At 40.4% G+C, this 243,793-nt stretch overlaps 2 protein-coding genes across 11 annotated transcripts; both read left to right on the top strand.

Moving 5' to 3' along the window:
- The first annotated feature begins 5,958 nt into the window (after window positions 1-5,958).
- Window positions 5,959-35,145, top strand: ARSJ (arylsulfatase family member J). The gene is made up of 2 exons (XM_070757850.1): window positions 5,959-6,631; window positions 32,479-35,145. Exons 1-2 carry the CDS (start codon window positions 6,309-6,311, stop codon window positions 33,863-33,865), a joined length of 1,710 nt encoding a protein of 569 aa, XP_070613951.1. The 5' UTR covers window positions 5,959-6,308; the 3' UTR covers window positions 33,866-35,145.
- A 25,959-nt stretch (window positions 35,146-61,104) lies between these two features.
- On the top strand, window positions 61,105-243,369 carry CAMK2D (calcium/calmodulin dependent protein kinase II delta). 10 transcript variants are annotated; one of them, XM_070757856.1, is made up of 21 exons: window positions 61,544-62,278; window positions 63,921-64,015; window positions 151,818-151,877; window positions 171,851-171,905; window positions 175,004-175,069; window positions 177,513-177,585; window positions 184,023-184,125; window positions 186,062-186,145; window positions 187,304-187,398; window positions 190,489-190,611; window positions 192,014-192,097; window positions 192,782-192,824; window positions 199,920-199,957; window positions 202,334-202,366; window positions 214,503-214,562; window positions 215,878-215,919; window positions 219,761-219,809; window positions 234,720-234,795; window positions 237,063-237,157; window positions 238,607-238,835; window positions 241,295-243,369. In XM_070757856.1, exons 1-21 carry the CDS (start codon window positions 62,214-62,216, stop codon window positions 241,296-241,298), a joined length of 1,572 nt encoding a protein of 523 aa, XP_070613957.1. In that variant the 5' UTR covers window positions 61,544-62,213; the 3' UTR covers window positions 241,299-243,369. The 10 variants fall into 10 exon arrangements, with proteins under 10 accessions (XP_070613953.1, XP_070613954.1, XP_070613957.1 ...); XM_070757851.1 differs by lacking the exons at window positions 214,503-214,562; window positions 215,878-215,919; XM_070757858.1 differs by lacking the exons at window positions 214,503-214,562; window positions 241,295-243,369 and having other exon boundaries at window positions 238,607-238,839.
- The last annotated feature ends 424 nt before the right edge of the window (window positions 243,370-243,793 follow it).

The raw sequence follows: 243,793 nt of genomic DNA on the forward strand, positions 1-243,793 counted from the left end.
CAATAAGCAATGAAGAAACAATCCGAGCCTGCGGAGAGGGGCGGCATACAAATCTAAATAATAAATAAATAAATAAATAAATAATCAATATTAATAAAAATCTTAGGATACAAGCAACAAGTTACAGTCATACAGTCCTAAGTGGGAGAAAAAGGATAGCAATGATGAGAAAAACTTGTAGAATAGAAGTGCAGATTTAGTAAAAAGTCTGACAGTGTTGAGGAAATTATTTGTTTAGTGGAGTGATGGCGTTCGGGGGAAAAATGTTCTTGTGTCTAGTTGTATTCCAGAATATAAATAAAGACAGAGGAGGACAGTTTTATTATTGGGAGAACTTAAGGGTCCCATATTATAAATAAATAGAAGGGAGGACAATTCTTGTCATTGAGAGAACTTTGTGTCTATTTTAGGGCCAGAATGATCACAGCTCAACGACAGAGCATAGATATTGCATATTCAGGCAAAGCAAAGCTGAAGAAAGCTCCTGCTGAGATCATTGCAAACTTCTCATGAAGTATGATCCATGAAGGTGGGGAGATTAGGGCAGAAAATCAGTGGTTAAATTATTTGAATTCCACCATTGCCTCAGCACAATCAAGACTAGCCCTGAAATAGGTTTGGTCCCCGTGTCCTACTGACTAGCTTTGCAGCTGTTGCCTTAAAGGGGAGAAAATAACAATAAAAGATCATTTGCTTTAAAAAAAAAATGCAGTGGCTATGATTTGGACTATCTTCCCAAATTTTAAGCCAAAGATTCATAGCTGCCATATTTCATCTCAATACATCACTGAATGGTTACTTCAATAATTGTTATTAGGACACATGGATTACAACAGAGAAGGAAGGGATTAAATAAATTGTCTCCTGTTCTGTCTGGGTCACTCCAGAAGCCAATACCAACCCAAAAAGAGAATCCAGACACACTGGTAAAAGGCAAAGGCAGTTTTATAAAATTCAAGAAAAACACAGGTAACAGAAAATGTCCTTACAAACAGGAAAATGCTGTATCTTCAGATATATCCACGAAGGCAAAAGTCCATGCAGCAATACAGAATTCTTGCTGCCAAGCCGAGGCTGTAGATAGCAGACCTACACCTCCCACGGGTCTTCCAAAGCTGCTGGGCCACAAGCCAGGAACAGAGACACTGAGAAACAAGACAGGATAACGCAACTCCAAACTGATAACACTCCACATGGCTTCAAGGGCTTGCCTGCCTTTTAAACCCTGCTAAGGAGGACCACACCCAAACCCAGCTGTTCCTAATTCAGTGCTGATAATACTTCTTTAATTGCTCCTTTCTTTGATCTGACCGTCTCTGTCACATGTCAATGACAGCTTGAGCTTCATCACCTAATGACTCCAAACTACTGGTTGGGGAGAGCCCCCCCCCCCGGGGCTCTCATGCTGTTCTCCTTCATCCCATTCCTGATTTTCCTCTCCCCGTCCGACTGTTCAGCCCCCTCCTCTTCGCTGTCATCCTCCTCCGGGCATGGAGCCAGCAGAGACACAGCCGGTCCCTGAGCAGCCTCAGGCTGAACCACAACATCTCCTAAGAAGAGTTTTTGTTTATGCTTGTCCACCATGTTTAAACAATTTTGCATTCTGGTGGTAGGTTTAGGATTTCAGCAATGGAAGTACTAAAAGACAACAATGATCACTATTTCCCCAGGATTATCATTTGCAAATTACATTAGTTTCTTTTTCTGATCACTACTTCCAGTTAAAGGGAGGTTTAGATTCTCTTAATGAGAGAAAATGTGCTACTATAATTAATGTTCCCCTAGCAAACAGAACAACATGTGCATACAGATAAAGCAACCAAGCCTGCTTCTGTATAATTAGTTCTTACAAACCAATAATCAGGAGCTAATTGCTTTTATTTCTGTTCACTAAATGGCTCTTTCCCTGCCTCCTTCCAACCCTCTAATTTATTTTAAAAATGCTTAATTATTTTATCATTTTATAAGTAGGAGATTGAGTAGATATATCCATGTTCAGAGCTGAGGATAGTGGAATTTCTTTACTATGAAGAACATTCTGCCGCACGAATCCCAGCAACCGATTAGGTCCCACAGAGTTGGCCTTCTCCGGGTCCCGTCGACTAAACAATGTTGTTTGGCGGTACCCAGGGGAAGAGCCTTCTCTGTGGCAGCCCAACCCTTTGGAACCAGCTCCCCCCGAAGATTAGAACTGCCCCCACCCTCCTTGCCTTTCGTAAACTCCTTAAAACCCACCTCTGCCGTCAAGCATGGGGGAATTGAAACATCTGCCCTGGGCCTATACAGTTTATGCATGGAATGTTTGTGTGTATGTTTGTTTTTAGTAATGGGTTTTTTAGTGTTTTTTCTTAAATTATTAGATTTGTTGTACATTGTTTTATTATTGCTGTGAGCCGCCCCGAGTCTACGGAGCCGCCCCGAGTCTAATAAATACAAATACAAATTTATTACACCGTGGTTTTTTTACAGCATTCGTTGTACAGCCTTCTATTCATCACAGATTTAGGTTTTAAGTACATTCTTTAAAAATTTTTCCCATTCTTACAGTCAATTCTTATACCTATATTTCCAATTTTGCCTAAAAAGCAAGAGATACCGTAAGTATTATACTATAATTATGGAGTAATCAGTAATTACCATGGTTTTAAGATTGGAGGAACAAAGCATTGCCAACAGTATTTTTGTAGTGAAATAAACTTCTACCAACGGATGCTGTAAGGACTTTCCAACACACACACCAATTACCAAGTGCAAAGCAGATTAAGAAAAATAAACTATGAAAAAAAAATAGCCGGAATGTTTGGAAATGGGAAACAGGGATGGGAAAATAAGAATAATGAACATGTCTTGCAATATTAGAGACATATGTGCAGTACCAGCAATACATACATGTTGAATTAGAAGCAAATAACATTGGAAAAAATTTAAGTAACAAATGTGAAAAATATTGTAAAATCTCTTGCAAGTCTAGGAAAAGAAGGATGGTTGGTGGTTATCCCAATCAATTCAAGAGGAAAACTAGTAACACTAGTCCCAAAATTGTGATTTATAACCAGTTTCAAAAACTTTACAGTTCTTTCCTTTTATCTTCTGTAACATTCCTTTCTCAGTTTTGTTCCTCCCCACCAACCTAACTCTCTATTTCATACATTTATGTCTCAAGGCACTTTTATGTGCAACTGATCAACTATTCTGCGGTCCAAGAAAGTTTATGGGGCAATAAATTTATTTGGGTTTTTCCCCCAGTTTATTTATTTATTTATTTATTAGATTTGTATGCCGCCCCTTTCCGTGGACTCGGGGCGGCTCACAACACAATAAAACAATTCATAACAAATCTAATAATATACAATTTAAAATAGTTAAAAAACCCCATTTTTAAGCAAACATACCTACAAACATACCATACATAAATTATATAGGCCCGGGGGAGACATCTCAATTCCCCCATGCCTGACGACAAAGGTGGGTCTTGAGGAGTTTACGATAGGCCAGGAGGGTAGGGGCAGTTCTAATCTCTGGGGGGAGCTGGTTCCAGAGAGTCGGGGCCGCCACAGAGAAGGCTCTTCCCCTGGGGCCCGTCAATCGACATTGTTTAGTTGATGCTGTCTTCAATTCCGGAATAAAAGATTCAGGATAAATCTAACAAAGGATTAATCACAATATTTTTTTTTCCAATGCACATTTGGTTTTCTAACATTCCTACTATAGGAAAGACAGATGCAAAGGATAGAACTCTTGCACAATTTGCCGCTGAGCAACAGATGTAACTATTCTCACCCCTCCGCTATAAATGATACTCGCCAAAAAGCTTCTTCCAAACAGCTTCCTTCAGAGTTGAGAATTACATATATTGGCTGCATCCAAACAACGTTTTAAGCTTTGTTATTTTTAACATTGCTTATCCATCTCCGGGGAGTTCTACAGCAGATTGCACCACAAACTAAACACATTACAATATCTAAAGTTCACACAAGATGCCAAAATACAAACCCTGGCCAAATTAGTTTAGAATGTTGGCCAAACGACAGCTGCACAAATAGTTCTGCTCATATCTATTGATTGCTTCATTAGGTAGCATTAGAATATTATTTTTCTGGCTTATATTAAGAGGCCACATAGGTTTCTAATTTATCTCTTTTGCTTCTGGCTGGCGCATTAATAAAGCAATGTTTGCTTTGTGTTTAGCATTTGACATGTTCTATGAATTCTGCCATACAGTGTTAAACACCAGTAGGGAAGAACATTATTATTTATTATTATTATTTATTAGACTTGTATGCCGCTCCTCTTCAAGGACCCAGAGTGGCTCACAACATGACACAGATCCAAGGAGAATCTGACATATATGTGACCTCCTTTCTTTTCAGGAAGTATAGATGAGGCAATGGAAGGCTAGACCAGTGTTTCCCAACCCTGGCCACTTGAAGACATCTGGACTTCAACTCCCAGAATTCCCCAGCCAACAAGGTTGGGAAACACTGGGCTAGACCACAAAAAAGGCAGAGGCAAGAATTTTTTTTGTCTGTGAATTTGCAAAGGAGAAAGTCTTATCTGTTCCTTGGATCATAAAATGAAAATGTGGGAACCAGCTCCCCTGAAGTTTGAAAAGTTTGAAAACTTTTTCTGAAAGCAAGGCGGGTGGGGGCAGTGCGAACCTCGGGGGAGCTGGTTCCCACATTTTCATTTTATGATCCAAGGAACCAGCTTCCCCCAGAGATTAGGGTTGCCTCCTTGCCTTTCACAAACTTCTTAAAACCCACCTCTGCCGTCAGGCATGGGGGAACTGAGACATCTCCCCCTGGCCTATATAATTTATGAATGGTATGTTTGTGTGTGTGCCTTGTTTTTTAAATAAGGGTTTTTTTTAGAGACTTTTAAATATTAGATTTGTGATACATTGTTTTTTGTTAATGTTGTGAGCCGCCCCGAGTCTGCGGAGAGGGGCGGCATACAAATCTAATAAACAAACAAACAAACGAAGGAAGGAAGGAAAGAAAGAAAAAAGAAAGGAAAGAAAGAAAGGAAAGAGAGAGAGAGAGAAAGGAAGGAAGGAAAGAAAGAGAGAAAAGAAGGAAAGAAAGAAAAGAAAGAGAGAGAGAGAGAAAGGAAGGAAGGAAAGAAACAAAGGAAAGAAAGAGAGAAAAGAAGGAAAGAAAGAAAAGAAAGAGAGAGAGAGAGAGAGGAAGGAAGGAAGGACTTTTTAATATTAGATTTGTGATACATTGTTTTTTGTTAATGTTGTGAGCCGCCCCGAGTCTGCAGAGAGGGGCGGCATACAAATCTAATAAACAAACAAACAAAGGAAGGAAAGAAAGAAAGAAAGGGAAAAAAAGAAAGAAAGGAAAGAGAGAGAGGAAGGAAGGAAAGAAACAAAGGAAAGAAAGAAAGAAAGAAAAGAGAGAGAGAGAGAAAGGAAGGATGGAAGGAAAGAAACAAAGGAAAGAGAGAGAGAGAGGAAGGAAAGAAAAGAAAGAGAGAGAGAGAAAGGAAGGAAAGAAAGGAGAGAGAGAAAGAAAGAGAGAGAGGAAGGAAGGAAAGAAGAAAGAGAGAGGAAGGAAGGAAAGAAAGGAAAGAGAGAAAGAAAGAAAGAAAGTTGTCCCCAAAGCGTTTGCTCAATAAAGCCCACAGCGCTTTTCTTCTCGGTCAAAATTCTAGCCGGCAAAACGGAGGGCGCGCGCGCTCCTTGGTCCGAGGGCCGGGAAGCGGGCGGGCGTTCGCTCGGCCCTTTTTCTCGCCAAGGGCGGGGTGTGGGAGAGCCAGGGAGGCGGTCGGGAGAGGGGAAAAGGAAACGAAGCGGGGATTAATTCGCCGGTGGCGGCAAACAGCGAAGCCCTGGCGGGTCGCGCCTTTCCCTCTCCTGAGGGAAAAAGAGAGAAGCTTAATTTGGCTCCTTCCCTGGAGCGGGTGCGCGCGCGCGCGCGGGAGTTCCCCCCGAGTCTCTGTCCCGCCAGCGGTGTGGGACGGCGGCATGAGGCGCGCGCTTCACAGTTTGCCCGCAGCTCCGTTGCAGCCTTCCTCCTAAGGGGTTGCAGAAGCCGAGTTAGAATGAAGCCGGGAGCGGCCCGGAGCGGTGGCTGAGAGCAGCCGAGCGCGACGGAGGCCACCTCGACGACGTCCCGCCCTGAGGGGACACCTCCCGAGTCTTGGACGGGCGGGCGGCGTTGGCCATGGGCTCGCCCTCCTTTCAATATTCCCTCACGGGGAAGACTCCTTGACCCCCGCTTTCTCTTTTTTCCCCTCAGGAAAATAAAAAGGGGGACGTGGGAGGGACAAGCGGACGCTGAACCCGGCTCGGCCGAGGGAAAATGCGAGCCGGGGGCTTGCTGGCCGGCTTCACCGTGCTCAGCCTCCTCGCTGGGGGGTCGGCGACAGAAGACCATGAGGAACCCAACGGGACAGCCAAGTGGGAAGGAGACGCCGAGGCGCGACCTCCTCCTCCTCCTCCCGCTTTCCAGCCGCACCTCATCTTCATTCTGGCGGACGACCAGGGCTTCCGAGACGTCGGTTACCACGGCTCCGAGATCCGGACTCCCACCCTGGATAAACTGGCCGCGGAAGGCGTGAAGCTGGAGAATTATTATGTCCAGCCGATGTGCACCCCGTCCAGAAGTCAGTTCATCACGGGGAGGTAGGTAATATGGGAGTGTGAGAGAGATCATTAACTTGATCCCAATGACCTTGTCTGGAGAACAAAAAAACCCACAATGTTTTATTTTTTTAAAAAAAAATATTATTAGAGTTGGAAGGGACCTTGCAGGTCATCTAGTCCAACCCCCTGCTGGTGCAGGAGACTCAACACCAGTGTTTCCCAACCTTGGCAAGTTGAAGATATCTGGACTTCAACTCCCAGAATTCCCCAGCCAGCAGATGCTGGCTGGTGAATTCTGGGAGTTGAAGTCCAGATATCTTCAACTTGCCAAGGTTGGGAAACACTGCTCTACATTATACTAGTCCAGAGATAGGCAAAGTTGGCTCTTCTAAGTCTGCACTTCTATTGATTTTATTATTTATTTATTTATTTTGTCCAATACACAATACATATTGAAGAGGATAGACATGAGGTATTATGTATAAAGAAAAGATATAAAAGTAGAGGAGAAGATATATGAAAGGAAGGAAAGATATATGAGATAAGGAGAGACAATTGGACAGGGGACGAAAGGCAGGCTTATGCACGCCCCTTACTGACCTCTAAGGAACCTGGAGAGGTCAATCATGGATAGTCTAAGGGAGAAATGTTGGGGGTTAGGGGTTGACACTACTGGGTCCGGTAATGAGTCAAGCTTGGAGCGATTAATATTAAGTTTGAATTTGTTGCGTGCTCTTGTGTTGTTGCAGTTGAAGCTGAAGTAGTATTTCTACTAGTTTTTTCTCATAATTCCTATCACCCATTTCCTCTCACTTAGGACTGTATGACTGTAACTTGTTGCTTATATCTTAATTTTTTTATTAAAATTGATTGTTTCTTCAATGCTTATTTGACTCCTATGACAATCATTAAGTGTTGGACCACATGATTCTTGACAAATGTATCTTTTTCTTTTATGTACGCTGAGAGCATATGCACAAAAGACAAATTCTTTGTGTGTCCAATCACACTTGGCCAATAAAGAATTCTATTCTATTCTATAACATGTGGACTTCAACACTCAGAATTCCCGAGCTAGCGTGATTGGCTCTGGAATTCTGGGAGTTGAAGTCCACAACTCATAGAAGAACCAACTTTGTCTACCCCTGCACTACTCCAATAGCAGTCCCGTCTTTTTTTTGAAATTTAATTAATACAGAAAAAAACAGTTTATACTTAAGGGCTTTTAAACTTAACAGTTTATACTTGCATACTGCTAAAAAAAATTAAAGGGAATGCTTAAACAACACAATATAATTCCAAGTAAAGCAAACTTCTGTGAAATCAAACTATCCACTTAGAAAGCAATACTGATTGACAATTGATTTCACGTGCTGTTGTGCACATTCAACTTCGTACAGAACAAAATATTCAATGAGAATATTTCATTCATTCAGATCTAGGAAGTATTATTTGAGTGTTTCCTTTATTTTTTTTGAGCAGTATACTTAACAGTTTATGCTTAAACTCATAAGTTGAACAGTTTATGCTTATGAGCTATTTTATTTCTTGGACACCGCACGAATTTGAGGACATCCTAAAGATCCATTTAGCCCAGGTTCTGGAGAACCAGTAGCGGAAATTTTGAGTAGTTCAGAGAACCAGCAAGTACCTCTAGCTGGCCCCAGAGTTGGGATGGGTATGGGGATATCCTTCCCCTGCCACGCCCACCAAGCCACACCTATAAAACCGGTAGTAAAAAACTTGGATTTCTCCACTGATTTCGCCCATAAAGTGTTGTACCTCGTGATTCTTGACAAATGTATATTTTCTTTTATGTACACTGAGAGCATATGCACCAAAGACAAATTCTTTGTGTGTCCAATCACACTTGGCCAATAAAGAAGTCTAGTCCAGTCCAGTCCAGTCCAGTCTAAATTGAATTTAGTGGGTGGAATTTCTTTTGGATAACTGGGAATCTTATTTTGCTGATGAGAGAATCTTGGGAGGTTATTTTCTTTTTAAAGCATCCCAACTCCACATTGTTGTTATTTGTTACAGACTAACTAACATGTCCCACCTGGAAGCATTTAACCAATAGCTGTACTTCATTTAATCCATTCTCTAAAATAGATGTTGCAACTTAAAATTACAGTATTTCAATAGTATCTAATTTACATAGAAGTGCTTCAGTGTTTTTGTCATTCTGTTCATGGCAATAGTATCAGTTAGGTAGCATTGTTTTTTACTTGTCTTAAATATTATTCTTCATTTTTATAAAGTGCAAAGCACAATATACAATAATAAAGATATACAGAAAACTCCAAACTAAACTAAACAACCCATAATAAAAAATAAAAAAGGAAGAAAACAAATAAATCAGAAAAAAGCTTCCTTATATATTAAACTACAATTACTAGCTTACAAAAATAATATATATTATAATCCATTGTAAAATATTGTAAAATATCTTAAAATCTATGCCAAGAAGGGCATATCATTTCCTCTTGTGATTAATGTGAAATAGATAAGTTACACATTTCCAAAGCCAAACTTTACCATCTAGAATAATATCACTTGTCTAGTTTCTCAATAATAGCCACCACAGGGCCTGGTTCAACCATATTTCCTCATGGAGAGTTATTTTAGAACTTTGGTATATAATTGAGGGTCACATTGATGTCTTTAACATTTAATAGTTCCTCCATAAAATTACTTATGTATCTTAAAAATACAACTATGCCTCCCAAACTGTCAAAGATTCATAAGATCATATCATATGAATTAATAAAACCAGAATTTTTGAATATCTCCAACCGAGAAAATCTGATCTTCATTTTTTACAGTACATCCAACACATTCTAAATACATTTCTTTTTATTCATCTTTTTATCAATACCATTTAAACATTGTTTTCTATTAATACAACATTGGAGATTTCAATTCTTTAATCCATGTTTAATATATTCCAGTAATATCTGCTGTAAAAATATTCTTGAACTTTTGATAAAGATATATGGCTACTTTAACTTCTTTTGTGAATTCCATCAAATAGAAAAGCATCACAGATGCCTTTGAAGCAGCCAAAGTTTCTAGCCAGAATGAGTCATTAAATGTGCTTAAGTTGAAAATACTGCCACTGTTGTGAGCTCAGATGACCCAATTCTCTTTAAAGTCAGGAAAAATTCTTCAAATAGTCTTATATAAGAATTTATTAAAGTTACTATCCTGGCTTCCACACATATTTTCCAATAAGACATTTACCACCTATTTTAAAAGTAGAATTTTTCCAAAGAGTTAAAGATTCGTGATCAGAATCAGGTCTACACCACAATATAGCCCAAAGATTTCCCCCAGCCTGTAGTCCTGGAAATAAGACTCCTTATCTACTAGAAGTTCTAAGAACTTATACCAGAGGTCCCAAAACTTGGCAACTTTAAGACTTGTGGACCTCAATTCCCAGAATCCTCCAGCCAGCCAGAAGGATGAATCAGGGCCTTTGCACCAGGATGTTTTTATCTGCAAAACTACGGTAAATAAAAGTTTCAAGTGGATGAAGGAATGCTAAAGTTGTTTAATTTGGTGTCATCTTCAAACCTTAACTCCTTTTTATTGCACTATTTATTAATTACATATTAGGAAATGTGTCACATGAAGTGAAAGCTATTTGATAAAATCTACAGTTTTGTGAAACTTTAAAGAACTCCAATAAAACTTCATACAGGGACAATACATCAAAATAGAGATTTAAAACACTTGCCATTCTTTACCCCAGGTGAAGTTCATTCCATAATGCTTCTGATTCTCTACCATTGAGGTTCAGAATTTTAAAGCAATTCTTGATGTTCTCCTTGAATTTCTTAAGATGTTTATGTATGTTTATTTTTAAAGTGTTTCATTTTAAACCAATTTCAAGGAACATGTTTACTCTTAAAATAATACAGCATTGGAGATGAACTTGTTAACTTTAATCCCTGATGCTATTTTAAAGTAGATTGTAGAATATCTCCAAAGAGACTTTGCTATAACAACTTTGGAAAAGAGAGTAGTTAAGCATCTTCTAAAATTGTTTAAATGTGCTTGCTATAAAAATGTTATGTTCTATATAAATACCTATCTATTTACTTAAATCTATTAGTAGTTCTGATCTCAATGGTAGAGAAGAATTATCAAGGGTTTGACTACTTTTCTGTGATGTCAGATCTTTGAAGAATACTATAGGGCGAACCTATAGGATATACTTAAATATTATCTTAATAATATTACTTCTAATCTTATAGATACATCTGTTGGAGTTTTTAATGCTTTCAATACTATAATTTCAAATACAGTGGAACCCCGACATAAGAGCTGCTCTACTTAAGAGCAACTCGAGATAAGAGCTGGGAGGGGAGAGATATTTTTGTTCTACTTACAAGCCCAAATTCGAGATACAAGCGCCAAGGAGCTGTCTCCTGAAGCCAAACGCTAACTTCCGCGTTCGGCTTCAGGAGACAGCTGCGAAGCGGCGCGCGTGTTTTAAAAGGTTGCAGCCGGCCTGGGGGGCTCGGGGGGGTGCTTGCAGCTTTCTTTCTTGCTCTTTTTCTTTCTCTCTTTTACCTTCCCTTCCTCTATTTCTTCTTTTCTTTCTCCTTCCCACCTTCTTCCCTCCCTCCCTCCCTCCCTCCCTTCACTCATTCCTCTCTTACTCTCCCCTTTCATAAGTTTCCTTGCTTCCTTCCTCTGTTCCTGTCCCTTCCCCCTTTCTTTCTTTCTTTCTTTCTTTCTTTCTTTCTTTCTTTCTTGCTCTTTTTCTTTCTCTCTTTTACCTTCCCTTCCTCTATTTCTTCTTTTCTTTCTCCTTCCCACCTTCTTCCCTCCCTCCCTCCCTTCACTCATTCCTCTCTTACTCTCCCCTTTCATAAGTTTCCTTGCTTCCTTCCTCTGTTCCTGTCCCTTCCCTCTTTCTTTCCTTCCTTCCTTCCCACCCTCCGTCCATTCATTCACCCATTCCTCTCTTGATCGCTTAAAGCCGGTCCCTGGTGCAAAAAGGGTTGGGGACCTCTGTCCTACAGGATTGGGTGGCAGAGAAGTTGAACATATGTAAATTTAAAAGTTTAAGAAAGTTTACAAGTTAAGTGAAAGAAACTTCATTATTCATTTATATGTACATGTACATTTCTTCATTAAAAACATGTCTTTCTGCATAATTTAGACTAACTTTGTGAGTTTTTTGAGGGCTGGAACCAATTAAAATTATTTACATTAATTCCTATGGGGAAAAGTCGTTCGAGATAAGTGCTGCTCGACTTAAGAGCCCAGGTCCGGAACGAATTAAACTCTTATCTCGAGGTACCACTGTACTTATTAGAATCGTTACTAAGAAATGTATTCCCATAAAATTGTTAAAATTATAGCTGTAGATATCCTCAACTGTTTCAAGGATCTGCCTCTTGATATGTATGTATGTATGTATGTATGTATGTATGCATGCATGTATGTATATATGTGTAAATGTATGTATATTTTTAGAAAGGTGGTTTCCTTTATTAAGTAATTTAAATGAATTTCTCATTCCTTGCCCATATTTCACCACCATGCTCTTATCTGTCTAGATGCCATTTCAATGTTCTCTTTAAAGCATTGTGCTCAAGTTCACCTTATCTGACTATTGTGATACAAATGGAACAAATATATTAATGATACAGATATATTTAGATGTACAATAACTTTTGAGAAAGCCATTTAATGATACAAAAAAGATTTAAGAATAATTACATTTAAGAGAATAAAAGCTCTTAAAGTAATTGGATAACAAAATAAGAAAAAAAATGAGAAAATGTGATGTTCTTTATAATTCTATATCACAATTATGCGATTTCGTTGTTCATGAGTGAGCAAAATGTAAATGGTTCTTGAAAAGTCAGCAAATATCCATAATTCTAGTATTCAAAGCAAACAGAAAATCCAGCATTTTAGTCAAAAGAACTTAATGGAAATAAAATGCTAGATGGACTCCAACATGAGTCAATACAAATTAAGAAATGATGAGACAAAAGCTATAAACACTTCTGATTTTACCCATGAACAATGTTAAATTATTGGTAAGTTATTGGAGGCCGTTTTTAATGGTGGGTCAGTTGTTTGTTTGGTTGTGATTGATTATGCTCCATCAAGTCAGTATCATTTTTTGGTGATCAAAAAGGTAAATTTTATCCAGGAGGATTTGTTCCCAATATGGTCCTTAAAGTCTTCCAATAGTGCACCAGTCACTGCTATAATTGAGGACATCCATCTTTCTGCTGGCTTGTCCTCCTTATTTTTCTTTTCCCCCCCAGTATTATAGATTTTTCTAAGGAACATGTCTTCTCACAATATACCTGTTGTGATTCAGCCTGAGGCTCCTCAGGGACCGGCTGGAGCTCTGCCAGATCCATGCCCAGAGGAGGAGGACAGGAGGAGCCCTGCAAACAATGAAAGAGTGGCCTATGAGGCCTGAGCTCCATTTTTGCTGGCAGAGGGTTGCAGGAGGCTGAGCTCAAAACAGAGCTTGGAAACCCATTTTTGCTGGCAGAGGGTTGCAGGAGGCTGAGCTCAAAACAGAGCTTGGAAGCCCATTTTTGCTGGCAGAGGGTTGCAGGAGGCTGAGCTCAAAACAGAGCTTGGAAGCCAATTTTTGCTGGCAGAGAGTTGCAGGAGACTGAGCTCAAAACAGAGCTTGGAAGCCCATTTTTGCTGGCAGAGGGTTGCAGGAGACTGAGCTCAAAACAGAGCTTGGAAGCCCATTTTTGCTGGCAGAGGGTGGAAGGAAACTGAGCTCAAAACAGAGCTTGGAAGCCCATTTTTGCTGGCAGAGGGTTGCAGGAGACTGAGCTCAAAACAGAGCTTGGAAGCCCATTTTCGCTGGCAGAGGGTTGCAGGAGACTGAGCTCAAAACAGAGCTTGGAAGCCCATTTTCGCTGGCAGAGTGCTCGGGCCACCACAGGCGCCCCTGACACCAGTGATGTTGAGCTGCCCATGCCCGCCCTGGCCAGACACACCCTACACCCTCCGAGGTCAAGCACAACCCTAATGTGGCCCTCAATGAAATGGAGTTTGACATCCTTGGACACACATCTCAGCATCTCAGTATCATTTCCAAGGTCTACTTCACCAAATAATAGTTTGTGGTATATTTTTGATTGCTGGTTCCTTTACTGTTGATAGTTGATCCTAAGAGGATATAAATAGCCTCCCTTACACACACACACACACACACACACACACACACTTTTAATGCCTCCATTGTTGCTGTACCTGTTGTAATTAGTTTGATCTTTATATTTAATCTTACTCCCACTTGTTCAATGTACTCCAAGACTTTTATTACTATTGCATTTCTAAAGAATGTTCATTTTATAGCACTTGGCAGAACACATTTCCCCCCAGAATGAAATAAATTATGTCAAGTAACAATTGCTTGGTGCAAATATGTGTTCTCTTTCACATTATGTTCTAAAATAGCAACAATGTCATACCCGCTTTCTCATATCTATATTTTTTTGGTCAGATGAAAAGTTTAGCTTGTCCATTTATCTTATAAATAATGAACATTCTGGCTTTTAAAGATATTTATAACAACATGGAATATACGTAGTAGAACTTATAGAAGTGTCAATCAGTGGGTCCTTCCAATTCTTCCGATGTCTTTGTAGATGGGTGTCTTATAGTATAACCAGGAATGGAATACTTGACAAAGTTCATTAGTTATAGAAACATAGAAACATAGAAGTCTGACGGCAGAAAAAGACCTCATGGTCCATCTAGTCTGCCCTTATACTATTTTCTGTATTTTATCTTAGGATGGATATATGTTTATCCCAGGCATGTTTAAATTCAGTTACTGTGGATTTACCAACCACGTCTGCTGGAAGTTTGTTCCAAGTTCTTCAGAAGTTGAACATAAGGAATCCGAATATATTTCATATCAAAATGCCTTTTCATGACATATTTTCCTCTTCAGTTTAGAAGTCTTCTGTTTAACCTGTCCTCTAGCATTTATTTATTATTTATTTTGTCAAGCTTGTATAAGATTACATACAAATATAAATAAATATCAACTTTATTTGATTAGTCAATCGACCATATCAAAGCAAGAAAAGGGACCACATCGGTCATCATAAAACTGTGACTGGTTAAAATACAGTAAAATTGGCTAAAATAGAGGGAATTTGAATAAATAATAAGTTAAAATGCAGTATAATAAGCTAAAATTGAGTAGTAAAACATGAGAATATAACTCGTGCAAAGGATTATATTAAACAAAACTAAGATACTGATATAAAATATTCTTAAGTAAGTTCATCTCCTTTGCATGCCACCCCAATATGTTCTATAAAACGTATTCTCATCTGTACAACCCTGACTATAAACTTAGCGGTTCTAGAAACTACATATATATTTGTACCCTGAAGAAAAAATGATAATTGTTTATTACAGTCCCAGTGTATGATTTTGTCCAGTAGGGGCTGTAAATACTGAGGTCTTACTGAAGAGTATAGTTTACAATTGAGTAGCACATGTGCAATGTCTTCTATTTCTGGTGCACCGCAAATGCATGTTCTCTCAAAATATGGTACTTGGTGGAATCGTCCGTATCTAACCATAGAATCTAACTGCTCAAATCTTGCTCTAGTGAGTGCTGTTCTATGGTATTGGGTCAGACCCATTGTCAGATATTTTTCTAGTTGAAAGGCTCTTTTGTTCTTGGCTAACCATTTCAGTGACCTGCACTTAGAAAGTACCGCCATATCAATTTGTGCATTAACATCTAAAACTCTTTGTTTAAATATTTCCTTGGCCTGATGTCCAGCTGAAAGCAGGTGTTGCATTGAGAAACCGAGATATAGGGTGCTTTGAGAGAGCTGGTTGACCCATGTAGTGGGTTTGGGTGTGCCCATCTGTTCTTCTAAGCACATTTTTGGGAGTCTGTCAGGTTCCATTGGGAGAATCCTCCACCAATAGTTGAAGACTTTAATAACTGTTAAACTGTAGATGGAATGGATGCCAGTTTCAGCTCTTACTGCTGCTGCGGATGTATTTCTGTCGGTCCCCAAGATGGTTCTTAGAAAGCATGCTTGGTTTTGTTCTAGTGGTGCAGCCTTTAACAGGCCCCACAATTCCGCACCATATGTTAGCACAGGTGCGGTTTTTGCTTTATAGACCTTCAGAATTGGGAGCAGGGAGCTTGGGTGGTTATAACTAAGTAATTTAATTAACGTTTTAGAGCGTGCTGTGGCCTTCATAGAACTTTGTTTAAAATGATTGGCCCAGGGCCCTGCATCTGTAAAAACCACCCCTAAGTAATTGAATCTGTCTGTTTGTTCTATAGGCTCCCCATCTAAATACCAGTTATATTTAACTCGCCTTTTCCCAAAAACCACCACTTTGGATTTGTGCTTATTAATGTTCAAGTAGTTAAGAGCACAATAATCACTAAATTTCCTCATCAGTCTTCTCAAGCCTACTTGGGAATGTGCCATCAGAACCATGTCGTCAGCATATAGAAGGATGTTAATATGTCTGTTGAGGATCTTTGGCATGTGCAGGTCTGTGGATTGGAGAAATCCTGGAATGTCATTGACATAAAGGTTAAACAACGTTGGGGCCAAGATGCATCCTTGTCTGACTCCTTTATAGGTGGGGGATTACATACAAAGTATAAACTTTTATGTATGGTTTGATTGGGTTGTGTGATTATTTTATTAATAAGGGTTTTAAATTGTGTTTTTAGATATTGAATTTGTGCATTGTTTATTGTTGTGAGCCGCCCTGAGTTTTCGGAGAGGGGCAGCATACAAATCTAATTAATAATAATAATAATAATAATAATAATAATAATAATAATAATATATTATGAATATATAAAAACTATAAGCATGGTTTTGAGTACATGATGTTTTACAAATACATGGAGACAGTAAGACAGGGAAGGGTAGGCACACTGGTGCGCTTATGCACGCCCTTATCCCCTAATCATTTTGTTTTCAGTTCCATTCCTGACCACTGAATATCTATATTTATTTTCCTGAAAGTTTTCTTTGATTATGAATCCCTCAGAATATTGACTAAACCAGTTTTGTGATCTTATCTTGAGAGTCTGTTTAAATGACTGAAAGTTTGACGTTTTGAAAGTCTTCATAAAACATAACTTTGAGTCATAGGTAGCGTACCTTATATTCAGATCTGTTTGTATAATAAGTAGTTTTGCTGGACTTGAGCAATGTTCCATTAAACAGGGTGGATCTTGTCCATTTTATAGCACCAGAGCCATTTGTAACATACGATTGAATTCCTTTCTTCCTAAACTTGTGAAGTTTCCACTATATGAAGCAAATTGTATTGTATAGAAGAGAACTAGATGTGTGCTTGATTATGAGCCAAGGATAGTGTGCTTTTAGGATACAACATATTTACAATGCTTTATTTCAGTAGATTTCTATTTTAAAAAGGCTAGATTATGTGTTAAATACAATTTCAATATTGCAATCCATTTTTAAAAAATCCACGAGGCAAAACAAGACAAAATGGTAACATATCAAAAAATATGAAGATGAAAGAAATGCAAAATACATTTTTGGTAATATTCTCTGTTTTACAACTTGAGTACAAAAAGATAATCTTTCAACATACAGTATCTGTTATTAGATACAGCTCTAAATCTGCACTTCTATTCTACTAGTTTTTCTCATCATTCCTTTCACCCATTTCCTCCCATGTTGACTGTATGACTGTAACTTGTTGCTTATATCCTAAGATTTTTATTAATATTGCTTCTTCATTGCTTATTTGACCCCTATGACAATCATTAAGTGTTGTGCCATATGATTCTTGACAAATGTATATTTATTTTATGTACGCTGAGAGCATATGCACCAAGACAAATTCCTTGTGTGTCCAATCACACTTGGCCAATACAAATTCTATTCTATTCTAAATAAAATGGGAGAATAATTGGGAAGCATCTGTTTTCCATTTTTCCTCTGCCTATGGCAGTGATGGCCAACTGATGACATGTGTGCCACACGTGGTACGCAGAACCATATTGATGGGTACACAAGCTCAAATCCGGCATGCATGTGTGTATTGGCCAGCTAATTTTTGGGCATTCTGGGCCCACTGGGAGTTGGGAAACAAGATGTTTGCAGCCTCCGGAGGCGTGGGGAAGGCCTATTTTTTCTTCTCTCCAAGCCCCAGAGTCTTTCTAGGAGGCTGGGAAGAGAAAAATGACCTTTCCTGCCCTCCCCAGAGGTCCTCCACAAGTCGGAAATGGCCCATTTGGAAGTTGGGAAACATTTCTGGCCTCCAGAAGGACTCTGTGCAGGAAAGGCCATTTTCGCCCTCCCCAGCCTCCTAGAAAGTCTCTGAAGCCTGGGGAGAGCAAAATAAACGGGACTTGTGGTCCAATGGGAAGTTAGCAAACGGGCCATTTCCAGTCTTCATAGGACCTCTGGAGAGGGAAGGCTGTTTTCGCCTCCTGCCAGGCTCCTAGAAAGGCTCTGAAGCCTGGGGAAAGCTAAAAATGAGTGTGCAATCACGTGCTGGGAACAGGGGGTCACACATGTCTGCACCATGGGGTTTATTGAATTATGAGTGTGGCCATCCATGTGCGCTTTCCTCCTGCTTCCCCCTTTTGGCACATGAACCAAAACAGGTCCTTCATCATTGGTTTATGGCATAAATAAAGCAATATTTGGGAGGAGGTAATAATGGCAATTGCTACACAACACACACATAGGCCAGAGATGGGTTCCTACTGGTTTGAACTGATTCTATAGAACAGGTAGTAACTTGGTCATACTCTCAAGCCAGTTCTCTCAGCGGCGCCTATTTTTTTAGTATTGTGCGTGCACGCTTCTATGCGCGAAGTGCACAAGTTGTGCATAGCACCCGCACGTTCCCATGTCACGTCCCTAAGTGAACCGGCAGTAACGCAATCCAGAACCCACTCCTGACCTGGGCTCATTCCATCATTCTCAGGCAACTATTTTATAGTTTCCAGCAGAATCTTGGGACTCCCAGCAATCCTAGGAAAGTTGAGCTGATTAACTCTGCATATTTATAAACTCAGTTATTTCTCCATAGGAAATATTACATGAGGTTTGGAACATTACTCTGGGAGATGAGGAGTAATGTAGCTTTATTTTATCTATCTATCTATCTATCTATCTATCTATCTATCTATCTATCTATCTATCTATCTATTAAATTTGTATGCCGCCCCTCTCCGTAGACTCGGGGCAGCTCACAACAGTAATAGAAAAAACAATGTACAATACAAATCTGTAATTAAAACTAAAAACCCATAATTTAAAAAAACATGCACACAACATACCATACATAAACAATATAGGCCTGGGGAAGTTATCTCAGTTCCCCCATGCTTGAAGGCAGAGGTGGGTTTTAAGGGGTTTACAAAAGGCCAGGAGGGTGGGGGCAGTTCTAATCTCAGGGGGCAGCTGGTTCCAGAGGGTCGGGACCACCACAGAGAAGGCTCTTCCCTGGGACCCACCAAACGACATCGTTTAGTCGACGGGACCCGGAGAAGGCCAACTCTGTGGGACCTAATCGGTCGCTGGGATTCGTGCGGCAGAAGGTGGTCCCGGAGCTTCTCATTGATAGGGATACTTGACCTGCATTTTGTCTGTAGGATTTCCTACCTACAGCCTGTAAGAGCCAAGACATTTATGCTTCCACCTATCTCAACTGAACAAGGACATCGTTGCTACTTCCACAATAAGAGCCAATACAGAAGTTAATTTTATTTTGTACCCTACAAAAGGCTAATGGGAACAAGTAAAGCATAGAAAAGGGGTGCTGTCTATCTCTTGTTTTTCCTTTTGAGAATAACAATAGTTGCACTTTTTTGTATCTTCCGTAAGAAATTACTATCAACAAGTTCCAGATGACTGTTGGAGGACATGAGTTATTCCCATTTTTAAAAAAGAAATTCTGATAAAATCAGTCTGACTTCACTGCATGAAAAGATTTCAGAGAAGATCATAAAAGGAGTGGTTTGTAAACACAATGGAAAAATGTGGTAATTACCAGAACTCAATCAGCGTAGATTTGACGAGAAATCTTGCCAAAGTATTTTTTTTTAAACTTGGTGAATTTGTTACATAATAACTGTGTAGGAATGCTGTAGACATAATATAGCTTGACCTTTACAAAATATTTGACAAATTACCCCACAATTTGTTGGTGAGAAAGCTTTGATTTGCAAATAACATAACATCCTACACTGGATTGGATAGCTAATAGCCTAAAGATGGAAAAATAGTTTAGGAAACTGAGATAAAAATAACTAAGTGAAATTTAATCAAGACAAATGAAAAGCTCATTAGGAAACAAAACTCAAACACGAAGATATAGAATAGATAATATCTGGCTTGTTAATGATAATTGTGAAGATGTAGAAATTATATTTGATTGCAAACTGAACTTGAACTAACAATGTTGTGCTGCTATTAAAAAAAAGGCAAAATGAAGTTAAGCCTATAATGGAAATATTCCTTCCAAACTGCAGGAAATAAGTATTCCTCTTCATCCAGTTTTGGTTAGACTTTATCTTGAGTATTGTGTTTATTTCCAATTTTCAGAGTAGCTGGAAGAAGTTCAGAAAAGGACAATGTAAATAATTTAGTACCTGGAAACCAAAGCCCATGAAGAGAAGGTTGGAGGAACTGTTATGCTTGGCCTTAAGTTACTGAAGGCGACATTATGACAGCATTCTTTAAATGCAGGGAAGGATATCACATGGAAAGTCAAGATCTGTTCTGCCTCGTTTCAAAACACAGGGTCTGAAATAAAGGATTTAAGTTACAATAAGTCAGATTCTTATTTAATGATGGATGGAAAAATTCTTCCTAGTGCTGAATTAGTTACCCAGTGGAGTAAATCAAGGAAGGATGAAAGTTGGGAGAGAAGCTGGAATATTTGCATCCATCTTTTACTGCAGAAGATATAGGGTAGATGTCACTATTGACTTTCTCAAGTGGACCACCATAACACTTGCTGTGGTTAGCTCTGGCCCAGCTCCTGCCCCAAGGACTGTGGATGTGGGGGAGACATCCTCATGCTGCAGGCCTGTTTTGCCCCCCCCCCCGGTGGAATCTGATGATGAAGGCTCCTCTGACCAAGAAGACATGAGTGACAGGGAGGAGGAGAGTGTGGCAGACAGCTCAGAAGGAGATCAATTCTCTAGCTCCTCCTTGGATTCAGAACAAGAGTTAATGATACAGCCACGCATGCAATGCATAGGCAGCAACAACTGAGAGATTATTATCAAAGAAAATGAGGCCACCTGTGGTTGGGTGGGGCTGTGGTCATTAGTGAGGCTGCTATAAAGATCAGCCTGTGGGTTTGGCCATTGTGGAGGATTAGCTGATCGTTGTGTTTCGTGACTGCTTTACTGACTTTGACCTTTTGTGTGCGGATTTTTCCCCGCTTTGAAACTAAACCAGAGCAAAGGGTGTTTCACTTTGTGAAAGAAGAAGGACTGTGAATTGCCTTACAGCTGCAAGATAAGTATCACAGAACTGATAAGGGACTTGTACAAATTACCAGTTTGTTTGGAGACCAGTGCTCTTTGCTATATCAAAAGAGGGCTTGGTTTAAGTGAATTTTCATTATAAAGAACATTGTTTTGAATTTTCAAACGTGTGTGTGTCTGAAATTTGTACCTGTGAATTTTTGGGAGGAGTCTACCAGAGAGCCCGACAGAACAACACTTAAGCAAATTTAGGATACTTAGGCAATTCATAGGGCAGTAACAAATTACTGGGTCATGTTGGCATCTACCTGGCTTACTCTATCTTATTACACCTCTATTTTTAATTTCCCCAAGTAACTACAATATTTAAGCAATAATAGCACTAATAAAAAGCTATTTATTTATTTATTATTTATTTATTTATTTATTTATTATTTATTTATTTATTTATTTATTTATTTATTTGTGTCTCCTTCACTCCATCTTCATTCCTGAAATATTCTATTTTATTCTCTATTCACAAGTGAATAGTTTTGTGCAGAAGCTGCTTTCTTAGCAAACATTGTATGTGTGTGTATATTTGAGAGTGCTTTATCTTGGAAAATTCTTCCACTTTGCTATGGCAAGAAAACTAAAAAAGCAGGGGGGGGATCGTGGCTTATTTTCTTTCTTTTTTCTTTCTTTATCCTCTCCCTACAACTGAACATTGCATAAAAGGAATCGCTTTTTAGAGGTTGTCTGCAGCTCCTCTCCTGCCAGTCTCTCAACATTTTGTCGGAGTGACAAAATCAACAAAGCAAAGTACTGCTTTGTTGATTTTGTCACTCCGACACTCTGAAGTCCATCTGTTACTGTGCTAAAACCACCATACCTTGTCTGCTTATCATCTGATTGCCCAGAATACCACTATTTCAAATATTATTTCAAATACAGCATTGATTGCCAATAATACGTCCGGGACTGTCTTCTGCCGCATGAATCCCAGTGGCCGATTAGGTCCCTCAGAGTGGGCCTTCTCCGGGTCCTATCGACTAAGCAACGACGGGGCCCAGGGGAAGAGCCTTCTCTGTGGTGGCCCCGGCCCCCTGGAACTAACTACCCCCAGAGATCAGAACCTCCCCCACCCTCCTTGCCTTTCGTAAGTTGTTGAAAACTCATCTTCACCGCCAGGCATGGGGAAATTGACATCTCCCCTAACTACTGTTTTATGTATGGTTTGATTGGGTTGTTTGATTATTTATTAATAAGCATTTTAAATTGTGTTTTTAGATATTGGATTTGTACATTGTTTATTGTTGTGAGCCGCCCCGAGTTCTCAGAGAGGGGCGGCATACAAATCTAATTAATAATAATAATAATAATAATAATAATAATAATAATAATAATAATAATACAATTTATTTTTGACTTCTAAAATATGTCATCCAGTTCAATAACCTAAAAAATTCAAAATCCCACTTGATCGACTTCCAGAGGGACTGAAGGCCATGTGAGAGCACATCTTATCTTCACATGGCTTCCACAGCCTGTGAACATCACATGAAACAGGGCATGTATTTGAGAAGAATCGTTGTCAGGTCTTACTGTACATTCGAGATTCATTCATTCATTCATTCATTCATTCATTCATTCATTCATTCATTCATTCATTCATTTGGATTTATATACCGCCCCTCTCCGAACACTCGGGGCAGCTTACAACACATAAAAAGAAGAACAATACAATACAATAATCTAAATCCAATTAATTTAAAACTAAGTGTACTAATCTATAAAACCCAGTATTATTAAAAAACCAATCATACACACTCAAATAACAAGCCTACGTAACATTCATTGGCCAGGGAGCTAGGGTCTATTCGCCCCAAGCCTGACAGCATAGATGAGCCTTAAGATTCTTGCAGAAGGCGAGGAGGGTGGGGGAAGTACGAATCTCTGGGGGGAACTGATTCCAGAAGAGCCGGAGCCCCCACAGAGAAGGCTCTTCCCCTAGGCCCTGCCAAGCGACGTTGTCCAGTTGATAGGACCTGGAGAAGGCCGACTCTGTGGGATCTCACTGGTTGCTGGGATTCATGTGCAGAAGGCAGCCCCATAGGTAATCGGTAGGTAATGATGTGTCTCCTTTAACATGTGTCTTATTTATTATTATTATTTATTTATTTATTATTATTTAGATTTGTATGCCACCCCTCTCCGCAGACTCCGCAGTCTTATAAATTCACCATCACTGTTCTAGATTATAATATCCTAAATCAAGGATGTCAAACTCAATTTCATTGAGAGCCACATCAGGGTTGTATTTATTTATTTATTTATTAGATTTGTATGCCGCCCCTCTCCGAAGACTCAGGGCGGCTAACAACAATATAAAAAGACAATGTAAACATATCTAATATTAAAAATAATCTAAAAAACCCCAATTTAAAGAACCATTCATACATACAAGCATACCATGTATAAATTCTATAAGCCTAGGGGGAAGGGAAAAAATTTCAATTCCCCCATGCCTGACAACAGAGGTGGGTTTTAAGGAGCTTGCGAAAGGCAAGGAGGGTGGGGGCAACTCTGATATCTGGGGGGAGCTGGTTCCAGAGGGTCGGGGCCACCACAGAGAAGGCTCTTCTCCTGGGTCCCGCTAAACGACATTGCTTAGTCGACAGGACCCGGAGAAGGCCAACTCTGTGGGACCTAACCGGTCACTGGGATTCATGCGGCAGAAGGCGGTCCCGGAGATATTTGATCTTGGGTGGGGCAGAATGGGCATGGCCGGCTCGACATCACTCATGTCAGGGCACCAAGCGCTTTGGCAAAGAAAATGGGCTCCTGATCTCCATTTTCTCTGGCAGAGGTGTTGTGGTCCTTCGCTGTTTCCGGGGCAGCCCCGCCGGCCAGATAAAAGGATCTGTTCCCTGGGCTTTGAGTTTGAAACCCCTATCCAAATAGTATAGCTCCTGGTGCTTTAATATATATTCTGCTTGCTAGTTCCATCCTCGTCAGACGTCTGGAAATCTTATTTATCAGATTTTCTTTCTTATCTTTCTCTCTGCCCTAGTTGTGTAGAACTATGTGGAACAAAGTGCTTAGAACTCCAATTTATCCTTGCTTGATTCTCATCCAACAAGAACATCATACTTGTTGGATGAGCTTAAGAGCTAATTTAATTTGCTTTGGCAACTGGCTCTGGAACTGTTTTGTCAGCATCATACTGAATATTCTATAATGGTGTCCAAATTGACTTCTTTCAACCATCAATCTCTGTTAACAGAGCAAAACTTTTATGTAGCGCCTCCCCCCCTTTTTAACTAATGCTAAGTCTGGAGTTTGCAATTCTATTTTATTTTTTGGACTCTTCCTCTTTTAATGGGTTGCTGTTTGATGACTATAGAGAATATAATGAGTGTAAAATAGATGACACAATCCAGGAAGTAGGATAGTATATACAAAAGAAAGTTAAATTTTCCTTAATGAGAAAATAAGTAGGGGAATAAGTGTAATTGAAAGCCAATTATGATATCATTGAATTAGGTTATATTATGTGAGAATTTAATATCTATTAGGTTAACAGCTTCAACATTACTGTTGTTCTTTGTGATCTAGGGATACACAACTGGTCCTTACTGAAAGCGCTTGCTTTTCTTTGCTTCTAAAATACAAAACGTGGAGTGGATAACAAACTGAATCGACTTTTTAACTTGCATAGTAAAATGTCTGCCAAGTTATCTACAGTTAGCAGTAAGGAGCCATAATAACAAACAACACTACAGTGGTCCCTCGATTTTCGTGGGTTCGAACTTCGCGAAACGGCTATACCACGGTTTTTCAAAAATATTAATTAAAAAATACTTTGCTGTTTTTTTCCCTATACCACAGTTTTTCCCGCCCGATGATATCATACGTCATCGCCAAACCTTCGTCCGCCTTTAATAAATATTTTTTTTAATAAACTTTAATAAATAAACATGGTGAGTAATAATCTAAATGGTTGCTAAGGGAATGAGAAATTGCAGTTTAGGGGTTTAAAGTGTTAAAGGAAGGCTTGTGATACTGTTCATAGGCAAAAAAAAGTGTATTTACTTCCGCATCTCTACTTTGCGGAAATTCGACTTTCGCAGGCAGTCTCGGAACACATCCCCCGCGAAAATCGAGGGAACACTGTACTGTGTTTCTCCAAAAACCCGACCCATTTTCAAAAGAAGCCCTATCACGTTTTTAAGCGCATGCAATCAAATTATGTTTCACCCACAAAATTAGCCTTAATTAAGAAACTGCCGTGGGACACAGGCAGGGGTGGGCTACTGCCCAGATGGAGGGACCACAGTGGGGTAGCAAAAATGGAACTCCACCCCAGAGCACCCAATTTGCACTGAAAGATGTTGAAAGAAAATGCATAAGCCACACCCATAGGGTGGTAGCAAAAAAAAATGGTAGCCCTTCACTGGACACAGGTAAAAAATGAGCTAGGGTGGGGATGGGCAGTGGAGCTTCCCTACTTAGGAGACCTTGTACACCCCAACACCTGCCTCGCCTTCTGCGGCCACTTGCTTTCACTCACAGATGACTGCCGAAATGATCTGGAATCAACTCCCCCAGAGATTAGAACTGCCCCCACCCTCCTTGTCTTTCGCAAATTACTTAAGACCCACCTGTATCGCCAGGCATGGGGGAATTGAGACACCTCCCCCAGGCTTTTATATTTTATGTTTGGTATGCGTCTGCTGCATGGTTTTAAATGATGGGGTTTTATATGTTTTTAATATTAGATTTGTTTCATTGTAATATTGTTTTATTATTGTTGTGAGCCGCCCCGAGTCTTCGGAGAGGGGCGGCATACAAATCTAATAAATTATTATTATTAATTATTATTATCTGCAGCCGATAACAGAACTCTGGATAGATCTTGGAAATAATAACTTTTCTTGTCTTTACAATTCTTTTCCTTTTTTTTTTGGAATAATCCTCAACAACTCCAGGAATAATGAGGCAAAATATTGCCCCTGAATTCCAGAAGACTTGCAATTAGCCAGTTTTGACAGCATTGCGTTAGATGTGTTGAGAATCTGACTTACAAGGAATGATCTCCCAAATGTCTTTTTGATAGCTTTTCAGTCCCCCCCACCCCCATTTTCAATGTAACCTCTTAAGAATTATTTTATTTATGGAAAAAAAATATTTATTTCTTTTTACTTAAAAATATTGTGGTGCTATTCTGAATTTAATTGGTTGTTATATTGGTGTTCTTTTAAAGACAATGAATTTTTACAAAATGTAGACAACTGCCAGACATAGATCAGGATCTGGGAAGTTAGAACTGCTAAAACAATTTAAAATGCACAATGATCTGGAACAAATTAGGAAACGGGAGATAAGAAACACCCCTGAACAAGATCATGTTGCACATGTAAGTTTTAGACAGAACAAGGAAGCTTTCAATATCTGTTCAGGAAGTGGTAATTCACTGCAAGGAAAATGCCTGAACAGTTTCTAATAAACACATATTGCAATATTTTGCATAGTGTAGTGGTTCTATAATACAGAATGATAATTCTGTATTAATACTAATATAGAATTAGCTGAATGATAGCTAATTAGTAATCAATAGAAAAGGCTGTTTCATGCTAAATTGCATAACTGATTTAGCCCTGGTTCAGCTGTCTTTTGACAGTGGCTTTTCAAAAATCTGCTACATTATATAACGTTTAATAGACATTTGCTAAGGCAACTTTCCCCAGTCTGTTTACTGGTCAGTTGCATTGCCTACAGCTCCCATAACTGAAATTTAGGTTAGCCATTTTCTGGAGTGCATAATGTTGTAGAATTTTATATGCAATGGATAGACTTTTAAACAGATTTTTTAACCAATTTGTAGAATAAAATCCTCCAGCTTTTAAAACTTTAATATTGATAATATGATGTTGTTTTTCCTGGAGGAGTGCTGAGCAGTTTAAGTATTTTAATTAAGCTACCCAAGGGCGATTTCAACAAAACATTCAAACGTGCATATGATAATTACTTCTATTCATGTTATGAAATTGTCGTGAATAACATTTTTTCATCTGGAATATCTCCAGAGAGAATTATTTTAAATGTCTAAGGAATTTTTTAAAAATACTGTGCTAACAGCTAATGATATATAATATGTTTTAAATTAAAGATTAAAAATATGCAAAGTAAAGTAGTTCCATGCTGCAATTCAGCAATGGGAAATATGCTTAATGAAATATTAAAATACCTCGTAGAATAGTTCTTGCAAATTAGAGTAAATTCCCAAATTAGATACTATCTTTGAAGAACATTCCTGCCTGATTTGTGGATAGGGAGTACAGAACAGGAAAGGAAAATAGCATCTAGCAGGAATAGGATGTTAGAATAGACCTCCTGAAAAAAAGCTATAGTATTTGGGGGTGGTCTGCATAGTTAGAAGTATAACAAGCAGGAAGAGGGAGATTGTGATCCCCCTGTATAGAGCGCTGGTGAGACCACATTTGGAATACTGTGGTCAGTTCTGGAGAGCTCACCTACAAAAGGATATTAATAAAATTTAACGGGTCCAAAGATGGGTTACAAAAATGGTGGAAGGTCTTAAGCATAAAACTTATCAGGAAAGACTTTTTGAACTCAATCTGTATAGTCTGGAGGACAGAAGGGAAGGGGAGGGACATGATCAAAACATTTAAATATGTTAAAGGGTTCAATAAGGTTCAGGAGGGAAGTGTTTTTAATAGGAAAGTGAACACAAGAACAAGGGGGCACAATCTGAGGTTAGTTGTGGGAAAGATCAGAAGCAACGTGAGAAAATATTATTTTACTGAAAGAGTAGTAGACATGGTTGGTAAATCCACAGTAACTGAATTTAAACATGCCTGGGATAAACATATATCCACCCTAAGATAAAATACAGGAAATAGTATAAGGGCAGACTAGATGGACCATGAGGTCTTTTTCTGCCGTCAATGTTTCTATGTTTATATATACTGACTGCTTTAGCAATGCACACTTAGCATTGAGGTCTGTGATAACCTGCTCCAATTTGGGATGAATCTTAATAGACAAATATGTAAATGGTAACATCAGTGTTACAAATAGAAAATGGATTTATATACTTCAAAAAATATTTGCTATGTGTTTAGCAATATAGTGGAGCAGGTTCTAGTGCTCTTAGTCATTTCACTTACTTGCTGAACAATCTTGGGAAGCATATTTTACAGCCTGTAAAGACCCTTCCAACCATCATAAAATGTCATAATTCCCATTTTGGGCACTTAGCAACCAACTTACATTTAGACTTACATTTGGTTTCAGCAGCTGATAGTGACATAATTACAGTTCACAATGGGTTTTTTTGTCGTTTTCCAAAAGAAAACAGCAAGAACCTGTTCATTGAATATGCTGGGTTTGGTTGCAGAATTGAGTCAGGGCTGCTTAATGACAATCCCAATGTACAACCTAAATTCCAGACCCAATTATGTTTATAAACCGAGGATAGAGAGTCGATCATTGAAAATAAGTGTGGGGAAAGTTGGAGGCATAGTTAAACACTGTGATTTATTGAAGTCAGACTCTATAGCTACAATTTAAAATGGAAGGTATAATTATCGGGGAATTCTATTTTTAAGTATAAAGGTTATATTTTGTTTCCTGAGTCTCAAGAATCATATACTGTACCTTTACTGTCAGCTGATGGAAATCAGCAATGGGAGAATGCTATCCAGGGCAGCCCATACTTGTGAAGTTCCTGAATACATCTAACTCTTATTTTTGATAGTAACAATAGTAAACCTAAATTCAACAAACAAGTTTTGTTTATGTCTTGGAGGCAAATAAATCAGCACAGTCCTTAAATTGTGGCTGCTTCCATTAGCTTGTTGTATCACATGAAGCATTATCCTTTCAAATATTTGTATGCTCCAAGAACTCAAACCATTGCATATGAATGCATCGGAATAGATTCTAGCTAGATTTATAAAAGAATGGGGTTTATAGGCAGGAACACTGATTTTTTTTCCCATACAGAGATTCAACAAAGTACAGCTCTAAAATTCCAAGAAGGGTCAATAATATATTACAACAGTCCTCTTACGATTGCTTCTAGAATTCCTTTAACCTTTTCAAATATTTATTTTTGACAAATATGTCCTCTTATGTAAACAGTATCAGATTAAAAAAACAAGATTACGTGTATTAGCTGCAGGATAAGAAATAACAACTTTTCAAAGCAGGACAGTAGATTTAAATTAGTCCTTCTGCCAATTTTTGAAAATGTGGGCTATTAAATACATTCAGAATATGTAGGCACCTTTTATCTTTAAGAGCATGGTCTTCGTGTTTTTTCAGTGAATGAGATAATTATGTTTGTGTACTGTTTCCCATTCCTTCCATTTTCAAAATGTTATTCAGCCCTTCAGCTGTCTCTGTGAGTTGATCTACATAATTTCACTTGTTCTTTGAAGTTCATTCTTGTGTCGTCAATAATAGTATCTGATCACCTTGTCACCTCCTTTTTGAAAGCCTTCCATTTTTCTATGGGCTCTCCCTGGACTTTTCACTTTACATTATGCATTCAAAACTTTTAACCTTTAGCTTCAATTATTACTGCTTCTAGTGAGCAGTCTGGTTTTATACCACCTAGTTACTGAATAATTGGCCTTTCTAACAGTCCAGGATGTTCTCAGACACTTTGTTCACCATCACAATTCAAAAGCGTCTCTTTTACATTTTGTTTAACTTGTAAGCAAAAATGTAATTGCCACAGTGCCATCTGGGTCATATATAGTACTTATTCCCCACTCAATAAACATGAGGATTCCTTACATATGTTCCATGTATCAGTTGGAATGATAACTGGGCTGTTTTTGATTAAAGGCATAACATATATTATATATGTGAATAATTAAAAACTATGGAAGTTTTTTAAAAAAAATTCTAAACATTCCAGACTTTTTAAAAATAGGACTTTTTAGCTGTTGTACTGTATTTGTACAAGTAGCTCGTGTGCAATCATATTATTTCTCAGATTGCATTGCTAGGTTTGAATGGACAGGAAGATCTGCTTTTATTTAAAGTTCTCGTTCTACAGGAAATGAGTCTTAGCATGACAAGTCAGCATCAAATTCCATCCAGGTTTTTTTCCTAGGGCACATATAGACGCCTGTCTTCTATAATATAGATTTAAACAGAATTAAGAGAAATTTGATTATGCGATCACTATCCCTTTTCAGCAAGTAAATGAAATGACTAAGAGCACTAGAACCTGCTCCACTATATTGCTAAACATATAGCAAATATTTTTTTTAAGCATATAAATCCATTTTCTATTTGTAACACCGATGTTACCATTTATATATTCACAATTATAGGAGAAAGGACAAGCTGTTATTCAGAGTTTCATGGGACTCTAGTATAGCCACACAATAATCCATAAAAGATGGGCTCCATCAATTTTGTAAAGGTTAAGATAATACGTATTTAATAAATGTTCAATATATTACAAAGCATTGAAGTGGATGCTTTGATCAAAGTTTCAAATTTACCTTTTACAATCAGTTACTAGAGCAGCTACTTCAGTAAGATGCTGAACATTTATGAGTATTATGCTATACCACTTGAACGTTTTTTATGTTTGAAAATCTGACGTTTTAGAAATTACCAATGGTTGATTTCAACTCATGCATTGTGTCATTTTTGACAATACTGGGGCACAAACAATTCTTTTTGTCATATCTGAAAAATAATTAGGATACATTTTGATTAGCATAAAAGAAAAGGCAAGGAAGGAAGGAAGGAAGGAAGGAAGGAAGGAAGGAAGGAAGGAAGGAAGGAAGGAGTCTCAGAACCAATTTTTTGGTGTATTTGAAGAGCCAACAATTACTTAGACTAATAAATGAACTTGAGGCTTTTATGGAAGTTTTTGTAATCCACCCAGTAAACAAAATAGTCTCCATGATTTACTATTGTTTAAAGGATTACAAAAACACGAGAGCAGTAAAAAAAGGGGGGGGGTTATAAAACAAGGTACATTTTTTAGCATCATGGCCCTTATTCCAGTTAGATCACAAAATCTTAAAACTATATTGATAAATCTGTACAAACACCTGAGAAGAGAAGCTGTTTTGCCTGGTGCTTAAAAGATATTATGCCAAGCATATCATCTTGGAGAAGGCAATGTGTTGACGAGGTTCCATAACTTTTATCTACCCTCCATATATCACTGGGCAAAGAGCCCTTAGAAGATAAAGAAGGAATATCTTTCTTGATGTTTCAGCAATGATGAATTTTCATTCAACATATCCAAAATCTCAGATCAGGAACTCAGTATTTAAGCTTGAGAACCGTAAAGAATGTATGTAGGCTTGCTTCCAGGTAAAGATGGATAGAACTGTGCTCCAGGCTCTATTGTGCATTCCATCCTGTTTGTGATTTATTTATTTATTAGTCAGATTTGTATGCCGCCCCTCTCCGCAGACTCAGGGCGGCTAACAACAATAAAAAGACAATATAAACAAATCTAATATTAAAAATAATCTAAAAAACCCCAATTTAAAGAACCAATCATACATACAAACATACCATGTATAAATTCTATAAGCCTAAGGGGAAGGGAAAATTTCTATTCCCCCATGGCTGACGACAGAGGTGGGTTTTGAGGAGCTTACGAAAGGCAAAGAGGGTGGGGGCAACTCTGATATCTGGGGGGGAGTTGGTTCCAGAGGGTCGGGGCCGCCACAGAGAAGGCTTTTCCCCTGGGTCCCGCCAGATGACATTGTTTAGTCGATGGAACCCAGAGAAGGCCAACTCTGTGGGACCTAACTGGTCGCTGGGATTCGTGCGGCAGAAGGCGGTCCCGGAGATATTCTGATCTGATGCCATGAAGGGCTTTATAGGTCCTAACCAACACTTTGAATTGTGACCGGAAACCAATCGGCAACCAATGCAGACTGCGGAGTGTTGGAGTAACATGGGCAAATTTAGGAAAGCCCATGATAGCTCTCGCAGCTGCATTCTGCACGATCTGAAGTTTCCGAACACTTTTCAAAGGTAGCCCCATGTAGAGAGCATTACAGTAGTTGAGCCTCGGGGTGATGAGGGCATTAGTGACTGTGAGCAGTGAGTCCCGGTCCAGGTAGGGTCGCAACTGGTGCAGCAGGCGAACCTGGGCAAACATCCCCCTCGCCACAGCTGAAAGATGGTTCTCTAATGTAAGCTGTGAATCGAGGAGGACGCCCAATTTGCGGACCCTCTCTGAGGGGGTCAGAGGGGTTATGGACGGACAGATGGAATTGTCCTTGGGAGACAGAACACTCCGTCTTATCCGGGTTGAGTTTGAATCTGTTGACACCCATCCAGACCCCATACTTTTTTTAACAGTTTATTTAAGGTGTATTTTCTCCCTTTCTTTCAGGTATCAAATCCATACAGGCCTTCAGCATTCTGTCATACGGCCGACCCAGCCCAACTGCCTACCTCTGGACAATGTGACACTACCTCAGAAACTGAAAGAAGCAGGTTATTCAACCCACATGATTGGCAAATGGCACTTGGGCTTTTATCGCAAAGAATGTATGCCAACGCAACGGGGGTTTGATACCTTTTTTGGCTCTCTTTTGGGTAGTGGTGATTATTACACCCATTACAAATGTGACAGCCCTCGAATGTGTGGCTATGACTTATATGAAAATGACAATGCTGCTTGGGATCATGACAATGGAATGTATTCTACACAGATGTACACTCAAAGAGTGGAACAAATCTTAGCCTCCCATAATCCTAGGGAACCTATATTCTTATACCTTGCATACCAAGCTGTTCACTCACCACTTCAGGCCCCGGGCAAGTATTATGAACATTATAGATCAATTAATAACATCAATCGGCGCAGATACGCTGCCATGCTGGCGTGCTTGGATGAAGCTATCAACAATGTGACTCGTGCATTAAAGCGATATGGTTATTATAGCAACAGTGTTATAATTTACTCTTCGGACAATGGAGGCCAGCCAACAGCTGGTGGAAATAACTGGCCTCTCAGAGGAAGCAAAGGTACTTACTGGGAGGGAGGGATTCGAGCAGTTGGCTTTGTTCATAGCCCTCTACTTAAAATCAAGGGAAGTATATGCAAGGAGCTTATACATATAACCGACTGGTTTCCAACCCTTATTACCTTAGCGGAAGGACAGATTGATGAAGATATACAACTGGATGGCTATGACGTATGGGAGACTATCAGTGAAGGCAGGCGATCTCCAAGGATAGACATTTTACACAATATTGACCCCATATACACAAAAGCCAGGAACGGCTCTTGGGCGGCTGGCTTTGGAATATGGAACACGGCCATTCAATCAGCCATCCGTGTAAAACACTGGAAACTACTCACGGGAAATCCAGGATACGGTGACTGGGTCCCTCCTCAGTCTTTTAGTAACGTTGGTCCCAATCGCTGGCATAATGAACGGGTTTCATGGACAGCTGGTAAAACTGTGTGGTTGTTTAATATCACGGCTGATCCTTATGAACGAGAGGACCTCTCTAGTAAGTATCCAGGTATAGTCAAGCAGCTGCTGCGAAGGCTTTCCCAGTTTAATAAGACAGCTGTGCCTGTTCGCTACCCACCCAAAGACCCCAGGAGCAACCCAAATTTTAATGGCGGAGTGTGGGGCCCATGGTTTAAGGAGGATAAAAGCAATAAGATGTTGAATAAAAACAAGATGGGTAAAAAGCCAAAGAAAACCAAGAAGGAATCTTATAAGCAGAAAGGACATTCCTTGAACTGCCTTTTAAATCAATGATTTTCAGCTGGAGTTTTGTTCTGCCTGCGTGTTTCAACCGCCCGTAATTACAGGGTAATTAGTCCAGGAAGACACACACCACGCGATGAAAAGGAAAACCCAAAAGTTTTTATAAACAGAAAAACAGAAAAAGCTCCCTTTTTAAATGTCAAAGGGATTTTCTGGTACACACAAGGCACAGGTTAAATGCAATCCAATTGCTCACCCAATAACTGGGAAATTGAGTCCAATTCTAAAGTCCAGAGAGTCCACACAGCACAAAAACCACAATCTTGACGAAACAATGAATCAGATAAACTGCCATGAGGCTCAAACACCAGGTTGCACTTTTATCTGTAGCACTAATTACAGCAGCCCCACCCAACCACAGGTGGCCTCATTTTCTCTTGTAATAATCCTTCAGTTGTTGTCTCCTATGCATCACTCTACGCATGCGTGGATGTGTCATTAATTCTTGTTCAGAATCCAGGGATGATACAGATGACTGATCTCCTCCTGGGCTGTCTGCCAAACTCCCCTCTTCCCTGTCACTCCCGCTTCCTTGGTCAGAGGAGGCTTCGTCGGCAGATTCCATCGGGAGCAAAACAGGCCTGCGGCATGTGGATGTTTCCCCCACATCCACCTGCACATTCCTTGGGGCCGGAGCTGGGCCAGAGCTAACCACAACAGAGTTTTATGCTGCAATTCTAACCACACTTCTTAACCGTCATCAAAAGCATTATAGACTGACGTCCAAGTAAAGATGTGTAGCCTCAGAATGTCATTGCTGGAAGTAAACGTGAAATGTTCTTCAACATTTGTAATTGAAATATCAACACCAAAATGTCATTTCTGCGGTTTTTTATTTGGGCTTGAATTGGAACAGAAGAATTCATATGCAAGATGTGGTTAATATCAATGTCTATGCAGAGAATTATAACGTCTTCTGAATAAGTGAGATGTTTTTATTCATAACTAAATCAACTCCTTTTTCTAGGAGACTTGACTACATGGTTTTGAACTCGGACCTATCTGCACATTTAATTAGACATGTAAAACCCCCACTGGATTAAAGAAAATAGACCAAAATGAAAAAAAGACAAAATGTTAAAAGACTTTGGGTTTATCTCCTAATTTTGATTGGATGAAGCAGATTCAGACATTGCTACCAAAGTAAGTTAAATAAGTTGTGAAAAGGCTGCTTTGAATATTGCCTGGCTTTAAATTGGAAATATTTTTTTCCCCTTTCTAGGATGTGCCAGACTATAATTCCTTCCAATAAAAATAAAATATAAATGAAACTCCTTATAAATTGTTATAATTACAAAAAGATTAAATTGAAATCCTGGATTAGATGATGCATGCATTAGTACTGAACATGTCATGTTTTCATTGAAATGTATGAGTCAATATTTAAATACAAGATTCTACTTAAACCTATTAGACATTTAATGTAATAACCACACAGGCAACTACGGTAGTAGTAACCACAACATAAAGAACAAAGGAATTACAGTGATCCCTCGGTTAGCGCGGGGGTTACGTTCCAAGACCTCCCGCGCTAACCGATTTCCGCGTTATACTGGATGCGGAAGTAAAAAACCTTCTGCGCATGCGCGCCCTGGCCGCACATGCGCAGAAGGTGGAGCGACGCAAATTCGGAGGCTGGCAATGCAATGGTGATTTTTCCGGGCTCCTTGCCGCTACCCCCCGCCCGCCCGATTCGCCCCGCTCACCGTCATTCTTAAAAGCTCTGAAGGACGAAAGGAATGGAGAATTGCCAGAGCGCCATGAGAACAACAAACTGGAGGATGTGGATGGTGAACCGCGGGCCGCCTCGCCTACGCTCTCCGGACCGGCGGCGGCTGAAAGAGAGTCCAACCCGAGGGGCGCCGGGCCGAGAAGCGGCGACGCGGGCTGGCCGGCCCGAGGCGCCTCGACCCCGCGTCCTCCCCTCTGCTTTCCGCGGCGTTTGGTCTCGCCCGCGCCTCCGCTCCCTGCCATGTTGGATTGCACGGCCGGTGCCGGGGAGAAGTTGGAAGTTTAGTGCCTGTCGGGAGAGCGGGCGGAAGGCGCGAGGATTTCCCGGCTGGCTCGCGCGGGAGCCCCCTTCAGGAGTTGCTGCCGCCGCTCCGCAACCCGCTCGCGGCGCCCCCTCAGGTCGCCGCCCCGATGCGGCCGCAGTAAAGCGCGGGGGAGGCAGGCTGCTGCGCCGCCACCCTCCAGGAGACGCGGGGCCCGACCCCCCAACCGCCCCCAGGCGAGCTTAAGAGAGGCAGCGGCGGAAAGGTTGGCAATCCCGGCCGGGCGCCGGCGGCGGCCGCCATGAACAACAGCCAGCAGCAACAGCAGCAGCCCCCACCGCCACGGAGGGTCTCCAACGTGGGCTCCCTGCTGCTCACCCCGCAGGAGAACGAGAGCCTCTTCGGCTTCCTCGGCAAGAAATGCGTGACAATGTGCTCTGTGGTGGTCCAGATATATGCAGCGGAGCGCAATGCTACGGTATGTGGTCAAAGAAATGCTGTGGTGTAGCTTGCCTTGTAAAAGACAATCCACAAAGATCCTATTTTATCAGAATACAGTATATGATATCAAGGATGGAAAACAATTGTGGGAACAAGAATTATATAATAACTTTGTATATAATAGTCCTCCCCGTCATCGGGCGGGAAAAACCGCGGTGTAGGGAAAAAAACGCGGACTTATTTTTTAATTAATATTTTTTGAAAAACCGCGTTGCAGCGTTTCGCGCTAATCGAGAACGCGTAAATCGAGGGACCACTGTACATTGTGATGTTATAATATAACTCCAATATGTATCCCAATATGTAAGTCATATTTTGCACTGCATCATCACAACATGTTATTTATCATTTACCTTCATGGAGATGTGTCTATTGTCATGGAGAAAATCTAAGTGATTGCTAAGATTCAATACTGATTTGACAGACATAGGCCATTAATCCACGTCCCTGTTCAATCATAAACTCTAAGAGGCAAGCAGCATTTTGTTCATCTATAAAATCAGATGAAAATCTGTGGATTCAAGGTTTCACCCAAATAAATCCTTGAAATATTTCTTTATTTAAGAATTAAGTAAAGAGGTATATAGAAAAGTAAAATGATAGTACAATATTGTCTCCATTGTCTATCAGAGAAAATATAGATAACTATTTATATATTTATTATTGATTTATTGATAATTTTTCTTTCTACAGTTGTGAATATTCAAAATACCGTAGTTGAACTGTATTTATTTTAGATTTTTTTTTAAAAAATCTATTATTATTTTTCTAAATAGCTCAAGGTGGCAAACATAGCTAATAGTCCTTCCTCTTCCTATGTTCCACACAACAATAGCTCCATTGTTGAATTGGGCTAATAAAAAGTCACCCAGCTGGCTTATGCCTAAAGCAAAACTCACACTCTCCTGATTTTCTAGCCTCGTACCTTAACCTTTAGATCAAACTGGCCTAGATTTAATTAAAACAAATCATTATTTGAGGCAACATTGCTAGTCCAATGTTTTAAAAATATAAATATACCGTAATTGCACTACAATGTAACATTTACAATGATAATAATAATTAATAATAATAATAATAATTTATTGGATTTGTATGCCGCCCCTCTCTGTAGACTCGGGGCGGCTAACAACAATGATAAAAACAGCATGTAACAATCCAATAATAAACAACTAAAAACCCTTATTATAAAACCAAACATACACACAAACATATCATGCATAACTTGTAATGGCCTAGGGGGAAGGAATATCTCAACTCCCCCATGCCTGGCAGTATAAGTGAGTCTTGAGTAGTTTATGAAAGACAGGGAGGGTGGGGGCAGTTCTAATCTCCGGGGGGAGTTGGTTCCAGAGGGCCGGGGCTGCCACAGAGAAGGCTCTTTCCCTGGGGCCCGCCAAACGACATTGTTTAGTCGACGGGACCCGGAGAAGGCCAACTCTGTGGGACTTTATCGGTCGCTGGGATTCGTGCGGTAGCAGGCGGTTCCGGAGGTAATCTGGTCCAATGCCATGTAGGGCTTTAAAGGTCATAACCAACACTTTGAATTGTGACCGGAAACTGATTGGAAGCCAATGCAAGCCACGGAGTGTTGAAGTTTTGATATATATGCCTGCTAGAGTTTAAGCAATGAACTGGGTCATTTTAGACTGAATTAGGACAAGATGTAGGAAAAACAGGCAACAGCAGAGAAAAGATACGTTGACTTTTGACTATAAACCAATAAGCATTTTAATCTGAAGGAAAAGGAGAAAAAGAGCAGGCAAACTGGATACAAAGTTGGATTGGATTATACTACAAAATAGATGGGTCTGATTAAAATGGTACGATCTAATAAAAGGAAGATAATGATTGTGAATTTAGGGAAACCTGGAGGATCACAAAGATCATAGCAAAACAGATAAGAGAGAGGAGTAGAATAAATCTGTCCCTTTACACAAACCTTCCTAAAGGATTCTATCAGAAAACAATGGCAGCAAGACGATTAAAGTAATTGGCTTGCTAATCGTGTCACTATCAGTTCAAAACATAAGTAACAGTAACATAGTTGGAAGTGATCTTGTAGTTCATCTACTACAAGCCTCCCCACCTCAAGCCGGAGTCCCTACGCTATTTCTGATAGATTTGCTCAGTTCAATTTCCTCTTGAAATTTTCAAGTTTTGGCACTCTCACAGCCTCCGAAGGCAAGCTGCGGAGAGGGGCGGCATGTACAAATCTAATAAATAATAATAATAAGCTGTTCCACTGGTTGATCGCTCTCACTCAAAGACAGTACAGTGTTCCCTAGATTTTTGCGGGTTCGAACTTCACGGAAAGTCTATACCACGGTTTTTCAAAAATATTAATTAAAAAATACTTTGCGGGGTTTTTTCCCCTATACCACGGTTTTTCCCACCCGATGACGTCCTATGTCATCGCCAAACTTTCATCTGCCTTTAATAAATATTTTTAAAAATAAACTTTAATAAATAAACGTGGTGAGTAATAATCTGAATGGTTGCTAAGGGAATGGAAAATTGCAATTTAGGGGTTTAAAGTGTTAAGGGAAGGCTTGTGATACTGTTCATAACCAAGAATAGTGTATTTACTTCCGCATCTCTACTTCGCGGAAATTCAACTTTCGCGGGCGGTCTCGGAACGCATCCCCCGCGAAAAGTGAGGGAACACTGTATTAATCTTTTCTTCACAAATTCTGGCTATCTGCTGTCATTCTGCCTTAGTTATGGGCCCCTCTTCCCATTTTTTGTATTTATCCTTTATTTCCATTCAATTCATTAGTGAGGTCTTTGTGCAGCCAAGCTGCTTTCTTCTTGGATATCTTGTTTTTCTTTCCCGTCAGTATTGTACTTTTATGGGCTGTTATAATCAGAGTTTCCCAAGCTTCTTGAGTTGCTTTTCTTTTTAGGACTTTCATCCAAAGAATCTTTCCCAAGTTTTCTGAGTTTATTAAAATCAGCTCTTTTAAAATCTAAAACTTTGGACTCGTTGTATTCAATCGTTTGCGTTTGCATTACGTTGAATTGTAGTATGGCATGGTCACTCTCACCCAACGTTGTTGTTGTTGTTGTTATTGTTGTTGTTGTTATTATTATTATTATTATTATTATTATTATTATTATTATTATTATTATCGTTAATTAGATTTGTGTGCCGTCCCTCTCCGAAGACTCGGGGTGGCTCACAACAATAATAGACACAATATAACAGTGAAACAAATCTAATATTAAAAATAAAACATATATAAAACCCCAGCAATTAAAACCATACAACACATACATACCAAACATAAAATATAAAAGCCTGGGGGAGGATGTCTCAGTTCCCCCATGCCTGGCGATATAGGTGGGTCTTGAGTAATTTGCGAAAGACAAGGAGGGTTCCTGATGTTTTAACTCTATCACTTCTTCTTTGTAAGTATTAAGTTCGTCACAGCATTCAGCTTCTCTTTTCAGCTCCAAAAAACTGCAAGAGTATTGGAAGATTTTAAAAGCCAACATTTTCATTAACTCCCCTACACCCTTTAAATCAGTCTTGGCTGATTTGAAGATACCCATTCCATTTTTTATTTCAAGCATTCTGAAGATTTATACAACATTTAAAGGAGTTATCAGATTTCCTAAGTACATTATAAACTTTGTAGCTTTCTACCATTGTCCATATGGAATGTGGCAGAACCCGACATTCCTAATTTACTGTTTCCCAGCAGTTTCAATAAATCTCGTAGATTCAACATAAGCAAAGAAAGCCTGCAACTAGGAGAGCTTTATACTAGTTTTATATCATCATGTGAATTCATTGAGATGGAATTTAGCCACAAATATATCTTACTAACATATAACAGAATTGCTTGTAAGTCAGGGCAGTGACTTGTGAAATAATATGCAATCCAGACCCTTAAATAGGTGACATTCCATGAGTACAAACTTCTGCAACTGAAAATAATCAAATAGCAGTTAATGGAGGGCCATTTGTTTTATAAACAGAAATTGAATTTGGATTTTTTTTCAGACAGATTTCAGGATTTGATACAGTACTGATTTTGCCTGTGGGTGTGTGCAAACTTTCTTGTCATTTCTTCTTAATGGCTTACTGGTTTTCAATATCTGGGCCTTGATTTGGAGGGTTGGAAATGAGATACAGTGATACCTCGTCTTACAAACGCCTCATCATACAAACTTTTCGAGATACAAACCCGGGGTTTAAGATTTTTCTGTCTCTTCTTACAAACTATTTTCATCTTGCAAATCCACCGCCGCCGCTGGGATGCCCCGCCTCCGGACTTCTGTTGCTAGCAAAGCACCCGTTTTTGCACTGCTGGGATTCCCCTGAGGCTCCCCTCCATGGGAAACCCCACCTCCGGACTTCCGTGTTTTTGTGATGCTGCAGGGGAATCCCAGCAGGGGAATCCCAGCAGTGCAAAAACGGGCACTTCGCTGGCAATGGAATTATGGAGGTGGGGTTTTCCAGCGAGGGGAGCCTCAGTGAAATTGCAGCATCGCAAAAACACAGAGGTCTGGAGGTGGGGTTTCAAGGACTTCGGTGTTTTTGCGATGCTACGATTTCACTGATGCTCCCTTCACTGGGAAACCCCACCTCTGGACTTCCGTTGCCAGCGAAGCGCTTGTTTTTGTGATGCTGGGTTTCCCCTGCTGGGATTCCCCTGCAGCATCGCAAAAACACAGAAGTCCGGAGGTGGGGTTTCCCATGGAGGGGCGCCTCAGGGGAATCCCAGCAGCGCAAAAATGGGTGCTTCGGCTTGCAAAAGGGGTGAATTTTGGGCTTGCACGCATTAATCGCTTTTCCATTGATTCCTATGGGAAACATTGTTTCGTCTTACAAACTTTTCACCTTAAGAACCTTGTCCCGGAACCAATTAAGTTTGTAAGACAAGGTATCACTGCATTTATGTTTCAGTGGTTCTCCTTTTCCAGGTTCAATTCTGTTTGGTGCTGGGAAGGAAATAGTAAACCTGAAAACTTTGCTTTGTGGGATATTTCACAGTTTCACTTACCCAGCTTTTTGTTAATATCTACAAATAGCTGCTGCGCATGGTCGTTGACCAGCATGAGAACAGGTAACAATATACTAGTGATACAAACCTGCATATGTTTTAATTCTACAAATCCTATTCTGGATCCGTGATTGGATACGATTGGGGTCTAGAATTGGAGGGAATGGTTTAGATCTTAACTCTGTCCAAACTAGATGACTCTGGATTTAGAGATTCTTCATTTAAAAGGTTAAAAGGTCTATCCAGCTTACTGGCGTGCAATCTTTGATGGGGTGTGTCAAACTCACGTCATCACATGATGTATTGGGGATTTTTTAAACCAGGGGTGGGTGTGCCCAGCATGTGAAGTATTTGGCCCGTGGGCTGTGAGTTTCACACCCCTGTCCTATACTCATATTGGAGCAAATGGCAGCTGCAGCTGGGAAAACTTTTCCATATATTTATATTATTTATTATTTAATTATTGGATTTATATGCCACTCCTCTCCGAGGACTTGGAGTGTCCTCGGAGAGTGCAATTATGTACTACAGTGGAACCTCGACATACGAGCAGCTCTACTTACGAGCTACTCGAGATAAGAGCTGGGAGGGAGCGACATTTTTGTTCGCCTCCCGAGCTCACATTCGGGATACGAGTGCCAAGGAGCTGTCTCCTGAAGCCGAACGCTAACTTCCGCGTTCGGCTTCAGGAGACAGCTCCTTGGCGCTCGTATCCTGCGTGTTTTAAAAGGTTGCAGCCGGCCTGGGGGGCTCGCTGGGGTGCTGGCAAGCCCCCCAGGCCGGCTGCAACCTTTTAAAACACGCGTGCCGCTTCGCAGCTGTCTCCTGAAGCCGAACGCTAACTTCCGCGTTCGGCTTCAGGAGACAGCTGCGAAGCGGCGCGGGTGTTTTAAAACGTCGCAGCCAGCCTGGGGGGCTCGGGGGCTTCCCCCTGAGCCCCCCAGGCCGGCTGCGACATTTTAAAACACGCGCGCCACTTCGCAGCTGTCTCCTGAAGCCAAACGCTAACTTCCGCGTTTGGCGGCAGCGGGTTTTTTTGTTGTTGCACGGATTAATTGACTTTACATTGTTTCCTATGGGAAACAATGTTTCGTCATACGAGCCTTCCGACTTACGAGCCTCCTTCCGGAACCAATTAGTCTCGTAAGTCGGGGTTCTACTGTACTTGCACTCTTTTCCTGTATCAGAAGATCCTATTTCAACAGAGTTTACATAAAGCTGCCCTTCTTCATTCAGGATGCAGCAGTATGAGCAGTTATTAGTATATCTCAATATAACTTTACAGCAAGCCTTGCCATTTAGATTTCCCATGCCATTCAAAGTTCCAATTGTTAACTGTTGTGTTCATTTAAATAAATTGTAAAAAATCACTGATTGGTTAAGACGCGGCTAAGTTTAGATTGCCGCCAAAAAACAAACGGTTGTCAGGAAAAAGCCCGCACACAAGAAAGGTATGAATAGGGCAACGGATTAGCCGTTGCCCTTGTTGGGAGTTGTTCGTGATAGGAGCGGTTACTTGTTTTACTCTGTCAATAAACCATGTTGAATGAAGAGAAGTCTCCGGTGCAGTGATTTAACAGTGGCGACGAGGAGGCCGAACTCCCGCTTAAGCAACCATGAGCTCGGTCATGGCTCCACCACCGCCCTTCTTCAATCAAGACACATGTCCAAATTCCGAATTTTCTTACAAGCCAATAACCTGCAAGATGCTGAAGATGGCAGGAAACGAGCTATATTTTTAAGTTATTGCGGACCAACAATTTATAGCTTAGCCTCCACTCTGGTCGACCCAGATACCTTGGAAACTGTTGCTTGGTCCACGCTGCAAACCAAGCTTGTTGCACATTTCCAACCAACAACTCCAGTTCGAGTCTACCGCCACCAATTTGCACAAATGCGCCAATCTGAAGGCGAATCGGCTGACGACTTTGCCACTCGCCTACGCTCCGTCTTGGCACAATGTAAGTTCAAGGATCCAGAAGAACAATTGGTTGACCGCTTAATTTTCGGAATGAACAACATTACCCTTCAAAAGAAATACCTCGTTGATGAAAACGGCTTTCTACAGGACGTCCTGAAAGCTGCCAAAGCTTCCGAAATATCTGAAACATCATTAGCCGAAATCAAGCGCTCTACCCCCACCGTCAACCTCATACCAGACGACACAGACTGGCCTGCCACCCAAGACGACGACAAACAAGTGGATGCCAACCCATCCGACGATTCCTGCCTTCAAATCCGCATTACAAGATAGACTTTCTCCAGTTGTTTCTACCTGTCCTACAAGAACTGGCAGGGTCAGCGTGCTCCTAACTTCCATCAAGACAACATCATCTTAATGAACCTTGTGTGTATACATTCTCTATCACTTCTATCCCTGAACCAGCATTATCCCACTGCCCATACAGTCCTGATCCTGCAAGAGAGTTTTGACCTTGCCTGCCTACTACCATAAAAGATTTGCAATAAATGCAGACAAATAAAAGGGGGAAAAAAATAAACAAAGCTCCCAAATATTGAAGGTAGTCTTGTTTTTTTCCCTAATTTCTGCCATCAGCCTATTGAAAAAACAGAACATCTGTTGAGAGCTGAGCTGCATCAGCCTCTAAAATCCCTACGGAGCTCATTCTCAAGTATTTTCTGATGTGAAAGGAGCTGGCCAAGATAAGAAGCCTGAATGAAGAGCTGCATACTTTGCAAAAAATAAAACAAGGGAGGGAGGAAGGGAGAAGCAGACAGCCTCTTGCAGTACAAGCGTGACATAATTAATTGTCACAAGCCCAAATATTTTGGCTTGTACTTTACGGGTGGTTAGTTTGTTGCTCCACTGCTATTCCTAAGAGGAGGATGCTTCGCATAGCAGCATCCTCTTAGGAATAGCAGTGGAGCAACAAACTAACCACCCGCAAATCAGAAAGACCTGTGGGGAAAAAACGTGCTCAGGTGCATCTCTTCGTTATGTGCTTGTCTCCCTTGTTCTCAAGGTAATGATTTGATTGTACAGTGTTCCCTTGCTTTTCGCGGGGGATGCGTTCCGAGACCACCCGCGAAAGTTGAATTTCCGCGAAGTAGAGATGCGGAAGTAAATACACTATTTTTGGCTATGAACAGTATCACAAGCCTTCCCTTAACACTTTAAACCCCTAAATTGCAATTTCCCATTCCCTTAGCAACCATTCAGATTATTACTCACCATGTTTATTTATTAAAGTTTATTTAAAAAAATATTTATTAAAGGCAGACGAAAGTTTGGCGATGACATATGACGTCATCGGGTGGGAAAAACCGTGGTATAGGGGAAAAACCCACAAAGTATTTTTTAATTAATATTTTTGAAAAACCGTGGTATAGATTTTCCGTGAAGTTCGAACCCGCGAAAATCGAGGGAACACTGTATAACCAATTACTTTATTTTCCTGGGTAAAAAGAAAAAGCAAGCTATGTAAATATATTGTATATATATATCTATTAAAATAGTTTATTTTTATGAAAATTAATACTCTGTTATATCATTGACTTTCCAAGATTTTAAAAAAACTTTCATGGAGATGGCTCTATAAAATATGATAAAAGAACCAGCCTAGAAAAACAGAAAATCCACATGGCTTCAATCATCACATTGTAGCTGCTTCAGAACATGGCCTGGAGAGAAAAATAAATGCCCTTAGCCATGGAAAAATAACCTGCCCATGACTTAACAACTGTAGAAAATGTGCAGTTACACATAATGGTGCTAGTACATGTTAGTAGTAACTGCTAACTGCCTGGTGAGTAATTCATTCATTCATTCATTCATTCATTCATTCATTCATTCATTCATTCATTCATTCATTCATTCATTCATTCATTCATTGGATTTTTATGCCGCCCTTCTCCTTAGACTCAGGGCGACTTACAACATGTTAGCAATAGCACTTTTTAAACAGAGCCAGCCTATTGCCCCCACACTCTGGGTCCTCATTTTACCCACCTCGAAAGGATGGAAGGCTGAGTCAATCTTTAGCCAGTGATGAGATTTGAACTGCTGACCTACAGGTCTACAGTCAGCTTCAGTGGCCTGCAGTAGAGCACTCTACCTGTTGCGCCACCCCGGCTCTAACTTTTCTTGCAAAAAAGTTGCTTGCATTAATTGCAGGGGTCCACAGTCATATCTCTCTTTCTTTCTCTGTCTCTCTCTGTCTCTCTCCCCATACACACATACATATGTACACTCATACATGAATGCAAATTAGATCTCTCGAAGAGAAACAACTAGCACATCCTTCCCTAATTATGGGTAGGGTTTCTGGACTACATGGTCTCAATATTGGAAGGTTATGAGAGCAGAAAACACCAACCTATTAGGGCCATAAGGAGTAGGGCTGAAAATGGGAGAGATCCTATTGTTTTAATTTCCGATAGCTTACAGCAGAGGTCTTCAAACTTGGCAGCTTTAACACTTGTGGACTTCAACTCCCAGAATTCTCCAGCCAGCTATGCTGGCTATGCTCCAGTTATGCTTCAGCTATGCTGGCTGGAGAATTCTGGGAGCTGAAGTCCATAAGTCTTAAGTTTGAAGATCCCTGGCTTACAGTATCTCACATGCATGCCAGTAGTAAGCTATAGGGAAGGAATGCTGTGTTTTTCTCAAGGGGGCTTCTACAGGTTTCTATACTATGATTTCCATTTTAATAAAATCATAACACTATTATTCCTGTTAACACGTTAAGTTTAAATCCCTAATGCAGACAGATGCAATTATGTATGAGCAATGATATGAATAACTGGAAATAACTGGTAGTGAGATTGGGGGCATATTTTTCTTATAAACAGCTACACTTATGGTTCTGTGTAAAAAATAAAACAAGCTATGTATGTGAATAATGTCCTTTGAGATCCAGGCTTATCTCCAATCACTTATGAAGAACTTGACTCTCTTATAGAAACATAGAAACATAGAAGTCTGACAGCAGAAAAAGACCTCATGGTCCATCTAGTCTGCCCTTATACTATTTTCTGTATTTTAACTTAGGATGGATATATGTTTTTCCCAGGCATGTTTAAATTCAGTTACTGTGGATTTACCAACCACGTCTGTTGGAATTTTGTTCCAAGGATCTACTACTCTTTCAGTAAAATAATATTTTCTCATGTTGCTTTTGATCTTTCCCCCAACTAACTTCAGATTGTGTCCCCTTGTTCTTGTGTTCACTTTCCTATTAAAAACACTTCCCTCCTGAACCTTATTTAACCCTTTCACATATTTAAATGTTTCGATCATGTCCCCACTTTTCCTTCTGTCCTCCAGACTATACAGATTGAGTTCATTAAGTCTTTCCTGATACGTTTTATGCTTAAGACCTTCCACCATTCTTGTAGCCCGTCTTTGGACCCGTTCAATTTTGTCAATATCTTTTTGTAGGTGAGGTCTCCAGAACTGAACACAGTATTCCAAATGTGGTCTCACCAGCATTCTATATAGCGGGATCATAATCTCCCTCTTCCTGCTTGTTATACCTCTAGCTATGCAGCCAAGCATCCTACTTGCTTTCCCTACCGCCTGACTGCACTGTTCACCCATTTTGAGACTGTCAGAAATCACTACCCCTAAATCCTTTTCTTCTGAAGTATTTGCTAACACAGAACTGCCAATGCAATACTCAGATTGAGGATTCCTTTTCCCCAAGTGCATTATTTTACATTTGGAAACATTAAACTGCAGTTTCCATTGCTTTGACCATTTATCTAGTAAAGCTAAATCATTTACCATATTACAGACCCCTCCAGGAATATCAACCCTATTGCACACTTTAGAGTCATCGGCAAATAGGCAAACCTTCCCTACCAAACCTTCCCCTATGTCACTCACAAACATATTAAAAAGAATAGGACCCAGAATAGACCCTTGTGGCACACCGCTTGTAACCTGTCTCTGTTCAGAATACTCGCCATTAACAATAACACTCCGATGTCTATGCTTCAGCCAGCTTGAAATCCACCTTTGTGACATAGTCAAAGAAATCACTGAGATTAGTCTGACATGATTTGCCTTCAGTAAAGCCATGCTGATTTGGGTCCAATAAGTTATTGTTTTTTAGGTGCTGATTTATCCTCTTTTTGAGTAGAATCTCCATCATTTTAACTATAACTGATGTCAAACAAACTGGCCTGTAGTTACTAGCTTCTTCTCTACTGCCCTTCTTGTGGATAGGCACAACACTGGCCATTCTCCAATCCTCAGGAACAGGTTTACTGACTGCTTTAGCAATGCACACTTAACTTTGAGGTCCATGATAACCGCCTCCCATTTGGGATGAATCTTAATAGACAAATTTAAAAAATGACACCATCGAACATACAGCCCCCCCTGCTGTTTGAGTACAGGAAATTCAGGAGGGAGGTTGCAAATCATACATCCTAAATGTGATTTTTGCTCAGGACAATTCTGAGTCTAAATTAGTAATGTCTGGGAGATTACATATCCCCTATTCCTTAAAAGAAGCAAACCATATTGCTGCTTCAGTATGTATCCATATATGTTACCAAAAGGGAAATCTCTTAAACTGCTGTGGGAAAATGTTTTATTTATCTTTTGTGAATGAAATAAACATTTTGCATTAGACTGGAAAGTTGAAGAAACATCCTGGAAAAAGACATTGGCAAAGCACTTCGACAATGCTGCCAAGAAAACCATGTGGATATAAACATTTGGAATTGAGCTTGACGTAAGGATGTCTTTACTACTTATGCCAAAGAAGCAAAACAGAATTAAATGTTAGACATGGTGGATTTATTATGTTTCATGCTGGACCTACTTCAGCATAAAACTCTTATTATTTTTTGCTTGGGGGGGGGAAACTTACTAACTGGTGAACATATGGGACTGTACAGGTGTAGCAAACGGCGAGCCAACACTTTGGTGGGCTGAAAATCATATTACAGCCTACTAAACTCAAAATATTCTTAAGAATAAAAAGTTAAGAAACAAAGGTTACAGCTTGATTCTTGTCTTAGAGAGAATAGCAAGTAAATTAGTGGCATAAATAGTTTACTTCTCTGGATTTTTTTGTACCAGGAAAGAATGTAAAAATCATATGTGGCGGACTAACAAAAAGAGACCAAGATTCTTACAGATTCCCAGAACATAAAGGAACATAAAGAGTCTGCGGAGAGGGGCGGCATACAAATCTAATAAATAATAATAATAATGATAATGATAATGATAATAATAATAATGATGATAATGATAATGATAATAATAATAATAATAATAATAATAATGATAATAATAATAAAAAAGGTTTTTCCATGTTAGGTCATGTCCAATTCTAGGGGATGCTGAGGGACCCAATGTTTGTCAAAAGACATTTTCTGAGATCATGTGGCCAGCATGACTATAGGCTCGGGGTTACCGAGCGCTGTTACCTTTCCAGGAAAGCGGTACCTATTTATTACTTAAATTATTTACTTGCATGTTTTTGAACTGCTAGATCAGGGGTGTCAAACTAGTGGCTTGAAGGCTGGATGTACCATACGCAGGCTATGCCCACCCCAGCTCTGTGAACAAGGAAAACATAGTGATACGTCACATAATGGTAGTGTGATACTGCAGGTTTGACACCCCCGTTTTCCAAAAAAAAAATTATTTTATTTTATTTATTTATTAGATTTGTATGCCGCCCCTCTCCGTAGACTCGGGGCGGCTCACAACATACAATAGAACAATTCACAACAAATCTAATAAATTTTAAAAAACCATTAAAAAAACCCCATTATTAAATCAGACATACACACAGACATACCATACATAAATTGTATAGGCCCGGGGGAGGGGGGGAATGCCTCAATTCCCCCATGCCTGATGGCAGAGGTGAGTTTTAAGGAGTTTACGGAAGGCAAGGAGGGTGGAGGCAGTTATAATCTCTGGGGGGAGCTGGTTCCAGAGAGTCGGGGCCGCCACAGAGAAGGCTCTTCCCCTGGGACCCACCAGACGACATTGTTTAGTCGACGGGACCCGGAGAAGGCCAACTCTGTGGGACCTAATCGGTCGCTGGGATTCGTGCGGCAGAAGGCGGTCCCGGAGATATTCTGGTCTGATGCCGGAAATCACTGTTTTGCAACTTTTCCTACTAGTTTCCTTAGAGAGTGAGGAATTTGGTCCACTATCCATGGCTAACTCAGCACAGCCAATTTTCCATGGCCAACTTGCTACAGGACAACTCGCCACAGCCATCTCGTTACAGGACAACTCATGGTGGAGACAAGAATTATGCTCATATCAAAGAAATGGTGGAATAGAATCATTAAAGAGAGGATGCAAAAGAAGAACAGAATGAAGTGTGAATGACAAAAATGTAAATAATGTTTATTTATTTTAAATAATGAAATATGATTGTTAAATGGTCCCGCAACGAGTTGTCTTGCTGTGAGTTGGCTGTGGTGAATTCTCCTGAGCCAAGTTTCCCCTGCTGAAATGGTTGTGGTGAATGGCCCATGGTGAGTTTACCATAGAGAGTTGGCTGTGGCAACTTGTGCCAAACCCACAGGCTGCTATTTATAGCAGCCTTACTAATTACCACAGCCCCACCCAACCACAGGTGGCCTCATTTTCTTTGATAATAATCTCTCAGTTGTTGTTGTTGCCTATGCATCGCTCTCTGCACGCGTGGCTGTATCATTAACTCTTTTTCCGAATCCAAGGAGGAGCTAGATAATTGATCTCCTTCTGAGCTGTCTGCCCCACTCTCCTCCTCCCTGTCACTCATGTCTTCTTGGTTAGAGGAGCCTTCATCAGCAGATTCCACAGGGGGGGGGGGCAAAACAGGCCTGTAACATGTGGATGTCTCCCCCACATCCACAGTCCTTGGGCAGGAGCTGGGCCACAGCTAACCACAACACTTCTCTAGTTGGAAAACCTTTGATTTCCTGCCCTATAGCAGTTCCTCCTCAGGATTTTACCCAGCAAATCTCCCCCAAACTCTCTCAAGCCAACAATTCTTCAGCATGCAAACACAGCCCATCCAATTTGAGTTTACTGGCACAATTTTGTTCGTTATAAAAGCTACATGTTTTCAAAAACCAGAACTGTCAACTTCATTTTAGTTGCAAGGTATTACTTCCATATCAGTTCTCCTCCTTTCTTCTTCCCCCAAAAAGAAGAAAAAAAGAAGTGTTATTTAAAAGAAGCTTCTCTATTCCCCTCACAGGGCTTTTGTTCATGTTTGTATTAAATGTAAATATAAACTGACAAAGAAAAGTCATGGTAATTGTAGGCATATCGTAAGGTAAGCTTTCCAACGTTAGAAGGTAACAGGTGCATTTTGGGAGCTATTAAAGTTGTTGCTGCAAGAAAGTCACTCATAAAATGCCTTCCAGATAACACTCAAATCCCACAGTCACTTGCCATCATGACCACTGATGATGATGTTGGCTGGAAAACAACAGGGTGCAAATTATAGCACATTGTAAAGGACAACAAATCAGGATAGGTGATTCTAAAGGAAATATTTTTGAATCAGTGAACACAAACGAAAGACTGTGATGGGTGACCTCGCAAATTGTCTGCCCAATGCCCATCATCGGACCAGAATATCTCCGGGACCGCCTTCTGCCGCATGAATCCCAGTGACCAGTTAGGTCCCACAGAGTTGGCCTTCTCCGGGTCCCGTCAACTAAACAATGTCATTTGGGGGACCCAGGAGAAGAGCCTTCTCTGTGGCGGCCCCAACCCTCTGGAACCAGCTCCCCCCAGATATCAGAGTTGCCCCCACCCTCCTTGCCTTTCGCAAGCTCCTTAAAACCCACCTCCCTTCCCAGTAGGCTTATAGAATTTATATATGGTATGCTTGTTTGTATGATTGGTTTCTTAAATTGGGGTTTTTTAGATTATTTTTTAATATTAGATTTGTTACATTGTTTTCTTTATTGTTGTTAGCCGCCCCGAATCTTCGGAGAGGGGCGGCATACAAATCTAATAAATAAATTAAATAAATAAATAAATAAATTGGCCATGACCAATGCCCTAAGCCAGCAATTAGAAATGCAGGATGCCAGTATTTATGGCAGGTATAAAGCTTCCTGGACCAGTGATGGAATGTGAGAGCGCATATTCACAAAATAAGCAGGATTATTTCAGAAGCTGAAGTTCCAAGCAGACAAATTGAGGAAGATTTCAGCCTTTGACATATTTAAATGTTTCGATCAAAGGGGGGACATGATCGAAACATTTAAATATGTCAAAGGGTTAAATAAGGTCCAGGAGGGAAGTGTTTTTAATAGGAAAGTGAACACAAGAACAAGGGGACACAATCTGAAGTTAGTTGGGGGAAAGATCAAAAGCAACATGAGAAAATATTATTTTACTGAAAGAGTAGTAGATCCTTGGAACAAACTTCCAGCAGACGTGGTTGGTAAATCCACAGTAACTGAATTTAAACATGCCTGGGATAAACATATATCCATCCTAAGATAAAATACAGGAAATAGTATAAGGGCAGACTAGATGGACCATGAGGTCTTTTTCTGCCGTCAGACTTCTATGTTTCTATGTTTCTATGATGCAAGCAATAAAGATTAGTGATGGAAAGAGAAACGGCACAGGAAACCAGGTTTAAGATGAGAAAGATTTGTGCCAACAAAAGTGTGACTCCCAAGCTCTTTTTATATAGTCCTGTCTCAGGCATGTCTATTTTACTGAATAATCCCCTTTTCTTTTTGAAGAACTTCCTTTATTGTTATTATTCTACTAGCTTGATTGTTCTGTGGGGGCAAGGGCTAAGATCTTTTCTTCCCCAGCCTCTGAAACTGCCAACTTAGTTTGCTGCTCGGTTTCGACAACAGGTAGCTAATGATCTGACTGTGCCAGAACTCATGTCACACAGATCCTAATCTTTCTAAGCCCCATTTACAGATGATTGATTTCTGAGATGCAAGGTTAGAACCTCTTAAGTTCTGCTCCTCCACTTCAATGGGTGGCTCTTCTGAAAGGCACAGAACAGCCAAAGAAGACTCCCAGCTGCACTGTCTAATTAATGTATCATTTGTTATGAATTTGTATTTTGTTATTGACAAGTGGCACTTTTCCAAACAAAGCACTGGGGTGTAAATGCACATCATTTTTATTATGGTACCTAAAGACTTTTTTTTTGCAGATACAAGATCCTGCTAAAATCTGGCACTTTGCATTGCCAGATGCAAAGTCAGCTAACAGTTGATTATGTTTAAATTTAAATCATCTTTTGTTTAAAAAGAAAATGAAATCATGGGAATGTGGGAACTTGCTGAGGATCAAAGGATCAAGGGATCAGACTGCTGTCAGCCCCTGCTGTAGAGTACACTCAAGTTTTTCTGCATACTCATCCAGAGTTTTAGAAATCGCAGGTCATCCTCCTTCTGTGTATACGTGAAAAAGACAAGCTTTTAAACATGACACCCCCATGATCACTGAAACTAATTACACTGATGAATATAACTACTATGACTGATACACTACACGTGGACCTAAGCCATTCCACATGCATAATACCATGCAGACTGCATTCTCAAAACTACATGAATCAAATACATCAAGCGAACTATCACAGCTGAGAGCTGTAATATCCACTAGGATGCCAGGCACAGGTTTTATCTAAATTAGCCCATAAAAGACAAGTTGTTCCAAAGACAACTTGTGAACAAGAGTTATTGTTAACGGCGAGTATTCTGAGCAGAGTCAGGTTACAAGCGGTGTGCCACAAGGGTCTGTTCTGGGTCCTATTCTTTTTAATATGTTTGTGAGTGACATAGGGGAAGGTTTGGTAGGGAAGGTTTGCCTATTTGCCGATGATTCTAAAGTGTGCAATAGGGTTGATATTCCTGGAGGCGTCTGTAATATGGTAAATGATTTAGCTTTACTAGATAAATGGTCAAAGCAATGGAAACTGCAGTTTAATGTTTCCAAATGTAAAATAATGCACTTGGGGAAAAGGAATCCTCAATCTGAGTATTGTATTGGCAGTTCTGTGTTAGCAAATACTTCAGAAGAAAAGGATTTAGGGGTAGTGATTTCTGGCAGTCTCAAAATGGGTGAACAGTGCAGTCAGGCGGTAGGGAAAGCAAGTAGGATGCTTGGCTGCATAGCTAGAGGTATAACAAGCAGGAAGAGGGAGATTATGATCCCGCTATATAGAATGCTGGTGAGACCACATTTGGAATACTGTGTTCAGTTCTGGAGACCTCACCTACAAAAAGATATTGACAAAATTGAACGGGTCCAAAGACGGGCTACAAGAATGGTGGAAGGTCTTAAGTATAAAACGTATCAAAAAAGACTTAATGAACTCAATCTGTATAGTCTGGAGGACAGAAGAAAAAGGGGGGACATGATCGAAACATTTAAATATATTAAAGGGTTAAATAAGGTCCAGGAGGGAAGTGTTTTTAATAGGAAAGTGAACACAAGAACAAGGGGACACAATCTGAAGTTAGTTGGGGGAAAGATCAAAAGCAACATGAGAAAATATTATTTTACTGAAAGAGTAGTAGATCCTTGGAACAAACTTCCAGCAGATGTGGTAGATAAATCCACAGTAACTGAATTTAAACATGCCTGGGATAAACACATATCCATCCTAAGATAAAATACAGAAAATAGTATAAGGGCAGACTAGATGGACCAGGAGGTCTTTTTCTGCCGTCAGACTTCTATGTTTCTATGTTTCTATGAACGTAGCTTTTGTTTTATAGCTAGTAGAACTAGTTCAGTTATATCTGCGGTACATATGGACCGGGACTCACTGCTCACAGTCACTCATACCCTCATCACCTCGAGGTTTGACTACTATAATGCTCTCTACATGGGGCTACCTTTGAAAAGTGTTTGGAAACTTCAGATCATTCAGAATGCAGCTGCAAGAGCAATCATGGGCTTTCCCAGGTATCCCTATGTTACACCAACACTCCGCAGTCTGCATTGGTTGCCGATCAATTTCTGGTCACATTTCAAAGTGTTGATTATGACCTATAAAGCCCTTCATGGCATCGGACCAGAATATTTCCGGGACCGCCTTCTGCCGCACGAATCCCAGCGACCGGTTAGGTCCCACAGAGTGGGCCTTCTCCGGGTCCCGTCGACTAAACAATGTCGTTTGGCGGGACCCAGGAGAAGAGCCTTCTCTGTGGCGGCCCCGACCCTCTGGAACCAGCTCCCCCTGGAGATTAGAACTGCCCCCACCCTCCTTGCCTTTTGTAAAGTTCTTAAGACCCATCTCTGCCGTCAGGCATGGGGGAACTGAGACATCTCCCCCGGGCCTGTACAGTTTATACATGGTATGTTTGTGTGTATGTTTGCTTTTAATAATGGGGTTTTTAGTGTTTTTTAAATTATTAGATTTGTTCTGATATTGTCTTTGTTATTGTTGTGAGCCGCCTCGAGTCTATAGAGAGGGGCAGCATACAAACCTAATTAATAATAATAATAATAATAATAATAATAATAATAATAATAATAATAATAATATATGGAACGTAGGCAGTGAAGGGCTACCAAAATTTTTACTACCACACTGTGGGCGTGGCTTATTCAGGATGTCCTGAATTTTATTTCAACATCTTTCAGTGCAAATTGGGTGCTCTGGGTTGTAGCTCCATTTTCGCTACCCTACTGCGTTTCCAACCCTGGTCTGGGCAGCAGCCCACCCAAAAGGCCTCCAAAAGATGTTCGTTAACCTAGGCATGAATTCCATATATTATAAACCGCTTTAAGATCCAGAAATATTTATATCGGTTTGGCAATGCTTATACATCATGTGCCTAGAGGAGGGGAAAGAGATTTTAACTTCCTTTTTCTAAATTTCCATTACCACCTTGAATGTTGGGCTCTCTGTTTGTATTGCACTTAGCAGGCGTCCAGTCCAAGTGCTCTGCAACATTGCCCCATCGAAAGCACAAATCCGATATGTGACCATTTACCAACATTAAAACTTCTATATATATAATATAAGCCAATACATAAGGCATACAAGCAGAGGTGGGCTTCACATACTGTAAGAACCAGTTCGCCCAGAAAAATTTGTAAGAAGCAGCAATTTTTCTCATAGGAGTCAATACAAAAGCAAATAATGCATGCGATGGTGGAAACCACAGGGAGGGTGGAGGCCCTGTTTCCTCCCAGGAGATTCCTAGAGAGGCCCCACAGAGGCTTCTCCCTGCCTTTTCCGGCCCTGTTTCCTCCCAGGAGATTCCTACAGAGGTCCCACAGAGACTTGTCCCTGCCTTTTCTGGCCCTGTTTCCTCCCAGGAGATTCCTACAGGGGCCCCATGGAGGCTTCTCCCTGCCTTTTCCGGTTATAGTTTCGGAGGTTTTGGTTTTTAAGTGGAAAATGGTTCTTGAGAAGAGGCAAAAAAATCTTGGACACCCGGTTCTTATCTAGAAAAGTTTGTAAGTAGAGGCATTTGTAGGTAGAGGTACCAATGTAAAGGGAAAGAGGATCTTTGTTTTCCATTGTAACATTGTTTTATTGTTGTTGTGAGTCGCCCCGAATCTTCGGAGGGGGGCGGCATACAAATTTAATAACTAATAATAATAATAATTATTATTATTATTATTATTAATTTATAAACTTTCCAAATGACTGTAAGGCCAGGATCTGAGTATGGTTTTAGTGTAATATTCTTCCTTCTCTTTTTCCCAAGATATGCTTCCAAAACATTTTATTGGATTCTTGGCTAGTTTTTCCAACTTGTGGAGTGTCTTGCTTTCATTACCGTTTTCCTTGTGAGACAGTTAATGGCCTCCCCATAGAACAATATTCTATCTATTTGGCTGACATCAAGAAGGGTATATCTAAAGGAAAACGCTAAAATGTGTTTCTGAGCCTGGAAAAGGTGCAGACATTTGATGAATCTGTATGCGACACAGATAAAAGCCCTTGATTTTGTTATAAACTTCATCAGAATGGAATCAATCCAACATAAAATGGCCTTTTATACAACAATTGAATAGCTGGCAGGCAAGTGGGAACATATTGTAAAAATCAATGGTGTCCCTCAAGAAAGAACCAAAATAAAAACACTTCATTTTATTCTCCCATTCCTATACTAACTCCCATAATCCATAGTCATCAAGTATACTGGACACTGTAGTTCAATTCAGTCAAACAGCATCCAATTGGAGGAAAATATTTTTAATTATTTGACGTTATAAAGCCTGGCTTAAAAACAAAACGGGATACCTTTGGAGAAATAGGATTAAACAGTGCTCAGATATGGTACATAAATATGTCACCTCCTGTAGCTAGCTTTGAAAGAGATTGTTGCTAGGGCAGATTAATGTTAGCATTAGGATTACTAAGGATTTGGAAAATCTTTGCAGGCTTTCCTTAAACTTGGCTAAATGGCACTCGGTGCCAAAGTTAGTGTCACGTCTATATTTCTTTCAGAAATATTGTGCCTGCTGGTAATAGCATCTGCTGTATGCCAGGCCTTTAAGAAATTGGAAGAAATATTACATGGACGCTACAGCATTTCTTATATGGCTACACAACAGAAAACCTACTAACCAGGGGCAATTTGTTTAGGGGCAGCTTTGTACGTTCAAGCTAATCACAACCATTTTTCATCCTTCCAGTGTAACTTTCATACTTCTTGCCATTAATTTTCTCTGCAATGGCTTTCTACTTCGAGTCAATTTTAGGCCTCTTGAGATTCTATGCTCTGTATGTTGTGCCATTGCTCTGCTTGATTCACATACATAGGAAAAGATAAATTCTGGGTTGAAGACTTCTTTCATCCATCATCCTTTTATATTTTCTTTCTGTCTACTTCCCTTTTTTGTTCTGTATCAGAGAAAATGTGTTACACAAAGAAGTATGTTGAACAGTGGCTTTTAATTGGTAGTCGTTTGATAGACAAGTGGCATGCAAATTTAATCAATAAATAAATCACTCCAGTATAATGCACTTATTAAGGCGCTGAACTGGTGCAATTATTAAGAAACTTGACAATCGAGTTCACGTGATGACTTGGTGACCATTCTAACTGTCAACCCTACTACAACTGTCAGGAAATGGGCTCAACAAGTTTGACTGCTACTATATTTTACTGATGTAGGCTATAATAACAATCTTGAAAAATCTGAATTTTCCATTTTCACTCTCTTATACTGTAAAGTAGAGTATGGCTGGTTTGAATTTCTTTCACAGTTTGCCAGGCTCAAACTCTGTTTGCAAAGTTTCTCCAAGTCAACTCCATGACTCTCTATATCAAGCTCTATACCAGCAGTCACCATGGACCACTGGTGGTCTGCAAGAAAATTTTGGTGGTTCGCAGAAAAAATATTTGCATTTTTTATATTGCACTGAATCAGGGCATGGAAACCCAAGGCTGGAAACCCCTTTTCCAAAGCATCTCATCCCATTCACATTATATTCTATTACTATCATCAGATAAGAGAACAGATCTTTTAGCGGAAAGCATTTGATTCCACAACTATTGCAAGCAACTTAGGTTTTCTGGATTTTTGGGACTTTATTGTATGTAAACATTTTATGTATACCATATTTTTCGGTGTATATGGCACGCCCTTTTCCTCCCTCAGAGGCTGATAATTTGGGTGTCTTATACTCTGAATGTAGTTTTATTTATTTTTTCAGCCCTACTGTGTTTCCCCGAAAGTAAGACAGTGTCTTACTTTCTTTTTATCCCCAAAAGCCCCACTATGTCTTACTTTCGGGGTATGTCTTATATTGGAAAAAAATTGTCGAATTTTTTGTTTTAACCATAAAATTAACATTTAGACGCGGTGACGTATGGAGGGGGGCGGTGGGGAAGTGGGCAGGAGGCGGCGCTCATTAAGATCAGAGGGAGGTGGCAGACGCGGCGACATATGGAGAGGGGGAACGGCGCAGACGTGGGCAGGAGGCGGCGCTCATTAAGATCAGACGGAGGCGGCAGACGCGGTGACGTATGGAGGGGGGGGCGCAGAAATGGGCAGGAGGCGGCGCTCATTAAGATCAGAGGGAGGTGGCAGACGCGGCGACGTATGGAGAGGGGGATGGTGCGGACGTGGGCAGGAGCTAGATGAGAGGGAGGTGGCAATACCCCTGTGTTTCCCCGAAAGTAAGACATATGTCTTACTTTCGGGGTACGGCTTATATTAGCCGACCCCCCTGAAACCCCCGATACGTCTTACAATCGGGGGTGTCTTACTATCGGGGAAACAGGGTAGCTAGCTGCTAACGATCACCCCAGCTCTTACCTTGCAGGCTCTTTCATGGTTTCTCTATGCAAAAAATGCCTTCCAAGCCCTATGTTTTTGCAGAGTTTTTTCCATTGTTCTACTTGCTCAGTTTTTTTCCAGGTGCTAATGATGTTCCCAGTTCTTACTGGCTTGCAAGTTATTTCATTGTTACTCTCTCAGAATAAAGGGTTTTTTAAGCCCTTAACCAGGAGATAAAATAATGTGCTTCAGCTGACCAGACTAAAGACACTAGCCAGATGAATACCTGGTAAACAGATTCTTTTCCCTATTTTCCTCCCCAAAAACTAAGGTGCATCTTATATTCTGAAAAATACGGTAGTTATTTTTTGTAGCAGTATTTCCCATTTATATTTTTTTCTAGAGTTCAATTTTTTTTTTTTTATACTGCACATACCTAATGATCAGACACTTTATTGAAATTCTCTTAACTCTCTGGAGTTGCTGGATCTATTTGACAATAAAAAGAATATCTAGCAAATGTGTTTTATCAACTTTAGTCTGGTAGATTTTGCTAAAAACATTCCTGGCAAAATTTTCCTTTCTGAACATTTATGGATTGCATCTTCCTTTTGGTAATTATTTGTACTAATGACTAAGATGAGACAGAACATTTGCAAAATAAAATTATAGCAAGTCTGAATGTCCTTTGGCAATTAACACAAATTATTCAAAATGTCATGCCCATTTAAGGCTGTAAAAATAAGGCAATAGCTCAACGGTTTGCAATATTTTATTTTCCTATATTTTAATTATAAGCAGACATAGAATTTACCACAACATTAAACAATGTCTCATACAAGCCCTAAAATTATCATTAAATTGATGATTAGTATTATAATTCCATAAATGCATTCATTCCATTTATTATTATTATTTTATTTATTTTGTCCAATACACAATGAGGGTTTTAATGGCTATATATCTATATACACATAATAAAATACATGATGAAGGTTATAGAGGAGATACTCATAATAAAATATATCTAAGAAATAATAGAAAAGAAGATAAAGTAATACAACATATCAATGAAATCTGTAATCATTCCACATTCTAAAAATAAGTTCTGTAGAAAATGTACACACACTGCCTGAAAGAATAAAATTGCAGTACACTGCGCTGAAATGTAAGTTTTCTTATAATTTCATATTGATGTTGTTTTTGACTTTTTCTGTAAATAAAATGTCCTTTCTCTTGCCCTCATTGGCCTTATTTGAACTCATGTGTAGAATCTAAAGAATATTTTTTTAAAAAAGCTTTTGCTTTGCTATCAATGAAAGATTCCAGGAAACGTGACTTCAGTGCCAGGAGGAAGAGATGCCATAATTCATGAAATTATGCACACACCCAAAACAGGAATGAAAAACCTGCAAGATGCACGGAGATAAACAGGAGGAATCTGGTTTCTAGTATAGATTTATTTAAGTCATAATTAGATCCATTTAGCCATAACCACTCAAAGGCAATTTCCACAAATCCTTTGCTTTCATGGACTTCAGCGAGGTATCCCCTACATTTTTATTTATTTATTGTCAGTCAGGTACGTATTGGTAGCATACAAAGATATAACAATGTTTATATACCCTCGTTTGCACGGTAGCTTATTTCTTATTCGAAAACATTTAAGGTCAGTTGGAAAGCGGATGAACGAATTGGGCGAGGTCTGAGGGAATTTCTGAGGGAATTCTGAGGGAAATAGGTGGAATACCTTCGACTATGGCTCAGCTTCCTTGACGAAGGCACTGCAACTTTGCAAAGCATCACACAGTATTTTCAATAAGGGATGACCAGAAGATAAGGGCGTAACCGTGTAAACCCAAATCACATCTGGACGGCGCTGGAACCCCCCCATTTTTGTTCCAATCCCGCTTTGTCCTTTGCTTTCATGGTCTTCAGCGAGGTATCCTCCCACAATTTAATTTTTATTTATTTATTGTCAGTCAGGTACGTATTGGTAGCATACAAAGATATAACAATGTTTATATACCCTCGTTTGCACGGATTATGCGGAAGGCTTTTACCGTGTCGCGTCCGAAATCAAACATTATACCGGGATCACAGCTGGACGTGACTCGGAGTCCTTGCGAGTGGGAGGTTTCCCCGCGTGTAAAAAATTGTAGCACACCGCGACTACGTGCTTATCCCGACACGCTCTCATTCCTATAGAAGCATAATGCAGAGCGTAAATTTTATAAAAACATATGAATATTAAATATTATTTTAAAAAACGCAGCGCCCAGGTAACCAAGACCTCCTCCCGCCGCACATCCCCTCCCCTCATGATTCCCACAGCTCAAGCCAGCCGCCCTCTCCATTAAAAAAAAAAAAGGCTGGGCTGTCTCGCGAGAACGGGAAAAGCGGCGCTCTCTTTTCCTCGCCTCCGGAGCGGAGAATAGCCGGATGGAGCGCACGAGGCCTGGGCGTCGATTGTGACGCCAAGGAATGGAACGCGGGGGAAAGGGGCGGGGCCATTTTCTCTCCTTTACCGCCCGGGCGGTGGAACCCGGTGGGGTTCGGCTGCTTCTAAAGCCGGGCGAGTCTTATTTATTTATTTTGTCAATTCGGGCTTTCAAAGCCGTTTCTGCGGTAAAAGCAGCCAATGCAAAAGAACGCCGTTCTTCTTTAGCCGGGCCCCGTTATTGCCCAAGTCTTTCAGGGAAAAAAAAAAAGCTTTTACACGTTTCCCTCATTTACACGCCTTTGGAACAAAGAACCATGGAGGGAGGGAGGGAGCTCTCGTGGAACTCGCCACAGAAAACCTATAGGGCGCTTACATTCCGCAGCCGGTATATAGAGGAGACTTAAAGCCGGGAAAGCTCGGCGGCTGCTTCGGCTCCGCTCTTCCTCCAGCCCCGGCCCTCGTCCACCCGTCGCTAGAGGGAGGTGTGGGATAGAGAGAAAGGAGAGGAAACGGCCGCCAGACCCGCCAAGGCGACGGCTGCTTGGAGAGAAAGGAAGGAAGGACAAGCTGCCGGTCGGGCTTCCCTCGCCTCGCCTTGAATCCCCGGAGACGCCGCTGGCGAGGCAACCCTCGGGAAGAAAGGGGGCGCTTCGGTGGGGGGACGGGACTCCCGGCAGAAGGAGGCGGTCTCGGACGGAGGGAGGTTTCCCCGAGCCAGCAAGGCTGCCATCCTTCCCCCGCCTCTGCTTCGTCCCGTTCCTTGGCGTTCAATCCGCCGCGTAAAGCGCGAGCCTTTTCTCGGCGGGCTCCGGGTTTCCATTTTGGATGGAGGAGCTTTATCCGTAGCCAGGGACAGAGAGACCCCCGAAACGTGCGCGCTGAGAGAAAGCCACACACCCGCACCCACCCCGAGGGAAGTTGGCGGAGAAGCCCGCCTCTGCCTCCCCTCAGGGCTCGCCTCCACAAAACAAACAAGCCAGCCGGAAAGTCTCGAGAAGAAGCTGCCAAGAAGGAGCGTGACCGAGAGACTCGCCCCGAGGGGGGGAAAAAAACCAGGAGGCGGAGGACAAGAAGCGCCTTTGCCCTCCCATCTCCCCGTCCTGACCGCCTCCCCCTTGGCTTCCAATCCACCTTCACTCCGCCGCGTCCTCTCTCTTTCTCTCCTTCCCTCGGAAAGCGCCAAGGGGGCTTCTGGCGAGAGCCGCGCTGACAGGATATGGCTTCGACCGCGACCTGCACCAGGTTCACCGACGAGTACCAGCTCTTTGAGGAGCTCGGAAAGTAAGTGGCCGAAAGCCCGCCGAGGAGGGAGGGAGCGGGGGTCGCCTTTAGCCAGCGGCGACCTGAGGGGACTTTGGCGCGGAAGAAGGAGCTTTTGACGGCTGGAAGAGGAATGGAGCTGAGCCGGGGTCCCTGGGTCGCCCCTCGCCATGAGGGACGGCGCGCTGCTCGGCAGCTCCTCCCGTCAGCACCCTGAGGTGGGCTGGTGGCCGGGCGGCGTGAGGGGAACGCGGATGCTCGGGAGTGGGAAAGGTCGGCTGCTTTCGGCCGTTTGGTTCGGGGTGGTGGTGGTGGTGGTGGTGAAGCTTGCCGACCGGGAGCTGCCGCGTTTATTGACGCGTAAAGTTCAGCCCGGGCGGCAGGGTGTGTTTCAGTGCGTGTGTGTGTTTATCTCCCGTGCGATCCGCTCCTTGGCAGATCTTCCCGCTCTCTCGTCCGGGTTTCTGAGGGGGCTGTGTAAAAGCTCTTGCAGCCGCCGGTCTTGTGGTCGGGGACTTGATTTTTTGACGCGGGAATTTTTCCACCCTTGCCCGCCTCCCCGTCAAGTGGAAGGGACACATGATCCTGGGAGAACCGCCGATGACGAAATTGGTCCTCGGGCAGCGTGGGTGGCTTTTTGCATTCGTCCGTCCGAACGGCGGCAGTCGGGGGGGGAAAAAAAAAGCAACGTGGGCGGCGGGAAGCTTGACCCACGTTGAAGTACCAGGAAATGTAACCCCAAAGGTGCAATTTTCTTCAGGGGAAGGAGAGTGCAAATCGGAATTCAACCATCGGGCTCCTCCTCTCGCTTTTTCTTCGCTAAAAAATAAATAAAATAAATGATGACTGTATTTCCTTACCAAAAAAAAAAAATCAATCAATTCGGTGCTATCTAAAGTCTGTTATATAAACGACTTGCAAACGCTTGACCAATGGCAGGCGGGGGGATTAGCGTTGGGAGCCTGTCATAGAGAGCAGCCTAATTTCCCTGCTCGCTCTGTAGGGGAATTGCACAGGAATGCTCGTGCTTAAAACTGCAGGTAGTGAGATTTATGGCATCCAGGCCACTGGAGGCTTGAGCTTCAATAAATTGAATGGGTGTTACACCTGTTATATCCGAGGAGAGGAGGAAAATGGATAAAATGTAACAACATTATACCCTGCAAATATATACAGTATATATATATAAATGTATGTATGTATGTATGCATGCATGCATGCATGTATGTATGTATGTATACACACACATATATACACATACATACATTCATACATACATATATATTTATTTGCAGGGTATAATGTTGTTACATTTTATCCATTTTCCTCCTCTTCTTAGATATAACATATATATGTTATACACACACACACACACATACATACATACATGCACACACACCTTTGAATCAAAGCACAGTAGAACACCAGATGGGTGTGAAAAATCTACACAATTCTGAGGCGAACGTAGCCACCTACAAGAACATGTGCATCCATTCAATATTTTTGAAGAAGACGCCTTTAAATCCACTGCAACAAGGCCAAATTAAGGCAGATATTTGGGGGGAAATGTATTTATTGTCTTTTAATGCTGTTCAGGTTATTAGGTGGTTAAGCAGCATAACCCAAACTGGCATTTATGTTACTCTTGTTTATTGACTTCCAGGGGAGCTTTTTCAGTGGTGAGAAGATGCCTGAAAATCACTACAGGACAAGAATATGCTGCCAAAATTATCAACACTAAAAAGCTCTCAGCAAGGGGTGGGTATCCTTAAGCTGTTGTGAAATATATTTGCAGTAATGCAGCTAGACCTGAATTAACTGGTTGGGAATGGGAAAAAAAGATCTTGGCTTTTTTGTCTCAGAAAGCCATATTTATCTTAATATATTTTAATGGAAAAATTTAAGTGTGCCTCCAGTGCTATTTAAATTAACGATTTAGATCTGTAATTGTAAAATTAGCTCAGCTATTATATTTAGGTTTTCTGCTCCAATTTGCTGTTATTGGAGAAATAGAGGACCCGTATTAATTTACTAACATTTTCTTATCTACACATCCAAGTCATTCTGTGTGGCATTAACAAACAAACAGAAGTAATATGCTTCTCCTAATAAAACATTATTGGTTTAAAGTAAAAACAATCTCCCTGCTGTAAATTAAATATTTTCAGTTTGGTACAGTCACTGCCAGGCAATTTTGTCTGAAGGATGTTTGTTTAAAACTGATACAACAGGTTTTAATAGGATATACAGCCTAATCCCTTGTATATGTTTATTTTGAAATGTTACAGCAGAGTCTTCAAACTTAGCAACTTAATACTTCTAGACTTAAGGCTATCTTTTATTTCCTTTTTTTAAAAAAGCAAGATTAAATGGAAATAAATATATAATTGGTATAACCATATGTACTAAATAATTTTTCTCACTGTATCCTTTAACATTAACCCCTCGTCTTTTGCCATTTGAAGTTTGAAATGATACATTGCAATAGTGTGTGTTCGTTTTTCCTATTAACTGCCTATCGCTGCCATAGCTACTGTGGTAAAATGGGAAAAAATAATGCATTTTAACTTTTTGCAGCTCAGAAACATTTCACTCAGATTTTTCGTTTTATTATAAATTCAAGAATTAAGTCAGGATTTGATGGATCAAATTGTTAAATATTGTGCAGTTACTAATTGATTGCATATTTTTTTTAAAAAACTGCTCTGTCTTTAGTGTCTTCAATCTATAAAGGAAACAAAAATAATTTAAATTGACCTTTTGGGAACTGTGGAAATGCCTAAAATAATCAACCATTATATTGGCTGTAGAAAATAAGTAGTAGTATAAACTTCTAATTGCTCCATATTTAATATAGATGGAACAAGGTGAACTATCCACCTTAAGCTATTCCCATTTTCCTCTACAAATCGCTTATTGTTTTTAGCACAATATTTGGAAACTCTTTTCCCCTTACTCTATAAAAGGGAAAAGTTCTTTAACCAATATTATTCTTTAGCCAAATTCTTAGGGGGGTGGTCTATTGTATGCCTTCATCTCATCCATTTTGTGGACATAGATTAAAACCTTTGTAATGTTACAAAACAGCGTTCCCTCGATTTTCGCGGGGGATGCGTTCCGAGACCGCTCGCGAAAGTCGAATTTCCGCAAAGTAGAGATGCGGAAGTAAATACATCATTTTTGGCTATGAACAGTATCACAAGCCTTCCCATAACACTTTAAACCCCTAAATTACCATTTCCCATTCCCTTAACAACCATTTAGTCACCATTATTACTGGTACTCACCATTGAATAAGACACTTAGTGATCCTGATATTTATAAACATAATTATTTATTAACAATAATTATTTTTTTTGTTATTTGTTTGCAAAAATTATTAGTTTGGTGATGACGTATGACGTCATCGGGCAGGAAAAACCGTGGTATAAGGGAAAAAAGTGAAGTATTTTTAAATTAATATTTTTTAAAAAACTGTGGTATAGGCTATTCGCGAAGTTCGAACCCGCGAAAATCGAGGGAACACTGTAATTTTGTCTTCTACTTTATGGATGCTAAACTGCTATGGATGTCAAACATTATTAAGTCTTTGAACATTTTTCGATAATTAAATTGTTTAAAAAGCAATTGGAGAAGAAAATAACCCCATTATGACAGGTGAGCTATTTTAGGGTGATCCTCAAACTTTTGCTAATATATTTAACTATGTGGATTGAAAAATAGTTTTGTTAACAGAAAGAACTAGAAAAATTTTGTTTCACTAAACAAAAGAAGAGACCAATAGGATGCAGATGAGTTGGGAAGGAGTTTGACAATAGAAAAAAGAAATGTATTATACAGTAATGTGATGACAAGTCAAAAGAAAATTTCTGTTTCTAGTTAGCAAAGTATGACAAACAGATAATACAATATAGATTTAGCTAGGTTACATTATCCATTAGAGATGCTTAATAATCAGTTGAAGAATTCTTAAATGTATATTAACTTCCACCTCAGACTTTGCAAAACAATGTATGGAGTGAGTAATAAGCATTTGAAGCCATAAATCTGTGACCTTATATTTGGCATAGAGAAAATTAGCCTTTTGTAAATCTATTTCTTAAGAAAAGCCAATGGGGGTTTTATACATCAGTCTGAAATCCTTAAAGAAATGTCAAGGTACAAATGAAACTGGTTATAAATTATGAATCTATTGTTCATTTACATTGTTAGAACATGCTTAAGTGTAAAATAACCATAACAGTACCTAAACCCTGGTTAACACAAGTGCAATAAATCCCAGATTAATGTAGGAATTCCTGGAATTTTAAAAACATTTTTATCTGAGATACTCTAAAGAAGTATTTTTTCCAATCTGATTTCTATATATGTTATTGCTATGAAATATGAAAGTTCATATCTGAACGAGCTTAAGAATATTGTGAATTTTGTCAGTATACAGATTAGTGCTCTTAGGAACACATTTAGCTTGTAAAGATAGGTTTTGTTTTGAACACTCGCGTTGTGTTTCTAAATGTCCGTTGACGTCATTTTAAGACTGTTTTATACAACATACTATTTATTTGTGAACTTTCACTTTTGAGCATATTTATGTTGCTAACAGTTTTCTGTGATGTTTTTTGTTATGAAAAGGAAATTTAATGAAGCAAAGGAAATAGAACCTATGATTCTTGGCACCCTGAGGGCATCCTTTCTCAAATAAGACGCCATTTTAGAAATAAAATGGATAAAGCAGTATTATGAATCTGTTTCTGCTTCTGTAGTCTAATTTGTTAACTTCATTGAGTGATTTTTATAACTCCTGGACACTTATAATTGGGAGTGACGTTCAGGTGCTTCTAGTTTGTAGCCTTGTTGGTTCAGTGTATTAGGTTTGAAAATCAATCTTTTTCAATGCTGTGCTTTCTTTCAATATATTTGTGAGACTGCAGTCAGTTATTGTATCTTTGAACGCCGATACCAGTACTGTTTAATTTATAATTTGAAAGGAAAAAAAAATAAGAACATATGAAGATTATGTAAACACCTTATATTTTGTATGGACTTAGTGCATTAAATATGGTTTACAAATTTAAAAAAATGATAAGAAAAGGCAAAATTTATGCATATCATGTTTTTTTTTCTTCTCCCTCTCATCTTTTGGACCCACTTCTGATATTGTTTGATACCTTGCAGTATCACCCTCTACTAATGTCTTCTGTTGTCTCTGAGAAATGTCTTAGTGCCTCTCCAGTAGTAATGCAAGTAGGGTAGGCGGAATAAAAACAATGTTGCATTTTATTTTTTTTCTAACTAAAAAACTAAACTTTTAGCTTAATTTGTGTACAAGGGGTTGTCCCTGTTGTTTCAGAAGCAAGGACTGTCTATATCAGTGATGGCAAACCTTTTTTTTTTCTCGGGTGCCAAAAGGGAAAGCACACGCCATTATCGCACACATGTGTGCCCACACCCATAATGCAATTTCCTCCACCTGCACATGCATGCACAACACACACACACCACTCCCCTCCCCCTGTGCATTTATGCAGGCCTCACTGAAACTTCCAGACTCTGGATGGAAAAAATGGGCCCAAAGGGCCTACCAGAAGTTTAGAAGTTAACTTCCGGTAGGCCCATGGGCCCATTTAGATTGGAAGATTAGATTAGATTTATTGGATTTATATGCCCCCCCTCTCCGCAAACTCGGGGCGGCTCACAACAATAATAAAAAAACAGTACATAATAAAAATCCAATGCCCACCAATCTAATTACAATTTAAAATTAGTAATTTCATAAAACAATCTCAATATATATAAAGAAACAGGCACACAGTCAATCAATCAACAAAACAACATGGACAAGGGGGAGGTGTTTTAGTCCCCCATGCCTGACGGCAGAGGTGGGTCTTAAGGAGTTTACGAAAGGCAGGGAGGGTGGGGGCAATCCTAATCTCAGGGGGGAGCTGGTTCCAGAGGGTCGGGGCCCCCACAGAGAAGGCTCTTCCCCTGGGTCCCGCCAGACGACATTGTTTAGTCGACGGGACCCGAAGAAGGCCGACTCTGTGGGACCTAACCGGTCGCTGGGATTCGTGCGGCAGGAGGCGGTCCCCATCCACAGGCTCCGGGGGCTTTCCTGAAGCCTGGGGAGAGCAAAACAGCCTCCCCCACCTTTTGGAAGATCGAAAATCAGCTGGCCAACATGCACATATGCACTGGAACTGGAATAGGACAATACATTGTGTGCCTCGGATGTGGGTCCGCGTGCCACCTGTGGCACACGTGCCATAGGTTTGCCATCATGAGTCTGTATCAACTCAGCTTTGTCCTCCTGGTATGATTGATGTGGATTATGAGGTGTGGTGACACAATGATTAGAATACACGCTAATTCTGCTGACTGCCAACGGTTCGATTTTTACCTGCTCAAGGTTGACTCAGTGTTCCATCATTCCAAAGTCGATAAAATGAGGTCCCAGATTGTTGGGGGCAATATGTTGACTCTGTAAATCGTTTAGAGAAGGCGGCAGAGCACTGTGAAGTGGTATATAAGTCTAAGTGCTATTGCTATCATTACAGGCAGAAACCACTACAGGATGTACTTCCTCTAAACTAAACACCTGCTTACCGTTGAAGAAATTTTACTATGCTTGTATTTATCTATGTGGGTGTGTATACAACCAAGCTGTTATCATTATATTTGTCTACCTTCAGTTTGTTTGGGCTTAAGGAGTATAATACAAGAAGCTTCTTAATTTTCTTTGAAAGGTTAAGTAAAAGCTAATACCGGCATTGTGTTGTTTATTTTTTAATTATCACAATGTGGTATGCAATACATTTATCACAATAAATGCAAAGTCAATCTATGATGGTTTGGAGCTTTAACATAAAATAGTGCTTGTTTTCCCCTGTGTATTAGTTATTATGAAATGCGCTTTTCTTTGGCTCAAAACTAGAACCATTGTCTGTGGTCTAATTCCTGTCCCAGTACAGGATGGAAGGAGGGGTTGAAAGGAGCAAGAGTTTGCTAAGTAAATTAAAATAAAATAATTGGAAGGAGTTATTTAGTCTAGTGCCTACTCAGCTCCGAATTAAAGTATCCACAGCAAAGATGTGCCAGTTTCTGCTTGCAGTTATTTCCTTCATAGGATGCTATAATTTCCTTTGGTAATTGATTCAGTTCAGTTCAGTTGTTGTTGTTCAGTTGGTCTTATTCATGAACTTTCCCCCCACCATCATTGAACTTAAAAACTGCTTTCTTGTCATTTAAGATGATTAAACCATTTTCTTGTAACCTAAGACTGTTTTTCTATGTCTCTACTGGGGGATAACAAAGAGTAAGTCATAGTTTTCTCTGGTGTCCCTCAATGGTACTTGAAAAATGTCATCATATTTTCATTTGTTTTTTCCTTCTTGGGGCTGAGCGTTTCCAGTTTCCTCGTTTTGTTTCAATTTTTAGTTCCTTGTTTACTTTCATTTCCCTCTTCCAATTTGGGAATCCTTTTTAGAGTATGGTAGCCAGAACTGGACACAGCACTACAAGCAGTATCTGACAGAGTAGAATAGAATAAAATTATTCAACTTACAACAGCTCATTTAGTGACCATTCAAAGTTACAATACTGAAAAAAGTGACTTAGGACTGATTTTCACACTTACTAACTTTGCAGCATCCCCTTAGTCACACAATCAAAATTCAGATAATTGGCCAGTGACTCATATTTATGATGGTTCCAGGGTCCTTGGATCATGGGATCCCCTTTTGCAACCTTCTGACAAGCCATGTCAGTAGAAAAGCCAGATTTATTAAACAACCATGTTACTAGCTTAACAACTACAGTGATTCACATAGCAACGGGCGGATTCCTATTACTGCTGCTACTGGTGAACTGCGCGTGCAGCTTTGGTTAGCTTATTTATTTATTTATCAGATTTGTATGCCGCCCCTCTCCGCAGACTCGGGGCGGCTCACAGCAATAATGATACAATGTAACAAATCTAATATTTAATTAATTTATAAAACCCCAATTTAGAAACCAATCATACATACTAGCATACCATACATAAATTATATAATAAGCTTGCATACACACATGCGCTTCCCATGCGCACGAAGCAAAATCTCACGAATTTCTGCAATTTTTTTGCTTCCACCCATGCCCAGAAGCAAAAAATCGCCAAAGTCTCACACACACATTCATCCCCTCATAGGATTTTGCTTCCCGAGCATGCTCAGAAACAAAAACATGCTGGGACGCACGCATATGCATGCAAGATAACTGAAGCTGCATGCACAGTGCAGCAATTGCTATTGGTGCGCCGTCTTTTACCGTACCGGTAGCAACCTGGGATAATGCAGCAGGTAGAGTGCTGTATTGCAGGCCACCGAAGCTGACTGTAGAACTGTAGGTCAGCGGTTCAAATCTCATCACCGGCTCGAGGTTGACTCAGCCTTCCATCCTTCCGAGGTGGGCAAAATGAGGACCTGGATTGTGGGGGCAATAGGCTGGCTTTGTTAAAAAAGGGCTATTGCTAACATGTTGTAAGCTGCCCTGAGTCTAAGGAGAAGGGCGGCATAAAAATTGAATAAATAAATAAATAAACCCACTAAAACTGTGGCAGGGAAAGTGGTAAAACAGGGCAAAACTCATTTTACAAATATCTCACTTAGCAACAGAAATTTTGGGCTCAGTTGTGGTTGTAAGTGGAGGATTATCTGTATTCTCTATGTCAGTGGTCACCAACTGGTGGTCCATGGACCATTGGTCCATGGGAAAATTTTGGTGGTGCGCAGAAAAATTATTTGCATTTATTATAGTATTTCATTAAATACTATTTATCTTTTTTAAAAAAATATCATATTAGTGGTTCGCGGGATTTAAAATTAGGAATTTAGAGGTCCCTTAGGTCCGAAAGATTGGTGACCTCTGCTCTATGTATAGCTATACTCTGCTTGGCAGATTATCTCATGTTGTTAGCCCTCATTCATTTAATCATTTAAAATTCTATGATCATTTAAAATTCTAAGATCTCACATGACGCTGTTATCCAATCAAGCATATTGCATTCCACTTCCTGAAGGCTATCCTGAAATATGTTTAAACCTCACGTTTTCCTAGTTTGGCCGTTGTGATTTGAGTCCTGGAAAAGCTCCTACAACAAGGGGCGGTGGGCAGTGTTCCCTCTAATTTTTTGGGGGGTGGGCGGAAAAGTATAGTGTCTGAGCGGCAGTCCCTTTGGGACTGGGCGGCACAGAAAAAATAAATAAATAAACAAACAAACAAACAAATAAAAAACCCACCCTGTTTTGCCTTAGAGAATTTCAAAATAAAATACTGTACTGTGTGTCTATAACAGTGAGCTCATAATAGGGCAACTCTATCAATATCAAAATGCCACTTAAATAGTTGAGCTAGTTTCAAACTAGATTTTGATTTTCTTTCTCTCTTCCTTACTCCCATTCTTTCTCTTTTCCTTCCTCTCTTTTTTCTATCTGTTTCTCTCTCTTCCTCTCTTCCTCTCTCTCTCCTTCCCTCTCACTCTTTCCCTCTTGGCTTCTGGGCAGGTTTGGAAAACTCTGAGTTGATGATGATTTTTAAGTGAGCGATTGCTCACTGCTCAGCTTAGAGGGAACTATGGCGGTGGATGGGGAAGAGCCATCTATTCCTGGGGTCTCCAACATTGCCAACTTTAAGACTTGGGGACTTCAACTCCCAGAATTCCTCAGCCAGCTTTGCTGAATCTTAAAGTCTTAAAAAGTTGTCAGGGTTGGAGGCCCCTGGCTATTCCATCTGTGTAACAGACAGCAATGAATAGGACCTATTTCTGTTCCAAAGTTCCTACAGTGTAGCTGTCAACAATAGAAGAAGACGTGTGGCAACACATGCTGTTGTATACGTATACGTAATTATGGAGAGTAATTCTTTCTCCAGGCTGGTCTCCAAGAAAAACACAGTTTGTACCTAGCAGAACATTCTGGAATATAGAATAATAGAAATTGCAGAAAAAACAATTGCTGCCAATCTGCCTTCCATTGAGGACCTGTATACTGCAGGAGTCAAAAAGAGGGCGGGGAAAATATTTACTGACCCCTCACATCCTGGACACAAATTGTTTCAACTCCTACCCTCAAAACGTCACTGCAGAGCACTGCACACCAAGACAACTACACACAAGAACAGTTTTTCCCCGAACGCCATTACTCTACTAAACAAATAATTCCCTCAACACTGTCAGACTTTCTACTAAATCTGCACTTCTATTCTACTAGTTTTTCTCATCATTCCTATCACCCATTTCCTCCCATGTTGACTGTATGACTGCAACTTGTTGCGTATATCCTAAGATTTTTATTAATATTGCTTCTTCATTGCTTATTTGACCCCTATGACAATTATTGTTGTACCACATGATTCTTGACAAATGTATATTTTATTTTATGTATGTTGAGAGCATATGCACCAAGACAAATTCCTTGTGTGTCCAATCACACTTGGCCAATAAAAATTCTATTCTATTCTATTCTATTCTAATATGATGCAGAAAAGGACTATTCCTGACTATCAGCTTTTTGTTCTTAAATAAACCAGAGGGGAGAAACACTGCTGTTAAACTTTAATAATAATGTTCAGAATAGGAAATCCCACTTTTTAATACATGAATGAGTTACAAAGCGCTCACCTTTCCCTAAAACTGAATGTCAAGGTCACTCAGTCAAACCAAGAATATTGCAGCCTGCTGTTCCTTCTGTTTTGGGCTTACATGCCTTACATTCCTTGAGTGAATGAAGGAAAAGACTTACAATTATCTGCTTGTCATCGATACTGTCTTTAGTTTTTATGTAATTTTAAACGAGTATAACAAGATGTCAACATCTGGGTCTCATCTAGATCAAAAACTAAGCAGGGCTAGGCCAGTTTAATATTCGGAAAGGAGATTTAGAAATAATACCGGACGGGATATTTGTAATATCCCACTTCAAAGCTGAAAAAATCCTGGAAGAAGATAATAGCAAAACATACCACTGCCAAATCTCGACCTCTCAGACATGATTATAAAGTCATCAAGAGATGAGCTTTGACATAAAGTACTTTAATTTTATTTACAGAACTAAAATACTGTGATACCTCATCTTAAAAACGCCTCATCATACAAACTTTTTGAGATACAAACCCGGGGTTTAAATTTTTTTTGCCTCTTCTTACAAACTATTTTCACCTTACAAACCCACCACCGCCGCTGGGATGCCCCGCCTCTGGACTTCCATTGCCAGCGAAGCACCTGTTTTTGCACTGCTGGGATACCCCTGAGGCTCCCCTCCATGGGAAACTCCACCTCCAGACTTCTGTGTTTTTGTGATGTTGCAGGGGAATCCCAGCAGTGCAAAAACGGGCGCTTTGCTGGCAACGGAAGTCCGGAGGTGGGGTTTCCCAGCGAGGGGAGCCTCAGTAAAATCGCAGCATCGCAAAAACACAGAGGTCCGGAGGTGGGGTTTCGAGGACTTTGGTGTTTCTCCGTACTGAAGGAGCGGGTCCAGCAGTCACATGGGTTGCTCATGTCCAATCCGGTGGAACTGAGCCTAGTATTAAAAAAGCTTGCCGGATCCGCCCCTTCCCCAGAATTCGCTCAGTTCGCATATCCTGCGGTTGTATTGTGAATGCTCGTTCAACATTCTAACACCTTCCCTTCGACCTTTCCTTCAAAAAAGTAGTAAGATTTATTGTCTTTATTCAATTACTTGCACTATTTGCGCCAGCCGTTTTTAAAAGGAAAAAAAATAAAAAGCGGCTAGGCTTTTTTACTTGGGAGAAGTTGCGGTTTCGTTTTCCCCCGGCGGTTTTGCCGGTTACGATTCCTGCGGCCGCTTGTGGATTCTTCTAATCCCTTGGCCTGGAGGTCCTGGTGCAAGTATTTATTATTGGATTATTGCTTAATTATTGTATAAAACTATATTTAAGGGCTTATAAAATACCTCCTGCGGAGTGGGACGCCTTTAGTCTCCTGGACTTAGTCGATCGCTTTTCCCCTTAAGAAATTCTACGAAGCGATTTTTTGGCGCGAAGGCCTTCGCGCCCTTTCTTAAAATATCTAGGCCTCTCGTGTTGGCCTTCTGCCAGCCGCGTAGGCCTCAGTCCACCGCGTGGATCCGGGAGCGGGCCTTGGGGGTCCCAGGCTAAATTCTCCACCGGCCTAGCCTCCAACCAGAGTGCCTTGGTTTTACTTAATTGCAAAGTTTAGGGAGGCTGGCCCCGCTGGATTTGGGGGCACGAACTCTGGGTTTGCCCAGATTGTCCTCACGTTTCAGCAGCTTCGAGGCCTCGAAGCAGGATCCATTCCTCTTGGGAAGTCCTTGAAATCTTCTCCTTATAATTTAATTATTGGCTCAGCCTTGTCTTCTGTTAATTGTCAGACTATGGCTACCTTTCCCAAGAGAGGCACAACTAAAGGTCCCAGAGAGGCCAGGCCTACAGGCGATGAGATTACTAGTATCCCCCAGGCCTCTTCCTCCTCTTCTCCAGGGGCCCGCCCCTCGACCAAGGTCACCAGGGCCGAGAAGAGAAGGGACCTAGCCCTACAAAAGATTCATGATAAATCAGCAAAACGTTTGAAAGTGCAGGCCCAAGTAATCAGTAGTCAAGACCCACCAGAGGCCTCTAGCCTGCCTCCTTCTGGGGTCCCTGTGTTATCTCTGGATGAGCCAAACCTAGACAGACCCCAACCTAACCTATGGGGCATAGGTCCAGAGGAACCAGATATTATGGAAGATTCCCCCCAGCCAGGATCCTCCCAGGCCTTTAGGGATTCTTCTGCCATTTCTGCTGATATTTCCAGTTTACCTCCTGAGTTCCAATCTATTTTTGCTGTGTTGTCCAAAGCCATTGATGCCAAACTCTCCTCCATCAATGAGCTTCCTTTACCTCTTCCTCCTTCTCGTTCCTCCCGCCCCTTGGGTTCTTCCCCAGCGGTCAGAGCTCCTATTCAGGATGACTCAGAGTCCTCCCAAGATGAATATGAGGATGTAGAGGAGGATGAAGACCCTTTCCAGGGCTTATCTGAGGACGAGGAATCCCAAATAAAGGTCCCTCCTCCCATTACTATTTTCCCTTCTCAACTATTCAAATCTCTCCTCCTCAAAGCTAGAATTTCTACGGGATTAGCGGCCCAGGAGAAACAAGCCTCCACTTCCACTGATCCCCCGGAGGAGAATTTACCTTACTTCACAGAGGAACAGGAGGATAACGAGGTAATCCCTATGCCTAAATTATTTAAAGATGCCTTACTTAAACAGTGGGATTTTCCAGCCTCTGGTCTTAATCCCTCTACCAAGGACAGAAAGTTGTATAAACTCTCCTCTTCCTATGAAGAGCTTCTATCTTTTCCCAAACCAGATGAACCTGTCAAAATTCTTCACTCGGCAGCGGCTGTGCCAGGCGAGGCGGAGGAAGTCCTCCGTCCAGAGGACAAGCGCATCGAGCAAATGCTCAAAAGAGGTTTCTCCGCTGATTCCTGGGCCATTAAAAGTTCTGCAGCAGCCTCTTTCTTCTCCAGAGCCATGCTGCTGTGGCTTCGCCAACTTCAACAGCACATTCCTCCAGATGACTTGAGAGGTCAACAAGACTTCAACAAGGTCTTTGCAGCTGCCCAGTACGTGGCTGATGCCACCTTACAATCTACTAGATTTTCTGCTAAGTCTATTGCAGCCTCTACAACGGCAAGAAGACTCCTATGGATTCGCCCTTGGCAAGCGGGAGTTCGCCAAAAGTGGCAGTTATCCCAGGGCCCCTTAAAGCGCGACCTTCTCTTCGGTGATCTTCTGGATCCTCTCCTCACGGAGACCACAGACAAGAAGAAGGTTTTGGGCCCAACCACAAAAAAGGTTACTAAAACGCAGTCCTTTCGTCGCCCAGGGCGCCAGCAAGATCAAGCGGCTTCCTATCAGAGATCTCCAGGTCAGTATTTCCCCCGCTTTCGTTCCCAAGGTAGGAACTCCAGGGGTAGGGGTTTTCGTTTCCAAAGGGGAGCTGCCTCTAACAGGGCTTCAAAAAAACCTAGATGGTAACCTTTCCTCCATTCCCATAGGGGGTCGCCTAGCTCATTTCGCTGCAAATTGGCGTCTCACCTCCAAGGACCCTTGGGTCATTGACACTGTTCAATCAGGCCTTCTTTTAGAATTTATTTCTCCTCCCCCTAAACGTTTTATTTCCTGCCCTTCGCCCAGGTCATCCTCAGATTGTAACCGTATGGAGGAGGCCATTTCTCATCTATTGTCCATTAGAGCCATTCAGCCGGTCCCTTCCGGTCAGAAGGGCCTAGGTTTTTACTCCATCCTATTTATGGTTCCAAAGTCCTCCGGAGGTTGGAGAGCCATTTTGGATTTAAAGAAACTAAACCTATTCATCAAATATAGGAAGTTTAAAATGCACTCCTTGTCTTCTATTTTGGCCGCCATTCACTCGGGAGATTTCATGGTCTCCTTAGACCTCACTGAGGCCTACCTTCACATTCCTATAGCCAAATGCCACAGAAAATTTTTACGTTTTTTCCTTTCAAGGCAGGCATTTCCAGTATAGGGCGATGCCATTTGGCCTTTCTTCGGCCCCTCGGGTCTTCACAAAGCTCTTGGGGTCCCTGGCGGCCTATATCCGGGCGTCTCCCATCCACATTTTATGTTATCTTGATGATATTTTAATTCATGGGAACTCCCTAGAGAGAGTGAAATCAGACCTTTCTGTCACCATGTCAGTCCTTCAGGACCATGGGTTTTCCATCAACTTTGAAAAAAGTCACCTCCAACCTTCCACTTCCATTCCTCACCTGGGAGCCATTATTGATTCAAAATCTTCCCAGGTTTTTCTCTCTCCCGAGAGAAAACTCAGTATAGTGGAGTTAATTTCTAACATTTTATCTAATCCTTCAGTATCCATAGTTACTCTATCTTCTCTTTTGGGGAAGATGGTGTCATGCATAGGCATCATTCCCTGGGCTCGCCTTCATGCTAGGGAACTCCAGTGGCTTCTGTTGCCTTTTCAGAGATCGGGGCACAGCAACTCAAATCGACGCATTGTCATCCCACTGAGTGTTCGCAGATCCTTCAAGTGGTGGAAGTCTCCGGCCATGGACAGAGGATCCCCGTTCAGGTGCCCGGATCAATTTGTCATCACCACAGATGCCAGTCTATCGGGATGGGGCGCCCACGCCCAGGGGATGATAGCCCAGGGCACGTGGTCCCCGGAGGAAGCTTCCAGGCCAATAAATTGGCTAGAGTTAAGAGCCGTCTCCCTGGCTCTGAAGCATTTCTCTCCTCGCATCCCCAACCGGCACGTTCTCATTCTCACCGACAACATTGCCACAAAAAGCCATATCTGCAGGCAAGGGGGCACGAGATCCAAGGCTCTCATGAGGGAGGCCCTCAAGCTGGGCCTTTGGGCGGAAAAACATCTCCAGTCGCTCCTAGCCGATCACATCTCGGGGAGTCTCAACATCCAGGCGGATTGGCTATCCCGAGCAACGATAGACCCAGGAGAGTGGAACCTCCATCAAGACCTGTTCCATCAAATCACCCTCAGATTCGGCCTACCAGTCCTGGATCTCTTCGCGACCAATGCGAACGCCCAACTCCCTCGCTTCTATTCCAGATTTCCATCCCCGGGAGCGGAAGCGATCAATGCCCTCCGGAGTCCATGGCCTCCAGGCCTACTCTATGCATTTCCTCCGATTCCAATCCTCCCGGACGTGATTCACAAGGTCCTCACCGAGAGGGCCCGAGTAATCTTAATCGCCCCTCATTGGCCCCGCCGGCCCTGGTTCGCAGATCTCCAACAGCTGTCCGTCCAGGACCCTTGGCGACTCCCCGTTTCGGGGGATATGCTGCGGCAGGGGGCCTCTTTCCATCCAGACCCGGAGTGGTTCCACCTCACCGCCTGGCTGTTATCAGGAGAGATTTAGAGCTGCGTGGGCATGACCCTGATTCAGTGGAGGTCATTCTAAAGGCCAGAAGGGGCTCGACCAACCGAATCTACGACCACACGTGGTCCAAGTTTCACCAGTGGTGTCTTCAGGAAGGTCTCTCCCCTCTGTGCATCCCAATACACAGAATTATTTCCTTCCTTATGCAAGGTTTCCATAAAGGACTCTCTACCAGCACCCTCCGGCGTCATCTGGCAGCCATTTCATCTGTCCTAGGGGGCCCCCGCAGACAGCCTCTCCGATCCTTCCCTGAAGTTCAGGAATTCCTCAAGGGCATAGCCAACCTCAGACCTTCCAAGGTCCACAGGTATCCATCCTGGGATTTGCCACGGGTTCTCCACTCCCTCACGCAGGCACCATACGAACCCCTAAAATCGGCGTCCCTCAGGTACCTATCCTTTAAGGTAGCTTTTCTGGTGGCTATTACCTCTGCCCGACGCATTTCGGAGCTGGCTGCCCTCTCAATCAGGCAGGACCTTTGCCAATTCCATCAGGACAAGGTAGTCTTGCGACTGGACCCCACCTTCTTACCCAAGGTCAGTTCCATGTTCCACAGATCTCAGGATATTGTCCTACCTTCCTTCTGCCTCCAACGAGACCATCCCTTGGCAATTAGATGGCACACCCTGGATCTCACCAGAGCGCTGAGAATATATATCCAACGCACAGGACCCTTTCGGAGGTCAGAAGCACTTTTTGTAGCCTATCATCCCAGAGTCATGGGGGCCAAAGTGTCTTCAACAGTAATAGGCCGTTGGATCAGAGGGACTATATCTAAGGCCTATGAGTCGGCCTCCCTCTCAGTTCCAAGGAACATCACTGCGCATTCCACCAGGAGCGCAGCCACCTCGGCCGCTTGGGCGACTCAAGCCCCGTTGGAGGAGGTCTGCAAAGCAGCCACTTGGGCCTCGCCAAATTCCTTCATCAGGCACTACAAAATTGATTCTTACGCTTCAGCGGACGCTGCCTTCGGCAGAAGGGTACTCCAATCCGTTATCTCACACGATAGCAAGCTAATCCCACCCTAGGGACCATCTATTGGGTATGTCCCATGTGACTGCTGGACCCGCTCCTTCAGTACGGAGAATAGGCGTTGATTGCTTACCTGAACGCCTCTTCTCGTACGGTGAGCGGGTACAGCAGTCACTTCCCGCCCTTGTATGTGTCTTCTTTACCTTTCTATCTCTTTCTTCCTCTAACAATGAGAGTTGAACACTACAGAGCTTCACAACTGAGCCTAGTCTATGGATTCGCGAATTCTGGGGAAGGGGCGGATCCGGCAAGCTTTTTTAATACTAGGCTCAGTTCCACCGGATTGGACATGAGCAACCCATGTGACTGCTGTACCCGCTCACCGTACGAGAAGAGGCGTTCAGGTAAGCAATCAACGCCTATTTTGTGATGCTGCAATTTCACTGATGCTCCCTTCGCTGGGAAACCCCACCTCCGGACTTCCGTTGTCAGCAAAGCGCTCATTTTTGTGCTACTGGGATTCCCCTGCTGGGATTCCCCTGCAGCATCGCAAAAACACAGAAGTCCAGAGGTGGGGTTTCCCATGGAGGGGAGACTCAGGGAAATCCTAGCAGTGCAAAAACGGGCACTTCGACTGGCAAAAGGGGTGAATTTTGGGCTTGCATTAATCGCTTTTCCATTGATTACTATGGGAAACATTGTTTTGTCTTACAAACTTTGCACCTTAAGAACCTCATCCCGGAACCAATTAAGTTTGTAAGACAAGGTATTAACTGTATATAAAAAAAAAGAAAACTGAAAGCCTTTCTAGTGCAGTGTCTTATTTCTCTACAATGGCCACCACATGCATCCAAAAAGCCAATTAACAACCACAATTAACAATGAAAACTAATACCGTTCTAAGCTTTGGTATTACAAAGTATGGTTTATGAAGTTAAACTAGACCATGAAGGAGACAGCACAAAGATTCCAGACATACAGCTTGATTGCTATTGTAGAATATCAATGGAGTTTTCCTCTGCCTATGTTATACGAAACAATATCAAAGTGGCATTCTTTTTGAATTTCTTATTCCTTCTTTCCCAGGACGGAGTTATCTTTTATTTTCTTTAACTTCTCTTGCATGCCTTCATCAAGATTATATCCACGTTCCCCTATGAATAACCACCCCCTAATGTAGACCATCCTTCTCTTGTATTTGTCATGCACAGTGTGGACCTGGTGCCTTTTCCTAGACTATATACTCCTTTAATCATTTCCCTCCTATTATTGGGTCCGTACTCTGTTCTTAACCTGGATCTGGCTTTCGTTGCAGGCAAATTGGGGGAAAATAAAAGGTCATGAGGGTCAAAACGTATTACCCTGTTCTTTGCTTCCCCTTGTGAAGTAAGCAAAACTTTTGCCACTACCGCCAATGGCCCAGCTGCATCCTCAGGCATAAGGGTCACGTTTAAAGCGGGAACAACAGGGCAGGCTGGGGTCACAGATGATATGGAGAGGATGAAAAAGTGTCTCATGCATTTATCTAGCCCTGGGTGCTTTCTCTGCACTACAGTTACTAAGTGGCAGTGTGAGTGCAATTTGAAAAGAAATCATAGACCTGCAATAATTGCGCACATAATCATTGAGAATTTGAGTGGACAATTTATGTACTTCAAGTGCCTCTGTATGTCAGCATACACTTTACATTCATGTTTGAGGATACTTTATTCCTCTGTCGCATTCCACCATGCTTCCTTTACTTATTCTATGCTTTTATGGGTAGAGCTAGCTTTTGGGTAGTGTTAAACGTATTGGTGCAAACAGTTAAAATCTATTATTTTTAATATATTAAATCTGAATGGTGTTCCTGGCAGCTGCAGGAAAATTGTAATACAGTGATCTCTCGGTTAGCGCGGGGGTTACGTTCCAAGACCTCCCGCGCTAACCGATTTCCGCGTTATATTGGATGCGGAAGTAAAACCACCATCTGCGCATGTGCGCCATTTTTTTCATGGCCGCACATGCGCAGATGGTGGAGTTTGCGTGTGGGCGGCGGGGAAGACCAAGGGAAGATTCCTTCAGCCGACCAACAGCTGATCTGCTCCGCAGCGCGGAAGCAGCGAGGAGCCGAAGATGGGGTAAAGGCAAAGGGGAAACCCCATCTTCGGCTCCTCGCTGCTGCCGCGCTGCGGAGCGGATCAGGTGTTGGGCGGCTGAAGGAACCTTCCCTTGGTCTTCCCGCTTGCCGCTTGCCAGTCCACACACGCCCCCCTGGATGAGCCGGCCACAGGGGCGAGGGGTGGGGATGAAGGGGCAGGACTTCCCGGGCGGAAGGCATGCTCGGCTCTGCCGCTCCAGCCTCTTTCGGCCGAGCCTCCCCGGCCAAGCAGCCAGGGAAGTCGAGCCAGGCGTGGCGGCGGCAGCGCTGCTTCTCCGGTCGCCCGGTCCTCTCCTGCCTCCTGCGCCGATGTTCCCCGCTGCGACGGAAGGCAGTCGCTTGGCTAGGGAGGCTCGGCCGAAAGGGGCTGGAGCGGCAGAGCCGAGCACGCCTTCCGCCCGGGAAGTCCTGCCCCTTCATCCCCACCCCTCGCCCCTGTGGTCGGCGGGGATGAAAGGGCAGGACTCCCTGGGTGGAAGGCGTGCTCGGCTCTGCCGCTCCAGCCGCTTTCGGCCGAGCCTCCCTAGCCAAGCGACTGCCTTCCGTCGCAGCGGGGAACATCGGCGCAGGAGGCAGGAGAGGACCGGGCGACCGGAGAAGCAGCGCTGCCGCCGCCACGCCTGGCTCGACTTCCCTGGCTGCTTGGCCGGGGAGGCTCGGCCGAAAGCGGCTGGAGCGGCAGAGCCGAGCACGCCTTCCACCCAGGGAGTCCTGCCCTTTCATCCCCGCCGACCACAGGGGCGAGGGGTGGGGATGAAGGGGCAGGACTTCCCGGGCGGAAGGCGTGCTCGGCTCTGCCGCTCCAGCCGCTTTCGGCCGAGCCTCCCCGGCCAAGCAGCCAGGGAAGTCGAGCCAGGCGTGGCGCTGGCTGTCAACTTTTCTTTTTAGCACTGGGGAGGCAAGTCAGCTCCTGCCCAGTTTTAAAAAGAAAAGTTGACAGCCAGCGATTGTTCCGCTGCCGCCAGCATGGCCTGGCTGGCAGCGGAAGATGTAACGGAGCCCACGGGGGATTCGCCTTCCTCCCACCCGCAGCCGAGACTGATTGTGGGCTCCTTCGCAACCTCGGAGAGCTTCCGGGGCATGAAAGCTCACGAAAACCAGGAAGCTCTCCGAGGTTGCGAAGGAGCCCACGATCAGTCGGCTGCCGGCGGGAGGAAAGCGAATGCCACGGGGCTGGGCTCGGCTCCCCCCTCGGCTCCCCCCCTTACCAGCCCCGCCGCGGAAGGCTCCATTCTGTTCCCTGCCGGCCCGATTGAGCGGCCGGTGGTCTCCATTCAGGGAACAGAATTAAAAAAAAATTATTTTTTAATATTTTATTTTTTTAAATAATATTTTTTGAAAAACCGCGTTGCAGCGTTTTGCGCTAATCGAGAACGCGCAAGTCGAGGGACCACTGTACTCTCTAATTTCAGTATTCTACATTTATTCACCATAGTATATGTTCTGTCGGGCTCTCTGGTAGAATCCTCCCAAAAATTCACAGGTACAAATTTCAGATACACACACGTTTGAAAATTCAAAACAATGTTCTTTATAATGAAAATTCACTTTAACCAAGCCCTCTTTTGGTATAGCCAAGAGCACTCGTCTCCAAACAAACTGGTAATTTGTACAAGTCCCTTATCAGTTCTGTGATACTTAGCTTGCAGCTGTGAGGCAATTCACAGTCCTTCTTTCACAAAGTGAAACACACTTTGCTCTGGTTTAGTTTCAAAGCGGGGGGAAATCAGCACACAAAAAGTCAAAGTCAGTAAAGCAGTCAAGAAACACAACGATCAGATAATCCTCCACAATGGCCAAACCCACAGGCTGCTATTTATAGCAGCCTCACTAATTACCACAGCCCCACCCAACCACAGGTGGCCTCGTTTTCTTTGATAATAATCTCTCAGTTGTTGTTGCCTATGCATCGCTCTCCGCATGCGTGGCTGTATCATTAACTCTTGTTCTGAATCCAGGGAGGAGCTAGAGAATTGATCTCCTTCTGAGCTGTCTGCCCCACTCTCCTCCTCCCTGTCACTCATGTCTTCTTGGTCAGAGGAGCCTTCATCAGCAGATTCCACCGGGGGGGGGGCAAAACAGGCCTGCAGCATGTGGATGTCTCCCCCACATCCACAGTCCTTGGGGCAGGAGCAGGGCCAGAGCTAACCACAACAAGTATAATGGTACATTTGTGGTATTAAGCAGTGATGCAATCCATCAGGTTCTGACAGGTTCTGGAGAACTGGTAGCAGAAGTTTGAGTAGTTCAGAGAACCGGTAGTTCAGAGAACATTTTGAGTAGTTCAAACCATCAAATGCTACCTTTGGCTGGCCCCAAAGTGGGGTGGGAATGGAGATTTTCCTTCCCCCAGGAGTGGAGTGGGAATGGAGATTTTGCATTGTCCTTCCCCTGCCACGCCCACCAAGCCACACCATGCCCACAGAAATGGTAGTAAAAAAAAATTGGATTTCACCACTGGTATATAGGAACCTTTAAAGTGATTCCACACGTACTCTTCACAAAGTGAGTCACACTCTTTTTCGAAAACCAAAGGAGCTTTTTCTAAAATATATTAGAAATATTCTAGTTCCTTTACTTATTTTAAGCAAATCAGCAAATTTTCATTCTTTTGTTCTTTCTTTTGTTTTGTTTGTTTGCTTAACAAAACACATGAAACAGTCTTGGAAGTAGATTTCATTTTCTTTGCACTCTTAAATGAAATGCAGCTGGACATATACGAAAAAAAGCACTTCAGTTGTTGATCCAACTGATTTTAAAGACTTGCTCTACATGTGCTTTGCTAATAAAAAAATGTTATTAGTAGTTATTCTCTTCTATAAAATTTAGGAGGGCCAAACAGTGTTTTTAAAATAGTCCAGATCTTTAAACATAGCATGACATTTTTGTAGGCCAAATATTCAGGGATTTGAGATTTTATCAGTATTGATTCATGAAATATTATCTGTTCATTGTAAATGGTTCATAGTCATTATTTTTAATTGGTATTTAGTTACATATGAGTGTTTGGATTACGCAGAACAATTATTCAGAAGTATAGCTTGTCTCCTGGAGTTATGGCTGCTCCATCACTGGAGGTTTTCAAAAATAGATTGGACAACCATTTGTCTGAGATGATATAAATTCTCTGGCTTGAGCAGGGGGTTAGGCTAGAACAGGGCTGTCAAACCCATGGCCCGGATTTGGCCTGCAGGGTGCTTATATCTGGAAAGAGTGAACTGGCCCAAGGTGCCTCTGCTTGTGAAAACACAACTCGCACGTGGTCCTCCTAAGCTTTGTTTCCATTGGCAGAGGGTTGCAGGAGACTGTCGCAGCCTAAAATAGAGCCTGGGAGCCCGTTTTTCACTTGCAGAGTGCTTGGGCCACCACAAGTGCCCCCGACACAGGTGACGTCAAGCTGGCCACCTCATCCAAGCCATGCCCCCTCCCCCCACAGTCAAACACAACCCTGAAGCGGACCTCAATGAATTCAAGTTTGACATCCCTGGGCTAGAAGACCTCTAAAGTCCCTTCCAACCCTATGATTCTTTAAAAACTGAGAGGAGCCTTAGTTTTGCTAGATCAAACCAATATTTATGAAAGGGAACGTGGGTGTATTTGAAGCAAATGCATATAATGTTTGCACAAATTATATATGTATGCATATAAGTTTTCATAAGTAATGGGCTTACTTGCTTTGGTAGAACGTAAACATTTGAAAAAAGAGAAACTATATACATTATTATTGAATATACTGAATGCCAGTAAGGACATGAATAAACTGCCCAGAGAGACATATCAAGATTGGATGAGAAGGACCCTTGTGTACGTGAACATCTATCATCTTGTTAATATTAGCCATGTTATTTACCAAATCTACATTATTATATTCAATAGTACTCTTCTCTAAATATTAGAATGTCTCAGTCAATACAGTATTATAAAATTATCCCAGATCCTTAAGAGGTGACATCAATTAATTAAGTGATTAGTGGTATGACTAGTCTGGATTAATTAAAAGGCTGTAGTGTTCTGAAATCTTTAATCTTAGATTATAATACAGAATATTGTAATATTTAACACCTAACCAGCTTGAAATATTTAAAACTGTTTACATATTTAAAACTGTCTAAATCTATCTATCTATCTATCTATCTATCTATCTATCTATCTATCTATCTATCTATCTATCTATTTATTAGATTTGTATGCCACCCCTCTCCAAGGACTCGGAGCGTATTTGGAAAAGACCCTGTTTCCCCCAAAATAGGACATCCCCTGATAATAAGCCCAATTGGGCTTTTGAGTGCATGGTAATAAGGCCAAGCACTTATTTTAGGGTTCAAAAAATTATGGAAACATGGTATGTGTTCTTACATTCCGAATCTAAAATAAGCAAATAAAGCTTTCTAAGGCCATTTCTCCCTTGTACAAATGTATTGCTTGTTGAGGTTATGAGAAGCTACACACAGTACACACAGATTTTTCTTATTAATTCATTTCTGATGTGTTGGAAACTGTGGAGTGTGGTTGATGGTTCATGTATTCAGGTCAACATTTTTAGAAGCCATTTGTATATTTAAAAGTACTGTGTTTAAACTGTGGAAGGAGCCACCATAAAAAAGGTCAAAGTTCTTGCAGAAATAGACTGCCATAAACCTAATAATGCATTGGAATTAAAGAAATAAACACCACAGCAAACTGACAAAAGGGTTGTGAACAGGGACAAAATCTTATAAAAACTAATATAAAGTAAAATAAATAAATAAATAATAAAAAGCTAAGATTGTTTTACAGCAATAAAGCTACAGCTATAAATTTACTTCTTGCGGTATAATTCTAGCACGACTCTCTTCCTGTACAGTCTAATGTGTCTAATCATCAAAACCATAGATCATAAGTTCATTTTTTTTCTGTTTTACATAAAAAGTTTCATGTCAGCGAATCAAAATTCTGAAGTATGCCATGGGCAATATAAAAAAAATGAAATGTATGAATTAATTTCTCATCACAGTAGAAAAGACAGTAAACAACATGTTAGAAATTACTTTCCAGATGTTTTTATTTTTGTTTTATGGATTTACTGTTATTTTAGTATTGTTTCACCAGCTTCCCAGTTCTTTTGTTGTCATTTGTTGAAGACAGCTTCTCAAGAAAATGAAAACCACAAACTTTTCTGTTAACCAAGCAGCACCTGCTATGTTCACAGTCTGGTAAACTAGACAGATGGCCAAAGAAAAAGGTTTTTTAAAACCTCTACCAACAAGTTTTGATGTTTGCATATAAAAATATTATGGAAGAAAATATATGTCACTAATTGCTCTATTTCTGGCCATGAACCTGTTCAAGTGCACAACCTTTCGGATCTTTACTCTGAAATCTAATGGGACTTTGGAAGTGCGCTTTTTCCCTGGGCTGTCCCTACTGTGTGGAACATTTCTCCGCCCTAGAGATTTGGCAGACTTTTTTAGCCTTTCAGAAGGTTAGGTTAGGTTAGGTTTATTGGATTTATATGCCGCCCCTCTCCGCAAACTCGGGGCGGCTCACAACAATAATAAAAAACAGTACAGTACATAATACCAAATCCAATGCCCACCCATCTAGTTACAATTTAAAATTAATAATCTCATAAAAACAGTATATATAAAAACAGGCACACAGTCAATCAATCAACAAAACAACATGGGCAAGGGGGAGGTCTTAAGGAGTTTACGAAAGGCAGGGAGGGTGGGGGCAATCCTAATCTCAGGGGGGAGCTGGTTCCAGAGGGTCGGGGCCCCCCCAGAGAAGGCTCTTCCCCTGGGTCCCGCCAGACGACATTGTTTAGTCGACGGGACCCGGAGAAGGCCAACTCTGTGGGACCTAACCGGTTGCTGGGATTCGTGCGGCAGGAGGCGGTCCCGAAGATATTCTGGTCCATCAAATCCTCACATTTTCACCAGATGCTGAGATAGAATGATGACATTTCAAACTACTTGCAGGCGTATGAAGGAGATGATTAGGACACCGAATTTTTTAAAAAATATATTACTATTATTTTATGGTTTATGTTTTTATAGTTGTTGGTTTGATTGTTAGTTTGCCCAGGTTCGCCTGGTGCACCATTTGCGGCCCTATTTGGATCGGGAGTCACTGCTCACAGTCACTCATGCCCTCATCACCTCGAGGCTCGACTACTGTAACGCTTTCTACATGGGGCTACCTTTGAAAAGTGTTCGGAAACTTCAGATCGTGCAGAATGCAGCTGCGAGAACAATCATGGACTTCCCTAAATATGCCCATGTCACACCAACACTCCGCAGTCTGCATTGGTTGCCGATCAGTTTCGGTCACAATTCAAAGTGTTGGTTATGACCTATAAAGCCCTTCATGGCACCGGGCCAGGTTATCTCCGGGACCGCCTTCTGCCGCACGAATCCCAGTGACCAATTAGGTCCCACAGAGTTGGCCTTCTCTGGGTCCCGTCAACTAAACAATGTCGTTTGGCGGGACCCAGGGGAAGAGCCTTCTCTGTGGTGGCCCCGGCCCTCTGGAACCAACTCCCCCCAGAGATTAGAATAGCCGCCACCCTTCTTGCCTTTCGCAAGCTTCTTAAAACCCACCTCTGTTGTCAGGCATGGGGGAATTAAGATATTCGTTCCCCCTAGGCTTCCACAATTTATGTATGGTACGTTTGTATGTATGATTGGTTTTAAAATAAGGGTTTTTAGCTTCTTTAGTATTGGATTGTCGCATGTTGTTTTTACCACTGTTGTTAGCCGCCCCGAGTCTGCGGAGAGGGGCGGCATACAAATCCAATAAAATGAAATGAAATGAAATAAACTGCCCAAAATTGTGTTTAAAATAAGTTTAAGTCTTTTAAATAAAAAATAATAAACCTTCAAGAATTTTCTATGAGTAACCTTTGCATCAATAATAGAAGGATTTTGAAAAAAGAAATTCTAAAGAAGAGCTACTGTACTTCTTTTTTTAAATCTAATAATTGCAATATGCAGAATTCTTTCTGCAAGTAGTAGCAACCTCTAACTATTTTATTTTAAATTAATCATGTTTGAAGTTGAATTAAACATCTGCTTTGAGTCAGAAGCCCCATCAGTCCAACTGTCAGGTCACATTAGGAAATGTAGTGAACATTGAACCACCCTTGAGTTTATATATAGGTATATATTTATAACTTCCTTCCTCTTCATGCCGTCGCAGTGTTACTGAAAAAGCTTTTATGTTTTGTTTACATCCTTTGCCACATTGCCCTAGCTGTACAATAATTTGGCGTCTGAATTTTTCTCTGTTCTGCTTTGATGTTTTCTCTTTTTGCTATCCTTGTCTTTTGCTTGTGCTGCTGCTGCTACTTTTACCACCACCATACTTTACAAAGGGTTTACGACAACTTGACGAAGCCAAGTTGCCACAATCAACACACATGGCAGCCAATTCGCTGTGGCTAAATCGCAACAGCCAACTCATGGCAGGACAATTCGCCAGGGAAAAGAGTTACACTAATATTGAAGGAATAACCCAATAGAATCATTAAGGAAAGGATGCCCAAGGAGGGACAAAATAAAATGTGAATGGCGAAAATTAAAATATATATTTAAATTGTTTTAAATAATAATAATAATATAATAATAATAATAATAATAATAATAATAATAATAATAATAATATAATTTATTAGATTTGTATGCCATGAGGACTCAGGGCAGCTCACTACAACAATAACAATATAGTACGAATCTAATGGTTAAAAACTAAAATTAAAAACCTACTATAATTAAAAAACAATCGATACTATACAATCATACCATACTCAAGTCTTACTAGTAAGAGGAGGGGCATTAATCCCCCCATGCCTGCTGTGGTTCAGCTTGAGGCAGATCAAGGACCAGCTGCGTCTCTGCTGGCTCCATGTCCGGAGGAGGATGACAGTGAAGAGGAGGGGGCTGGGCAGTCGGACGGGGGAGAGTACAGTCAGGAATGTGACGAGGAAGAACAGCATGGGAGCCCCGGGGAGGGGCTCTCCCCAGCCAGTAGCTTGGAGTCTTTGGAGTCATTAGGTGACGAAGCACAAGCTGTCATTGACATGCGAGAGAGACGTTTAGATCAAAGGAAGGATCAATTGAAGAAATATTATCAGCATTGAATAAGGAACACCAGGGCTTGGGTGTGGTCCTCATTAGCAGGGAAGGGTTTATAAGGCAGGCAAGCTCTTGAAGCCATGTGGAGTGTTATCAGTTTGGAGTTGCTGTAACCTGCATTGTTTCTCGGCGTCTCTGTTCCTGGCTTGTGGCCCAGCAGTCTTGAAGACCCGAAGACCCGTGGGAGGTGTATGTCTGTTATCTACAGCCTCGACTTGGCAGCAAGAATCCTATATTGATGCTTGAACAATTGCCTTCGTGTATATATTTGGAGTTCCAGTGTTTTCCTGCTTTGTAAGGACATTTTCTGTTAGCTTCGTTTCTCTTGAACATTATAAAACTATATTTGAATTTTACTGGTGTGTCTGGCTTATCTTTTTGGGTTGGTCATAGCTTCCGGAGTGACCCAGACAGAACAATGCCTGGCACCATAAATGGTTCTTCAGAGTCTTGCGGAAGGTGAGGAGGGTGGGGGCAGTTTGAATCTCCCTGGGCAGTTGATTCCAGAGGGCCAGGGCCACCACAGAGAAGGCTCTTCCCCTAGGTCCCACCAGATGACATTGTCTGGTTGACGGGACCTGGAGAAGGCCAACTCTGTGGGACCTAATCGGCCGCTGGGATTCGTGCGGCAGCAGGCGGTCCCATAAGTATTCTGGTCCGATGCCACGTAGGGCTTTATAGGTCATTACCAACACTTTGAATTGTGTCCGGAAACTAATCAGTAACCAGTGCAGGCCGCAGAGTGTTGATGAGACATGGGTGTATCTGGGAAGGCCCATGACTGCTCACACGGCCGCATTCTGTACGATCTGAAGTTTCTGAACACTTTTCAGAGGTAGCCCCATGTAGAGAGCGTTGCAGTAGTTGATCCTCGAGGTGATGAGGGCATGAGTGACCGTGAGCAGAGACTCCTTGTCCAAATAAGGCCGCAACTAGTGCACCAGGCAAACCTGGGCAAATACCCTCCTTGCCACAGCCGAAAGATGATGTTCTAATGTTAGCTGTGGATCGAAGAGGATTGTGGATCGAGGAGGATTATATTGATTTGTCCCATAGTGAGTTGCCCTGTGGAAGGTTGGCCGTGGAGAGTTGAATGTGACAAGTTAGCTGTGGCAAGTTGGCCTATTCTGCGTTGCAAATGATTTACCTAGAAACTATTTATATCAACTCTAGAAAGAGATTGACAAAGCTGATACAAATGAAAGATTTTAATTTTATAGATTAGAATCTCCCTATTTAAATGTAACTACTACTATTTTTATATCTTTTCTTTTATCCTTTTCTTTATATATAATAATTCATGTCTATTCTCTTCAATATGTATTGCGTATTGGACAAAATAAATCAATAAAATAAATAAATAAAAACATCCATTAATCAAACAATCAAGACAAGAGTCTTAGGATTTTCTCTTCTTAAGGGAATTTTTGTGAAAATGGCATTGCTTTAAATCAATAGGTTGATGGATTAAGACTGATACTGTATGTTACAGCATGCCAACTGACTATTTATGTAAGTAAAAGACTCTTTTAAACAAGAAGATTGGACTTTTAGCCTGGTTAGCAACAAGAGTGATGTCTATGGAATGTCTAAGCTTTAAAACCCATTTTCTGATTCCAGCAGATATCACCCTGCAAACATAGTTTAAATTGTATAAAGCCATCACTTTCAAGTAATATTTCATGCCTTTAATGAAATAGATTCTTCCAGATTAGAGAGCCTAGCTTGCATAGAATGTTATGATCTGAGAACGCCCTAGATATGAAAGGAGATAGGAATTCTTTCCTTATATATTAGGAAAGAATTTTTGACCAAATGTCAAAATATTTGTGGTCTGCGGTGATAGAAAGGGATAATCTGGGATAAAGTACCCACTGTCCATATGAAATCCTGATGTTCCTGTTCTGTATCATCAGATGTCACCAAATTCAGCAGCAGAATTTTGGTGTCACTCGAGGACGGGAACAATTCTTGAATAATGTAAGCAAGTCTAACTTATGTAAAAATAAGTATTGTGTACCTGCTTTTGATTGGTCTATTCTTTGAATTGAGACACTCACTGTACTTCCTGCCTTGATCCAGCAGCTTACTAATTCTTGCTACCATTACCTGTCCCCTTGTTTGTTTGCCATTCTCATTCTTAATCCAGGAAATAAATAGGAGTACAAGACCTTACACATTTTATTGTCAGTGTTGTGTCACCCAGCTTTTATATAGAAACATAGAAGACTGACGGCAGAAAAAGACCTCATGGTCCATCTAGTCTGCCCTTATACTATTTCCTGTATTTTATCTTACAATGGATATATATTTATCCCAGGCATCTTTAAATTCAGTTACTGTGGATTTACCAACCACGTCTGCTGGAAGTTTGTTCCAAGGATCTACTACTCTTTCAGTAAAATAATATTTTCTCACGTTGCCTTTGATCATTCCCCCAACTAACTTCAGATTGTGTCCCCTTGTTCTTGTGTTCACTTTCCTATTAAAAACACTTCCCTCATGAAGCTTATTTAACCCTTTCACATATTTAAATGTTTCGATCATGTCTCCCCTTTTCCTTCTGTCCTCCAAACTATACAGATTGAGTTCATTAAGTCTTTCCTGATATGTTTTATGCTTAAGACCTTCCACCATTCTTGTAGCCCATCTTTGGACCCGTTCAATTTTGTCAATATCTTTTTGTAGGTGAGGTCTCCAGAACTGAACACAGTACTCCAAATGTGGTCTCACCAGCGCTCTATATAAGGGGATCACAATCTCCCTCTTCTTGCTTGTTATACCTCTAGCTATGCAGCCAAGCATCCTACTTGCTTTTCCTACCGCCCGACCACACTGCTCACCCATTTTGAGACTGTCAGAAATCACTACCCCTAAATCCTTCTCTTCTGAAGTTTTTGCTAACACAGAACTGCCAATGCAATACTCAGATTGAGGATTCCTTTTCCCCAAGTGCATTATTTTACATTTGGAAACATTAAACTGCAGTTTCCATTGCTTTGACCATTTATCTAGTAAAGCTAAATCATTTACCATATTACAGACCCCTCCAGGAATATCAACCCTATTGCACACTTTAGAGTCATCAGCAAATAGGCAAACCTTCCCTACCAAACCTTCCCCTATGTCACTATATTTATTTATTTATTTATTTATTTATTTATTATTTAGATTTGTATGCCGCCCCTCTCCGCGGACACTATATGGGTATTAGCTACTCCTGCCGGTTTGGGATCATCTGCAAATTTGGTTAGTTCCCCTTCTAGTCCCTCATCTAGATCATTTATGAAGATATTAAAGAGTACTGGGCCTAGGACAGAACCTTGTGGCACCCCACTGCTTACTTCTCTCCATGTGGACTTAAACCCATGAGTTTTATCACATACTCATTGCCTTTTTTTTTTAACCGCTCCTGGGTTGACTAATTCTGTTTATGTTATGCTTAGGAAGATCCTACTTGAGACCTGATTTTGCTTTGAAGAAGATTTCAATCTGTATCGGATCAATCTGTAACAGGATACAATCAACTGGACTTTCTGGCTTTTCTTTGAAGACATTTCGCTTCTTAGCCAAAAAGCTTCTTCAGCTCAGAGGAGAGCTTCTTGGATAAGAAGCAAAAGTTTTCAAAGAAAAATCAGAAAGTTGCCTCTTGAAAAAGCACTTTTGGGACAACCATGATCTGGATGACTGAAAAATTTCCATAGACATAAGAGACAGCTGGCTGCCTATTCTCTTGTCACAGATTGTCGACAATTGTCTAAACTGCATGGCCATGAAGCCACAATAATAATAGGTTTTGATCCAAATCCTTTGAAACAACTTGCTGTAAAAAATAACTTGTGTGATAAATATCTTCCCGTTTATATTTGTGTAGTGTTGAGAGCTGAAGATTTTAAAAATTAAAGTTTTGTATATAAAAATGTGTGACCATTGTATGAGCTCTCCTTTTGTGATTAAACATTTTCCAGTGACCTTTGTAGTAAGAAGCAGAAGAGTAAAACAAACAGTTAAGTATTGTTGGAACTTGTGATAGATGGTCGGCAAGAATAGATTATCTATTATTGTTTGTGTCCTGTCTTGAAAGACAGGGAACCAAAAATACCTGCACGTAGCTTTTTAGGTTAGAATAAGGGGATAGGAGATATGCACGTATCGGGAGGTGAACTTAGTTTGTAACCCACTACTGAAGATTAGCTGACGTATCTGGGGGGAGATTGTTAGGATATAACTAACCTGCATTTTGTTTCTGTAAGTGTGCATCCTCAGGATTGCACCGCGCTTTGCAAATTGCTTGGGGCAGTAGAGAGATTACTGTGCCCAAATAAACCTTGTTTCCTTCGAAGCCTTCTTTGTCTGATTATTTCTTTTCAAGGAATTTCAGCGAACAGTATTGAGATTTACAAATTCATTCTCTAAAAATAGATCCAGTTTAATGCAGTATTAAATAAGCTAGCACCCATAATGAATTCTTACTTCTTAAAGTTCTGATTTAATTCCATAGAAGATAATACATTTTATCATTCTTATAAATCAAAATATGATGCTTGATTGACAATATTTTTTTAGAAAACCTGCAATTCAGAGAAGATTTATATTATTCTAATAGATAAACTTGTTTTATCCTGCCGTAAGAGGTGCCATTCCATGAACCCTAATTATGATTCAGTCTAGTTTCAGGGATTTAACATTTCTATTTAGCTTATTAATGTAGGGTGAAGTTATGGAATCATTTTTAATGAATAGGAACAATGGATGTCTATATATTTTCAATGACCATTGCATATTTGTACTCTATACCCTCTAATGTTCACGTTACTTACTTGAAAATAGAATTTTCTTCTAAGTGCAGAGAAACTCAATATAGCAGTACAATCAATACTATTTGTTTTGGTTTTTCTTATTGCTAGTATATAAGGAATCAAGAAGAACTACATTTATCAGCAGAGTACAAAACAGATTAAATAATCATGATTTAGGCTTAGCAATACAAAGTTTTTATTTGATTACATAGGGTGAAGGGTACCTATCAGGAGCTTATAAAGTCTTAAAATGTGATTGCATTTAAAAAGCCGCAAAATATAGGCTTTCAAATTCATGTTTGTAAAAAAGAAAGACTTGTTATTTGAACATGTTAGGCATCATAGTATTTAAGATCTATTACTTTAGCCTGTGGCAATTTGCTTTGAAACTTGACTTTGATTGTAGTTTTAACTTTTAAATACCTTTTAAAAAATCTTATAACAATGGAAGTACATTCTATGTTTTATTGTGGTCTTGGGTAGTTTATTGTGACATTTATTTATTCTCCGAACCTCCTCCACATCAATTTTCATATATATTTTTAACCTTCTTTTATAATAAATGCCCTTTGAAAGAAACATAAAAAACATAAAAAAGGAGCACAAATTTCTAATTACTGTATGTCCAATGGTAATTAAATTAAATCCAACCCTTACTAAAAAAATAATTATAATGAAAAATATGTAGAGGGGGAAAAACCCAAATAATATATCCCTATTAAAATTTCTTTTTAATTGTCCTTTTTCTTGTAAAAAGGATTAGGCAGGAGGAATTTATTAATCTCAAAGTATGATTTCACTGGGTTTTTCAGTTTTTTCCCCTTCCTTAGAATGGGGCATGATGATTCTACTGGTTTTACAGTGTGATAATTAGAGTAGAGCATGATGATTCCACTGGGTATGCAGCAATACAACTAGAGTAGGGTATAATGATTACACTGGGTATTCAGTGATATAAAGGGAGAAGGAAACAATGAGTTTATTACTTTATTTGGTTTTCAGTGATATGGATTAGAGTACACCAAGCAGGATACCCTACATCATTTCTGACAAATGGCAGTCCAGTCTCTTCTTGAAAGCTTCCATTGATGAAGTTCCCATAAACTCTGAAGGCAAGCTGTTCCATTGGTTGATTGTTCTCACTGTCAGAAAACGTATCCTTATTTCGAGCTTGAATATTTCCTCAATCAGTTTACATCCATTATTCCTAATCTGGACTTCAAGTGCTTTGGAAAATAGGTTGATCCCCTCCTTTTTGTGATAGGCCCTCAAATATTGGAACACTGCTATTATGTCTCCCCTGAACCTTCTCTTCACTAGACTAGCCATGCCCAGTTCCTGTAACCATTCATCATATGTTTTAGCCTCCTATCCCCTAATAATCTTTGTTGCTCGTCTCTACATTCTTTCTAGAGTCTCAACATCTTTTTTATAGTGTGGTGACCAAAACTGGTCAATGCTGCAAGACCACACTTGCAGTATTCCAAGTGTAGTATGACTTTATGAGAGGGGTGTTAGTATCTGACATAATCTTGATTGAGTTCCTCTATTAATGTAATTTAGGATTGCATTTTTAAAAACATCTACATGCTAACATCAACAAAGTCCTAGGTTCTTTCCTACCAGCAATTGCTGGTTATTCTCCTTGGGTGAAAGATGAAAATGTTCTCAGAGCAGTCTTCTGGGATGGCCAGAACTTGTAGCCATTAGAAACAGAAGATACATATTGGGGAGGGTATGAGAATATATCCTGAGCCCCCGTTAAAGGTAGCTGTGCTTTCTAGGCCTACGTGATTGCTGTGCAGTCCCTGTAGAATACAGTGATCCCTCGATTTTCGTGGGGGTTACGTTCCCAGACTGCCCGTGAAAGTCGAATTTCGGCGAAGTAGAGATGCGGAAGTAAAAACACCATTTTTGGCTATGGACAGCCAAAAACTACCCCCACGCACCGTTTTCCAAGGCCACGCAAGGAGCCGGGCTTGAAGTTGGGGGCGGGGAGTGACGAAAGTGCGGAGGCCGGCAAATATTGTTTTGAATGTCGGCCGCCCCTACCCCCCCCAGCGCCTCCAGCCCCCTCGTTGCTAACCCCTGCCTGCCCGATCCGCCCCCTCACCAGCTTTCTTGGGACACGGGTCCTCCTGCAGCAGCGCTGGCGGCTATAGCTTCTTATCCTCCTCATTCGCCGCTAGCCGCTCTGAGAATGCCTGCCCCGTCCCTCTCACGATCACTTAGCTGAGAGCGCTTTCGTCCCAGCTATCAGCGACAGGACTGCAGGAGAGGCGGGGCAAGCGTTCTCACAGAGAGGGAGAGAGAGAGGGAGAAAGAGAGAGAGAGAGAGAGCAAGAGGGGGGAGAGTGGAAGGTAGAGAGAGAGAGAGAGAGAAATGATAGAAAAAAGGGGAGAAAAAAAGAGAAATGAGAAAATGATTGAAGCAGAGAATGACAGGAAAGAGAGAAAGAGAGAGAGAAGTGACTCTTGGTGATGATGTATGACGTCATCGGGTGGGAAAAAACGTGGTTTAGAAAAAAAACCGCGGAGTATTTTTTAATTCATATTTTTTGAAAAACCATGGTATAGCCGTTTCGCGAAGTTTGAACCCGCGAAAATCGAGGGATCACTGTACATGAAAGGAACCACTAACAGGTTATTACAAAGTGATTTGCAGCAGGCTTGGTCATTATGCTTTGTAACATATAGTTTGCAGTGAGGTGGCTAACACCATGGTCCTCATTTTTAATGTTTTGGTGGAGGAGGCTGCAGTGAGCAAAATGACCGTGCAAATTGGGCAGCGCAATGTTACAGATAGAAGTGGGACTATGATTTTAGATTTTAAAAGAGATTTATTAATTTAAATAGCAAGGTTATTTAGCAAGGATGCAGTTTAAAGTTTGCATCTTGAAATCTATGAAGGCAGTTGTATGCATGAATGATTTCTGCTTTCCTGGGATAATAGGCCAGCCAAGTGGAATGAACTCTTCTCTTCCTCAGCATCCTTTAAATATTTTAAAGTATGAAGTTAGATCAATTTCATGAATAAACAATTTTATTATAGAAAAAACAGAGCAATGCAATTGTATTATGCAATGCTGGTTATGATGCAGCATCTATAAAAATTATTGAAACTGCGTGGATTTCCTATGATGGTAGCTGGGGAGTACATTTTACAGCTCACAGAGAGGGAACAGATTGGAAACTATTCATTAATGTAGTATGTAAATATTATTTATTATAGAATAAATAAATAAAGTGGACAAAAGCATTAGAAATGAGATTTTTTAAAAACAACAATTCTAAGGTAATTGAAACAGGTGGACAGATGTCTGGATAAGAGAGACAGAGATTATATGTCATCAAATCAATGTTGACTCTTAAGAACCAAATTACTTGACGATGATTTATTGCCATCCTGGTCCTTCAGATCTTCCAATTGTGGACTCATTGCTGCTATAATGGAATCCATTCACCTTATTTCTGCTTGTCCTCTTCTTCTCTTTCTTTCCCAGTCCTATGGACTTCTCCAGGGAGTAGGGCTTTCACATAACGTGTGTGAACTATGATAATATAAGGCTGGCATTTGTGCCTTCAGCGAAATCCTGTAGTGGCCACCCATAATATTCTCAGAAGTCTTCTCCAGTTCAAAAGTTCAAAAAGCATCAGTGGTGTTTCTGTGCTGTGATTTCAAAGTCCAACTTTTGCTTCCATAGAGTGATACGGGGAAACCATTGTCTGTTTCTGATCTTTGTAAGTATATAGACATATCAGATGGCTACTCTTGCAAGTGCTAATCTGCAGTGTATAAATTGTGTGATGGTTCCTTTATTGTTTATAATACATTCCAAAAGGTTGTATCTTCGTTGTCAATTCTAAAGCTGTTTGCTGTGGTCATTAGTTTGGTTTCTTTTAAATAAACTTGAACCCAATTATGTCATTGTGAGCCTTGACTTTCTTTACTGAAGCTCGCAAGTCATTTACATTTTCAGCTGTCAAAATAGCATTGTCAGTGTAGCACAAGTTCTTGATGCTTCCTCTCATTTTAAAACATGCTCATCTTCCAATCCAGTTCCTCTCCGTATATATGCAGTATAAAGGTTGAATAAGTAAAAGGAGGGTACAGTATATGGTTTTGAATAAATAAGGGAAGAGCAAAGAGTCTTTTGACTGTAGCTTCCTGATTGGTGAATAGGTTTCATCTGGAATGAAAAGGTGTTTAGGGATTCTCACTTTTCTAAGCATATTCCACAGCTTGATGTGACATATCCATTGAAAGCTTCTCTATAATCAATGGACTACTTTTATTGTATTTGTTGATTTTCTTAATTATCCAGCATGTATCAGCAATAATATGATCATGTTGTAAGTGACTATGAACTCTTTGCCGATAATGTAAAACTATTTAACACCACAGACAAGTCTACTACCCTACAAAATAATCTAGATTATGTATCTGAATGGTCAAACAATTGGCAATTCTATCTGTCCATCCATTACCCTGGGGGGGGAATTATTGACCCCCTCAGAGAGGGTCTGCAACTTGGGCGTCCTCCTCGATCCACAGCTCACATTAGAGAAACATCTTTCAGCTGTGGCGAGGGGGGCGTTTGCCCAGGCAGGTGGCGGACAAGCCGTTCGCTCGTGCCGCTTCCCAGCTGAGTCCTGAAGCCAATTCGCTTCAGGACTCAGCTGGGAAGCGGCGCGAGCGAACGGCGTGGGCGGGCGAAGGGCGGGCGAGCGGCGGGCGCGCGGGCAGGCAGGCGGCGGACAAGCCGTTCGCTCGCACCGCTCGCTCGCGCCGCTTCCCAGCTGAGTCCTGAAGCCAATTAGCTTCAGGACTCAGCTGGGAAGCGGCGCGAGCGAACGGCGTGGGCGGGCGAAGGGCGGGCGAGCGGCAGCGAGGAGTTTGCGTGGGCGGTGGGGAAACTCCTCGCTGATGCCCGCCGCTCGCCCTCCCGCCAGCAAGAGGGGGAAGACCTAGGGAAGCCGCCCAGCAGCTGATCTGCCCGGCGCCATCTACGCATGCGTGCCCATAGAAAAAAGGGCGCGCATGCGCAGATGGTGTTTTTACTTCCGGGTTGCAAAATCGCCATATAGCCGTTTCGCAATGATCGGGATCGCAATACCCGGGGGATCACTGTATAATCAACACATAAAAAATGCAGGCAAAGCAGATAACAACAAAACCTGACAATGTTTAACAGCAGGAACATTGAAGAAAGAGACAGAGGGGCTAATTTTGGCTGCACAAAGACCAAGCCAGCTGCAAAATGGTTGAAGAAACAGTGGATCATTAGTTAGAAGCTGCAAGAAAATGGCACAGATTGACCGCATGGCAAAGTAGCAACAATGATGGCATTGGGATAGTTGTAACAGTATCTTTTGCCTGCAAGTAAGAATTAGTGAAACTGCAAAAGAATCAAAGTTATAATAGAAATTGAAGACGCTAAACAGCTAAACATTAGAATTCAAACAGAAGTATCTGTAACATAATACCCCATGTTTGACATGGTGGCTAAAACATAGGAAGAACGGTTGCAGGAAATTTATTTATTTATTTAATTTATTCATTTGTCCAATACACAAATACATAGGAAGAAAAATAGAGATGTAGTAATATATATAAGGGTAAAAGTGAACTTATAGGAGAGGATATATGAAAGAAAGAAAATATATATGATAAGTGAGAGAAAAGGCAGGGGACGAAAGGCACACCAGTGCACTTATGTACGCCCCTTACTGGCCTCTTAGGAACCTGTAGAGGTCAATCGTGGAGAGTCTAAGGGAGAAATGTTGGGGGTTAGGGGTTGACACAATTGAGTCCGGTAATGAGTTTCACACTTCGATAACTCGATTGTTGAAATCATATTTTTTACAGTCAAGTTTGGAGCGGTTCGTATTAAGTTTGAATCTGTTGCGTGCTCTTGTGTTGTTGCGGTTGAAGCTGAAGTAGTCATTGACCGGTAGGACGTTGCAGCATATGATCTTGTGGGCAATACTCAAATCGTGTTTTAGGCGCCGTAGTTCTAGGCTTTCTAGGCCCAGGATTGTTAGTCTATTTTCATAGGATATTCTGTTTCGAGTGGAGTATGGGTATGTCTAGAAAAGAAGGAATAGGGGTGACATGATAGCACTGTTTCAATGTCTCAGGGGCTGTCAAAAACGAGGGAGTAAAGCTATTTTCCAAAGCACCTGAGGACAAGAAGCAATGGGTGGAAACTAATCAAGGAGAGAAGCAACTTAGAACTAAGGATAAATTTCCTGACAGAACAATTAATCAGTGGAACAGCTTACTTCCAGAAGTTGTGAATGCTCCAACACTGGAAGTTTTTAAGAAGATAACCAGTGAAGTGGTGTAGGGTTTCCTGCCTAAGCAAGGAGTTGGATTAGAAGACCTCCAAGATCCCTTCCAACTCTCTTATTATAATAACATTGTCAGTAACAATGACAAAATGTCTGGATAGTGAACATGGCCGTAGCAGGACACAAAAGAATAGAAGAGGAGAATTGGAGAAAAATGACAGAATATGAAGGCTTGCCAATAAAAGCAGAATAACAGTGGCAGGCTATCCCAAAGGTGTCTTTTCAAGAGGCAGTTGGACTTCCTTGTTTTTCTTCGAAAACGTTTCACTTCTCATTCAAGAAGCTCTTTCAAATCTTCAGAGATGAAGAAACTTTTTGGATGAGAAGTGAAATGCCATGAAAGAAAAATAAGGAAGTCAAATTGCCTCCTGAAAAAAGCATATTTGGGATAATCATGACATTGATGACTGAGAAACTCCATAGACAACGGTATTGACAAAACATCTGCAGCATCCCTTGAATACTGTCAGAAAACTCGCCATCAGTAAATCGGGAAAGGCAATTTTACTTGGAATAGTTTACATACTGCAAGGATAACCAGTGAGCAAAAATGCCAATTTCACTTTAAATATCTGACTGACTTTGTGAACAACAACAACAACAAAAACAACAACAATAATAATAATAATATGTTATTTCGAACAATCTTTGCTAATCTACTGTCAGATCTCATGCCAGCTATAAAAATCTTATCTAGAATAATCGTCAACTTACAACAGTTTATTTAATGACTAGTCAAAATTACAACACCACTGAAAAAAAGTAGCATATGACTGTTTCTGCCAATTTATGACCATTGTAGCATCCCCATGGTCACATGACCAAATTCAGATGCTTGGCAATTGAATCATATTTATGACAATTGTCCAGGAATCATCTGACCCTCTTTTGCAACCTTCTGACAAACAAAGTCAACGAGGAAGCCAGATTCACTTAGCAACCATGTTACTAGCGTAACAACTGCAGTGATTCACTTAACAACTGTGGCAAGAAAGGTCGTAAAATGGGGCAAAACTCACCAACTAGCTCGCTTAGCAACAGAAATTTTGGGCTCAATTTTGGTCATAAGTGGAAAACTACCTGTACGAGTAAACAGAAGTATTTTAGGGCTTCAGTCATCAAGTTTTAAAATATATTTTATCCGTGCTTCAATGTGTACATTTTTCCTGATGAATCAAACACAGTTGCAATTCACCAATTATCTATGTCAGAATTCAGATTAACTCCTTTAAAGTTTACTGGCCATTTTAAGCCACAACTGGAAAAGGTGATGCAAGCAGTAAACCTACCTCTTCCTTCTGCCTTTCTTCAGGCTGGTGCCCTCCAGATATGCAAAAAACGTCCTATAATCCCCCAGCCAATCTGTTTAGGGATTGTTAGAGTTGTACGGGAGATACAGAGAGTGCTAAGTTGCAAAGACCATCTTTGCCAAAGATTTTCAATAATAGCCTGTCTGCATTGAACTTTTATACTCTAAACAAGGTGTTTTGTAGATGCAGCCTATTGCACCTGAAACTTTCCCCCACTCTTTTGCAGCATATTATTTCAAATATGCATCCAATTACAAATGTTTTCCTACTGTGCCAGTCATGTCACATTGGCAGCAACAGGTCCAGCCAGCTGCAGAAATCCGAGACTCTCCTTTTATTTCTCCAGGACCTTGCAGTATTGCGTAAAACCCTTCAATGCTGTATTCTCTCTGTGTGTCTTAAAATCCGTAGCTGTTGTTTAATAACGTTGATTGAAATAGGATCAGGGATGAAATGCTCCTGGCTCACTTGCGCATGTTTTGTCACTGGAGAGCCAGTCGCAAAGGGAGCAGGAGGCTCCGCCCAGACGCTGCCATTTGGGTTATTTTATCCTCTGCGCACATACGGAACACTTTGCGTATGTGCACAGGGTAATATAACCCAAATGGCAGCATCCGGGCAGGTGGGCGAAGCCTCGCGCTCCCTTTGCGACCAGCTCTCTGGCAACCCCTAGACATGAGCAAACCGGGAGTATTTCACCCCTGAATAGGATGATCCTTGAGAAGAAGGGTGCATTTAAAATGAGAAAGGAAAGCATTAGTGAATGCAACGAACTGAGAAGAAAAGGTAATCTTCAGAGTCCCAAGAGATGAGCAATGGAATCCAGTTGTACAGTACAGTAGTTAGTCCCTCACCTATCGCTGGTGTTACGTTCCAGACCCGGACGCGATAGGTGAAATCCGCGATGGGGAATTTATCGACTGATAGTACTTATTTAAGTATTTATATTGTAATTGTTTGGTAAGTTTTCATTGTTTTAAATGTTTATAAACCCTTCCCACACTCTTACAAAATTTTAGATATTTTTTCTTTGAAAAACCTGCCGATCGAGTTCCGCGGGCTGTTTAAATCTGCCGATCGACTTCCTCAGAAACCCGCGAACCAGCGAAGATCCGCGAATGATTTTTCTCATTAATATTTTTTGAAAACCTGCGATGAAGTGAAGCCGCAGTAGGTGAAGCGCGATATAGCGAGGGACTACTGTATAGATCAGTGATGGCGAACCTATGGCACTGGTACCACAGGTGACACGTGGAGCTATATCTGCTGGCATGCGACTTATGGCCCTAGCTCAGCTCCAACCTGCATGTGTGTGCTGACCAGTTGATTTTTGGCTTGCACAGAGGCTTTTTCAGGCCATTTTTTGCTTCCAGAGAGTCTCCGAAGGGATGGGGGAGTCATTTTTACCCTCCCCTGGCTCCAGGGAAGCCTTTGGAGCCTGGGGAGGATGAAACATGAGCCTACTGGGCCCACCAGAAGTTGGGAAACAAGCTGTTTCTGGCCTCCAGAGGGCCTCCCTGGGGGCAGGGGAAGCTGTTTTCGCCCTCCCCAGGCATTGAATTATGGGTGTGGGCACTTGTGCATGTGTGATAGCATGCGCCCATGCTCTTTCGACACCCAAGAAAAAAAAGGTTTGCCACCTCTTGTATAGATAGTCCTTGAATCCATGGCTAAGCAAAAAACATTGTTAAGTGAATTTTGCTCCATTTTACAACTTTTTTTGCCACCATTTTTTAAATGAATCAATGTAGTTGTTAACTGAATTTGGCTTCCCTTTTGGCTTTACTAGTCAGGAGGTCGCAAACGGGGATAACATGACCCCTACCACCCTGCAACTGCATGCCATCGTCATGTGATGATGGAGATGCTGTAACAGTCATAAGTGTGAAAAATGATCATACGTCCCTTTTTCCCCAGTGTCACTGTAACTTTGGCCACTAAACAAATAGCTGTAAGTCGAAGAGTGTCTGTATACAGTGATACCTTGTCTTACAAACTTAATTGGTTCTGGGACGAGGTTCTTAAGGTGAAAAGTTTGTAAGACGAAACAATGTTTCCCATAGGAAACAATGGAAAAGCGATTAATGCGTGCAAGCCCAAAACTCACCCCTTTTACCTTGAAACCCCACCTCTGGACCTCTGTGTTTTTGCGATGCTGCGATTTCACTGAGGCTCCCCTCGCTGGGAAACCCCACCTCCAGACTTCTCTTGCTAGCAAAGCGCCCGTTTTTGCACTGCTGGGATTCCCCTACAGCATCACAAAAACACAGCAGTCCGGAGGTGGGGTTTCCCATGGAGGGGAGCCTCAGGGGAATCCCAGCAGTGCAAAAACGGGTGCTTCGCAATGGAAGTCCAGAGGCGGGGCATCCCAGCGGAGGCGGTGGGTTTGTAAGGTGAAAATAGTTTGTAAGAAGAGGCAAAAAAATCTTAAACCCCAGGTTTGTATCTCGAAAAGTTTGTATGACGAGGCATTTGTAAGATGAGGTATCACTGTACTTCCATTGGCAGAAGTAGTATGGAATGTTTACCTCCTTCCTACAATTTTTCCATTGTTTTAGCACTTACGTGAAAAGCCACTGTGAGAGAACTGTGGGGCAGGTGTAAATTCAGTGAGCAAAGTTTAATATTCTAAACTTTCATTATGTAAATATATTGTATACAACCTAGCTCATTTCCTTACGTATTTCATGGTACCATACAATGAATTCTCAGGTGATTTCCATAGCTGTGTGCCTTTCTATGTAGCTTCCGCAAGGTAGCTGAATTAAGCTGTCTTGGCCGAAGCTCTGCAACTGTAATAATAACAGTATTGTTCTCTGCGAAAGAAGAACCAGGCGCCATATCTATGCTACCTTGAATCGTTCAAACTATGTGTCCAGCACAGGAGAAATCAAGAAATCCAGGCAGCTCAAATGAACATAAAGGTGTTTTTTTTTGCAAGTTTAAGCTCTTTAAATCTTTTGCAGCTTAGTGGCCCAGCTGGGAGGGAATAGGGGGAACTGGTCATGCAAGTCATGCACAAATAACTTGACTAGTTGAGCTGTCTATGCATGTGCATGGATATCCTCCAGCGAACCACTCATGTGATTCGAGCTGTGCATGTGCATGTGTGCTGGCCCACCACTCATGTGGCCTGGCCATGAATAGGCCATGGCCTGATAGAGAGCCACTGTCCAGGGTTTGGTGATCCCTGCTCTATAAGAATCTGGACTATTAAAGGTGTAAAGATCAAAAGCAACATGAGAAAATATTATTTTACTGAAAGAGTAGTAGATCCTTGGAACAAACTCCCAGCAGACGTGGTAGATAAATCCACAGTCACTGAATTTAAACATGCCTGGGATAAACATATATCCATCCTAAGATAAAATACAGAAAATAGTATAAGGGCAGACTAGATGGACCATGAGGTCTTTTTCTGCCGTCAGACTTCTATGTTTCTATGTTTCTAAAGTAAACTGGCGGTAGATAAGAGTCAATAGAATTCAAGGTGGACTGGACTTAGATCTCTTACGGACATCAACACGAGACTGATGATGCATTTGACTCCTCCTTTCGATTCATCTCCTACACAATGGGGGCAGGGGTGGGTTCTAACTTTACCTCGCGGCCGGTTTGCTTCTTCCCACGCCATGTGGCTGTGCCTCATGGGTGTGCATGTGCTTTGCGTGCATGTGCATGGGTATTGCCAAACAATCCAAAACAATAAACCAAAAACATGAGTCTCCGGAGAGGGGCGGCATACAAATCTAATAAATAATAATAATAATGATGATGATGATGATGATGATGGTGACCGCACATACAATGTCAGGTATTTGGCTTCTGTGCATGCTCAGAAGAAAATTTTTAAAAACATTCAAAACATTTTTTTTTAAAAAAGAGATGGCACCCACAGACTGGTACCAACCAAACTGGTTCCATGATGCCATTGTGACATCACCAGAGGGTCACTACCAGTTCTGGCAAATCGGTCCAAACCAGGAGGAACCCATTTCTGCATGTGGAAAAAGAGATGGAGGAGGTGGAGGAGGAAGGCAAAAAGAGGATCATTTTACACATGCAGTTAATACGATGATTGCCATTTTATTGTTACCTAATTCAGATGTGCTTTTAATTACAACAGCTTCTATATTATGTGTTCTGAAAAAGATGTCGTGAAGCTCTAAAATGCACTTTTGCTGTTGCAACTATTATCCCTTCTCAGCTTCCCAATGAACAATGGGGAGAGGAAACGGAGAGATACAATGTAGTTTCCAGACATCAAGATGTCAGCTGTGAGAACCAAGGACACTTCTGCAGGTGTTTACCAGTGCCAAAAGACTTTCTCACAATACCAAAAGACTATATTGGACAACGTAACGTGATTTAATAAGGGGAGGGAAAACCTAAACGTTAACTATGTGGGCTTGAGCAGGAAATGGTTAGATCTGGTTTTGCCCTCATCTGTGCTGGAATCATGTACTTAATAAAATTTTGCATTAAGAGGTTGGATCATCTCTGACATGCTTTGGGTTGGGTTTGTCAGTCGGAATGTTGACAGATATTATATTTGTAGATGGAATGTTCTACTATATAATACATTCCTGTTAGAACTTATTTATATTTACGTATTAATTAATATAAAAGTTTGGATAGTAAAATTTCATTTTAGACAGTATCAGCTCGTAATGTAATTATTATTATTATTATTATTTATTAAATTTGTATGCCTCCCTCTATGATAGCATAATTATTTTAAAATAATTATTTTAATCATATTTTAGAATATTCTTACTACATTTTTATGCAAAAATATAATTTTATTTTCTTTGTATTACTTAAAGGTACTTGGAAAAAATTAAACATTAATGTTAAAGAAATATTAAAATGTTTTAAACCAAAGCATTATCATTAAAGCCTAGCTTTACACAAAAGAGCCAACCATTTAGCAGGCACCTTCTGCTAATAAATTGCATTGTTTGCCAGTTGATAAAGAGCAGGAGGCCTCTGGAGTTACTGTAGATATAAGAAAGACAAAATATTTCAGGTTTGGTACAGCTAGATAAGTAGCTTTATACCAGCCAAAGAACTGCAAATACATGATCAAGGAAGTAGATTACAAGAGCCACATATTAATGCATTAGCAAAGGCTATCAGAAAAATGTTAGAGTCATCAGAGCAGAATGGAGTTTATTTTCAACCAATTTCCTGATATTTCATTAACACAATTCATCACAATTTATATGATAGCCATTTAAAAACCAATTAGTCCTACGTGAGTGGGTTGACTGTATATAAGTTTTGTCTTACAAATTTGAAGTACCATTTTCAAAGGTTCTCTTTCCCTTTGTGAGACATATTACTTAGCAACAAAATACTTATTCTTCACAATTCCAGCAACAGATAAAGATATTTTGCTAGGAAGAGCAATTCATATTATGTTATGCCGCTTCTAAAGAAACTGGCATGTGCCATAATTTCTTAAGAATGAATAATTTTTGGATCCTTCACCAATTGATCCTGTTTTTCGTGTTTTCTAAAAGGGAACATGAAGCTCTGTGTGTGTTTGTGAAGAGATTTGAATGGCAGAAATGTCAATATTTCTGGCAGTTGTTGATGCTGGAAAATACAGACATTGATTCTAGGTCTTTTCTGTAGTTATATATTGCATTTACATTGTATTTTCAAGATTTAGTTACAGAATTTCTTGTATCAGTAACAAAATTATTTCATAGAAACATAGAAGTCTGACGGCAGAAAAAGACCTCCTGGTCCATCTAGTCTGCCCTTATACTATTTTCTGTATTTTATCTTAGGATGGATATATGTTTATCCCAGGCATGTTTAAATTCAGTTACTGTGGATTTATCTACCACATCTGCTGGAAGTTTGTTCCAAGGATCTACTACTCTTTCAGTAAAATAATATTTTCTCATGTTGCTTTTGATCTTTCCCCCAACTAACTTCAGATTGTGTCCCCTTGTTCTTGTGTTCACTTTCCTATTAAAAACACTTCCCTCCTGGACCTTATTTAACCCTTTAATATATTTAAATGTTTTGATCATGTTCCCCCTTTTCCTTCTGTCCTCCAGACTATACAGATTGAGTTCATTAAGTCTTTCCTGATATGTTTTATGCTTAAGACCTTCCACCATTCTTGTAGCCCGTCTTTGGACCCGTTCAATTTTGTCAATATCTTTTTGTAGGTGAGGTCTCCAGAACTGAACACATTGATTAGTCATGCATCTATATCAAGGAACTATAAACAGCAGTACGAAAAAGGCAAGCCTGTATTCATATAATATTATCAAAGCTGCAGTCATCCTTGAGTTGGCCTTCTCCAGGTCCCGTTGACCAAACAATGTCGTTTGGCGGGCCCCAGGGGAAGAGTCTTCTCTGTGGCAGCCCCGGCCCTCTGGAATCAACTCCCCCCCAGAGATTAGAACTGCCCTCACACTCCTTGTCTTTCGTAAATTACTCAAGACCCATCTATACCGCCAGGCATGGGGGAGTTGAGACACCTTTCCCCCAGGCTTTTTTTTATATCTATGTTTGAGTATGTATATGTTGTTTGCTTTTTTAAATATGATAGGGTTTTATGTGCTTTTTAATATTAGATTTGTTTTCGCTGGAATATTGTTTTTATTATTGTTGTGAGCCGCCTCGAGTCTTCGGAGAGGGGTGGCATACAAATCTAATAAATTGAAATTGAATTGAATTGAATCTGTTCTAAGCAATCCATCTCGCTCCATCCTACACTCTTTTTCTGCAAAAGGAAGTCCATTAAACTTATTGTACCTTGCCTTAGAAATAGGTTGCCATTGCCTAGACTAGAGTAAGATACTTCAAGGTATGTAAATTCTAAATGCTTTTTAAAATCTGGAATACTGCTGTTTGTTCCAGCCATTTTAAAGATTTAGCATATTCAAGAAATGCTAAATTATTTTGGGCAGTTATATCCAAATTTGTTTGAAACTATTTTATTTTCATGTTTGAACTGGGGGTGAAACTGAAACCATTGTAAAATGTTTTTTTGGAATTTGAACAGCTAACCTGTGAGGGGACCCTTTTGAAGGTTTGCTCTTCAAAGGATATCTTTAATAATATAAACAAGTCCGTTGGTAGAATCTTCCAAGCAATAATTGCATTCCTTAGTTGCTTTAAGGGTATTCCTAAATCTATCATAAATGCAGAAGCTGGAGGAGATTTATCTATGATGGATTTAACTCCTTGGACAATTTTACAACTTAAATTTTATTGAAAATTTACATACAATCTGCATACAATTTAACTTCAATGGTCAAAAGGTTTTGCTAAAAATATGATTTGACATTCTGTAAGCCTACATTCTTCTCATTGTTCCTTTGTTATAATGATTACATTTACATGCATGAGAGGCAGTGTATATATCATTGATGTATCCAGTTTTCATACATTGTAAGATTTAATGGAATGTCATTCAGGCCATTTACTTTTCTGCGATGATCAAATATTATTTCAAGGACAATTTACTCAGGGTATTTAGTTATTGCCCTTTTAAACTACAGTAGCAGCACTAAGAAGATGGGTGTATAATTTAATTAAGTTGCAGTTGATTTTTGAGAACATAGAATGTTAATACTGAAGAAGAAAGCCTTTTTCTAAATTTTCTTCCTACCAATGTAACATTGGAAGTAATTTATATATAGAGTTAGGGATAGTTTATATGCATTGAGCAATATTTTGACTTTTCAAGAATTGATAGTTATAGTCTCCCTATTGTTTTTATCATCTATTGTGCTGGTTGTTGATAAAATCCACATACTGTCCTACTTTTCTATGTTGTTAATCAACTGTTATTTAGTTATGGGTTATAGAAAAGGGCCTGTGCCTTATTTATGCGAAGACGATAAAAACAACCAACGGTTGATGTTTTCTGGATTATAACATTACATTATTTTCAAAAGTGTACATTTTTATCTAAACTTGATTGCTTTATTGTTTTAAATTTTATTTATATCATTAAGCATGTATTATATGACAGATATAAGTATAAACATGATTATGAATACATGGATACGAATAAAAGAACATTAGGACATGGAAGGTAGGCATGCTGGTGCGCTTATGCACGCCCCTTAAAGACCGCTTAGGAGTGGGGTGAGGTCTACAGTAGACAGTGTACAGTTAAAGTTTTGTAGGTTAGGGGAAGAAACCACAGTGTCAGATAGTGCATTCCAGGCATTGATAGCTCTGTTACCGAAGTCTTATTTTCTGCAATCAAGTTTGGAGCGATTTAGCAAAAGTATATATCTATTATGTGCTTGTGTACTGATGTGGTTGAAGCTGAAGTAGTCATTGACAGGCAGGACATTGTAGCACATAATTTTATGTACTATGCTTAGGTCAAATCAAAGACAATCAAAGTTGTCTAAGCCCAAAATTTCAAGTCTGGTGGCATAAATGAAGGATTCTTCTCGTGAAATATATCTGGACTCATTCAATTGTATTAATTTCTGATATGTAGTAGGCTTCAGACAGATGAGCTATTATTCAAGAATTGGTCTAGCAAAAGTTTTGTATGCCCTAGTTTGCAGTTCAGTAATGCCAGGAGAAGCTACACAAGATTAGATTAACAGAATGGGATTTGTTAGTTGAGATTTAGAGTTGCCAATTGTTTGACCATTCTGACACATTCTCGATAGCGTTATTAATCTTTGCTAAAACACATACACATACATGCTAGAGATTTATGTTGGAGTTCAGTCCATCACAAAATTTGAGAGGCTCTTATGTAAGAAATGACAACAACAGCCTTAAAGATCTATTTTATCCCTTAAGTGCCTCTTTGTGGCTGTGATGTACTGGTAATTTTTGGCATTGTCAGGTTTAACATGCTGTGACTATGAAGTGATTCATAGTCCCCTTCACTGTATTACTCAAAGTGAAAGCAATGCTTAACTTATACATAGATACTTCTTGTAAATCATGCAAAGGAAAACATGGTGATGTGTGAATAATTTAGTCTATTAAATTCATATAATGGCTCTTTAGCATAAATTGTTAATGATACTTAATTTTGCTGAAACATTAACACCCATGTTAATGTTCCAAATGTTGCATATGAACTGCCCCCTCTTAAAATTTTGGTATTCTATCTTAAATAATCAGAACCACCGGCAAAACTGCTATGCTATGTAATATTTTCATTTAATTAAGTGCTAACAAAACTAGTAAAGCACTCCCCTTATAAATATGCATACAAACTTATTGTTTTGCGCAGGATTGTATTAATTTTTCCATTCATATTGAAAGTATACCAACTTCTTTCTATTGATTAATTGGTTAGATGATTAATTTCAATGCTGCTGCAATTTTAAGGTTGCTGGCAGTAATATAATCCGAAATAGTAAGGAAGTCGAGATAAGAATTAATAGATATAAAATCAGCATTCATCTTAAAACAACTAATGGACATAATGAATGTGTGTATGTATGTGGGAAGATTGAGGTATAATGTTTTTATGATAATGTAATTCCTTTAATCTATAAAGAAAGTATAGAAGGGCTCTTAATTGATTTCTAGACCATATCCAGAATTAGGGAACGTTTAACCTCTAAGGCACTGGTTCTCAACCTTTCTAATGCCGCGACCCCTTAATGCAGTTCCTCTGGTTGTGGTGACCCCCAACCATAAGTCTAGCCCCGATTCTCCCAACAGAGATTGAAGCTAATTGGCAGGGAGGTCAGAGGGACATCCCCACTGTCAACACCTGATTGGTTTGAAGGCAAACTGCCCTCCCCCCAGTGAGTCAACCTCTAGGGAGGCACAGTATGCCATGATTGCCACATCAGAATGAAGCGACAGAGAGAAAGTTTTCTCAATGAGACTACCTCGATTAAATCAAGATCGCTCCTTTTATTGTATTTTACTTTTCCTGACATGGGTGCAGAATAACCAATTCGCAAGCGCCACATACATAAAGCCATCCCCTTACTACCATTCACTCATGCACCATATAAGGCAATCTCCTTGTGACTTCCCTATAGGTAATTAACGGAAGCTCCATTCTTTGCCTTTTCCTGGATTGTGTGTTTACTGGTGATTGGCAAAGGAATGAGAGTAAGGCATATATTTCCTTATATGGAAGTTAGCTATAGGTTTTCTTCATGTTGTATATCAAGTTAATTATTTTCCACATGGTCATGGATTCTGCAACTTGCTTGCTCAGCCTGGATTTTGCTGCTTTTCATAGAGGAAGAATAAGGTTTTATTCAGCACCCATTAGGCTAAAACATCACTCTCCAGTAATATTCCATTCCTAAATTTCAATGCCTATAAACCTATGATTACAACATTGGTTGGATTGTAAAAATACGTTCCAAGGTGCCAGAATAGAAGCTTTAGTTCCTAACACCAGGGAAATTTTGCCTTAGGCAACCCCTGTGAAATGGTTGTTTGACCCCCAAAGGGGTCCCGACCCCCAGTTGATAACCACTGCTCTAAGGCAAAGGAGTCCAACCTTAGCAACTTTAAGATTTGTGGCTGGCAGCTCCCAGACCGTCAGCAATTTTTTCTCCTAGTTATGCATATTAGACTGTTGATTATGTTTGGATAAGTGTTGTAAGTTAAGACCAGCATTTTAAATTCCATATAAAAATACATTGACAATCCCTTGCCACATCCATTGCCCAAGTATAATATGTTCCTGGGACCTTATGCCAATTAACAATCAAGCTGCTACATGTTATACCAAGACTGCCAATCTATCCACCCTTTCTGCTCATCCACCAACAACTTGAGAAGAAACAAGGTCTTACAATAAGCAGACTGGTGTTTACCATCAACAATTTATGTATTTATTTATTTATTAGATTTGTATGCCGCCCCTTTCCGTAGACTCGGGGCGGCTCACAACACAATAAAAACAGTTCATGACAAATCTAATAATTTACAATTTTAAATATTTAAAAAACCCATTATTAAACAGACATACATACAAGCATACCATACATAAATTGTATAGGTCCGGGGGAGATATCTCAGTTCGCCCATGCCTGACGACAAAGGTGGGTTTTAAGGAGTTTACGAAAGGCAAGGAGGGTAGGGGCAGTTCTAATCTCTCGGGGGAGCTGGTTCCAGAGAGTCAGGGCCGCCACAGAGAAGGCTCTTCCCCTGGGTCCCGCCAACTGACATTGTTTAGTTGACGGGACCCAGAGAAGGCTCACTCCGTGGGACCTAATCGGTCGCTGGGATTCGTGCGGCAGAAGGCGGTCTCGGAGATATTCTGGTCCGATGCCAAGGTCACCAGTGAAATAGCCATTAGGGTCAAGATTGTCAACTGGGAGTTGAGACATCATTGATTTTCTTCTCTTCAGGCCATTCTCCTTTTTTGGTCTAGGAAGGTATATACTGCTTACTGCTGCTGTTTTGTATCTCTCTCTCTTGGCACCTACATGGACAACAAAAAATCCTTCCAAAATCATCCAGCCAATGGATGTGCTTACTGATATCTTCAGAGATGATCCACCACTCTTTCTTTATTTGGCTGCTGGTATTCTGGTCCCAGCTTCAACATGAGCAAAATTGATCAGTATCAAAAGCCAGCTGTCAGGCCACATTCTTCACATCCCATTGACCATATTGATATAAACAATTCACAAGCTTGCCACGAGGACAACAATTCTAACTTAAACCCCATTTTAGAACTGTGACACTTGCTGCTAAGCTTCTACAATAACTAGTAGGCCCAGCAAAACTCAACACAAACTGTATCCATAAATCTTCTTTCCTTACTGTCTTCTGTAATCTAATTTCTAGCTTTCTACATATATATATTGTTCTGTCTGGGTCACTCCAGAAGCCAATACCAACCCAAAAAGAGAAGCCAGACACACTGGTAAAAGGCAAAGGCAGTTTATATAATACAAGGAAAACACAGGTAACAGAAAATGTCCTTACAAACAGGAAAAACTTCAGGGAATAGTCCATGAAGCAATACCAGATTCTTGCTGCCAAGACGGAGCTGTAGATAGCAAACAGACGCCTCCCACGAGTCTTCCAGACTGCGAGGCCACAAGCCAAGATCAGAGACGCTGAGAATCAAAACAGGTCACCGCAACTCCAATTGATAACACTCCACATGGCTTCAAGGCCTTGCCTGCCTTTTAAACCCTGCTGATGAGGACCACGCCCAAACCCAGCTGCTTCTAATTCAATGGTGAAAATATTTCTTTAACTGCTCCTTTCGTTGCTCTGAACGTCGCTGTCTCATGTCAATGACAGCTTGTGCGTTATCACCTAATGACTCCAAGCTACTGGCTGGGGAGAGCCCCCCCCCCCCCGGGGCTCTCATGCTGTTCTCCTTCATCCCATTCCTGACTCTCCTCTCCCCCGTCTGACTGTTCAGCCCCCTCCTCTGCGCTGTCATCCTCCTCCGGGCATGGAGCCAGCAGAGACACAGCTGGTCCCTGAGCAGCCTCAGGCTGAATCACAACATATATAAAGGAGGTAAATCCCAATTTCATAACCATCCTAAAAACCAGTTAAAAACTACATTTACAAATTACAAATCTATCTTTCTAAAAATAGATGTTTCTTCATGGATAGATTTTTAATCCAAAAGATATCTACTTTAATTTTTGAGGAGTTTTTCCTTGTTATCTCATGCATTATTGTTAAAGGATTATCTGAATCTGAAACAGGTTTTATGGGAATATGGAGAATGGAAGGGTGAATTAGTTAAAATACTTTCCCTTTTCCCATTTTCTTTGAGAATGTAAATTTTCACTTACATCCAAAGTGGGCACTTCATAGCTTATTGCAGGAGATTTTCTGGATATGTTATTTTTCCTTTGAATATCTTCAGATTAGTGTGCTAAATTTTAATGTGCTGGCATAAGAAATCCAGTTCAGTTTGACTGTTTATAAAGCTAACTTGATGTAGGTTTTACCATAGATTCCAGTAATCATATTGATTCTGATTTCTCTTTTTTTACCCCCCAAAAGAAACACCCAAACCATTTGAATCAATACAAAACTATTCCGTTTGGCAATTCAGTTTCAAGTTCTAATTTGATTCAGCAGATTTATTCAACTTGGACATTGTTCAAATCAGTTTCCATTAGACTTGAATATCTGAAATGCGACCTTAGCAAATGCAACCTATTTAATAGTCTCTTCAATCTGCCATCAGAGGCAGTCACCTTATTTGATTTAATGATGCTGCTAGCTCTGCTTCAATAACAATTGCCCGATGATGAAGTGACAACTTAGTATTCCTAGGGGCAAGGGTGGGTTTCTCTTATCTTCATACTGGTGCATTGTGCTTGCATCGCAATGTTTCACGTGCAAGCTTGCAATGCTCGTGCATTCCCTCACACAATTTTGCTTCCACGCATGCGCAGAAGCAACCCCCCCAAAAATTGGAGAAAAAATTGATGACCTGGCAGCGCCCGCGCACCCTTTTCCACGGGCGCGCGCTCCCCATCCCCCTGCCAGCCTGCCGGGGGGGGGCGGGGGGGCGCCGGCAGTAGAAGGGAAGGGAGCCGCGGCTGCCCCTGCCTCCCCATGGTGCCTCCGGCCCCCTCTCGACCCTGTCGCCCGCCCGCCCAATCTGCCCCCTCTGCTCCTCCGCCGACTCCTGCCTTGGGGCGCGACTTCTTCCACGGCGGTGGCTGCGGCTTCTCCTTCTCCACTTCTGCACTCTCAGCCAGGGAGCTGCAAGAGAGGGTTTTCTCCGCGCGCTTCAGGAATGTCCGCCCCGCCCCTCTCGCAGCCCCTTCGCTGGGAGTGCTTTTGTCCCGGACTTTCAGCAAGGGGGCTGCAGTAGAGGCAGGGCAGGCGTTCCCGAAGTGCTCGGAGAAAGCGCTCTCGCAGAGAGGGAGAGAGAAAGTAAGTGAGAAAGAGAGAGAGAGAGAGAGAAAGGGGGGGAAGAGATAGCAAGAGAGAGAAGAGAAAGAAAGCAAGAGAGAAAGAAAGAGTGAGAGAGAAAGAAAACAAGAGAGAGAGAGAGAGCATGAGGGGGAGAGAGAGAGAGAGCAAGAGGGGGAGAGAGATAGAAAGAGAGGGAGAAAGTGAGAAAAAGAGAGAGAAATGACTCTTGATTTAAAGCATATGGTAAAAAGCACCCAAATAATAACAGAGAAAAAAACCCCCAGCCATTTGTGTGTGTGTGTGTGTGTGTGTGTGTGTGTGTGAACTCTTGAACCATTTCCAATAGCTCACCTGTTATTGGAAATGGTTCAAGAGTTCACACACACACACACAAGGGGGGAGGAGACAGGGATGGAAAAAGAGGAGAAGATAGTAATAGATTTTGGTTTTGTTTTATTATTAATTTCTTTTAATAAAAAAGAAGGGATTTTTTTCTTATTGTTTGTTTATTTGTTTATTTATTTATTTATACATACATACATACATACATACATACATACATACATACATACTTCTATGCCGCCTAGTTCCAAAGGGACTGCCGCTCAGACACTATACTTTTCCGCCCACACCGAAAAAAAATTAGAGGGAACATTGACCAGAGCTGTCGCGGTGGGCCATTACCAGACTACCACATCTGTGCACACCAGTAGGAACCCACCTCTGCCTAGGGGGTAAAGAAAGGCATTGCTGACCAGACAGACTTCGGGGATTCCGTCTTGCCACTCTTAGATTTTTTTCAAAAATTGTACGTTTACAAATATCTTAGTTAAAAATAAGTTAGCCACCTTCCTTTCCCCCCGTCTTACATTTCATAACTCATAACTTTAGTAAAGAGATGGAACAATCTGCCTCCAGAGGTTGTAATTTGTAAATGCTCTAACACTGGAAGTTTTAAAGGAGAGATTGGATAACCATTTGTTAGATCAAGCATTATTACATTTTCATTGGACCTTAATCTTCTTTGTGAAGTTTGAATTAAAGTATAATTAGTTGTGTGAAAATAGGATTGAAGATTTGGGGGATTTTTTTAAGTACCGTCCTTCAGATTTTGGTTAAGCAATATGTTAATTACTTAGCCGATTTTTTAAAAAATCATTTATCGAACTGTTTAGGGATTTGAAAGTTAAAATAAGTACGGTAACTTAAGGTGCTCAAAATTGCATAGTGTCACAAATTGTTTACATGATGTGATTCTGTGCTCCAGTGCCATCCTATTGGACATAATTTGTTTCCCACATTAGATTTTTCTGAAAGGCTTATTGGTTTTTATAGATGCACTTTCTCTCAACTCTAACCCTGGCAAAAAAACCACAGGGCTTCAGTCCAGGTAATTGCCAAGAGTCAACATTGACTTGAAAGCACTATTTAAAAGTAAAATCAAAATAGTCTTCTGTAGCTGTTTGATTCTAAATTAAAAGAAATTAAAAGACTCTTGCTCCTGGGAAGGAAAGCCACGGCAAAGCTAGACAGCATACTAAAAAGCAGAGACATTACCTAGTCAACAAAGTGCATATAGTCAAGGCTATGGTTTGCTTAGTTGCAAACGGCTGTGAAAGTTGGACCATAAGGAAGGCTGAGTGCCAAAGAATCGAGGCCTTTAAACTATGGTGCTGGAGAAGACTCCTGCGAGTCCTTTTTGGATTGCAAGGTGATCAAACCAGTCAATCCCAGAGGAGATCAACTCTGACTGCTCTTTAGAAGGCCAGATCCTGAAGATGAAACTCAAATATTATTTGGCCACTTAATGAGAAGGATAGACTCATCAGAGAAGAGCTGGGAACAATTGAGGGCAAAAGAAGAAGAGAATGGCAGAGAATGAAGTAGCAGGATGGAGTCACTGAAGCAGTCAATGTGAGCTTAAATGGACTCTGGTAGAGGACAGTAAGGCCTGAAGGAACATTGTTCATGGGATCATGATGGATTGTACACCGCTTCACAACTAACAACAACTATCTGTTTGATGAGTTATTTTCTTCCTTAGATCAAGAAGTTTGTCTTTGGAGAATTAAAGACTTATCCTTTTCGGGAGATTACAAGCGTCTAAATTTTCCATCTGCTATTTATTTTAATAAAATGTACTGAGTAATAACAACAATACCTTAGTGGAGCTTTTAATCCTTGCATTCAATTCCATGGAAAGAGGAAGAAACTCCAATCTTTGATTACAATTATTGCTTAGAGCCAACTGCTTTTCTTTGCATTCTGAATAAGAAATATGTAATTTTTATACGGCATTTAAAAGTCGATACAGAAAGTATGTGGAACAGGAACAGTGCCAAAATTAAAGCCTTGGTCATTTTCTGCTTCTTCCTGGATACGTCAAGAGGAAGATTTTTGTATACCTTCTTGGCAAAAATCCCTTTCCCAAGGATAAATGTTTATCTACTACAGTACTGTAAATATTTGGTCATTAATACAAATACTTTTACAGTGAAGAGAGGGCCCTTTTGTACCAGATTGATGTGGATTTCATTTGCGTAGCTTATTTGTGAAAATCTGTCTATAATAACTAGTAAATAGATAAAGGCTTCTGTGAAAAATCACTTGTTTGAAAATGTTGTCATGGTAACGTGTCCCTGAAAAGACAATTTTAAGATGCCAGAATATGTTCTGGGACTCTGTAGTTGATGGCAGGTAGAGGATCACATGTCTAAACGAATTCTCAAAAACACAAAATGGTATTTCAAATTTCCACATATTATAAATACAATGGTACCTCATCTTACGAACGCCTCTTCTAACGAACTTTTCGAGATACGAACCCTGTGTTTAAGATTTTTTTGCCTCTTCTTCCGAACTATTTTCACCTTACGAACCCAAGCAGCTGCTGCTGGGATGAAGGGGTTTCTTCCCCCCCCCTTTTTTGAAGAAAGAAAAGGGAGGGGCTGCTTGGAGGAGTAAAGATTTTGCATGCTTGCAAAAGCACTGAAACGGTGTCTTTTGAAAAAAGAAAAGGGAGGGGCGCCCCCCTTGCCTTTCTTCCTTCCCACTCACCCTTTAGCCTAGCCTTGCTTCTTCCACCCGCCCCCTTTAGCGGCTCCTCCCTGCCCTCTGTTCGCCTCCCTTCTAAAGTTTGGGATTTTCCTGAAGGATTTGCACGCATTATTTGCTTTTACATTGATTCCTATGGGAAACATTGTTTCATCTTACGAACTTTTCACCTTACGAACCTCCTCCTGGAACCAATTAAGTTCGTATGATGAGGTACCACTGTATTTATAATAAACTCTTCTCTCTTGCAGATTTATACTGATAATCCTCGACTTTCGACCACCATTGAATTCAAATTTTCTGTTGCTAAGTGAAACATCTATTAAGTGATTTTCCCTCCTTCCCCCAATTTTACCATCTTTCTTGCCACAGTTGTTAAGTGAATCCCCTGCAGTTGTTAAGTTAGTAACATGGTTGTTATGCAAATCAGACTTTGGCTAGCCAGAAATTCGCAAAAGGCAATCAAACGACCCCAGGGCACTGCAATCATCAGAAATTATGAATCAACTGTCAAGCATTTGAATTTTGATCACATGACCATGGGAATGTTGCAATGGCTGCAAGTGTGAAAAAATGGTGATGAGATACTTTTTCAGTGGCATTGTAGCTTTGAACGGTCACTAATTACTGTTGTAAGTCAAAGACTATCTGTATCTGCAAGAGGAAGGCTTGATTTGAGGGAACATTCAACCCAAACTGCTTTCTACACACTCCAGAAATACAATATATTTTGGACTATAAGATGCACCGGAGTATAAAATGCACCTTAGTTTTTGGGGAGAACAATAAGAAAAAAGCTGGGTGGATTGGCTTCCCGGAATACCCCAATCAGCTGTTCCCAGAGGTGCATATTAGCAACAGGTTCATTGGTTGTGAGGTCTGCTCCTTGCTTTTCCCCCCCTACCTCTGAGACCTCGATTTCAGAAGCTTCAGATCGTGCAGAACGCGGCCGCGAGAGCCATCGTGGGGCTTCCTAGAATCACCCACGTTCCTGCAACACTCCATGGCCTGCATTGGCTGCCGATCAGTTTCCAGTCACAATTCAAAGTGTTGGTTATGACCTTTAAATCCCTGCATGGCATTGGACCAGAGTACCTCTGGAACGCCTGCTACCACACGAATCCCAGCGACCGATAAAGTCCCACAGAGTTGGCCTTCTCCGGGTCCCGTCAACCAAACAATGTCGTTTGGCGGGCCCCAGGGGAAGAGCCTTCTCTGTGGCAGCCCCGGCCCTCTGGAATCAACTCCCCTCCGGAGATTAGAACTGCCCCCACACTCCTTGTCTTTCGTAAATTACTCAAGACCCATCTATACCGCCAGGCATGGGGGAGTTGAGACACCTTTCCCCCAGGCTTTTTTATATTTATGTTTGGGTATGTATGTGTTGTTTGCTTTTTTAAATATGATAGGGTTTTATGTGCTTTTTAATATTAGATTTGTTTTCGCTGGAATATTGTTTTTATTATTGTTGTGAGCCGCCCTGAGTCTTCATAGAGGGGGGGCATACAAATCTAATAAATTGAATTGAATTTTTTTCTGAAGTTCTATTTCAGAGAATGAAGCTCCATTTCAAAGGCTTTTTTTCTGAAGCTCCATTTCAGTGTCTGAAACTTCAAGCTTCTGAAACCTCCATTTGAGAGGCAGGGCGGGGCTACATTCGGAGCAGGTAGGGGTTACCGGTACTGCTGGTACCGGTGTTCTGCACGTGCAGCTTCGAGTATCTAGCGTGTGCGCGCAGGTGTCCCAGCGCGACTTTGCTTCTACGCATGTGCAGGAAGCAAACTCTTGCAAGGGCATGCGCGTGATAGATTTCAGCGATCTTTTTGCTTCCACACATGCGCGGAAGCAAAAAAATGCCAAATTATTGTGTGCGCGCATTTTTTGCTTCCTGTGCATGGGAAGAAACAAATTCTCGCTGGGATGCGACATTATTTAAGTAGGGGATTTTTAAATTCAATGTTTGCTTGAGAGAAGAATTGTCAGAATAGATATTTTGAAGTTACAGTATACTCAGACCATGGCACGTATACACTCTGTTGACTTGCTGCAAAGGAATTTATAGCTTATCTTGGGGGAAGAATGAGTGACCTGTTAAAAAGGAACTTGATAAAAAGATTAAACAGTCTACAGATTGAAGAAAGCATGAGAAAGAAGCTCAAAATAGTCCTGCTTTGTTTAATAGAAGGTGGGGCTGAGAGAACCTTGCACAAGGTTTCAAAAATTCTATATTGTAGATCAGAGGTGTGCAGTGATACTGATTACTGGAATGAATTTGTCCACTCAAATAAATTCAGAGGGATGATCAAAGAACTCTTGATCCATAACTTGATTTCTTTGCTTTTTAAAACATAGTTCCATTCCCTTCTGCCAACCTGCCTTCCATTGAGGACCTGTATACTGCACGAGTCAAAAAGAGGACGGGGAAAATATTTACTGACCCCTCACATCCTGGACACAAATTGTTTCCACTCCTACCCTCAAAACGTCGCTACAGAGCACTGCACACCAAGACAACTAGACACAAGAACAGTTTTTTTCTGAACGCCTTCACTGTACTAAACAAATAATTCTACTAAATCTGCACTTCTATTCTACTAGTTTTTCTCATCATTCCTATCACCCATTTCCTCCCATGTTGACTGTATGACTGTAACTTGTTGCTTATATAGTGATACCTCATATTACAAACACCTCGTCATACACACTTTTCAAGATACAAACCCGGGGTTTAAGATTTTTTTGCCTCTTCTTACAAACTATTTTCACCTTACAAACCCACCGCCGCCACTTAGATGCCCCACCTCCAGACTTCCGTTGCCAGCGAAGCACCCGTTTTTGTGCTGCTGGGATTCCCCTGAGGCTCCCCTCCATGGGAAACCCCACCTCTGGACTTCCATGTTTTTGTGATGCTGCAGGGGAATCCCAGCAGTGCAAAATGGGCGCTTCGCTGGCAACTGAAGTCCGGAGGCATAGTTCCCTCTAAGCTGAGCAGTGAGCAATTGCTCACTTAAAAATCATCATCAACTCAGAGTTTTCCAAACCTGCCCAGAAGCCGAGAGGGAAAGAGTGAGAGGGAAGGAGAGAGAGAGGAAGAGAGGAAGAGAGAGAAACAGATAGAAAAAAGAGAGGAAGGAGAAGAGAAAGAAAAAGAATGGGAGTAAGGAAGAGAGAAAGAAAATCAAAATCTAGTTTGAAACTAGCTCAACTATTTAAGTGGCATTTTGATATTGATAGAGTTGCCCTATTATGAGCTCACTGTTATAGACACACAGTACAGTATTTTATTTTGAAATTCTCTTGAGGCAAAACAGGGTGGGTTTTTTATTTGTTTGTTTGTTTGTTTATTTATTTATTATTTCTGTGCCGCCCAGTCCCGAAGGGACTGCCGCTCAGACACTATACTTTTCCGCCCACCCCCCCAAAAAATTAGAGGGAACACTGTCCGGAGGTGGAGTTTCCCATGGAGGGTAGCCTCAGGGGAATCCCAGCAGCACAGAAATGGGCACTTCGGCTGGCAAAAGGGGTGAATTTTGGGCTTGCACACATTAATCGCTTTTCCATTGATTCCTATGGGAAACATTGTTTTATCTTGCAAACTTTTCACCTTAAGAACCTCGTCCCGGAACCAATTAAGTTTGTAAGACAAGGTATCACTGTATCCTAAGATTTTTATTAATATTGCTTCTTCATTGCTTATTTGACCCCTATGACAATCATTAAGTGTCGTACCACATGATTCTTGACAAATGTATATTTTATTTTATGTACGCTGAGAGCATATGCACCAAGACAAATTCCTTGTGTGTCCAATCACACTTGGCCAATAAAATTCTATTCTATTCTAAAAAAATCACAAGATTTTTCACATTTCTAGGTTGTCTAGAGCAGTGATTTTCAACCGTTTTTGAGCCATGGCACTTTTTTACATTTACAAAATGCTGGGGCACACCACCAACCAAAATGACACAAAATAACACTCTAACACAAGTACATATTATACATATACTTAATAATATAGTTTCTAAATGTATTTATACTCACTTAGTGTGAAACCTGGGCCTGTTTCAATGTACACAAAAGGGATAAGCTGGCAGGAATGGTAGAAAGACACACACACCAAGCTCTTCCTCAACAGTTCTCAGTCTCTCTCTGTTTTTAGTTTTTATTGCAATCAAGCTTGAGAAGCTCAGCTAACAACGGGAGCAATGTCAAAATAGCTTTGTTGGCCAGAATGGGGAACTCCTTGGCAACAGATAACCCAAAACTGTCCAAAGGAAGATCAGCAAACTTTAGCTTTAAACCAGGATTAGAAATCGGGACCATGGGGAGGAGTAGCAGCTTCAGCTACTTGCCATGGCCACACAATGACAAGTGTGTGGCAGCCCGAGCGGGACCTTCCTCGATGTGGATGAGAGGTAGCCTGCTATTGGTTCATCGCTAGTGTTCGGGATTAATCCTAGAAGGTGATTGGTCAGTGAGCGTTCTCTGTGCCTCCACTCTTCCTGTCGCTGATAGCTGGAGAGATTGTGAGGGGAGTGTTTATGTTTGGATGGAGGCGGCTGGTGGCAGGCCGGATAAATGGCCTACGAGGGCCGTATCCGGCACGTGGGCCGTAGTTTGGGGACCCATGTTTAATTTCCCCACAGCACAACTGACCATGTCTCACGGCACACTGGTTGAAAGACACTGGTCTAGAGCAAATTGTCTAGATATTATCTACCTGAGCCCTGCCTTAGATAATGTCCCATTTAGACTTCCTATAACTACAGGTAGTTCTTGGCTTACAACCACAATTGAGCCCAACATTTCTATTATTAAGTGAGGTATTTGTTAAGTGAGTTTTACCCCATTTAGCCGTTTTTTTTGCCATACTGGTTAAGTGAATCCCTGCAGGCGATAAATTAGATGGACCAGAATACGTCCGGAACCGCCTTCTACCGCACGAATCCCAGTGGCCGATAAGGTCCCACAGAGTTGGCCTTCTCTGGGTCCCGTCGACCAAACAATGTCATTTGGCGGGCCCCAGGGGAAGAGCCTTCTCTGTGGCGGCCACGGCCCTGTGGAATCAACTCCCCCCAAAGATTAGAACGGCCCCCACCCTCCTTGTCTTTCGCAAATTATTTAAGACCCACCTATATTGCCAGGCATGGGGGAACTAAGACATCCTCCCCCAGGCTTTTATATTTTATGTTTGGTATGTATGTGCTGTATGGTTTTAATTGCTGGGGTTTTATATATGTTTTTTAATATTGGATTTGTTTTACTGCTGTATTGTTTTATTATTGTTGTGAGTCGCCCCGAGTCTTCGGAGAGGGGCGGCATACAAGTCCAATAAATTATTATTATTATTATTATTATTATTATTATTATTATTATTATTATTATTATATAAGCTAAATGAACCAGGCTTCCCCATTGACTTTGCTTGTCAAAAGGTCACAAAAGTGGATCACATGATCTTGGGACACAGCAATGGTCATAAGCGTGAACCAGTTGCCAAGCATCTGAATTTTGATCATGATCATGGTGATGCTTCAACAGTCGTATCTGTGAAAAATAGTTATGCGTCACTTTTTTTCAGTGCTGTGTTAAATTTGAACTGTCACTAAGTGAACTTTTGTAAGTCAAGGATTACCCATCATCATCTGGTGACAGACTGAACAGCAAAAGGAACCATCAGGTGTCATTATTGCTGACTTGATATCCAGAAAGCTGTTCACCAAAACACTGACATGTTTTTGGTGAATGTACCATAATGTATCTTTTCTTTTATGTACATTGAGAGCATATGCATCAATAACAAATTCCTTGCGTGTCCAATCACACTTGGCCCATAAAGAATTCTATTCTATTCTATTCATAGAAAGTGCTTGTTTTGTGCCTGAACCCAGAAAAGGACTCCTTATCTAGCAGTGTTTCTGCTTTCCGAATTTGAAGAAGAGACCTAATTTTGTCTTAAGCCAGTCATACTTAAGCCCGTGTTATTTAAATAGAATTCATATCTGCTTGGTAGGCAAAGCATTTAAAGAAATTTGTCACAGTGTAAGTCTGCAAAGGAGAGTCTGAAATAGTTACATTTTCATTTGGAAATGAAATAACCCAGCATGATGAAAAAGAAACCACAATAGGTTTTCCATTTAGTTGATGAATCAGTGACTTCTTATAGGGATCGAAATCCTACAACGGAAAACGTGGCTGTGGTATTACTACTTTGAGTATAGAAAGTAGTTAAGGAATTAAGTTTTGGTATCTTTGGGTTTTGTTGGGATGTTGTTGGGATTCAGAGCAGAGCTCAGAAAAGAAAAAAAGCAAGAAAAATATAGTATTAAATAACTTATTGTATTAAGATTAATGTTAATTAATTAGTTTAAAGGAAAGCTGTACTTAAAATGGCACAAAGATGATTTTTCAGAATACTTTCCTTTTGATTACATTATTGTCTGGCTAAATAATTGTCTGGTTAACAATAAAAACAGTTTGCCCAAACTGACTGTGCTCACAGAATTAGATAATTCTCTATTTTGATATATATATTTTTATGGCTTTAAAATACTGTTGGGTATACTGTATTTACATAGTTGGATAGATTAGCTATATTAGTAGTCCTCAGGTTATAACTGTTAGTTCATATTCAAAATTACAAACAGGAAGAATTAATGGAGCTGGAGTGGCGCAGCAGGTAGAGTGCTGTACTGCAGGACACTGAAGCTGCCTGTAGATCTGAAGGTCAGCGGTTCAAATCTCATCACCGGCTCAAGGTTGACTCAGCCTTCCATCCTTAAAACCCACCTCTGTCGTCAGGCATGGGGGAATTGAAATTTCCCTTCCCCCTAGGCTTATAGAATTTATACATGGTATGCTTGTATGTATGAGTGGTTCTTTAAATTGGGGTTTTAAGATTATTTTTAATATTAGATTTGTTTACATTGTCTTTTTATATTGTTGTTAGCCGCCCCGAGTCTTCGGAGATTTTTGTTTATGTACTGTAGGTGGCTGAGATCAGAGGTAACAGATAAGCCGCTATGAGTGTAGTGTAGAACAGCTTTGTTGGCTGGGGAATTCTGGGAGTTGAAGTCCGCCAGGTTTAAAGTCCCCAAGTCTAATGTAGAAAGTCCCTTTTTGTATTTTCAATGTGATATTTTTAATGTATCGCTTTGTTTTTCAAATATGTTTACAGGTTTCTTCCTTCAGGAGGGCATGTCTTCCTTTGTCCTGTAAAGCATGTTTCTTTTCAAATGTATAAACGGAGCAGAAATGTGGATAGAATTCTTAATTGAGATTTGTTCCCTTGGAATTACTATATCTGCAGAGCTGTGTCTGTTGATAGTAACATGCAAAGACCGTGGAGAGCTTAAAGCTATTTGGGGATCTTACTTTCCACTAAGGCAGGATGGGTGAAGGAACCTGATAAAGCTCCAGTTGCTTAACAACATGAAAGCAAATAAGACGTGCCATGTGCTTTCCCTCTAAGCTCATTTATATCTAACCTGGCATAATCCATGTCAACTGGGGAGGACAGATAAATATAATTCAGATAAATTGTAGAGTTAATTAATGTTAGATGGAAATCGGTTATTTATGTATTGGAATATTAGCTATGTGTTTGCAAAATTATTAGGATGATATTAAGGAATAAAATACACCAGTTAAACTCAGGGCCATGGGCTGGATGCGTCACACCCAGTTTAGTGAAGGAGAAAACGTTGTGATACATCACGTGACAACACCATGATGTCATGAATTTGACATCCCTGCAGTACACAGACCATCCTTTCTCCGTCCAATGTAATCCATGACTATTTCTACAATTTTCACCCATGGCTACAATGCTTGTTCCTTCCTTGTATTAATTAGGGACACTCAAGCCATTGTCTATAGATCTCCCAGACAGAGTTGGTCTCCTCCGGGTCCAGTCAACTAAACAATGTCGTTTGGCGGGACCCAGAGGAAGAGCCTTCTCTGTGGCGGCTCCGACCCTCTGGAATCAGCTCCCTCCAGAGATTAGAACTGCCACCACTCTCCTTGCCTTTCGTAAACTCTTTAAAACCCGCCTCTGTCGTCAAGCGTGGGGGAACTGAAACATCTCCCCCTGATTATGTAGTTTTCTGTGTATGATATGACTGTATGTATGTTTTTTATATATTGGGTTTTTTTGTTTTTTAGACTTTTTAAATGTATTATTGTTATTTTAGATTCTAACTATTAGATTTGTCATTATATATTGTTTTTATCATTGCTGTAACCCGCACCGAGTCTACGGAGAGGGGCGGCATATAAATCTAATAAATAATAATAATAAATAATAATAATATGGTTTAAGTTGTTGTTACACTTTCTTTGAAAAAAAAGATGGATTAAGAATTTATTAAACAATATATGCCAATGGATATTGACAGTAGGTGAATAATTTGAGGGATTCGTATTTCTTTGTGCACAAAATGTAAACATCTGTTGATGTATCTTGTTTTGTAGAGGAGTCACTGAGACCAATATACATATTTTATTATACTCCCTGTGAAATATTAATCCTATGCTTATTCTAGCCAGGTTTAGATGAGCCATAGTTGCATAGTGGTTAAGAGTGCAATACTGCAGGTTACTTCTGCTGATTGCCAGCTGACTGCAATTTGGCAGTTCAAATCTCACCAGGCTCAAGGTTGACTCAGCCTTCCTTCCTTCTGAGATGGGTAAAATGACGACCCAAATTGTTGGGGGCAAATGCTGACTCTGTAAACCGCTTAGAGAGGGCTGTAAAGCACTGTAAAGCAGTATATGAAACTACGTGCTATTGCTATTTAAACATTTGCTTTCAGATTCAGATTACTCAATTTCCTTTTGTCAAATTTTGTCATATAATATGTAAGATGGCCAGCATTTGTCTGACTGAGCTATTTATCTAATTATTTACTCATTATCAGTTTTATGTATGTAAGCAGTAATGGGGCCCACCTAGTATGAATGGGATTGGCGATCCAGTAGGACTTTTTACTGGGTTCCAGAGGCTGGTCTGGCTGTGGGCATGCCCGACACATGTATGCATGCCCCTGTGCGAGATTTCGCTTCTGCGTGAAGCAAAATCTTGCACGAGGATGCTCACACGGGTGAGATTTGGGTTATTTTGCCATTTTTTTTTTGCTAATGCATATACACAGAAATTTTCATTTAAGATAAAGTATCTTATCATCCAGTGATTTTATTCTGTGGTTTTTATCTGTCTGTCATCGGCATGCATGCTTGCCTGCATGCAGTTGGGGCCTATGACAAGCTACTTTCACTTTTGCAAAAATGAATTTATTTTATTTTTATTTATTTATTTCGTCCAATACACAATGAGGGTTTTAGTGGGTATGTATCTATATACACATAGTAAAATACATGGTGAAGGTTATAGAGGAGATATTCATAGTAAAATATATCTAAGAAATAATAGAAAAGAAGGTATAGTAATAGAACATGTCAATGAAAGAATAGAAGAAGAGATATAGGAATAGAAGAAAGGTATAGGAGATATAGGTGGTCTTTTCTTTCTTTAAGATGAACCAGGAATCTCATATTGAATGGAATTAATTGAAGATTCCATAGATGCAGAATGCCTGAGCAAGCTTCTTCCCTTCCCTTATTTTATACAGTACATTTTCTGGAAAAGGAAAGTGGAGACCAGAGGTGGGTTCCTCCCAGTTTGGACCGGTTCTATGGAGCCAGTAATAAAAAGCTCCTTTCTGATTTTTCATTTGTTCTTTTTCATATTGTAAAAACACCAGCACTTTGTTGGATTTGTTTTCTCAACATTCAGTCACTCTAACTCACGGGTGTCAAACTTGATTCCATTGAGGGCTGCATCAGGGTTGTTTTGACCTTAGGGCACCAGGATGGGTGTGGCCAGCTCAACATCAGTCCTGTCGGGGGCGACTGTGGTAGCCCAAGTGCTCTGCCAGCGAAAACAGGCTCCCAAGCTCTTTTTTTCAGTTGCAATGGCCTGCTGGCAGGGACACCATGGGCCAGTCCTTCACTGTTTCCACGGTGGCCCCCACAGGACAGATCTAAGCACACTTTGGGCCAGATCTGCCCCTGGGCCTTGACTTTGACACCCTTGTTCTAACTCATTATGATGCTCTATATTGGTTTAGTAGTATGGTTTAGTTCCATTCAAGTGGAATCTGTAACTATTCCAAGCTCCATGGTTAAGAACTCCAGGCAACATAAAATAGAGTTTTGCAGTTCTTAGGTGGAAAAATTTCTTAAGGGAGAAAAGAGGTCCCAAGTCTCCAATAAAGAGTCCATAGATGACACACTGACGAGATCCTTGTTTTTTTTAATAAGCTTTATGCTGCGAAGAAGCCAGGGGTGAAGGTGCAAAGGAAAACAAATCAGCCTTCAGCATCACATTGCTTTATATATATTTTTGAGTAGTACTCAGATCCCTGATGTACATAATAAGCTCCTTTTGGTGCCAGGGACCCTACTTAATGTTTCGATTATGCACAATTTGAAGGCAATGCTACATAATGTACTCCAAGATTTTCTGCACACCTTCTTTTGTTTCAAAGGCAATTTGTGAGTTTTTCCGTTGTTGTTTTAAAAGTTTAAAAGTTGCATTGGTGTGTGAGAATGTGTGTATGTGTGTGTTTCCTGTTTAGAATAATGGGATACTGTGTTGCCAGTTTTTGGCAGTAGCAGACCAAAGAAAGCTCTGGAGGCCACATGTAAATAGGATTTGGAAGCCATGGATGTATTTGCAAAATGCACATTGTGTATTCTAAGCAATGAAATTTGGCTGAATTCACTAGGGTGATCTATTTCCCTCCCACATCTTGCTGGGGTTTTTTTTTTCCTAATATAATTTCTCATCTGTTATTTTTCATAAGAAAAATGATATACAGTGATACCTCGTCTTACAAACGCCTCGTCATACAAACTTTTCGAGATACAAACCCGGGGTTTAAGATTTTTTTGCTTCTTACAAACTATTTTCACCTTACAAACCCACTGCCACCGCTGGGATGCCCCGCCTCTGGACTTCCGTTACCAGCGAAGCACCCGTTTTTGCAATGCTGCGATTTCACTGATGCTCCCTTTGCTGGGAAACCCCACCTCCAGACTTCTGTTGCCAGTGAAGCGCTCATTTTTGCGATGCTGGGATTCCCCTGCTGGGATTCCCCTGCAGAATCGCAAAAACACAGAAGTCTGGAGGTGGGGTTTCCCATGGAGGGGAGCCTTAGGGGAATCCCAGCAGCACAAAAATGGGCCCTTTGGCTGGCAAAAGGGGTGAATTTTAGGCTTGCACGCATTAATCGCTTTTCCATTGATTCCTATGGGAAACGTTGTTTTGTCTTACAAACTTTTCACCTTAAGAACCTCGTCCCGGAACCAATTAAGTTTGTAAGACAAGGTATCACTGTATTTGCCCATGCAAGTGTTTTCTAATATGTTTTCTAAGCTAAATTATTTCAAGTATTGTATAATATCATAATGTTTTGGAGCAGGGTCTCCAACCTTGGCAACTTTAAGCCTGGAGGACTTCAACTCCAAGAATTCCCCAGATTTAAAGTTGCCAAGGTTGGAGATCCCTATTTTGGAGTCTTCCTTTTTATTAACCGGATAACTGACTGCAACATTTTCCTTCCAAAGAATATTTCCCACATGTTCAAATAGTAAATTTGTTTCTCTCCCCTCCTTCCTAGGTTGCAAATTTTTAGGTTGTATTATGTTATTAATGTCTTTTAAATGGATTTAATTTTTTTTAATTGTTAGATTTGTAATGTATTGTATTACTTCTATGCTGTGAGCCGCCGCGAGTCTTCGGAGAGGGGCGGCATACAAATCTAATAAACTAAACTAAACTAAATTGAAAGTGAAATATTACAGAAGAGCTGTTACCAGTTTTAATGTAATGACCGTTAAAAGAAACCCTATCACATGTACCATTTTGGTGGATTCAGTTGTTTTCTGTGGTCACTTTATACTTTGTTAAGTTTCTTTTAAAGCTGGCTATAAAATTAGTGCTTAAACTGTGGCAAAACTTGTGTAAATGAACACTAGCTAAAAATCTTATGCGATAATATCTAAATGAAAAACAGGACAAAACCAATAGAAACTGTGAAATCCAAGAGAAATATTTGCACTGCAGAATTATTGTGTCATCCGAACCAGACATCTTCCTTTATGCCCTGAAACTGCCTCAACATACCTTGAAAATCTGCCCCGAAGGGCTTCAAATCTTCCAAAGCACATTTTAAGAATATATAGGGGGAGGAAATAGGCAGAAAAACCGGAGTCATGAAGAAAAGCCTGTTATTGTGACATGAGATTTCATCAGAAGAAAACTACAACACAATATGGCTATATTGTAAGCAGTGGTTTTGAGTTATGTAGAACCTGTTTGCAATTGTTTAAGACCAAATCCATCTTTCCCCAAGATTGTATTAAATGACAGAGTCAAACAATGCATGGAAAAAATAAAGGGAGTTGGAGACAGATGCTTAAATTATTTCCATGTGCTTAAAATCTGAAGCACTGTGCAGCCTTAGTTATTAGTAATTACTATCATGTTTTTCCTTTGGATTGTAGGCTTTTTTTCCTTCACCGTGAGTTAGCTGAAACCTAAATAAGATTTTGATTAAACAGAGAATTTTTTAAAAAAGACTTAGGGACAGCAAGTCAAAAGAATTTTTTAAAAGTATGTCTGCAATTTTGTTCTGACCCTGGTAACCTTAAAAAATCAATAATAACTAGGACAGTGTTTCCCAACCTTTTTTGAGCCACGGCACATTTTTTTACATTTACAAAATCCTGGGGCACACCACCAACCCAAATGACACAAAATGACACCCCAAGACATTCTCCTCTCTTTTTCCATCCCTGTCTCCTCCCCACCCTTGTGTGTGTGTGTGTGTGTGTGTGTGTATACACTCTTGAACCATTTCCAAAAACAGGTGAGGGCTGGGGGTTTTCTCTCTCTTATTCTTTGGCTTTTTATCATATGCTTTAAATCAAGAGTCACTTCTCTCTTTTGTTTCTCTCTCTTTCTTCTCATTCTCTGTCTCAATCATTTTCTCATTTCTCTTTTTTCCTCCCCTTTTTGTTCATTTCTCTCTCTCTCTCTCTCCCTTCTCCTTTTCTCTCTCTCTCTCTTGCTTTCTTTCTCTCTCACTCTTGCTTTCTCTCTCTTTCGCTTTTCTTTCTCTCTTGCTTTCTCTCCCTTCTTTTCTCTCTCTCTCTCTTGCTTTCTTTCTCTCTCACTCTTGCTTTCTCTCTCTTTCGCTTTTCTTTCTCTCTTGCTTTCTCTCTCTCTCACACTCTCTTTCTCTCTCTCTTTCTTTCTCTCTCTTTCTCTCTTTCTCTCTCTCTGTCTCACTCTCACTCTCTCTCTCAGCAAAACCTGATCTTCCTTCTTCGCGGCACACCTGACCATGTGTCGCGGCACACTAGTGTGCCACGGCACACTGGTTGAAAAACACTGAACTAGGAGAAGCTTCAGGCAGGAATTTAGCTCAATTAATTTATGTCCAAGTAAAAGAAAATGAGTCCCATTCTTGTGCGATAAAAGGTTAACCATCTTCAGTTCTTCTGTGCTAACAAGTTTTTTTTAAAGGAAACTTAATTCTATTTAGTTTTTCCTCTGGGCTATTTATGACAAGCGGAGTGAAGAGAACTCTGCAGCTCTGGTGTAAAACCTATGTATGAATCTATTCCTTTTATTTTATTTTATTTATTATTCAGTAGCTTGGTCTAAACTCAATTTAATAGCTTTTAAATGTAGTTTTAAATAAAGTTTAAAGAAATGATGCCCTTGGCATTTTCAAAAAATGATGGAAGATGTAGTTCCAAAGCTACGCACTTGGTGCTCACCAGATGTTTTACAGCTCTCAAAATCTGATCAATAGGCCTAATGTCTGGTATTTATGGAAATTATCATGTAAAACATCTGGAGGTGCCAGTTTGTCTCCCACAATGTAGTCCCTAAGAAATTTACTAGCATTTTATAGAACTTATTCCTTAGGAATGGTGCTTTGGCTTAAATTCTGATAGTTTCAGCAGGCATTTATAATAATATACAGTAATGACATTATACTGTATTCATTTTATACTTAAATGCAGATTAATTATCTTACCAAACTTACGAAGAAAAGGAAAATTATTTTTCTTTAGTCATCTCAGTGGCCTTTGTATGCTGTTTTTGGAATCCATTTTGTATTTCTGAGTCATTTCTTATGTATACCGAAGCACCACTGGCTAAAATTTAAAAGCTGGAATATTTGGGCAACAAAAAAATGCAACAGAGCCAAGATTTTCAAACATGACTCACCATTTATAAGCTATGAACTTTACTGCTCAATGGAACTCCTTGAGGATGAGGTCTGATGTCAAAAAGGAGACAGGGCATGATTTAAATAGGTCTTATTTTTTATTCTAATACCTGATATGAATGAAAGCTTGTCCACGTTGTGTCTGAGTTAGTGTTGAAAGAAGTCCATACTTCTCGACGTATGATTTTTTTATGTGGCAGAAAGTGCCTGAATGTTTTGAGATTTTAGGCAGAGGTTTTAATTCTAAAAATTATGTTGCCTCTTATCCACCCAGACTTTGTTTAGCATTCCCGTTGTATTCTCTGGTCCAAAGAAATCATTGGTACTATTTGTAACTTAAGACAGGAGATAGGAAATGGCCCAATAGTGAAAAATGAAGTTTTATTTAGTCAAACTGGGTTGAAGAAAATTTGCTCCATTTCCTTATCTGAAAGTTGAAAACAGGCTATTTTGAACTTTTGCCCCATTTGTATTTCTTAAATGAGTGTCCTGATGCTTTCCTCTCACTTTAACACATTTTTGGAGATACAGTAGTACCTCATGATACGAACCCCTCGTCATACGAACTTTTTGAGATACGAACCCGGGAGTTAAGATTTCTTTGCCTCGTCTTAAAAACCCTTTCCGTCTTACGAACACGAGCCCGGGTCCCTGGGCTCTTTTACTGTGCGTGCGCTCACTTACTGATGCAGGGATTCACCTGCCTTGTGACTACACCTGATGGGATTTCCCATTGGTTTCCCGCCCCCACCGAGATTCCCTGCCTCCCGACTGCCAGCTGAAGCACCTGGGATTTTCCCCTGGCTTTCCAGCGGCTGGCCAAGTTGCCTCCCTTCCTCCTCCTTCTGGCCGGCAGAAGGCAAAGTGCTGGTGGGCGGGGTGTCAGGCCGTCTGGGGGGGGAGCAGGAGGACCTTCCTAACTCCCTCCCCCCAACGCTTCGCCCAGGACAACAGGCAGGGCGAAGCGGCGTGGGGCAAAGGGAGGCTCAAACCGCCGGCGGCTTCAGCTTCCCAGTGCTCCACGCCGCTTCGCCCTGCCTGTCATCCTGGCTTAAGCGGGCGGCGGCAGACCGCCTTTGTGTTTTGTCTGGAGAGGGGAGCAGGAGGACCTTCCTGACTCCCTCCCCTCAACGCTTCAATCGGGAGGCTCAAGCCTCCTTCGGTGGTGGCGGCTGGCTTCCAGGTTTCTGAGTTTTGGGCTTGCACGCATTAATCGCTTTTCCATTGATTCCTATGGGAAACAATGTTTCGTCTTATGAACTTTTCACCTTACGAACCTCCTCCCGGCACCAATTAAGTTCGTAAGATGAGGTATTACTGTATTTAAGGGTCTAAATGAGTACCAGTGGATACATTGTTATCTAGATATTAATTCATAGGAGGACTATTAATTTTGCATTCACTGTTGAAAAAAATGACTGCTGTCCACATTGCCACCCCTACAATCGGATTAAAATTGAGTAGCCAAATCATTGTAGACCTTCACAGAGATTGGGAAAATGAGGATCTAGTCAGATATTAAAGATTCCTACTTGAGAAATTTGTCCTCAATCCATGCGAGAATGTGAAGAAATGCTGGCATCGGAGTAGGCAGTAGTAAAGCACATGTACTCACATTTTATCTTCTCACAGGTTCTTGTTTCCCAAAGCAGAATACCCTAAGAGTGCTCAAACCATGATATTATCAGTAGCACTTGGCTACCATGAATAATAAAAAGGTAGAAATATTTTATGGCACTCTTTTGATTGCCTGGAGTTGGTTATAAGAGGGAAAAATATATAAAAGCTTTAAATAAATAGAAGAACATTTAAGAACTTTATGAGTACAATGCCATTTTTCATTCCCGTTTTAAGAGTATATAAATTATAATCTCACTTTTTTAAAAAAGAAAAACCCCTAGGGTATGGTCTGAGTAATCTACAGATATTGTTTCCTGATTACCCTATCACTAGGGTTACCAGATGTCCAACAAAAGGAGGTTGTGTTGTTTTATCTTGATGAGCTCCATCTGGAAAGCATAGCTTTAAAGCAGTGATCCCCAAACTACGGCCCGCGGGCCACATGCGGCCCGCTGAGGCCATTTATCCGGCCCACGGGTGAGTGACAGGAGCACATCTAATTTTCCATGAATAAAATGCGGTATTTTGTTAGTAACTAATATCAATCATCAAAAATGTTGCTAAAGTTTTTTTTAAATTTTGTCATCCAGTTACATTCATTTTCTTTTAATTAAATTCCCTCCTCAAAAAAGTACACCAATTATATTTCTAACTTATAAACCATTATGCCAAAGTGCTTCCTTCTTTCTTTACACATTTTTCTATAAGCCAAGAAAACCTTGTATAGCCAATCAGATGTTAACAAAAGAAAATTAAAAACAAAACATAAACATATATGAATTTCAGACTTCTTTCCCCCCCCTCTAAATAGTACGCTCCCATTTTGTTTTTTACTTTAAAATAAAGTATGTGCAGTGTTCATAGGGGTTTGTTCATAGGTTTTTTTTATAGTCCGGCCCTCCAACAGTCCGAGGGACAGTGAACTGACCCCCTGTATAAAAAGTTTGGGGACCCCTGCTTTAAAGTTATATACTATCTGTTTTTTTGGGTATCTTTGAGCAGTTTTTCTCCAAATTGCAGGTTTTCCTTAATAAGTGTTAACCATACATGAACAAGCTCAGCTCCGTTGGGTCCATTATTTGATTAGTACCTCCCCAGGGCTTGTGCTATGGTCTGAAATCAACAAGATCTTAATCAATTACAGTGATCCCTCTATTATTGCGAGGGTTCCGTTCCAAGACCCCTCGCGATAATCGATTTTTCGCGATGTAGGGTTGCGGAAGTAAAAACACCATCTGCGCATGCGCACCCTTTTTTTCTATGGCCGCGCATGCGTAGATGGTGGAGTTTGCGTTCCCCGCCGCCCACGCAAAGGGGAAACCCGATTCGGCTCCTTGCTGCTGCTGCGCTACCGAGCAGATCAGCTGCTGGGCGGCCGAAGGAACCTTCCCTGGGTCTTCCCCCTCTTGCTGGCGGGCGGGCGAGCGGCGGGCATCAGCGAGGAGCCAGGGTTTCCCCTTTGCGTGGGCGGCCGGGAAGACCCAGGGAAGGTTCCTTCGGCCGCCCAGCAGCTGATCTGCTCGGCGCAGCAGCAGCGAGCAGATGAAGATCGGGGTTTCCCAGCCGCCCACGCAAAGGGGAAACCCCGGCTCCTCGCTGATGCCCCCGCTCGCTCGCCCGCCCGCCGCCCGCCAGCAAGAGGGGGAGAGATAGAGACAGAGAGAGAAGGAAAGAAAGAAAGAGATGAGAGAGGGAGGAAGAGAGTGTGAGAGAGGAAGAAGCAAGATAGAGAAAGAGAGAGAGAAAGAAAGATGAGAAAGGAAGGAAGAGAGTGACGTCATCGGGTGGAAAAATCGCGATATAGCGTTTCGCGAAGATCGAGATCGCGAAACTCGAGGGATCACTGTATATACTTTTGCTTCCTAACCAGTTCTAACACATCCCTTCAACTGAAGAGCCAGTCTTCAATAGTAATGTACATGGAGGCTTGTGACCTGCCCACCACCATGCAATTTGGGGAGTTTTTCGTTGTAATTTTTGTCATGGTTGCCAACAAAGTTCAACAGTCTGTTCTCCTTTACTTCCAGGTTTTCCTGCTTTCCAATTGTCCGTGTCCTTTTTTGCCTGTTCAGATATTTGTTCACCTTATCCAGCCCCCATTTGTATCCAGTCGTTACAAAGTTTGTCAGATTAATTGAATGTGTTTTGCCGAATCTTATTCAAAAGACCGGAGGAATGGCAATGGCCATGCAAACCAATAAGGTTTCAGGCATACTGTGTGTCCTCATTTAATTTCCTTTCATCCAACAGGCCTTTAAAAATAATTGGCTCTTTTCGTGGCATTGCCTACAATAATCCATTATACTTTTGTAATCTCTGTGAGAGAGTTGTCTTAGCAATGGTGGCTACCTGACAAGTATGTAAAAATAGGAAATATTAAGAAGACTGGGCTCTGCTGAAGAGGAATATTTTTGCCATTGAAGTCTGTGATATATTAGAACAGGATTTTCTTTTGGGGACACTAGGTAGCACTCCAGAGAAAATCGTGAATAAAGGAGATAATTTCAAATGTTACCCTTGGAGAAGATTACGCTTCCTAAAGGATTTGGTTGGGGGAAGTAGGCTACTTGTGAAAAGTCCAGAAAACCAGCCCTGGCTTTAGAGAATTTTAGATGGATAGGGACAAAAGTTTGTGTTCTTTCTCTTCAAACCTATTTGAACAGAACAGCTTCCTGGATAGAAAGCTTTGTACGATGTGACAAGAATAAGCAAGCTGTTTTTGAATTGTCTAGGCTTGGAAATGCACGTCTTTGTGAAAAATAGCAGCTCTATAAAATGTCCTTGATACTGAAAGAGAAAAATTAGGGTAGTTTCGGAAATGTTTGCAGTCTGGCATGTTTTGCTTGGATGTACTATTCAAATAAAAACAATTAGAAAACTTCCTTGAATACATACTAATTCTTAAGTGTGTCCAAAATAAACTTTGGATGATAGCCTCAACACTTTAAATAAAAATAGTGGCTTGTGGTATAATCTGTTGCTGCTTGAATGGATTGCATCATATTATTTTCAATGGAAATGAAAAAGAAAGTTTATTTTTAAAAAATACAATTGCTACATTATGGTCGTAATTCTTTTCACCAAAATTGGGAGGATGTATTTTGTTTCCTATGTACTCATCTGCCATCCACAAAATTTGGTATCCCCAATATAGCTCCATATTTAAGCAAATATGTACAGTGATGCCTTGTCTTATGAACTTAATTGGTTCCAGGACGAGGTTCGTAAGGTGAAAAGTTCATAAGATGAAACATAGGAATCAATGGAAAAGCGATTAAAGCGTGCAAGCCCAAAATTCATCCCTTTTGCCAGCCGAAGCGCCCGTTTTCGCGCTGGTAGGATTCCCCTGAGGCTCCCCTCCATGGGAAACTCCACCTCTGGACTTCCACATTTTTGGGATGCTGCAGGGGAATCCCAGCATGGGAACTCAACATCACAAAAACGGGCGCTTTGCTGGCAACGGAAGTCCGGAAGTGGGGTTTCCCAGCGAGGAAACAGCATTTGCAATGCTGCGATTTCGCTGAGGCTTCCCTTGCTGGGAAACCCCACCTCCAGACTTATGTTGCCAACAAAGCGCCCGTTTTTGCGATGGTGGGATTCCCCTGCAGCATTGCAAATATGCAGAAGTCCGGAGGTGGGGTTTCCCATGGAGGGGAGCCTCAGGGGAATCCCACCAGCGCAAAAACGGGCGCTTCGCTGGCAACAGAAGTCTGGAGGTGGGGCATCCCAGCGGCAGCAGCGGGTTGGTAAGGTGAAAATAGTTTGGAAAAAGAGGCAAAAAAATCTTAAACCCCTCGTTCGTATCTCGAAAAGTTCATATGACGAGGGGTTCGTAAGACAAGATATCACTGTATTTCCATTTTTCTTCCATTGAAGATATGGGGGTGGTAGAAACCTCCATCAACATGCAGAAAAGAAAAGGCTGTTACTTTGAGCTTTTCCTGTCTGTCACCCCACAGTTCTGCTTCCATCACACAGGGAGGAAAATCTGTTAGAGATTTATATAGTACCACGCTCCCCTTTTAATCAATTAGTGTTCCGTTCATTTGCAGATACAGTGTTCCCTCGATTTTTGCGGGTTCGAACTTCACGGAAAGTCTATACCACGGGTTTTTCAAAAATATTAATTAAAAAATACTTTGCAGGTTTTTCCCCTATACCACGGTTTTTCCCACCCGATGACGTCATATGTCATCGCCAAACTTTCGTCTGCCTTTAATAAATATTTTTTTTAATAAACTTTAATAAATAAACATGGTGAGTAATAATCTGAATGGTTGCTAAGGAAATGGAAAATTGCAATTTAGGGGTTTAAAGTGTTAAGGGAAGGCTTGTGATACTGTTCATAGCCAAAAATAGTATATTTACTTCCGCATCTCTACTTCGCGGAAATTCAACTTTCGCGGGCGGTCTCGGAACACATCTCCCGCGAAAAGCGAGGGAACACTGTACTGTCAATATTTCAACCCAAAGAGGAGATCCCTGTGATATAACCTTATGTCTTGTCTAAGCAAGTGGCTGCATTATGTCTTAGCCTCTACTCTTAGTCAGTCCTTGTCCAGCTTCTATCACGAGGCCACTTACTATCTGATTCAAGTGATGGACTGTAGATTCATAAAATCCATTTATTTCAGCTAAATGTCTATGGAGATTCTTAGTCATCCAAGTCATGGATGTCTCACAGGTGCTTTTTCAAAAGCAACTGGATTATGTTTTTTATATTACATGTTCTTTACTTTCTGCTTAGTTCCATACTTGAAATATTGTCTTGTTTCCTATGATAGTGGGCAGGTCAACTTCCCCTAACTCTTTTTAGTTTATATTTCTATGTGTTTTAACCTAACGAGTAGCACTTTTTCTTAGATTACCTTGAAATTTAAAATTAAGATCAAATGACACATCGTGGCAGCATAAATAGAAGTGTTCCTTGTTTTTTAAAAAAATATAAACATACCAATTTTAATTGACTGTAAAAATAACCAAAAAGAAATATAATTCCTAATATACTACTTTTTAGTAGCCCATTCTAAATATCATATTCAAATCTTTATTATAGTCAGAGATCAGAAAAAATAGATAATAACTGGAGTGTTTTCTCTGCTGTTATACCTGTTTTGTTTTTCTTTTCATTATCAAGGAATATTTTAACAGCTTGACATTAATGATCGGTATTGTGTCAAATGAGATAAATTATTAAGTATGGTGTGAAGTCAATTAGGCTGAGTAAATTTCATTTTAATTTATTTAGGAACTTATTGACTGTAGAGTATTTGGTAGGCGCTCTATATAAGAAATTAAAATGTTTCACTAGTCTTTTATATATGCCATTATGCAGATCTTAAAATGGTAGCTGGACTAATTGAAAAAAACAAGCTAATAGAAAAATAAGTCATTTTATTTTATTTATTGCCTTAAGCGTTCAGCCAAGTCGAATTTGTATGGTAATTCTTCTATTCACTATGAGTAAATGATTCATTATGAGATCAACACATATTCTTTGGTTTTCAGGTCAAAGCTGTTAGCAATTGAACATAGGGCTGGGTATCTCTTTAGTTTCAAAAACTAAAATACGTTTTGGGGGGGACCGTGGCATTTGTATGAGCCAAATGTGTTTTTTCTTGGAATTGTGCAGCAATTGAAGCGGGTCATGGAGGGAAAAATGGAGCTGCTTTAAGAAGTTGCAGAAGGATGGTATGCCCACATCCTGTATGCACAGAAGCAACTCTTCTCCTTTGAAGTAAAATCCTACTAAGCCTTATTTACCCCAATTATATAACAAGCCTTCTCTGTGGCGGCCCCGGCCCTCTGGAACCAGCTCCCCCCAGATATCAGAGTTGCCCCCCACCCTCCTTGCCTTTCGCAAGCTCCTTAAAACCCACCTCTGTCGTCAGGCATGGGGGAATTGAAATTTCACTTCCCCCTAGGCTTATAGAATTTATACATGGTATGCTTGTATGTATGAGTGGTTCTTTAAATTGGGTTTTTTTAGATAATTTTTAATATTAGATTTGTTTTCATTGTCTTTTCATTGTTGTTAGCTGCCCCAAGTCTTTGGAGAGGGGCGGCATACTAATCTAATAGATAGATAGATAGATAGATAGATAGATAGATAGATAGAGAGAGAGAGAGAGAGAGAGAGAGAGAGAGAGAGAGAGAGATAAGATAGATAGATAGATAAGATAGATATATAGATAGATAGAGATAGATAAGATAGATAGATAGATAGATAAGATAGATAGATAGAGATAGATAGATAGATAGATAGATAGATAGATAGAGATAGATAGATAAGATAGATAGATAGATAGATAGATAGATAAGATAGATAGATAGATAGAGATAGATAGATAAGAAAGATAGATAGATAGATAGATAGATAGAGATAGATAGATAGATAGATAGATAGATAAGATAGATAGATAGATAGATAGATAGAGATAGATAGATAGATAAGATAGATAGATAGATAGAGATAGATAGATAAGATAGATAGATAGATAAGATAGATAGAGATAGATAGATAGATAAGATAGATAGAGATAGATAGATAGATAGATAGATAGATAGATAAGATAGATAGAGATAGATAGATAGATAGATAGATAGATAAGATAGATAGAGATAGATAGATAAGATAGATAGAGATAGATAGATAGATAGATAAGATAGATAGATAGATAGATAAGATAGATAGAGATAGATAGATAGATAAGATAGATAGAGATAGATAGATAGATAGATAGATAAGATAGATAGAGATAGATAGATAGATAGATAGATAGATAGATAGAGATAGATAGATAGATAGATAAGATAGATAGAGATAGATAGATAGATAAGATAGATAGATAGATAGATAGATAGATAGATAGAGATAGATAGATAAGATAGATAGATAGATAAGATAGATAGAGATAGATAGATAGATAAGATAGATAGAGATAGATAGATAGATAGATAGATAAGATAGATAGAGATAGATAGATAGATAGATAGATAGATAAGATAGATAGAGATAGATAGATAAGATAGATAGAGATAGATAGATAGATAGATAAGATAGATAGATAGATAGATAAGATAGATAGAGATAGATAGATAGATAAGATAGATAGAGATAGATAGATAGATAGATAGATAGATAGATAAGATAGATAGAGATAGATAGATAGATAGAGATAGATAGATAGATAGATAAGATAGATAGAGATAGATAGATAGATAGATAAGATAGAGATAGATAGATAGATAGATAGATAGATAGATAGATAGATAGATAGATAGATAGATAGATGTCTTAAAAATTCAGCTCCAAACCTGGCCACTGTTTAGGAGCCTTGGCAGGATATTTTGTAGAATGTAACGTATTGTTTTGTTTGCCTCCTGTCTGGCGAGTTTCCAAAATACTCTATCATACCAAATATTTATACAGATACAACATCTGACTTGCACACCTGGCTCACATACCTGTGAGAATTTGGCTTGTAGTCCATCACTGTATATTCCACACTGCCATCTGAAAACCTCATTCAGAATCTTTACCTACTACGAAGACTGAAGATTGCTTAGTGGCAGGTTAACCGAGGCAAAATCCTGCTTCTCAAAAGAAGCAGAAAACTATGTTAAAGTTCATAAAATAATTGGCTTATAAATTATTTGCTCCTTTGCTAGTAATGGCAACATTCCTTGGGGCCTTTTAAGCCTAACTTGGTTATGATCCAGACAGGCACAATTTCAGCAGTCTTATGTTAGCTTTCTGCATACAAACATTTCACATCCTGGACACAAACTGTGTCAACTCCTACCCTCAAAACGTCGCTGCAGAGCACTGCACACTGTTCTGTCTGGGTTCCCCCAGACGTCAACACCAACTAAAAAGAGTAGCCAGACACGCTGGTAAAAAGCAAAGTCATTTTATATCTTTGAAAACAAACACAGATAACAAAAACTGTTCTTACAAACTGGAATGCTATGAAGCTTCACAGAAGAGTCACGACGGCCAGACAATACAACAGGCTTCTTGCTGGCACACACACCACTGTAGATAATAAAACCCACGCCTCCCCCAAGTTTTCAGCCTTCGAGGCCACAAGCCAGAATCAGAGACGCCAAGGATCGAAGCAAGGTCACAGGACTCCCAAAAGATAACTCTCCACAATACAAGAAGGGCGGGCCTGCCTTTTCAACCTTTCTGAGGAGAACCACACCCAAACCCAGCTGTTGCCTATTAGGGATGGAAGTACCTGGCTAATTGTCCCCTTCGTTGTGCTGCCCTTCTCTGCCTCATATCTATGATGGCTTGTGCGTTCTCATCTAATGACTCCAGGCTACTCGCTGGGAGAGCTCCCCCCTGGGGGTCTCAGGCTGTTCTCCCTCCTCCTCATCCTGACATTCCTCTTCCCCGTCTGCCTGGTCCTCCTCCTCCTCCTGTTCCTCGTCCTCCCCCTCTGAGCATGGAGCCAGCAGAGTTCCAGCCGTTCCCTGAGGAACCTCAGACTGAATCACAACACACACCAAGACAACTAGACACAAGAACAGTTTTTTTCCAAGCGCCATCACTCTACTAAACAAATAATTCCCTCAACACTGTCAGACTTTCTACTAAATCTGCACTTCTATTCCACTAGTTTTTCTCATCATTCCTTTCACCCATTTCCTCCCATGTTGACTGTATGACTGTAACTTGTTGCTTATATCCTAAGATGTTTATTAATATTGCTTCTTCATTGCTTATTTGACCCCTATGACAATCATTAAGTGTCGTACCACATGATTCTTGACAAATGTATATTTTATTTTATGTACGCTGAGAGCATGTGCACCAAGACAAATTCCTTGTGTGTCCAATCACACTTGGCCAATAAAAAATTCTATTCTATTCTATTCTATTCTATTCTAATCTAATGTTTATTTATTAATTTTAGCTGTACTTTGGTAGCAAAAATGATTATCAATATTAAATACTAATTATTATTGCTTTTCTTATCCATGTAGGCACAGAAATCCTTAATACATCCTACTGCATGGTGCCTATAAAACATACAGTACTAAAGCAATGGCTACTGATACAATTCAGATTAATCATCGTAACACTGTATATCATCATGATAGTATACTGAGGGCCAGCTCAATATGACATCATTGTAACAAATAAATGTCTTTAAATATTTGGCATTTGACACCCAAAGAAATTTCCAGACATTGTTTCAAAGCATTCCTAATACAAAGCGGACAATTATTAATCAACACGGGAAATTTTGTATAAAGAGAATTTATTGTAAGCACTGCACACCAAGACAACTGGACACAAGAACAGTGAATACCATAACTCTGCGAAACAAATAATTCCCTCAACACTGTCAAACTATTCATTAAGGCTGCATTAGTGAATGAAAGGCACAGATCCTCAAGGCATTAAAAATTCATCTTTGCCGGCAGGCTTGGGGCCACGAAGTTTAACATCTAGCCCCGGCCGATAAATGCATTTATATGTATGATAGAATGAATGTGGATGGTTGGTTTTAAATAACTGGGGTTTTAGAAATGTATTTTAACTTTAGATTTCTACATGTTTTTGTATTTCCTTTTGTTGTGAGCCACCCTGAGTCTGAGGGAAAGGGTGGCATAGAAATCTAATAAATAAATAAGTAAATGAATAAATAAATTACTATTAGTCTTCTCATCATTCCTATCACCCATTTCCTCCCACTTATGACTTTATGACTGTAACTTGTAGCTTGTTTCAATATGATTTATATTAATATTGATTGTTTCCTGATTGCTATTTGAACCCTGTGACAATCATTCAGTGTTGTACCTCATGATTCTTGACAAATGTATTTTTTTCTTTTATGTATATCAAGAGCATATGCACCAAAGACAAATTGCTTGGGTGTCCAATCATACTTGGCCCATAAAGAATTCTGTTCTGTACTGTTCTGTTCTGTTCTACTCTACTGTACTGTACTGTACTGTACTCTACTCTACTCTTACTCTTACTCTTACTCTACTCTACTGTATTCTACATTTCTCCGTACTGAAGGAGCGGGTCCAGCAGTCACATGGGTTGCTCATGTCCAATCCGGTGGAACTGAGCCTAGTATTAAAAAAGCTTGCCGGATCCGCCCCTTCCCCAGAATTCGCTCAGTTCGCATATCCTGCGGTTGTATTGTGATAGCTCGTTCAACATTCTAACACCTTCCCTTCGATCTTTCCTTCAAAAAGTAGTAAGATTTATTGTCTTTATTTAATTACTTGCACTAATTGCGCCAGCCGTTTAAAAGAAAAAAAGAAAAAAAGCGGCTCGGCTTTTTTCCTTGGGAGAAGTTGCGGTTTCGTTTTCCCCCGGCGGTTTTGCCGGTTACGATTCCTGCGGCCGCTTGTGGATTCTTCTAATCCTTTGGCCTGGAGGTCCTGGTGCAAGTATTTATCATTGAATTATTGATTATTTATTGTATACAAATATTTAAGGGCTTATAAAATACCTCCTGCGGAGTGAGACGCCTTCTAGTCTCCTGGACTTAGTCGATCGCTTTCCCTTAAGAAATTCTACGGAGCGATTTTTTCGGCGCGAAGGCCTTCGCGCCCTTTTTTAAAATCTAGGCCTCTCGTGTTGGCCTTCTGCCAGCCGCGTAGGCCTCAGTCCACCGCGTGGATCCGGGAGCGGGCCTTGGGGGTCCCAGGCTAAATTCTCCACCGGCTAAGCCTCCAACCAGAGTGCCTTGGTTTACTTAATTACAAAGTTTAGGGAGGCTGGCCCCGCTGGATTTGGGGGCACGAACTCTGGGTTTGCCCAGATTGTCCTCACGTTTCAGCAGCTTCGAGGCCTCGAAGCAGGATCCATTCCTCTTGGGAAGTCCTTGAAATCTTCTCCTTATAATTCAGTTATTGGCTCAGCCTTGTCTTCTGTTAATTGTCAGACTATGGCTACTTTTCCCAAGAGAGGCACAACTAAAGGTCCCAGAGAGGCCAGGCCTACAGGCGATGAGATTACTAGTATCCCCCAGGCCTCTTCCTCCTCTTCTCCAGGGGCCCGCCCCTCGACCAAGGTCACCAGGGCCGAGAAGAGAAGGGACCTAGCCCTACAAAAAATTCATGACAAATCAGCAAAACGTTTGAAAGTGCAGGCCCAAGTAATCAGTAGTCAAGACCCACCAGAGGCCTCTAGTCTGCCTCCTTCTGGGGTCCCTGTGTTATCTCTGGATGAGCCAAACCTAGACAGACCCCAACCTAACCTATGGGGCATAGGTCCAGAGGAACCAGATATTATTGAAGATTCCCCCCAGCCAGGATCCTCCCAGGCCTTTAGGGATTCTTCTGCCATTTCTGCTGATATTTCCAGTTTACCTCCTGAGTTCCAATCTATTTTTGCTGTGTTGTCCAAAGCCATTGATGCCAAACTCTCCACCATCAATGAGCTTCCTTTACCTCTTCCTCCTTCTCGTTCCTCCCGCCCCTTGGGTTCTTCCCCAGCGGTCAGAGCTCCTATTCAGGATGATTCAGAATCCTCCGAGGATGAATATGAGGATGTAGAGGAGGATGAAGACCCTTTTCAGGGCTTATCAGAGGATGAGGAATCCCAAATAAAGGTCCCTCCTCCAATTACTATTTTTCCTTCTCAACTATTCAAATCTCTCCTCCTCAAAGCTAGAATTTCTACGGGATTAGCGGCCCAGGAGAAACAAGCCTCCACTTCCACTGATCCCCCGGAGGAGAATTTACCTTACTTCACAGAGGAACAGGAGGATAACGAGGTAATTCCTATGCCTAAATTGTTTAAAGATGCCTTACTCAAACAGTGGGATTTTCCAGCCTCTGGCCTTAATCCCTCCACCAAGGACAGAAAGTTGTATAAACTCTCCTCTTCCTATGAAGAGCTTCTATCTTTTCCCAAACCAGATGAACCTGTCAAGATTCTTCACTCGGCAGCGGCTGTGCCAGGCGAGGCGGAGGAAGTCCTCCGCCCAGAGGACAAGCGCATCGAGCAAATGCTCAAAAGAGGATTCTCCGCTGATTCCTGGGCCATTAAAAGTTCTGCAGCGGCCTCCTTCTTCTCCAGAGCCATGCTGCTGTGGCTTCGCCAACTTCAACAGCACATTCCTCCCGATGACTTGAGAGGTCAACAAGACTTCAACAAGGTCTTTGCAGCTGCCCAGTACGTGGCTGATGCCACCTTGCAATCTACTAGATTTTCTGCTAAGTCTATTGCAGCTTCTACAACGGCAAGAAGACTCCTATGGATTCGCCCTTGGCAAGCGGGAGTTCGCCAAAAGTGGCAGTTATCCCAGGGCCCCTTAAAGCGCGACCTTCTCTTCGGTGATCTTCTGGATCCACTCCTCACGGAGACCACGGACAAGAAGAAGGTTTTGGGTCCAACCACGAAAAAGGTTACCAAAACGCAGTCCTTTCGTCGCCCAGGGCGCCAGCAAGATCAAGCGGCTTCCTATCAGAGATCTCCAGGTCAGTATTCCCCCCGCTTTCGTTCCCAAGGTAGGAACTCCAGGGGTAGAGGTTTTCGTTTCCAAAGGGGAGCTTCCTCTAACAGGGCTTCAAAAAAACCTAGATGGTAATCTTACCTCCATTCCCATAGGGGGTCGCCTAGCTCATTTCGCCTCTAATTGGCGTCTCACCTCCAAGGACCCTTGGGTCATTGACACTGTTCAAACAGGCCTTCTTTTAGAATTTATTTCTCCTCCCCCTAAACGTTTTATTTCCTGCCCTTCTCCCAGGTCATCCTCAGATTGTAACCGTATGGAGGAGGCCATTTCTCATCTATTGTCCATCAGAGCCATTCAACCGGTTCCTTCCGGTCAGAAGGGCCTAGGTTTTTACTCCATCCTATTTATGGTTCCAAAGTCCTCCGGAGGTTGGAGAGCCATTTTGGATTTAAAGAAACTAAACCTATTCATCAAATATAGGAAGTTTAAGATGCACTCCTTGTCTTCTATTTTGGCCGCCATTCACTCGGGAGATTTCATGGTCTCCTTAGACCTCACTGAGGCCTACCTTCACATTCCTATGGCCAAATGCCACAGAAAATTTTTACGTTTTTCCTTTCAAGGCAGGCATTTCCAGTATAGGGCGATGCCATTTGGCCTTTCCTCTGCCCCTCGGGTCTTTACAAAGCTCTTGGGGTCCCTGGCGGCCTATATCCGGGCGTCTCCCATCCACATTTTATGTTATCTTGATGATATTTTAATTCATGGGAACTCCCTAGAGAGAGTGAAAACAGACCTTTCTGTCACCATGTCAGTCCTTCAGGACCATGGGTTTTCCATCAACTTTGATAAAAGTCACCTCCAACCTTCCACTTCCATTTCTCACCTGGGATCCATTATTGATTCAAAATCCTCCCAGGTTTTTCTCTCTCCCGAGAGAAAACTCAGTATAGTGGAGTTAATTTCTAACATTTTATCTAATCCTTCAGTATCCATAGTTACTCTATCTTCCCTTTTGGGGAAGATGGTGTCATGCATAGGCATCATTCCCTGGGCTCGCCTTCATGCTAGGGAACTCCAGTGGCTACTGTTGCCTTTTCAGAGATCGGGGCACAGCAACTCAAATCGACGCATTGTCATCCCACTGAGTGTTCGCAGATCCTTCAAGTGGTGGAAGTCTCCGGCCATGGACAGAGGATCCCCGTTCAGGTGCCCGGATCAATTTGTCATCACCACAGATGCCAGTCTATCGGGATGGGGCGCCCACGCCCAGGGGATGATAGCCCAGGGCACGTGGTCCCCGGAGGAAGCTTCCAGGCCAATCAATTGGCTAGAGTTAAGAGCCGTTTCCCTGGCTCTGAAGCATTTCTCTCCTCGCATTCCCAACCGGCACGTTCTCATTCTCACCGACAACATTGCCACAAAAAGCCATATCTGCAGACAGGGGGGCACGAGATCCAAGGCTCTCATGAGGGAGGCCCTCAAGTTGGGCCTTTGGGCGGAAAAACATCTCCAGTCGCTCCTAGCCGATCACATCTCGGGGAGTCTCAACGTCCAGGCGGATTGGCTATCCCGAGCAACGATAGACCCAGGAGAGTGGAACCTCCATCAAGACCTGTTCCATCAAATCACCCTCAGATTCGGCCTACCAGTCCTGGATCTCTTCGCGACCAATGCGAACGCCCAACTCCCTCGCTTCTATTCCAGATTTCCATCCCCGGGAGCGGAAGCAATCAATGCCCTCCGGAGTCCATGGCCTCCAGGCCTACTCTACGCATTTCCTCCAATTCCAATCCTCCCGGACGTGATTCACAAGGTCCTCACCGAGAGGGCCCGAGTAATCTTAATCGCCCCTCATTGGCCCCGCCGGCCCTGGTTCGCAGATCTCCAACAGCTGTCCGTCCAGGACCCTTGGCGACTCCCCGTTTCGGGGGATATGCTGCGGCAGGGGGCCTCTTTCCATCCAGACCCGGAGTGGTTCCACCTCACCGCCTGGCTGTTATCAGGAGAGATTTAGAACTGCGTGGGCATGACCCCGATTCAGTGGAGGTCATTTTAAAGGCCAGGAGGGGCTCGACCAATCGAATCTACGACCACACGTGGTCCAAGTTTCACCAGTGGTGTCTACAGGAAGGTCTCTCCCCTCTGTGCATCCCCATACACAGAATTATTTCCTTCCTTATGCAAGGCTTCCATAAAGGACTTTCCACCAGCACCCTCCGGCGTCATCTGGCAGCCATTTCATCTGTCCTAGGGGGTCCCCGCAGACAGCCTCTCCGATCCCTCCCTGAAGTTCAGGAATTCCTCAAGGGCATAGCCAACCTCAGACCTTCCAAGGTCCACAGGTATCCATCCTGGGATTTGCCACGGGTTCTCCATTCCCTCACGCAGGCACCATACGAACCCCTAAAATCGGCGTCCCTCAGGTACCTATCCTTTAAGGTAGCTTTCCTGGTGGCTATTACCTCTGCCCGACGCATTTCGGAGCTGGCTGCCCTCTCAATCAGGCAGGACCTTTGTCAATTCCATCAGGACAAGGTAGTCTTGCGACTGGACCCCACCTTCTTACCCAAGGTCAGTTCCATGTTCCACAGATCCCAGGATATTGTCCTACCTTCCTTCTGCCTCCAACGAGACCATCCCTTGGCAATTAGATGGCACACCCTGGATCTCACCAGAGCGCTGAGAATATATATCCAACGCACAGGACCCTTTCGGAGGTCAGAAGCACTTTTTGTAGCCTATCATCCCAGAGTCATGGGGGCCAAAGTGTCTTCAACAGTAATAGGCCGTTGGATCAGAGGGACTATATCTAAGGCCTATGAGTCGGCCTCCCTCTCAGTTCCAAGGAACATCACTGCGCATTCCACCAGGAGCGCAGCCACCTCGGCCGCTTGGGCGACTCAAGCCCCGTTGGAGGAGGTCTGCAAAGCAGCCACTTGGGCCTCGCCAAATTCCTTCATCAGGCACTACAAAATTGATTCTTACGCTTCAGCGGACGCTGCCTTCGGCAGAAGGGTACTCCAATCCGTTATCTCACACGATAGCAAGCTAATCCCACCCTAGGGACCATCTATTGGGTATGTCCCATGTGACTGCTGGACCCGCTCCTTCAGTACGGAGAATAGGCGTTGATTGCTTACCTGAACGCCTCTTCTCGTACGGTGAGCGGGTACAGCAGTCACTTCCCGCCCTTGTATGTGTCTTCTTTACCTTTCTATATCTTTCTTCCTCTAACAATGAGAGTTGAACACTACAGAGCTTCACAACTGAGCCTAGTCTATGGATTCGCGAATTCTGGGGAAGGGGCGGATCCGGCAAGCTTTTTTAATACTAGGCTCAGTTCCACCGGATTGGACATGAGCAACCCATGTGACTGCTGTACCCGCTCACCGTACGAGAAGAGGCGTTCAGGTAAGCAATCAACGCCTATTCTCTCCTTGACTCATTGATTATAGCAATAGCATTTAGACTTATATACCACTTCATAGTGCTTTGCAACACCCTCTAAGCAGTTTACAGAATCAGCATAAACAATTTGAATGGGTCGAAAGACGGGCTACAAGAATGGTGGAAGGTCTTAAGCATAAAACATATCAGGAAAGACTTAATGAACTCAATCTGTATAATCTGGAGGACAGAAGGAGAAGGGGGGACATGATCGAAACATTTAAATATGTTAAAGGGTTAAATAAGGTTCAGGAGGGAAGTGTTTTTAATAGGAATGTGAACACAAGAACAAGGGGGCACAATCTGAAGTTAGTTGGGGGAAAGATCAAAAGCAACATGAGAAAATATTATTTTACTGAAAGAGTAGTGGATCCTTGGAACAAACTTCCAGCAGACGTGGATAAATCCACAGTAACTGAATTTAAACATGCCTGGGATAAACATAGATCCATCCTAAGATAGAATACAGAAAATAGTATAAGGGCAGACTAGATGGACCATGAGGTCTTTTTCTGCCATCAGACTTCTATGTTTCTATGTTCTATGTTTGGATCCTCGTTTTACCCACCTGGGAAGGATGGAAGACTGAGTCAACCTTGAATCTGGTGAGATGTGATCTGTCAAATTGCAGGCAGCTGAAATAGCCTGCAGTACCAGCACTCTAACCATTGCTGAAATTCAAAATTGGCAATGAGCACTGTTGGTCTTTTGTAAAATAAAATTAAAAAAGCAAGCCTACATATCCTGTGCTATCCCCATGCAGACTAGCGCTTCGAGGTTTCTTCATTAAAGTCATTCACAGATACAGTGAAAGCCTATGTACATACCATATAGTTTCTCCGTGTGGTTCTACCTTCAAATATCTTTCTCAGGAAAGGGAAGAAGAATAAAGAAAAAGGGAAAGAATCAAAATGGAGGTGGGTGATGGAACTGGAGGACATAGTGCTTTATTGTCCATGTCCACAACCTCTGGAAGCCACAGTTTTATAATTAAAACTGAACAGGATATGAAAGTGAAATTTTATACTTCCAATTTTTGACTTGAGTAGGTGTGATGATCATTTCCTGTTTTGTTTCTGTCAGGAAAACATCTATCTGGAATCCAGAATTATTGCAATTTAAATTATAGGACGTGCATTATGTATTGTATGCCCAGGTTACAAATTGTTTTGCCTCTGTTAAACCAAGATTTTTTAAAAAAAACTATGTATATTTTTAATTCTTACAGATCACCAGAAATTAGAGAGAGAAGCTAGAATCTGTCGCCTTTTGAAGCATCCTAATATCGGTAAGAATATTTAAGGATACATCCATTAAGAATCTTAGGACAATTACCTTGAAGATAGTTCTATTAAAGTAAGAAATAAAAGAGGGGCAGCAATAATTGTTTTGTTCTGGTATAGTACTGTAATGTTGTTAGATATAAGCTCCTTTCAGATATGGATATAATGATAAATGATGGTCAATTAGCAGGAACAACCTTAGCATCACTGTGTCACCCTTACATCACATATCTGTTCCTTTTATTCACTTATCCACTGTGTCCAAAATGAGGAACATGAAGAATTAATGGCAATTAGTATCTTTTTAAAGCTCTAAACTATGGTGGTTTAGATAACCCAACTATTTTTTTGCAGTTGGGTTGTTAAAAAAAATCATGATAAACAAGATTTTTGGTTCAAGAAGCATTATTTTAAAATAGAAGTGAAATGTCTAGTCCAGTGGTTCCCAAGCTTTTTTTGGCCCATCTAAGCATCTCTAAAATCCTGATGCCTCCCCATGACATGTAATTCTTACTATTCAAAAACTGAACTCCAACTCATGCAGAGGAAGCCTAAAAGACCATTAACTCTGTTTAAACAAGGTTCCAATTACCTCCATTAAAAATCAACCCACCCACCCCTGCCCCCAATCTAATCTTTAGGGTTGTCCAAGAGGAAGAATGACTCGTTTTTATGACAAGGTTTGGAATCTGGCCTAGCAAAGCATCTGTTTTCTCAGAATGTGCTGTATATACAGTATTTGGATATGCAAGTTTTTCCCAATTTCACAGCTATGTCGCTTTTTACTATTCTTTGAACAAGAGACAATGGGGGAGGTCTTGCTAGATCTGAGCTCATTCTTTGTTGTAGAGTAAAGACGCAACCATGCCCTTCATGACAAAGTGAAACAGAACATGTGAAACTTTGTTGAGGAATTTATAGCATGTCAGATCCAATTTTGTACATTGTGTAGGTAGTATTTGACTCACTGCATTGGTTTTTAACTTTGGGGACCAATTTTGAGTCCCTTTGTTCAGTGCCACTATAACAATCACTAAAGATCACTGTAAGTCGAGGACTATCTATATAGCTTGGCCCGTTTTACCGTTGCAGTACTGCTCTGTTGCATTATCCTGTCTAAGCTGATATTCTGGTGGTTCCAGAGATGGGGTTCAGCACGTTCTGATCAGTTCTGAAGAACTAGTAGCGGAAATTTTGAGTAATTTGGACAACCGGTAGGAAAAAATTTGAGTAGTTCGGTGAACGGGTTAATACTACCTCTGACTGGCTCCGACCTTATCTATTCTCTGCCTCCTGAGTCCCAGCTGATAGGAAGGAAATGGGGATTTTGCGGTAAGTTTCCCTGGAGTGGGGTAGGGAATGGAGATTTTATAATATCCTTCCCCTGCCTTGCCCACCAAGCCACACCCACAGAACCGCCAGTAAGAAAAATGTTTGAAACCTACCACTGAGTGGTTCCTTCAGTTTGAATATATTTATGGACATAGAAAATGCCACACGAATCCCAGCGACCGGTTAGGTCCCACAGAGTTGGCCTTCTCCGGGTCCCATCGACTAAGCAATGTCGTTTGGCGGGACCCTGGAGAAGAGCCTTCTCTGTGGCAGCCCCGACCCTCTGGCACCAGCTCCCCCCCAGATATCAGAGTTGCCCTCACCCTCCTTGCCTTTCGCAAGCTCCTTAAAACCCACCTCTGTTGTCAGGCATGGGGGAATTGAAATTTCTCTTCCCCCTAGGCTTATAGAATTTATACATGGTATGCTTGTAGGTATGAGTGGTTTTTTAAATTGGGTTTTTTTAGATTGTTTTTAATATTAGATTTGTTTACATTGTCTTTTTACATTGTTGTTAGCCGCCCCGAGTCTTCGGAGAGGGGCGGCATACAAATCTAATAGATAGATAGATAGATAGATAGATAGATAGATAGATAGATAGATAGATAGATAGATAGATAGATAAGCTATTGCTTGATTTTGGGCCTCTGGCATAGAGTTCAGCAGGTTTTTTGGTATGGTGATGTCTTGAATTCCTTGGTTCTTACTGTGCATCTGTGAAAAACAGAGAATGTTGATGTTATGTAACACCTGAGTACTCGATTTGAGAAAATAATATCCACTTTTGTGAGGGTGAAATTAAAATGGTTTATTTTTCATTCTATATGATGGGAGAGAAAAATATGGTTGCACAAAATAGGCAATTCCAGTGTGGCAGAGTTAGAAAAGATTCGAGGCCAGAAGAATTTATTTTGTTTCTGGCATCAAAATGTTGAGCACATTTGGAGGCAATTTTCTCCTTGAGTTGCTACTCTTTGGGGAGGAAGGAAGTCAGAGACCAGAGTATTTCAAGGATAAAGGGCTTTCTGTCCGTACCAGAATATACAGTATATCTCGGTATAATTATTCTTGTAGTTTTATCTTGCTTGAAACACTTGGTTTCCTTTTGTAATCATTGAATTCAGTGTAATGCCTTTAATTATTTAGAAGACATGCATTTAAAAAAAGGTTAAATATATTAATCTTTAAATAGAATAACTGAAAACTGCAATTATATATGTTTATATGCACACACACACACACACAAACTGCCAAGCTGTTAAAGGGAGTCAGCGTTTCACAAAGTGCAGAAAAGGAATACGAATTTGTAAGCTAAAGGAATTACACCATGAGATTTAAAAAAGGATGGAAAACCTAGCTAAATCTAGTTTATTGTTCATTGTACGATTCTATGACTTTATATTATACTTGATTTTTTTGTTGGTGTTCCTCGATTTATAATTATATAACTGGGACCAGAAATTCCATTGTTAGTAGGATGGGTTGTTAAATGAGTGACACCTTATTTTATCACCTTTTTTGGCCACTGTTGTTAAGTGAATCATGGAGTGGCTAAGCCAATCAAGGGGTTGTTAAGCATATCAGGCTTTCCCCATTTTTTTATTTTGCTCCTTGGAAGGCAGCTGGGAAGGTCACAAATGGTGACTACCTTATCCCTGGGGATCCTGAAACTGTCATGTACACATACCCATGGAAAAGTGCCTGAATGCTGATCAGGGGATGTGATCAATGTGAGAATGCTGCAACGGTCGTAAGTACGTGACTAGTTGTAAATGACTTTTTCAGTGTCATTGTCACTTTGGAAAACAAAAATGTTTGTAAATCCAGAATTACCTGGACATTATAGATTCATTTTTATTTGTGAAGTTTGTTTGTTTTGAGACTCTCATTAATACCATCCAACCATGATTTTCTCAATATTGATGTTCCTCTCGGCTAATGAACTCTTCTTTTATATATTTAGGATTTATTTGCTCCAACCTACCTTCATGGTCATTCTTTTTTGAAACCAGTCGTTCTCTTTAAATCTTAATCTACATTCATTCATTCAATACTTATTCAGCCTTGATTCATGTGCTTTGGTTTTCCCTGTGCAGTTTTCAAATACAGTGGTACCTCGTCTTATGAACGCCTCTTCATACGAACTTTTCGAGATACGAACTGGGCATTTAAGACTTTTTTGCCTCTTCTTACGAATCATTTTTGTCTTACGAACCCTCGCTTCTCTTTTGGCTGCTGCTGCTGTGAGCATTGGCCAAAACAAGCGCTTTTAAGTTTGCAGGCTCTGAGGATCACAAGGGAACTGCAGCAAAAGAACGGAGGGTCCCTCTTGTCTCCTCTTACCTCTTTCTTCTCCTCGTCCTCGTCTTCTCTTTTTCTCCTCTTTCCTTCTCCCTCTCCCCCTTCCTCTTCCTTCTTTTTTGAGGTGGGGGGAGTGCGGAGAGTCTGCGAAGGGGGGGGGTTTCAATCAGGGATGGTTCTAGAAGAGGGGATAAAGACAGGATAGAAAAAAAGGGGAAGGAGGAGGAGAAGGAAGGGGGAGAAGGAGAAGAAGAAAAAGGAATGGGGAGGAGGTGGAAGAGAAAAAGGAAAGTGGAGCAGCTGAAACTTGGGATCTTCCGGGCGGAAGAATTGAAATAAAGCTGCCAGGCATTCTGTCAAATCTCCCCTCGCCTTCTTTGAAGGAGGGGGGGGGGGGCGGACGGGAGGAAAGCCGGGAGAGCCCAGCAGAGAGGAAGAGGCAGGGGTGCGTCATCTCCGCACCCAGGAAAGAAGACAGCAGGCCACCCTCAGAAGAAACGGCCAAGGCAAAGCTCTCGCCGGCAGACCTGGGCTGCGCGGGGGAGGCAGCTAGAGGCTGCCCCCCGCCAACCCATTTTGGCAGTGGCTCGAGCCCCCGCCCTGCCTCACCCCACCGTCCTGGCAGCGGGGATCCTGGGCAGCCTCGGCACAGCTTTTGGAGCGGCCGGGACAGGCACCGTTGTCCGAGGGTGTATGGGGGGGGGAGATGGGCAAGGCAGCCGGTTGGGAAGGCAGTGGCTCCGGGTTCTCCTGCCTGTCCATGAGCCGAAAGTTCTGCCCTTCCCCACACAGGGCTTTAGCCCCTGCGGGCTTCTGGCAGGAGGAGGAGGCGGGTGATGGATGGCCGGGGCTCCCACAGACACATTTTGGCAGGGAGATGGGCTCACCGTTTTTTTTTAAGCCTTAAAGTTTTGGATTTTCCTAATGGGTTTGCATGCATTATTCGCTTTTACATTAATTCCTATGGGGAAACATTGTTTCATCTTGCAAACCTTTCTACTTATGAACCTCGTCACGGAACGAATTAAGTTCGTAAAACGAGGTACCACTGTACCTTATTCCCACTGCATTCTGCAATGGTTTTATGTTTCTCTTAACCACAAAACAGCAGACGCATTATGCTAATCACTGTCATTCTGCTCCTTTTGACAGACATTCCTCATGCGAGATCATATGTTACCCGTTAAATTGTACCAGTATCTGTGGATCTTAAAGTTTCTCCATAGTATCTCTTCTTCTTTTACAGCAACAATCTTTCATCCTGTAGACTTCTGATTTTTTTTTGCCCATCTTCCACCTTCCTCCTAATTGCGAAGAGTTTTAAATGTTTTCATTTATTTGTGCCCTTTACCAATTATCTCTTACATTTTAAGTCACAATCTTCCAGATAAGCGTAAGCCCCAATATAGTCATTGTAACCATTCATCATAGTTTTGGTAACTTATGTTCTTATATAACACAATTTGGCAAACTGGAGAAGGAAGAGATAGATTACCACCCTTAAGTATTCCATACACAATTCCCTTTCAGTAATAAGAATTGGATTGTGACACATTTTGACCAGCGTGTTATAAAGACAATCAAGCAGGGGTGAAATGCTCCCAGTTCGGACCGGTTCTTACATATTATTTGCTGCACTGTAAAGAAGTGCAGAAGTTCCAGCCCATCCGCCCCACGAATAAAGCAGGTGGCATGAACAAGACGGCTCGGTCAGCACCAGGTTTCACAGAGGAGGTGGGCAGGGGACTCCCAGGTTGCTCTCTGAACCACCACCTGCCGTGAACTTCTTGCTCATCCCTTGCTAACAACCCAGTGCTGTCACTAGGGAAGCAACACAGGGCTTCCAAGCACACTGGTGGGTGCCAAGCAGGGGATGGACGCCTGGATCACCAAGGCCCGCAGCAGCAGCAGCTCTCTAGGCAGTGCCGGTCTCCCTGCCCCACCTGCTTTGGAGGCTGAGGCCGGCGGGGCTCCTTAGGTATGCGTCCTGAGGCTGCCTGGCCTATGAAGGTCCCATAACCAAAGACAGGAAAGTGTGAGGGGTGGTGGCAAGCAGTGTTCCCTCTAATTTTTTTGGGGGGGGGCGGAAAAGTATAGTGTCTGAGCGGCAGTCCCTTCGGGACTGGGCGGCACAGAAATAATAAACAAACAAACAAACAAACAAACAAACAAAAAACCCACCCTGTTTTGCCTCAGAGAATTTCAAAATAAAATACTTGTACTGTGTGTCTATAACAGTGAGCTCATAATAGGGCAACTCTATCAATATCAAAATGCCACTTAAATAGTTGAGCTAGTTTCAAACTAGATTTTGATTTTCTTTCTCTCTTCCTTACTCCCATTCTTTTTCTTTCTCTTTTCCTTCCTCTCTTTTTTCTATCTGTTTCTCTCTCTTCCTCTCTCTCTCCTTCCCTCTCACTCTTTCCCTCTCGGCTTCTGGGCAGCTTTGGAAAACTCTGAGTTGATGATGATTTTTAAGGCAGCGATTGCTCACTGCTCAGGAAAGGAAAGGAAAGAAGGAAAGAAAGAGGAGGAAGATGAAAAAAAGGAAAGGAAGAAAGGAAAAGAAAGATGGAAAAGAAAGAAGGAAAGGAAAAGAGGAAAAGAAATAATAGGAAAAAAGGCAGGAAGGAAGGTAAAGAAAGAAAAAAGAAAGAAAGAAAGTTATGACCACAATTGAGTTCAAAATTTTGCTTGCTAACCAAGAGCTTTGTTAAGTGAATTTCACCACATTTTACAAGTTTGCCACACCCACCCAGTCACCTGACCATTAAGCCACGTTCACCTGAAGCCACGACTACCTGACCTCCTGGCTACACACAAAATAACCCATGCTCACAAAATCGGTAGGGAACATTTTTACATTTCACCACTGCAATCAAAGTCCAAATTTATTCCAAGCACGAACACACTGTTTTCTAATCTAGATGGTATTGATTGCATCCTACCAATTTGGATATATTATGCATGAAATGTAGAGGCACATCCTCTGGATAAAAAATTCTGTACTGTGTAGTTAATGATGTTGTTCATTTGTTTCATTTGAGAATTGTAAGGCAAAATTCATATATAGGAATACGTTTTAAAGTTATACATACTATATTATTTGTATGTACATATTTGTGTCAGTGTACATAGATGCATAAAGATATATATATATATATATATATATATATAGATAGATAGATAGATAGATAGATAGATAGATAGATAGATAGATAGATAGATAGATAGACACAAGAACAGTTTTTCCCTGAACGCCATCACTCTACTAAACAAATAATTCCCTCAACACTGTCAGACTTTCTACTAAATCTGCACTTCTATTCTACTAGTTTTTCTCATCATTCCTATCACCCATTTCCTCCCATGTTGACTGTATGACTGTAACTTGTTGCGTATATCCTAAGATTTTTATTAATATTGCTTCTTCATTGCTTATTTGACCCCTATGACAATCATTAAGTGTTGTACCACATGATTCTTGACAAATGTATATTTTATTTTATGTACGATGAGAGCATATGCACCAAGATAAATTCCTTGTGTGTCCAATCACACTTGGCCAATAAAAATTCTATTCTATTCTATTCTATTCTAGATATATCTATCTATCTATCTATCTATCTATCTATCTATCTATCTATCTATCTATCTATCTATCTATCTAGAGAGAGAGAGAGAATAGTATAAAACCTCAGTGTCTTTCTGTCTATTTTCTACCTGTGTACAATAAATGCATGGAAGCTGGATCATGTTTAGGTATATAGACCTGGTGTGAATTTTTCTGTACATAAAATATGTACAAATCAAAGAGGAGATTGTTCCTATTTCTGCCACATAGACACAAACCCATCTGGGTAACCTTGGGCCAGTCATTATTCCTCAGCCTCGGGAAGGATGCAGTGGCAAACCATTTTGCCAATAAAACTATAGGGACTTCTCCAGCCAATCTCCAGGATCAAAAACTGACTCGGGTGCATGTACAACACAATTCCAAGGTCTTCGTCATGGCTGATTGGATCTCTTCTATGGACGAAGAATGGGTTCCTTTCAGGACTGGGAACAAAAAAAAACCCTCCTGGGGTGATGTCAGAACTACGGGGTTTGACAGCGTTGGCACCTGGTGTTTGGCCAGGAACTCACGGAGTCGTAGCGCATTGTGGCAAGGCGCGTTTTTTGTCCATAGAAGAGATCCAATCATCCGTGACGAAGACCTTGTGAGAGATCCCTGAAGACGCCTTCCAAGGCGCGTACCGGTCATGGCAGAGTCTCTGGAAAAATGTGTAGAGGCCCAAGGACAGTACTTTGAAGAATTTTAAATGTTTGTGCAAATCTGTTCAATAATTTACTTAAAAGAAATTGCATTACTTTTGAAAGCACCCTGTATGTCTGGGAAATTCATGGCACTTTAGTTATCAGACGAAGCATGTAAATCTGCAGAGAGGAACCATATGAAAATACCAGTAACACCCTCATTGGTCCACATGCTTTTGAGCATGTCATTTGGTTCCAGAAGAAAATAGAGACAGGGCCTTTAAAAATACAAGAAAAATACAAAAAGCAACCCAGTTTTAGGTCCTCTGAAATGTCTTCCTTGTGTGTAGCTGGATGGGCCACATGAAAAGGGCAATTGTAACTGTGAAAGGAATGGAATTTATGTAAGTAAGTAAGAAAGAAAGAGAGAGAGTTCTAAGTTGGTGAAGGCTTCTTATGTGAGTTCTATTGAATAGTGCCAAATTTCCTTGAAGTCAAAGGAAACAGTAGCGTGTGAGAAGAATCTGGGTCCTGAGGAAAATAGGGCCCGTCTGTCTTATCTGTCATTGCACACATTTCCTGTCAGCTTCTTTTTCCTTTGAATCAAGATCAGAGAATCTTCCGAAACTGATTTTATGAAGCTTTAATCCACTGGCATATGTTTTTTTAAATGAAATCAATGATTTATGTAAAATGTTTTCGTCCCACTTTTCTACCTCGAAAAGCACTTAAAAAGTTTCATTTAACATTAGATTGTATATTTTTAGTTCAACTTTTCAACTTATGAACAAGTTAAGTAAATATTTCAAATGCCATAGTTGACCAGGAAATATGCTTCCTATTATTAATGAAATCTTTTGTATCCTCGGAGAATTCGGGAGAATTTTAAACTTTTTTCTTTAAAATACAGTTAAAGTGTAATCTTCTGCCATAATTGTCAATAATTGGTACTGGTAAATATGTGACTCAAGATATATCTATAAAATCTCAATTATATCTATAAAACGTATTATTAAAAAGAAACATTTCATGGTAAAAACAAGCTACCTGTTTGGATTTTCTTAACCTTTTCATTTTTGTAAAAATAAAATATAATTTTAAAAGTTAGTTGGGTGTTTACAGAAAGGAATAGCAAAGCCAGTATCTAATTCTCATCTAGAAATGTTATGACGAACTACTGTTTATAAGGAAAATATCATTACAGGACATTATCGGCCAGGACATGACATGACGTTTTTCAAAATCAATTTGTTTTTGAGGAGAATATGATAATACAGTGATACCTTGTCTTACAAACTTAATTGGTTCCGGGATGAGGTTCTTAAGGTGAAAAGTTTGTAAGACGAAACAGTGTTTCCCATAGGAATCAATGGAAAAGCGATTAATGCGTGCAAGCCCAAAATTCATCCCTTTTGCCAGCCGAAGCGCCCGTTTTTGCGCTGCTGGGATTCCCCTGAGGTTCCCCTCCATGGGAAACCCCACCTCCGAACTTCTGTGTTTTTGCGATGCTGCAGGGGAATCTCAGCATCGCAAAATTGAGCGCTTCATTGGCAATGGATGTCTGGAGGTGGGGTTTCCCAGTGAAGGGAGCATCAGTGAAATCGCAGCATTGCAAAAACACCGAAGTCTCAAAACCCCACCTCCGGACCTCTGTGTTTTTGCAATGCTGCGATTTCACTGAGGCTCCCCTTGCTGGGAAACCCCACCTCCGGACTTCCGTTGCCAGCGAAGCGGCCATTTTTGCGCTGCTGGGATTCCCCTGCAGCATCACAAAAACATGGAAGTCCGGAGGTAGGGTTTCCCATAGAGGAGAGCCTCAAGGGAATCCCAGCAGCACAAAAACAGGTACTTCCCTGGCAACGGAAGTCCGGAGGCGGGGCATCCCAGCGGCGGCAGTGGGTTTGTAAGGTGAATATAGTTTGTAAGAAGAGGCAAAAAAATCTTAAACCCGGGTTTGTATCTTGAAAAGTTTGTATGATGAGGCGTTTGTAAGATGAGGTATCACTGTATACCTATCATCTCTTTCTTGATAGTTGCCTTATATGTGCAACTAATTGATTTTAACTAATTTCTAATGAGAAATGTCACTATCACAAAATAATTACAAATATGGATAATTGCAATCAACATTACTTCATTTCAGATAAAATATTATGTAACAACTGCACCCAGTTTGGTATAGTCATTAAGGCATGAGCTAAAAATCAGGAGACTGGATTTCACATTAGGCACTTTTTCTCAGCCCTACAAAGAAGGCAATGACAAACATTAGAAACTCTGCCAAAAATCTTGAAAGAACTTGTTTAAACAGCCATGAGGAGTCAAAAATTCTCTTGGAGACAATAAATAAATAATATACAATAACTACAGTACAGTGATCCCCCGTTTATTGCGTCCCCAACCATTGCAAACAGGGTACTTCGCTATTTTTCAACCCGGAAGTCAAAAATACCATCTACGCATGCGTGCCGGGCACGCATGCGTAGATGGCAGCGGCTTCCCTGGGTCTTCCCCCTCTTGCTGGCGTCAGCGAGGAGTTTCCCCACCGCCCACGCAAACTCCTCGCTGCCGCCCGCCCTTCGCCCGCCCACGCCGTTCATTCTCGCCGCTTTTGAGCTGAGTCCGGGAGCAAATTCGCTCCCGGACTCAGCTCAAAAGCGCCGATAGCAAGCGGCAAGGAACGGCTTGTCTCGGCGCTTTCGAGCTGTCAGCTCGAAAGCGCCGAGACAAGCCGTTCCTTGCCGCTTGGTATCGCCGGTTTTGAGCTGAGTCCGGAAGCGAATTCGCTTCCGGACTCAGCTCAAAACCGCCGATAGCAAGCGGCAAGGAACGGCTTGTCTCGGCGCTTTCGAGCTGAGTCCGGGAGCGAATTCCTTGCCGCTTGCTATCGGCGCTTTTGAGCTGAGTCCGGAAGCGAATTCGCTTCCGGACTCAGCTCAAAAGCGCCGAGAGCCAGCGCCCCCCGGACCCCCAACCCGGGTTTGGGGGGCTGCTAGGAAGCCCTCCATGCCGGCGGCAAACAGCCGCCCCGCCCCCAATCTTCGGCTCCTCGCTAGCGCTGTGGGAGTAAAAACACCGTCTGCACATGCGCAGACGGTGTTTTTACTTCCGCATCGCTACTTCGCGAAAACCCGCTCGTTGCGGGGGCTCCTGGAACGGAACCCTCGCAACGAGCGGGGGATCACTGTATACCATATGATAAAAACAAACTGGAAATGTTTCAAAATAATAATAATGAAATATACTATAGCAATATCTGTTATGCCTGTTATCTGTTAGTGGAGCTGTTTTGCAAAATGTTGGTTTGTAATTTTTGCCAATATATCTATTATTCTTTATGTTATTCTAAGGATAAAATAGTTGAATAATTGCATCATTTCATTTGGAAAATACACATTCATATTACGCTTTCATTCACGTATGAAGAAAAATTTATACTTTTTCTTTTTGTATCTTCACTTATTTTATTTTATTTTCTTCTCTAACTTTTTATTTTTTCAATTTTTTCTGTTTGTCTCATATTTTAACTTTGCAGTTTTTTTGAAAATCAATAGATATGTATATATTCCACCCATTTAAATAATAGCTTTATTATAAACTCAAAGCTATATATATATATATATATATATATATATATATATATATATATATATATATATGTTAACAAAAAGGAGCTGTGACGTTCCTTAAATATACCAGGGTGATCCGACATAAGAAAATATATATATATATATATATATATATATATATATATATATATATATATATATATACAGTGAACCCTCGATCATCGCGAGGGTTCCGTTCCAGGACCCCAAGCGATGATCGATTTTTCGCGAAGTAGCGGTGCGGAAGTAAAAACACCATCTGCGCGTGCGCAGATGGTGTTTTTACTTCCACTGCCGCCCGCCCTTCGCCCGCCCACCCCGTTGCTCGCGCCTGGGTGCGCGCGCGCTTGGGGACACCCTAGCTCCACTTCCCAGCTGGGAAGCGGAGTTGGGGTGTCCCGAAGCTCGCGCGCGCCGCCCGCCCGCCCACGCTGTTGCCGGCTCTGCTTCCCAGCTGGGAAGCGGAGTTGGGGTGTCCCGAAGCTCGCGCGCGCTGCCCGCCCGCCCACGCTGTTGCCGGCTCCGCTTCCCAGCTGGGAAGCGGAGTTGGGGTGTCCCGAAGCTCGCGCGCGCCGCCCGCCCGCCCACGCTGTTGCCGGCTCCGCTTCCCAGCTGGGAAGCGGAGTTGGGTGTCCCGAAGTTCGCGCGCGCCGCCCGCCCGCCCACGCTGTTGCCGGCTCCGCTTCCCAGCTGGGAAGCGGAGTTGGGGTGTCCCGAAGCTCGCGCCGCCCGCCCGCCCACGCTGTTGCCGGCTCCGCTTCCCAGCTGGGAAGCGGAGTTGGGGTGTCCCGAAGCTCGCGCGCGCCGCCCGCCCGCCCACGCTGTTGCCGGCTCCGCTTCCCAGCTGGGAAGCGGAGTTGGGGTGTCCCGAAGCTCGCGCGCGCCGCCCGCCCGCCCACGCTGTTGCCGGCTCCGCTTCCCAGCTGGGAAGCGGAGTTGGGGTGTCCCGAAGCTCGCGCGCGCCGCCCGCCCACCCACGCTGTTGCCGGCTCCGCTTCCCAGCTGGGAAGCGGAGTTGGGGGTGTCCCGAAGCTCGCGCGCGCCGCCCGCCCGCCCACGCTGTTGCCGGCTCCGCTTCCCAGCTGGGAAGCGGAGTTGGGGTGTCCCCAAGCGCGCCGCCGCTGGGGTCTTACCGGGGCAAGAGGGGGAAGACCCAGGGAAGCCTCTGCCCGGCTGGGAAACTCCACCATCTACGCATGCGTGGAAGGGCACGCATGCGCAGATGGTGGAGTTTACTTCCGGGTTGAAAACTAGCGATATAGCCCTTTCGCGATGCTCGAGGACGCGAAACTCGAGGGTTCACTGTATATATATATATATATATGTAGATGAGTATAAAATACAGGATTTCCAATATTAATGTGTGTGTGTGTTTGTGTATGTGTTTTATAATGGTAGGGGTGTGTGTGAGAGGGGAGGGAGAGGGTGTGTACAGGTGGTTCGCGACTTACAACATTTCATTTAGTGATCATACGAAGTTACAGCAGTGGCTTATGCCTATTTTTTACACTTATGACTGTTATAGCAGCCCAGTGGTCACATGATCAAAAGTCAGATGCTCATTTATGACTGTTGCAGTGTCCAGGGGTCATGTGATCACATTTGTGGCCATCTGACAAGCAAAGTCAACGGAGAAGCCAGATTCACTTAACAACCTTGTTACTAACTTAACAACTGCAGTGATTCATGGCAAGAAAGGTCATAAAAACGGGGCAAAATTCACTTAATAAATGTTTCGTCTAGCAACAGAAGTTGCATTTAACACCAAATTGAAAAAGCATTTGTTGCCCCCTTTTATTAATCTCACCACATTTCTGTTTTTCCTTGTGTTTTTGAGCTCCAGATTTTTGAGATGACATTTCATAACCATTAATAAATTGAAATGAAATATACAGTATTCATAAATGATTTTTTAAAAAAAATTTATTTTGTACAATTTTTTAAAAACAATTCCCTTCGTGGGCACCCTTTGAGCCCCATCGGTCCCAGAACAATGTACTGGCTGTGCCAACATGTATATAGGTAGCCCTCTTCCTATATAGGAACCTAATCCTAGACTCTTTCTGGCTTTTTTCTTGGAATACGAGAGGGTGACACATCATAATGTTTTCGTAACAGATTTGTTTGGTCTACAGTTCTTTTCTTCTGGCCTTGTAGGTTTTAACTATCAAACTTTGCAAAATATGCAAAATATGCATGATTATTTAACACACCTTGGTTAAATAGGTTATCTATCATTCACAATATGAAGGTTGCATTATACTCAGGATTTTATTCTTTTAGGTAACTATATTACCTTTTAGGTAACTATATTACCATTGCAATAATTCATTTTTCCTAAGCTAGAGGAGTAATGGAATGGTTGAAAGCTATACAATTACTTCTGTGTGCACATAGAATTCAAGGTTCACATATGTCAAGTAAAAGAACTGTCAGACACAATTCAATATAAGTAATTGGAGAATAACGGTTCTCATTTTTGTGGCTACTATAAGATTGCTTTTCTTGGATTCTACCTCCAATGCAAAGCAATTTACATGCCAGTATAGTTCAGCTAAAAGTGTGCATGACACTGCCAGAATTTTTCCTTTGCTGATGCTTGAAATTACTCTTTAGTTAAGCAATATTTGAATTGGAATTAGTATCCATCAAATACAGTTTTTAAATATACCTTATCACCTCGAGGGTCAACTACTGCAATGCTCTCTGCACGGGGCCACCTCTGAAAAGTGTTCGGAAACTTCAGATCGTGCAGAATGCGGCCACGTGAGCAGTCATGGGCCGTCCAAGATACACCCATGTTTTGCCAACACTCCGTGGCCTACACTGGTTGCCTATTAGTTTCTGAACACAATTCAAAGTGTTGGTGATGACCTATAAGGCCCTACATGGCATTGGACCAGAATACCTATGGGACGACCTTTTGCCACACAAAGCCCAGCAGCCAATTAGGTCCGACAGAGTTGGCCTTCTCCAGGTCCCGTCGACTAAACAATGTTGTCTGATGGGGCCTAGGGGAAGAGCCTTCTCTGTGGCGTCCCCGGCCCTCTGTAATCAACTCCCCCCAAAGATTCGAACTGCCCCCACCCTCCTTGCCTTCCACAAGACCCTAAAGACCTATCTATGTCGCCAGGCATGGGGAAATTAATGTATCTCCTTTTCTGACCATTTAGAGTTATGTTTGGTTGTGAATGTATTGTATTGATTGGTTTTTTTTAATGATAGTGGATTTTTAATTATAGTTTTTAATTATTAGATTTGTATTATATTGTTTCTTACTGTTGTGAGCCGCCCAGAGTCTTTGGAGAGGGCGGCATACAAGTCTAATAAATTATTATTAATTATTATTATTTTAAGACCAATGTAAGTGAGTGACTGTCAATATTGAGCCTTCGAGGTTGACTTTCCAGCTCTAATCTTGATTGGAGTTGAATGAGATTGCTGTTCAATCAGGGAATTCATGCTTAAAGAACGTGACAGCTATGGCATGATTCATCAGGAAAGCAGGAACCGGAAGAGTCCCGGCAGATGTGGTGAGGTCTTTCATCCTTCCAGTGGAGCAGACCCCGACCTCTGCGGACTGATCACGGATAGCGGGCGGGGCGGTCACAGACAGTGGGTGGGCTGGATGCGGCCCCCGGGCCGTCCCTTGCCCAGGTCTTCCCTAGGACCACATTCAATCCTAGAGGCCTGTTCCTGAGCTGTGCTCTCAACCTGTCTGGCCCTGGCAGAAGGCTGTACAGTTCTTTTTGTGCGAGCGTTAGGAACGGGGGGCCCTTACGCTTCCTGGGCACCATCCCCTCCGACTTTACACAAAATTAAACTAGAAAAAGAAATTTTATTGGCCAAGAAAACCTGCTACAGCCCCCGAGGACCTGGTTCCAAAATGGTTTAAAAGCAGGCCAGATGATTACTTCAGGAACAAATACATTTCTTTTAGTGCCCTTGGGTAGGAAGGGGGGGGGTAATGGTGTAGCACCTGGCTGGCTACTAGAAGCAGGCCAATACAACCAGCTAGGCCTACCACAGATACGTGTTCCCCCTAAAAACCTGATAGTAACCTTAGCAAAAAGGCCTAGACTGAGGGGAACAGCCTGAAATGCCTAGGGATAGCCTAGGCCGTCCCTTTGAAGATTGGGGTGGGGGCGTGTTAAGGATTCAGTGGGGGGGGTGACCAAACGTCTGAGGGTCCCGTGAGGCCTACCCTCTCCCCACTTGCCCACTTGTCCCCTTTAAAGCTACCACCAAGTTTCCCCCCACTCTCCAAACCCTCTTGCACAGCCTGCCAGAGGCCTGCACGACTGTGCTCTTCGCCAAGTCCGGGCTCCTGGAAAATCCAGGCGCTCCTGGGTGGTCCGAGTCCTCCTGGTAGTCCGGGAAGAGAGCGCTGTGTGCGTGGCCTTCAGGAGGCCTGCATGACTCCTCTCTTGCGAAGAGTGAACACTCCAAGTGTTCGCGTTCCGGCGGTCCAGGGTGGAAAGTAAGCGGCCACGTGGCTGGCCAGATGCTGGAACTGGAAGTCGCGCCATATGCGAGGCCAGGGCCAGCGAGATTGCCGGCCAAGAAATGTGTCATAGATGCGTGCCGCGTTCCCGGGCTGCGATTCAAATTTATTCAATGTAGTAAAGCAGTTGCAGGAATATGGGATGTGTAGGCAGTAGCATGACTATCTAACCTGAATTAATGCTTTAAAGCTTCTTTTAATTATAAAAACCAAATAAAAAGGAAGGAAGCATTCAGCGAGACAAAAAACTGTAGACGCCATCATCATCATAAATTTTTTTTAAGAAAGGCCTCTTGGCTTCATGCAAGCCCCAAAAGCATCCTTTAAAAAAACACCAAATAAGATAGTTGGTTACAGTCCAATGTTAGTGAAATCTCATTTGTAAATACACAGCACAATACTTTAGAATAGGAATAACTTCAGAACTGAACTTTGTCACTGCCTATATCCATGCTTTTTAAAAGGTTTTTACTATTATAATTTGTTTAGTTATACTAATAATATAAATTATGTCATTGGCTATTTTAAAATAGAATGCTGTTACTCATAGAGAATGGCCAAGCTCTTATTATGGCATACGTTTATTTCTTAAACATAATGAGCAGAAAAAAAGAAAATAAATTTTAAAGCTTAATGAAATGTAAAACATCAGTTTATATCAGAGCAGATTGTTTTGTTTTAAATTTTTTACAGACTTTAAGATTTATCACCACAAAATAAAGCTTTATAGGCTAGTAGAAAAAAAATAGAAAAGATACTATTAATATTGATGTAGAGGCTAATGGAACAACTAGCATCAGTTACAGTTAGCATAATGGAGTGTTAATGAATTGTGCAGCACCTTGTTTTAGAAGAATCAGTATTGATTTTGCCTTTGCACACAAAGATGGAAAATAAGTATTAGAAGCTTGTCACTGATATAATAGTGTTCTTGAATCCATTCAACTTATATGCATTTTAAAAGGCCCCCTTTAAAACTTTCACAATAGAAAAATAATGGGAGAACACAGTATTGATTTTTTCTTTGTTAATCAGATTTGCATAGCAGACCTTCTAACAAAAAGCAAGTTGTTTATGTTGTGTTTTCACATGTCCATAGAATCATGCAGTCATTGAGAAGGTTATTTATGCTATTGATTCCAAAAGTCTGTAGAGCAGAGTCCTCAAACGTTGCAACTTTAATACTTGCAGACTTCAACTCCCAATATTCTCCAGTCAGCTACGGTATGTTGGCTGGACAATTCTGGGAGTTGAAGTCCACAAGTCTTAAAGTTGCCAAGTTTGAAGACCTCTGCTGTAGAGATTCTCCATCATCCAGGTTATGGTTGTCCCAAATGTGCTTTTTCAGGACACCTGGACTTTCTTTTGAAGAAGAAAAACAATATGCTATACCTTTTTCTTGCTTTGCTGAATCTGTGTTAAAATACATTAACGAGAAAACATTTGTGAAATATTGTATAAAATTCTGATTAACAAGCTATTTAAGTTGGGGATAGAAGATTTAGACATTAGTCACATAGAGCAATATCTTAGAAATTATAGTGAAATAAGATAAGTGGTTTATAATATGATACAAGAAAGCTTAATTTTTCCCTACAGTCATGGGATTAAGGGAACATAGTATTTGGACTGCCAAAAACAGTAAACAGCCTCTGTTCAAGATAGTGTTTCAGAATAGTTGGTGAAGTGAAAGAAATCCAACCTACAGTGCTTGCCACAGTCTCTTTTTTCCTCCTCCTTTTAAAAGAAATATATATGTTGGGAGGGGGTTACAGATTGTAAGTGTTTTATTTTTACTTTTAAAATATAGTGTTATTTACTGAAACAAAACAATACCTATTCTGAAGTAAGAATATGGATAACTGAAGAGGTGATAATGATTGTGGGGATGGCTAAAAGACCATCAAGTTCAGGATATGAAACTAGAAGTTATCAGTGCCCAAATGTTATTTATTGAAGAATCATTCATTATGGGAAGGTATAGCTATGAGTGCATTGCGGGTCCAGCTTTCAAGAAAGCAAAATTATTTTCTGCTACTGCATAAATTCCGTTGACCATAAAGAAGTAGTCACTTAAATTGAAGAGGATTTTGTAAGTGAAATGTATGCATTTGTACCTATAAATAAAATTGATACTTGATAAAACTAATTGTTCCCTTAGAACAGAGGTGTTCAAACTTGGCAATTTTAAGATTTGTGGACTTTAACTCCAAAAATTCTTCAGCCAACAATGCTGGAGTCTTAAAGTTGCCAAGTTTGGGGACCCTTGCCTTAGAAGAACAGACTATTGGTTTCAGTTCCCAAAAATATGTTTTGAACCAAGGCTTAAGTCATTTCAAGTTTGAAGTTGAAAAATGGAAACGTATGGTTAAACTACCTTCTCACAATATAAACTATAGTAATACCTTGTCTTACGAACTTAATTGGTTCCAGGATGAGGTTCGTAAGGTGAAAAGTTTGTAAGATGAAACAATGTTTCCCATAGGAATCAATGGAAAAGCGAATAATGCGTGCAAGCCCATTAGGAAAATCCAAAATATTAAGGCTTTTTTTTTAAAAAAAAGCGGTGGGCAGATGAATCTGAGGCAAACGGAGTGGGGGGAGGGACAGCAAGAGGTGGCAAGAGGTGGCAGTCCCAACGAAGCAAGGTGAAAAGAGCCCCTCTTGAGCTCCATGAGTCTTTGCCTCCCGTTTCTGTCCCCCCCCACTCTGCTCATCTCCCCCACACCTTTCTCCTCTCTTGAGCTCCATGGGTCTTTCCCTCCTGTTTTTGTTTCCCCCCCCTCTACTCAGTTCCCCCACACCTTTCTCCTCCCTTGAACTCCATGAATCTTTCCCTCCCGTTTTTGTCCCCCCACTCTGCTCATCTCCCCCACACCTTTCTCCTCTCTTGAGTTCCATGGGTCTTTCCCTCCCGTTTTTGTCTCCCCCCACTCTGCCCATTTCCCCCACACCTTTCTCCTCTCTTGAGCTCCATGGGTCTTTCCCTCCCGTTTTTGTCCCCCCCCCACTCTGCTCATTTTCCCCACACCTTTCTCCTCTCTTGAGCTCCATGGGTCTTTCCCTCCCGTTTTTGTCCCCCCCCACTCTGCTCATTTTCCCCATGCAGTTTGGAAGGGGGGAGTTGGTTGCTGGCATTCAAAGCAGCGCTGGCAAAAATGAAGGGAATCCCAGGCAGAGGAGCCTCAGGGAAATCCCAGCAATGCAAGAATGGGGCGCTTTGGCTGGCAAGGGAAGTTCGGAGGCGTGGATTCCTAGGGAAATTCCAGCGCTTCAGGGCATTCCAGCGGCGGCTGCTCAGGTTCGTAAGGTGAAAATAGTTCGGAAGAAGAGGCAAAAAAACCTTAAACACTGGGTTCGTATCATGAAAAGTTCGTATGAAGAGGGATTTGTAAGACGCGGTATCACTGTAGAATGTACTGTTTCTTAACCTGAAATAAAATATTCTGAGATCCGTACCTATTCTTTTCTAGCCATAAAAAGTGGTTTTGATAGATTATAAAGTCTGAAAGATGAGTCTTAGTTATTGTATTATTTCATTTGCATATATTCATTTTCAAAGTAATGTTTGATCAGTTTATTCTGTTTGCTACCCAGTATTGGTTGTCACTTGAAACATTGCATAAACTGATTTTTCTTTAATGGGTTCAGGAAAAAACATTTTCTTTCTTTTAATAGATTGACTTACTCAGAGTCTGCACATAGCTATCGAAACTGAAATTTAATTTGCAAAAATTTATGAATGTAAAAGGCATATGAATATATTAGATGTTTTAATCTATACTATTTACAGAATTAGATACTGCTAAGATACTGCAAATGTATCTGTTTTGTATGATGGCATTGTTTTCAAGTGAAGATGTAAACCAAGGAAAAGAGTAGAATATTATATCTTAACCGAAGGGTGGAAGGAAAGGATAATAAAGTTAAGAATACCTAGAAAAAAACTAGACAAATCTTTCTCTTCTTTCAACAGTGCGACTTCATGAAAGCATATCAGAAGAAGGATTTCATTACTTAGTCTTTGATTTGTAAGTTGACTTGCCAATTTGCAATTTACCCCATTACATGTAATATATAAAATGAAAGACTATGTCATATGATCTAGATGGATAAGAAATGGAGCAGAGATTGCCAGACACACAGAGACAACCCCCACCACCACCCAAAAGAAGTTTGTTGTACATGGTATGCAAAGCACCAATAGCCATCTCCTATCTGTAAGGAACATCAGTCCATTATAGGTAATTCTGGTTTACGATGTCCAGGCAATATATCTCTAAAATCCATGTTTATCACTACGGATAACTATTTATGGAATAGACAAATATGATGGACTTTCTCAGAGGGATTCTCTAGAATTCCCAGGTTTACAAAGCAGGGATGTTTTTTGCAGCAATATTTAAGTTATTTTGAAGAGAAATTAGGAGAAATCATACAACCAACACAATATTACATCAGAAACAGTCTGTTCCATGATTTAAATTATTTGTGTTTTTTTCCTGTGAGTTTCTCATTTTATCAAGACAGATCAAAATATTTCAAATAAAGAATATCCCATTAAAATTTAAAAAGAAATATTGAAAAAAATAACAATATAAACTGTAAAATCAAAATCTGTGTGATTTGAAAACCTTTTATAGCAGTTTTTCAGGCAACCTGATTTACTTAAAAACATAATAAAGACAAAGAGGTCACCAAACAAAAAAAATATAATTGCTGTTAAGTAATTGTAATAAATAAATATGGCCATCTTGCCCTCAGTATTATGACCTTCTGCAGGAGCATCAAGACTGGCTCTGTCAACTGGCATGGGCATCTGAGAAGGATATACAGTGATACCTTGTCTTACAAACTTAATTGGTTCCAGGACGAAGTTCTTAAGGAGAAAAGTTTGTAAGACGAAACAATGTTTCCCATAGGAATCAATGGAAAAGCGATTAATGCGTGCAAGCCCAAAATTCACCCATTTTGCCAGCCGAAGCACCCGTTTTTGCGTGGCTGGGATTCCCCTGAGGTTCCCCTCCATGGGAAACCCCACTTCCAGACTTCTGTGTTTTTGCAATGCTGCAGGGGAATCCCAGCATCGCAAAAACGAGTGCTTCGCTGGCAACAGAAGTCCGGAGGTGGGGTTTTCCAGCGAAGGGAGCATCAGTGAAATCGCAGCATCACAAAAACACCAAAGTTCTTGAAACCCCACCTCTGGACCTCTGTGTTTTTGCGATGCTGCGATTTCACTGAGGCTCCCCTCGCTGGGAAACCCCACCTCTGGACTTCCGTTGCTAGCGAAACACCTGTTTTTGCGCTGCTAGGATTTCCCTGCTGGGATTCCCCTGCAGCATCACAAAAACACGGAAGTCCGGAGGTGGGGTTTCCCATGGAGGGGAGCCTCAGGGGAAACCCAGCAGCACAAATAAGGGTGCTTTGCTGGCAACGGAAGTCCGGAGGCGGGGCATCCCAGCGGCAGCGGTGGGTTTGTAAGGTGAAAATAGTTTGTAAGAAGAGGCAAAAAAATCTTAAACCCCGGGTTTGTATCTTGAAAAGTTTGTATGACGATGGGTTTGTAAGATGAGGCATCACTGTATATCACTTTGGGAGTGGTTGGTAGCTTAAGGGCACTCTCTCCACCTCTTTAACTTTTTAACCTTTTAATTTTTAACATTTTTACTTCTGATTTTAATTATGTTCTTATATTAATATGTGGTTTTTATTTGTAAACCACCTAGAGTTATTCAAGAGAGATGGGCAGTGTAGAAATTTGATCATAAATAAGAATAAGATGTCCTTTTACCCAGTTATATCCACCATTAAAAATATTTTTGTAAAGAATTTGTCTTTTGTTTATGAAGCACTTTTTTTTTTTTTTTGGCTGAAAACACTATGGAGTTTTGAAATGTGAAGGTCATTAAGTGGGCTTATTGTTGCCTGAAAATTTCTCATTTCAGACTTCACAGAACAATGTGTTTTGAACTAATTTTTCCTTAAATGGAACAAAAAGCATCTCTTTATATAAACTGTTTTCGCTCGATTCTTTATTGGATGCTTTATTTGAACTTTGTTTTTAAAATCTTCAATATTTAAATAGTAATGATAAATGATAAATAATGAAAGGTTTCAGATAAAAATTCAGTGCAAAATTATTTTTTTTAAAAATGACTTGAGCATATGAGCAAAATTGAATTGAAGCCCTTGATACACGATCTGCTTCCTGTCTTGGAAAACCATGAAGTTAAGAGTTGATGAACAAGAATAGCCAAATAGAACTGGTATCTCATCCAAAGTGAGGGAGTGGCAATTTGAAATGATATAAATCCTTGAAATATAATCCAATATGTGCAAGTGGTACCGGTACATGGTGGACCATATTCAGTTTGAGATTATGGATAAAAGGATGAATTCGGTGAATGAAACTGACTTGCGACAACTGATGGGATGATGGGAAAAGGTAAGACGATATGTGACGAGTAGAATCCGAGACCAAGCTAAAAGGAATAAATTGGAAAAACTCAATAATATGTAAACAGATATTTTGCTCTTGAGTTAAAATGGTATACACAAGAAACACTCCCGATTTGGTGGTGGGGTGTGAATGCTTGTCTGGTGGCGGGCACTACTCACAGAGCACCTGTTTTATGTTGTGTGTGTGTTCATATTTTTTTTAAAAAATCAATAAAAATGTTAAATAAAAAATGTGCAAATTATGCATTATATAGAGATCCCCCAATTAAATACAGTATACCTATTTATTCCTGGTTTTTCATAGAAAATATATAGAAAATTTCATAGAAAATCCAGTACAATAATCATACTTTTGAGGACTATATAAGGAAGACCAGAACAGTGAATTACTGAAAGATAATAATACTTAAGGAAGGTTAATATTTTATGTAGGCAAAAATTCATTTGTGCAGAATGTTTGGAAGTCAATAATTTGTGGGTTTTTTTAAAGTAATGTTTAAGTCCAGCAAACATTATCTACTAAAGATTATTATCTGAATCCAGAACTGAGTCTGGTTTCAGAGCCTTCACTATATGAAGCAGCCACATAGTATTTGTTTAAAACGTTGGGTAAAAATTAAATTTCTAACTTTTTTTTTTAATCTGTAAAAATTGTTCATATCATTACTAGAGTTACCGGAGGTGAATTATTTGAAGATATTGTTGCAAGAGAATATTACAGTGAAGCAGATGCAAGGTCAGTGCTGATTTTTTTTAAAAAATCATCTGCATGATCTCCAAATTTGATAAACAAAATAAAAATAAATTTAGTGTGATACCCTGGGGCAAATTACATTAACCATTCTTAAATCTCAATCTTGGAAAACAGTACTCATTTAGCATACTGGGATTCCACCTGTTTGCTTTTTTCAGAGAGTCTATTTATAGATATTTCTTTCCACAATACATTTCCCATTGGAATATTACCATATGAGAATTTGGTTCTGCAAATAAATGTGCCATTATTATTCTATGAGTTGTATTAATACTTCTTTCCTTTTACATTACATTTCTGCTATCATTAGACCAGAGCAGGGGTGTCAAACAAAATTTCATTGAGGGCCACATCAGGGTTGGGTTTGGCTAGGGGGCGTGACCAGCTTGATGTCACTCATTGATGCTCCGTTTTTGGCTATGATGCCCTTCCCAGGCTCTATTTTTGGCCATAATGGCCTCCTCCAGCTCTTTGCCAGCAAAAATGAAGCTCGGGAATGCCACACGCAGCCCTCCCAAACTCCCTTTTTACTGGCAGAGGCACTGCGGGTTGGTCCTTCACTGTTTCCATGGCAGGCCTGCAGGCCAGATCTAATTACCCTGTAGGCTGGCTTAGTTCCGGGGCCTTGAGTTTGACACCCCTGGACCCGTGCAACATGATGGTAATAAAGTATGGGTTTTTTTCTTCCTTCAAACCCCACCCCAAATATCCTACCATACCAAATGATTTTGTAGAAGTTCAATTATTCCTGGTAGGGAAAAGACAAAATATACATGGCAGTGATTGATTTGCTCATGTAGGAAATTTCATACTAGTTTTTGTTGGAATTTTAGAAAGGACAAGGGTGATAGCTATGGTCTAAATAATTTCTGCCTACTAAAATCAAGGAACCCAGCAAATTCTAAAAGCTTCCAAAACTAATAAGTTCCAGTAGTCATAACTAGTCTATATCTGGAACCCATAAACTCAGCTTTCCTCCCTTCCTTTTCCATTGCAGGCATTAAAATAAGTCATGTGGCTTTATAATTTGCCTGCCAATGTAGCGGTGACATCAGAATAATATTCATTTTTTTATTGACACCAATAAAAAGTTCACCTGTTGCTGTAAAAGCAAGGGATTACTCTTTACTTTTTTTAGTACTGACCTTAAAACATCTAAAGGCCTATCCCAATAACTGAATGTCTATTTTTTCCATAGATAGCAGATATGTGATAAGTATAATGGTTGAGATAGAGAGGAAGATGAATAAATTAATGGGTTGAAGCCTATGCCAATTCTAAGTCCAGAAATGTAACTATTAATGAGCAGAGTGATTTCTGCTAGAGGAAAGGAGAAGTTATTTTTGCTGACTCTACTTTCCCTAAAAATATCACGCAGCATCTTATCAACTTCTGTGATAGAGCACCGCAGGGATCTTTAGCAGAAGAAGAAGAAGAAAAAAAGAGAGATATCTTCTTCTTCCAATGAGGCTATCTACTGAATTTACCCCCTAGAATTCTACTAAATTAATTCAAGAGACTCCCTATTGTTTCTCCCCCCCCCCCCCAAAGATGACTTATAGTAACTGATTGCTTCAAATGCACTTTTCAGTTACACAAACAGATTCCTCCCCGCGGACATTTCCTGTACTATTAAACTGTTTGATTTTCAAGAAGCCTTGTGCTTTTTTATTTGCTCTGTTTTATTGTTTTTCTTATGCTCCTATATAAAAAATGTTTATATACGTTGGAGTTAAACATGAAAGAATAATGCACAATAGCCGTTATGCCATTTATAAATGTGTGGAAAGCATGCATATATTAGAACAATTTGCACTGCATTTGTTTGTTGTTCAACTAATATGTACTGTCTTAAAGACAGTAGACAATGGAATATAACCTATATTGGTCAGCAAATATTCATGCTCTTCAGGTTGTATAATACCCACAATTACATATTTTTCAGAATCATTCCAAACACAGTGACTAATCACCGAACAAAATTCTTTGTTGGTCACTATGCATAGGCTTGACCATCATGACCAGTGCTTACAGTTCTCTCTGCTGTTTATGTTGATGTTCACCCTGCACTGCTAGCTACAATAAGCCTGTATTATTTACTGTAGATCTATCAGCTAGTATGTGTTTTAACTTTTCCTCTCATATCTCAACAAATATTCCACCGAAAGTTTATACCTATTATATGTTATATGTTAAATGTCATTTCTTTTTAGTCTCTTGACAGTTTTTTCCCAAAGAGAAAGAGAGAAATGCTGCGTTCTGTGTGTAATTAAAACCTGTCTGAAAATGTGATTTGATTATTTTAAGTTGTTACTATTTTAAGTTACCTTCTTATTATTATCGTAAAATTATTTTCTGTATTTAACGTGATTATGTGCCTTAAAATGTTTCCCTCCCCTCCCATTCTGCCCTTGTATCTTTGCAGTCATTGTATACAGCAGATTCTAGAAAGTGTTAATCATTGTCACCTAAATGGCATAGTGCACAGAGACCTCAAGGTCAGTATCTGGTGCCCCGTAGACTTTTGTTTTATTATTATTTTATTTGTTTTGAGTTTTTTTTGTCTCTCTTCTGTCTCTCTTCTTTTTTCCCCCCCTTTCCCGGCTTGAGTTTTAAGGGTGGGCCGGCTGAGAAGTTCCCTTGGCTATCCTCCTCACCCTTAATATGAGAAATGGATAATGCATGAGGCTGCTTTCCACTCTGCAAGTGTCACAGGTTTAATGTCCATCACAGAAAAAGGTAGACTGGGTACCGCTAATACAGGGACCTTCCAAGAGATGTGGCAGGTGCCGTAGGTATCAGGAACTGTTTTGGAAGGAGATTCCCTGTCCTGTAGCCTGTATCTGTGACTGACCTTTGTCTGTGATAGATGTTAGCCTGCAGGTTTAAAACACCACTTCTGTCCAGAGACAATGGGTTATTGTAGCAGAATGACTGGTTATGCATTGCTCCGCTAGAATAGGATGGACCCCTCAGGCAACAGGGAATCAAATAATTGCTTGGCTAAATGAAACCATGAAGGGTGAATAATTCATCTCAAATACGAAACTACTTAAAGTAAATTTACTTTCAGGGTTGCTGGTGGAAAAAAGGCCTCCGAGGCGAGTAAAGAAGGGAAGAAGCAAACCACCAGATATTTAACCCAAGTTTGCAAAATGGGTTCATCAGAGCAATGATAGGCTCTCATTGTCCACTATTATGCATCTGCCGGACAATACTACCGTCAACCCTTTTGTTGAGCCCAAACATATCCCTGCTCCCTCCTACTCATGCCCTACATAAAAGTGGGCTAAAGCATGCGTGCATTTGCAGGGCACATTCTCAATGTCTGAGGAAGTAGCTGTTCTGGCGGAGGAATGCAGACCCGTACATTTTTTAAGAGGTTGTGAATCACAATCTCAGCCTCATCACCATCTTGCACTTTAACCCAGTCTCACTGAGGTTATACAGACAGTGAGTGTACAGCTTCGAACTAATATACGCCCCCTGGTGTTTGCATGCAGTCATTGCATTCAGCAGATCCTGGAGGCTGTGCTACACTGCCATCAGATGGGCGTAGTCCATCGGGACTTGAAGGTGAGTAATGCTGTGGGGGAAGATAATCATACTACACAGATTCAAAGCACTACATAGCTGCATTTTTGCATCTAGAAGCCAAGAGATGTCCACACATTATTTTGCAAGTTGTTTGTGATTGCAACAACAGGCAACTATTTTTCTCCTTTGCAAATTTAGGATTCTTGTGATTCTTCTTTGCTTACTTTATTCCCACCTCTCTCCATACATGTTAATTCAGCTATGCGAATACAGCTAAGATTAATCAGATTTTCCATATGATTAGTTTCTTCAGTTTCCCCCCCCCCCTAATGTGACATTGTTGACAAGCAGTTCCAACTGATTTTTAAATCTTATTTCTACAATAAAAACAAATCATTAGACATAAAATATACAGTACAGTGAACAAATGTAGAACAGTAGGGATGAATACGAACAAATGGTTTGTCATTCTTTTGGAACTTAGTTACATGCACATACACATAAATGCACACATTCTTTTCATAAATTTAGAACATGTTGTATGCTGTGTTTTGCAGGTTATAACAGTAATATCTAAAAAAAAAACCAATCAGAAAACTAAGCAGAATCTCATATAATATTTTGAAGCAATTTCTTTCAGTTGCTCCCTGTTTAGATGAGACCTGTAATAAACTATAGAGCTTCCTGTTATTCTCACAATACATTTTCAGAAGGGAATTCAGACCCAATGGGGCATATGGAATTTACTAACAGATTGTGAACATTCATCATAGTAAATTTGCATGGTTACTTTAGATCAGTGTTTCCCAACCTTGGCAACTTGAGGATATTTGGACTTCAATTCCCAGAATTCCCCAGCCAGCAAATGCTGGCTGGGGAATCCTGGGAGTTGAAGTCCAGATATCTTCAAGTTGCCAAGGTTGGGAAACACTGTTTTAGATAACAGTAGTTCTTCCTGACAGTTATTTGGAATGGTTTATTCTACCATTAATGTACTGTGCATTTGATGATATTCTGCAGTCATTTATGCTCTGAATGTTACAGTAAGTTGATGTATTTATGGCAGCATCTTCATTGGCTAATATAACACTATAGTGGGTGAGGATAATTGGGGAGGGTGAGTGTGCATCGATTCCTGTACATTATTTCTGATAATAGTCCTAAATATGCTTTGGACTAGAACCCATATTACGCATGAAATGACTGCATAGATAGCAAGGTATTCCCAAAAAGTACAAAAGAGCACAATAACAAATAATGAAGACATGTACGTGTGTTGGGGTATACAATTGTATATCCTTTTTTTCTGTGATCAGGAAACATTGATTTATTTAGCTACCCAATGCTTGCTTCCCTGGGTTTCCATTTAATGCATACGCAGGAGCCCACATCTTATTTATTTATTGGATTTGTATGCCGCCCCTCTCCGTGGACTCGGGGCGGCTAACAACAGTGGTAAAAACAGCATGTGACAATCCAATACTAAAACAGCTAAAAAAAAACCTTGTTATAAAACCAATCATAATATATTTGTTTAAAATAACACAAGATTCTTTTTAGAAATTAATACAAAACAAAGAATTAATTAAAATTGTCTACCATTAGAATAACAGACTTGATAGATTATTTTAAAAGAAAAAATATTTGAAAGGACAGAAGCCCTTATTTTAAAAAACATTCATCTTGCCAACAATACAATAATATATGCAATAAAGTATTTATGTCAACATTCTGGATTCTGTTTTGTTTTTAAATCAAAAACTCTTCTCCAGATATAAAACTTGAACATTTTATCTTGGATAAAGGATTCAGTAAGTCATATGCTGTTTAAACACCTATGTACATTTTAAAATCATTTTGCAAGGATGATGTAAACCAGGTGGTCAAACATAGCTGGCTGGAGAATACTGGGAGTTGAAGTCCACAAGTCTTAAAGTTGCCAAGTTTGAGGACCTCTGACGTAAACGATGGCCCCAGGAATGTTTCAAGAGGCAAATGACTTCATTCAGTCTTCAATTAGTGCTGAAACCCATTAAGACAAATCTGATCACATTTCTAGAATACAATTAGCTAGTCTTAATTTCAATACAGGTGTAGTTTTGTTTAAAGGTTAGGTTTGGATTCACCTTGTAACTATTTCCATTTCTTTTACTATCATTGCTTGATTTGTACAAATAGCTTTTTCCTGAAGAATCATAGAGAAATTACCCTTTATGATTTGTCATTTAAAAAATTTTTTATTTTATTTTGCCAGCTAGGTCACCACGTACTGGATTTTAAAATATAAACAGATTTGTAATATTCTTTTAGGGTAATTGTTGGACCCCTTACAGTTTAGATATTAACACAAAATATGCCTCTTTTATCAATAATAATTGTATTATAATATAATAATATTATAATAAAGAAGCTCAAAAATTATTGTTTTCTGTCTACTATATGCACATCTGCAGCTAAAGTGTAACTTTGTGATCCACACACTGACTTGTTCCTTTCTTTGATGGAGTCTGAAGGTTCCATCTCTGTTTAAATCTCCCATAGTTTTGTCCAATTGTGTACATTTGCCCCAACCTATTCAGAACTCATGCATGACAAATCTGTTGACATTTTCATCGTCCTGAACTGGCTGACGCATGTTTTTTTAAGGGCATAGTCAGTTGCCCAAAAGTCAGATGAGCTTGCTATTGAGTGTATGGCTGCTCTCTAATTATCTAATTATTCCTTATGATGTAATATTTGCTTCACATATTTATGTCCAAAGTTACTTGTTTACAAAATACAGTGGTTCTCATGGAAGATTAGATTGTTTTCCTAGTTTATTGTTGTGCAAGATTTAGGTATTTGTCTATCAAAGTGTATAAATGTAATACAACGTACTCTAAAGTGACTTTATGAGAATTTTTGAAATTCCATTCCCAGCCATCCAGAAAGTGTAAGTTTAGACAGAAGCTGGTTTAACATCACAGCTCCTGTATAGGAATTTGAAAGTTATAGATAGTAAGATTATCAACACTTTCTAAAAGCTGTGTTCTACAAACTCTTTTCTGCCATAAAAACCCTTGCAGATTAATTGGCCTGGCAAACTGCTTGTAAAATTGATTATACTTCTCATAATTCTTGTTATAATAAATATTTTCTCCAAAATCCAAAAATACAGGTAGTTTTAGACCTACAACAGTTTATTTAGTGACTGTTGAAAGTTAACAATGGCATTGAAAAAAGTGACTTATGACCATTTTTCACAGTTACGACCTTTTTAGCATGTCCATGATCATGTGATCAAAATTCAGATGCTTGGCAACTGACTCATACTTGTGACCGTTACTGTGTCCAAAGGTCATGTAATTACCTTCTTCAACCTTTAGACAAGCAAAACTAATGGGGAAGCTAGATTCGCTTAACAGTGTTACTATAAATCAGCTACAGTGATTCAATTAACAACTGTGGCAAGAAGGTCAGGAAGTAGCAGTAGCTCTTAGACTTATATACTGCTTCACAGTGCTTTACAGCCTTCTTTAAGTGGTTTACAGAGTCAGCATATTTCCCCCAACAATTTGGGTGCTCATTTTACCCACCTGGAAGGATAGAAGATTGAGTCAACCTTGAGCCTGGTGAGATTTGAACTGCCAAATTGGAGGAGACGGCAGTCAGCAGAAATAGCCTGCAGTACTATACTCTAACCACTGCGCCCCATGGCTCAGTGGTTTAATCCCAGGAATGGGACAAATTCACTTAACCAATGCCTCACATTTAACAACAGAAATGTTGGTTGTAAGTCAAGGACTACCTGTAGAATTAAGTATGTTTAGATATAATGGAATACTGACATTTTAAGGGATCTTAACTATATTACAAGCTAGATCCTAAGACTACTGTAACTGAATTGCAAGAAAGTTTTATTTGTATCTTTCCTTATATCTAGCAGTCATATACATTTTAATAAGACAAATATAGGTAACATTTCTAGGTAATGTATGCTTTTTGTAATAAATCATATTTGTAATGTACTGTATTTTTTAGAGTATAAGACTTACTAAGGGTGAAAACTTGGGTGCATCTTATACACTGAATGTAGCCCCATCCTTTGGCTTCTGCCTCCCAGCAATTTACCTCCTTGCAGCAAGCAGTGCAGAGCCTGATTAGCACAAGCAACTGATTATTAGCTTCTCAACCATCAGCTGATTGAGGCTGCAGGCAGGCCCACATGCTTAAATGAAAGTGAAGCTAAAACTGTCAGGAGGCAAATTGCTTGGAGAGAGAGGCAGAGACATAAATTTTATTTTCTTGTGCTAATCAGACTGCTGAAGCTGGATGCAAGGAGGTAAGTCAATGACTATAAACATCTATTGAATGTTCAAATTATTAGACTTATTTTTTTAAAGACGTGCTTTATTATTGTTCTAGACAACTTAACAAAATGAAGAAAATTTTTAAAATAAATGCTTGATCTGAAGAGGCCCAGTATCTTTTTTAAATAGCAGAGAATAATGTATACTTCAAGAAAGCCACATCAGTTTTAACAGCATCTGTACAAGTATAATCTGAAATGTAAGTGTCCTGTTTTAGTATTAAGATAAGGCAGCTGAGTTAAAGCCTGACTTAGTCATATTTAGAGTAGATCTATTTAAATAATTGGAAGGAGTTAGTATGACTACATTTAAGAAAACTTTCTGGCATTAATATACTGCCATAATGTACATTTCTCCAATTCTTTGCTATTTGTTTGGGTCAGGCATACATGCACAGCAAACATTGTATATCATCTTTACTATTTTCTGTTTGCTGGGAGGCAGAGGCATATTTTCCCTTGTTTTCCTTCTCAAAACTAAGGTGCGTCTTATACTCAAAAAATACAGTATCTATTTTTAGCAAGGAAAAATATTTGAGCCTTGGTCTCATATCAGATAAGGTCTCATATCAGTTATAGTTATGTGTGACCATAACTTTTCCTACAAGAAGTATGTGCTGAAGAAGTGATACTGTGGGCCATGTAGTATTCTCCAGAAGTGTTAGGGTGCTTGGGAAATTCAGGCCAACTGATCTGATGGGCATAAGATTGGAGAAAGTTAATAACTCTATAATTTGGGGAAAATTTGCATTCCCAAATAAAATTTGTAGATTACATATAATAGTCTTAGAAGCTTCCTAAAGGGTTTCTAAAGAGAAGAGGGGGTTTAAAAATATAACAGAAGAAGACAGCCCTACTGTAAATAATTTGTGGATTTGGGATCCATTTAAAATTTCTCACAATCAAACTTTTATTACTTACACTTGAAAATAGGAAAAGTGTGTTTTCTCTGTCTCCAACTTAATCTATATAAAGTAAGTACTGAATTAGAAATACTGACTTATCTTCTACTTCCTTTTCCTTTGTTTCTCTCTTCTGTCCTTCATAAAGCCTGAGAACTTGCTCCTAGCAAGCAAGTCAAAAGGAGCAGCTGTAAAACTGGCAGATTTTGGATTAGCAATTGAAGTGCAGGGTGAACAACAGGCCTGGTTTGGTAAGAAAAAAAAATTATGTTTGTCTGTTCCCTTCCTATTTATTCCAACATCCCTACACCATATTAAATCTGTATACCTGCAAGTGGGACATTAAAGAAATCTACTACAGATTTGCAAAAGTTGCCTGAATTGACATCAAGCTGTTCTAGCATCCAGTCAAAAATCTACATTAACCCTCACCCCCAAATTGGAATCATAAAATTCACGAAATAATTAAAGAAAATCTGAAAGCAAAGGTGACTGTTATCTGTACCTATTAGCTTACTTTGGAGAAGTATTTTTTTAAAAAAAATCTACATAAAAAGATTTTCAGAAAGTTCTTCCAAAATCTGTACTTAAATAGCACATATTAAAAATTCTGTACAATGAACAAAATTCAGCTAATGGAGGTGTTGCTAAAAGGGATGTGATTATGCCAGAGGTTTTCTTTACCATTGAAAAAAAGGATATACAGTAGTCCCTCGCTATACCGCGCTTCACCTACTGCGGCTTCACTTCATCGCGGGTTTCTGAGGAAGCCGATCGGCAGATTTAAACAGCCTGCCGAACTCGATCGGCAGGTTTAAAAAAAAAAAAATATCTAAAATTGTAAATACTGTATTTAAATACTGTATCTAAAATAAATACTGTGTGGGAAGGGTTTATAAACACTTAAAACAATGAAAACTTACCAAACAATTACAATATAAATACTTAAATAAGTACTATCAGTCGATAAATTCCCCATCGCGGATTTCACCTATCGCGGCCAGGTCTGGAACGTAACACCAGCGATAGGTGAGGGACTACTGTAATAAATTGCTTGTCCCTTTCCGTTTTCCAAAATATTCAAAACCCAAATAAATCCCTAGAGCAGTGTCTCTTAAGCTTGGCAACTTGGGTCTTCAACTCCCAATATACTGAGTGGGGAATTCTGGGAGTTGAAGTCCACGAGTCTTAAAGTTGCCAAGTTTGAAGTCCTATGCCCTGGAGCATAAAACAAACTGAAAGGGTAAAAAAGAAAGGGGGGGAGGGAAAGCATTGGTATAAGTTTTGAAGTAATTCACAAATGTTTCTAACAGATATCCTTCAACTTATAGCCACAATTGGGGCCAGAATTTCCATTGTTAAATAAGGTGACTGTTAGGTGATCTGCACCTGATTTTACATATGACTTTTTTTGCCATGGGTGTTGAGCAAATCACTGCAGTTGTTAAATGAATCTGGATTTCCCCAGGATGCTGTAATTATAAATATATGCTGGTTGTCAAGCACCTAAATTTTGATCTTGTGACTGTGGAGATCTTGCAATTCTCATAAGTGTGACAATAGGTTGTAAGTTACTTTTTCAGTGCTCTCATAAATTTGAACAATCGCTAAATGAACGGTTGTAAGTTGAGGACTATCTGAATTATAAAAAAGATAGATAGCAATAGCACTTAGACCTATATATAGCTTCATAGTGCTTTACAGCCCTCTCTGAGTGATTTACAGAATCAGCATGTTGCCTCCAACTATCTGGATCCTCATTTTATTGACCTCAGAAGGATGGAAGGCTGAGTCAACCTTGATTGATAGATAAATGATAAAAACAGATAGATAGATAGATAGATAGATAGATAGATAGATAGATAGATAGATAGATAGATAGATAGATATTTACAGCAGCTCGAAGCTTATAACTTCAGCCTGATGATGGTGGATGTGATTTCACCGAAACGTCGCATAGACACTCAAAATATTACACGGGGCAAAACCCGAACTCAGAACAATCTACATAGATAGATAGATAGATAGATAGATAGATAGATAGATAGATAGATAGATAGATAGATGAGCAAAGTAAGGTAGAATAGATGATGACACTGTAGCTTAAATCCAGATACTTAAAAGGGGATTTTAGTATTTATTTTCTTCTGAATAGCTTACTATTCACTAAGCAGACTTGCTTTTCAGGATTTGCTGGTACACCAGGATATCTTTCCCCTGAGGTGCTACGAAAGGATCCCTATGGGAAGCCGGTGGACATGTGGGCCTGTGGTAAGCAAGTTATAATTTGGGGGGGGGGGGGGGGCAGGGAGGTTTGGGAGTGCATAATTATCTCTAAAGCAGACAACTGTATTGTCCTTCTGTGTGTATGTATATGTGTCCTTTGTGATTGGGCGCCATAAAAGTCTAATAAAATAAGTGTGTGTGTGTGTGTGTGTCAGAGAGAGAGAGAGATACTTAATTTCAGAGTCAGTTTCATGTCAGTGTTCCAAGTAACATACCCGTAGCAAACAAACCTCTGGGGCAAGTCTATTCCCCAATAAATAAGTTTATTGAATATGTCATAATGGTATAGGCTGGTGAAAACCAGTTCTGAGTATTCCAACAGTTTTTCACTTTCTCAAAAGGATCAGTCACATGGTTCAATCAGTATGTTGCCCAGGTGCTAGGTGACTCCAATCCCCTCCTTCCAAGCATTTGTGGGAATGTCCTTGGTTCCCAAAAGAAAGTATTTTCTATCGGCTACAACACCTCAGTTATCTCTATCTCTCCCCCCTCCCCTGTGTCCAAATCTCTCTGCTCCAGTTTGTCAGCACTGAAGTCTTAAAATGGCCTCAGTCAGGCCAGCTTCAGGTTTGACACTTAAGCTATACAGGAAGAAACTTGGAAGAAGTTTTTCAAATCATTCAAAGACAGTTTGCCTTAAGTCACTATAAATGAGGAATGGAAATTCTTCTTAACTATCATTCTTTCATTCTGTGTTTATCCCTGACTGATATTAAAGAACCACCAGTTTGGTGTAGTGGTGAAGAGATTGTGAATTCTAATCCCACCTTACCCAGTTTGTGACTGTGGACTTTTTCTCAGCCATAAGAGCAGAGATCTGCAGACTTGACAACTTTAAGACTTGTGGACTTCAACTTGTCCACAAATCTTAAAGTTGGCAAGTTTGGGGACCCCTTGCATAAGAGAAAAGGAGAATCGTCTTTATGGAACTTCTATGCATCTGTGTTTGGGTTTCTATGTTCAGGAAAAGAAGGTTCAGTGAAATAAAATTCTGCTGATCTTTCCTTGTCATGTTGCTCTGATTAAAACTAGTGTCCATTGCTTACATGCTAGGAGACCGTCTGATGGATTTTCCATGTATCATCTCCTCTAGCTAATCTTTATGTGAGCTACTTTTACTCATTCATTTAATACCATTTGCAGGTGTTATACTCTATATCCTCTTGGTGGGATACCCTCCCTTTTGGGATGAAGATCAACATAGACTCTATCAACAGATCAAAGCTGGTGCTTATGATGTAAGTTGTTTGTTTGTTTGTTTGTTTGTTTGTTTGTTTGTTCATTCATTCATTCATTCATTCATTCATCCATTCATTCAATTTTTATGCCGCCCTTCTCCTTAGACTCAGGGCGGCTTAGAACATGTTAGCAATAGCACTTCTTAACAGAGCCAGCATATTGCCCCCACAATCCGGGGCCTTATTTTACCCACCTCGGAAGGATGGAAGGCTGAGTCAACCTTGAGCCGGTGATGAGATTTGAACCGCTAACCTTCAGATCTACAGTCAGCTTCAGTGGCCTGCAGTACAGCACTCTACCTGCTGCGCCACCCCGGCTCTATAATGCTTCAATTTCTCTGTTTTTATCATTGATAATTTATTATCTCTAAAAACACAGCACAATTAAATATTTGATATTCTGGCATTCTCTTACTTCCCTCCCAACCTCTGAAATTGTTCTGATGTTTTTTCCCCCCCTTTCTAAAATTTTCTCTTCTATGTAGTGTGACAGACTACTAGTGAATATTCAAGTAATTGTACAGATTTGAGTATATACAATATATATGCTTTCAAGAGACACAATGAGCGTAAATTGATGCATGGTGGCTGGTGTGTAGTCCTAGGTAGTAATGTAGTTTGATTTATTTTAAAAGGAAAGTCAAAAATCCATTTTAGAAACAATAAAGAGTTTCCTCACATAAGTATCTACACAGCCATAATTATATTTTTTGAATCAGGTATAGAGATACCCAATTTGCTGTAGTTCTAATGAGTTCTGAGTTCTAATTCCTTTGTAGTTATAAAGATAGATGGCTTACCTTAGATCAGTCACTTTTGGTCATAAGAAGAAAACAGTAGCAACTCACTTCTTCAAAATTCTGGAGGAAACTTGTCCAGGCAGTGTCCAGGAGTCAACATTTCTTTGAATTCACACACACATACACCCAAACACACACCACAAAAAGAGAAGTAGCCACATTTTTAAAAAAAGAATGAGACAAATTCATTAATCTTTCAGGCAGCAAGCCTTAAATATCAATGACTAAAGAGTGAGCATTGAGGTCTATCACCCTCCTGTTACAACTTGTGAGTTGCCTGAATGATTGTTTAAACTTTATAACACAACATGTTGAACTACATAGGCCCCTGCTTAAGCTAACAGATCTCTTGCATCTTAAAATCAACCTTCCAGAGCTCCAGTTGTCCATATATTTCCCATTTTCCCTTTGAGATATATGTCCGAGTAAAAGCAGGAGAGCCATCTGTTCATGAAGCATTTACTTGCATTCCTTCCTTGAACACAAAATTGAATTAGGTGGTTTAAATTGACCCTTCCAGCTTGAAGATTGTATTTTTCTGACCCAGAAAAATGTGGGTCAGTTTGGTTAGACCAGTGGTTCTCAATCTGGGGGTCAGGACCCCTTTGGGGGGGTCAAACGATCATTTCACAGGGGTCACCTAAGACCATGGGAAAAGACCCATGGTGCTAGGAATTAAAGCTTCTATTCTGGCACCTTGGAACATATTTTTACAATCCAACCAATCAGGTGTTTACAGTGAGGGGGTGCCTCTGACCTTCCTGCCAATCAGCTTAAAGCTCTGTTGGGAGAATTGGAGCTAGACTTATGGTTGGGGGTCACCACAACATTTGAGAACCACTGGGTTAGACTGTATCTTACCTTATGTCAACCACAGTTAGTAGGAGGTGTAGTTCAAAAGAGCTGCAAGGTACCTAGTGATGCTGATGTAAATAAATATTCTCAGCATAGCTTTTCTGCCACTATTGTGTCCATCCCTGAGACATGACTCATTTACCACGGTTTGTTACAGATTCCCACACCTATAATCTGCCTTGATTTTGTGACAAGTTTGTGTATGTAGATCTGGGGCATAAAAATGTGAAATGAGCCATGAAGAACTGGTACCGCCCACAATGTTTCTCACCGCTGATAATTTTCACCTCTGTCAATTGCAGCCACAAAAATCATTTTTTTAAAAAAACATTGGGTTTTCCTCCCACCCTGCCTTTTAAGCATTGATGCCTGATGAAATGCATTTACAAATAGACAAATGTCTTTTTTGCAGCATGATTATCCTTTTTTCTATCTCATTGTATAAATTGCTTTTCATAAAATAATAGCCTGTTTTCAGGACAGCCAATCTTACACATTTCAGCCATGCTGAAATGTAATGTGAAGGCTTTCCGTAATGAACAGGCAAGAATCAGTGCCATGCAGTGGTCAACTCAAGAGTAGATTATCTTTCCCAATTATTTGGAAAGTTATCTGAGCCTATTACAGCTATTTCCTTCTCTTCATATCTCATAAAATTGAATTTTCTTTTATCTAGTCTACCCTTGACTTAGGTTTTCTGTGTCTCAGTTCAATACTAATTAACTTGTTTGTTTTCATTAGTGTTGTGCTATAATGCTCACTTTGTTTTCAATTGCTCTGTTTGTTAGAGTGGGAAGAATTTGAAGTGAAGTGAATGGAGAAATAGCTGTACAAATGCTACTATAAGTTTAAGGGAAGAGAGAGAAAATTGCCATATTTGAGAGAGGGAGAACAGTCTCATCATCCACCATCCCACGTTAAGACAACCTCAAAGTCTGAACAAAATGATATATTGCCTAGGAATGATATATTGCCTATATTGTTTTGTATTCAAGGATAAAGATCCCAACAAAAGCTGCAGCTATAGTTCAGCGTGACATGATTACACAACATGTACACACATACACACACACACACAAACATACAGACATAACATCAACGTTACATGACATAACCTAACAAACCATATAAAAATTCATTATTGTTCATTTAACAGTTTTGAGTATCGATACATCTTTTGTATCGCTATAACTCTTGTTCCTTTGATTTGTTTCTTCGTTAACATCTTTCTTTATTTTTACTCACGATTTTTATTTTTATTATATCTTTATTTTTATTATATCTTTTATTTTATTAGAACATGGCAAAGTGGCTAAAAACATCTTTATTTACTTGATATTTTATCAAAAGCCTTCTCATCGTAATTCACCAAACAGTTTACTTCCGTCTGGGCTGATGTATCAGTTTGATTTTACATGAATATACGTTTTTCAAGTTTCCTTCCCCAGAATGGGATACGGTGACCCCAGAAGCGAAAGATCTTATCAACAAAATGCTTACAATCAATCCTGCCAAACGCATCAATGCAACGGAGGCCCTCAAACATCCATGGATTTGTGTAAGTAATATTTACTTCGTTAGTTATGTTTTGTCTCTGTTGAGGTCAAGTGGTTGGGGTCAAAATGTAAGGTTAAGAATTTGGTTATTCATTCACATCCACCTTCTCTTAATCTACTTTACTCTTTTGCAGCCTATTAATTTATTTCTATAAAATCTTATCGCAGTATTGTAGTTTACCCCAGACACATAGAATTTGTACCACAGTGGTAGAAGTGATTGGACAATTAGAATAGAATAGAATATAATTTTATTGGCCAAGTGTGATTGGACACACACAAGGAATTTGTCTTGGTGCAAATTCCTTGTGTGTCCTTATTTGTCTGATATTGTTTAGGATTACCTGATTAAGACAACTAGACACAAGAACAGTTTTTCCCCGAATGCCATCACTCTACTAAACAAATAATTCCCTCAACACTGTCAGACTTTCTACTAAAACTGCACTTCTACTAGTTTTTCTCATCATTCCTTTCACCCATTTCCTCCCATGTTGACTGTTTGACTGTAACTTGTTGCGTATATCCTAAGATTTTTATTAATATGGCTTCTTCATTGCTTATTTGACCCCTATGACAATCATTAAGTGTTGTACCACATGATTCTTGACAAATGTATATTTTATTTTATGTACGCTGAGAGCATATGCACCAAGACAAATTCCTTGTGTGTCCAATCGCACTTGGCCAATAAAAAAATTCTACTCTATCTATTCTATTCTATTAAAAGATTTCTGAGGTCCCTTCCAACTCTGTTATTCGGTTAATAATATTTTCCTTCATTCTCCAGAAAATTGGTACTGTATTTTGTAATGCCAATACATGAGGTTTCTGTTAAAGGGTTATGTAAAATAACAGCTATATATAATCCTCCTTTAGCAACTGCCTCATTTATTGCCCCTTCATAGTTACAACAGCAATTAAAAATATATTATAATCAAACATATGTACAACCTAAACATACCTGTAAAGCAAAGGAAAGCTGAAATAAGGTTGTTAGTATTACTGCATTTTTACTTGGTGATTGCTTCACTTAACAAACAAGTTGCCAGATCCAATTGTGGTCACTCAATGAGGCCTGCCGGTACTTTTAATTAAGCAACTAAATCAACCCTACAAAGCAGAAGGTATAAAAGCAGGATCTGAATAATATATTGGAATTGATCATCTGTGATCATCTTAAAGAGAAAAAGAGTTCAGTCCCTGTTGGTAATCTAATATTTAGCGGCAACATAAATTAAATTAAATTGAACTGAAATGGTGGGAAGGAGCCCTGTTATTCTGACTGGGAAGTCTAGAATTGTTACTGTCTTCTGGATGCATCTCCAAAAAAAGAGTTATATTAAATAACAGTGTAGATAAAGCTGCATGCATTGAAACATATACTCTGTTCTTGTCTTTCAGCAACGCTCTACTGTTGCTTCTATGATGCACAGACAGGAGACCGTAGATTGTTTGAAGAAGTTCAATGCAAGAAGGAAACTCAAGGTAAGAGGGCAATTTCCAAAAATATATTCTAATTAATCCATAGTAGTTAATTTTATATGAAAAAGTATTCAGTTTCCATTTATGAGGGCTTTTCTTCTTTGTGCAGATTTTTTATTAACTTGTTGCAGAATTGATGCCAGTAATCCTTTGTTTAATATTCAGACTAATAAAATAAAGCTAGTTTCCCAATTTACATGTGCAAATTCTTGCTCTCTATGTCTGGAGAACAGCATTCTCAAATACTGAAAATAATGTAGCAGATACTGATTATCTGAAACTACACTTGTTTTGAGCCCTAGAGAAATTTCTCTTTAAATATTCCTTTTCCTCAACCCTGTACATTGGAAGGGTGGAGGGAAATTTGCATTCATGTGTGAAATTGAAATACGTAAGTGCAATCATACCTTCCTTTTTAAAATGGCATTGTAGTGCTCCCCCTCCCATATCAAGTATTGTCAGTTTATGTTTTTAATAGGGAATACAACTGACACATACTCTTACCATATTTGAAAGCAAAACTTTAATAAACATAAGAATAAAAGTCTACTGTTTAGTATGTATTATACCATTGTTTATAAATATTATATATTAAGATGAGTAGATTTAGGATTCAATATTATATTTTGATATTTAAAATCATACAATTTTATCTTCTAAAATATTGGCATTATGTTGGATTTTCAGGGAGCTATTTTAACAACAATGTTGGCTACAAGAAATTTCTCAGGTATGTGAAATTCACTTCTGTGCCTCTTGCTTTGCATTTATGGAATGTATTTTTAAATAAATCTTTGATTTGTTGTTTTGTTTGGTTTTTGTTGAATATATTTATTTTGACAGGCATTTTCCAGTTAGAAATGGAATGGGATGAAATAACTGCCTTTTGTTATTAAATCCTTTTTACAAGATTTTTTTCTAACTTCTTTTAATATTACAGCTGAACGTTCTACAGGAATTGAAAGCATTTCAATTCCTGTAGAATTTGTTAAAATACACAAACATGAGATTCAAAATACCCCCTTTTCTAAATTTCGTTTCATAATTATATTGGAAAATAATTTTACAATTAATTCCTGAAAGACTTTATTAAAACATTTCTGTCAATTGTTGGGTTACGTTTTCCTTTTAAACATGTCTGGAGTTGGGTACACAATATGAAGGATTTTTCTTCCGAATTCAGACAGTCGTCCTATCTGAATACTGACGAGGATATATTAGATTACATTCTTGCCATATGCAGTATGTGATGAAAAACTGCTTGTTCAAAATGTATTGTAGTTTGACTGCTAAGCTCCTATGTGAGGTGTATATCAAATTACTTTCATAATCTCTTCGTTATGCCAGAAATATAATTTGAACAGAAGGCCTGTGGTTGAAACCTTAAAATGCTTCTGATATTTAAATTTACTTATATTGTTCTAGATAAGACTTTTCCAACTAGCATGAAAACTGACACTAGATTAGCAAAGATTGTAATAAATAATTTTATTATTACAGTGGGTCACAGTCAGCCAGATGTTTAGATTGGAGTTGACATTTTTGCCCACCTATCAAGTATCTGAGATAGGCAGATGTCATTCTTTTATAATGTTAAAGGTACTGTCTCAGAATATAAGTTGATCCAAACATCTGGCTGACTTATGGCAATTTTGTCACTATGAATGATGTAGTAGTGATGCTACAGATTGTTTGGAATTACACCCAAGGTGCCTATTTTGTTGGAATTATCTTAGAAACATAGAAACATAGAAGTCTGACGGCAGAAAAAGACCTCATGGTCCATCTAGTCTGCCCTTATACTATTTTCTGTATTTTATCTTAGGATGGATATATGTTTATCCCAGGCATGTTTAAATTCAGTTACTGTGGATTTATCTACCACAACTGCTGGAAGTTTGTTCCAAGGATCTACTACTCTTTCAGTAAAATAATATTTTCTCATGTTGCTTTTGATCTTTCCCCCAACTAACTTCAGATTGTGTCCCCTTGTTCTTGTGTTCACTTTCCTATTAAAAACACTTCCCTCCTGGACCTTATTTAACCCTTTAATATATTTAAATGTTTCGATCATGTCCCCCCTTTTCCTTCTGTCCTCCAGACTATACAGATTGAGTTCATTAAGTCTTTCCTGATACGTTTTATGCTTAAGACCTTCCACCATTCTTGTAGCCCGTCTTTGGACCCGTTCAATTTTGTCAATATCTTTTTGTAGGTGAGGTCTCCAGAACTGAACACAGTATTCCAAATGTGGTCTCACCATCATTCTATATAGTGGGATCATAATCTCCCTCTTCCTGCTTGTTATACCTCTAGCTATGCAGCCAAGCATCCTACTTGCTTTCCCTACCGCCTGACTGCACTGTTCACCCATTTTGAGACTGTCAGAAATCACTACCCCTAAATCCTTTTCTTTTGAAGTATTTGCCAACACTGAACTGCCAATACAATACTCAGATTGAGGATTCCTTTTCCCCAAGTGCATTATTTTACATTTGGAAACATTAAACTGCAGTTTCCATTGCTTAGACCATTTATCTAGTAAAGCTAAATCATTTACCATATTACAGACGCCTCCAGGAATATCAACCCTATTGCACACTTTAGAGTCATCGGCAAATAGGCAAACTTTCCCTACCAAACCTTCCCCTATGTCACTCACAAATATATTAAAAAGAATAGGACCCAGAACAGATCCTTGTGGCACACCGCTTGTAACCTGACTCTGCTCAGAATACTCGCCATTAACAATAACTCTCTGATGTCTACGCTTCAGCCAGCTGAAAATCCATTGAACTATCCAGGGATTAAGTCCAATCTTCACTAATTTATCTATCAGCTCTTTATGTGGAACCGTATCAAAGGCTTTGCTGAAGTCCAGGTAGGCAATATCCACGGCACCACCTTCATCCAACACCTTTGTGACATAGTCAAAGAAATCAATGAGATTAGTCTGACATGATTTGCCTTCAGTAAAGCCATGCTGATTTGGGTCTAATAAGTTATTGTTTTTTAGGTGCTGATTTATCCTCTTTTTGAGTAGAGTCTCCATCATTTTAACTACAACTGATGTCAAGCTAACTGGCCTGTAGTTACCAGCTTCTTCTCTACTGCCCTTCTTGTGAATAGGCACAACACTGGCCATTCTCCAATCCTCAGGAACTTCTCCTGTTAACAAGGATTGGTTAAACAAATCAGTCAGGGGGGTAGCAATGACAGATCTGAGTTCTTTAAGAACTCTGGGGTGGATGCCATCTGGACCCATTGCCTTATTTATCTTTAATCGTTCAAGTTCTTCTAAGACATCGGCTTCTAAGATCACTGGAGCTGAATCCGTACAGCTGGAAGCAATGCTATATCTTTGCTTTCTTTTGCCATAGTCTTTTCTCTTTGTTATTTTGTATTATGGTTGGTCATCAGAAAAATCAGATTTGGAATTTTTGTCCACCTATCAAGTACTTCCCAAGGATTTGTATTATTATTTTTATGGTTTGACACACAGTAAGCAAGATGTTCAGGCTGGGTTTGGCATTTTTGTTCACTTATTTCGAAGACCTGGCATAAGCAGATGGGTTTTTTTTATTGGTGTTACAACAGTGTGAAATCATAGCTGACAGCTCTTTCTCTGGTGTTGACCTTCATATACATTGAGTTCCTCCCAAGATCACCGATCAGGGATGTCAAACTTGAGGTCTGCAGGCAGGATGCATCATGTGCTGATCACACCCATGCCTGGGTGTGATCAGCGAAGGGGGAAAAAAGCCACGATACTTCACACGATGCCGTTGTGACCACATGAGTTTGACACCCTTGTCATAGATGTTGTATCAGTGTAGTATATGTGCAGCCTCAAATAAGTGGTCAATTTGTAATTGACAGGTGGAAATTTGAAATTTTCTAAGTTCCATCTGTCATGATTGTTGGTATGGTGCCTAGAATGCCAATAACAACTCGACCCACCACAACCTGTTTATGCCATAATCTTTCAACTTTGATTTTCAGATCTTATTATCTGTGATCTTCTCCTATTCTTTGTCTGCTATTCCACTATTCCCTGGTAGTGCCACATCAGTTATTCATGTTCTTTTCAACTACAGTTGAACCTGGTTTGTGATGAATTAAGAGTTATATCAGTTTGTACCAAAGAAATAGAAATACCAAAGTATTTTACCCTCTTTTTCAACTACTTTTTCAACAACTATTTTTCATTACTAGCATGTGATAACATTTACAGACGTTGTAATGAATCATTTTGGCAACCATATTATACATTGTTTATCAACAATTAGTGCAATCTTCTTGCACAAGTAGAGTATATGATCCACTGTTTCTTCTGCCTCTGCACTTTTAATCATTTGATGGTTTTTCAATTCTGGCTTTGATTATATTGTATTAGTTTAAATAGCTTGCTCTTCAACAGCCAAATTAAGTCTCCAGATTCTTTTTTTAATGTTCCAGATGTAAACCATTGCCAAGTTTTATCTTTATCCACCATTCCCTTGATCTTTTATAAAAAATTGACCCTATAATATTTTTCCTTGCCAGCATTCTTTCCTTGTTTTATTGATTTATTTATTGAAATAATATTTGTGTTTTGTTTCCTGCACAGTCAGTAAGTTCCAATTTTTAACTAGCACCAATGCTAGTTAGACTTACATGGAATCAGCCAAAATTTGCTTTTCTTCTTTGACTGATTTGATTGAATTAAACATCTACCTCATTTTCTATGGGGCAGGTATAATCCATCAATATCAATATGGGATGTTGTGTATAGTGAATAGTCATTAGCTTTCTTGTTTTTTCAGTTGAAACTGCCCAGTTCAGTTTGTGTCTAGTTAATAATTCCAGGGATGTTTTGTATCATAGGTATAGCCCAGGTATTGATAGCTTGGGTGGTGGTTTCCACCATTCAGTTTTGTATTTATTATTATTATTATTTATTATTTATTGGATTTGTATGCCGCCCCTCTCCAGAGACTCGGGGCGGCTAACAGCAATAATAAGACAGTGCATAACAATAATCCAATACTAAGAACAATTAAAAACCCATTATAATAAAAAACCAAACATACATACAGATATACCATGCATAAAATTGTAAAGGCCTAGGGGGAAAGGGTATCTCAATTCCCCCATGCCTGGTGGCAGAGGTGGGTTTTAAGTAGTTTACGAAAGGCAAGGAGGGTGGGGGCAATTCTAATCTCTGGGGGGAGTTGGTTCCAGAGGGCCAGGGCCGCCACAGAGAAGGCTCTTCCCCTGGGTCCCACCAAGCGGCATTGTTTAGTTGACGGGACCCGGAGAAGACCCACTCTGTGGGACCTAACTGATCGCTGGGATTCATGCAGCAGAAGGTGGTCCCTGAGATAATCTGGTCCGGTGCCATGAAGGGCTTTTCTCTCTCTAAATCAGGGCTGCCAAACTCATGGCCTGCAGGCCAGATACGTCACATGCTGGTCACAGCCATGATCAGTTTAGCGATTGGGGGGGGGGGGAGTCACTATAAATCACATGATGTCGCTATGAAAACACAAGTTTGACAGTAGTATCAAGCATTTGCAGGAAGGATTGGGCCCTCATATCTAGTGGATCCTCACAGTTGCTGTATAATCTATGCATCTTTTTTATTCTGCGGAGGAGGGTGGCATACAAATCCAATAAATAATAATAATAATAATAATATTCATAAAAGTTACACACCCAAGAAAAATTAAGAATGTACAAAACTCCTAAATTTTAATCTTTAATGATATTTCTTAATAATGGAAAATAATACAAAATTTATCCTCTACTCTTCAGGGATGATAGAGCTTGCCAAGAAATGTTATATACCTGTCTTATAAAAGTGGGGGAAGCAAGAGGAGAAATGAATTCTCGTCACGTTCCATAGTTGCTTTAAATTTAATAATTTCAGAGGAAGAGTTAAACTTGCCATTCAGGTAGCCATTCACTGTTCCTAGTTTTGATGGCCAAAGGAAACGCTGCTCTTTCATTCCTTCTTAATATTTCAGGAATGTATATTATTATATTATAGGGCTTGCTTCAACTTCAATACAATTTATCACCTTAATTAGACTTTACAAGAGAAAGCAAAATTAAACAGTGCTAACAAATACATTTGTGCTGGGACGTGCAATAGGCATCTAATTGTTGCTGAGCTCACTTTTGTACTCCTACTTCAATTTAAATATCTTGAGTCTATATTGCTACTTATACAAGCAGCGTAATCATTTTGCCACAAAAGGAAGATTTTTGGAGAATGCAAAGTCAATTTTTTTCAAATTGATTATGCGTATACAACCTTGTATGCTTTTCTTCAGCCTTCAGGAACAGATTTCCTATCCATAAAATGTTTCTGTTCAGGACAAAAGATAATAATGCTTTACTCTCATTAAGATAATTGCATTTCTGTTCGGTAGTACTGTATAATTTAGAAACCCATTTTCTCAAAGTGGTTTGTTAAATATCCAGTTCCAAATGCATTTAATTTGAAAAGTTACTTATTGCATATGACAAGTAAAACTATTGCGATACAAACTTCATTTATATAGCAATGATGATATTTAAAGTACAAATTCTAACAATATTTTAGTTATCTTCTTAATATTAATTTTCCATATACAGTATCTGTTACTGTTCTCATATAATTTCAACAAGACTACAGGTGAACTGACAAGGAAGAATAAGATATATCTGCTCAAGTTCCCTAAGTCTGATTTTCTCTTGGGAAAAAACAAAACAAAACAAATAGCTAGGTCATTTTATAAAAGCTTACCAAATAAATTCATTATTCTTAAGTGTACAACTTTTACCTTTAAAAGAAAAAAGAATTTTAAGAACATGGCCCAGGATCATGGGGCTAACATGCACCATTTGATCTTCTTTGATCTGCTTTGTCCCTTTTTGGAGGACAAAATATAGCTTGATTCTTCTCCCCATCTTCTTTTTGTCACTTCTGCGGAGAATTCCTAAATCACAAGATCCAGACCTTGGAATCTTCCCCAAACTGTTAAGTAGGAATAAGAAGGAAAGGAAGTCTGCGGAGAGGGGCGGCATACAAATCCAATAAATAAATGAGTTTATGAAAAATCTCAATTTGATCAATCCCCTTCGTTTTCTTCTGATCCAAGTAGGAAGGGCTGACCTCATTAAATCCTCTTCCATTGATTTTCACATGGGGTAATTTAAAACAAAACTCTGAGAGGCATTAAATACTTTCTATCTCTTTTCTTCACCTGCGCAGGAATTTCTTATCTATGACTAGGTTTATTTTACCACTCATGCGTAAGAAATGTAGATATATTTTATAAAACATAATACTTTGTAATGTAATAATAGCCTAATCTTTTTCAAGATAGAAGGAAAGATTTACATTAAGAAAAGTTTTAAAATCAATAATGTAAAATCATACAAAATTATGACTCTAATGTTTTCCACCTTTGTCTGTTTCTCCTTTTTTTGTACTTTACATATGAAGATGGGGACAGTTCTGAGCAAGAGCTGTATATTACATTATATTTGTTTCTTTTAACAGCAACCCAGGGGGATTGTGCTAGATGCTTGATAAAATCTAATGTAAAACGATCGCCTCACCTGGTAGAAACCGAATCCACCCTCCATATTTTCCAAAAAGGTTTTGAATGACTCATAATTGTTGTTTGTTTAAGAAAGATATCACATTATTATGGAAATGCTTTGCTACGAGATGGTAGAACGATGAAATGATAAATAATGATAAATGGAATTCACAAAAATAAAGAAAAATATTTTTCATAGTTTTCTTGTTAAATTAGTCAATTGACACTATTTATTTCCTTCTGATTTATAGCAGCCAAGAGTTTATTGAAGAAACCCGATGGAGTAAAGGTAAGTTACAAATATAAAGGGAAGCTAATGATAGTCTCACTAATTTTTCACTGGCAAATCACCTTTTAAATTCCATGCCTTTGGGCACTGATATAACTGGTCCTATTCTTCATTAAGAAGTCTATATATGTATGCACATACACAAGAACATGCAAACAAATGTGTGTGCGCATGTACACCCAAAAACAAATGGAGGATGGCATCACCAGTGCCCTGTTTATTTCAGAAAATTATGAATACAGTTCTCTTTCTTTTCTATTTCTTTTTAACAGAAAATTAACAGTTAATTTTCCAAGAAGCCTTTGGGGCAGCCAGTAATATTTACTTAGAAGTAGGTGAGGCAGGGATAAATTATAATTGCTTAGTTCAAAAGCCATGTAACGTGTTTACTTAATGTTTCAGAGTTGCAAATGTTTTAATTTTTCTTGTGAACTGCTTAGAGTCTTATTTTAGGAAGACAATGCATAAATCAAAGTGTCAATTAAGTTACTTCCTAGTCATGTCAATGATTTATCCCTTTCTAGCCATTTTTTGAATCACAGCCATTTTATGATATTAGCATTGAAAAAATGGTCACAAAGTTGGCCAATTCATTGACCTTGTATTCTGCCAGAAGAAATCATTATACCTAGACAGAAAATAATATATTTTAAGATCTCAGTTACAAGTTCAAATTGAGTAAGCAAAATTAGTAAGAAATTAAAATGGTTGTAGCTTTCCTATATGACATAGAATTTCTGAGCCTGTGGCCCTAGCACACCATACAAGGAGAGATTGTTCCATATATAATGCTTCGGTACATAGAAAATTAGCTTAATAAAAAGGGGGGGGGGACGACCAAGATTATTAGCTTTAAATGAAATATTTCAGCTGTTAGTGAATTACTAAGTATCCTTCGGTTTATTTGAATATTCTTGGAGTTAAGTTCCTACTCTTACATTTTTCTTTTCTTGAATCTGACCTTCGGAATATATATCTCACTGTATGTTTCTATTGAATTTGTGATATGCATACATTTATATATTTCGTGTATAATTACCAGTACACTGGTAATCTAAGGGAGCCACTCTGAAACAGCCAAATTCAATATGATTTATTTCTGGACCCGGCTGGTGCACTTCCCAAGATTAGCTGGATCTATTGCAGAATGCTATTTGTGGTACTGAGATTATGTTTTACTCCTTTTTCCACTAACCCCAGTGACTATGTGAGACTTCTCTGTATCCAGAGTCTATCTTTTTCAGTGGAATAAAATGACTGCTTCTTTCCCACTATTGGTCAGTTAATGCCTTGCCTTAATTTATCTGTAATACAGTGATCCCTCTATTATCGCTAGGGTTCCGTTCCAAGACCCCTTGCGATAATCGATTTTTCGAGATGTAGGGTTGCGGAAGTAAAAACACCATCTGCGCATGCGCGCCCTTTTTTCTATGGCCGCGCATGCGTAGATGGTGGAGTTTGCGTTCCCCGCCGCCCACGCAAAGGGGAAACCCGATTCGGCTCCTCGCTGCTGCTGCGCTACCGAGCAGATCAGCTGCTGGGCGGCCGAAGGAACCTTCCCTGGGTCTTCCCCCTCTTGCTGGCGGGCGGGCGAGCGGCGGGCATCAGCGAGGAGCCGGGGTTTCCCCTTTGTGTGCGGGGAAACCCCGATTCGGCTCCTCGCTGCTGCTGCGCTACCGAGCAGATCAGCTGCTGGGCGGCCAAAGGAACCTTCCCTGGGTCTTCCCGGCCGCCCACGCAAAGAGGAAACCCCGGCTCCTCGCTGATGCCCCCGCTCGCCCGCCCGCCGCCCGCCAGCAAGAGGGGGAGAGATAGAGAAAGAGAGAGAAGGAAAGAAAGAGATGAGAGAGGGAGGAAGAGAGTGTGAGAGAGGAAGAAGCAAGATAGAGAAAGAGAGGGAGAAAGAAAGATGAGAAAGGAAGGAAGAGAGTGACGTCATCGGGTGGAAAAATCACGATATAGCGTTTCGCAAAGATCGAGATCGCGAAACTCGAGGGATCACTGTACTGTATGCTCCAATTCAGGTAGTTCAGTCTTGGTTAAATCTCTTAACAGTCTTGGTTAAACAGATGTATTGATTATAGTTACTACCAACTATTTGCATCTATTATTCTTGGAGTGGGGGTGTTATGACGAATATTCAGAATTATTTTTCATACCTGTTCTCATAGTAGGGCACCATGAAAGGAGAGTTCATTTTTCGGTGCCTAGCAAAGAGGAGAGATTCTATTCATATGCCGAATAATTCTCCCATTTCTGCAAATTGGGCATTTTTTTTTAAAGTCAGCCACGCTACAACAAACATCTTGCATTGATTCTTTAAATCCAACCAGTCATATTTTCTTCTTTTCCTTTCTCTCTGACTGGTCATATCAGAAAAGGAAGTCCAGTTCGAGTGTTCAAATGATGGTGAGGATCTTTATCTGCCAGACTTTTCATCCTATGAAATGTTCACACTTAGAAATGAAATAGATGTATTTATCATTGAGTTGGTAATGTAACATCAGAAGCTACAAGACTTTTAAAATGCACATTTGTGACTTCTGTATCACTGGGGTGTTACATCCTAAATAAGTGATTTCCATTTTTTTGTAACACACTGTGCAAATATTGGCATGAAACTGAAGAAATACTGGCCATGACCCTATTCCAGTACCGTAGCATTGTTATTTGAAAGCCTTCTGTATTTTTCCTATGATCTTCTTGTACTTAAAACAGGTAGATTTCTGAAAGATAAAAAGAAAGATTTATTCATTCCAATAACCTTAGAACCTGGCAGGAATTTGGAGGTGTCAATTTAAGACATTACTGGAGCCACCATTTACTGGTGGTTAATATGCCATATTTGTACCAAATAGTACAGTCTGGTTTCTGTCATCACATACTTATTTTAAATATAATTGAGTGTGATGTACCGTATGTTTAATCAGATAATTCAGTTGAATTTATTCTATTTATTTTATTAATACGATTACCGGTACTCTTTTTTAAAAAAATTAAAACTGTTGGAAAAGTTAGCCTTTTTTCCTTTGTACTATTTTAATGTAGAACACTATTTTTACTATGTGATTCATATATATTTATTCATAAATACTGTATACGGAGCAAATGAAAAACAAGTTATTAACAAATGTTGAAGAGTATCATAAATAAACTCAAATTAAAAAAAGTAAAATGGAATTGGTGAATAATAAATGTTGAAACCCACTTAGCTATGCTTGTGTATTTCCTGCAAGATTTTAAAACTTGGTTAAATTTTTAGGTGATTTAAATATTGTTATAATATTTAATATTGTGGCAAAATAGATCAGAAGTGGTGGATCAAATCAGTAAATGTTGATTTTCTTGTCAGAAGCTTATTTTTTTTTATTTCTATCATGTCAGTATTATATCTGCAAAAGATGCACTCTGTCTAAATTAAGACTAAAGAAACTATTTTTATCCTACTGATTCATGGGACATCAGTCTTTATGAAAGGGGTCTACAATTCCACATTCATTTTAGAAGGTATTGGTTAATATTACTTTGGAACCATAACATTTTCAATTAGTTTCTAAAACCTCCTAAATATCAGTCCTTTAAAAAAAAAGTATATAAGATTATCTGCAGTGAAAGTGACAACTATTATTATTAGTGAAAATAATGCCCTTCGTTGTAATTTCTGAATGGTTTGTATATACAGTAATTATAAAATGACTATTCAGATTGAGCCTGAAACCGCATGTAGATTTTGAAAGATATTTACACCACTGATGTACAGATTTACATTTAATTTCTCTTGGCCAGATATACGTCTCAAGATTAAAATTGCTTAACTAATATTTAATATTTGATTCCTATTCAGGATTTTGATAAACCATATTTTTTCTTTTTGTCTGTGGATATTTTCCTCTGTTTTTAAAGTACTAATTTTGTGGTATGCCGGCATGTTCATATTAACTTTAGGTCTTGCTTGAGATTATAAATTACTTTTTTGTGTTACATAGAAAAAAAGCATGAATTAGTTTTTTCACCCATCTTTTAATTCAAAATGAATTGATAATTTAAAAAAAAATGTTTAATTGAAAGTATACAGAAGTTGTTGAACAATGTAGGAGTGGAACATTGTCTATGAATGTGTCTGTAGATCATGTTTATAGATTACTTAAATTACCATTTACAGAGCTTTGCTGGTAGGATTTTTTTTACTCCTCATACTGCAAGTTTCTATTTATTTAAAAAAATATTGTTTAATACTGCATTTTTGATAAAAGCACTGTGAATCTTTCCCATTTTAAGCGTACTGTAAATGGCTAAGTATGAACATAGTGGATGTATCCACCATCATGTTGTTATATCTCAGATCTATGCAAAATAAGCGATCATGCAGTTTCATTTATTTTATCACTTCTGTAAAATGTTTTATTTTTGTGGATGACACTCATAACATCTTTTTGTCTTAAGCTACCCTTTGAATTCCAAATTTTTTATGTCTTCTCTGTTGTATCACTTCAGATTCATCATCTTTGGGGCTTCAACTTTTTACTCTCATTTGTGCTTTTTTTAAGGATAGTAATACATTTGACATCTCAGTATAGTTTGCCAGAATAATACAGTGGTACCTCTACTTACAAACTTAATTCGTTCCGTGACCAGGTTCTTAAGTGGAAAAGTTTGTAAGAAGAAGCAATTTTTCCCATAGGAATCAATGTAAAAGCAAATAATGCATGCAATTGAGGAAACCACAGGGAGGGTGGATATTCCTAGAGAGGCCCCACAGAGGCTTTTCCCCACCTTTTCCAGCCCTGTTTCCTCCCAGGAGATTCTTAGAGAGGTCCCACAAAGGCTTCTCCCTGCCTTTTCTGGTTACAGTTTCAGAGGCTAGGGTTTGTAAGTGGAAAATGGTTCTTGAGAAGAGGCAAAAGAATCTTGAACACCCAGTTTTTATCTAGAAAAGTTAGTAAGTAGAGGCGTTCTTAGGTAGAGGTACTACTGTACTTGCATTACTTAATAAAAGTCTAAATATGATCTCGTTAGCTGACCCATATTCATTTAATGTTAGTCAAAGAAGATGGGTGAAAAATGACCACATTATTTTTATTTTACTTTTTGTTTTATTTTACTTACGGTATTTTACAATATTTGTGCTGATCAGTTCAATCTTTTGTCTGATAGTTGCTTCCATTCTGCATTCCCTATGTTTATTTGTGTTTATGCTTGTATATATGGGTATACAGGCATACATATAGACACACATCCCCCCTGCCTAAAAAAATATATTCATGGTAGTTCTAAATTTCAGTTTACCTATACAATGAAGAAAAATTAATCAAATATCCCAAATTGCATTTAACAAGCTGCATATATAAAATATTTGCAATTGTAAGACACATTTATGGTATGTCCATTTTTAGTCTTAAGACTTTAAATCTAGTTCATAATGTGGATCAGACTGAAATATTGATTTGTATACAGAGGAAACCAGCCAATTTTGGATGAAAGAATCTTCTATTCTCCACTGCATCTGGAAGGAGAGTCCAACATGGGTAATTCACCAATCTTATTGGTAGAGACTGAGTTAATTTAAATATTTAAATATGAGGTAGTCACCGCCCCTCAGCAGCCCCCAATACCTCAGTTTTAAAAACTCAGTCTTAGTGTAGAGACTGTTGAGTTTGCTTCTCTGAGGAAGCATTAATAATAACAATAATAATAATAATAATAATAATAAAAATAATAATAATAATAATATTAATAATTAATTATTTAATTTCTGTTTTTTCTCCCCTTTCTAATTGCAGGTGCAGTGACTCTTGAAAGGGAATTAAGGGGCCTCTGCCCTCCGCGGGCAGAATCACCCCCACCGTTAATCTCCTCGAGCTTCCCTTCCCTCCGTGGGTACCATGCTTAACGAGGAGCACCTCAGCCTAGGGTCCCCGACCTCAGTGGTCATACCCGGCTGTCAGCTGAAGGTGAGGGGGTCCGCCCCCCTCACTGGGAAGCTTGGACTGCAGAATTTCGATGTAGAACTGCAGGATTGCCGCGGAGAATGAAGGCGGCTTGAATTGGCGCCGGGCCAGCGCCTCTCAGCTGTTCGGCGGCTTTTGATTGACGCCGCCGCCGCCGCCTTTGCCGCCGAAGCCGAAAAGCCGTTTGCAGAGCCGGGGAAGCCGCTTGGATCGGCTGGCTCGAAAAAGCGGATGGTGTGGGGGGGGCATAAATTGCTGGAAGCTCCCTGTGTTGGCGAGGGCGGCAAAAAAGAGCGGGAACGCCATTTTGAATCAACGGATGCCCGCGCCCGCCCTGTTTAGGCGGGTATAAGGTTGCTCTCCGCCCAATCAATGGGCGCGACCAACCTGTCAAACTCAGGCGTAGGCTCTGAAGTGCCAAAACGCCATTTTGAGTGCATTTGCTCAGTGACAGCTCTATCTGTCAGCGTGCTGCAGCTTCTGTTAATAATAAAACAACTGTTAACCGTGAGTAATGGAGGATAAAACCTTAGAGAAAGCATCTTCCCCCATTGTATTGCCTCAGGATAAAGGCAAGGGGAAGTCCAAAGAAAAATCTAAGGCCACAGCCTCTTCTTCAATCAAGGAGGCAGAGAGGCGCATTAAAGCGTTGGAGCAGAAACTGGAGGCAGCCCTCTTAGCTCCAAGAACCGTCTCCCCCTTATTGCAGGCCAGGGATCCACCAGCCTTATCTGTTTTGAGACCCTCAGAGACATTATCAGAGAGAGATTGGTCTCCAGAGAGGCAGCACCCATTTATGCCTCAGGCTGCTCCTCCATCTGGCCTTCAGCTACCAAGGCCAGGGTCTGCCAGCCACTCATTGAAGAGTGCCCCTTCTGCCACCTTTACGCCCACTGCGGCTGGGCTGCGTGTGCAACCAGATACCTGGCAGCAGATGTCCCCTGCCTTACAGGGACTCATTTCTGATGTTTACTCACAAGGGATGGCAGCTGGGGTGCAACAGAATATCCCACACCCCCAGCCAGCACAGCCCAGGAACCTATGGGCTGCACCGCCCCCCTCGGGTATGGGGTCCTGGATGGAGGAGCCGTCACCCCTAGAGGAGGCAGAAAGAGAATTCGACTTTTCGGATGATGAGACAACTCCTGATCCTCCGGTGACAGCTGGACTCTTTAAGGCTCCCCTTTTCAAGATTCTGCTGCATAAAGCTAAGCAGGTGGCAGATTTACCGGGTCCAACCAAGGCTACTGAGGCCTCAGATGACCCTAAGCCTTCGGCAGTATTGTTCAAGGAGCCCCAACCCGAGACTGATCATGTGCCATCCTCGGACATATTCAGGCAAAGCATCAAGCGCCCATGGCAGCAGCCTGCAGCAGCTCAAGGCCCTTCGGTCATCGAAAGGAAGTTTTATACTTTAGATGATGACATGGAGAAGCTGCTAGAATTTCCGCCCATAGACCAGCCGGTAATGACTTTGATATCTAAGGCCTTGGTACCATCTGAAACGGGCGACAGCTTGAAACCAGAGGATAGAAAGGCGGAAATTTTACTCAGAAAATCCCATCAAATGGCAAGCTGGGCATTTAGGGCGGCGACCTCAGCTTCATTTTTCAATAGGGCCTCCATAATGTGGTTGCAGGAGGTGCAAGCCCGCCTATCTCCAGACGAAGGTCGCTTACGGCAGGACCTCAGTAAATTATTGGCAGCTGCGCAGTTTTCAGCGGATGCAACTCTCCATGCCGCAAAGTTTTCGGCCAGAGGAATGGCGGCGTCACTTGCATCCAGACGCCTTCTTTGGCTGAGGAGCTGGCCAGCGGACCTGAAGTCCAAGTGGAACCTGGCATCATCTCCATACCAAGGGGAGAAGCTCTTTGGGGAGGCTTTGGACCCTGTCCTCATTGAGGATAAGGACAAACGTAAGACCCTCCCCAGAGCATACCGGCGCCAGGAGCGTAGACCCAATCCTTACGCTCGCCGTCAGCCCTTTCGTTGGGATTCCTCTTCCTCGGCTAGCCAGAATAATAGGTCATACACCCAAAATCAGTATGGCCAACCCGCCTTTAGAGGGGACCGAGCGGCCTTTCAGGATAGGCCCAGAGGATACCAGCAGTCAAGGCGTCCTTTTAGAGGGAACCAACGTGGCTTCAGGCGCACAAAATGACTTGGCTCCCTTACAGCCCATAGGAGGCAGACTTCAACACTTCAGTGCCTCCTGGAGGATTACCTCCACCGACAAATGGGCAAGGGCCACAATATCAAGAGGACTGCGCCTGGAGTTCTTGCAGCCCCCGCCAAACCGATTTGTCACCTGTCCGCTAACACGAGACCCACTCAAAAGACGTCATCTTCAACTGGAGATAACACACCTTCTCAACATACAAGCAATAGAGAAGGTGCCCGAACATGCCAAGGGCACGGGATTTTATTCCGTTGTGTTCCTAGTGCCGAAGTCTTCGGGGGGGGTTCAGGATGATATTAAACCTAAAGCTCCTGAATACCTTCATTCGGTATCGCAGATTTCGCATGCACTCCCTGCAGTCGATTTTGGCCTCGGTTCGGCACAACGATTTTCTCGCCTCTATCGACCTCAAAGAGGCTTACCTGCATGTTCCGGTTTGGCCAGCTCATCGTCGGTACCTCAGGTTTTGTCTCAACGGGGTCCACTACCAGTACCGTGCCATGCCGTTCGGCCTATCTTCGGCTCCCCGTACATTTACGAAGCTGATGGACATTCTGACAGCACATCTAAGGGCCCAGTCCATCAGAGTTATGGCATACTTGGACGACATAATCGTTATGTCCAAGTCTATGGTCCAAGCGCAACACCATCTGGCGCTCACACGGGAGACTCTGGAGAGACACGGGTACACGGTCAACGTGGAGAAGAGCCATCTTCATCCCACCACATCAATCCAACACCTCGGCTCCATCATAGACACCGCAGAGGACACGGTCTCGCTAACACCAGAGAGGGTCCTCAATATACGGAGATTGGTAACCAGCCTTCGTCGACAAAGGCAAATACCGTTGGCGACATTGTCCAAGGTACTAGGGACTATGGTCTCGGCCATAGGGATTGTGCCTTGGGCTCGCCATCATATGAGGGGCCTCCAATGGTTTCTCCTCCCGGCCCAGAGGGACAAGGTGAGTCACTCCCACCGAAAGGTGCGACTACCAGCTTCAGTCAAGCAGTCGCTAGCATGGTGGTTGTCCCCAGCTTTGATCCAGGGTTCTCCTCTTCACAGCCACGAGCGTGTGATCATCACAACAGACGCGAGCTTGTCCGGCTGGGGCGCTCATATGGGGCCTCATATAGCTCAGGGCTTGTGGTCTCAGGAGGACTTAACCCAGGTCAATATCAACGTTCTCGAACTCAGAGCGGTGTTCTTAGCCCTTCAGGCCTTCGCTCCCTGGGTTCAGGACAGGCATGTCCTGGTTCTGACGGACAACGTGGCCACAAAAGCCCACCTGAACCATCAAGGAGGTACCAGGTCTCATCACCTCATGGCTCAAGCCACGGACCTCTTCGATTGGGCCGAATCTCATCTGGCCTCTCTGATGGCGGAGCATATTGCCGGGACCAGCAATGTGCAGGCGGACTGGCTGAGCAGGTCCACTCTGGATCCTTCGGAGTGGCAGCTGGACCCTGCACTCTTCAAGCAGATAGTGCGCCGATTTGGTCTTCCGTTGGTGGACCTCTTCGCAACCCCATCAAACACCCAATTACAGAGGTTTTTCTCCCGGTTTCCGACGCCAGGGGCGGAAGGGGTCAACGCCCTATGGTCACCATGGCCCCAGGGGTTACTGTATGCCTTTCCCCCCACGTGTCTGATTCAAAGGATACTAGACAAGACAATTCGGGAGGGGGTGGAAATGATCTTGGTGGCTCCCTATTGGCCGAGACGGCCTTGGTTTGCAGACCTAGTAGCCCTGTCGGTGTCTCCCCCGTGGAGGATTCCAGATTCCGAGGTAGTGTTGGTTCAGGGGTCAGTTTGCCATCCGGACCCTCAGTGGTTCAAACTGACCGCCTGGCACTTGAGAGGGCGGGTCTGAGACAGCAAGCCTTGCCAGACGAGGTCATATCCACCATTCAGGCAGCACGTCGCCCTTCAACGGTAAGACTATACCAGGCCACTTGGGCAGCCTTCTGTAAGTTTTGTTTGGATCACCACCTTAGTCCAGGGGAGGCTTCGGTTGTGTCAATCTTACGGTTTCTACAGTCAGGGATAGAAAAAGGGTTAGCCCCGAATACCTTGAAAAGGCATTTAGCTGCTCTGGCAACCATCATCCGGGTACCCCACGTTCGCTCCCTATCACAAGATCCTTGGATTAGGGATTTTATTAAAGGCGCGATTAACACCCATGCGCCTCCAGTACACAGATTCCCGACGTGGGACCTTTCCCTGGTACTCAAGGCGTTGACAGCCCCTCCTTTCGAGCCGATGAGAACTATTCCAGTACGATTGCTCTCATTAAAGACTGCCTTTTTAGTGGCAATTACGTCGGCACGCAGAGTGTCGGAGCTGTCGGCCCTGTCTACGCGTGCAGATTTATGTATATTCCACCCTGATCGGGTGGTTTTGAGGTTAGACCCTACATTTATCCCCAAGGTTAACTCTGGGTTTCATAGGGCTCAGGAGTTAGTGTTGCCAGACTTTTGCACACATGGACAGCACCCTCTTGAGCTGAGATGGCACAAGATAGATGTTCGGAGGGCCTTGAAAATCTACATCAGACGGACTGGACATTTCAGGAAATCTGACCGGCTGTTTGTGTCCTTTGGTCAGCGATCAATGGGTCTGGCAGTGTCAGCTAAATCCATCAGTCGCTGGCTGAAAGACTGTATTGAGGAGGCTTACAAGGCCCGGTCTCAAGTACCACCAACCGGGGTAACAGCGCATTCCACTAGAAGTGCAGCCACTTCAGTGGCTTGGAGGACTCAGGCGTCCATTGAGGACATTTGCAGGGCGGCTACGTGGGCGTCTCCTAATACCTTCATACGCCATTACAATCTGGACTCAGTAGCGTCGGCGGAAGCTTCGTTTGGGAGACGGGTTTTGCAGCAAGTGTGTTCAACTCCTGCGACCGTAGCTCAGCCTTTTCCCTCCCATGGGCAGTAATCTTTGGCATATCCCATGTTGGACTCTCCTTCCAGATGCAGTGGAGAAGAACCGTTGTACATACCTGAACGGTCTTCTCGATGCACTGGAAGGAGAGTCCAAACCCACCCGGCATGGTTGTTTCGCCAGGTCGCTGGAGTTTGGGGATTCAAGTTGCACAGTTATGAGGTTATATGGTTATTGTTCAATAAACAGGTTATCCTTAAACTGGCTTCGTTTTTAAAACTGAGGTATTGGGGGCTGCTGAGGGGCGGTGACTACCTCATATTTAAATATTTAAATTAACTCAGTCTCTACCAATAAGATTGGTGAATTACCCATGTTGGACTCTCCTTCCAGTGCATCGAGAAGACCGTTCAGGTATGTACAACGGTTCTTTTAGTTAATTTTCTACATAATTCATTTTAAAATGTGCTTACCAAATGAAAAAAATTATATATGTTTCAGTGTTATGAATACTCCCGGTATATGTTGTTCATTAATTTTAAACATGCTTAAAGTTATATTATATTTATATTTAATTTTATATTAAATATTGTATTAAAAATGATATTATATTTCAGGAAACCAATCTTTCTGACTACACTGTTTTTAAAGGCTCAATATAGAGGAAATGTTTGCTTTAGTAGTTAAAAGATGATAAATGTTTTATTGTTGATTAAGTGATTTTCATTTGTATCAGGGAAAAACAATATGTTGTGCTGAAAATTTAGCCTGAATTTCAGATAACATTTTTCTTGCTCGGCAGTGAGTTAACATACCTTTTCATATTTAAGAGATATTACTTAACAACAAAAGAAAATTAATATTTTTGAAGAAATATTTTTCTTATAAGTAACCTTATTTAAGGACATATTCATTTATTTAGTTTTATTTATTTATTAAATGTTTATACCACCCATGTCACAAGGTGACTCTAGGTGACAGGGTCTATTTAAAGCCAGATACTGAAGCTTTGTGATCCATAGCAAGAAAATATTGCCATATATGGTTAAGTAGGAGACTAAGATATATATCAGCCTGAAACTGAACTAATACCTGATGTAATAAATATGTTTAGACTCTAGAAAGAGTGCAGAGAAGAGTCACAGTGATTAGGGGGACCGGAGGCTAAAACATACCAAGAATGTTTGCTGGAAATGTGTATGTCTACTTTAATGAAAACAAGGACTAGGGTTGACATTATAGCAGTATTCCAGTATTTCAGGGGTTGCCACAAAGAAGAGGAAGTCAAGCTATTCTCTTGTCCTGAAGGCAGGACAAGAAACAATGGATGGAAACTAATGAAGGAGAGAAGCAATTTAGAACTAAAGAGAAATTTCCTGACAGTTTGGACAATGAATCAGGGGAACAACTTACCTACAGAAATTGTGAATGCTCCAATACTGCAAGTTTTTAAGACAAGATTGGGCAACCATTTATCTGAAAAGGCATGGGCCCATGATGGCGAACCTATGCCACGCGTACGACAGGTGGCATGCGAAACTATATCGGAGGGCACCTGAGCTGATTTCCAGCCTTGTATAAGGCCGTTTCTCCCTCCGAGGCTTTAGGGAAGCATTCCTTAAGGCTCCGGAGTGTGAAAAACAGCCCAATGGGGAAAACCAGATGTCTGTTTTCCAAACGTCCAGTTTACCTGTTTGGCCTTTTTTTCACACTCCAGGAAGCTTGCCTGAAGCCTCCAGAGTGCAAAAAACCAGCACAACGGGGAAACAGGAAGTTTGTTTTTCCAAATACAGTGTTCCCTCGATTTTCGTGAGGGATGCGTTCTGAGACTGCCCGCGAAAGTTGAATTTCCGCGAAGTAGAGATGCGGAAGTAAATACACTATTTTTGGCTATGAACAGTATCACAAGCCTTCCCTTAACACTTTAAACCCCTAAATTGCAATTTCTCATTCCCTTAGCAACCATTTAGATTATTACTCACCATGTTTATTTATTAAAGTTTATTAAAAAAATATTTATTAAAGGCGGACGAAACTTTGGCGATGCCGTATGACATCATCGGGCGGGAAAAACCGTGGTATAGGGGAAAAACCCGCGAAGTATTTTTTTAATTAATATTTTTGAAAAACCGTGGTATAGACTTTTCGTGAAGTTCGAACCCGCAAAAATCGAGGGACCACTGTAAACTGAACATCTTAAGTTTGCCCGTTTGGCTGTCTTTTCACTGTCCCAGGCTTCAGTGAGATCTGTGCGCATGGGTGGGGAAGAGGACTTGTGTGCATGCACAGGGGCAGCACGGGGGTGCGCATGCATGGTGGAGGGAATGGGTGTGGCCACCTGCGCATGTACTAGCACACATATACACACCCTTTTCACACGCAAACCAAAAAAGGTTCGCCATCACTGGCATTGGGTTTCCTGCCTGAGCAGGAAATTACACTAGAAAATCTTCCACCTCTATTATTCTGTAGTAATCAGCAGCAAGCCATTAATGGTTTGATTTTCAAATATTCTGCATTACATATTTTTTTAATAATTGGCAATGCTAGCTAAGGTTGGTGGGAGTTGGAACAAAAGATCTACAAAACATTTTCAGAGAGGGGCGGCATACAAATCTAATAAATGAATAAATAAATTTTGTTTGTCATGTTCAGTAATATCTCATGTAAATGTGGAAAGTCAGCTTTTAGTCCTATCTAAATTTGCTTTAATAACATATCGCTTAATACAAAGTATTTTTAAGAAGCTGCTTCGTTCCATGCTTGAAATGATAATCTCTGAAATTCCTCCTATACAGCAGTGTTAAGATGGATTGAAAAGAGGCTGCAGTCGCTTTTTATAAATGTGTTCTTGCCATTTTGATGCTGTAAACTCGTCCCTTTATCTTTAGCATCGTAGAGCAGCTATTCGATAGCATTCTGTAGAACAGTGTTTTTCAACCAGTGTGCCGTGGCACACAAGTGTGCCGCGAGACATGGTCAGGTGTGCCGCGAAGCTTAGAAAGAAAGCAAGAGAGAGAGAAAGAGAGAAAGAAAGAAAGAGAGAAAGAGAAAGAAAGAGAGTGAAAAAGGGAGAGAGAGAAAGGGAACAAGAGAGAGAAAGAAAGGAAGAGAGAGAGAAAACAAAAGAAAGAGAGAGAAAGATATAGAGAGAAAGAAAGCAAGAGAGAGAGGGGGAGGGAAGGAGAGAGAGAGAGAAAGACATAGAGGGAGGTAGTGAGGGAGAGAGAAAGAGAGCAAAAAAGAGGAAGGAAGGGAGAGAAAGAGGGAGGGAGAAAGAAATAGAGTGAAGGGGAGGAAGAGAGAGAGAGATAATTTTTTTGTCCAAACTTTTTTTAGCCCCCTCCCCCCCGCTCAATGTGCCCCAGGGTTTCGTAAATGTAAGAAATGTGCCGCGGCTCAAAAAAGGTTGAAAATCACTGCTGTAGAAGACAGACCCAATAGCATTCTACAGAGGCAGATATATAGATATTATTATCTGAAGCGAGAGGTCTAAGGCTTGTTTTGTTTCTATTTTCTGCATACCTACAGATAAACAACAAAACCAACGTAGTAACCAGCCCTAAAGAAAATATTCCCACCCCAGCGCTGGTATACCTGGCTTTATCCTTAACTTTTTTTTTTTTAGTTCCATATCCATCTTTTTCCCTCATTCCTTTCTACTTTTTTTAAGTTGTTGTTTGCTTTTTAAAATTGTAGAGCTTTTTTCTTCTTTTTCTCTTTCTTGGGAGCTGGGGATTGCACTTCTTAGGAGGTAGCTTGTTGTCAAAGAGTGGGTCTCTAATTAGCTGGTGTGCCATGGTAGGGGATGCACTTATGCAGGCCACAGTTCAGTTTCTTTGCATGCTGTGTAAGAAAGTGAATAGAGTGTGCTTTTGTGTTGCCCTTAGCTTCTTTGCCTGATTGCTATGTCAGTATTTACATATTAGGCTCCAACCAAATTTCTTCAATATAACAAGAGTATCAAAAGTCAAGGAGAAGCTAATGAGATTATTGCTAGGCAACAAACAAGTAGACCTTATTCAGTTTTTCATTCCTTTACTTTCTCACCAGGACTTTGCATGACTTTGCTTACTGAGATCTAGAGGCATCTAGTACTGAAAGCTTTGCTATATATACCACGGTTATCTTTCATTATATAAAAACCATTGTGCCATAATAGTCACTGCGGGGAATGCGTAACTAATGAGTTTGGCTATTTATATCATAACCTTGCTCCCTTTGTTTATGCCGATTTCTCACGTCTGTGTGGCAAAACTTTAATAAAATTAAGGACCGTGTTTATTAATTGGCTGAGGCATCCCGCTTCGCATAGTTTGATAAGTTTGAAGAAATTTTAATTTTGTCAAGTTTTGCAAGACACTTTTGCAATGAATTAGAGGCGGTCAGCACTTCGCGTTGCCTCTTGGATTGTTGCAAATGTATAAAATACATTTTATACATTTGCTTAACCTATTGTGGTCCCCTGTATTTTTGTAACTTTAATTGTACTTTAATTGTAGTTTAATTGTAGTTTAATCAGTTAATTAATATACCTTTCCCCGTCACGAAAACCATGTCCAAAAAAAAAATAGGATGGTATAAATGATGTAAGGAACAAGACTGTCATTCAAATGATGAGTGCATTTGCTTGGAAAATTCAGTACCCCTCTAGATCTCCAGAACTTCAAAGCCCTGCGAGTTTCCAGATCATTACTAAGATTTTTTGCATGCTGCTATACTAGATATGAGTGCCTTTCTAACAGTTTGGTCAGCGACATTCTCTGGCAGCAGCAGTTAACATTGCTTTAGCTCTTGTCCGTGTTAAGCACGTTTCATCCGGTCATTTCATTCTTCCTTCTTTTACTAATGCAAAAACTATTGACCAAGAACTGTTTTTTTTCTCTCTATTTTACCCTCACCTCAGGAGCCCCAAACTACAGTAATCCACAACCCAGATGGAAATAAGGTATTCAGAAAGGGGAAGCCTGCTCCGCTCTTTTCAAGTTCTGTGTTCCATTCAGTTTTCTAAATCGCTATGTTAATAGAAGTGTTAGCTAGGAAATTAATTAGGAATTCATGAAGTCTATGCAGAGTCCTCTGCCATTTGTAACTAGACCCTGGTGATCACTTTTCCTAGATCACAATAGAGATCAGACAGGTTGAGAATCAAGTAATTGTAGTGTGAGCTATTTAATTCTTCTAGTTTCTATTTCTGCGGAGTCTGCGGAGTCTGCGGAGAGGGGCGGCATACAAATCCAATAAATAAATAAATAAATTTCAGGCTTCTGGTTTGGAATGGGGGGAAAACGGTTTTCTTCAAATGCAGGGTAGTCTTTTTTAATGCAATAATTACCAAAGTTCAAGGAAGACACACTTGGAGATCTGTTTTATCTTCTGTTGCTCAGCCTGGTCATTCATCTTTATGCAATCAAACTAGGAATTCTTTGGTAAAGCACTGCTAACCTTAAACACCTATGTGTGCATTTTAGCAGATGGCTGTTCTTAAAAAGTTGTAATATGTCTTCCTCCATACAAACCTAAATACAAATTATGTTTGGTTATTTATATATTTCTTGACTGATAAAATGTATATGACTGCCCATCTCACAAGAAGTGACTAGCAAAAAATAAATACTAAACACATCTAAAGCAGTCAAACCCAAAAGTTAAAAATGCATAAAGCTTAAGAGATAAGTTCAAGCAAGGGAGCCATCTCAAGGTATCACCAGCCCAATTGATATCTTAAGCCTTTCAGATATGAACAGCAATTTTTTAGTGGCAGTCAAAATAAACTTATGTCCCTTACATTCTTCTGCCTTCCTGGGGATTCCAATAGCCCAGTGCATGTATAACTCTTGAAGATGAGGTAGAACCAATGAAAAATGATACAGTTCATTCCCAAATAAAGCAACAACTTCATTGAATTTCAGAATTCAGAGTCCTTGGAGAAGGGCGGCATACAAGTCTTATAAATAATAATAATAATAATTTTCTCTGAATCAATCAGCTGCTCACACCTTCAAGAACAAAAACATTATTGGAGGTATTACCCGTTAGATTTTTGTTCTTGTGTTCAGCTGTATGTGTAGCAGAGGGGGGTCCTCCTGGTGATGTGACCTGCTGGTGACATCACCGAACTCGATCAGTCAATGCAGATTCATGGGCGCCGCCATCTTTTTTTCCATTTGTTTCTTCTTCACATGCGCAGAAGCTGAGATTCCAGCACTGTGCGTGCGTCGCCATTTGCTTTCACCGTTTTTTTTTATTATTATTATTTTGGGGGGGGGGGGTGTTGCCCTGTGTGCATGGCCACACAGCGCAGGAGAAAGCAAACCACCAGCGAGGTAAGTTGGAACCCACCCCGATGTGTAGGATTGAATTGTGTTATGTCTTTATTTTCTTTCTGTATAAACTTGAAAAGGAGCTAAGCGACTATTAAATTCTGAGACAAACAACTATAACTTTAAAGAACAGTGCTACGGCGTTTAACACTACAATGTTTAATTCTACAATGTGATTACTGTTTCATAATCCAATAATTGAAGAAAATATCTCTATCTTCTCATCAGTATTCTTGCCTGACTTGATTTATTTGTAATTATTCTGCTGTGTTTCTGGATAATATTTGAGCATTAGCACTAATACTATAATCTTTTCTCAAGCACATAACACTAGCTTATTTTATATAGATCTGTGACTCGTTTTCATATGTATGTTAGGTTTTTATGTTTGCCTTGCTGTCACTTCCTCATTACGTCATATTTTGGCTTTTATATTACATGTAGACAATATGAAATTTATACTGTATATTTTCACTAATATCAAAATTTTACTTGACCTCAAAGTCCATATTGGGCAAACCATCATAACTCTTTAATGTGGCTACATTATTTGTCTTCCCTGTATAATTCTATAAATGGTTACCGTATAAATCTGCCCTCCCTACTTCCTGTTAAACAGAAGCCAAAATGAGTTTCCATATGGAAGAAAAAAACTTTTGTAGAAGAAATATCTGTTAAATGTGCATCACTTACTCATTCCCCCAGTAATAATAAAGCCCAGCCTGATGGGCAAATTCAGTGTTTGCATGGAGTGACTTCAAAGGTGATGCATGAAATTTCTTCTGCATATGTGTGTCTAGGTTAATCATTTCTAAGAGTGACTTTTATAACCAAGCAACTCTATGTATGTATCGTTTTTCAACCAGTCAGAGCATGATGGTTTATTTTCAATGGATGGGCAAATATTTGGGATGATGTGGCATTCACTGACACATTTATTGGTGTGCATATATCTTGCTGACAATACATGCCTGTTTGAATGAATTAGCATTACAGAAAGAAAGGACACTACCAAGATCTATTGATAAGGACTGTGAATTATGTTTATCCCAAACAATGAGACATCTAAAAGAAGTTAAGATGTATAAATCTCAATAGCTTAATACAGTGTTGTAGTTTTCCCACATGTACATTTGGGATATGAACAAAATAGTTGTCCCTTTTTTTAACCTGGTGATGAATCTTAGTTGTCTCAAGTGATTAAACCAATAGTCATATAGAAGTCTATGCTTTGTGCAAACCTATAATTTGTTGAACTGTTGATCTTACCTTTCAGTTATAAGAATTGTGCTTAATTAAGCATATTTTTAAGGGTCTGAGTGCCCTATAATTCTTAGTCATCCTTAATTCTTAAATGAAATTTATACCTTTTTCTTACTTTATTTTTTATTTTATTTCTTAAACTTATTTATTTTGCTGCCTTTCTTTTTTTTTCTTTTTTCAAGTTTCCATAAAAACCTTTGCAAAGTCATTTTTTGAAAAAAAAAATAAGGCTACACCTTTTACTATCTTTGATAGTGTCCTTTTAACTGTGTTAACTAACTATTTTTGTTATATATAATCCATCAAACATCAAGTACTTGCCTTTTTGATACTATAAAATAGGCTTTTAAAATCTGCTGTCTGAGAACCTAATAATTTTAAACTGGCAGAGAACTTCCCATTTTCACATCATCAAGGAAAGTGAGAATGGCTGCTACTGTTTAAGAAGCATTTGCTCAAAGGCCTCTGACCAAGTGGGACATCTTGATTGTAAAGTAATCTGAACCCTAGCAATGGAAAGCCAGTTTGGTATTGTAGCTAGAAAGCAGGAAACCATGAGTTCAAGTCCCATCTTAGCCAGAAAAGCCATGAATGACTTTTGACCAGTTATTCTCTGTCAGCCCAACCCACCTCATAGGTTTATTGTTTTAAGGAATATTGTGAAAGGAAGGTGTTTTTTTCTGCCTTGAGTTAGGAAAAAATAATAAAAAGGCAGAATACAAGTAAATAAATGCCAAAAACTGAATTATGTCAAGGTCAGATCAATGTGAAGTTTTTCTATGTCTACAATATTGTTAAAAGATTGTAGATCGAGCTACAGTATCGATCTATTTTTTAGCTGTACGTCTAGTGTTTGCCAGTGATAAATGGCTAGCTCTGACAGCCAATGTCCATAATTTTGCTACCATTTGTCTAAAAAGTGTCAAAAGGGCTTAAGAAAACCAAATCTCTTCATAGTTGTATTTCCTATTTCTCCCTATTAAGTCCAGCATAGGACAATAGGAAATGCATCTCTTAATGTTCCTTTCAAACTGCCTGATATTTGACTTAAACCAGAAGCCGTCATTCATTGTGATTATTTGTCTGAGTCTTAAATTCATATGGTCTGCTTCAGAGCTTTGCATGATTTGTTTAATACCATACATCCAAAGCGGACATTAAGAATGTGGGATCCTTTAATGAATTACTTCTTGTACTCCACAGGAATCAACAGAGAGTTCCAACACAACCATTGAAGATGAAGATGTAAAAGGTATGATATGAAGGACATGTTATATTTCTTATACAAATGTAACAGTTGCTCATGTTTGGTATCATTTGTTTATAACACACTAAGTAAAAAAAAACATTATCACAATAGAAAAAAAATAGAATAGGAATAGGAGGTGGGATGCATCAACTCTGTATAACAGTATTTACATCACTTCCAGGAGTTTGACGATTTTAGAACTTGGGTAATTTATTTTCCCAACAGTAATTTATGTTTCTGCTGTTTTAGCTATTATCCTAGACCTGAACTTGAACACCCTACGTTAATTGATTGAATACCCTACGTATTATGGACAGGATTCATGCCATAGTTATGCTGCTTCCTCAGATTTCTCAGAATATATTTTGTCTCAGTTTCTTGGTTTCATAAGCTCTTTGGTTGTTACACTGTCAAAAAAAATTAAGATGTTTCTTATTTAAATGGTTATTTAACTGTATAGTATTTGTGGAAGTGTTATTGTGGAATGCCTTCTTCTACCAGTTAAGTGCATCCATTTGCATCCCAAGCTTTTCAACAAAATAATGTTTTGTCTCTGAAAAGCTTGAGTGATATAATAAAATCTCAGGTAAAATCTCATTATAGGTCATGTAGCATGGTTTCACTGTTTGGCCTGGATTTCTCTTAAATTAAAATTAAATAAATAGAGTATATTATAGATAAAACATTGATGTATTTTAGAATAGAATAGAATTTTATTGGCCAAGTGAGATTGGACACACAAGGAATTTGTCTTGGTGCATATGCTCTCAGCGTACATAAAATAAAATATACATTTGTCAAGAATCATGTGGTACGACACTTAATGATTGTCATAGGGGTCAAATAAGCAATGAAGAAGCAATATTAATAAAAATCTTAGGATATAAGCAACAAGTTACAGTCATACAGTCAACATGGGAGGAAATGGGTGATAGGAATGATGAGAAAAACTAGTAGAATAGAAGTGAAGATTTAGTAGAAAGTCTGACAGTGTTGAGGGAATTATTTGTCTAGTAGAGTGATGGCGTTCGGAAAAAAACTGTTCTTGTGTCTAGTTGTCTTGGTGTGCAGTGCTCTGTAGCGACGTTTTGAGGGTAGGAGTTGAAACAGTTTGTGTCCAGGATGTGAGGGGTCAGTAAATATTTTCAGATATATAAAATGTTCACACTTTTCCATTTTAAACCTTTTCAATTGAGTTAAACTGGCAGTCCATGACTTACAACTGATTATTTGAAGTACTGATGGACCTGCCTGGTGGATACTTATGATACATTTGAAGTTTTGATGTTTCCCCCGATCCGTCCATCCATGCACAGACACATAACTGCAATTTGAGTGCTCACAACCAGGCTGCGTTTATGGATCTTTGCAGCATCCAATGGCCATGTAACCATATTTTATTATGGTTTTGTTGAAAACTGGCATTTATTTCTGATTTTCAGAAAAACCACACTCATAGTGAATGACTGGTTTTCTGAATGACTGTGGCATTTACTTAACAATTGCTGCAAAAAAAGTGTAAAATTGAGTCACACGATATATAAATATGTGAGCAAGACCATTTTGACCATCATAGTTACAATTGTGATGTATGGTCTTCATTACAATCATAATTTGAGGACTCCTTGTAGATAGAATATCTTCGGGACCGCCTTCTGCCGCACGAATCCCAGCGACCGGTTAGGTCCCACAGAGTTGGCCTTCTTCGGGTCCCATCGAGTCCACGGAGAGGGGCGGCATACAAATCCAATGAATGAATGAATGAATGAATGAATGAATGAACGAACAAACAAACAAACAAACAAACAAACAATGTTGTCTGGCGGGACCCAGGGGAAGACCCTTCTCTGTGGGGGCTCCGACCCTCTGACACCAGCTCCCCCCTGAGACTAGGATTGCCCCCACCCTCCTTGCCTTTCGTAAACTCCTTAAAACCCACCTCTGCCGTCAGGCATGGGGGAATTGAAACATCTCCCCCTTGCCCATGTTGTTTTGGTGTTTGATTGATTGTGTGCTTGTTTTTTATATATATTGGGGTTGTTTTTATGAATTTCTTAACCTAAAATTGTAATTGGATTGGTGGGTATTGGATTTGTCACTATGTACTGTTTTTGCCATTGTTGTGAGCCGCCCCGAGTCTGCGGATAGGGGCGGCATATAAATCCAATAAATCTAATCTAATAGATATATAACTATGGCTGCATTTCCACTCCAATTCTACTTTTGGGGACCCAGTTGTGAAGTTGGAAATTGAGGGCCGGTGACTATGGGATAGTGTAATAAATGCCAGTGCAAGATGGTGATCACCATGAGGCACTGTGATGTCCATAAATGCAAGGATTGGGTGGAAAACTTCTTTTCTTTTTTTTTCAACCATCATAACTTTGAATTTAGACTGACAAGGCAGTCAGTAAACTGAGTGAGTGAGAGCAGTTAACCAACAGAACAGCCTGCATTCAGAAGTTGTGGCTTTATCACTGGAAGTTTTCAAGAAGAGGCTGGGCTATCATCTGTCAGAAATGCTATGGGGTCTGCTTGGGCGGGGGAGGGGGTTGGAATAGATGACCTTTCAACTCTATTAATCTGTATTTGTATCTAAACAGTGTCAGATACAAACCAAGAGATGAGATAGGAAGACTCAATCAAATTTCACACTTTATTTCCTTATACCTAATAGACAGAATCTTGCCAAACTAAAGCTATAATTCTTACCTGCTAGATACATCCTGAAATTTTCTAATATATGACTACTCTGAATCTTGGGAATTGCACAATCCCCTCCCGTTCCTCTCTGGAATGCACAGTCTCTTAATGTGGATCTCCTACTGGGAAAGCTCTGTGTTGCCAAAAATTTCCTTTCTAGTCTTGCAAGTGCACATTCCATCATATCAAAGACTTGTATAGATGCAGATGCAGACATAGATAACAATGTAGATATAACTATTTGGATTAGTTTCAAAAATGAAACCTGTTTGGATGCTAGCATTTGTAGCTTTCTGGGTAATTTTTAAAAATCTTGACTGACACCTTCGATTATGATACCATGCTTTCAGAATAATTTGGTTATGATTAGAAGCCTCTCGCCATTTGGATATTAGCACATACCCTTCATTAGGGAATGATGGAAATCATAATTTAACAACTTAAACAGCCATCAGTTCCTTACATTTATTCTAGATCTAGGATTCATTCAAAATTAAATGGCTCGAAGAAGACTAAGGCATATTTTTCTCAATAAAGCACTCCCTTGTAAATAGGGTTGGGTGTTAGGTCATCATTTCATAGCTAGTTCCTTGAATGCCTTCAATACTGACAGAATTCCCAATCTACTGGAAATGTTGGGATACATTCAGAGATGTATCTGCTGTGAAAATAGCACATCCTATTGAGAATTGTTCTGATTGCTTGAGTCTGACCTCTCTCCTTGTGGTTTCATTTTACTGATCCTGTTTTTATTGTTTTAGTAGCTGCTCCTATTATCAATGTCCCCTCTTCTCCTTATGCTCTATAGCTTCATCTTTATTCAGCTGTTATATTTCCATCATTGCTGCACGAACAATCATGGGCGTTCTTAGATATGCCCATGTCTCTACAGCACTCCGTGTGCTGCATTGGTTGCCGATTGGTCTCCGAACACAATTCAAAGACGTTGGTTAGGACTATAAAGCCCTACATGGCATGAGACCAGATTACTTCTGCTTCATACATCCCAGTGACCAGTAGAGCCCACAGAGTCGGCCTTCTCCAGGTCCCATCAGCTAGACTGATGGGACCTAGGGGAAGGGCCTTCTCTGGGGCTGCCCCGGCCCTTTGGAATGAGCTCCCCGCAGAGATTCGTACTCCTCCCACTCTCCCTGCCTTCCGCAAAGCTTTAAAGATCCATCTCTGCCGGCAGGCTTGGGGCCATTGAAACCTGACATCTTGCCCCGCCTAGTGAATGAATATTGGATGCATGATGTGTGAATCTGTTTATTTAGTTTTAATTGTGGTTTTTTAGTATATTGCTTTTTATGTAGCTTTCTAACATGTTGTAAGCCGCCCTGAGTCTCAGGAGAAGGGCGGCATAGAAGTCGAATGAATGAATGAATGAACGAACAAACAAACAAACAAACAAATAAATTTGGTGGCAGGATTCAAGAATTTGGCAGGTTCACAAGATATCTTGCTTGAATGTGAGCCTTAGTTCATTCCTTTATGTAAATTGAGAAATGCAGTCTATGTAGTTACTAATCCTTTCCCAGTTGAAATTAAGAGATGAGTCATTTAAAAATAGTTTAGAAGTTGAGTGAAAATAGGCACTGACTGTAATTTGAAGATTTGTTTCTTGCTCTGTTGATATTTCCATCATGAAACTTAAAAAAATAATTACCCACATATTAGTTGATCATACATGATTGCTTTGACAGACAAATTAACCGAACTGTCCGTCATGTTATATGAATCAGGGTAGCTATTTTTACATGCATAGAATGAAAAGAAGTTCAAGTTTAATTCACATGTAAGTGCACTATAGGATGATGTTCTGCCAAAGACCAAAATTGCTTATACGGTAGAATGAAGCATATGCAAATTGAAATTACATAAATATATGATTGGGGGAATGGTTTAGGTTATTTTTCTCCTTTGTAGTCCTATGATACTCTTGGCATGGTATATTTCTGTTCATATTTTAGGGTCGTGATGACTATATGAGAAATAAGAGAGACTTTCTTAGGTGAAAATTCCCAAAAGCAAAAATTTTATGACAGATGGCTTTGCTGTAAAATTGGAACATTCAGCAGTTATGCTGGAAACAGATTGTAATAATCACATTTTTAAAAGCATAATTGAGCATACGTGCAATTATATTTAAATAAAACATATTTTCTTTTAAACAGAGAACTTGCACAAAATCCATGAACCCCCACTTTGAATATTTAGAGAAAAATTCTCCTGCCCAAATTCCATCAGAATAAAAATAAACCTTGGTGGAGCTCAAATATGTGATTTCTGTGCATTTTGGAATAGCCTGGATAAGATGTGTTCTGACAGGTCTGATATGAACCAGTTTGAATTCTGAATAATGATATCACTGCAGATACTTTGTTTAAATACCGTAGTAATATCGTGAAGTTGATGAAAAGCTCCATTTAAGTGAGTGCCTGAAAGTTCTCTGCACCCTGACTTGATTTTCACCAATAATCTTTAGTTCATTTGATAAAGGTGGCTCTATGTTTAAAACAGTAGAGCTTGAAGCCCATAACTTAAAAAACAAAATCTTAATAAATGGATGGGAAATGTGTTAGAATATAGCATGGGAAAAGGGAATGGAATGTTAAGAAAGAGCTAATTTGCATATTGGAATGTAAATCAGGTTTTGGCAATTGGAAGATAGACTGCTGACTGTTGGTAAATCTGCATCCTAGAGAGCAGATGTAGAGAGAAATATAGTTATACTGTCAAGTTGTTTATTTGTGTAAACATGAAACCAGTTCAGTGAGAAAAAAAAGAAATAAAAGCATAAGGTTTTTTATTGGAGTCATTATATTGTGTACTCAAATATACATTGTAGCACGGTTCTGCTATGAAGAGACACTGCTGGATGAAGTGAAGAAGATCCCTTAAAACCATAAATCACATAGAAATCCAACAAAATGCCACATTAGTTCCTTATTATGAAGTATAGTAGAGTTCTGTATTGAACGTTAAGCTCTGCTACAAACTTCAGAAATATCCGTGGGCAGAAAAATATGAAGCATTATAAATGAGAGATATCAGTGCGTTCCAAAAAGGAATTACAAAGATAGATAGATAGATAGATAGATAGATAGATAGATAGATAGATAGATAGATAGATAGATAGATATGCGCCGCCCCTCTCTGAGGACTCACTAGCTTTGTGAACCAAAAGCATCTCATTCCTAAAGTATATAGAGAACATTAATATGTGACTTCTTCTTATTAGATGGATATTGCAGCCCTTTTCTTTTCTAGATGGTGAGGTTGCTTCGAAAAACATCCGTGAAATGGATGGGGCTAATGAGGATGCTCTACACGGCATCCATAGCCAAGCTTTGGACACAGAGGGAGAATGAAACCTCCCCCAGGAAAGCAGGTCTGTGTCTTGCTTATGTAGAAATACTTGAGATGTGCCTCATTTCCCAGGTATAGGCAATATATATATATATATGTCACATGTTTTTTTGCTGAATTCGAAAATTAAGGGAGACTAGGATAGATCTACTTCGGCCTTATTTTGGCCTCATCAGCTAGCCATACCCACTGGGACTTGAACCTGCAACCTTTGCCTTGTAAGGCAGAGAATTATCCTCTAGGCTACAGTATCCAATCCCTTCAGCTCTGCACCAGGGAAGGGTTACATATTTTTGTGTCGAATCACCCTGGTGTATTGAAGGAACATCACAGCTCCTTATTTGCCTCTCGGCCCAACCCAGGGCCATTTCCAAGGCAGTTAACTTTATTGATAGCCGACAATTCTATCTGTATGTGTCACATGTTTTTTTTTTTTTGCTGAATTTGAAAATTAAGGGAGACTAGGATAGATCTATTTCGGCCTTATTTTGACCTCATCAGCTAGCCATACCCACTGGGACTTGCACCTGCAACCTTTGCCTTGTAAGGCAGAGAATTATCCTCTAGGCTACAGTATCCAATCCCTTCAGCTCTGCACCAGGGAAGGGTTACATATTTTTGTGGCGAATCATATATATATATATATATATTTCAGTGAGTTCAAATGTAGGATTGTTTGTCTATTAGATTTTACCCTGTGTTTCCACCAAGAGCTCAAAGTAACATACAGACGATCTCTCCTTTGCTCCACACAGAAATTAACTCTGTGAAGTGATTCAAGCTAAGACAGGAGGGTCAAACTTGATGTGTCACGCGCTGGCCATGCCCACCGCCAGTTTAGCGAAGGGGAGGAAAGTCATAATACGTCATGTGATCTGCAAGTTTGACCATCCCAAGCTAAGTGATCCAGAGTCACTCAGTGAGCTTTTTATGACTGGAGATACATTGGGTAGACCTCAGATTCCAGAATCCATTATAAATCTCAATTATGTTTTTATAATGAAATAATTTAACAGAAAGGAAAGCCTTGTGCTGTACTGAAAATGAAAGAAAAGTAGCGGTTGGAGGATCCCTATGAATCTTTCCTGGTGTAATTAGCTGTAAGCTGCAAGTCCCAAGATTTCTAGCAAAGGATAACTCACGGGATATCCTTCCCCATCTGCTTATTTTCCATGATCTTTTTCACAGTAAGGATTTCTTTGCTGGTAAAATGGAGGGAAGTAGCAGAAAAGAAAGAGAGAAAAGGGTGTAATGCTGACTCCTATCATTTTAATCAAATTCATTCCTTGACTTGAGCATGGTCTCATTTTTCTGTTGTTGAACAGCTGTTGCATCAGTCTAAGACAGTGATGGCGAACCTATGGTACGGGTGCCACAGGTGGCACACAGAGCCATATCTGCTGGCACGTGAGCCATTGCCTTCATTCAGCTCCAACATGCATGTGTGTGCCGGCCAGCAAATTTTTGGCTCGCACAGAGACTCTGGGAGGGTGTTTTTGGCTTCCAGAGAGCCTCCCATAGCTTCAGGGAAGCCTTTATTTATTTTTTATTTATTTTATTTATTCAATTTTTATGCCGCCCTTCTCCTTAGACTCAGGGCGGCTTACAACATGTTAGCAATAGCACTTTTTAACAGAGCCAGCGTATTGCCCCTACAATCCGGGTCCTCATTTTACCCACCTCGGAAGGATGGAAGGCTGAGTCAACCTTGAGCCGGTGATGAGATTTGAACCGCTGACCTTCAGATCTACAAGTCAGCTTCAGTGGCCTGCAGTACAGCACTCTACCTGATGCGCCACCCCGGCTTTGGAGCCTGGAAGACGAAACACAAGCCTACTGGGCCCAAGAGGTTGGGAAAACAGGCCATTTACGGCCTCCGGGGTGTGTGTGTGAGAGGGAAGCTGTTTTCGCCCTAACCAGGCATTGAATTATGGGTGTAGATACTCTCGCATGTGTGATAGCGCGGCACGCAAGGAAAAAAAGGTTCGCTATCACAGGTCTAAGACTTGATGTTACAAAAGAAGAAATGTTTAAAAACATTAAAAATAAATGGTTGATCCCAGAAGAAACCTATCCCAGAAATTTACATGTGGTGTGTTCTCACTCATAATATCAGTAATTTAAAGGCAGCGATTTAAAAAATTGCCTCTGCACTGCCAGCTAACAATTTTATAGTATTCAGTGAATCTAGAATATGAGGGAGAATAACATTTTGGGCTTTTCGGCTCCCCCAAAATCTTGCTGTTCAATTTGGATAAAAGTACACGGAGCAGACTTTTTCCATGACAGTGAATCCCATATCTGTAGTTAAAATTCATGCCAAATGGAGAAGTAGGATTTACATGTTTGTAAAAGGGTAATTATTTATTTACCTGGGCCAGTGGCCAGTGATTTAATTTAACAGTTGCAGTTGAAGAGATGCTCATATCCATCAGTACATTTGAATGAAAGATATACAGTAACTTTATTGGTTTTCATTTTAGGGAATGAAGTGTTTGCGTTTTCACTAAGCATGCATTGAATCTCAGGAGGATCTTTGCTTCTTAGGAAATTGAAGAGAGAATCGGCTATCTTAATACTCTTGCCAGTTCATTACTGAATGAATTGCTCGAAGCTCCAGAAATCGGAAAGCCAGATCACTGTACAGAGAATTGTTCATGCTGTTTAAAAACCACATAAAAATATTCACATGCGTTAAAAAGAGTCTCTGGCTTCTTTTTTGTAGTAAGCAATGTCAGAACAGTCTGGTTTTCAAAGTTAAATATTTCTTATGAATTTTTTTCCCGGTATGAAATTCAAAGATTGTTTACCAGTGATTAAATTATAGTCTTAATGTGATCAAGCTTAAGTCAATTTTCAACCAAATACGTGATATGAAAATAGCATATCATATTCATCTAAAGTTGTCTAAAGTTAGTTTATTTTCTCCAGCAATTTGGAGCAGGGGTCCCCAAGCTTGGCAACTTTAATCCTGGAGGAGGCAGCTTGCTGACTGTGGAATTCTGGGAGTTGAAGTCCACCAGGCTTAAAGTTGCCAAGGTTGGAGACCCCTGGTTTACAGGATGTTACACTGCAGACGGGTGACCTAGATTGCAACTCTTATGGACTTCATATATGATAAAAAAGATCTCATATTCTAGCAAATTTACTGCACAATTCCAGTTTCTTCTCATATGAGATGCTTGCATATGGAGAGGCATTAATATCTCCAATTGGAATATATCATTCATTAACATAGTCTTTCTTTATCAGTTTGAGAAGTACTGTACCAGGGCCTAAGATGAATACCAGTTGCAAACAATCAGTAACAAAAAATTGGTTCTCCTCCACCCGCCCCAAAAAAGTACAACATGATAAGGGCTAATAAGCAATTCAGAAAAATGCAATCCCAACCTGCAACAGGACCTACCAAAATATGGGAGCATTATATATATTGTTGAGTAATGTAAATAATATCCTTGTCACTTGTCATATATACTCAAAACTTTTAGGTGCCCAAATACACACCCAAAATAGGGTGCATTTGATACACAAATAATACACACTATTAATTGTACATAAGTATACTATATACAGTAGATCTTTCCCTTAGCTTTTTAAAAAATATATCCCAGACACGGTCATAGAAAGATGATCCTCTAATGTTTAGCCAATGTATCCATGAATAAGACAAGTATAAAGATTAAAACATATCAAAATTCAAAAGGTGGCCTTATCTACCTTTCATGATACTTTGGTTAAAAGGTCAAGTGTTGGGTTGTCTGTGGATGGGCTTATAAGCAGGTATAGATTACATTAAGTACAAATTATATATAAATTTAATACACTTAATACAAATTATTGTTTGTATAATTAACATCTTATTGCAAATATGAGAATACTCAACCTTCTGGTATGTGGTTTGTACTATACCTTAACCAGAAGGTAGCAATTTTTCTTGGGGCATGACATTTTTAATGTCTCAATAATTTTTTTACAATGGCTCTATGCCAGAAATGTGAATTAACCTCAAGCTAATTGTCCAAGTGGTATCCAACAGATGATGAGTGTTAAATTGCATGAATTCTCTCTATATAAATATAAAAGGTACAGATACATAAGACACATTTCAAAAGGATAGAGTTTACCTAAATGAGCTATGGTATAGTTTAGACAATTTTTGAAGCTGTAATGCAAATAAAATCTCATGAGTCTGGGCAACACTGAAGAACAGTGGCACTAACGGCAACAGTGAGAAGAACAATTGAATTCAAGATTAGAATGGAAAATTAAAAAAAAAGACTGGATTGTTTCAATCAAGAGCTTTACACTTAAAAGTTGAGAAAATAATTTTCAACCAGAAAGATAAAAAGGTAAAACACATATTATGTCTATTTGTTCCCAAATTATGGATTCTGAATTGGACAGCCATAATCTCTATGATAACTAATATCTCTCATGTTTGGAAGCCCTTGTTGTTATCGTTATCGTCGTCATCTCCACTGTTGTCATTTTCTTTCTTTTTTTAAAATATTTTTTATTAAATTGCAAAGACAGACAAAACATACATTACATGTAACATTTAGTGGAGCAACAATCGCTCCTCTCAAAGTAGAAGTCATCTTTACATTTATAATAAGTAAAAAAAAACCAAAAAAAACTAACTTTATCATTATTTATAAAATAATTGGATATATCAATTGTAAGATAATAAGTTTTAAAAAATCTAAAACATTTAAAAATATATAGAAATTTTAAAATTATGACTTGAAATGAACAATGAAGAAAGGAAAAAAAGAGAGAAATGGTAGAAGAGGAAATGAGTTTATCTTTATATTGTTAATAATCACTGTCTAATACAATATAACTACTAGGTACAAATATATTTAAAATAGTGTAAAAATAAGGTTATCTCTGTTTCTTTGTATCCCACTAGATATATACCTTTTGCCAAACCTCATAAAATTCTGATTCTTCTTGATTTTTCATGACACTGTTGTCATTTTCTAATACTTCCCTCAGAAAATGTCTATGTAGAAGAAGTCTGTAAGGCCATTCAGTATGAATAATGACATAAATCTTGCTTCTATTTGTTCCAAATTTTAATCGTTTCTCACAATGTTCATAAGACATTTTTTGTGTTTGGATGATAGAGGAAAGTTCTCATTTTACTGGATTTCATGCTTGGAAGTGATAAATACAATGGTTTTAGAATCAGAATTCTTCTAAATATTGACTGAGTAAATAAATATTAACTTCTTGGTCAGCTCTGTTTATCTACTTGAGCTTCAATTGCTGCTTTGTAAATTTGAACATTGTTTACGAATTAATGGACATCCATGCCACTGAGATTGGTTTTGTTTTTGAATCTTAGTTATTAATGATTAAATATACATACATTAAAGTTTTAGTTTAACTCCCCCGGAGATTAGAACTGCCCCCACCCTCCCTGTCTTTCGTAAACTACTCAAGACTCACTTATACCGCCAGGCATGCGGGAGCTGAGACACCTTTTCCCCAGGCTTTTTTATACTTTGTTTTATGTTTGGTATGAATGTGTTGTTTGGGGTTTTTAAAAAAAATAATGATAGGGTTTTATATGTTTTTTTAATATTAGATTTGTTCCACTGCTATATTGTTTTTATTACTGTTGTGAGCCGCCCCGAGTCTTCGGAGAGGGGCGGCATACAAGTCTAATTAATAATAATAATAATAATAATAGTAATATTTGTGTATATGCTTACATTATAAACATTTTTATGATCCTCCTATAGGGGTACAATGTTGACATCAGATGACTTTTGTGGGGGGAAAAGCACTCTATAGAATTGGAAGACCCCACAGAAGACTGTCTCTTCTATGGATAAATTGACTTTTCTTTGAGAAAGAACATAGAAAATATATATCTAATGTCTGATTAGAGGTCAGGTTGATGCAGATTGAGACATATTCCATGGGGCCCTTGGCTTTTAACATGCACAGTGGTCCAGATTCCATATATTACACTTTCTGATCTTTTTTTTTATCGCTTTTCAAGAGGCAACTTGTCTTTCTTGGGTTTTTTTGAAGACATTTTGCTTCTCATCTAAGAAGCTCTGACGGGATGGTGGGAATAGAATAGAAGGAAGCTTCTTGGATGAAAAGCGATACATCTTCAAAGGTGTTCTGTCGGGCTCTCTGGTAGAATCCTCCCAAAAATTCACAGGTACAAATTTCAGACACACACACGTTTGAAAATTCAAAACAACGTTCTTTATAATGAAAATTCACTTAAACTAAGCCCTCTTTTGGTATAGCCAAGAGCACTCGTCTCCAAACAAACTGGTAATTTGTACAAGTCCCTTATCAGTTCTGAGATACTTAGCTTGCAGCTGTAAGACAATTCACAGTCCTTCTTTCACAAAGTGAAACACACTTTGCTCTGGTTTACTTTCAAAGCGGGGGAAAATCAGCACACAAAAAGTCAAAGTCAGTAAAGCAGTCACGAAACACAAAGATCAGATAATCCTCCACAATGGCCAAACCCACAGGCTGCTATTTATAGCAGCCTCACTAATTACCATAGCCCCACTCAACCACAGGTGGCCTCATTTTCTTTGATAATAATCTCTCAGCTGTTGTTGCCTATGCATCGCTCTCCGCATGCGTGGCTGTATCGTTAACTCTTGTTCTGAATCCAAGGAGGAGCTAGATAATTTATCTCCTTCTGAGCTGTCTGCCCCACTCTCCTCCTCCCTGTCACTCATGTCTTCTTGGTCAGAGGAGCCTTCATCAGCAGATTCCACCGGGGGCAAAACAGGCCTGCAGCATGTGGATGTCTCCCCCACATCCACAGTCCTTGGGGCAGGAGTTGGGCCAGAGCTAACCACAACAAAAGGAAAACAAGAAAATCCATTTGCCTTTGAAAAAGAACCTATGGAGCAACCATGATCTGGATGACTGAGAATCTCCATAGACATGTTTATTTTTTCCTTTTTAGTCCTTTTTGTTTCTATCTGTCATTAATGTAGCTATTGCTTCAAATACTGTAACTGTTTAGATTAGCCACGCTGGATGTTTCATTTCTATTCATTTTAAAGCAATCAAATGTTGTTTGATTGCTGAAGGATAAAAGTGTTTAAAATTAAAAAGTGCATTTTATTCTATGGAAATATGGTTTTATTTCATATATTTTGTGTAAGCCATTCTGCAGCTCACAAACTTGCAAAGAATTGCAAGGCATCCAAAGTTGAAAATATATATTTTATTTTTTTATATATATATTTCTATGCCTACTTCATTTTTAAAAAAATAACTACTTTTAATGAGGAGAGTGTATTCAATATGTTTGCTTCCTCTCCTAGATTTCCAAAATCTCTTCCACACAGCATCTTTTCAGCAAGTAATTTCAGTAATAACAACTGTATCTTGTGTATTTTACACTATGGATGAATTCTCATTGTTTAATACTACTAGACATATTGTTTTGCATCTCCTTTTCTGAGATTCTGTTGGTTGTTATTCATGTTAGAGAGCTTGTATTAAATATTTATATATCTAACAGTATATCTATATAGATGTATTTATTATATCTATATTTTTATATACAGTATACATATTTCTTGACAGAGCAAAGTGCCTTGATGAAAACATTGATTCTGTCCTCTGGTTCCTGTTTTAAAATATATTGAATGAGAGTTATAAGTTTGCCTGCCTGCTTGCATTTTTTTCTGAACAGCTATTGAACAGTTATGAAGGGAGAAGTCATCTGAAAGCTAAGGAGGAAAGGAAGGTATCTGATTACACTTAAGGAAAATGTACCTTCTCTTGGGGGTGAGAAAACTCTGTGTAACAATCCTTCTTAGAAATTGCACAGGGGAATAATAGTACTTTCTCCTGCTCTGGGGAAGATATTATTTGTGTGCTATCAGCAGTCATAACTAATGTACCTGCACTAAGTTTACACGTGAATGATTACGATCTAACATTATTCCTATTTAAATTTTTAAATACAAATGACTGCTGCAATTAAAGGTCCCTGGAAAAGAGTGATATTTAAATTTCGACAAAGTGTTCAGTCTTGCTCTGTTTTATATTTTTATGTAATGGATAGATATACAAACATCATGGAACTAATTTAAAGTACAGTGGTACCTCTACTTACGAACGCCTCTGCCTACAAACTTTTCGAGATACGAACCGTGTGTTCAAGATTTTTTTGCCTCTACTCACGAACCATTTTCTACTTATGAACCCTCGCTTCTCTCTCGGCTGCTGCTGCTGCTGCGAGCAGAGGCCAAAATGGCTCGCGTCGGAGGAGCTCTCCACAGCCGCCCCATCCCACTGCCACTTTCCCCTCTAGCCCTCCGCTTTCTCTGCTCCTCACAGCCGCCCCATCTTACTGCCAAAATCACCCCTCCAGATGCTTCCTATGCCGTCCCAAATCACTTCCAAAATCACCTACAAACGCTTCCTCTGCCACCCCAAATTGCTCCCAAAATCAACCTTCCAGACGCTTCCTATGCCACCCCAAATCGCCTCCAAAATCACTCCTCCAAAAGCTTCCTACGCCGCCCCAAATCGGTCCCCAAATCACCCCTCCAGATGCTTCCTGTGCCACCCCAAACTGCCTCCAAAATCACCCCTCCAGATGCTTCCTATGCCACCCCAAATCGCCTCCAAAATCACCTGTACGCCTCCTGATTGTGAGGCGCGTGCTCCATCTCCAGGCCACCGTACTACACAAGCTATGTGAATGCATAACAATCACAATTCAAACAGCCAACTTAGTGATTGAGACTATTATTCATACAGTTTTTTGTTCCATTGGCTTTCATTTTATATTTAATCTTGTCATTGTACACGTTTCTTTCTTGTCTCCAGCTCGTAAACAAGAGATCATCAAGGTTACTGAGCAGCTGATAGAAGCTATCAATAATGGGGATTTTGAGGCCTACACGTAAGTTGCATCCTGCTGTTTGTTCTGCTTTCTCTTAGTTGGATATCAGTATAATATCAGGCTATATTTTCATAAACTGGCCATTGTAGGTGGGATGTGGTTGCAGTTCTCTTGATCATATCGACAAGAAAAAAAATAATCATATTGCAGATAGGAAAACCTTTAGTGGCAAGCAGGTATTGATCAGCTCATGATTTAAGTTTGTATCACACTTGTAGACAGAGATTGGCTTTTTCTGCTTTCAGAAAAGAGAAGTTAAATTCTTCTTACTTTAACTGTTTGAAGTTTTCATATATTTTCTGCCTCAGATTGATTAGATTAGATTAGATTTATTGGATTTATATGCCGCCCCTCTCCGCAGACTCGGGCGGCTCACAACAATGGCAAAAAACAGTACATAGTGACAAATCTAATATTTACCAATCTAATTACAGTTTTAGATTAAAAAATTCATAAAAGCAACCCCAATATATATAAATAAGCACACAATCAATCATACACCAAAACAACATGGGCAAGGGGGAGATGTTTCAATTCCCCCATGCCTGACGGCAGAGGTGGGTTTTAAGGAGTTTACGAAAGGCAAGGAGGGTGGGGGCAATCCTAATCTCTGGGGGGAGCTGGTTCCAGAGGGTCGGAGCCCCAACAGAGAAGGCTCTTCCCCTGGGTCCCGCCACACAACATTGTTTAGTCGACGGGACCCGGAGAAGGCCAACTCTGTGGGACCTAACCAGTCGCTGGGATTCGTGCGGCAGAAGGCGGTCCCTGAGATACTCTAGTCTGGTGCCATGAAGGGATTTATAGGTCATAACCAACACTTTGAATTGTGACCGGAAACTCATCAGCAACCAATGCAGACTGCGGAGTGTTGGTGTAACATGGGCATACCTAGGGAAGCCCATGATTGCTCTCGCAGCTGCATTTTGCACGATCTGAAGTTTCTGAACACTTTTCAAAGGTAGCCCCATGTAGAGAGCATTACAGTAGTCGATCCTCGAGGTAATGAGGGCATGAGTGACTGTGAGCAGTGACTCCGGGTCCAAATACCAGATTGGTAAGAAACCACACAACCAGGAATGTTAGATGGTGTTCAGCACAAAGACTTTCGTGTGCTTAATATATTTCAAAATGGTACTGTAGACAGTGATGTTATCTCTCCGCTTATTTACATAATCAGAAATTAGGAAGAAAAGAGAGAGATGAGTCAAAGGTGCAATAGAACGTTCTGGGAACATTTTCATCTAGTGGCATCCTTAGTGTTGCAGAAATGCATGCATTAGTGCACGGGTGTCAAATTCGCAGTGTCATGTTGCCGTCTTGTGACGTATTGCAACGGTTTTTCCCCCTTCGCAGAACTGGGGTGGATATGGCCTGCACATGATGCATCCAGTCCATGGGCCACCAGTTTGACACCCCTACATTATTAAAAGATGGGAGGGTCACCTGAAGGTAATTCCAGCTAAGAACAGCTACTTCAGAATTCAATTCAAGTATGACGTCAGTTGTGTGTGAGTGAAAGAAACAAAGGAGTAGGAAAAACATCAGGACAGCTCTGTTTCAAGACAAAACTACGGAGTTCCCTCAATTTTCGCGGGTGATGCGTTCTGAGACCGCCCACGAAAGTCGAATTTCCGCGAAGTAGAGATGCGGAAGTAAATACACTATTTTTGGCTATGAACAGTATCACAAACCTTCCCTTAACACTTTAAACCCCTAAATTGCAATTTTCCAGATTATTACTCACCGTGTTTATTTATTAAAATTTATTTAAAAAAATATTTATTAAAGGTAGATGAAAGTTTGCTGATGACATATGACGTCATCGGGTGGGAAAAACTGTGGTATAGGGAAAAAACCCGCAAAGTATTTTTTAATTAATATTTTTGAAAAACTGTGGTATAGACTTTTCGCGAAGTTCGAACCCGCGAAAATTGAGGGAACACTGTAGTGCCTTAAAGCTGTGGTTCTCTAAGCCAGTATTTCCCAACTGTGGCAACTTGAAGATATTTGGACTTCAACTCCCAGAATTCCCCAGCCAGCGAATGCTGGCTGGGGAATTCTGGGAGTTGAAGTCCAGATATCTTAAAGTTGCCAAGGTTGGGAAACACTGCTCTAAGGGGATCACAAGAAGTTCAGGATTTCAGGAACTGAGACTTTGTAAGGTGTTCTGCAGACCGCTTATGAAATCTAGGCTTATTGGTTTCTGCATGGACATGATGGCTTTTCATTTTTGTCACATAATTTTCCCCCCACCCTTTGCTCCGTAGGAAAATCTGTGATCCTGGTCTTACCTCATTTGAGCCTGAAGCTTTGGGAAATCTTGTAGAAGGGATGGATTTCCACCGGTTTTACTTTGAAAATGGTATGCTGTTACCTGATGTTAATGATTGTTGACCAAACCTTTTAAATTACTGCTAACAACGTTCATATAGAGATGGTCCTCGACCACAATGGAGCCCAAAATTTATGTTGCTAGGCAAGACATTTGTTAAGCAAGTTTCCCCCCATTTTACAACCTGTTTTGCCACAGTTGTAAAGTGAATCACTGCAATTGTTAAATTAGTGATCCAGTTGTTAAGTGAATCGGGTTTCCCCATTGACTTTGCTTGTCAGAAGGTCACAAAAAGTGATCAGGTGACCAAAGGACACTGCAACTAGCATAATTATGAGTCAGTTGCCAAGCATTTTAACTTTGATCATGTGACCACACAAGGCTTGTAAGTGTGAAAAACAGTCATAAGTCACTTTTTTCAGTGCTGATGTAACTTTGAATGGTCACTAAATGAACTGTTGTAAGTTGAGGATTATCTGCTTAGCTAGCCTACAGCTCTATCTATTCCAGTACTGTGTTCTCACAGTGGCTAACAAACTGCATAATCTCTCCGCAGATGGCCCTCACATTGCCATCAAAGCTAATATCCATGAACTGGTCCAATCCATTTTTAAAGCCACTTGAAGTGGAATTATATCACAGAACAAATAAATTTCTTTTTGGTGGTTCAGAACAGAAGCATAGGTCTCCAGAGTCCTTTCTGCTCAGAAAATTTGATTATAATGTGAACAAACAAGTTCTTATCAACTAATAAAACAGAACAGGATAACAGAGTTGGAAGGGACATTGGAGGTCTTCTAGTCCAGTGGTCCCCAACGTTTTTTCCACCAGGGACCAGTTTCAGCAAGACAATTTTTCTATGGCCCAGTGGGGGCGGAAAGGGGCGTGGTTGGGGGCGGGATTAATCATGGGGGTGCTGGTCCTCCCCGCCCCTCTTTCCCGCCATCGTCCTGTGGCCGGCAGAACCTGCCTCCCAAGCCCTCTTGCCCAGCGGGAGCTAAGCGCTGGAGAGAGGGGGTCAGGCTGGCCCTCCTGCCTCCCCCCAGCCAAAAACGCAAAAGCGCCACGCGGCAGAAGCCAAAAGAGGCTTGAGCCTCTCGGTCCTTCCCGTCCCTCTGTCCCATCCATCGTCCTGTGGCTGGCAGAACCTGCCTCCCGAGGCCTCTTGCCCGGCGGGAGGCGAAGCGCTGGAGGGAGGGGGTGGCGGCATGAGGACCGGCAGCTGCTGACTCCACGGACCGGTGCAACATGCCCCGCGGCCCGGTACTGGTCCGCGGCCCGGTGGTTGGGGACCCCTGTTCTAGTCCAACCCCCTGCTTGGGCATTCGGCGAACACAATCCATAGAATGTAGATGAGTTTATCAGTGGCTGTTCAGAATTTCTATTTATTTGATCCTAAAGAGGGACCTGATGATCTGGATGGAGCCCTACTGTTTTGTGCATTAAGGGTTTAGACATCATATGTCTTTCCTTCCGTAGCTTTGTCGAAAAGCAACAAGCCAGTCCACACCATTATCCTGAATCCCCATGTTCATCTGGTAGGGGATGATGCTGCCTGCATTGCATATATCCGACTGACACAATATATGGATGGAAGTGGAATGCCCAAAACGATGCAGTCAGAAGAGACAAGGGTTTGGCACCGCCGTGATGGAAAATGGCAAAATGTTCACTTTCACCGTTCAGGGTCACCAACAGTACCTATCAAGTGAGTAATGGATTCATGTTCCCTCATTGCAAATTTCCTACTGTCGAATAAAAAAAGCCCCATATTTACATCACCAGTGATTTGCATATTATTTTTCACCAGAGTTGTTGTTGTTGTTATTATTATTATTTATTAGATTTGTATGCCGCCCCTCTCCATAGATTCGGGGCGGCTCACAACAATAACAAAGACAATATAAGAACAAATCTAATAATTTAAAAAACCACTAAAACCCCCATTATTAAAAGCAAGCATGCACACAAACATACCATGTATAAACTGTATAGGCCCGGGGGATATGTCTCAGTTCCCCCATGCCTGGCGGCAGAGATGGGTCTTAAGAACTTTACGAAAGGCAAGGAGGGTGGGGGCAGTTCTGATCTCCCGGGGGGGAGCTGGTTCCAGAGGGTTGGGGCCGCCACAGAGAAGGCTCTTCTCCTGGGTCCTGCCAAATGGCATTGTTTAGTCGACGGGACCCGGAGAAGGCCAACTCTATAAGACCTAACCGGTCGCTGGGATTCGTGCGGCAGAAGGCGGTCCCGGAGATATTCTGGTCCAATGCCATGAAGAGCCATGAGCAGCTCACATTAAAGAATTAAAATAAATAGATTGTAATAAAATCAGGTATACTTCCATAGCATGAATGCAGTGCCCAAACTGAGTTGGTGGGAATTAACAGAATTGCGGGGATATTGGATGTAACAGAGCAGAAAAGATCGCAAGAGTAATTTCCACTTTGTATCTTTCTTGTATTTATCAAATCAGCTTTTGGAAAGATGACAGATTGTTTCTTAGGATTTGCTTCAGTGAATAGTCACAGATTCAACAGAACTGAGTTGATTAGGCTGTAACAGATGAATGTTCGGATATTAATTTGGCTGTGGAAATAATTACAAATTATTACTTATTGTGTCAACAAATCTGTGACCTCCATCTGTTTCATAGCTTTGAACTATTTTTAAAAAATGACTAAGCATATTATAACATAACTCTTCAAACCAAATATCCAGGTAAGTCTTGCCAGAAAGTACGAGAAATAAGGAAAAAGCTTTGCAAAGATCAGTTGAGGTTTAAGCTGATAAGCTTCAAAACTATGCAACGATTTCAGAACGTTGTATCTGAGCTTAGGTTGTTTTAATTACAGTACAATGTTCTGTTGGATAACCTTCATATTCATTCCTGGCTTGCTAAATAATGTTCAGGAAGGACCTAACCTCGGTTCACATGTTTCTAATTTCTTATCATAGTCAGGAAGTGGTGGGTTTATAATACTATAATGTTGATTCAGAAATCACAACACCAATATTAATAAAATTGTATTGGTTGTCTGATTATTACTCAATAGTTATTCATGGCAAGACGCAAAAAAAAAATCCTTGTGCAAACTTAAATCAGTTTTCCCTCATTTTTTAAAAAAATAATATAATGATTTGAATAGAAATATCTATATTCAATATCAGTATTTGAAGGAGAAAATAGGTTTATTTATTTATTTATTTATTTATTGGATTTGTATGCCGCCCCTCTCCAGAGATTCGGAGTGTACAATAGTAATCTAATACTAAAAACGATTAAAAACCCATTAATATAAAAACCAAACATACATACATACATACATACATACATACCATGCATAGAATTGTAAAGGCCTAGGGGGAAAGAGGATCTCAATTCCCCCATGCCTGACGGCAGAGGTGGGTTTTAAGTAGGTTACGAAAGGCAAGGAGGGTGGGGGCAATTCTAATCTCTGGGGGGGAGTTGGTTCCAGAGGGCCGGGGCCGCCACAGAGAAGGCTCTTCCCCTGGGTCCCGCCAAGCGACATTGTTTAGTTGACGGGACCCGGAGAAGATCCACTCTGTGGGACCTAACTGGTCGCTGGGATTCGTGCAGCAGAAGGCGGACCCTGAGATAATCTGGTCCGGTGCCAAGAAGGGCTTTATAGGTCATAACCAACACTTTGAATTGTGACCGGAAACTGATCGGCAACCAATGCAGACTGCGGAGTGTTGGTGTAACATGGGCATATTTGGGAAAGCCCATGATAGCTCTCGCAGCTGCATTCTGCACGATCTGAAGTTTCCGAACATTTTTCAAAGGTAGCCCCATGTAGAGAGCGTTACAGTAGTCGAGCCTCGAGGTGATGAGGGCATGAGTGACCGTGAGCAGTGACTCCCGGTCCAAGTAGGGCCGCAACTGGTGCACAAGGCGAACCTGGGCAAACACCCCCCTCGCCACAGCTGAAAGATGTTTCTCTAATGTGAGCTGTGGATCGAGGACGACGCCCAAGTTTGCAGGTTTGGTATTTGATTTGTTTGGTTCTTTTTAATGAACAATAAAAATAATCAAGTTTCTTTGATAATTGCTCCCCAGATTTAGCACAAAATAATTAATGAATTAATAATTACTCCCCCTCCCTTTCTCTCTCTCTTTCTCTGTGTCTTTCTCTTGTTGTCTTTTAGCTAAATGTCAGCGCCACCGATGTTGTGTCCACGCACTCCGCACTTGGTTGGCTCCCTCCAGGCCGTCCTTTGGCTCTCTTCATGCATGTTCTCCGAGTGCATGAAGCTGTGAAGTTTCTTCAAGTGATATGTTTATGATTGCATCATTTTGTTGTATATTCCATTGATAGCTTTTGTTTACCTTTCATTGAAGGAAATGTTTCATGGCAGATGGAAAGAAAGGTACAGGCAGATGGACAAAGAGTAAAAGGAAAAAATTGAAATGCGAGAGTATATTCCGATTATACATCTCCAGCAAAAAATACAAATAACATCTGCATGTGCACCCTATAAAAACAAAGGTTAAAAATAATTAACTTTGTTTTAATTTTTATTCTTTTCTGAGTCATTTGTTTTTAACGGTTGTTGCCTAATCCTTGTGTTATGGAGGACTAATGAAATTCCTACTAACAGCATCTTTTAATGTAGGATGTACGGTAGACATAGTGACTTAGATCAAAGCATTTCTAAAGGTTTGAGGTCTTGGGCCTTTCTGTGATTCACTATGTATAACGGAGGAGAAAAGGACAAATTTGCAGATTTGACTTCACAAGAGTAATTGTCACTGCGGTTATTTGTTCAGCAAAATGTAATGGTAAAGATTTTTTTAATTTTTTTTTTCTAATTGCTTATTTAGCATCATTTTCCCCCCCCAAAAATAGCATTTCTAACTTTCAGAAGCCAAACGTTGAAAAGATTCAATGTAGCTTCTGATGATATAGCTTATGGGTACAATAAAACCTTTTTTAATCTTTTTTTTTTTGGATGTACAGTACATTTATTAAAGCAAGATGTAGAGGATTTTTTAACTGATATTCTAATAATGTAGCAATCTAGAACAATTAGATCTTAAAATCTTAGTATCAGGAGAAGTCTAAATTTTCTTTGTATCAATTTACTACTGGGAAACACCTGTTTTCTAATAATGTTGTCGAATTTAACAGTAATTTATCCATTTTTCATGGCTTGTTGACAGCCTTGAAAGTATGAAATAATATAGTAATTGTAGATTTATTAATTTCTTCTTTTTCCTACATGTCAAATGTCCCTCAGATATCAATTACTGCATACATACCTGCAAAAGGAGTTAAAACACATTATTTGGATAATGTTGGTTTGTTTTTCTTGTATAAATATAACATTATATTTCCAAAAGTACTGCTCCTTCTATTTCAGTTTTTTTTAAAAAAAATGTATTAATATTTTTCTTTCTTATTAAAGTATTTTTATTTCATTAAGTAGGGCAATCAATTTTCTGTAACACTGTATAGCGCATGATATTTTGATTAATATTCTTTTTGGTAAGTAAAAATTTACAACTTATAACAGCTTGAAAAATTTTTAAAGACAGAGGGGAAAACAATCCCAATTTGTATAACTTTCATTTCTCTATATTGTTTATTAATCAAAAGTGGATCTTATTCTTTATACCTTGATGCTGTAAACATTATGTTAGAAAAAATTAAGCTTTTCTGGTGATAGTTATTACATACTTTCAACCCACAGAAGTATTTAGAGCAATCATCAGTAAATGTCTCAAGCCATATTAATCTGCTAGTGGGATCTCTGAAAAGATAATGGCCTCATGCGTATTTTTTATTAATAAATTTCTTCTTTTGTGAAGCTGATTTAGGTGGCATTAGTATATTTTTATGTTATGGAAATATGGCATATATTTTTTTTTACCCTTTTACCATAGCATGCAGAAATGCCATATTATTCTAGATCGTCTGTCTTCCACACTAAAATGTGAGAAATACAATGTGAGTTAGTTCTCTGCACTCCATCTGAATTATACATCTAATTTTTGCCATTTTAATACACTGCAGTTTACTATGAGACAGTGTATAGGTATTTGTGTGTTTATACATATATATGTCTCTCTCTGTGTACACATACATATATATGTACATATATGTGTGCGTGTGTGTATCTATATATTGATATGTTGATATAGATATATATATCTCCTGCCATAATGGTAAAGAACTGACAGATATATTTAAGAATTAATAAATTTGTGATTTATGCTGACATTTGATGCTTCATTGTTTTCCTTTGAAAGCAGGCTTCATCATTCGTTGCCTCTCATTTACTATTAAAATGACCATTATCATAAAGGATTGAATGTACTGGGCTAGGCAAGGGGATTTGAATTCAAAATATTTTTCATTGAAATAATAGTTGTTTTGAGTTTAAAACAGGAGATTCGCTCTTCCCAGAAATGTTCCTACACTCTTTTATCCATTCCAGAAATATTTTGAACACTGCTGTATTATTTTACAAAAGTATCCGCGTAGTACTCCAGTTTGTGAATGAAGAATCCATGTCATAGATCAGAGGTGTCAATCTTGCATCGTCAGGGCATCAAGTGACATATCACAACTTTTCCCCCCTTTGCTTAACCGGCATGTCTATGGCCTGTTTCAGATTTTTTTAAAAAAACCAATCTTGTTTATT

This window comes from Erythrolamprus reginae, chromosome 7 (genome assembly GCF_031021105.1).
Source record: "Erythrolamprus reginae isolate rEryReg1 chromosome 7, rEryReg1.hap1, whole genome shotgun sequence".
Classification (NCBI taxonomy): domain Eukaryota; kingdom Metazoa; phylum Chordata; class Lepidosauria; order Squamata; family Dipsadidae; genus Erythrolamprus; species Erythrolamprus reginae.

Bases quoted from the DNA above. Each gene is read 5' to 3' on its own strand.
- CAMK2D (XM_070757856.1), top strand. From the start codon at position 62,214: ATGGCTTCGACCGCGACCTGCACCAGGTTCACCGACGAGTACCAGCTC. The intron at 190,612-192,013 runs GTAAGTAATATT...CTTGTCTTTCAG, and splicing joins TCAAACATCCATGGATTTGT to CAACGCTCTACTGTTGCTTC. The intron at 214,563-215,877 runs GTATACCTGGCT...CCCTCACCTCAG, and splicing joins ATATTCCCACCCCAGCGCTG to GAGCCCCAAACTACAGTAAT.
- ARSJ (XM_070757850.1), top strand. From the start codon at position 6,309: ATGCGAGCCGGGGGCTTGCTGGCCGGCTTCACCGTGCTCAGCCTCCTC. The intron at 6,632-32,478 runs GTAGGTAATATG...CCTTTCTTTCAG, and splicing joins AGTCAGTTCATCACGGGGAG to GTATCAAATCCATACAGGCC.